The 255,660-nt window shown below is 40.1% G+C and overlaps 1 protein-coding gene across 3 annotated transcripts; it reads left to right on the plus strand.

Annotated features, from left to right (window-relative positions):
• Positions 1–574: 574 nt before the first annotated feature.
• On the plus strand, positions 575–116,318 carry lztfl1 (leucine zipper transcription factor-like 1). 3 transcript variants are annotated; one of them, XM_059524392.1, is made up of 10 exons: positions 579–924; positions 1,723–1,847; positions 3,329–3,523; positions 78,368–78,425; positions 79,179–79,250; positions 79,335–79,400; positions 79,702–79,779; positions 115,492–115,647; positions 115,966–116,069; positions 116,171–116,318. In XM_059524392.1, the coding sequence occupies exons 1-10, from the start codon at positions 922–924 to the stop codon at positions 116,187–116,189; spliced, it is 876 nt and encodes a 291-aa protein (XP_059380375.1). In that variant the 5' UTR covers positions 579–921; the 3' UTR covers positions 116,190–116,318. The 3 variants fall into 3 exon arrangements, 2 of the variants coding, with proteins under 2 accessions (XP_059380375.1, XP_059380374.1); XM_059524391.1 differs by having other exon boundaries at positions 580–924; positions 115,489–115,647; XR_009425589.1 differs by lacking the exon at positions 116,171–116,318 and having other exon boundaries at positions 575–924; positions 115,388–115,647.
• The last annotated feature ends 139,342 nt before the right edge of the window (positions 116,319–255,660 follow it).

Below are 255,660 nucleotides of genomic sequence, written 5' to 3' on the forward strand. Positions count from 1 at the left end.
TGATTCTAAAGTGTTACCACTTAATATTTGTAAATAAGTAACGTTAACGGTAGTGATGCTTTAGCTCCATCACCAATCTAGAAAGTCAAATTGCTCACTGTACATATTGTGCTCATAAAATCATTTAGTTTATGATATAAACGTAAATAAGAATTCATTTAAACTTTTTATAAATTCTTTTATAAGATTTTTTATAAAGTCTCAGCTTTTACTGCTAACTACGTTAGCGATATCGCTATTAATAGTCTGACACTAGTGGTTAATTAAGTTGTCAACATAAAGTTAAAAATGACCGAAAAACATCGAGAAATAACGGTTGAGTCTTACCTATGAAAGATAACACCCCGAGATCTATTTTATTATCGTGTGACGGTTTGTAGATGCCCAAGCTGCAGATGAGTCAGGCATGTTTTCTTGTCCTGATGTGAGAGTTATGAGAGTTGCCCGCTCCAATATGGCGGCGACGTTGACGTGCGGTCGAGCGGCCAATGAGGCATCTAGTTATTATATGTTTATGGTCTAGTTATTTATATGTCTATGCCCTTGAGGTTTCACCGGAAAATAATTTCCCCTACTTCCGGTTTGCCCACGTCAGGGTGTGTGCGTCATTTGGGACGCAGATTATGAGAAGACGAAGAAGAAGAAAAAACACGTCCCCTGCCGTCCTATGAGCGAATCTTTCTCTAGTGTCGTTAGTCACGGAGTGACGCTGTCTTGTTTCTAAGCGCAACCCAGAAGCACAGCAGGGCTCTTCTCGCTAACGTTCATTTAAAATCTTCCAGTCCTTCACATCATTTCCAGTTTATTTTCATGACACCGCCTTTTGATATTCGAACCATATGTTAACGCTTTATATTTAATTCTCGTGACGTTTATTTTTCTTCTTGCCACGTTAAAACTCCTCTGCATCGCTCTGCTGTAATGGTAAGTAGCTTAGCCAGCTAACATTAGCTGGAGGAAAATTAGAGAATAAAACATGTATGTGACTTTATTTTACCAGTTTATTCAAATTACATGTTATTTCTGAGCAATAAACTGATATGATCTCTAAAATAAGCAATTTGGGGGGGGGGGGTTAAGGGAATACTAGCTAACCTTATAAGATGTCTGATTGTAAGGTTATTAGACCATCAGTACCATTACTTATCTATTTATTCAGTTTTTTTTTACTTGATATTCTATTATTATTATCATCATCATCATTGTTTTTTTGTATATTACAATTTTTGGATAATCTGTTTATTGTATTTGTATTTGTCGATTCAATAAAATCATCATCATTATTTTTTTGCAGATCAAACGGTAATCACTTCCCTTTTTTCATTTTAATTAAACACTAAATTAGTAAGATACACCATATAGAAACTTATAATAATATATAAAAAACTATATTCTATTTTCTGTACTTAGTTACTGCATGAATTGGAAAATTTACATAATTCATATCACATCATCTTGCCCTTTGAGTGTTTGATATAAGGTTATTTAACTGTATACATGTAACTTTAACATTTTTAAACCAGACATGAAAGTCAGCTTCAAAGTTGTAGTGTGAACTTAACAATGGAATTCTTACAGTTCTCAGTACAGTAGATTGGTATTAAAGTGTCATGTAGCCAGAAGGAGGTGCTGTTTATCTGTAGTATATTTTTTTTTGCTACAAAATTTGTTTTTAAAACCTAGATTGTCATTAAAAGTAATATTCTTTGCCTTTATCTACAGGCTGATTTTGGGTTCAATGAGCATCATCAGAATGAGGTGATAAACTACATGCGCTTTGCCCGCTCTAATCGGGCTCTGAGACTAAAGACAATCGACTCCTGCTTCCAAGACCTGAAAGACAGTAGGTGAGGGACTGCAGCCTATGCCACTTATGTATTACCTGGCTTAAAGTTCTCAGACACCGTGTTGGATCTCCAGTAAGGCTGCACAAAAAAATTATCCTACATTTAAAAAAAACTTGTTGATTTTGCCAACAATTGGTATGATAGTAGCACAACTTTCACTCTCAACCAAACTAACATTACTAGCCAATCAGAATGTTTTGCTATTATAATTATTAGATGCACATAATAGTATCCAATTGCAGAGTCGCAGCCCTGATGAATGGAGAAGCGTGACACGTTAAAAAAGCTGCAAGGCCCAATGGTAAAAGATGTCCATCTAACGCATATTTATATAAAAAAACTAATAAAAGAGCAGCAGAGCTTTGTTAACAGCTCAGAGTAATCATGTCATCTGCATAAGAATGATATGATCGCCAGAACAAATTTACCGGGATTTTTGAAAAGGTCCTGTTCACAAATGATCTCTTAATGGTAACTTACCACCAGTAAATACTGTATGTGTGAAAGGGGCTAAACTCTTCCTCCGTATATGCTGTGAATTTGAATTGCTTAACGTTCATCTGGGAAAACAGTGTGCATTATCTGCCTAGATTTGTAACGTAAATCATTTATAAACCTTTGCCAACACAGGAGAATACGTTAGCTTGTTTCTAAATATGACGTTAATTGTACATCATGATTTGAAAATAAAAGTTTCTGAGTTTGCATGTGGCCAAATATTAAAATTTTATGGATTTAAACATTGTTTAATAACGCTGTAAAGTGAAATGTCACCAGGCCGTTGGCGCCCTCTGCAGGTAATTGTTATAATACATAATGTACTTAAGTTGGTTATGTACATATTATGTATAGGCATATTACATTATGTATTTTAACAATGTTGTTCAATAAAACCATGTAATCACTTGGTTTTGATATTTTATTTGAGTCAATTATTAATGCCTCATCGTTAGTTTATATACATATATAAATAGTCATACTAAAGCCTGGTTTTTACTTGGGTCTATTTGTGTTACTAAAAATATCAGATTACTCAGTTGTCAAAATAATCAGTAGATTACTTGATTGCCAAAATAATCATTAGTTACAGCACTAGATTAGTTAAAATATTTTAAAACACAACTCCATTGTTTTACTTTTGTAATTAAAAGACAAATATTTTGTTCTGGAAAATTTCTTGAAAATAGTATTAAAATATTGTCTTGTCCTAGTGAACCAAGTATCTGTATTTTGGTCTCCTCTGTCTGTTTTGACACACCACTAGTGTCGATATAGCACATCATTTTCCAAGTGTATGATGTAGCTTTCATTCTTAGGTCAACCATATATTCATGGGCCCCACCTCGCCCCTGGAAAAAAGTCCAGGCTCAGGATTTTTTTTTTTGCTTTAGCCCCTGGTATTAGCAGTAACTCTCTTTTAGCTACTGTTTTCAAATGTTCCTTTTCTTATTTTTCATTCCCTCTCTACATCCATATTAAAGGCTCATGGAGGAGACATATACAGTGGATGAGGTTTCTGACATGCTGGACGGGCTGCAGGTGCTGGTGCGTGGAGAAGTGGAGATGGAACTCATAAACACAGCTCACACTAATGTGCTGCTCCTGCGACAACTCTTTTCCCAGGCAGAGAAATTCTACCTAAGATTGCAAACAGACATTTCTGAGCTTGAAAACAGGTGAGAAGATGGAAGAGGTTAAATGATTAAGAGTTAAAGGTTTAAAGTATGTTTACATGAACAATGAAAAGTCAAATGCTTTGAAGTGCCCCTGTTATGCCATTTCCAATATTGCCTTTAATGCAGTGTGTAATGTAGCTGTATGTGAAGGTAAATTATCTGTAAAGTTGTAAAGCTTCGTAGCTTGGCAATGTTTCTTATATGGAAGAATGCAGTTTTTGTAACATGGGAAATATGATTTTCAAAAGACAACTTGCTGTCTAATATAACACCCAGATTTTTGACTGTAGAGAAAGTAGCAGCGCATCTGTCTAGTTGCAAATTGTAATCTACAAGATTCTGTGTACTGTTTTTTGGCCCAATAATTAATATATTTTGATGATGTTTCTGTTTCATTGCAAATTTAATGCAAGAAACAAAACATCTACTAATACAAATAAAAAGGAGCATAGCATGCAAAATAACTATAACATGCTAAATAACTAAATAATGCTTATTTAAAAAAAAAAAAAGTAAATTATATATAGTCTACACTCACCTAAAGGATTATTAGGAACACCATACTAATTCTAAAAGATGCTCTATTGGGTTGAGATCTGGTGACTGTTGGGGCCATTTTAGTACAGTGAACTCATTTTCATGTTCAAGAAACCAGTTTGAAATGATTCGAGCTTTGTGACATGGTGCATTTTCCTGCTGGAAGTGACATGGTGGTCATAAAGGGATGGACATGGTCAGAAACAATGCTCAGGTAGCCCGTGGCATTTAAACGATGCCCAATTGGCACTAAGGGGCCTAATGTGTGCCAAGAAAACATCCCCCACACCATTACACCACCACCACCAGCCTGCACAGTGGTAATAAGGCATGATGGATCCATGTTTTCATTCTGTTTACGCCAAATTCTGACTCTACCATCGGAATGTCTCAACAGAAATCGAGACTCATCAGACCAGGCAACATTTTTCCAGTCTTCAATTGTCCAAACTGCTGTTGTAGCCCATACGCCTCAAAGTTGTGCGTGTTGTGACTTCACAAATGCTTTGCTGCATACCTCGCCTGTAACAAGTGGTTATTTCAGTCAAAGTTTTTCTTCTATCAGCTTGAATCAGTCGGCCCATTCTCCTCTGACATCAACAAGGCATTTTCGCCCACAGGACTGCCGCATACTGGATGTTTTTCCTTTTTCACACTATTCTTTGTAAACCCTAGAATAGGGCTGGGTACCGAACTTCGAGGCCTTTATGGTATCGAATGAAAAACTTTGATACTATGAGTATCAAAAAATTATTTATCTTTTGGTGCCAAATTTCCATTCCAAAACACCGTTTTTTTTATTTTTTACAATTTATTTTGCCAAGCGGCTGTGTCTGTGTGAGCTTGTAGCATACGCGCATGTTAGGACCTAAATTCGCCTCGATTGGCTGTCCACCACCACGTGACGTTACGGGGAGGATTTCTGAAGATACTCGCAGTCACACATTACAAGTGTAGTTGTTTTTTCTCAAAACGTTTCCGTTTTACAATGCCAAAGAGGTATAAAGTGTGGCTACACTTTATAAAAGTGGATGCCGAGTCAGCAAAGTGCAACATATGCGATAAGAGTATTGCAACCAAAGCCGGTATTACAGTTTAACTGGTTATCGTGTTATTAACTTCCTGGTTAAGGTCTCCGCTGCAGATGTGCTGGAACGACGGCAGCAGATTCGGCGATTCTGAAAGCACAAACTGACGTGATATTAAGTGTCTTATGGTATTAAGTGTCAATATTAGCCTGTACACAATATCATTTGTTTATTTATTTATTTATAATATGTTCATGTTGTGGAAAAAAAAAGATTTCTCTTTTTTTGTTAATTTTGGCCAAGTTAGGATTGATACCAATCCTGAGTGCCTGTCACCCCTATCCAAAAAGCACAACCAGTTGTATTAATAATGTTATCCTGAGTGTGAAGTGTTACCAGAATTTGTTTTAATTAAGGTGAAAAATAAACGTTTTGTATTTAATGTATTTGTGTTGATGTTGAAATGGATTTTAAAACATATAGTATCGAAAAAAGTATTGTTAGGAACCGGTATCGAAACTGAGGTATCGAAATTGGCACCAAATCGAAAGATTTTGAACAATACCCAGCCCTACCCTAGAAATGGTTGTGCGTGAAAATCCAAGTAAATGAGCAGATTGTGAAATACTCAGACCGGCTCGTCTGGCACCAATAACCATGTCACGCTCAAAATTGCTGAAATCACCTTTCTTTCCCATTCTGACATTCAGTTTGGATTTCAGGAGATTGTCTTGAACAGAACCACACCCCTACATGCATTGAAGCAACTGCCATGTGATTGGTTGATTAGATAATTACATTAATGAGAAATTGAACAGGTGTTCCTAATAATCCTTTAGGTGAGTATATACAGTAAGTAGTCATTCAAAAGGCCCTTTTTACCGCCGCGGCGTGTGTATAGTGCATTTGCAGCTTTTGACCGCCGTGTGGCGCTTTAACCACAAGTTATCAAACAAGCGCATCAAAGCACATTTTCGCAAATAGACGTCAGTTTTGCCTCGCTGATATGTTACATTTGACTGTTTCAGTCACGGAAAATGAAAGAAAAACACTATAGTTTCAATATTTAATATATTTAATATTCATAGATGAAAGTTTGGCATTTATGAAGTTATGTGCATTTCTTAGAACGAATTGAAGCAGGATAAATGTCAAGCCTGTGCCTGAGTCTGTGCTTATATTTTCTAAGCTACATGGATTTAAACCATATTTTAGATTTGACACATTTAAAAGGTGTGCAGTATTATTAATATTATATTAATTATGCATTATATTATTCAAAAGAAATTGTGGTTTACTTTGCATCAAAGCATTAAAAGTGGTAGCCTATTTTAGGGGGGGTAGGCTACATGGATTAATATGCAAAATGTCAATATTTCAGATATTATGCCTATATTTTAATTTATATTTTAAATATTAATATATTTTTTCCTTTAATAAAACAACATGCATTTTTGTTATTCGTTACCTGTCCTTTATTTTGACATAACTTATTGGGAAAAAGACATTTGTCTGTAAACTGATTAAGAAATTGTTGCATGTTTAAACTTGAAGCACTGTATAATTTCGTTCCCATTATTTAGGCCTAATTTGCCTAAAACAAGAAACGAATAAAATTAAACCTGCACAATTAAATCTTTGAAACTCTAAAGAATGGATGGATTAATAAAACGTCCTCATGATTAAACTCAAGTTCTCTCATTATAATCAACAAAATTCACACGATGTAAAAAAGAGCTTTAGTATTTGACAACTTGATTTTAAAGGGAACCTTCTTTACTTGCTTTTAAAGTAGGGCAATAGCATATTGTTACAAATGAGGTATAGTGCTAAACGAAAGACAAAGTGCTAGAGGAGGATCGGGATGAAATGATGAGTTTACTGACGATAGAATATAACAAATAACAGCATTGACATTCACATTCACATACAAGTCACATTTAATCACGGACCAGGAGAAACTGACACAGAACGGGTATTTGAACACACAGAAGGTAATGAGGGAACTGGAGACAGGTGGGGAATAATCAGTTAACCAAAACAAGGAGGAAGGTGACAAAATAAGGGAACAGAAAGTTCATAAATGTAACAGTTTGCCCCCTCCCGGAAAGCTGCGTCCTCGCACTGCAAGAGGAATACCAGCTGAGGGAGGGTGGGGGTTCTGGAAGCGGGCGAGGAGCAGGCAAGGAACAGGTGAAGAGGGAGCATGGAGGTAGAGACCAGGGCGGAGTGGATGGAGGGAGGAGCCAGGGAGGAGCCCGGAGCAGGAGGAGCCAGATGGTCCTCCAGAGACCAGCCAGGATGGAGATCCATGGTGGAGTCGACGGCGGGAGGAGCCATGGTGGAGAATGGGCAGACGACACCACGGGGCCGACAGGCGGAGACTGCACCGGTGGGTGAGGAGCCCAAGATGGAGCAGCACAGCCGCAGAGCCAGGGTGACGTCAAGGATCCGGAGGGCCTAGGTGGAGCAGAAGGCTCTGGCGACCAAGGCGGAGGCTGGGTCCTGGAGTTCCGCTGTGGAGCCGGAGTGACTGAGGATGACGGTGGAACCAGAGGGAAGGAGGAGCCTGACAGAGCCGGAGGGATGGAGTGACGAGGTGAAACCAGAGGAATGGAGTCCCGAGGCGGCGGATGGTCGACGACTGACCAATCTGGAGCCGGAGGGACGAGGGAGCCCGGTGGAGCAGGTGGGATGCCAGGCCACGGTGGAGACGAGGGAGCTAAGAGCCAAGGCGGAGCCGCTGGGTCGAAGGACCGAGGAGGAGTCCAGGGCTCGGAGGCTGGAGGCGGAGACAGGGCCTTAACACGCCAAGGCGGAGCTGGAGACTGGCAGTCCAGTGGCGAACCATCGCGCCCAGATGGCGCGGACTGAGGGTGAGCTGCGGGACTGACTGGCACCAGCAGAGATGACGTCGAGGAACTGGCTGGTCTATAGGAGGAGGAGAGAGAGGAAGGATGGGAGGAAACAGGAGGATCAGGGCTGGACGGAACCAGCGGAAGTGGAGCAGAGGGACTGGCAGGTCTAGGAGGAGGTGGGAGAGGGAGGCTGGGAGGGAACACAGGAGACACAGGAAATTCAGAGCTGGGTGGAACCAGCGGAGAAACAGAAAACTCAGGGCTGGGCGGAACCAGCGGAGGAACAGAAAATTCAGGGCTAGGCGGAACCAGCGGAGGAACAGAAAACTCAGGGCTGGGCGGAACCAGCGGAGGAACAGAAAATTCAGGGCTGGGCGGAACCAGTGGAGAAACAGAAAATTCAGGGCTGGGCGGAACCAGCGGAGAAACAGAAAACTCAGGGCTGGCCGGAACCAGCGGAGAAACAAAAAATTCAGAGCTGGGCGGAACCAGCGGAAATGGAGCAGAGGAACTGACTGGAGGAGGTAGGAGTGGGAGACTGAGTGGGTATACAGGGGGATCAGGGCTGGACGGAACCAGCGGAAAAACGGGATTCAGAAATTACCTCCATAGACCAGTCCATGAGATCCATAAGTTGCTCCATATTTCCCGAGACCGAATACAGCTCACCCTCAGTCGCGGATGTGTGGGAAGGGCTTTCCTCCATGCCCTCGATCATGGAGGAAACCTCCTGATCTGGGTGGGACTCAGGGACTCACGGTGTTGCCGGCTCACACACCTGGTCAGTCTGCTCTCGAGGTCCTGCATTGGCTCGAGCTCTGCGGCTGCGGTGGGCTCTGGCTCCGTGCGGCGTGATGGTGGCTGGCTGGTCTCTGGGTCGGGAGTGGGGCTGGAGATATCCTCTTCGGCGGTGCTGATGGTAAATGAAGATCCATTTTTCTCCAGCACCCACTCCACAAAAGCGGCGAAATCCTCTCGGGGACCGTTCGCTGGTAGGCGTGCCTTACTCCGCTCGCTCAGGCTGATGTAGAAGAAGTTGGAGAGCGAGCTAAATAAACTATACTGTATGGTCCGTGATTCTGTTACAAATGAGGTATAGTGCTAAACGAAAGACAAAGTGCTAGAGGAGGATCGGGATGAAATGATGAGTTTACTGAAGATAGAATATAACAAATAACAGCATTGACATTCACATTCACATACAAGTCACATTTAATCACGGACCAGGAGGAACTGAACAGAACGGGTATTTGAACACACAGAAGGTAATGAAGGAACTGGAGACAGGTGGGGAATAATCAATTAACCAAAACAAGGAGGAAGGTGACAAAATAAGGGAACAGAAAGTTCATAAATGTAACACATATTGCCTAAAAAAAAAATCCCAGATTTTTTTTTATTTTAGAAAAAAAATCTGATTTATGATTTAAACCGATTTTTTTAATCAATATTCAAATAACAAAGAAATTTTACAAAACAAGTTTTAAATAGTTCTTTATCATTCATTTAGCAGTCAAATTTATAACTTTAACAAGATGATTAAAAAAACAGTTATGTTATTACCTTAATGCTGGAAAGACCTTTATTTTTATTTAATTTATTTATTTAATACTAGCCCATCATGCATCTAACCATCCACTCAGCTTTAAGAACTGTTCAGATTAAAACTGGCAGCTCAGCAGTGAGTCAGTGTCATGGACGTTTAATATATTTTCTAGTTTATATTTCCATCTCGTTGTGCTGCTGGTTTATTTTTTTTTATTTTTTTTCTTATAGAACTTATTTGTAAATAGAGCAGTCACTGTCTGTGTCTACACCGGACGCGAGAGTTGTCATCTGTGCCCCACAGCGAAAAGTGTGCCTAAACTTGATGACATCACACTATAGTGTCAAATCATCTGAACGCAGTATCAGTACATTTCATCACAAACAGAACAAGCATCAGTTCACTGATGGGGATCGTGTCCAGTGTATCCATCACTGGGTTCTGTTGTCTTTTGTTGGATCGCTCCACTTGTGTCCGGTGTAGACCTGGCGTGCATTTTTTATTGTTTTATTTTACAGCCCTGCTTGTTTTAATGTGTTTATTAAATATCTGTATTGACTGCATGGTCATATTATCAAATTATTTACTGCCATGCGACCTACAAAAGTAAAGCTTGGCGAGTCGAACAACGAGCATTGCTGCAGGTTGATTTTTGGCGGATGTGCTGTGCTTGTGTTCCCGTGGTCATCTTCATTTCGTCAGGTGAAACATCTCTCTCACTGGCAGCAGAGTCTGCGAGCAGCAACAACTTCCCTTCCGCGTGCACTGATACCAGAAACACGCTCCGCCTTCACTCCGTGTATTTCAGTATGTTTGAAATGTTATGTTCGTAACGTAGCATATAAAATAATAATAATAATAAAAAAATATCAGGAGAGTTTCAAAGTAGCTTAAGCTATTTTGTGTAAACTTTTTTCCCTATATCACATGCCAAACTAATAACATTGTAAGCATTAAATCTTTAATTGCTGCTTTGAAAATTTGTTTGTGATGAAAATAACTACATTTTTGTCAGTTATTTTATCTAAACAGATCGATTAACTTTTTCAAGATTTCAAAATCAGATAGCATGCTGATAATGTATGTAGTAGCACTGTAAGATTACATTTGTTTGAATGCATTATTGCGAAAGCGATTGAGTGTGAATCTGTTTAAATCATGCTTTAACCCGAAAATAATCAGTAAAAGAAACAGGCAAACTCTTAACATCCCGCTCGACTCTTGCAGTCATTGTAACCTTCTGATCAAGCTATAGCTAAATATGTTTAACATTTATTCTTGCTGAATATGCAGTTATATTATGGGCTGTTGGCATGAATTGTACTCGTGATGGAGCGCTCTTGGAGCAAGTGAAAACCACGACGCTCATATTCAAGTGTTTGTGCAAAAATTATTAATGTGCATTAATGACAGGGAGGCGCCGTCTCATCACTTAATTTTTTTTTATTAACATAATATCGTGGTGTCTCACATACATTAAAAATATATCTACAGAAAGCTTGAAATGTTTTTTAAACAAAAACGGATTGTGTAATCTGTGAATGTTGCATTTCTCTCGTCGGAGAGAGCCAGCACTGTGAATTTCATCCTGCAGCCGACAAGAAAACATTTGTTTATTAATAAATAATTAAAATGTCTAATTTTTCACAATTATTAGGCTACTTCTGCGTGTGCTTTGTTGCAAACTTAATGCATGTGCTTGAGCGCGGAATATATTAAGATTTAATTATGTAAATTTAATTTAAACCTCTGATTAGTTAAATATAACAAACGAACGACTATAACTATAAAAATCTTATGTGGGGGCAGACCATGTTTTAGTCTATAACCAAAACAACAGTCCTTTATAAACCAGTTCAGCAAGTGAAAGCCTCATAAAACACTGTCCATTTGAAAGAGCAATTCACACCTTTATCTCGACCCCCACAAGTCATGCATAACTACCCCCAAAAGCCCAACCCCCTCCAGCTGAACTGAATTCGGTCTGTTTTTTTGGCTGTGAAGAACTGTGTGTTTAAAGTCACAATTCTATAGGGGTTCAAAATTACTCAGGCCAATGGTATTTTTTAATGACATTATTTTATTATTTTTTATTTTATTTTTTTGAATAATTGTAGCCTACATAAATAGGTAAAGCAAAACAAATACCGTATTTTTCGGACTATAAGTCGTACCTGAGTATAAGTCGCATCAGTCCAAAAATACTTCATGATGAGGAAAAAAAACATATATAAGTCGCACTGGACTATAAGTCGCATTTATTTAGAACCTATATTTTTCCCCTTATTTTCTTAAAGAATAAACACGTATTTTCTACAAAAATAAACATGATAACATATTATTAATTAATAAAATAATTTAAGCAATTAAAACCTTTTTTCTTTTTAACTTGAATTTAAATACTATTAAACTAACTTTAAATTCTCAAGGAGTTTATAAGTAAAAAATGGTAAAATGTCACAGTGCATGTTAAATAGCCTAAATGAACTTGTGTTAACAATATAATTAGAACTAACAATATAATTCTTTATAATTCTTTCATTTTTTTAAATGAACAATTCCTGTATAAAATGGGACAGCAACCTTTATATCAAACATTTTTAAATCGTCCACAGCTGAGCATCGCGGGAGGTGGATCTGCGCCAGAGCGCTTGAAGTGAATGTGATGAAGATATCATTTTCAGATGCAATGAAAAAAAAAAAAACCCTGGATAGCCTAGATTAGGCCCAGGCTCTGTTCTGAAGTATAAAATAATTATAATTACTGTTAACCCAGATTAACAAATTTTAACGGATTAATCGCCTATTTTCATTTGCTGGACGCTAAAAAGTGTTTGTGAGAGGAAAAAATATAAGTCAGGTATAAGTTGCATTATATTACATTTAGAAATAATAACGGCTGGCCTAATAATGTTATAATGTACCAACAGTATATTTTTATTTCCCTTCACTTTACAACAAATCCTTTAAATGTAACAAATTTATCAGAACAAAACAAGAATTAAAAATATATAATTCTAATGGATAAATATAATTGCAGTATATAATAATATAGGCTTAGTAATAAAAAAAAACAAAAAATAATAATAATAGAATTCCAAATTCGTGATGTTGCCCATTTGAAGCTTAACTATTATACATCTAGTATAGATGGAAAAAAATCATAAATAACAATATGTCAACGTGCTAACGCTGAATTTCTGGTGAACAACTGCTGTTTCCAGTGAATATGTGCGCGAGGCACCAGCACGATCATACAGCTGAAACAAATAATACTTAATTTTTGGTCACACATAAGGAATAATTCAAAAATGCAAAGTGTTGATAGTTTTGAAAAAATCAAGAATAATAACAGAGTTAAATACTAATTATTGCTAAAAAAATGCTGGACCGTTCCCATTTCGCTCTGCATATGGAACCTGAAGATTTATTTTTCAACCAAGAATGAACCAAAATGAAAATGAAATGAAAATATATATATACACACATATATTTATATTTATTTACTGTTTAACAAAAATAGCATGCATATGATCCTTTGTGTAAAGGTCTTCTTTTAATTTTTTTTAGTAGACTGTAGCCTAAGACTATCCTACATTTTGAAATTAACAAATTGTACATTTTTTAATGTTTTTTTTTTTTACATGTTACAATGTTATATCATAATGTTATTGTTGTTTTACTTCCTTCTTTTATCTCATTTTACAATTACATTCATTTCACAATCCGTCTCTTTGCACCACCTGGCGGTAGTTTCACGAATGATTTTAACACGCGACTGAATTACAGTGTGCCATGGCGGAAATGCCCTATTATATGGGATTTAAATGCTGAAATGATTCAAAACTGAAAATACAGTTCTGAAAGGTTGAAACTAAGTGTTCGAAAACTCAAAATCTTACAAAAAAAGTTTTGCAAGATCGAAAAATAAGATTTGCAAGCTTGCAAAATGTAAAAAAATAAAAATATCTCCGCAAACATTGTTGTTTTTGAGATTTCCTTCTTCAGAACTGCAACATATTTTTTACGATGTTGCACAAAGAATTGTTCTGAGTTTCAAATTTGTCAGTGTTCTCCCAGTGTATTAGATTGTTTTCCAGGTTTGAAACCTTGTAAATGGTGATCTGAAAACTGGTGTGCGAATGTGTGAAAAAAAGTTTTGAAACTCTGAAAACAGAGTTTTGCAGGCTTGCAAAGTGGTAAAAAAACATAATTTTGTTTGTGAGTTTTCCTTCTTCAGAAGTGCAACACTCTTTCTAATGGTGTTGTGCAATAATTTTTTCAGAGTTTCGAATTTGTCACTGTTCTCCCAGTGTATAGTTTGTTTTCAAGATTTGAAACCTTGTAAATAGTGATCTGAAACCGATGTGCCAATAGGTGAAAAAAAGTTTTGAAACTCTGAAAACTGAGGTTCGAAAGGGCGAAACTTATTACATTACATTACATTTGCACTCCTATTGCAGACAATTTTTTCAGAGCTGAGTTTACAACACCCACTTTGCGGAGATACGCCCACACAGTTGCGAGCTTGCGACTCACATGATTTGTGGCAGCGTTGTCACACAGCTCTGCTCTGAAGCTCTGAAACTCAGACTGAGCGAAAATGAAGCTTCGCAACCTCGCAACTAAAAAAAAAAAGCCTGGAGGGAGGGCCTTCTGCTCTCGGCCAATGCTTTGCTGTCTGCTGACGTACAGTCCAATCACAAGTTGTATTTACTGGAAAGGTGGGACTGACCGACTGCTCCGCCAATGACAAAAGCACACAGGATACGCAAACAGAGGATGCACAGATTTCTGGCCACAAGGCGGTCCCGTCTAGGATGGCGTGCGGTCCGGTTCTAAAATAAGGTTACCGACTTGTCGCTGGAATTCACCATACAATTGCCAGTAGCCACTGAGTTTACCAATGATAGACCGGCGGTGCATCAGTATACACACTCACCTCACTTTCCTCAGCTGGCGACTCACTTTCCTCACGCAGTGGACCACTGACTCACTCTTCATGTAGAGACCGAGTATTACAATTAAAGTGTAAATTCTAATAGTGCATACAAAATAATATTTAGATATTATATTTAAATTTTCAGAAAGGTGTACAGTGTATTTTTTTACTTTCATTAAAATATTTCAGTAAAATTATAAATAATTGCCTATTACAAATTTATGAATGCATGGTTAACTTTTTTCTGCAATCACTATAGGCTAGTTGTATTGAGACATTTTAAAATCTATATTTTGTAAAAAATAATAAAAAAATAAACCTGAATTATAATCTAAACATCTGTATTTTCATATATTATATAAGTAGTATATATATAAAATATATATATATATATATATATAAAATATATATATATATATATATAAAATACATAAAAAACATAAATAAGTAGGTTAATAAATATATAATGTTTAAAACATGTGATAAACTATTTGTTCTCCACCACATTACTAAAATTGATACTGTGTGTGTGTGTGTGTGTGTGTGTGTGTGTGTGTGTGTGTGTGAAAGAGAGTGCTTTCTGCATTGAGGATATTCTGTAGTCTCAGATCTTCGTTTGGGTAAATCTTTACTGGATTGTCTGTGCGCAATCCTTATCCATCTTCAAGAATCATCTTAAAACAAATATCTTCCAAATTCATTTGACCCTCTAACTTTAACACTCACTATTCTTAAAAAAAAAAAAATAATAATATTAAGCTTTCTAATTTTTTGTATTCTATCGGTTTTCTTTTATTATACAATTAACAAAGGTAAAAAAGACCTCTAACACTAGCTTGCTCTATTCTTTTTCTATTATATCTGTTTTCTTTTTTCTTTATTATATTATTTAAAAGCCTTTGTTACGTGTAAGCTGAGACTTGTTATAGCACTTGTATATCAATGCTCTTTTGTTGTTTTTTATTGCTTTCATTGTCCTCATACGCTGTTTGTGACGGATTGAGAGACGATAGAACTGACATTTTGAATAACCGACTTTGCAAAAACCCAACAAAAACACGTACTACGAGTCCAAAAGCATTCACTGTGCAATGAAGCCTGTTAGAATTAATAAATACAGTTAGAATGTCATCCTAATTTAAGCCATGAAAAAAAAAATGTTTTACGCGTCCGCACCGTATCGAGTTAAAAACATCTCAACTTTTCATAGAGCCGCAAGCGCACCGCTGGTCATGTGACAAGAACCAATCAGTCACTTTCATTCTTTCCCATAACAACGTTGAAAGCTTAGCCAAGATGAAGGAATTTTGAAATAAATTTAGTAGCAGAGCTACTGCAAGTGATTTTTAGTGCTGCAAATTCATTTATCCTTTGCTGAAATTTCTGTGTCTTCATGGAGGGAGCAGGTCATGGTTGCTTAGCAACAGCAGATGCTTTAGGAGCGCAACTGCCCGAGCGCTTTGGAAAGAAGGAGAAAGCGACACCTTTTCCACACGTTTTTAGGCGCGACATGTGAACGACCCTTACGGTGTTTTGTTTCTTTTAATTCATCAGATTTTCAACGAATCAAGTGAGCCAGTGATTCAACAGTCCATTCAAATGGACTCTTGTTTCCTTTCTAATAGAATCAGCCGTTTTGAACGAAAAGTTTGATTTGAACGATTCAATAAATACTTAAACCATGGTTTTGCTGTCACCTACTGGCGGTTTTATTGTCATCATTATTTATCCATGACAGGCCTAAACCAGACAAGGTGCCAGCACTAGCCTACTACCAGCACAATAAATAACAGTTCATTTAATAAGGCAAATTTTTAAATAAATTTATTTTTTTAAATTTGTAATTTGTAATCATTATGTGAAATTAGCTACAGGACCAACCCCCCCGCCCCCCTAAAAATAAAACTGAGTTGAGGAAAGTGAGTCGTTCGCTGAGGAAAGTGAGTCGTTCGCTGCGTGAGGTGAGTGTGTATACTGATGCACCGCCGGCATATCAGTGGTAAACTCAGTGGCTACTGGCAATTGTATGGTGAATTCCAGCGACAAGTCGGTAACCTTTTTTAAATTTTAGGACAGTTTATTTTGCGTATCCTGTGCGCTTTTGTCATTGGCGGAGCAGTCGGTCAATCCCACCTTTCCAGTAAATACGACTTGTGATTGGACTGTACGTCAGCAGACAGCAAAGCATTGGCCAAGAGCAGAAGGCCCTCCCTCCAGGCTTTTTTTTTTTTAGTTGCGAGGTTGCGAAACTTCATTTTCGCTCAGTCTGAGTTTCAGAGTTTCAGAGCAGAGCTGCGTGACAACGCTGCCACAAATCATGTGAGTCGCAAGCTCGCAACTGTGTGGGCGTATCTCCGCAAAGTGGGTGTTGTAAACTCAGCTCTGAAAAAATTGTCTGCAATAGGAGTGAGTTTGGCGTTTCTGCTGCGTGTCAGGAGCGTGGCGCCTGCCTTGCGTTTTCTATGTGTTTACACACCAGAATCGTGCCTGACGCGGCGCTGGCGCGCTGCTGCTACTGTAGGTGACATAGAGGGAGACCGCCGACAGACCAGGATCTTGTCTTCACGACAACAATATCTATACTTCATGTTGAGCATAAATATAAAGCCTACTGATAAAGGACACCGTCAACAGTATTGACGGCAAAATAGACTATGTTTGACTGGTGCAATATGCCAGTGCGTCACCGGCCTAAGGTTTGAAAAGGCATCACGCGAGTGTGAACATCACTATAACTAGGAAAAAACTATTGTAATTCAAACGCAGCTCCCGTCGGCATTTAAACAGACCTTTGCTCTTAATTCCGATCGGTCCAACGCAATAACGAAATCTGAGCAGGTCTAAAAACTGAAACTGTTGATGCTGCACTTTACACTTTGGAAAAGTTATATTTTTTAAATATGAGCAGGCCTACAAGCTGGGGATTGGTAATGCTGCACTGTAATCATAGTTATTTATTTATATTTTTCATTATATTTTATTATATGATATTGGTTTGAGACTGAGAGTATTTTATTTAGTGGAGAACTTTGCAGCAATATTTTATTTCTTATTCTTTTTTTATTTTATATATATTTTATTAAAAAGTATTTTAAAAAAGTGTAAACAAATTGTTAAAAAAGTTTATAGTAATAAACAACCTGCAGTTTAATGTTTGCATTTCTTTCCCTTAATGTACCGAAAATTAACCGAACCGTGACTTTAAAACCGAGGTACGTACCGAACTGTGATTTTTTTTTTTGCGTACCGTTACACCCCTAATATATATATGTATGTATGTATGTATATATATATATATATATAATTGTTTTCTTTATTTATTTTTTCTTTCTTTTCTTGCCATGAATATGGTTGTAGCTGGCATGAGATTAAACTATATATATATATATAAAAATAAAAACTGTTGCTTCTTACATCATAAAAATAGTCTATATTTTGTGTATATTTATTTACCTTAGTAGGTAGTCTTTTTAGTTTAAGTACAATAATATAAAATATACCCATAACACGACTACTTGCAAATTAAAAACACATTTTATTTGAATTTAATAGTCTATATTTTGTGTATATTTATTTACCTTAGTAGGTAGTCTTTTTAGTTTAACTACAATAATATAAAATATACCCATAACACGACTACTTGCAAATTAAAAACACATTTTATTTGAATTTAATGTGTTTTATTGTTTGACATTAAAAAGGCTGTGGAATGATACAAGGAACTTGCATAGCTAAGAATAAAAAATAATTATTTAGATTTATAATTTTTTTTGCGAATTGCATAATTATTTTCAAGAGGTTGGTTAAGCTGTAACGCCACGCCAGCAGAGGGAGCCCTCACCTGAGTACTGACTGTTCACCGCTCCCTCTGCTTCTATAGTAATTTCCTGTTTGGTACTATGAGTCAGCGTATTCACACATTGTAAAGTATTGCCAGTTTACCTGCCTTACCAAGCATTTTCCCATTGATTATTCTGACTGGCTGTTTGTGTATGATTCTGCCTGTTTTCACGTTCTTGCTTCTTGGATTGCCCCATTGGATTTACTGCCTGATTGGAATGATGTTTGTGTTTGACCCATTCGCCTGCCTACTCGTTTCTGTCTTTTGGATTCCTCTTGTGTATGTTGAAAGATCGGACTGCCATTACGGTACTGACTCTCTGCATGGTTTAACGACTCTGTCTCTAAGATCTTTCACTAATAAACTTCTGCAAATGGATTTATATACTGCCTCAGCCTCCTCGTTAGAGAATACTTCATCACAACTGAATTCAGCGGAAGTTACAAGCCTACAAGCAGTGTTCGCTTATCAAAGTGAAGTATTAAAGGGTTACCAAGATCAATTGGGCAAACTTCAGGCAATCAATTAACACTTGGCAAACTACATCCAGTCTCTCCCATCAACCATGCCTAGGATGGTTAGTTTCGCTCTACCTGATAAGTTGGATGGTTCTGCTGATCGATATAGAGTCTTTGTTCGACAAGTAAAAATTTACTTTGAGTACCAAGAAGACAAGTTTAATTCTGATGGTATGAAATGTGCAGTCATGTCACAGTTATCTGGAAAGGCGTTCGACTGGGCTGCGGCTGTTTGGTATACAGATACACGATTTAGAAGATCGTTTGACTACTTCATACAGCAACTGCAAGAAGTGATTGAAAATCCCACAGGGGGCATGGATATATCAACCCAGCTTCTGCAATTTGTTCCAAAGCAACAGAACAACCACTGAGTATGCCATCTTATTCCGAACGCTCGCTGCTCAGAGTGGATGGAATGATGTTTCTCTTAAAGCTGTGTTCCAGAGGAGCCTCAACACTGATCTACAGGCAGAACTGGTGTGTAAAGGAAAGAGCTTATCATTCTCAAACTTCATAATGCTCACCATTAAGATCAATAATCTAATGAGACAAGCCCCACGAAGAAGCAGTACTAGAGAGATTCCGCCTAATTCCCCAACTGTTAATCAAGTCATAACCACATCTACCACCAAGCTAAGTGATGAACCCATGCAAGTAAAGTTTTCCAAACTCTCTAAGAATGAAAAAGCCAAGCGACGTCAGCTGTATTTGTTTTTACTGCGGTGAACCAGGCCATCGCTGTCAGGGATGCCCACACAAGGCTCAAGACTCTAAACTGGTAAATCTGGAACATTTCTCTCTACCTAGCAACCAGTCTTTTAAACTTCCCCTTGCCTTGAAAACTGAAGACATGTCCATTTGATTAATAGCAATGATTGACTCTGGAGCCGCCTTAAACCTCATTCATATGGATATCATCAAGAAATATAACATACCTACTCAACCTTGCAAATCACCTATAAAGATTAAAGCCATCAACGATACGTCAATTGGAAATGGTATATTTCAACAAACCAAGACATTAACCCTTCAAGTTGGTCTATTTCACCAGGAATCCATATCTCTTTATGTCATCGACTCTCCCAAGCACTAAATCATCCTAGGATTTCCATGTCTGTCTGTTCACGACCCCATCATTTCCTAGTATCAGGATGAGTTGACCAAGTGGTCAGTGAGAGTCACTGTTTCTCCTCAGTTCCCCAACCATGTTACACGAACAGCATTGAAAGTCCCACAAGTAGCAGTCAATATTGCCCCATGTTATGACGACTTAGCAGATGTCTTTAGTAAAACCACAACACAATTACCACTTCATCGCCCCTGGGACTGTGCTATTGAGTTACTCCAATGCCATGACTTCCAAGAGTAGGGTTAACCCTTTATCCCGAACTGAGACTAAAGCTATTGAGGAATATATCGAGGAAGCCTTGAGTTCAGGATTTATTCGGCCTTCTACGTCACCAGCTGCAGCAGGATTCTTCCCCTCTGACATCAAAACTCAAGTGGAATGAGGAGGCCACTCAAGCATTCAACACTCTGAAATCCATATTTACCACAGCCCCCATCCTCAAACATCCTGACCCCAAAATCCCGTTCATCATGGAGGTGGATGCTTCTGACTCTGGAATTGGGGCCGTGCTCTCTCAACACCATGGTCAACCTGGTAAACTGTATCCCTGTGCATTCTTTTCAAGGATATTAACGTAACTATGGTGTTGGGAACAAAGAACTGTTGTCTATGAAAGCAGCCATCGAACAATGGAGCAGTCCATCCTTTTCAGGTGATCACTGACCACAAGAACCTAGAATATATCAAAGGTGCCAAAAGACTCAACCCATGCCAAGCTTGCTGGTCTCTCTTCTTCACCTGATTCCAAATCACAGTGACCTATCCTCCAGGCAGTAAAAACAGTAAGGCAGATGCTCTCTCCAGGCAATATGATCTTCCCCTCGACAACCACGCCCCAGAATGCATCCTTCCCCCATCTGTAGTCATTGCCTAGATTACCTGGGATATCATGGAGATACAGTGAGAACAGCTTCAAAAAACAGCCCTTGCCAACTGCCCACCTAAAACACACTACGTCCCACAAAGTCTGCGTCACCGGGAAATTCAATGGGTCAACACCTCTGTCAGCTATGGCCACCCTGGGATATCCTGCATTCTGCAACTGCTATGTAACTCATTTTGGTGGCCTTCAATGTCCAAAGATGTCACAGATTATGTCATGGTCTGTCAGGTCTGTGCCCAGTCCAAGACCCTCAAGGAGTTACCATCAGGACTCCTTCAACCTCTGCCCATTCCACAACGTCCTTGGTCCCATCTCGCCATAGACTTTGTCACTGACTTGCCCCTGTCCAGTTATCATAGATCGATTCTCCAAGTCATGCTGGTTGATCCCCTTAAAAGGACTCCCCACAGCCATGGAAACCACACAGGCAATGTTCGATCACATCTTCAGGAATTATGGCATCCTGTCAGTGACAGAGGAACCCAGTTCATGTCCCAAGTCTGGAGAGCATTCGGCAAGCACCTAGATATCAATGTCAGCCTCACTTCAGGTTTCCACCCACACGCAAATGGACAAGTGGAACGATTAAATCAACAACTAGGCAGATACCTAAGATCTTACTGCAGCCAAGAACAACATCGATGGTCCGAAATCCCCCCATGGGCAGAATACACGCAGAATTCATTGACTCACTCATCAACAGGTCTAACTCCTTTCCAGTGCGTCCTGGGCTATCAACCCCCTATGTTCCCATGGTCTGGCGAACCCTCATCAGTCCCTGCCGTGGACGACTGGATTCGGCATAGTGAGAGGGTGTGGGATAGTGCACATGTCCACCTTCAACGAGTTGTACGAGTACAGGAACTCCAGGCCAACAAGCGACATTGGCCACACCCTCCCTACCAAACAGGACAGCGGGTCTGGCTCTCCACAAGAAACCTCAAGTTGCGGCTACCAAGCAGGAAGCTCAGCCCAAGGTATGTTGGTCCCTTCAAGATTCTAAGAAGAATAAATGAGGTCACATACCAATAAGAGCTTCCTGCTTACTATCGTAATCTCTTCATCCTTCCATGTTTCACTGCTCAAACTAGTCCAACTGGATGCTGACCCCAACCATGAGACTCAGGAACCACCACCGCCGCTGGACATTGATTAAGCGCCAGCTTAAAAAGTCAATGAACTACTGGACTCTAGAAGAAGAGGGGGTCATTCCAATACTTGGTGGACTGGGAGGACTATGGACCTGAGGAGAGGTCATGGGTAGCCAACAGCGACATTCTGGATCCCTCTCTCAGAGAGGATTTTCATCGAGCCATACACAACCAACCAGTGCCACGACCACGGGGACATCTGCGCCAAGTGCCAGAAGGCACTCATAGGGAGGGAGATTCTGTAACGCCACGGCAGCAAAGGGAGCCCTCACCTGGATACTGACTGTTCACCGCTCCCTTTGCTTCTACAATCACTTCCTGTTTGGTAATATTTAACATGAGTCAGCGTAATCACACATTGTGAAGTATTGCCAGTTTACCTGCCTTACCAAGCGTTTTCCCATTGATTATTCTGACTGGCTATTTGTTTTTTGGCGCTTTTCCACTACACAGTACCAGCTCGCCTCGGCTCGCCTCGACTCGGCTCTGTTTGGTTTTCCACTGTGTAAAAGTTGTACCTGTACCGGCTTCCAGGTACTTTTTTTCGTACCACCTCCAGCGAGGTTCCAAGCGAGCTGAGGCGAGATTGGTCTGATTGGTCAGAGAGAATCGTCACTATTCACTGCGTCATCATTACACTCCTGTTTTTTTCAGCAGTGTTTCGTTTTGCTGCCCTCAGCCTCTCCTGAAACAACGTTTGTCTTCTTGCTGTGAGAATCAGCCACATCCCGAGGATCAAAAACAACATGCACTCGATTTCCTCCATTGTCCTGTGTGTGTGGGTAGCGGGTGTGTGTCGCGTAGAAGATTACGTCACGGCAATTTCCTGCAGCGTCGCTATGACAACCAGGTACTATTGTGGAGGTACTATCTGCAATGGAAAACGGAGCGAAAAGCGAGCCGAGCCGAGGCGAGTCGAGCCGAGTCGAGCTGGTACTGGTAATGGAAAAGCGCCATTTGATTCTGCCTGTTTTCACGTTCTTGCTTCTTGGATTGCCCCATTGGATTTACTGCCTGATTGGACTGATGTTTGTGTTCTACCCATTTGCCTGCCTACTCATTTCTGCCTTTTGGATTCCTCTTGTGTATGTTGAAAGATCGGACTGCCAGTACGGTACTGACTCTCTGCCTGGTTTAACATCTCAAAGATCTTTCTCTAATAAACTTCTGCAAATGGATTCTAATACTGCCTCAGCCTTCTCGTAACATCAGCTTTCAGACATAGACATTTTAAATGAATCTGCAGGTAGTAGATTGTGAAGATTGATATCAGAAGTATTTAGGCAAAACACTACTTCAAGATGCATAATAATGTGGAATACCTACAAAATGTGAAGAGCATGGCCGCAGTGGCACTAACTGAAAGTCAGTTGTGTGTTAAAGTTATTCACGAAACTACCACCAGGAGGCGCAAAGGGAAGGATTGCAAACTGACTGTAGTTGTAAAATTTTGGTATTTAAACGGAGATGAAACGATGAAGTAAACAACAATTACTTTATAATATAACATTGTCACATACTTAAAAACCATTAGAAAATTTACAGTGAGTTTATTTCAAAACGTGGGTGTGACGAGTGGGGCGGGGCCGAGGGACGTGGGAGCGAGGCCAGTGGAGTGATTGGAGATGAGCTCATCTCCAATCACTCCACCGGCCTCGCTCCCACGTCCCTAGGCCCCGCCCCACTCGTCACAGTGGGATAGTATGTATTTTTTGTGGGAAACACAAGGATTCAGTTTGCAGGTTCAACTCAAATTTATTTAAAACTCAAACACCACTCGGCTGGGGCAGAGATTAGAAGAAGGACGAGGGGAACAGTCAAACACGAGCCTCCAGCCCCTCCACTAGGCAGGGTAGATAATGAAGACCAGCACACAGTCCTAGCGTCAGTGCCAACGCAACGTCGGAGAACAGCTCACAGAGTCCAAGCGTCAGTACTGATGCAACATCAGAGCAGAGAGTTCCTTGAAGAGCACGCCGGGTATTCAGGTAATATCAGAGCAGGAACTAGGGAACAGAAGTCTGGTGAAACAAGAGGCTTAGAGCAAGCAAAAGAGAAGACAAACTCAAAACACTAAACTGCACTTGGAGCCTAAGAAAACACGGCAGGACACGACAAGACTAGATGTTGGTCACAAAGTGTAGCACATTAACACCACAACAGTCAGACACAAGACTACACACAAGTGGAACTTAAAAGAGGGTGAATTAAGGAATTAACAAGTCACAGGTGTGACGGCAGTTGAAGTAGTTATTAAGATATTGATGGGGAGGGAACCACGAAGACAACAAGCACATAGTGAACTGTCAAAATACAACAACAACCTGCTGATCAGACTGAAGTCTTGACACATTTAGGATATTTAACATGTACAGTTGCATCTCAATAAATTAGAATGTCATGGAAAAGTTCAATTATTTCAGTAATTCAACTCAAATTGTGAAACTCATGTATTAAATAAATTAAATGCACACACACACTTAAGTAGTTTAAGTCTTTGGTTCTTTTAATTGTGATGATTTTGGCTCACATTTAACAAAAACCCACCAATTCACCATCTCAACAAATTAGAATACTTCATAAGACCAATAAAAAAATAAAATAAAAAATAAACATTTTTAGTGAATCGTTGGCCTTCTGGAAAGTATGTTCATTTACTTTACATGTACTCAATACTTGGTAGAGGCTCCTTTTACTTTAATTACTGCCTCAATTTGGTATGGCATGGAGGTGATCAGTTTGTGGCACTGCTGAGGTGGTATGTAAGCCCAGGTTTCTTTGACAGTGGCCTTCAGCTCATCTGCATTTTTTGGTCTCTTGTTTCTCATTTTCCTCTTGACAATACCCCATAGATTCTCTACAGGGTTCAGGTCTGGTGAGTTTGGCTGGCCAGTCAAGCACAACAGCACCTTGGTCATTTAATGTGGCGTGCTTGGCTAAGGCACTGGTCCCGAAACCGTGAGGTCGTGGGTTCGAATCCAGGGTGGGTAAGGTTGATCTTATGTATGTTCCATTTCTGCTGTTTAGGGAAGTCGTGGCCTAGTGGTTAGAGAATCGGACTCACAATTGAAGGGTTGTGAGTTCGAGTCTCGGGCCAGCAGGAATTGTGGGTGGGGGGAGTGCATGTACAGTGCTCTATCCACCCTCAATACCACGACTTAGGTGCCCTTGAGCAAGGCATCAAACCCCCAACTGCTCCCCGGGCGCCACAGCATAAATGGCTGCCCACTGCTCCGGGTGTGTGTTCACAGTGTGTGTGTGTGTTCACTGCTCTGTGTGTGTGCACTTCGGATGGGTTAAATGCAGAGCACGAATTCTGAGTAGGGGTCACCATACTTGGCTGAATGTCACTTTCACTTTTTTTTCATTTAACCAACTTTTGGTGCTTTTGGCAGTGTGGGCAGGTGCCAAATCCTGCTGGAAAATGAAATCAGCATCTTCAAAATGCTGGTCAGCAGAAGGAAGCATGAAGTGCATGAAGATTTTTACCAAAACGTCTTGGTAAATGGGTGCAGTGTCTTTGGTTTTCAAAAAACACAATGGACCAACACCAGCAGATGACATTGCACCCCAAATCATTACAGACTGTGGAAACTTAACACTGGACTTCAAGCAACTTGGGCTATGAGCTTCTCCACCCTTCCGCCAGACTCTAGGTTTTTGGTTTCCAAATGAAATACAAAACTTGCTCTCATCTGAAAAGAGGATTTTGCACCACTAGGCAACAATCCAGTTCTTCTTCTCCTTAGCCCAGGTAAGACACCTCTGACAATGTCTGTGGTTCAGCAAATTACTTGACACATCTGTGTGTGGTGCCTTGATGCCTTGACCCCAGCCTCAGTCAATTCCTTGTGAAGTTCACTCATATTCTTGAATCGATTTTGCTTGACAATCCTCATAAGGCTCCAGTTTTCTCGGTTGTTTGTGCATCTTTTTCTTCCACACTTTTTCTTTCCTCTCAACTTTCTGTTAACATGCTTAGATACAGCACTCTGTGAACAGCCAGCTTCTTTGGCAATGAATGTTTGTGGCTTACCCTCTTTGTGAAGGGTGTCAATGATTGTCTTCCGGACAACTGTCAGATCAGCAGTCTTCCCCATGATTGTGTAGCCTAGTGAACCAAACTGACAGACCAACTGACAGACCATTTTGAAGGCTCAGGAAACCCTTGCAGGTGTTTTGAGTTGATTATCTGATTGGCATGCCACCATATTCTAACTTGCTGAGATTGTGAATTGGTGGGTTTTCATTATATGTGAGCCAAAATCATCACAATTTAAAGGACCAAAGACTTGAACTACTTCAGTCTGTGTGCATTGAATTTATTTAATATATGAGTCTCACAATTTGAGTTGAATTACTGAAATAAAGGAACTTTACCACAACATTCTAATTTGAGATACACCTGTACTGTGACATTTTCACCCGTTTAAACTTAAAAACTCGTTGAGATTTTAAAGTCAGTTTAATAGTATTGTGGTTCAAGTTGAACCTAGTATTTTAAAAAAGTAAATAAAGCATTTTTTAAACAAAGTTTTGAACTAAAATATTATTTCAACCTTATAGCCCGTGAATCAATAAAAATGCATAATTTTCAATGAAAGAACACTTAGAGAGTGTAGGGTGTTTAGATTTGTACTTCAATGTAATGAGGTCCAAGTGTAAGAATGGCCTACACTAGTTTATTTTTATTTATTTTTTTTATACATTTTTTCTCTCTAATTAACAACATTAACTTACAATTAAATACTTCTTGCTTCTGGTAGACTGGATGTTTTCTGCCTTGCTAAATGTCATGATCAATAAGTTGCATTTGCCTCAAACTGATTTTGTAAAATCAAAACGCAGACGGTGAACCTGGGTGCAGTTAGCGCGAGTCGCGCTCACTGTGAAGTGGGAGCAGCTGGCAGACGATTGAGCTTGGTCTTAAAGCCATCCTCACAAATAACAATGATTTTCGCTAAAAAGAATGATTAATTATCAATTGAGAATTTGTTATTATTAGTGTTGCTTTCATCAACTAAAATTATGACTAAATATCGTCGTCAACGAACCTTTATCACATGACGAAAACGAGACGCAACATGAATGCTGGTCATGTGGCGATGACGATAATTAAATGTATAATGCAATACTGTTGACGAATAAAAACGAGACTAAATGTGGTTTACAAAATAAAAACTATGCTAAAATGTCTCTTCATTTTCATTGACCAAAAAGAGATGAAACTGAATATTATAAACGTTATTTAGTCTCATTTAGTGGCGTTATTATTATTTTGCAGAATTTCTGTTTACTGTTTCTCACTTCAATTGCTGCATCAGGTCACACTGCGCAGACGCAGCCAACGTCACTTCCTCAAGCCCCACTCGCGGCATTATTTAGAAGATGACAACAATCAAAGTTTAGCGGGATTTATACTTTTTATACCAACTGGGGTTCGTCTTTGGGAGGAAAATTAGCAGATTTTTATTTATTAAATTTTATTTAATTTACTGTTTTTATTTAAACTTATGTGTGTGTACTTCTAACATGTTTGGTTGGTAAAATAAATGTAAATTCAAATCAGAGCATATTCCGTGCCTGGAATTGATGTATTCTTGAGTCTATAAGGTAACAAAAATATAATAAGATAACCTTGTTTGAAATGGGTTTGGCTAAAAGAAAATTTTGGTTTCATCTATACTGCTAGGTACTTGTACTATAATGACTGGGTTAAATAGAATGGTATTACTAAAAAAGAGACTAAAATACAATTTTTATTGACTTGACTAAAATCAGCATTTAAACACTATAATAAATACACAAGAATAATCTGTTTGATGACACAGTTATTTTTATTATTGCGAAGTGAGATGAATGAAGAGCGTGTCTGGAAAAAAGGAAGTACAGCCTTTTGTACTATTTTCAGCTTTGATTGTATGCGGCAATCTGCAGTTGTTTTGGAAATACAAATGTAAAAATATATTGCAGTTATAAGAAACTGTCCCGAGACATCATGTAGGCCTAATTATTTTTAGTTTTAAAGGCATTTGAAATAATTTATAAAACACGCAACAATTTCTCAATCAATGTATAGACATATCTTTTACCCAAGTAGTTATCTGTCAAAATAAAGTACAGTTAACAAATAACAAAGTATGTGCGTGTTTTATTCAGTTTTATTTGTTCTAAGAAACGAACATAACTTCATAAGTAGGCTACCAAATCTTCATCTGTGAATATTAAATATTTTAACTACAGTGTTTTTCTTTCATTTATTTTGTGTGAATTATATTTTGTGTGAATTTTTATTGTGACCAGTCCAATTCCACTAGTGTGCCTCAACAAAATTTTGGGGTCAAGTCAAAAAGGTTGAGAACCACTGCTTAATGGGACCGTTCACATAAACATGAAGTCTGTCATCATTACCTTCAGCTTCATCATTACCCCCCAGGTCACTTCCGGGGGGAGAGAACGCGGGCGCACGTTGGCTGCCGCTTCTCCGTCCATATTTTTAATTTACTACCTCATTCGTTTGTTTTTAAACAGTAGAGATTTTTATTATCTGGCATTTTTATGCTGTTTTATCAACACTGGAGTTCTACTGTGGCGTTTCTCACGGTTTTGGGCACAACATCGTGGTATTACTGATCCTGCTGACTGGGAACACTGCGACCTGTCTGATAACTAGTTATATGCTGCAGTGTGATAACAACGCGTCTGGATTCGGTCTCAAGTGATTCAATTTGGATATCGCTGCTCCTATCATGTGGATTCCTTCACTTTACATTGTCATCATTATCAACATCATCGTCGTCATCATTATTTTGACCCTGTCTGGGCTTTGTGGAGAGCGGGTCCTTCAACAACAGTTGGATTTCATCATGATAAGGTACTCTTTTGCTGAACTTCTCTCATTGGAATATTACTTACCTCCCGACGTCTGTGTTCAAAAGACCTTGAAAAAGCGTTCTCTATGTGGTGTTTGCCATGCAAACTTGTGTTATCTGCAACTGACTCATCAGAAAGTGCGAATTGAAACTGCTCGATTTGCACATCTAAATGTTTGTTCAATGAATAATAAGACTGCTGCACTTCATGATATCATATTGAACAATGCTTTGGAATTTTTTTGTATCTGTGAGACTTGGCACCAGCCAAACGATTTCATAAACCAGTGGTTCCCAACCTTTTTCAGCTCGTGGCCCACACAACCACACACATATGTTTGCGCGGCCCACTTCAAAAGAATTAACTGACCCCGCTATTGTTGGGTTAATAACTTAGTTCTCAGAAGCTAGATTGTTAACTGTATTTATTGAATGAACGAGGGCTATGCGAAATGGACAAAAAAAAAAAAAAACTATCGCGATTTCTTTGATCAATTTTGCGATTGTGACACACACCGATATGCTTTTACAGTCATAAATGCATTCAGGATTAATTTGAAACATATTTCCAAAAGAAAACCTATTAGAGCTTTATCAAAAAGTTGTAACATCTCTAGAACAGACATAAGTCAAAATTATCACTATAGTAAAGATGTAACAAAATGTATAGACTTACGGTAAAAAAAAAAAAAAATCCAGTGTACAGGGACTTTTTTTTTCTTTTTTGTCATGCATTGTTCATAGAGCTCATTAATTGTAGCGGTGCCTCAGGTGTTTGCAGTGTGTATACAGTGTGTATGCGGTCAGCAGCGAGAGCGCATAAATATAACGCGAAAGCAAATTAAAATAATGCACGAGCGCGAATCCCTCCGTTCGCACGCAGATTTCCTTTGCACTGTCACAAAACCAGACTTGCTTGCTCAGATACATGCTGCTCTGCGCGGAGAGAGTGTGCGCATTTAAAACTGCATCCTGTCCACTCACAATTCTCTCTATGCTCATGTGTCAGATATTAATTATTTTTGCACGTTTTTATTTCTAGCCTTTTACCACATGCAGTGTGAACGCTCTGATCTGTTAACATGGGCTCGGAAAAAAGGCGCATCACAGACAGTGTGTGAACCTGGAGTTAGATATATGCCCAGTCTGTTCTGTTCTCGCGCTAGGCGCAATGCATTCTGATTGGATCGGTCAGGGCCGCGGAAAATCGTGCTGTAAAGCGATTTAGAAATCGTGCACGCTCAAATCGTGATTTTATGACTATTTCGTTTAATCGCACAGCCCTAGAATGGACTGGAAATGAACAGAAAATAATTGGCGGCCCACCTGCAATACCACCGCGACCCACTAGGGGGCCGCGGACCACAGGTTGAAAACCACTGTCATAAACTTAAAAATGAGTGCTCCACTAGGATATACATATATTGAGAGGCCACGTCAAAGTGGTAAAGGTGGCTGTCTCGCTGTGATCTACAGAGCTGATATATCTGTCACAGAAATTACCATTCCCTGTGTATCATCGTTTGAGTGCATTGCTTTTAAAGTGAACGGAGTCTCACCTGTCTTTATTGTGCTCATATATCGACGTCCAAAACCAAATCCTATGTTTTTTACTGAACTCACAGAGCTACTTACATCTCTTAGTGCTGTTTGTCCAGCAATGATTGTGACTGGAGACATTAATATTCATGTGGACAACTGTAATAGTAATCTAACACTTGATTTCATGGATGCATTAGACTGTTTTAACATGATTCAGTACGTGAAATTTCCCACTCATAATAAAGGTCACACACTTGATCTGGTAAGTTCTGTTGGAGTGGACATTAATCAACTAGATAGTACTGACTTGTGTATCAGTGATCATAAGCTTCTCACTTTTAATTTAAATGTTCCACTTTTAAGTAGTACTCAAACGAGGGTCATTAGTTTTAGAAATGTCAAAATGATAACTTTTGTTATCGCTGTGGTGAAAACGGCCATTACTCTGCCAAATGCCAGAATGCCGAGAATCAGGCCAAAGTTATTCGAAAGCTGATACACGCTCTAAAGGTGAAGGTGATCTATCTTCTCAAGCATCAGGTGATTGTCACACAGTGTGCTCAGCTAAGAAAAGTGAAGTAACCAGCCTTGAAAGAGGCATTCCTCCAGGACTGATCGGGCCCTGTTCAATCATCCCAGTGAAGATAAATTCAATTCAATTCAAATTTATTTGTATAGCGGTTTTTACAATACATATTGTTACAAAGCAACTTTACAGAAAATTGTGTTTCTACAATATTTAGTAGTAGCTTATAAGTGGTGACTGTCAGTTTGTGAACGTATGACAAGATTTTTAGAAAAATTAATACAAGACGTAGTCAGCCAGACGATGAACATTATTAATATTATTAATAATTATTATATGATGCAGTCACACTTGTAGAAATATTTGTTAGTTCTGTTTGTTGATTCAGGGTTAGCATCATCTGAGGTCCTCTGAGGGTCAGCATCATCTCTTCAATGTATCATCAAGCATCATCATATCAAGATAAATGGCCAGCACTGTGATGCACTTCTGGATAGTGGCTCTCAAATCACAATTATCTTCGAGCCCTGGTATGAGCACCACTTACCTGATGTCCCAATCCAGCCAGTGTCAGGGTTGGCAATATGGGGTTTAAGCGAAACCAGTTACCCCAACCTGGGATATGACGTAGTGGAGATGGAATTTCCAGAGAACTTCAAAAAGTCCTGAAAAGACCCCTGTGATCCTAGGAACAAATGCAAACCTGTTCCAGAGACTGTCCATGCTCTGCAAGGAGACCACAGGAGTGGACATTGCACAGACCCTTGGCATAAAGGCAAATAACTCCATTTGTCACACAGACAAACCAACCACTGAGGGTGAAGAGGATGAAGTTGCATGTGTGAAGTGGATGGGTCCAGGTTCACTAACCTTACCTCCTGGTGGTGAATGCTGCGCCATCTGTGAAGTGGAGTTGAAGAGGCCTTTGGGTAAAGACATGTTGATGGTTGAGGCATCACCCACCGCTCCACTACCATCCGGAGTACTGCTGCAGCCTATGGTCATGCATGGTACTGCAGTGGATGATCACCTCACTATCCTTATCCAGAATGAGTCCATGAAAGACACCGTCATTCCAGTTGGAACTGTCTTAGGCCAGCTGTGTCACGTTGATCCAGTCGTTCCATCTCTGAAAGTTGAAACTGAGGCCGTGACTGTACCAACAGAGTTAGACCCGCAAGTGATCCAGTTTGGCGACTCGCCCATACCATCACAATGGAAAGCACGACTCAGTCAAAAGTTATGTAAGCGAGCAAACGTATTCTCATTGCATGAGTGGGATGTTGGCCTGGCAAAGGATGTGGAACACCATATCAGGATGACCGATGCAAAGCCATTCAGAGAATGTTCAAGACGTTTAGCTCCCACAGATATTGATGATGTTCATCAGCACTTGCAAGAGTTGTTAAAGGCTGGTATAATTAAGGAGTCTCGTAGCCAGTATGCATCACCAATTGTGATCGCCAGAAAAAAGACTGGGCGTATCAGAATGTGCGTTGACTATAGGACCCTTAATAGGCGTACAATTACAGACCAGTACACGACTCCTCGCATAGACGATGCATTGGATTGTTTAACTGGGAGCAAATGGTTTTCTGTCCTTGATTTACGTAGTGGCTACTACCAGATCGCCATGGCGGAGGAGGACAAAGAAAAAACCACCTTCATTTGTCCCCTTGGATTTTTCCAATTTGAAAGGATGCCCCAAGGCATAACTGGAGCGCCTGCGACGTTCCAAAGACTTATGTAGAAAGCTGTCGGCGATATGAATCTCCTTCAGGTGTTAGTTTATTTGGATGATCTCATAGTTTTTGACATTCTTTAGAAGAACACGAAGAATGCCTCATGCGAGTGTTAGATAGGCTTGAAGAGGTAGGGCTAAAACTCTCCCTTGACAAGTGTCATTTTTGTCAACCATGGGTTAAGTATGTGGGTCACATAGTGTCCGCTGATGGTGTTGCTACTGACCCTGAAAAGCTAGAGGCAGTCGCTAGGTGGCCTATGCCCACAGACCTTAAGTCATTGCGGTCTTTTCTAGGTTTCTGTGGGTATTATCGACACTTTATAGCAAACTACTCTGCGATTGTTAGGCCCCTCACTGAACTGACAAAAGGTTATGCACCCACCCAGCGTGGTAGAAAGCAAACCCCAGACAAGACCAAGACATATTTTAAAGACTCAGAATCATTCAGGGACCGATGGGTTCAGTCTTGCATAGATGCATTCAATCGTATCATTCAGTGTCTGCTCAATGCACCTGTACTGGCATTTGCTGACACACTGACGCAAGTTTCAAAGGGCTTGGTGCCGTACTGTATGAGGAACATCCAGAAGGGTTAAGACCGGTGGCGTTTGCCAGCGGAAAGTTGAGCTCTTCTGAACAGCGATACCCTGTACATCAGCTGGAGTTCCTTGCTTTGAAATGGGCTGTCGTTGATAAATTTAATGACTACCTTTATGGAGTCAAGTTCACTGTATGCATCGACAATAACCTGTTGACTTACGTACTTACCACCGCCAAACTAAACGCGACAGGTCATCGTTGGCTTGCAGCCCTGGCCACCTATGACTTAGAAGTAAAATATAGACCTGGAAAAGCAAACATTGACGCTGACTTGCTGTCTCGCAACTTACCTGAAGACGGGGAGTGGGATGACATGTCTCAGAACGAAGTGAAGTCCATATGTTGGCGGATAGAAGTGGAGGTATCCCCAAATTCATCCCGCAGAAATGTGGAACAATTAGGAGCTTCGCCAGCCTTTATACCGGAAGTGTATGCATTTCCGTCTCAGTTACACCTCAGCTCACTGGAAAAACTATCAAAAGCTGACTTGATGACTGCCCAGAAGAGGGATACTGTGATCAGACGGGTGATAGCCTAGCAACAAAGACCCAGACCCAGAGATGCTACTGATGAAGAGGGAAGTTGGCAGACTTGTGATGAGAGATGGACTTCTGTACAGAGCAAGCAAGAAAGATGCAGAGGAGGCATTACAGCTTGTGCTGCCTGCTGATTTCAGAGAAGTAGTGTTGCACTCTCTTCATGATGACATGGGCCACTTAGGGGTGGAGAGGGTAACTCAACTCCTAAGAGCAAGGTTCTACTGGCCCAAAATGGCTCATGATGCAGAGGAGTATGTGAGGAATTGTGGACTGTGCATTACTTGTAAAACACCTGCCAAGAAAGCTGCCTCTCTACACCAAATCACCAGTAGTGGTCATATGGACCTTGTGTGTATTGACTTTTTGTCAATGGAGCCCGATTCCAGGGGCATTAGTAACGTCCTGGTTGTGACTGATCACTATACCAGATATGCCCAGGCCTTTCCTGCAAAGAATCAGAAAGCTCTGACAGTAGCTAAGATCCTAGTTGAAAAGTATTTCATTCACTATGGCTTACCTATTAGGATTCATTCTGATCAGGGAAGAGATTTTGAGTCGAGACTGATAAGAGAACTGTTGACAACTTTGGGCATACGGAAATCACGAACGACTCTGTATCACCCTCAAGGGGACCCCCAGCCGGAGCGGTTCAACCGTACGCTGCTCTCTATGCTGGCTACGTTAGGGCAAGAGAAGAAGAGATCCTGGAGTCAACATGTAGCCTCATTAGTGCATGCGTACAACAGCACAAAAAGTGATGCAATGGGATACTCTCCTTACTACTTAATGTTCGGTAGGGAAGCTAGACTGCCTGTAGACCTGTGCTTTGAAATGTCAAAAGATGGAACCGAGGAGAGGAACAATTTTCAGTACGTTGAAAGCCTGAGTGAATGAATAGATTAAATGAAACGGGACAAATTTAATCTTGACAAACTATGTATCATTATAAAGAGCTAAGCCTCAAGCATCGACGACAGATCGCTGTTTTTCAATGGAAAGCTTATAAAGACTGTATTTGCTTCATTTGTGTAAGCAGTATGCTGTACATACCATATTCGTCGTAATAATGAGTCATAAACACATCCACAGCTGTAAATCCCAGTTTAGTTAGACAGGTAAGGGTCCACTGAACGACATCTCATGAAGCACGTTTAGTCTAACGAAGCAATAACGTTGTAATATGGATCATAATTCCTTTGTTTACATTTCAGTTCTTCAGCGACAGAACTGTTTGTGTGAAACTGCGTCTTGGTAGTAAAAAAACGGCATGGTTTTGCAGCGTACAGTGTCACAAACAGAATGAAACGATCCACCGGAAAAAAGAATGAATGAAAGATAGATAGGCGAAAGATAGTTTATTTGAATTTTGGCGCTCCCTCGTGACGCGCTCTGACGCACCTATCAGCTGATGGAGGCGGAACTTATAGCGATGGCCTTTTTCTTTGTTTGTTTTGTTTTTCAACAGTTTTTATATATGTGAGAGTGTTTTATGTTGAATGTCAATGTATCTGCATGATTACCATTTGTTTGAGTTCAAATCAGCCCAAATCAGCCCAAATCAGCTCGCTATTACTTAGGGCTGGACGATTATGGCCTAAAGTCAAAACCTCGATTAATTGAACATTTTACTTCGATTACGATTAATGAACGATTATTTTGTTTCTGTTTAGTTTTTTTTGCCATCATAGTTCACTTACAAGGTTTGTAAAGTAAACAGGGCCATAGTTGGGGTGTGCGGGGCCCCGGTTCAGGTTGTACCAGTGGGCCCTGTTTGAAAGTGTTTAATTTGTATGTTCGTTCTGTTTATTTGATCATCAACATGCCCGCCACGTCCCAGAATGCAACGCGCCGTCCAAGCCCTATTAGGCGCGGTCACTTTAAGAGACAATGAATGCATCCAATATAATACACATATGTTTTTTTTCTCAAATGTTTACTTTAACTTAAGACATAACTGAGAGTTTTTTCGAACATACTATCCAAGACTGGTATTTTTACATATTTTTTATGTATTTGTCAGAGCAAAGAGCAAAAACAGACAAATTCAGGTGTTCAAGTCAAGTCAAGTCACCTTTATTTATATAACACTTTAAACAAAATACATTGCGTCAAAGCAACTGAACAACATTCATTAGGAAAACAGTGTGTCAATAATGCAAAATGATAGTTAAAGGCAGTTCATCATTGAATTCAGTGATGTCATCTCTGTTCAGTTAAATAGTGTCTGTGCATTTATTTGCAATCAAGTCAACGATATCGCTGTAGATGAAGTGACCCCAACTAAGCAAGCCAGAGGCGACAGCGGCAAGGAACCGAAACTCCATCGGTGACAGAATGGAGAAAAAAACCTTGGGAGAAACCAGGCTCAGTTGGGGGGCCAGTTCTCCTCTGACCAGACGAAACCAGTAGTTCAATTCCAGGCTGCAGCAAAGTCAGATTGTGTAGAAGAATCATCTGTTTCCTGTGGTCTTGTCCTGGTGCTCCTCTGAGACAAGGTCTTTACAGGGGATCTGTATCTGGGGCTCTAGTTGTCCTGGTCTCCGCTGTCTTTCAGGGCAATAGAGGTCCTTTCTAGGTTCTGATCCACCATCTGGTCTGGATACGTACTGGATCCGGGTGACTGCAGTGACCCTCTGATCTGGATAGAGACTGGATCTGGTGGCTACGGTGACCTCGGAATAAGAGAGAAACAGACAAATATTAGCATAGATGCCATTCTTCTAATGATGTAGCAAGTACATAGGGTGTTATGGGAAGTGTTTCCGGTTCACCTAATTAATGCAGCCTAAAAATCCTTTAACGGATTTGGATATTAAAAGCATATTAGTATGTTATGTGTAAGCCAGGTTAAAGAGATGGGTCTTTAATCTAGATTTAAACTGCAAGTGTGTCTGCCTCCCGAACAATGTTAGGTAGGTTATTCCAGAGTTTAGGCGCCAAATAGGAAAAGGATCTGCTGCCCGCAGTTAATTTTGATATTCTAGGTATTATCAAATTGCCTGAGTTTTGAGAACGTAGCGGACGTAGAGGATTATAATGTAAAAGGAGCTCATTCAAATAATGAGGTGCTAAACCATTCAGGGCTTTATAAGTAATAAGCAATATTTTAAAATCTATACGATGTTTGATAGGGAGCCAGTGCAGTGTTGACAGGACCGGGCTAATATGGTCATACTTCCTGGTTCTAGTAAGAACTCTTGCTGCTGCATTTTGGACTAGCTGTAGTTTGTTTACTAAGCGTGCAGAACAACCACCCAATAAAGCATTACAATAATCTAACCTTGAGGTCATAAATGCATGGATTAACATTTCTGCATTTGACATTGAGACATTCAAGTGTTTTGAGACTCCTCTCTCTGCGTGAGCCCTGAACACCAGAACACCGCTGTGCTTAAGGGGGCTCTTACACATCCTTTTCTGTTTGTTTAAACTGCGATTTGTTTTTGTTCGTTGAGGTGCAGGAGGAACCTAAAGGAGAACTTTGCAAACGAGAGCTCGGTTCAGTGTTACTGTCTGTGATACGCGGCTCTCTCTCTCGTGCGCACCGAGCACAGCGCGCGAGTAACCAGCTACTCAGTTCAGCTTTTCGCGTCTTGTGTTTGAATGCTTTAAAGTCTTTTGAATGGTTACATTTGCAAGTGGCAAGGCTTAATAACACGTGAAAATGATACACTTTCGTGTCGACACGCAGCAGCGTTCTGTCAACTGTCCTGAGCATCTTTTTAGACTGGCTTCAGCCAGACGGTTGAGATCGACTATTAAAGGTGGGATATTTTTTCCTATTGAAAGAACGATCATAGCTCACTATCAGCAGTTATTTTATCTATGTTCGTAACATTTCTTTCATATTATTGCTCGGTGTAAGAGATAAATAAAGATTAAAGGTAAACACTACCAGTACGAGTGATTGCGTGTGTGAATTAGTCATACCGTCTCTATATTATTGTGAAGCTGGGGGTTGTAAATAGCCTAGTTCCTTCAAACGTAAAAAAAATGCTATAATAGGTTTTGAGATTCTAAGATACTTTAGTGATAAATCACAGGACAGCGCTGAGAACTGTGTTCCTCTGTGCGCGAGATCTTAACAGCTATGAGTGTTCGTGCCACAATGCAGCTGCGCGAACATGGTAGCTCGATATAATAATACACATCCAATCGTCTAATCGCTTGAACATCCAAACCATAAAACAAATACAACTGACAAAGTTTAGTGAAGACGCAAGGCTCACCGCTCGCGTGCCATCACTATGTGTTGAACCAGCGTTCACCTCCGTGTTTTGTTTTTATGCCACTGACTTGCAGAATCATGTGGCTACACACGCTTTTAAGGGGGAAGTATTAACAGGAAATAATCTAAATAACCGACATGGGAAAATTATGTCGGTTAGAGGTTCTAAATTTCGGTTTCGATTACTTTTCGATTAATCGTCCAGCCCTACTATTACTGTATGATCACGGCTATCAAAGTGAATGCATCTATATGAATAGAGAGAGTGGATTATTTACTTTGTGTTATTACCATCTGTATAAGTGGCCATCAGCACATCAGCACTTATTTGCATCATAATTCATTGTAAATGCTGCATTTCTAGCAATCTCATGATTTTCTGTAATTGGCAAACAAAGTTAAATCTTTTTTTATTTTTCTTATTCTTATTTTTCTTACTCCAATTATTCTTATTGTATTTTTATAGTGTTCAAATAAATCACTTATATGATGTCTAAGTTTCTGTCTAGTGTTTTATAATTGAAAAAAAAACTATGCAGTGGTATGTTTACTGACTAAATAGTTTGTAGAAGCCTTCAGTACTATTGGGAAATATATTTTTGTATATTTGGGGGGGTGGGGGGGTCTAGATATAGTATCATAAAAATATTTGCAGGAGTCTAATTTTTCATGATATCTTATTCAGATTTGAAATATAAACTCATGAGACATGTGGCTTTCAACCCATTACTTTTCTAGATTGCTCCAGGACTCATTTAATGTATTTTTATATCAAATAAAAAAAATATTTAAGTGTGGTAAAAAAAAATTCAAGGCACTTCAGTGTCTATAACTTTTAATATTTTTGAGCATTATCAAATCTGGTTGATAAAAAGTAAAGCCCAAAGGGTCTTCTTTCCAAAGACACCAAAATTATGTTTGTAACACACTGAAGTAGGAAACTGTTACAATTATAAGTTAGGTAGAGCACTTTCAGCTGTGAGTCTCATAATGGGGGGTGCTGGCTAACATTTAGACATTTAGTATGGGGAGGATGTAGCCCTAGGGGAATTTTGGGTATTTCCTAAAATCATTATTTTTATTTTGTTTATTTTCTTTAAAATGTAAATTTCATGATGTTAAAAATGTTTAAATAATGTTTGTGTGTGTTAAAAAAATTGAGTTAGTTTAAATGTATATACCTGGAAGAAAGATCCAATCAGGAATCGGGGTGAGAGGTCGCGAGGGGGAGGAAGAGGAGATCGGGAGGAGACGATGGAGAGACATGAGTGAGAATCGGGCTGTGACTGTCATGTTAGAAATTTGGTGAAACACCAAGTTAATGTTTGTGATAGTACATGTACTTGTAGACTGCACGAAGAGTGAGTTACAGACATTTGTATAGAAGTTTACAGCCTGAAAGTTGATGGTTTTGAGGAACTCTGTTAGAGTTTTCCACGATGAGAAAGAGTGAACTGCTAGTCAGAACAATTTAGTTACAAGGACTTTGCCAGCGAGTAGCCTGCTCGGTTGCCCTTTTGTGCATCGTCTGAAAATGCACTTATCTCCAGAACCATTCCCTGCTTAGCTGTTGGACGACGTCTTCAATCACCAGCATCGCAAGCATCGCGATGCCGCGGCGTGAACGACGACATGCCTATCAGCACTACAACAGCAGTTTTTTTTTTCTGCGCAACGGCAAGAAGCGGCCATTGTGTTTAAGGTCTCCCCGCTCCCAAGCCACACTTCAGGCCTGCAACGTGTCCTCCTATGACTGTTGGGGTATTCATTTTATTTCATTGAGTGGCCATTTAGTCATTTTGCCGGCTTAGTTTTAATTTTGGGGTTATTTAATTGTTTCATTTGAATTGCACTTGATATTTGAACTGTATATATGTACATACTATATTTTTTTCAGTAAATAGTTCAAACGAATTTCTGTTGAAGATTTGCATTACATTAGGTTTATGACATTTATAATTTTGATAATTGAGGCAAGATATTGAGTAGACTGGTTTAAAGTGAAAGTATTTATCAATACTGATTAAGATAAGTGACCTGTGAATTGATGTTTATTTCACTTACAGTATTGATAGCCATTTAAAACGGGTGGAATATTAATGTAGCTATAAAAGTTAATGTTTATTTAACCTAGCACTTGAGATAGTTGAATACAACTAGTGTTTTACTTTAATTTGGCTATAAAGACACTGTATCACCACTTTGCATTGAGTTAAAAGCTGCCCTTTAGGTAAACGGTTACAAGTACATAATAATTAGGAAATTACATTTAATTTCGCTACATAAGAAATCAGGTTTGACAGTTCATAAGCTTATGTGTGCTACGGTCATTTGAGGCAATACGCTGAAGCACTCAAAGCAGCAAGAACAAAGTATTACTCATTTATTATTAGTGATGGTGCTGCAAACCCGAATAAGATTTTTAAGACGATCAACAGCCTTCTTGCAGCAATCAAGTCACCAATTTGTTCCTCTGTGCGACAGTGTAACAAGTTTCTCAGTTTCTTCATGGAAAAAATTGAAAATATCTATAAGTCTATCAGTCTGGTACCCTGCTCTGCAGTTCCTGTGATCTTTCCACCTAGTTTTCCCGAAAGTGCATTTTCTAGTTTTAACATAGCCACTAATGATTGTATTCTGAAATTAGTGATGGCAATGAATACAACTACATGTACTCTTGACCCAATCCCAACATCTGTTCTAAAGGGGTGTCTCTCGTCAATTTGTCCCCTCATCTTGAACATTGTGAACACCTCCCTCACTACTGGTTCAGTTCCAAAAGTCCTTAAAGTTGCAGCTATTACACCAGTAATTAAAAAGCCTGGATATGATAAGTCAGATCTATCTAATTACAGACCTATCTCAAACTTACCCTTTCTTGCTAAAGTTTTGGAACGTGTTGTTGTGGCACAACTCCACTCACACTTGTCTTCCAGCAAGCTTTTTGAACCTTTTCAGTCTGGGTTTTGAAAGCGACACAGTACAGAGACAGCCCTGGTTCGAGTTATGAATGATCTGCTTGTCTCAGCTGACTCTGGAGCCTCCACCATCCTGGTCTTGTTGGATCTTAGTGCTGCATTTGATACAGTGTGCCATTCTATCCTGATAAACAGGCTGGAGAGATGGCTTGGTATCACTGGTACGGTACTTAACTGGTTTAAATCTTACCTCACAGATCATACCCAGTTTGTTGTTTTGGGAAACAACAAATCTGAACTTGGACAGGTCTGTCATGGTGTTCCTCAGGGATCTGTAACGGGTCCTATATTGTTTAGTGTGTATATGCTTCCTTTGGGACATATTATTAGGAAATATGGTTTGGGGTATCACTTTTATGCAGATGACATGCAAATTTACATCAGCTCCAAGTCTGATCCTACTCTCACCTCAACAGTTCTTTCAGAGTGTGTGCTGGAAATAAAAACGTGGATGCACCATAACTTTTTAAAACTGAATTGTTCTAAAACAGATGTTCTACTCATTGGCACACCAGTGGCTATTCACAAGGGTAGCAATCTTAATTTGATTATGGATGACAGTGTAGTACTTCCATCTGCTCAGGCTCGTAACCTTGGAGTGATTTTTGACACTCATCTGACACTAGACTCTCACATTAAGAGTATTACAAAATCTGCTTTCCATCACCTCAGAAACATTGCGAGAAGTAGGGCTTTCCTCACTCCACCTGATGCTGAAAGGCTTATTCATGCATTTGTTACTTCCAGGATTGACTACTATAATGCACTATTCATTGGCTTACCTGCTAAATTAATCAAAAGCCTGCAGTATATCCAGAATTAAGCAACTCGTATTCTCACATTTACTCCATCACGTCAGCATATCACAGGCGTGCTTTATAGTTAGGGCCCGAGCACCGATGGTGTGAGGATCCTCTTGTATCTGCTTTGTTTATTAGGGCCCGAGCACTGATGGTGTGAGGACCCTATTGTATCTGCTCCGTTTATTAGGGCCCGAGCACCGATGGTGCGAGGAGCCTATTGAAATTGCTCCGTTTATTATTATTAGGGCCCGAGTACCGATGGTGTGAGGACCCTATTGTATCTGCTCCGTTTATTATTATTATTAGGGTCTGAGCACTGCAGTGCGAGGACCCTATTGGAATTGCTCCGATTATTAGGGCCCGAGCACCGATGGTGCGAGGACCCTCTTGGAATTGCTCCGTTTATTAGGGCTCAATCCCGAAGGGGCGCAGAGCCCTATTGATTTCCTAAGGATTATTCTTATTAGGGCCCGAGCACCGATGGGCGAAAATTTACATCTGATATAGGTTTCAGAAGTGGGTGTGGCAAAATGGGTCAATAGCGCCATCTGTTAAATTTCAACGGAGTGCACCTCGAGCTGTGTTTCACGTACATCCATGAAAATCGGTACACACATGTAAAACACCATTACCTACAAAAAAGTCTCTTGGTACAAAATCCAAAACCCAACAGAAGTAAGTTATTTTGAATTTCCTGTATGATCTTTGTGCAGTTTTTGCCATTTCCATGCTTCGTACTTTGACGAACTCCTCCTACAGTTTTAATCAGATTATCTTCAAATTTGGTGAGGGACATCATAAGACCTTTGTGATGTTAAATTGCGAAGGTTTTGAGTTTTCGTCAAGGGGTGTGTCCCTGGCGGCCTGACAAAGTTTGATGTTTCGCAGTGAAACAGGAAGTTGCTGTAACTCAGGCTAGCAACATTCCATCTGACAAATTCCAACAAATAGGTTTTGTTCCGAACAAATACCGATGACCAAATTCAGTTATAGTCATAGCGCCACCTGCTGGTAACCGGAAGTGACAAGGTTAACACTGTTATGGACTAGGAACAAATTAAAAAGTGTCAAAAAGTGTTAAATAGGCTGGCAACATGTTAGAAACATAATAAAACTTGCTAGCAATGCTTAGCTAAGTGCTAAAGCATGCAACTATTGCATTGAATAAGGAAGTTGATGTAACTCAGGCTAGCAACATCCAATCTGCCCCAAACTTTGCACGTTTGACAAGCCACCTGTACTGAACACATCAACATGCCCGTATTCGGTTATAGTCATAGTGCCACCTGTTGGTAACAGGAAGTGTCATGTGTAACACTGTTATGGACTCCTAGCAGCATATTAAAAAGTGCCAGCAAGTGATAAATAGACTGGCAGCATGCTAGAAACATACTAAAACATGTTAGCAACACTTAGCTAAATGCTAAAGCATCATATTACTGCAGTGAATCAGGAAGTTGTCTGCCCCAAATTGAACAAGTTTGATAAGAGTCCTGTCCTGAACATATCAACATGCCCGTATCCGATTATAGTCGTAGCGCCACCTAATGGCAACAGGAAGTGGCATGTTTAAAACTGTTATGGACTTCTTGCAAAATAATAAAAAGCATCAACAAGTGTTAAATAGGCTTGCAAAATTCTAGAAGCTTAATAAAACATGCTAGCAACACTTAGCTAAGTGCTAAATCATGGTACTAAGGCAGTGAAAAAGGAAGTTGCTGTAACTAAGGCAAGCAATGTCCGATCTGCCCCAAACTTCACACGTGTGATAGGTGTTCTGTCCTGAACAAACACCCATGACCAAATTCAGTTATGGTCATAGCGCCACCTGCTGGTAACAGGAAGTTACATGGTTAACACTCTTATGGACTCCAAGAAACATGTTAAAAAGTATCAACAAGTGTTAAATAAGCTGGCAACATGCTAGAAACATACTAATACATGCTAGCAACACTTAGCTAAGTGTTTAACAATGCTGCTAATGCAGAGAAAAAGGAAGTTGCTGTAACTCAGTCAAGCAATGTCCTATCTGCCCCAAACTTCAAATGTTTGACAAGAAACATTTCCTGAACACATCAACATGCCCGTATTTGGTTATAGTCTTAGCGCCACCTACTGGCAACAGGAAGTGAAATGGTTAACACTGTAATGGACTCCTAGGAACATATTAAAAAGTGTCAACAAGTGGTAAATAGGCTGGCAACATGCTAGACACATACTAATACATGCTAGCAACACTTAGCTAAGTGCTTAATCATGCTATTAATGCAGTGAAACCGGAAGTTACTGCAATTCAGGCATATAGTGTCCAATCTGCCCCAAATTTAACAAATTTAATAAGAGTCCTCTCCTGAACACATCAATATGCCCGTATTCGATTATAGTGCCACCTGCTGGCAACAGAAAGTGGCATTTTTAAAACTGTTATGGACTCCTTGCGAAATAATAAAAAGCATCAACAAGTGTTAAATAGGCCATAAAAATTCTAGAAGCATAATAAAACATGCTAGCAGCACTTAGCTAAGTGTTAAAACATGCAACTATTGCATTGAATAAGGAAGTTGCTCTAACTCAGGCTAGCAACATCCGATCTGCCCCAATCTTCACACGTTTGACAAGCCTCCTGTACTGAACACATCAACATGCCCGTATTTGGTTATAGTCTTAGTGCCCCCTGTTGGTAACATGAAGTGTCATGTGTAACACTGTTATGGACTCCTTGCAACATATTAAAAAGTGCCAGCAAGTGATAAATACACTGGCATCATGCTAAAAACATACTAAAACATGTTAGCAACACTTAGCTAAATGCTAAAGCATCATATTATTGCAGTGAATCAGGAAGTTACTGTAATTCAGGCATGCAGTGTCCAATCTGCCCCAAATTGAACAAGTTTGATGAGAGTTCTGTTCTGGACAATTCAACATGCGCGTATTCGATTATAGTCATAGCGCCACCTAATGACAACAGGAAGTGGCATATCTAACACTGTTATGGACTCCTTGCAAAATAATAAAAAGCAACAACAAGTATTTAATAGGCTGGGAACATTCTAGAAGCATACTAAAACATGCTAGCATCGCTTAGCTAAGTGCTAAAGCATGCTACTAATGCAGTGAAAAAGGAAGCTGCTGTAACTCAGTCAAGCAATGTCTGATCTTCCCCAAACTTCACAAGTGTGATAGGTGTTTTGTTCCGAACAAACATCCATGACCAAATTCAGTTATAGTCATAGCGCCACCTGCTGGTAACAGGAAATGACAAGGTTAACACTGTTATGGACTCCTAGGAACAAATTAAAAAGTGTCAAAAAATGTTAAATAGGCTGGCAAAATTCTAGAAGTATAATAAAACATGCTAGCAACACTTAGCTAAGTGCTAAAGCATGCTACTAAGGCAGTGAAAAAGGAAGTTGCTGTAACTAAGGCAAGCAATGTCCGATCTGCCCTAAACTTCACACGTTTGACAAGAGTCCTGTACTGAACACATCAACATGCCTCTATTCGATGATAGTGCCACCTGCTGGCAACAGGAAGCGGCATGTTTAAAACTGTTATGGACTCCTTGCAAAATAATAAAAAGCATCAACAAGTGTTAAATAGGCTGGCAAAATACCAGAAGCATAATAAAACATGCTAGCAACCGTTAGCTAAGTGTTAAAACATGCAACTACTGCATTGAATAAGGAATTTGCTGTAACTCAGGCTAGCAACGTCCAACTTCACACATTTGACAAGAGTCCTTTACTGAACACATCAACATGCCCGTATTCGGTTATAGTCATAGCACCACCTGTTGGTAACAGGAAGTGTCATGTGTAACACTGTTTTTGACTCCTAGCAACATATTAAAAAGTGCGAGCAAGTGATAAATACACTGGCAGCATGCTAGAAACATACTAAAACATGTTAGCAACACTTAGCTAAATGCTAAAGCATTATATTACTGCCGTGAATTAGGAAGTTACTGTAATTCAAACATACAGTGTCCAATCTGCCCCAAATTGAACAAGTTTGATAAGAGTCCTGTCCTGAACACATCAACATGACCGTATTCGATTATGGTCATAGCACCACCTAATGGCAACAGGAAGTGGCATGTTTAACACTGTTATGGACTCCTAGCAAAATAATAAAAAGCATCAATAAGTGTTAAATAGGCTGGCAACATTCTAGAAGCATACTAAAACATGCTAGCAACACTTAGCTAAGTGTTAAAGCAAGCTACTAATGCAGTGAAAAAGGAAGTTGCTGTAACTAAGGCAAGCAATGTCCGATCTGCCCTAAACTTCACACATTTGACAACAGTCCTGTACTGAACACATCAACATGCCTCTATTCGATGATAGTGCCACCTGCTGGCAACAGGAAGCGGCATGTTTAAAACTGTTATGGACTCCTTGCAAAATAATAAAAAGCATCAACAAGTGTTAAATAGGCTGGCAAAATACCAGAAGCATAATAAAACATGCTAGCAACCCTTAGCTAAGTGTTAAAACATGCTACTTATGCAGTGAAAAAGGAAGTTGCAGTAACTCAGGCAAGCAATGTCCGATCTGCCCTAAACTTCACACGTTGGACAAGGGTCCTGTCCTAAATACATCAACATGCCTGTATTTGTTTATAGTCATAGCGCCACCTGCTGGCAACAGGAAGTGTCATGTTTAACACTTTTATGCACTATTTGCAACACATTAAAATATCCCATTGTGTGCTAATCATGCTAGAAATATTCTCAAACATGCTAGCAACACTTACTATGTGCTAAAGGATGGTATTAATACTATGAAACAGTAAGTTGTTGTAACTCATGCATACTCAGCATTCCCAGTCTGACCCAAACTTCACATTTTTTATAAAAGTCCTGGCCTGAACACAACTGAAGGCCAATATTCAACTATAAGTATAGCGCCACCTGCTGGCAACAGGAAATTACTTATTTTATACTAACTTAAACATGAGATGTCTGATCTGCCCAAAACTTTGCATGTTTGGTAAGAGTCCTGGCCTGAAGACATTAACATGCCGATATTCTGTTGTAATCATAGCGCCACCTGTTGGCAGCAGGAAATGTGGCACAAATATTTACTATTTTATAAGCATATGGTCCAACGTTCACTGTTCCTCTTATTGGCACCGGGTGATGGTGAGCCCGGGTGCGAGGGCCCTTTCACCGCTGCTTGCAGCTTTAATTAGGGCCCGAGCACTGCAGTGCGAGGACCCTATTGCAATTGCTCCGTTTATTATTAGGGCCCGAGCACCAAAGGTGTGAGGACCCTATTGTATCTGCTCCGTTTATTAGGGCTCAAGCCCGAAGGGGCGAAGAGCCCTATTGTTCCCCTAAGGATTATTCTTCTTATTAAGGCTCAAGCCCGAAGGGGCGAAGAGCCCTATTGTTCCCCTAAGGATTATTAGGGCTCAAGCCCAAAGGGGCGAAGAGCCCTATTGTTCCCGTAAGGATTATTCTTATTATTATTATTATTATTTTTTTTTATTAAACCTTCCGGGGGTTTTTGGAGGCCTTAACATGCTCAAAAACTCTTGAAAATTGGCACACACATTGGAATCTGCGGCCATCAGGACGCCACAGAGACTGGGACCCGGGCGTGGCACAGGGGCTCTACAGCGCCCCCTGGAACACAGTCAGAAATCTTGAACCATAGCTCACATACACTTACATGTATTTATATGAAACTCAGTACACATATAGATCTCATTGAGCTGAACAACTTTCGCACTCTATGTCATAGGCTCCGCCCAACAGGAAGTCAGCTATTCAGGGCTGTTTAAAAAAAGCATGCTCTGGAATTTGATATACTTGTCATAGGTTTTTTACTTGATTGCCACCAAACTCGGTCAACATGATCTCAAGACATTGGGGATGAAAAATTGCCAGGGGATTTTTGATATCTCGAACGGTTTGCCCGTGGCGCGGCGTTGAAATTTGGGCAAAAAAATGAGAAACAGGAAATGCCTAATAACATCCACATACATTGCCTGAGTTTGATCAAACTTCATCGATTTGTTCGATGTATGATACCGATCGTATATATGTGACTATTAAGAGTCAACATTATAGCGCCACCAACTGGCAGCAGGAATTGAGTCATTTTCAAAATGCTTTGAATTCAGCATCTTATTTTCACTCGATTTGCTTCAAACTTCATCAGAATAATGACAAAACATTGCCGATGTAAATCTGTTGTGGGGATATTGATATCTTATATATTGTTGCCATGGCAACGTGTCAAACTTGAAAATTCTGTTATGGTTATTTTGAGGCAGATAACAATCTCAGATTTACATTAAATTCAAAGCACATATCAAAGTCACCTTTATTTTATATAGCGCTTTAAACAAAATACATTGCATCAAAGCAACTGAACAACATTCATTAGGAAACCAGTGTCAATAATGCAAAAATGATAGTTAAAGGCAGTTCAGCATTGAATTCAGTGATGTCATCTCTGTTCAGTTGAATAATGTCTTTGCATTTATTTGCAATCAAGTCAACGATATCGCTGTAGATGAAGTGACCCCAACTAAGCAAGCCAGAGGCGACAGCGGCAAGGAACCGAAACTCCATCAGTGACAGAATGGAGAAAAAAACCTTGGGAGAAACCAGGCTCAGTTGGGGGGCCAGTTCTCCTCTGACCAGACGAAACCAGTAGTTCAATTCCAGGCTGCAGCAAAGTCAGATTGTGCAGAAGAATCATCTGTTTCCTGTGGTCTTGTCCTGGTGCTCCTCTGAGACAAGGTCTTTACAGGGGATCTGTTTCTGGGGCTCTAGTTGTCCTGGTCTCCGCTGTCTTTCAGGGATGTAGAGGTCCTTTCTAGGTGCTGATCCAGCATCTGGTCTGGATACGTACTGGATCCGGGTGACTGCAGTGACCCTCTGATCTGGACACAGACTGGATCTGGTGGCCACGGTGACCTCGGAACAAGAGAGAAACAAATATTAGCGTAGATGCCATTCTCCTAATGATGTAGCAAGTACTTAGGGTGTTATGGGAAGTGTTTCCGGTTCTGGTTTACCTAATTAATGCAGCCTAAAAATCCTTTAACGGATTTGGATAATAAAAGCATATTAGTATGTTATGTGTATGCCAGGTTAACCCTATCAAGTCGATTAACGCGGATACGCGTTTTGAGTCATTTTCTCCTGATAACCCCAAAAAGAACTTAAATTACACTTTCAGTTTTAATCGTACAGATAAGAGCAATACATCAATCGAATCTGTAAAGGGTCTACTTTTTTTGGATACAGACATAATAACAACAAAACTTTGTGCACTTATAAAATAAAGATAACAAACAAGGTGCGCTGTCTGCAGCCTTTGTCTGCGCTGATCTTCTTTTACAAACACGTCATTTAAATGAACTGTAACTCCGTGAATACTCAACGAAAATACATAAGAGAGATATCTATAGAAAGCTTGACATGTCTATTTTTAAACTAAACAAGTGCCACCGAAAACAGATATTCTGTGATAAAGTAATCCATATGAAAACAACGCGATGTCTGTTTTTCATGTCTCCCTTCATTATATCTAATGTGACCACGCCCCCGCGCCGAACGCGCTATTCAGATTCAAACTGAAGCGCGCAGCTTGAATACACCCATAACAGAAGAAAAAGCAGCCAGACTGTTCAAGTTTTTTTTATTTTACTGTTTGCTTCGCGATGAGAGGAATAACACATAATTCACCCCAAAAAGATGTGATGTGGTTGAGGATTTGAGAAATGGATTTCCTCAGAAAAAAAGAATGAAGCACTTTATTCAGCAGAGATCATAAACATGAGTAAGTCTCTTTTTATTTATTTATATACTTGTACTAGTTTTCATATAACGTGTAAACGTTTTACTAGTTAGAATTTTTCCAAATTATAATTCCTGACTAAATGTATAATCAAGTGAAACATTATGAAGTTTCAATAACAATATACAACACTATACCCTTCAAAAGCTTGATGTAAATAATATAAATGTAACAAATACATAACTGTAACAAATGTAAAAACAATGCTTTTCTTTCCATTTATTCCCCCTAAAAACCCAGAAAAATATTCTCAGCTTTTTTCAACATTAATAATAATGATGATAATAATAACAACAAACGTTTATTTTTTTTTTGTAGAAAATAAGATTGTTAAAAGGATTTCTGAAGGATTGTGTGACTGGAGTAAGCATGCCAAACAATTTGTTTGAAAGTCAGCTTTGATTGTTTCTAATAAACTGTTTAACTGCTCCCCCAAGTGGATATTAAATTATGTTGTGGGATAATTAAATATATTCTTAATAAACTACAAACATAAAATTATATAGATTTATTTTGTTCTCACATTCTCTCTTGTAACTCCTCACTCACAGTGGCACAGATGACTGAATGGCTCATTATGCAGCTCATTATGCGGCCCTTTGTCTTCTCAGGTGTAAATCACAATGATATTCATGGTAGTTGACGCCTACTCGCATATGACTTTTACCAACAAAAAGTGTCTTAGAAAATTTAAATCAATATATTGTTTTCTGTGAGTGAGTAAACAAGATGATTTTCACATCATTTAGAAAGAAAAATTCTAGGCTACAAGCTCCAGTTCTCAAACATCCCGGGAACCATTGTTCTTTATGAGTTTTTTTGCCTTATTCAAGCGTTTTAACATTTTTAGTTTTTCACTAACAACGCATAATATTTTTTTTCTCAAAAACACAATCATGTACATACATGCATTTCACATATTATTACAGCCCAGTTTGTGCTGATTACAGTGAGATTAGTCTTTACCCATTTAGATATTTATAAGAAACTGAAAAAAGCACAAATGTCAAGGCATGACAAAACTTCTCCAGGCCCCAAAAATACCCTTAGACTCCAGAGGGTTAAAGAGATGGGTCTTTAATCTAGATTTAAACTGCAAGAGTGTGGCTGCCTCCCGAACAATGTTAGGTAGGTTATTCCAGAGTTTAGGCGCCAAATATGAAAAGGATCTGCCGCCCGCAGTTGATTTTGATATTCTAGGTATTATCAAATTGCCTGAGTTTTGAGAACGTAACGGACGTAGAGGATTATAATGTAAAAGGAGCTCATTCAAATAATGAGGTGCTAAACCATTTAGGGCTTTATAAGTAATAAGCAATATTTTAAAATCTATACGATGCTTGATAGGGAGCCAGTGCAGTGTTGACAGGACCGGGCTAATATGGTCATACTTCCTGGTTCTAGTAAGAACTCTTGCTGTTGCATTTTGGACTAGCTGTAGTTTGTTTACTAAGCGTGCAGAACAACCACCCAATAAAGCATTACAATAATCTAACCTTGAGGTCATAAATGCATGGATTAACATTTCTGCATTTGACATTGAGAGCATAGGCCGTAATTTAGATATATTTTTGAGATGGAAAAATGCAGTTTTACAAATGCTAGAAACGTGGCTTTCTAAGGAAAGATTGCGATCAAATAGCAAACCTAGGTTGCTAACTGATGACGAAGAATTGACAGAGCAACCATCAAGTCTTAGACAGTGTTCTAGGTTATTACAAGCAGAGTTTTTAGGTCCTATAATTAACACCTCTGTTTTTTCAGAATTTAGCAGTAAGAAATTACTCGTCATCCAGTTTTTTATATTGACTATGCAATCCATTAGTTTTTCAAATTGGTGTGTTTCACCGGGCTGCGAAGAAACATAGAGCTGAGTATCATCAGCATAACAGTGAAAGCTAATACCATGTTTCCTGATGATATCTCCCAAGGGTAACATATAAAGCATGAAGAGTATCAAAACATATCAGTATTATTGATAGCTAGGCAATGGAAAAAGCTTTTAAAAGGGCATGGAAGAGGCACTCTATAGCGCCAACTTTTGTCAAAAGTGGGGGGGTTAGTTTTAGCTACAGACACCAAACTCGGTACGTATATTGTTCTTATCAAGACGGACAACTTTCTAATTCACAGTCATCAGCCACGACAAACAGGAAATCGGCTATTTTGATTTGAATATGGATTTTTGAAAAAATTGAGCTGTGATTTAATGCATACTCCTCAGAGGAAAAGTTCACTATACTCACCAAACTTTGTCTACATGTTGCAAAAACATTGAGGAACTTAAATTGCGAACGGATTTTGGTTAGCTTGAACGGTTTTGTCGTAGTGATTTTTTGAAATGACAGTAAAAAGGGAATCATTAATTGTCTTGTATTTTTAAATTGCAGCTTCCAAACACTTAAAAGCATTTTTCATACAGAGATCAAATCATTCTGAGGAAATATGCATAGTTTCATGACTTTACAACACTGTATGATTAAAAGAAAATTAAAAAACTGTCAGACATCTCAACTCACTCTGTCCCTCTGTTTGAGGAATGTATGCGTGCTGACTGAGTGTGTGTGTGAGTGTGAGTGTGAGTGGGGGATGGGCATGAGCTGAGTGGCAGACAGACAGCGATATATATATATATATATATATAATTGCATAAGTTTATATTTAATTTTTTTATCAAGTGTACAGCTGTACGGTTTCATTTTTTGCATCTTGAAAAAATTGTGTTCTTTATCCCTCTGTTGTGTTTAACTTTTCAGTTTGGAAGATCAATGATTCTTTAAATCTCCTTTGTGAATGCTTTAAATGTATAAATAGTCCTCACTTTAGATGAGCTCACAAAAATAGATAGCTGGCAATTACTAAATGTTTTATAAAAACCTGACTTTATCATGAATTACAGCTGGAATATATGTCAATAAAGCAGTTATTAACAAACTGACCAACTATTATCATGTGTCTAAATAATAAGATTTATATATTTACACTAAAATAGTTCATTAATCATTTAATTTCACTTTCTTAATGATCTCATAAACCACTGACAACTCCTTAATAACTGGTTTGTAAATAATGCAATAATTTATAAATGATACATTGATCCTTAAAGTATGAAAATACAATGATTGAACTTTATAGATATGCTCAATAACAAAATATTTATAGCTGTATTTATGAACTGCTTAATAATGCTTATTAAAGGAGTGCTATTAGGCTTTTTAACTTTTTCAACTTTAGTTAGTCTGTAATGTTGCTGTTTCAGCATTAAAAAAGTTCTGCAAAGGTACAAAGCTGAAAGTCCAATTCAAAAGGAGATATTTTATTTAACAAAAATCACTTTTTAAAAACTACAATGAACAAATTGTTTGGACTACAACAAGCATTTTCCGGGATTTGTGATAACACAAATATGGACAAATGGGATGTGAAAAAAGACTGGAAGAGAAAAAAAAAACTCCATATATTCAGGTATGCAGAATTATGAGGCACTTTTTCCTTTACTGATAAAATGAGCCAAAAAAAGACATTTCACTCAGACTGAAAAAAAACAAAATTATTAGATCCTCATGAGAAATATTCAAAATTAGATCACTACATTAATTGCAAAGTAAAGACATGACCACTGGACAGCAAAATGTTTACTGGGTCAGAAGGGTCAGAAAAAAAACAGGTGGAGAAGACCAGAAACACGTAAACTGCAAAATAAATAAGAATTAAAGTTGAAGAATTAGGTATGAAACAATCAGGGAGCATTTAGTCTACAGTGCCACCATTTTCCAGAACTGCAACTTTCCTGGAGTCTACGAATTACAATGTGTCAGGTTCTGAGAGACGTAAAAAGATCCCAAAAAATGACTTAATTAGAATAGCACAACATATTGTGGAATACTATATTAAGACTTTATTTATAGGCTTTATGAACGGATAGGTTTTGAGAGATTCTTGAAAGACTAGCATCACCTCCTCTTGTACGACGGTTTGAGGAATATATCTTCCAGATAGTACCGCCGCTCCCTATATGCAGAGTACGCAGTCTTCGTAGGGCACCAACTCCCAGAGGGGGCACCATCCCAGTTGCTCAAAAAAAAAAAAACATGCGCCATTCTCCCATCCGCGCTCGCGACCGCTGGCACCTCATGTTTGCGGATGAATGTTCGGAATTGATGGATGGACATCTATGCCTGGGTAAAGGACATCAGCAATCCGGCACAGAGAAAAGAAAAATAAAGAAAGTAAAAAACAAAACAAAAACAAGCATAAAGTTGGCTTGACGTTGGACATTCGAGAGTCTCAAATTTAGGGACCATCTCTAAAGTTACATGTGATATTGTTATACACTTTTCTAACGTCAGTAGCATTTGAAGAGAATGACTTACAGTCATAAAAACAACTGTAATTGTTCATCTAGGTGACAGCTATAATGCACAATTAAATTGAATGTTTGATATTTATTAAAACAAACTGTAAGTCATATGTAAATTATGCTACTTTTTCACATGGGCTCAAAAGCAAATTTGAAGCTCAATAGCATTTGAGGAGAAAGACTTGCAGTCATAAAACAATTGTGATATTTTCACTTAGGTGTCAGCTACGATGCACACCTTATACATTTTTTATATATATTAAAATAAAGTGTTACTAAAGTTATATATATATATATATTGTTCTGTGTATGTGATTTCAAAGTCTAGATGGGTCGGATTAACCCTTTAACTGCCGTATCCCTTAAAACTTGATTGCTAGAGGGTTACTGTAAATGCTTATGCCCGCTTGGCACAGTTTTCCCGATGCCACCGGGGTGGCGTTTGCACTGATGGCTTGAGCCCGCCATTGCTGCTTGCAGCTATATTTATTAGGGCCCGAGCACCGAAGGTGTGAGGACTCTATTGTATCTGCTCCGTTTATTATTAGGGCCCGAGCACCGATGGTGCGAGGACCCTCTCGGAATTGCTCCGTTTATTATTATTATTATTAGGGCCCGAGCACTGCAGTGCGAGGACCCTATTGGAACTGCTCCGTTTATTATTGTTAGGGCCCGAGCACCGATGGTGCGAGGACCCTCTTGGAATTGCTCCGTTTGCGAGGACCCTCTTGGAATTGCTCCGTTTATTATTATTATTTTTATTATACTTCTTCTCCAAAATGAATCGCATTTTTGAGGGCCTAAACATACTCAAAAAGTCATGAAACTTTGCACACACCTCAGAACCGGCGAAAATTTACATCTGATATGGGTTTCAGAAGTGGGTGTGGCAAAATGGCTCGACAGCGCCACCTATACACGTTCACCGGTGTGCGCCTCGAGCTGTGTTTTACGTACATGTATGAAAATCGGTACACACATGTAACTCTCCAATACCTACAAAAAATACCTCTCTAGGAGCAAAATTCTAAACCCAACAGAAAGTCGGTTATTTTTAATATTATGAGCAAAATTTGTGTCACTTTTGCCATTTCCATGAGTTGTATTTTAACGAACTCCTCCTAGAGACTTATTCAGATCAACACCTAATTTGGTATGCCTAATCTAAAGGCCTTTGCGATGTTAAATTGCGAAGATTTTGAGTTTTCGTCAAAGGGCGTGTCAGTGGCGGCCTGGCGAATTTCGATGATTCGCCATGAAAAATGAAGTTGCTATAACTCAGACATACAATGTCCAATCTGCCCCAAACTTCACATGGTTGATAAAACTTTGGAACTGAATAGATTGACATGCCCATATTCAGTTATAGTCATAGCGCCACCTATTGGCAACAGGAAGTGTCATATTTTATGCTGCGAAGAACTACTCCTAGAAATTTTATGACATTGTAATAATAAAACTCCATAACTACGGGAAGGAGGAGGCGGGAACCGGCGGACAATCCAAATGACATTTTAATAATTCAAAATAAACACAAAACAGCGCATCAGCCCCTCACGGACGACTGATGCGCACAAAATAAAACCATAACATAAACTAAAGCCCAGGCCTGGTCCTCCCTCGTACTTTACTGTCGTCGCTCCAGTTTTATATCCTTCCATCTCCTCTGTGGGACTCGAGACCGGTGTTGGGTCGCAGGTATTGCTGATTTCCCAATCACTCCACCGGCCTCGCTCGTGTTCCCACATCCCTCGGCCCCGCCCCACTCGTCACATACCCCCATCGCCCCTCGCAGGCCAGGGGGTACTCCTGAGACTGCGCTCTACTCCCCACCCCCCCCCCTCCCTCCGGTGGGGGACCGCTCACGGGGACCTGCGGGAACCTGGGGGTAGGATAGACGAGGCGTGAGAAAAGGAGATGGAAGGAGGAGCGACAGAGACAAGAGAGGGGAGAGAGAAAAAAAAAAAAATCTGGTTCCCCGACCCACTGCTGCTCGGCCCTCCACCAGCTGGGTGATCTCCGCGGTGCCTGGCGGTGGCACTGGACGGCCCTCGGCGGACGGCACGACACTCCTCCGCCGCCCGGTGGATGGCGACGGCTCCTCCGGTTTTGGGCAGCCAGCAGGAGTCCCCCGTTCCCTGCTCCTCCCCGTTCCCTGCTCCTCCCCGTTCCGGCGGATGGCAGCAGGCTCCGGCCACCTGGCGAACGGCGCCGATTCCTCCGCTCCCTCACGGACGGCAGCCGCCCCTCCACATCGCGGGCGGCTGGCAGCGAGCTCGCCCATCCCCGGCAACTCACTCCAGCCCACCGCCTCGAGCGTCCATGGCGGCACACTCTCTCTCTCCTTCACTGTCGTCGCTCCAGTTTTATATCCTTCCATCTCCTCTGTGGGACTCGAGACCGGCGGTGGGTCGCAGGTGTCGCTGATTTCCCAATCACTCCACCAGCCTCGCTCGTGTTCCCACATCCCTCGGCCCCGCCCCACTCGTCACAGACATCAATGTCTTTTTTGTGGTCAGTCTAATCTAAAGGCCTGTGCGATGTTAAATTGTGAAGATCTTGAGTTTTCGTTAAAAGGCGTGTCCATGGCGCCATGACAAAGTTCGATGTCTCGCCATGGGAGTAGAAGTTGTTGTAACTCAGGCATAAAATATCAGATCTTGCCCAAACTTCACATGTTTGATAAGAGTACTGACCTGCACACATCTGGAGGCCAATATTCCATTGGGTGTGGCAAAATGGCTCGATAGCACCACCTTACACCTTACACTTTCAATGGAGTGCGCCTCAAGCTACATGTCACGTACATGTACGAAATTCGGTACACATATGTAACACACCAATAGCTACAAAAAAGTCTCCTGGTACGAAATCTGAATCCCAACAGGAAGTCGGTTATTTGGAATTTTCCCTCCAAAATTGGTGTTGTTTTTGCCATTTTCAGGGGTTGTACTTTAACGAACTTCTCCTAGAGATTTATTCAGATCAACACTAAACTTGGTAAGTGTAATCTTAAGCCCTTTGCAATGTTAAATTCCGAAGATCTTGAGGTTTCGTTAAAGGGCGTGTCCATGGCGGCCTGACAAATTTCGATGTTTCGCCATGAAAAAGGAAGTTGCTGTAACTCAGACATACAATGTCCAGTCTGCCTCAAACTTCACATGTTAGATAAGACTTCTGCCCTTAACAGATCTACATGCCCATATTCAGTCATAGTCATAGCGCCACCTGCTGGCAACAGGAAGTGTCATGTTTTACACTGTAATTAACTACTACAATAAATTTAATGACATCGTTTTTTTTTTCGTCGGTCTAATCTAAAAGTCTTTGCAATGTTAAATTGTGGAGATCTTGAATTTTTGTTAAAGGGCGTGTCCATGGCGCCATGACAAAATTTGATGTCTCGCCATAGGAAGAGAAGTTTTTGTAACTCAGGCATAAAATGTTCGATCTTCCCCAAACTTCACATGTTCAATAAGAGTTCTGGCCTGAACACATCTGAAGGCCAATATTCCATTATAATGATAGCGCCACCTGTTGGCAACAGGAAGATTGGCACATATAAATGACTATGACATATTCTACATATATTTATGACTTTAAATGCATATTTTTCGCCTTTCGCCTTTTTTACTAAAGCAACTCGCTGGCGATGAGCCCGGGTGCGAGGGCCCGTTCATCGCTACTTGCAGCTTTAATTAGGGCCCGAGCACCGATGGTGCGAGGACCCTCTTGTATCTGCTTTGTTTATTATTAGGGCCCGAGGTGCGAGGACCCTCTTGTATCTGCTTTGTTTATTATTATTATTATTAGGGCCCGAGCACTGCAGTGCGAGGACCCTATTGGAATTGCTTCGTTTATTCTTCTTCTTCTTCTTCTTCTTCTTCTTCTTCTTCTTCTCCGTAATGAAGCGCATTTTTGAGGGCCTAAACATGCTCCAAAACTCACGAAACTTTGCACACGCATCAGGACTGGCGAAAATTTACATCTGATATAGGTTTCAGAAGTGGGTGTGGCAAAATGGCTCGATAGCGCCACCTGTTAAATTTCAACGGAGTGCGCCTCGAGCTGTGTTTCACGTACATTCATGAAAATCGGTACACACATGTAACACACCATTACCTACAAAAAAGTCTCTTGGTACAAAATACAAAACCCAACAGGAAGTAAGTTATTTTGAATTTCCTGTATAATTTTTGTGCAGTTTTTTCCATTTCCATGCCTCGTACTTTGACAAACTCCTCCTACAGTTTTATTCGGATTATCTTAAAATTTGGTGAGGGTCATCATAAGACCTTTGTGATGTTAAATTGCGAAGGTTTTGAGTTTTCGTCAAGGGGTGTGTCCCTGGCGGCCTGACAAAATTTGATGCAATGTCCGATATTCCCCAAACTTCACACATGTGATAGGTGTTCTGTCCTGAACAAACACCCATGACCAGTTATTCAGTTATAGTCATAGCGCCACCTGCTGGTAACAGGAAGTGACAAGGTTAACACTGTTATGGACTCCTAGGAACATATTAACCCTATCAAGTCGATTAACGCGGATACGCGTTTTGAGTCATTTTCTCCTGATAACCCCGAAAAGAACTTAAATTACACTTTCAGTTTTAATCGTACAGATAAGAGCAATACATCAATCGAATCTGTAAAGGGTCTACTTTTTTTTGGATACAGACATAATAACAACAAAACTTTGTGCACTTATAAAATAAAGATAACAAACAAGGTGCGCTGTCTGCAGCCTTTGTCTGCGCTGATCTTCTTTTACAAACACGTCATTTAAATGAACTGTAACTCCGTGAATACTCAACGAAAATACATGAGAGAGATATCTATAGAAAGCTTGACATGTCTATTTTTAAACTAAACAAGTGCCGCCGAAAACAGATATTCTGTGATAAAGTAATCCATATGAAAACAACGCGATGTCTGTTTTTCATGTCTCCCTTCATTATATCTAATGTGACCACACCCCCGCGCCGAACGCGCTATTCAGATTCAAACTGAAGCGCGCAGCTTGAATACGCCCATAACAGAAGAAAAAGCAGCGAGACTGTTCAAGTTTTTTTTATTTTACTGTTTGCTTTGCGATGAGAGGAATAACACATAATTCACCCCAAAAAGATGTGATGTGGTTGAGGATTTGAGAAATGGATTTCCTCAGAAAAAAAGAATGAAGCACTTTATTTAGCAGAGATCATAAACATGAGTAAGTCTCTTTTTATTTATTTATATACTTGTACTAGTTTTCACATAACGTGTAAACGTTTTACTAGTTAGACTTTTTCCAAACTATAATTCCTGACTAAATGTATAATCAAGTGAAACATTATGAAGTTTCAATAACAATATACAACACTATACCCTTCGAAAGCTTGATGTAAATAATATAAATGTAACAAATAACTGTAACAAATGTAAAAACAATGCTTTTCTTTCCATTTATTCCCCCTAAAAACCCAGAAAAATATTCTCAGCTCTTTTCAACATTAATAATAATGATGATAATAATAACAACAAACGTTTTTTTTTTTTTTTGTAGAAAATAAGATTGTTAAAAGGATTTCTGAAGGATTGTGTGACTGGAGTAAGCATGCCAAACAATTTGTTTGAAAGTCAGCTTTGATTGTTTCTAATAAACTGTTTAACTGCTCCCCCAAGTGGATATTAAATTATGTTGTGGGATAATTAAATATATTCTTAATAAACTACAAACATAGAATTATATAGATTTATTTTGTTCTCACATTCTCTCTTGTAACTCCTCACTCACAGTGGCACAGATGGCTGAATGGCTCATTATGCAGCTCATTATGCGGCCCTTTGTCTTCTCAGGTGTAAATCACAATGATATTCATGGTAGTTGACGCCTACTCGCATATGACTTTTACCAACAAAAAGTGTCTTAGAAAATTTAAATCAATATATTGTTTTCTGTGAGTGAGTAAACAAGATGATTTTCACATCATTTAGAAAGAAAAATTCTAGGCTACAAGCTCCAGTTCTCAAAAATCCCGGGAACCATTGTTCTTTGTGTTTTTTTGCCTTATTCAAGCGTTTTAACATTTTTAGTTTTTCACTAACCACGCATAATATTTTTTTTCTCAAAAACACAATCCTGTACATACATGCATTTCACATATTATTACAGCCCAGTTTGTGCTGATTACAGTGAGATTAGTCTTTACCCATTTAGATATTTATAAGAAACTGAAAAAAGCACAAATGTCAAGGCATGACAAAACTTCTCCAGGCCCCAAAAATACCCTTAGACTCCAGAGGGTTAAAAAGCATCAACAAGTGTTAAATAGGCTGGCAACATACTAGATACATACTAATACATGCTAGCAACACTTAGCTAAGTGCTAAAGCACGCTACTAAGTCAGTGAGAAAGGAAGTTACTGTAACTAAGGCAAGCAATGTCCGATCTTCCCCAAACTTCACACGTGTGATAGGTGTTTTGTTCCAAACAAACACCCATGACCAAATTCAGTTATAGTCATAGCGCCACCTGCTGGTAACAGGAAGTGACAAGGTTAACACTGTTATGGACTCCTAGGAACAAATTAAAAAGTGTCAAAAAGTGTTAAATAGGCTGGCAACATGCTAGAAACATAATAAAACATGCTAGCAACACTTAGCTAAGTGTTAAAGCATACTACTAAGTCAGTGAAAAAGGAAGTTACTGTAACTAAGGCAAGCAATGTCCGATCTTCCCCAAACTTCACACGTGTGATAGGTGTTTTGTTCCAAACAAACACCCATGACCAAATTCAGTTATAGTCATAGCGCCACCTGCTGGTAACAGGAAGTGACAATGTTAACACTGTTATGGACTCCTAGGGACAAATTAAAACGTGTCAAAAAGAGTTAAATAGGCTGTCAAAATTCTAGAAACATAATAAAACATGCTATCAACATTTAGCTAAGTGTCAAAGAATGCAACTAATGCATTGAGTAAGGAAGTTGCTGTAACTAAGGCTAGCAATGTCCGATCTGCCACAAACTTCAGACATTTGACAAGAGTCCTGTACTGAACACATCAACATGCCCGTACTCCGTTATAGATATAGCGCCATCTACTGGCAACATGAAGTGTCATGTGTAACACTCTTATGGACTCCTAGCATGTGTAACAATGTTATGGAGTCCTAGCAACATATTAAAAATTGCCAGCAAGTGATAAATACACTGGTAGCATGCTAGAAACATACTTAAACATGTTAGCAACACTTGGCTAAATGCTAAGGCATTATATTACTGCAGTGAATCAGGAAGTTACTGTAATTCAGGCATACAGTGTCCAATCTGCCCCAAATTGAACAAGTTTGATGAGAGTCCTGCCCTGAACACATAAATATGCCCGTATTCGATTCTAGTCATAGGGCCACCTAATGGCAACAGGAAGTGGCATGTCTAATACTGTTATGGACTCCTAGGGACAAATTAAAACGTGTCAAAAAGAGTTAAATAGGCTGTCAAAATTCTAGAAACATAATAAAACATGCTATCAACATTTAGCTAAGTGTCAAAGAATGCAACTAATGCATTGAGTAAGGAAGTTGCTGTAACTAAGGCTAGCAATGTCCGATCTGCCACAAACTTCAGACATTTGACAAGAGTCCTGTACTGAACACATCAACATGCCCGTACTCCGTTATAGATATAGCGCCATCTACTGGCAACATGAAGTGTCATGTGTAACACTCTTATGGACTCCTAGCATGTGTAACAATGTTATGGAGTCCTAGCAACATATTAAAAATTGCCAGCAAGTGATAAATACACTGGTAGCATGCTAGAAACATACTTAAACATGTTAGCAACACTTGGCTAAATGCTAAGGCATTATATTACTGCAGTGAATCAGGAAGTTACTGTAATTCAGGCATACAGTGTCCAATCTGCCCCAAATTGAACAAGTTTGATGAGAGTCCTGCCCTGAACACATAAATATGCCCGTATTCGATTCTAGTCATAGGGCCACCTAATGGCAACAGGAAGTGGCATGTCTAATACTGTTATGGACTCCTTACAAAATAATAAAAAGCAACAATAAGTATTTAATAGGCTGGCAACATTCTAGAAGCATACTAAAACATGCTAGCATCACTTAGCTAAGTGTTAAAGCATGCTAATAATGTAGTGAAAAAGGAAGTTGCTGTAACTCAGGCAAGCAATGTCCAATCTTCCCCAAACTTCACACATGTGATATGTGTTCTGTCCTGAACAAACACCCATGACCAAATTCAGTTATAGTCATAGCGCCACCTGCTAGTAACAGGAATTGACAAGGTTAACACTGTTATGGACTCCTAGGAACAAATTAATAATCATCAACAAGTGTTAAATAGGCTGGCAACATACTAGATACATACTAATACATGCTAGCAACACTTAGCTAAGTGCTAAAGCACGCTACTAAGTCAGTGAAAAAGGAAGTTACTGTAACTAAGGCAAGCAATGTCCGATCTTCCCCAAACTTCACATGTGTGATAGGTGTTTTGTTCCAAACAAACACCCATGACCAAATTCAGTTATAGTCATAGCGCCACCTGCTGGTAACAGGAAGTGACAAGGTTAACACTGTTATGGACTCCTAGGAACAAATTAAAAAGTGTCAAAAAGTGTTAAATAGGCTGGCAACATGCTAGAAACATAATAAAACATGTTAGCAACACTTAGCTAAGTTTTAAAGCATTCTACTAAGTCAGTGAAAAAGGAAGTTACAGTAACTAAGGCAAGCAATGTCCGATCTTCCCCAAACTTCACACGTGTGATAGGTGTTTTGTTCCAAACAAACACCCATGACCAAATGCAGTTATAGTCATAGCGCCACCTGCTGGTTACAGGAAGTGACAATGTTAACACTGTTATGGACTCCTAGGGACAAATTAAAACGTGTCAAAAAGAGTTAAATAGGCTGGCAAAATTCTAGAAACATAATAAAACATGCTATCAACATTTAGCTAAGTGTCAAAGAATGCAACTAATGCATTGAATAAGGAAGTTGCTGTAACTCAGGCTAGCAATGTCCGATCTGCCGCAAACTTCAGACATTTGATAAGAGTCCTATACTGAACACATCAACATGCCCGTACTCCATTATAGTCATAGCGCCATCTACTGGCAACATGAAGTGTCATGTGTAACACTCTTATGGACTCCTAACATGTGTAACAATGTTATGGAGTCCTAGCAACATATTAAAAAGTGCCAGCAAGTGATAAATACACTGGTAGCATGCTAGAAACATACTTAAACATGTTAACAACACTTGGCTAAATGCTAAAGCATCATATTACTGCAGTGAATCAGGAAGTTACTGTAATTCAGGCATACAGTGTCCAATCTGCCCCAAATTGAACAAGTTTGATGAGAGTCCTGCCCTGAACACATAAATATGCCCGTATTCGATTCTAGTCATAGGACCACCTAATGGCAACAGGAAGTGGCATGTCTAATACTGTTATGGACTCCTTACTAAATAATAAAAAGCAACAATAAGTATTTAATAGGCTGGCAACATTCTAGAAGCATACTAAAACATGCTAGCATCACTTAGCTAAGTGTTAAAGCATGCTAATAATGTAGTGAAAAAGGAAGTTGCTGTAACTCAGGCAAGCAATGTCCAATCTTCCCCAAACTTCACACGTGTGATATGTGTTCTGTTCTGAACAAACACCCATGACCAAATTCAGTTATAGTCATAGCGCCACCTGCTAGTAACAGGAAGTGACAAGGTTAACACTGTTATGGACTCCTAGGAACAAATTAATAATCATCAACAAGTGTTAAATAGGCTGGCAACATACTAGATACATACTTATACATGCTAGCAACACTTAGCAAAGTGTTAAAGCATTCTACTAAGTCAGTGAAAAAGGAAGTTACTGTAACTAAGGCAAGCAATGTCCGATCTTCCCCAAACTTCACACGTGTGATAGGTGTTTTGTTCCAAACAAACACCCATGACCAAATTCAGTTATAGTCATAGCGCCACCTGCTGGTAACAGGAAGTGACAATGTTAACACTGTTATGGACTCCTAGGGACAAATTAAAACGTGTCAAAAAGAGTTAAATAGGCTGGCAAAATTCTAGAAACATAATAAAACATGCTATCAACATTTAGCTAAGTGTCAAAGAATGCAACTAATGCATTGAATAAGGAAGTTGCTGTAACTCAGGCTAGCAACGTCCGATCTGCCGCAAACTTCAGACATTTGACAAGAGTCCTGTACTGAACACATCAACATGCCCGTACTCCGTTATAGTCATAGCGCCATCTACTGGCAACATGAAGTGTCATGTGTAACACTCTTATGGACTCCTAGCATGTGTAAAAATGTTAGGGAGTCCTAGCAACATATTAAAAAGTGCCAGCAAGTGATAAATACACTGGTAGCATGCTAGAAACATACTTAAACATGTTAGGAACACTTGGCTAAATGCTAAAGCATCATATTACTGCAGTGAATCAGGAAGTTACTGTAATTCAGGCATACAGTGTCCAATCTGCCCCAAATTGAACAAGTTTGATGAGAGTCCTGCCCTGAACACATAAATATGCCCGTATTCGATTCTAGTCATAGCGCCACCTAATGGCAACAGGAAGTGGCATGTCTAATACTGTTATGGACTCCTTACAAAATAATAAAAAGCAACAATAAGTATTTAATAGGCTGGCAACATTCTAGAAGCATACTAAAACATGCTAGTATCACTTAGCTAAGTGTTAAAGCATGCTAATAATGTAGTGAAAAAGGAAATTGCTGTAACTAAGGCAAGCAATGTCCGATCTACCCCAAACTCCACACGTGTGATAGGTGTTCTGTCCTGAACAAACACCCATGACCAAATTCAGTTATAGTCATAGCGCCACCTGCTGGTAACAGGAAGTGACAAGGTTAACACTGTTATGGACTCCTAGGAACATATTAAAAATCATCAACAAGTGTTAAATAGGCTGGCAACATACTAGATACATACTAATACATGCTAGCAACACTTAGCTAAGTACTAAAGCATGCTACTAATGTAATGAAAAAGGAAGTTGCTGTAACTCAGGCAAGCAATGTCCGATCTTCCCCAAACTTTAAACGTTTGACAAGAGGCCTGTCCTGAACACATCAACATGCCCATATTTAATTATATTCATAGTGCCACCTGCTGGCATCAGGAAGTGGCATGTTTAACACTGTTATGGACTCCTTGCAAAATAATAAAAGGCATCAACAAGGGTTAAATAGGCTGGCAAAATTTTATAAGCATGCTAATACATGCTAGCAACATTTAGCTAAGTGTTAAAGCATGCTACTAATGCAGTGAAACAGGAAGTTGCTGTAACTCAGGCAAGCAATGTCCGATCTATGCCAAACTTCACACGTGTTATGGGTGTTCTGTCCTGAACAAACACCCATGACCAAATGCAGTTATAGTCATAGCGCCACCTGCTGGTAACAGGAAGTGACAAGGTTAACACAGTTATAGACTCCTAGGAACATATTAAAAAGTGCCAACAAGTGTTAAATAAGCTGGCAACATGCTAGTAACCTACTTATACATTCTAGCAACAATTAGCTAAGTGCTAAAGCATTATATTATTGCAGTGAGACTAGAGGTGTTTCTCAATGTCAAGGAAGGATCCTCGGAAGCCAGTATTCCGAGGATGCTACGTCATCGACATCCGCCGAAGGACCTTTTCCAATGTCAAGGATCCTCGGAATTTCAACCAAGGACTGAGTCCTTCGTTCGAAGAATATCCCATACACAGGAAAGGATGCATATGTGTATCCTTCGCGCTCTTCGCGCTCTCAAATCACCCACAATCCTATGCGCGCAGCTTTGCTATCTTGTTCAAAAATTAAAAAATGTCGAACGTTAGCGGAGTCGGAGGATTAACGGTTTTTATTTACGTTACCAAACATTTGTTATAACTTTAGTAAATATAAGTAAAGTTTAACGTTTAAATGCCAGTACAAATTACTACCATATTTATATTGTAAATTATACAAATACAAATGGTTAACTGAACCGGACCTGTCATTTAACAATTGGTTGCGTCATCGGCATTTCTTTTATAAATAACTAGTTAAGTTGTCCAAAGTAATTTAACGATACAGCGTTATTCAAACGGATCTTTTCACTGACGTAATGACGCAATTACGTGCACTTGCTAGCCTGTTCCATTTACGTGTTCTCCTAATGCTTAAGAGGAGTCTCGCCTAGCCTCTGAAGGAAGTGACTTGGAAGGACACGTCCTGCCAAGGAAGGATCCTTGACATTGAGAAACACCTAGGAAGTTGCTGTAAATCAGGCAAGCAATGTCCAATCTGTCCCCAAACTTCACACGTGTGATGGGTGTTCTGTCCTGAACAAACAACCATGACCAAATTCAGTAATAGTCATAGCGCCACTTGCTGGTAACAGGAAGTTACATGTTATGGACTCCTAGGAACATATTAAAAAGTGTCAACAAGTGTTAAAAAGGCTGGCAACATGCTAGAAACATACCAATACATGCTAGCAACACTTAGCTAAATGCTAAAGCATGCTAGTGATGCAGTGAAAAAGGAATTTCCTGTAACTAATGCAAGCAATGTCCGATCTGCCTCGAACTTCAAACGTTTGACAAGAGTCCTGTCCTGAAAACATCAACATGCCCATATTTGATTATATTCATAGTGCCATCTGCTGGTAACAGGAAGTGGCATGTTTAACACTGTTATGGACTCCTTGCAAAATAATAAAAGGCATCAACAAGGGTTAAATAGGCTGGAAAAATTTTATAAGCATGCTAATACATGCTAGCAACATTTAGCTAAGTGTTAAAGCATTCTACTAAGGCAGTGAAAAAGGAAGTTGCTGTAACTCAGGCAAGCAATGTCCGATCTATGCCAAACTTCACACGTGTTATGGGTGTTCTGTCCTGAACAAACACCCATGACCAAATGCAGTTATAGTAATAGCGCCACCTGCTGGTAACAGGAAGTGAAAAAAAAGCATCAACAAGTGTTAAATAGGCTGGCAACATGCTAGATACATACTAATACATCCTAGCAACACTTAGCTAAGGGCTAAAGCATGCTACTAATGTAGTGAAAAGAAAGTTGCTGTAACTCAGGCAAGCAATGTCCGATCTTCCCCAAACTTCACACGTGTGATAGGTGTTTTGTTCTGAACAAACACCCATCACCAAATTCAGTTATAGTCATAGCGCCACCTGCTGGTAACAGGAAGTGACAAGGTTAACGCTGTTATGGACTCCTAGGAACAAATTAAAATGTGTTAAAAAGGGTTAAATATGCTGGCAACCTTCTAGAAGCATACTAAAACATGCTAGCAACACTTAGCTAAGTGCTAAAGCATGCTACTAATGCAGTGAAAAAGGTAGATGCTGTAACTCAGGCAAGCAATGTCCGATCTGCCCCAAACTTTACACGTTTGACAAGGGTCCTGTCATAAATAAATCAACATGCCCATATTCGGTTATAGTCATAGCGCCACCTGCTGGCAACAGGAAGTGTCATTTTTAACACTTTTATGCACTATTTGCAACACAGTAAAATATGCCATTGTGTGCTAATCATGCTAGAAATATTTTCAAACATTCTAGCAACACTTAGTATGTGCAAAACGATGCTATTAATACTATAAAACAGGAAGTTGTTGTAACTCATGCATACAATTCCCCATCTTACCCAAACATCACATGTTTTATAAGAGTACTGGCCTGAACACAACTAAAGGCCAATATTCAATTCTAAGTATAGCGCCGCCTGCTGGCAACAGGAAATGAATTATTTTATACTAACTTAAACATGACTTGTCTGATCTGCCCTAAACTTTGCATGTTTGGTAAGAGTCCTGGCCTGAAGAAATTTACATGTCAATATTCTGTTATAATCATAGCGCCACCTGTTGGCAGCAGGAAATGTGGCACAAATATTTACTATTTTATAAGCATATGGCCCAACGTTCACTGTTCCTCCTATGGGCACCGGGTGGTGGTGAGCCCGAGTGCGAGGGCCCTTTCATCGCTGCTTGCAGCTTTAATTAGGGCCCGAGCACCGATGGTGTGAGGACCCTCTTGGAATTGCTCCGTTTATTATTATTATTATTATTATTATTATTATTCTTCTCTAAGATGAATCGCATTTTTGAGAGCCTAAACATGCTCGAAAAGTCATGAAACTTTGCACACACCTCAGAACTGGCGAAAATTTACGTCTGATATGGGTTTCAGAAGTGGGTGTGGCAAAATGGCTCGACAGCGCCACCTATACACGTTCAACGGTGTGCGCCTCGAGCTACGTTTCACGTACATGTATGAAAATTGGTATACACATGTATCTCTCCAATACCTACAAAAAAGTCTCTTGGAACAAAATCCGAAACCCAACAGGAAGTCGGTTATTTTTAATTTTATGAGCAAATTTTGTGTCATTTTTGTCATTTCCATGCGTTGTATTTTAACGAACTCCTTCTAGAGATTAATTCAGATCAACACCAAAGTTGGTATGCCTAATCTAAAGGCCTTTGCGATGTTAAATTGCGAAGATTTTGAGTTTTCGTTAAAGGGCGTGTCCGTGGCGGCCTGGCGAATTTCGATGATTCGCCATGAAAAATGAAGTTGCTATAACTCAGACATACAATGTCCAATCTGCCCCAAACTTCACATGTTTGATGAGACTCCGAACCTGAACAGATTGACATGCCCATATTCAGTTATAGTCATAGCGCCACCTATTGGCAACAGGAAGTGACATATTTTACACTGCGACTAACTACTCCTAGAAATTTTATGACATCAATGTCTTTTTTGTGGTCAGTCTAATCTAAAGACCTGTGCGATGTTAAGTTGTGAAGATCTTGAGTTTTCGTTAAGGGGCGTGTCCATGGCGCCGTGACAAATTTCAAAGTCTCGCCATGGGAATAAAAGATGTTATAACTCAGGTATAAAATGTCCGATCTTCCCCAAACTTCACATGTTTGATAAAAGTCCTGGCCTGAACAGATCTGAAGGCCAATATTCTATCAGGTGTGGCAAAATGGCTCGATAGCACCACCTATACACTTTCAACGGAGTGCGCCTCGATCTATGTTTCACGTACATGTACAAAAATTGGTACACACATGTAACACACCAATACCTACAAAAAAGTCTCTTGGTACGAAATCCTAATCCCAACAGGAAGTCGATTATTTTGAATTTTCCCTGCAAAATTGGTGTTGTTTTTGCCATTTTCAGGGGTTGTACTTTAACGAACTCCTCCTAGAGATTTATTCAGATGAACACCAAACTTGGTCAGTGTAATCTAAAGCCCTTTGCGATGTTAAATTGCGAAGGACTTGAGGTTTCGTTAAAGGGCGTGTCCATGGCGGCCTGACAAATTTCGATGTTTCGCCATGAAAAAGGAAGTTGCTGTAACTCAGACATACAACGTCCAATCTGCCCCAAACTTCACATGTTTAATACGACTCCTGACCTGAACATATTTACATGCCCATATTCAGTTATAGTCATAGCGCCACCTATTGGCAACAGGAAGTGAAATATTTTACACTGCGACAAACTACTCCTAGAAATTTTATGACATCAATGTTATTTTTGTGGTCAGTCTAATCTAAAGACCTGTGTGATGTTTAGTTGTGAAGATCTTGAGTTTTCGTTAAAAGGCGTGTCCATGGCGCTGTGACGAAGTTCGATGTGTCGCCATGGGAATAAAAGATGTTATAACTCAGGCATAAAATGTCCGATCTTGCCCAAACTTCACATGTGTGATAAGAGTCCTGGCCTGAACAGATCTGAAGGCCAAAATTCCATTGGGTGTGGCAAAATGGCTCGATAGCGCCACCTATACACTTTCAACTGAGTGCATATACACTTTCAACGGAGTGCGCCTCAAGCTATGTTTCACGTACATGTACAAAAATCGGTACACACATGTAACACACCAATATCTACGAAAAAGTCTCTTGGTACGAAATCCGAATCCAAACAGGAAGTCAGTTATTTAGAATGTTCTCTGCAAAATTGGTGTTGTTTTTGGCATTTTCAGAGGTTGTACTTTAACGAACTCCTCCTAGAGATTTATTCAAATCAACACCAAACTTGGTCAGTTAAATCTAAAGGCCTTTGCGAAGTTAAATTGGGAAGATCTTGAGATTTCGTTAAAGGGCGTGTCCATGGCAGCCTGACAAATTTCGATGTTTCGCCATGAAAAAGGAAGTTGCTGTAACTCAGACATACAATGTCCAATCTGCCCCAAACTTTGCATGTTAGATAAGACTTCTGCCCTTAACAGATCCACATGCCCATATTCACTTATAGTTATAGCGCCACCTGCTGGCAACAGGAAGTGGCATATTTTACGCTGTGACAAAGTATTCCTAGAAATCTTTTGACATTAATGTATTTTTTGTGGTCAGTCTAATCTTAAGGCCTGTGCAATGTTAAATTATGGAGATCTTGAGTTTTTGTTAAAGGGTGTGTCCATGGCACCATGACAAAATTTGATGTCTCGCCACATGAAAAAGTTGTTGTAACTCAGGCATAAAATGTCCCATCTTCCCCAAACTTCACATTTGTGATAAGAGTCCTGGCCTGAACACATCTGAAGGCCAATATTCCATTATAATGATAGCGCCACCTGCTGGCAACAGGAAGACTGGCACATATAAATGATTTTGACATTCCACTTATATTTACGACTTTAAATGCATATATCTCGCCGTTTGCCAATTTACTAAAGCCTCTCGGTGGCGGTGAGCCCGGGTGCGAGGGCCCGTTCATCGCTGCTTGCAGCTTTAATTCTTCTTCTTCTTCTTCTTCTTCTTCTCCCGAATGAATCGCATTTTTGAGGGCTTAAACATGCTCAAAAAGTCATGAAACTTTGCACACGCATCAAACCTGGTGAAAATTTTCGTTTGATATAGGATTCAGAAGAAGGTGTGGCAAAATGGCTCGACAGCGGCACCTATACTAAGAAAATCAACAGCCTTCCAGCTATGTTTCATGTACATGCACGAAAATTGGCACACATATGTAACACACCAATACCTACAAAAAAGACTCTTGGAGCAAAATTCTAAACCCAACAGGAAGTCGGTTATTTTTAATATTATGAGCAAATTTTGTGTAATTTTGGTCATTTCCATGTGTTGTATTTTAACGAACTCCTCCTGGAGATTTCTTCAAATAAACACCAAATTTGGTATGCCTAATCTAAAGGCCTTTGCGATGTTAAATTGCGAAGATCTTGAGTTTTCGTTGAAGGACGTGTCCGTGGCGGCCTGGCGAATTTCGATGATTCGCCATGAAAAAGGAAGTTGCTGTAACTCAGACATACAATGTCCAATCTGCCCCAAACTTCACATGTTAGATAAGAATTCTGCCCTTAACAGATATACATGCCCATATTCAGTCATAGTCATAGCGCCACCTGCTGGCAACAGGAAGTGTCATGTTTTACACTGCAAAAAACTACTCCAAGAAATTTTATTACATCAACATTTTATTTTGGTCAGTCTAATCTAAAGGTCTTTGCAATGTTAAATTGTGGAGATCTTTAGATTTTGTTAAAGGGCGTGTCCATGGCGCTGTGACAAAATCTGATGTCTCGCCATAGGAAGAGAAGTTGTTGTAACTCAGGCATAAAATGTTCGATAGACCCCAAACTTCACATGTTCGATAAGACTCCTGGCCTGAACACATCTGAAGGCCAATATTCCATTATAATGATAGCGCCAACTATTGGCAACAGCAAAATTGGTACATATAAATGACTTTGACATATTTCACTTTTTATTTACGATTTGAAATGCATATTTCTCACCGTTCACCTTTTTACTAAAGCCACACGATGGCGGTGAGCCCGGGTGCGAGGGCCCGTTCATCGCTGCTTGCAGCTTTAATTATTATTATTATTTTTTTTTTTTTTCTGAAACTTTCTCGAAAAGTCATGAAACTTGGCACACACGTCAGAACTGGCAAAAGATTAGGTATGATATGGTTTGCTAAGGTGGGTAATGGCAAAATGGCTCGACAGCGCCACCTATAAATTTTCAACGAAGTGCATCTTGAGCTACGTTTCACGTATTTGTACGAAAATCGGTACACACATGTAACACACCAATAGCTACAAAAAAAGTCTCTTGGTACGAAATCCAAATCCCAACAGGAAGTCAGTTATTATTTTTTTTCTCAGCAAAAATTTTGTCTTTTTTTGCCATTTTCAGGGGTTGTACTTTAACGAACTCCTTCTAGAGATTTATTCAGATCAACACCAAAGTTTGTCAGTGTAATCTAAAGGCCTTTGCGATGTTAAATTGCGAAGATCTAGAGTTTTCGTTTAAGGGCGTGTCCGTGGCGTCCTGGCGAATTTCGATGATTCGCCATGAAAAATGAAGTTGCTATAACTCAGACATACAATGTCCAATCTGCACCAAACTTCACATGTTTGATAAGACTCCTGACCTGAACATATCAAAATTCCCAAATTTAGTTATAGTCATAGCGCCACCTGCTGGCAACAGGAAGTGAATGCTTTACGCTGCAATGAACTACTCCTAGAAATTTAATAAAATCAACAATGTGTTATGGTCAGTTTAATCTAAAGGCCTTTGCGATAGTGAATTGTGAATATCTTGAGTTTTCGATAAAGTTTGGCGCCGTGACAAAGTTTGATGTCTCGCCATGGGAATAAAATTTGTAACTCGGGCATAGGGCTAGGCGATAAATCGATTTTATCGATTAACTCGAATTTGACGTTAAGGGCGATTTGTTTTTAATGAAAATCGGTTTTCTCTTTAACTTCCACCACCGGCCCTCCCCTTAGGTTTCCGTAGTTCAGAGTGGGCTCGCCCTCCCCCCGCTTTCCTTACAGCCGCACACAGACAACATGACAGTTAACAGCGCAGAGCTCGTTCCAAAGAAAGGCACCGTTTCATCCGTTGTTTGGAATTGGTTTGCTTTTTTAGTGTCAGACACAGAACAAATAACGCCACATTGCAAAGTGTGTTTAAAAGCCGTTGCTATAAAAGGTAGCAGCACAACAAATTTATTCCAGCATCTTAAACAGTAGGGAGGGGTTCCGAAACCTGGTATTAAACTGGCCCCGGGGCTAAATTATGAAAGACCGTAGTATCAGTAAGATCTGACGCTATCGGTTCTGCTTTCGGTAATGGAGGGAAAAAAATTTATGTACTATGTATTTTTCCTTAATAATGTTATCGTGCACATTTTATCTCACCAAACATTTCTAATGTGCGATCATATTACGTCGTTTGTCTGTGAGATCTGCGAAATCTGTCATGCGCGCTGCGGAGGCTGTCTGTCAGTCACACACACACACACACACACAACAAGAACGAGCGCGGTGCACACACACGAATAACAGAACGAAAACTCCCGCTAAATAATAAAGAGTGACGATGGCGAAAATATTTGCTTAATAATGTTATCGTGCACATTTTATCTTACCAAACATTTCTAATTTGCGATATTATTAAGAAGTTTGTCTGTGAGATCTGCGACATCTCTCATGCCAATGTCAATGTCACCTTTATTTATATAGCGCTTTAAACAAAATACATTGCGTCAAAGCAACTGAACAACATTCATTAGGAAAACAGTGTCAATAATGCAAAAATTAGAGTTAAAGGCAGTTCATCATTGGATTCAGTTATGTCATCTCTGTTCAGTTAAATAGTGTCTGTGCATTTATTTGCAATCAAGTCAACGATATCGCTGTAGATGAAGTGTCCCCAACTAAGCAAGCCAGAGGCGACAGCGGCAAGGAACCGAAACTCCATAGGTGACAGAATGGAGAAAAAAACCTTGGGAGAAACCAGGCTCAGTTGGGGGGCCAGTTCTCCTCTGACCAGACGAAACCAGTAGTTCAATTCCAGGCTGCAGCAAAGTCAGATTGTGCAGAAGAATCATCTGTTTCCTGTGGTCTTGTCCTGGTGCTCCTCTGAGACAAGGTCTTTACAGGGGATCTGTATCTGGGGCTCTAGTTGTCCTGGTCTCCGCTGTCTTTCAGGGATGTAGAGGTCCTTTCTAGGTGCTGATCCACCATCTGGTCTGGATACGTACTGGATCCGGGTGACTGCAGTGACCCTCTGATCTGGACACAGACTGGATCTGGTGGCCACGGTGACCTCGGAACAAGAGAGAAACAGACAAATATTAGCGTAGATGCCATTCTTCTAATGATGTAGCAAGTACATAGGTTGTTATGGGAAGTGTTTCCGTTTCCGGTTTACCTAATTAATGCAGCCTAAAAATCCTTTAACGGATTTGGATAATAAAAGCATATTAGTATGTTATGTGTATGCCAGGTTAAAGAGATGGGTCTTTAATCTAGATTTAAACTGCAAGAGTGTGTCTGCCTCCCGAACAATGTCATGCGCGCCGCGGAGGCTGTCTGTCAGTCACAAACACACAACAAGAACGAGCGCGGCACACACACACGAATAACAGAACGAAAACTCACGCTTAATAATAAAGAGTGACGATGGTGGAGAGAGGAAAAACGTTCCAAAGTGTGGTTATACTTCACTAGCGTTAGGGTGACCAGATGAGATTATTCAAAGATCAACAGTCTGTCTAGTGTGCCACAAAAAACAACAACATTAAAATCATGAACTCAAATGTCAATGTAAAAAGAAAAAAACAATGACTGTTGTAACAGTGCGTAAATCAGACCTTTCTGTAATGCTAACGCTAATGAGTTTAAAGTTTTGAATACCACTGTGACATGTATGTATTTTTGTAATAGATCTAATTTTGTCATTTTGGTTACATTTATTTAACCAAAAGTTTTTTATCAAAGAGGGACACACAATTTTATTTTTTATTTATATTTTAATTTATTTTGAAGGTGCATTGTGTCACTGTAAGTTATTAGAAAACTGATAAGCTACATTTTCACTGTTTACAATGGCAGTGCCTGCCATCTCGTTTACAAGCATGTTTTGAGGCTTGTTTCCTGTTACACTTATGCACAAAGGGAAAATTTAGATTAAACTGCATAAGTGAAAATCAGAACAAAATAAAGAGATCATTTGTTTTGAGCAATTTCTTTGTCGGTTGTAGTTTGTTTTTAAATAGAAAAAAAAATCGCTTAAAATCGAAAATCGGGTTTGGTGTGAAAAAATCGGAGATTTTTTTTTTAAGCCATATCGCCCAGCCCTACTCGGGCATAAAATGTCTGATCTTCCCCAAACTTCACATGTTTGATAAGAGTCCTGGCCTGAACACAACTGAAGGCCAATATTCCATTGGGTGTGGCAAAATGGCTCGATAGCGCCACCTATACACTTTCAACATAGCGCGCCTCGAGCTCCGTTTCACGTACATGTACGAAAATCAGTACACACATGTAACACACCAATACCTACAAAAAAGTCTCTTGGTAGGAAATCCGAATCCCAACAGGAAGTTGGTTATTTTGAATTTTCTCTGCAAAATGGGTGTCGTACTTTAACGAACTCCTCCTAGAGATTTATTCAGATCAACACCAATGTTTGTCAGTGCAATCTAAAGGCCTTTGCGATGTTAAATTGCGAAGATCTTGAGTTTTCGTTTAAGGGCGTGTCCATGGCGGCCTGGCGAATTTCGATGATTCGCCATGAAAAATGAAGTTGCTATAACTCAGACATACAATGTCCAATCTGCACCAGACTTCACGTTTGATAAGACTCCTGACCTGAACAGATTGACATGCCCACATTCAGTTATAGTCACAGCGCCACCTATTGGCAACAGGAGGTGACATATTTTACACTGTGACGAACTACTCCTAGAAATTTTATGACATCAGTGTCTTTTTTGTGGTCAGTCTAATCTAAAGGCCTGTGCGAAGTTCAGTTGTGAAGATCTTGAGTTTTCGTTAAAAGGCGTGTCCATGGCGCCGTGACAAAGTTCGATGTCTCGCCATGGGAATAAAAGATGTTATAACTCAGGCATAAAATGTCCGATCTTCCCCAAACTTCACATGTGTGATAAGAGTCCTGGCCTGAACAGATCTGAAGGCCAATATTCCATCGGGTGTGGCAAAATGGCTCGATAGTGCCACTTATACACTTTCAACAGAGTGCGCCTCGAGCTATGTTTCATGTACATGTACGGAAGTCGGTACACACATGTAACACACCAATACCTATGAAAAAGTCTCTTGGTACGAAATCCGAATCCCAACAGGAAGCCGGTTATTTAGAATTTACTCTGCAAAATTTGTGTTTTTTTTGCCATTTCCAAGGGTTGTACTTTAACAAACTCCTCTTAGAGATTTATTCAGATCAACACCAAACTCGGTCAGTGTAATCTAAAGGGCTTTGCGATGTTAAATTGCGAAGATCTTGAGGTTTCGTTAAAGGGCGTGTCCATGGCGGCCTGGCAAATTTCGATGTTTCGCCATGAAAAAGGAGGTTGCTTTAACTTAGACATACAATGTCCAATCTGCCCCAAACTTCACATGTTAGATAGAACTTCTGCCCTTAACAGATCTAAATGCCCATATTCCGTTATAGTCATAGCGCCAACTGCTGGCAACAGGAAGTGACATATTTTACGCTGCGACAAACTACTCCTAGAAATTTTTTTACATTAATGTATTTTTTGTGGTCAGTCTAATCTAAAGGCCTGTGCAATGTTAAATTGTGGAGATATTGAGTTTTTGTTAAAGGGCGTGTCCATAGCGCCATGACAAAATTTGATGTCTCACCACAGCAAGAGAAGTTGTTGTAACTCAAGCATAAAATGTTCGAGTCCTGGCCTGAACACATCTGAAGGCCAATATTCCATTATAATGATAGCGCCACCTGCTGGCAACAGGAAGATTGGTACATATATGGAATATACTTTGATATATTCCACTTATATTTCTGACATAAAACGCATATTTCTCACCGTTCACCTTTTTACTAAAGCAACTTGCTGGTGGTGAGCCCGGGTGCGAGGGCCCGTTCATCGCTGCTTGCAGCTTTAATTCACATTGGCTTCCTGTACAGTCACGTATTGTTTTTAAAACTCTAACATTAACATACAAAGCTATACATGGAACTGCACCTAGGTTATGGAACGCGCTTCCCATTGCTGTTAGAGAAGTTCACACAATAGCCAGTTTTAAGAAGCTGTTAAAAACTCATCTTTTTACAATTGCTTTTATGGACTGTCAGTAATATTCTACTGTGTTGTATAATATTGTACTGTGTGTTGTATTTTATGATTTATACTTTTTAAATAAAATGTATTATTATTATTATTATCTTGATTGAAACCATGTTTTTCTCCTCCTTCACTTTAATCCTAACACAAAGTCATAAAACGTATAACTTTAGAAGACTTGTAAAAAGTAAAATGGACTGCAGTAAAAATTACAGACAGATCTAAGAGAAGTAGCATTTACACACATAAAAGCTGCTATCTGTTACATGTTGTTTGTGTAGTATGTGCATGTTCGAGTGTGTTTTATCTCTATTAAATACGTTTTAAATACCGGTCTGCAGTCTTCAAAGACTGTGTACACCGCTAAATGTTTGCCTACCACAAACTGTTTCCACAAGTAGAAGGAGGGGCTTCATTTTTAGTTTTTCCTTTTAGAACAGTGTACGTAACTGAGATGTATGTTTTTAGAAGCTCTTACTCTCTGTCCTTCTTTGACTCCACCTAACTGTTCAACCGAGAATCCTAGCAGGTGAATCTGTCTGTAGCTCTGAGATATATAAACTTTTTTCTGCATTTAGAATAGTCTATTTTATAATAGTCTTTTTTTATTTCCCTACTGCCCACTAAAGGTCAGTAGCTTAATTTTGACCTAAAACAATCATAATATTTTTTATGACCATTTTTCTCCCTCTATGCCTCAGAATTAAACAGGCTGTTTGCATAAAATGATTGAGGACCTGGTTAAAAAATTTGAATTTTCTCATGTTGAAGTCATTTTGGAGGACATGTAGTGCTGCAGGTGCTACACAATGTTCAAAAGTATTCATAACTTTATATATATATATATATATATATATATATATATATATATATATATATATATATATATGTGAATAGTTATATTGACTAATTCGGTCATGTTCGTGAATTATTTTTATTTTTTTTCTGAAGGATTCATCTCAATTGAATGTATGGAAAATGGAAACTTGGATATTTTGCTAAATGTCTGAATACTAAATATATACGTATACAAGAATGGAGAAGTGTGTATCCTTACCGTTTGACTCCTTTTTAATTAATTATAACTATTTATTATTAGGTTATCTGTAATTAAATTATCTATAGTCATCTGTTGTGCAAAATTCATAATGAATCCTTACATTTAGCTCATTTCCTGATTTATTTTTTTTCTTCTTTTCTTTTCTTGTTCTATTAGGGAATTGCTGGAGCAAGTAGCTGAGTTTGAGAAGACTGATTTCAAAGCCAACAGCAAGGTAATTTCATAACAGGTCTTGACATGACACATAAACTCTAAACTCTGATAGGTTTACTCAGAATTCATACATTTTGAAGGTTAATGTGTGAAATACATCTTTTGTCCTTCTAGACTGTCATGGCCAGTGTTAGGGAAAAATAATCTTTGTCTTATTTAACATTTAATTATTGCAGGTTTCTATAATATTGTGAGTTTGCATTTGAGGAATACTGAATCATTGAAGTCATTCTGTAAATACATGTTCATATTTAGTATAGAACTACAGTAAGCATCATGTTCAGATAGCATGCACGCTTCTGCACTTACTCCTAATATCTCTCAACATTGAAACATGAGAGCATTCAGTCAAGACAAGGGAAACATGTCATTGCTTTTTGAAAAAGTATAGTTTAATAAAAGTAATCTGATTATTTAACTCGCATTACTTGTAATGCGTTACCCCCAACACTGGTAATGTGATGTTATGTTCTTAATTATTGCTTTTCATGCTAATCTTCTAATAATAGAAAATAAAATGTGCAAAACAACTTCTGTTAAAATATTATGTATTTTAAAAACCCTTAATGAAATTCATTAAGTTGAATTTTCAAAAAAAAAATTTAGGAGTTCCTCAGATGAGCAATATTAATGCTTCAAAACTAATAAACCACATTTCAATTTTTATTTTATATGTTTTTCATAAAAATGACAATACTATATGACAATACAATGTCTGTTCATAGTGAACTAGATTAAGCATCTTTTCTTTTAGGTAAATCAGGAGACTAGTAAGCCAAAATTAGCACCACTGAATGAAGGGGGTGTGTCTGAACTACTCCAGAAGGTATTTTTTTTTTTTTTTTTTTTTAAATACAACATCTACACAGTTTCTGTATATAAAGCTGTTTTTATTTATTGTATTTTTTAGGAGATTACCAGACTACAAGAGGACAATGACAAACTGAAAGCTAGACTCAGAACTTTGGAATCTCAGGTGAAGAAATGGTGGTAATAATAATAATAATAATAATGATGATGATGATGATGATGATGATTTTTAACTAAAAATAGTAAAAATTCAGAATATCTTTACTAAATTGGTAAACTTGATATATACTGTGGTCCCTGAAACATATATTTTTATTACCAACAGATTTGAATTTGAATTTGATATTTTATATATAACGCGATAACATTAATATATTTTTAATTGTGCCTTAAGTATCTAAATAGATTTAGGGGCCCTTTTATTGTACATTATTTTGTGTGTTGCCTTTATAACTGTTGTATTGTAGGCTATGAGTGCTCTGGATGAGAAGTCCAAAGCAGAGAGAGCCTTGAAAGACCTTCAGAAGAGCCAAGGTGATCAACAGGTAAAAAAGGCCCAGGTTTACTTATTTTTATGTGTTCTGCTCTGTCTCGTGCACAGCGGTGGTCACACAGATTTTAAAGTATACTGTAGCATCTGCTTAGGATCATGTACGATCGTTTGGGCTTTATGTTGTAGGGATTCCTTTAGCCTTTTGACATTTGAATATAAATTACAGAATCCGGCCCCATGGTATACATTTACATGAGTGCTTAATGGCAATGTTTACCCCCATTATCTGGAAGATACTGAACAGGTCTCCCCATCTGACTTCAAACACATTCAGAGATAACTAGATAGCCCTCGATGCCAGACACCAAAGGGGCCTGGCTGAGCAGCCGACTCACATTCTCACAATACACAACACACACATTTTAATCATTTAGACTATAATTAATCTGTATATTGGGATAATGTTTCTGGTATATTTTATACCAGAAATGTTTCTGGTACAAATGTTTCTGGTATATTTTATGTATTGTTTGTATGTTTCACTATTGTAGTAGCCTAGTTACAATTCTTTATTTGTATTAGTTAGACTCTCATTGCTTATATTCAGGTATATGAGTGGCAGTTTTCAGAAACTTTGTTGATTCACTTCGGAGCAGTCAACCATGAATCTCCATTTTCTTGCGCAAACTCTCTCTCTCTCTCTCTCTCTCTCTCTCTCTCTCTCTCTCTCTCTCTCTGCTTTACCCAGGAACTAGGGACTTTGGGCTGCTACTCTGTGTGTTTCCACTGCAGGAACTAAATAAAGTTCTGGGTAAAAAATGCCCCTCAGAAAGTCCCTGCTGGCGAGGTAGTACTTTTTCAAAGTTCCAGAACTTTTGGGGGCGGGACTTGGGCGCTAAACATGCTGATTGGTTGAGTTCACGCAGCATTGTGATTTCAACCACCATTTATTCGGATCATTTTCAAAATATTACTGTTATTGTGTCATGAAATGTCATTTTAACAGTATTTCAGGTGAGAATGTAGTTGTTTAAATATGGAGGTAAATCAGTAGCTAAACTCGAGAGGTTGAAGATATGAATGTGAGAACTTGTTATATTAATATTTGTATTTGTAAGTTAAAATTTACAGCTCTGATGTGAAAAGCTGAATCTTTCAATTTGCACACACAGACAATGATCAAAACAACCGTGTTTTGAATTGGAAGTTGTAGATTAATAGTCACAAATGTGTAGAATGACATTCACACAAAGAAAATTACATACACACATGTTTACGACATATTTACTTTTGCACTTTACTTCAGTTTCGCTGCACAACGTCAAGTCGGCACTTACAACCTCTCAGATCTGGAAGTACAAGTTCAAATCCTAGCGCTCTGACTTTTGCTACTCTTTTTGCGGTATTCTGTTGCAAAACTCACTTATGCACTTGTATATGCAGAAGTGAGAGAGCAGAGCTGGGGGCGGGGCTTTGGTGCGAATGAAGACATTTTATTGTTCGATGCCCGACCAATGAACAACGCCAATTGTTTTCACTGAATATCCTTAGCTTTGACAGGATTTTAAGACACTGCATTCATTTTGCCATTCAGGTATTATCTAGTAGACAAATAATGCAACATATTTTATATGTATATCCCACTGCATATTGCAGAGTAAACTCGCTGAACCAGAGCATGCTTTGATCTCACCGCCACGCGGTCACGTGGTTCATCGAGCAATCAATAGTACTAAACTAAACGTTTTGTCAATATGCTTGAAATGTATTAATTGGGACAGACAGCAGTTTCATTATATTTGCAGCGATTTCTAGTTATTTGTAACACACAAAGTGCATTGATTATGCATGGATAACTACATTGACTCATGACTATGCCTTACAATAGCATTTTATACTGGAAAATGGAACAGTATTATGTTCTCATACTCCTCCTTGGCAGTTAAATGTGACTAAACAATTAAGTGTAACTTTTAACCAATAAAATAACTGTACTACATGTTAACTCAGTCCTGTTTAGTTAATTTGAAGAGATCATGGTACTAAATAATATGCGCAATAATTATGATCCATGAATGACCATTTGAAATATAACATTTTCTAATATGGTTATTATTTATACTACAATAACTGTAGTATTTAGGTTTAAATTCCAGTGCAAAGAGGCACGCTTTAAATTAGAGGCATTTGGTGGCCAGAAAGATAATATTCACATGCAATTCCATTGCTTAAACACTAGATGGCCTTGTTGATGTTTAATAAATACATGTATTTAGCTCTACTAGTTGCTCAAAACAGTATTTCTGGTCATAAGTGCTTATTTTTTAGGTTTTGCTGTTTAATGTACATTTAGACATTATTAAACACTCGATTTTTATTAAAAAAATAATAATAATAATGTTGCATTTAAAAAGGTTCATTACTGACAAGCAAATTGGGAATTAAACCCAATGAAGAAGTTAAAATTATTTTTACAAAACATAAAAATAATTAAAGCTGCAAGCAGCGATGAACGGGCCCTCGCACCCGGGCTCACTGGCAGCAAGTGGCTCTAGTAAATAGGTGAACGGTGAGAAATATGCGTTTAAACTCATAAATATAAGTAGAATATATCAATGTTTATTCCATATATGTGCCAATCTTCCTGTTGCCAGCCGGTGGCGCTATCATTATAATGGAATATTGGCCTTCAGATGTGTTCAGGGCTGCACTCTTATCGAACATGTGAAGTTTGGGGAAGATCAAACATTTTATGCCTGAGTTACAACAACTTCTCTTGCTGTGGCGTGACATCAAATTTTGTCATTTTTGCCATGGACACGCTCTTTAACAAAACCTCAAGATTGCCACAATTTAACATTACACAGGCCTTTAGATTAGACTGACCACAAAAATACATTAATGTCAAAAAATCTCTAGGAGTAGTTTGTCTCAGCGTAAAATATGTCACTTCCTGTTGCCAGCAGGTGGCGCTATGACTATAATTGAATATGGGCATGTAGATCTGTTAAGGGCAGAAGTCTTATCTAACATGCAAAGTTTGGGGCAGATTGGACATTGTATATCTGAGTTACAGCAACTTCCTTTTTCATGGCGAAACATCGAAATTTGTCAGGCCGCCATGGACACTCCCTTTAACGAAACCTCAAGATCTCCCCAATTTAACTTCGCAAAGGCCTTTAGATTTATCTGACCAAGTTTGATGTTGATCTGAATAAACCTCTAGGAGGAGTTCGTTAAAGTACAACCCCTGAAAATGCCAAAAACAACACCAATTTTGCAGAGAACATTCTAAATAACTGACTTCCTGTTTGGATTCGGATTTCGTACCAAAAGACTTTTTCGTAGATATTGGTGTGTTACATGTGTGTACCAATTTTTGTACATGTACGTGAAACATAGCTTGAGGCGCACTCCATTGAAAGTTTATATGCACTCAGTTGAAAGTGTATAGGTGGTGCTATCGAGCCATTTTGCCACACCCAATGGAATATTGGCCTTCAGATCTGTTCAGGCCAGGACCCTTATCACACATGTGAAGTTTGGGCAAGATCGGACATTTTATGCCTGAGTTATAACATCTTTTATTCCCATGGCGACACATCAAACTTCGTCACGGCGCCATGGACACGCCTTTTAACGAAAACTCAAGATCTTCACAACTAAACATCACACAGGTCTTTAGATTAGACTGACACCAAAAATAACATTGATGTCATAAAATTTCTAGGAGTAGTTTGTCGCAGTGTAAAATATTTCACTTCCTGTTGCCAATAGGTGGCGCTATGACTATAACTGAATATTGGCATGTAGATCTGTTCAGGTCAAGAGTCTTATCCAACATGTGAAGTTTGGAGCAGATTGGACATTGTATGTCTGAGTTACAGCAACTTCCTTTTTCATGGCGAAACATCGAAATTTGTCAGGCCACCATGGACACACCCTTTAACGAAACCTCAAGTCCTTCGCAATTTAACATCGCAAATGGCTTTAGATTACACTGACCAAGTTTGGTGTTCATCTGAATAAATCTCTAGGAGGAGTTCGTTAAAGTACAACCCCTGAAAATGGCAAAAACAACACCAATTTTGCAGGGAAAATTCAAAATAACCGACTTCCTGTTGGGATTAGGATTTCGTACCAAGAGACTTTTTTGTAGGTATTGGTGTGTTACATGTGTGTACCAATTTTTGTACATGTACGTGAAACATAGCTCGAGGTGCACTCCGTTAAAAGTTTATAGGTGGCGCTATCGAGCAATTTTGCCACACCCGATGGAATATTGGCCTTCAGATCTGTTCAGGCCTGGACTTTTATCACACATGTGAAGTTTGGGGAAGATCGGACATTTTATGCCTGAGTTATAACATCTTTTATTCCCATGGCGAGACTTTGAATTTTGTCACGGCGCCATGGACACGCCCCTTAACGAAAACTCAAAATCTTTACAATTTAACATTGCACAGGCCTTTAGATTAGACTGACCATAAAAAAGACATTGATGTCAAAAATTTCTAGGAGTAGTCTGTCGAAGTGTAAAATATGTCACTTCCTGTTGCCTATAGGTGGTGCTATGACTATAACTGAATATGGGCATGTAAATATGTTCAGGTCAGGAGTCTTATTAAACATGTGAAGTTTTGGGCACATTGGACATTGTATGTCTGAGTTATAGCAACTTCATTTTTCATGGCGAATCATCGAAATTCGCCAGGCCGCCACGGACACACCCTTTAACGAAAACTCTAAATCTTCGCAATTTAACATCGCAAAGGCCTTTAGATTAGGCATACCAAATTTGGTGTTGATCTGAATAAGTTTCTAGGAGGAGTTCGTTAAAATACAACGCATGGAAATGGCAAAAATGACACAAAATTTGCTCATAATATTAAAAATAACCGACTTCCTGTTGGGTTTAGAATTTTGCTCTAAGAGACTTTTTTGTAGGTATTGGAGAGTTACATGTGTGTACCGATTTTCATACATGTACGTGAAACATAGCTCGAGGCGCACACCGTTGAACATGTATAGGTGGCGCTGTCGAGCCATTTTGCCACACCCACTTCTGAAACCCATATCAGATGTACATTTTCGCCGGTTCTGAGGTGTGTGCAAACTTTCATGACTTTTTGAGTATGTTTAGGCCCTCAAAAATGCGATTCATTCTGGAGAAGAAGAAGAAGAAGAAGAATAATTAAAGCTGCAAGCAGCGATAAACGGGCCCTCGCACCCGGGCTCACCGGCAGCGAGTGGCTTTAGTAAATAGGTGAACGGTGAGAAATATGCATTTAAACTGATAAATATAAGTGGAATATATCAAAGTTTATTCCATATATGTGCCAATCTTTCTGTTGCCAGCAAGTGGCACTATCATTATAATGGAATATTGGCCTTCAGATGTGTTCAGGGCTGCACTCTTATTGAACATGTGAAGTTTGGGGAAGATCAAACATTTTATGCCTGAGTTACAACAACTTCTCTTGCTGTGGCGAGACATCAAATTTTGTCATTTTTGCCATGGACACGCTCTTTAACAAAAACTCAAGATTGCCACAATTTAACATTACACAGGCCTTTAGATTAGACTGACCACAAAAATACATTAATGTCAAAAAATCTCTAGGAGTAGTTTGTCTCAGCGTAAAATATGTCACTTCCTGTTGCCAGCAGGTGGCACTATGACTATAACTGAATATGGGCATGTAGATCTGTTAAGGGCAGAAGTCTTATCTAACATGTGAAGTTTGGGGCAGATTGGACATTGTATGTCTGAGTTACAGCAACTTCATTTTCATGGCGAAACATCGAAATTTGCCAGGCCGCCATGGACACGCCCTTTAACGAAACCTCAAGTTCTTCGCAATTTAACATCGCAAAGGCCTTTAGATTTAACTGACCAAGTTTGGTGTTGATCTGAATAAATCTCTAGGAGGAGTTTGTTAAAGTACAACCCCTGAAAATGGCAAAAACAACGCCAATTTTGCAGAGAAAATTCTAAATAACCGACTTCCTGTTGGGATTCGGATTTCATACCAAGAGACTTTTTTGTAGGTATTGGTGTGTTACATGTGTGTACCGATTTTTGTACATGTACGTGATACATAGCTTGAGGCGCACTCCGTTGAAAGTGTATATGCACTCAGTTGAAAGTGTATAGGTGGCGCTATCGAGCCATTTTGCCACACCCAATGGAATATTGGCCTTCAGATCTGTTAAGGGCAGAAGTCTTATCTAACATGTGAAGTTTGGGGCAGATTGGACATTGTATGTCTGAGTTACAGCAACTTCCTTTTTCATGGCGAAACATCGAAATTTGTCAGGCCGCCATGGACACGCCCTTTAACGAAAACTCAAAATCTTCGCAATTTAACATCGCAAAGGCCTTTAGATTAGGCATACCAACTTTGGTGTTGATCTGAATGAATCTCTAGGAGAAGTTCGTTAAAATACAACGCATGGAAATGACAGAAATGACACAAAATTTGCTCATAAAATTAATAAATAACCGACTTCCTGTTGGGTTTCGGATTTTGCTCCAAGAGACTTTTTTGTAGGTATTGGAGAGATACATGTGTATACTGATTTTCATACATGTACATGAAACGTAGCTTGAGGCGCACACCGTTGAAAGTGTATAGGTGGCGCTATCGAGCCATTTTGCCACACCCGATGGAATATTGTCCTACAGATCTGTTCAGGCCAGGACTTTTATCAAACATGTGAAGTTTGGGGAAGATCGGACATTTTATGCCTGAGTTATAACATCTTTTATTCCCATGGCGAGACTTTGAATTTTGTCACGGCGCCATGGACACGCCCCTTAACGAAAACTCAAGATCTTCACAACTTAACATCGCACAGGCCTTTAGATTAGACTAACCACAAAAAAGACATTGATGTCAAAAAATTTCTAGGAGTAGTGTGTCGAAGTGTAAAATATGTTACTTCCTGTTGCCTATAGGTGGCGCTATGACTATAACTAAATATGGGCATGTCAATCTGTTCAGGTTCGGAGTCTCATCAAACATGTGAAGTTTGGGGCAGATTGGACATTGTATGTCTGAGTTATAGCAACTTCATTTTTCATGGCGAATCATCGAAATTCGCCAGGCCGCCACGGACACGCCTTTTTAACGAAAACTCAAAATCTTCGCAATTTAACATCGTAAAGGCCTTTAGATTAGGCATACCAACTTTGGTGTTGATCTGAATTATTCTCTAGGAGGAGTTCGTCAAAATACAACGCATGGAAATGACAAAAATGACACAAAATTTGCTCATAAAATTAAAAATAACCGACTTCCTGTTGGGTTTCGGATTTTGCTCCAAGAGACTTTTTTGTAGGTATTGGAGAGATACATGTGTATACCAATTTTCATACATGTACGTGAAACGTAGCTCGAGGCGCACACCGTTGAACGTGTATAGGTGGCGCTGTCGAGCCATTTTGCCACACCCACTTCTGAAACCCATATCAGATGTAAATTTTCGCCAGTTCTGAGGTGTGTGCAAAGTTTCATGACTTTTCGAGCATGTTTAGGCTCTCAAAAATGCGATTCATCTTAGAGAAGAAGAAGAAGAAGAAGAATTAAAGCTGCAAGCAGCGATGAACGGGCCCTCGCACCCGGGCTCACCGGCAGCGAGTGGCTCTAGTAAATAGGTGAACGGTGAGAAATATGCATTTAAACTCATAAATATAAGCAGAATATATCAATGTTTATTCCATATATGTGCCAATCTTCCTGTTGCCAGCAGGTGGCGCTATCATTATGACGGAATATTGGCCTTCAGATGTGTTCAGGGCTGCAGTCTTATCGAACATGTGAAGTTTGGGGAAGATCAAACATTGAATGCCTGAGTTACAACAACTTCTCTTGCTGTGACGAGACATCAAATTTTGTCATTTTTGCCATGGACACGCTCTTTAACAAAAACTCAAGATTGCCACAATTTAACATTACACAGGCCTTTAGATTAGACTGACCACAAAAATACATTAATGTCAAAAAATCTCTAGGAGTAGTTTGTCTTAGCGTAAAATAAGTCACTTCCTGTTGCCAGCAGGTGGTGCTATGACTATAATTGAATATGGGCATGTAGATCTGTTAAGGGCAGAAGTCTTATCTAACATGCAAAATTTGGGGCAGATTGGACATTGTATGTCTGAGTTACAGCAACTTCCTTTTTCATGGCGAAACATCGAAATTTGTCAGGCCGCCATGGACACTCCCTTTAACGAAATCTCAAGATCTTCCCAATTTAACATCGCAAAGGCCTTTAGATTTAACTGACCAAGTTTGATGCTGATCTGAATAAATCTCTAGGAGGCGTTCGTTAAAGGACAACCCCTGAAAATGCCAAAAACAACACCAATTTTGCAGAGAACATTCTAAATAACGGACTTCCTGTTTGGATTCGGATTTCGTACCAAGAGACTTTTTCGTAGATATTGGTGTGTTACATGTGTGTACCGATTTTTGTACATGTACGTGAAACATAGCTTGAGGCGCACTCCATTGAAAGTGTATATGCACTCAGTTGAAAGTGTATGGGTGGCGCTATCGAGCCATTTTGCCACACCCAATGGAATTTTGGCCTTCAGATCTGTTCAGGCCAGGACCCTTATCACACATGTGAAGTTTGGGCAAGATCGGACATTTTATGCCCGAGTTATAACATCTTTTATTCCCATGGCGACACATCAAACTTGGTCACGAGACTTTGAATTTTGTCACGGCGCCATGGACACGCCCCTTAACGAAAACTCAAGATCTTCACAATTTAACATTGCACAGGCCTTTAGATTAGACTGACGCGAAGTCTGGGGAAGATCGAACATTTTATGCCTGAGTTACAACAACTTCTCTTGCTGTGGCGAGACATCAAATTTTGTCATGGCGCCATGGACACGCCCTTTAACAAAAACTGAAGATCTCCGCAATTTAACATTGCACAGACCTTTAGATTAGACTGACCACAAAAAAATACATTAATTTCAAAAGATTTCTAGGAGTAGTTTGTCGCAGCGTAAAACATGTCACTTCCTGTTGCCAACAGGTGGCACTATGACTATAACTGAATATGGGCATGTAGATCTGTTAAGGGCAGAAGTCTTATCTAACATGTGAAGTTTGGGGCAGATTGGACATTGTATGTCTGAGTTACAGCAACTTCCTTTTCATGGCGAAACATCGAAATTTGCCAGGCCGCCATGGACACGCCCTTTAACGAAACCTCAAGTCCTTCGCAATTTAACATCGCAAAGGCCTTTAGATTTAACTGACCAAGTTTGGTGTTGATCTGAATAAATCTCTAGGAGGAGTTTGTTAAAGTACAACCCCTGAAAATGGCAAAAACAACGCCAATTTTGCAGAGAAAATTCTAAATAACCGACTTCCTGTTGGGATTCGGATTTCATACCAAGAGACTTTTTTGTAGGTATTGGTGTGTTACATGTGTGTACCGATTTTTGTCATGTACGTGATACATAGCTTGAGGCGCACTCCGTTGAAAGTGTATATGCACTCAGTTGAAAGTGTATAGGTGGCGCTATAGAGCCATTTTGCCACACCCAATGGAATATTGGCCTTCAGATCTGTTCAGGCCAAGACCCTTATCACACATGTGAAGTTTGGGCAAGATCGGACATTTTATGCCTGAGTTATAACATCTTTTATTCCCATGGCGACACATCAAACTTGGTCACGAGACTTTGAATTTTGTCACGGCGCCATGGACACGCCCCTTAACGAAAACTCAAGATCTTCACAATTTAACATTGCACAGGCCTTTAGATTAGACTGACGCGAAGTCTGGGGAAGATCGAACATTTTATGCCTGAGTTACAACAACTTCTCTTGCTGTGGCGAGACATCAAATTTTGTCATGGCGCCATGGACACGCCCTTTAACAAAAACTGAAGATCTCCGCAATTTAACATTGCACAGACCTTTAGATTAGACTGACCACAAAAAAATACATTAATTTCAAAAGATTTCTAGGAGTAGTTTGTCGCAGCGTAAAACATGTCACTTCCTGTTGCCAACAGGTGGCACTATGACTATAACTGAATATGGGCATGTAGATCTGTTAAGGGCAGAAGTCTTATCTAACATGTGAAGTTTGGGGCAGATTGGACATTGTATGTCTGAGTTACAGCAACTTCCTTTTCATGGCGAAACATCGAAATTTGCCAGGCCGCCATGGACACGCCCTTTAACGAAACCTCAAGTCCTTCGCAATTTAACATCGCAAAGGCCTTTAGATTTAACTGACCAAGTTTGGTGTTGATCTGAATAAATCTCTAGGAGGAGTTTGTTAAAGTACAACCCCTGAAAATGGCAAAAACAACGCCAATTTTGCAGAGAAAATTCTAAATAACCGACTTCCTGTTGGGATTCGGATTTCATACCAAGAGACTTTTTTGTAGGTATTGGTGTGTTACATGTGTGTACCGATTTTTGTCATGTACGTGATACATAGCTTGAGGCGCACTCCGTTGAAAGTGTATATGCACTCAGTTGAAAGTGTATAGGTGGCGCTATAGAGCCATTTTGCCACACCCAATGGAATATTGGCCTTCAGATCTGTTCAGGCCAAGACCCTTATCACACATGTGAAGTTTGGGCAAGATCGGACATTTTATGCCTGAGTTATAACATCTTTTATTCCCATGGCGACACATCGAACTTCGTCACGGCGCCATGGACACGCCTTTTAACGAAAACTCAAGATCTTCACAACTAAACATCACACAGGTCTTTAGATTAGACTGACCACAAAAATAACATTGATGTCATAAAATTTCAAGGAGTAGTTTGTCGCAGCGTAAAACATGTCACTTCCTGTTGCCAGCAGGTGGCGCTATGACTATAACTGAATATGGGCATGTAGATCTGTTAAGGGCATAAGTCTTATCTAACATGTGAAGTTTGGGGCAGATTGGACATTGTATGTCTGAGTTACAGCAACTTCCTTTTTCATGGCGAAACATCGAAATTTGTCAGGCCGCCATGGACACGCCCTTTAACGAAAACTCAAAATCTTCGCAATTTAACATCGCAAAGGCCTTTAGATTAGGCATACCAACTTTGGTGTTGATCTGAATGAATCTCTAGGAGGAGTTCGTTAAAATACAACGCATGGAAATGACAAAAATGACACAAAATTTGCTCATAAAATTAAAAATAACCGACTTCCTGTTGGGTTTCGGATTTTGCTCCAAGATACTTTTTTGTAGGTATTGGAGAGATACATGTGTATACTGATTTTCATACATGTACATGAAACGTAGCTCGAGACGCACACCGTTGAAAGTGTATAGGTGGCGCTATCGAGCCATTTTGCCACACCCGATGGAATATTGGCCTTCAGATCTGTTCAGGCCAGGACTTTTATCAAACATGTGAAGTTTGGGGAAGATCAGACATTTTATGCCTGAGTTATAACATCTTTTATTCCCATGGTGAGACTTTGAATTTTGTCACGGCGCCATGGACACGCCCCTTAACGAAAACTCAAGATCTTCACAACTTTACATTGCACAGGCCTTTAGATTATACTCACCATAAAAAAGACATTGATGTCAAAAAATCTCTAGGAGTAGTTTGTCTCAGCGTAAAATATGTCTTTTCCTGTTGCCAGCAGGTGGCGCTATGACTATAATTGAATATGGGCATGTAGATCTGTTAAGGGCAGAAGTCTTATCTAACATTCAAAGTTTGGGGCAGATTGGACATTGTATGTCTGAGTTACAGCAACTTCCTTTTTCATGGCGAAACATCGAAATTTGTCAGGCCGCCATAACTTCGCAAAGGCCTTTAGATTTAATTGACCAAGTTTGATGTTGATCTGAATAAATCTCTAGGAGGAGTTCGTTAAAGTACAACCCCTGAAAATGCCAAAAACAACACCAATTTTGCAGAGAAAATTCTAAATAACTGACTTCCTGTTTGGATTCGGATTTCGTACCAAGAGACTTTTTCGTAGATATTGGTGTGTTACATGTGTGTACCGATTTTTGTACATGTACGTGAAACATAGCTTGAGGCGCACTCCGTTGAAAGTGTATATGCACTCTGTTGAAAAGGTATAGGTGGCGCTATCGAGCCATTTTGCCACACCCAATGGAATATTGGCCTTCAGATCTGTTCAGGCCAGGACCCTTATCACACATGTGAAGTTTGGGCAAGATCGGACATTTTATGCCTGAGTTATAACATCTTTTATTCCCATGGCGACACATCGAACTTCGTCACGGCGCCATGGACACGCCTTTTAACGAAAACTCAAGATCTTCACAACTAAACATCACACAGGTCTTTAGATTAGACTGACCACAAAAATAACATCGATGTCATAAAATATCTAGGAGTAGTTTGTCGCAGTGTAAAATTTTTCACTTCCTGTTACCAATAGGTGGCGCTATGACTATAACTGAATATTGGCATTTAGATCTGTTCAGGTCAAGAGTCTTATCCAACATGTGAAGTTTGGAGCAGATTGGACATTGTATGTCTGAGTTACAGCAACTTCCTTTTTCATGGCGAAACATCGAAATTTGTCAGGCCACCATGGACACACCCTTTAACGAAACCTCAAGTCCTTCGCAATTTAACATCGCAAATGGCTTTAGATTACACTGACCAAGTTTGGTGTTCATCTGAATAAATCTCTAGGAGGAGTTCGTTAAAGTACAACCCCTGAAAATGGCAAAAACAACACCAATTTTGCAGGGAAAATTCAAAATAACCGACTTCCTGTTGGGATTAGGATTTCGTACCAAGAGACTTTTTTGTAGGTATTGGTGTGTTACATGTGTGTACCAATTTTTGTACATGTACGTGAAACATAGCTCGAGGTGCACTCCGGTAAAAGTTTATAGGTGGCGCTATCGAGCAATTTTGCCACACCCGATGGAATATTGGCCTTCAGATCTGTTCAGGCCTGGACTTTTATCACACATGTGAAGTTTGGGGAAGATCGGACATTTTATGCCTGAGTTATAACATCTTTTATTCCCATGGCGAGACTTTGAATTTTGTCACGGCGCCATGGACACGCCCCTTAACGAAAACTCAAGATCTTCACAATTTAACATTGCACAGGCCTTTAGATTAGACTGACCATAAAAAAGACATTGATGTCAAAAATTTCTAGGAGTAGTCTGTCGAAGTGTAAAATATGTCACTTCCTGTTGCCTATAGGTGGTGCTATGACTATAACTGAATATGGGCATGTAAATATGTTCAGGTCAGGAGTCTTATTAAACATGTGAAGTTTTGGGCACATTGGACATTGTATGTCTGAGTTATAGCAACTTCATTTTTCATGGCGAATCATCGAAATTCGCCAGGCCGCCACGGACACGCCCTTTAACGAAAACTCTAAATCTTCGCAATTTAACATCGCAAAGGCCTTTAGATTAGGCATACCAAATTTGGTGTTGATCTGAATAAGTTTCTAGGAGGAGTTCGTTAAAATACAACGCATGGAAATGGCAAAAATGACACAAAATTTGCTCATAATATTAAAAATAACCGACTTCCTGTTGGGTTTCGGATTTTGCTCCAAGAGACTTTTTTGTAGGTATTGGAGAGTTACATGTGTATACCGATTTTCATACATGTACATGAAACGTAGCTTGAGGCGCACACCGTTGAAAGTGTATAGGTGGCGCTATCGAGCCATTTTGCCACACCCGATGGAATATTGTCCTACAGATCTGTTCAGGCCAGGACTTTTATCAAACATGTGAAGTTTGGGGAAGATCGGACATTTTATGCCTGAGTTATAACATCTTTTATTCCCATGGCGAGACTTTGAATTTTGTCACGGCGCCATGGACACGCCCCTTAACGAAAACTCAAGATCTTCACAACTTAACATCGCACAGGCCTTTAGATTAGACTAACCACAAAAAAGACATTGATGTCAAAAAATTTCTAGGAGTAGTGTGTCGAAGTGTAAAATATGTTACTTCCTGTTGCCTATAGGTGGCGCTATGACTATAACTAAATATGGGCATGTCAATCTGTTCAGGTTCGGAGTCTCATCAAACATGTGAAGTTTGGGGCAGATTGGACATTGTATGTCTGAGTTATAGCAACTTCATTTTTCATGGCGAATCATCGAAATTCGCCAGGCCGCCACGGACACGCCTTTTTAACGAAAACTCAAAATCTTCGCAATTTAACATCGTAAAGGCCTTTAGATTAGGCATACCAACTTTGGTGTTGATCTGAATTAATCTCTAGGAGGAGTTCGTCAAAATACAACGCATGGAAATGACAAAAATGACACAAAATTTGCTCATAAAATTAAAAATAACCGACTTCCTGTTGGGTTTCGGATTTTGCTCCAAGAGACTTTTTTGTAGGTATTGGAGAGATACATGTGTATACCAATTTTCATACATGTACGTGAAACGTAGCTCGAGGCGCACACCGTTGAACGTGTATAGGTGGCGCTGTCGAGCCATTTTGCCACACCCACTTCTGAAACCCATATCAGATGTAAATTTTCGCCAGTTCTGAGGTGTGTGCAAAGTTTCATGACTTTTCGAGCATGTTTAGGCTCTCAAAAATGCGATTCATCTTAGAGAAGAAGAAGAAGAAGAAGAAGAATTAAAGCTGCAAGCAGCGATGAACGGGCCCTCGCACCCGGGCTCACCGGCAGCGAGTGTCTCTAGTAAATAGGTGAACGGTGAGAAATATGCATTTAAACTCATAAATATAAGCAGAATATATCAATGTTTATTCCATATATGTGCCAATCTTCCTGTTGCCAGCAGGTGGCGCTATCATTATGATGGAATATTGGCCTTCAGATGTGTTCAGGGCTGCAGTCTTATCGAACATGTGAAGTTTGGGGAAGATCAAACATTGAATGCCTGAGTTACAACAACTTCTCTTGCTGTGACGAGACATCAAATTTTGTCATTTTTGGCATGGACACGCTCTTTAACAAAAACTCAAGATTGCCACAATTTAACATTACACAGGCCTTTAGATTAGACTGACCACAAAAATACATTAATGTCAAAAAATCTCTAGGAGTAGTTTGTCTTAGCGTAAAATAAGTCACTTCCTGTTGCCAGCAGGTGGTGCTATGACTATAATTGAATATGGGCATGTAGATCTGTTAAGGGCAGAAGTCTTATCTAACATGCAAAATTTGGGGCAGATTGGACATTGTATGTCTGAGTTACAGCAACTTCCTTTTTCATGGCGAAACATCGAAATTTGTCAGGCCGCCATGGACACTCCCTTTAACGAAATCTCAAGATCTTCCCAATTTAACATCGCAAAGGCCTTTAGATTTAACTGACCAAGTTTGATGCTGATCTGAATAAATCTCTAGGAGGAGTTCGTTAAAGTACAACCCCTGAAAATGCCAAAAACAACACCAATTTTGCAGAGAACATTCTAAATAACGGACTTCCTGTTTGGATTCGGATTTCGTACCAAGAGACTTTTTCGTAGATATTGGTGTGTTACATGTGTGTACCGATTTTTGTACATGTACGTGAAACATAGCTTGAGGCGCACTCCATTGAAAGTGTATATGCACTCAGTTGAAAGTGTATGGGTGGCGCTATCGAGCCATTTTGCCACACCCAATGGAATTTTGGCCTTCAGATCTGTTCAGGCCAGGACCCTTATCACACATGTGAAGTTTGGGCAAGATCGGACATTTTATGCCCGAGTTATAACATCTTTTATTCCCATGGCGACACATCAAACTTGGTCACGAGACTGAATTTTGTCACGGCGCCATGGACACGCCCCTTAACGAAAACTCAAGATCTTCACAATTTAACATTGCACAGGCCTTTAGATTAGACTGACGCGAAGTCTGGGGAAGATCGAACATTTTATGCCTGAGTTACAACAACTTCTCTTGCTGTGGCGAGACATCAAATTTTGTCATGGCGCCATGGACACGCCCTTTAACAAAAACTGAAGATCTCCGCAATTTAACATTGCACAGACCTTTAGATTAGACTGACCACAAAAAAATACATTAATTTCAAAAGATTTCTAGGAGTAGTTTGTCGCAGCGTAAAACATGTCACTTCCTGTTGCCAACAGGTGGCACTATGACTATAACTGAATATGGGCATGTAGATCTGTTAAGGGCAGAAGTCTTATCTAACATGTGAAGTTTGGGGCAGATTGGACATTGTATGTCTGAGTTACAGCAACTTCCTTTTCATGGCGAAACATCGAAATTTGCCAGGCCGCCATGGACACGCCCTTTAACGAAACCTCAAGTCCTTCGCAATTTAACATCGCAAAGGCCTTTAGATTTAACTGACCAAGTTTGGTGTTGATCTGAATAAATCTCTAGGAGGAGTTTGTTAAAGTACAACCCCTGAAAATGGCAAAAACAACGCCAATTTTGCAGAGAAAATTCTAAATAACCGACTTCCTGTTGGGATTCGGATTTCATACCAAGAGACTTTTTTGTAGGTATTGGTGTGTTACATGTGTGTACCGATTTTTGTACATGTACGTGATACATAGCTTGAGGCGCACTCCGTTGAAAGTGTATATGCACTCAGTTGAAAGTGTATAGGTGGCGCTATCGAGCCATTTTGCCACACCCAATGGAATATTGGCCTTCAGATCTGTTCAGGCCAAGACCCTTATCACACATGTGAAGTTTGGGCAAGATCGGACATTTTATGCCTGAGTTATAACATCTTTTATTCCCATGGCGACACATCGAACTTCGTCACGGCGCCATGGACACGCCTTTTAACGAAAACTCAAGATCTTCACAACTAAACATCACACAGGTCTTTAGATTAGACTGACCACAAAAATAACATTGATGTCATAAAATTTCAAGGAGTAGTTTGTCGCAGCGTAAAACATGTCACTTCCTGTTGCCAGCAGGTGGCGCTATGACTATAACTGAATATGGGCATGTAGATCTGTTAAGGGCAGAAGTCTTATCTAACATGTGAAGTTTGGGGCAGATTGGACATTGTATGTCTGAGTTACAGCAACTTCCTTTTTCATGGCGAAACATCGAAATTTGTCAGGCCGCCATGGACACGCCCTTTAACGAAAACTCAAAATCTTCGCAATTTAACATCGCAAAGGCCTTTAGATTAGGCATACCAACTTTGGTGTTGATCTGAATGAATCTCTAGGAGGAGTTCGTTAAAATACAACGCATGGAAATGACAAAAATGACACAAAATTTGCTCATAAAATTAAAAATAACCGACTTCCTGTTGGGTTTCGGATTTTGCTCCAAGAGACTTTTTGTAGGTATTGGAGAGATACATGTGTATACTGATTTTCATACATGTACATGAAACGTAGCTCGAGACGCACACCGTTGAAAGTGTATAGGTGGCGCTATCGAGCCATTTTGCCACACCCGATGGAATATTGGCCTTCAGATCTGTTCAGGCCAGGACTTTTATCAAACATGTGAAGTTTGGGGAAGATCGGACATTTTATGCCTGAGTTATAACATCTTTTATTCCCATGGCGAGACTTTGAATTTTGTCACGGCGCCATGGACACGCCCCTTAACGAAAACTCAAGATCTTCACAACTTAACATTGCACAGGCCTTTAGATTATACTCACCATAAAAAAGACATTGATGTCAAAAAATCTCTAGGAGTAGTTTGTCTCAGCGTAAAATATGTCTTTTCCTGTTGCCAGCAGGTGGCGCTATGACTATAATTGAATATGGGCATGTAGATCTGTTAAGGGCAGAAGTCTTATCTAACATTCAAAGTTTGGGGCAGATTGGACATTGTATGTCTGAGTTACAGCAACTTCATTTTTCATGGCGAAACATCGAAATTTGTCAGGCCGCCATAACTTCGCAAAGGCCTTTAGATTTAACTGACCAAGTTTGATGTTGATCTGAATAAATCTCTAGGAGGAGTTCGTTAAAGTGCAACCCCTGAAAATGCCAAAAACAACACCAATTTTGCAGAGAAAATTCTAAATAACTGACTTCCTGTTTGGATTCGGATTTCGTACCAAGAGACTTTTTCGTAGATATTGGTGTGTTACATGTGTGTACCGATTTTTGTACATGTACGTGAAACATAGCTTGAGGCGCACTCCGTTGAAAGTGTATATGCACTCTGTTGAAAAGGTATAGGTGGCGCTATCGAGCCATTTTGCCACACCCAATGGAATATTGGCCTTCAGATCTGTTCAGGCCAGGACCCTTATCACACATGTGAAGTTTGGGCAAGATCGGACATTTTATGCCTGAGTTATAACATCTTTTATTCCCATGGCGACACATCGAACTTCGTCACGGCGCCATGGACACGCCTTTTAACGAAAACTCAAGATCTTCACAACTAAACATCACACAGGTCTTTAGATTAGACTGACCACAAAAATAACATCGATGTCATAAAATGTCTAGGAGTAGTTTGTCGCAGTGTAAAATTTTTCACTTCCTGTTACCAATAGGTGGCGCTATGACTATAACTGAATATTGGCATGTAGATCTGTTCAGGTCAAGAGTCTTATCCAACATGTGAAGTTTGGGGCAGATTGGACATTGTATGTCTGAGTTACAGCAACTTCCTTTTTCATGGCGAAACATCGAAATTTGTCAGGCCGCCATGGACACGCCCTTTAACGAAACCTCAAGTCCTTCGCAATTTAACATCACAAATGGCTTTAGATTACACTGACCAAGTTTGGTGTTCATCTGAATAAATCTCTAGGAGGAGTTCGTTAAAGTACAACCCCTGAAAATGGCAAAAACAACACCAATTTTGCAGGGAAAATTCAAAATAACCGACTTCCTGTTGGGATTAGGATTTCGTACCAAGAGACTTTTTTGTAGGTATTGGTGTGTTACATGTGTGTACCAATTTTTGTACATGTACATGAAACATAGCTCGAGGTGCACTCCGTTGAAAGTGTATAGGTGACGCTATCGAGCCATTTTGCCACACCCAATGGAATATTGGCCTTCAGATCTGTTCAGGCCAGGACTTTTATCACACATGTGTAGTTTGGGGAAGATCGGACATTTTATGCCTGAGTTTTAACATCTTTTATTCCCATGGTGAGACTTTGAATTTTGTCACGGCGCCATGGACACGCCCCTTAACGAAAACTCAAGATCTTCACAATTTAACATTGCACAGGCCTTTAGATTATACTCACCATAAAAAAGACATTGATGTCAAAAAATTTCTAGGAGTAGTCTGTCGAAGTGTAAAATATGTCACTTCCTGTTGCCTATAGGTGGCGCTATGACTATAACTGAATATGGGCATGTAAATATGTTCAGGTCAGGAGTCTTATTAAACATGTGAAGTTTTGGGCACATTGGACATTGTATGTCTGAGTTATAGCAACTTCATTTTTCATGGTGAATCATTGAAATTCGCCAGGCCGCCACGGACACGCCCTTTAACGAAAACTCAAAATCTTCGCAATTTAACATCGCAAAGGTTTTTAGATTAGGCATACCAAATTTGGTGTTGATCTGAATAAGTTTCTAGGAGGAGTTCGTTAAAATACAACTCATGGAAGTGGCAAAAATGACACAAAATTTGCTCATAATATTAAAAATAACCGACTTCCTGTTGGGTTTAGAATTTTGCTCTAAGAGACTTTTTTGTAGGTATTGGAGAGTTACATGTGTGTACCGATTTTCATACATGTACGTGAAACATAGCTCGAGGCGCACACCGTTGAACATGTATAGGTGGCGCTGTCGAGCCATTTTGCCACACCCACTTCTGAAACCCATATCAGATGTACATTTTCGCCGGTTCTGAGGTGTGTGCAAAGTTTCATGACTTTTTGAGTATGTTTAGGCCCTCAAAAATGCGATTCATCCTGGAGAAGAAGAATAATAATAATAATTAAAGCTGCAAGCAGCGATGAACGGGCCCTCGCACCCGGGCTCACCGCCAGCGAGAGGCTTTAGTAAATTGGCGAACGGCGAAATATATGTATTTAAAGTCGTAAATATAAGTGGAATATGTAAAAATCATTTATATGTGCCAGTCTTCCTGTTGCCAGCAGGTGGCGCTATCATTATAACAGAATATTGGCCTTCAGATGTGTTCAGGCCAGGACTCTTATCACAAATGTGAAGTTTGGGAAGATTGGACATTTTATGCCTGAGTTACAACAACTTCTCTTCCTGTGGCGAATTTTGTCATGGTGCCATGGACACTCCCTTTAACGAAATCTCAAGATCTTCCCAATTTAACATCGCAAAGGCCTTTAGATTTAACTGACCAAGTTTGATGCTGATCTGAATAAATCTCTAGGAGGAGTTTGTTAAAGTACAACCCCTGAAAATGCAAAAACAACACCAATTTTGCAGAGAACATTCTAAATAACTGACTTCCTGTTTGGATTCGGATTTCGTACCAAGAGACTTTTTTGTAGATATTGGTGTGTTACATGTGTGTACCGATTTTTGTACATGTACGTGAAACATAGCTTGAGGCGCACTCCGTTGAAAGTGTATATGCACTCAGTTGAAAGTGTATAGGTGGCGCTATCGAGCCATTTTGCCACACCCAATGGAATATTGGCCTTCAGATCTGTTCAGGCCAGGACCCTTATCACACATGTGAAGTTTGGGCAAGATCGGACATCTTATGCCTGAGTTATAACATCTTTTATTCCCATGGCGACAAACCGAACTTCGCCACGGCGCCATGGACATGCCTTTTAACGAAAACTCAAGATCTTCACAACTAAACATCACACAGGTCTTTAGATTAGACTGACCACAAAAATAACATTGATGTCATAAAATTTCTAGGAGTAGTTTGTCGCAGTGTAAAATATTTCACTTTCTGTTGCCAATAGGTGGCGCTATGACTGTAACTGAATATGGGCATGTCAATCTGTTCAGGTTCGGAGTCTCATCAAACATGTCAAGTTTGGGGCAGATTGGACATTGTATGTCTGAGTTATAGCAACTTCATTTTTCATGGCGAATCATCGAAATTCGCCAGGCCGCCACGGACACGCCCTTTAACGAAAACTCAAAATCTTCGCAATTTAACATCGCAAAGGCCTTTAGATTAGGCATACCAACTTTGGTGTTGATCTGAATTAATCTCTAGGAGGAGTTCGTTAAAATACAACGCATGGAAATGACAAAAATGACACAAAATTTGCTCATAAAATTAAAAATAACCGACTTCCTGTTGGGTTTCGGATTTTGCTCCAAGAGACTTTTTTGTAGGTATTGGAGAGATACATGTGTATACCAATTTTCATACATGTACGTGAAACGTAACTCGAGGCGCACACCGTTGAACGTGTATAGGTGGCGCTGTCGAGCCATTTTGCCACACCCACTTCTGAAACCCATATCAGACGTAAATTTTCGCCAGTTCTGAGGTGTGTGCAAAGTTTCATGACTTTTCGAGCATGTTTAGGCTCTCAAAAATGCGATTCATCTTAGAGAAGAAGAAGAATAATAATAATAATAATAATAATAATAATAATAATAATAAATGGAGCAATTCCAAGAGGGTCCTCACACCATCGGTGCTCGGGCCCTAATAATAATAATAATAAACGGAGCAATTCCAAGAGGGTCCTCACACCATCGGTGCTCGGGCCCTAATAATAATAAACGGAGCAATTCCAAGAGGGTCCTCGCACCATCGGTGCTCGGGCCCTAATAAACGGAGCAATTCCAAGAGGGTCCTCGCACCATCGGTGCTCGGGCCCTAATAATAATAAACAAAGCAGATACAAGAGGGTCCTCGCACCTCGGTGCTCGGGCCCTAATAAAAACAGCATTATATTGCAACTCTGGTAGAGTGATATGCAGTGGGATATACATATAAAATATGTTGCATTATTTGTCTACTAGATAATACCTGAATGGCAAAATGAATGCAGTGTCTTAAAATCTATGGAAGCATATGGGTAGCATTATTCAATTTGGGATGTAATATGCAAAATGACAATGCAATATGTAAAATGACAATGCATTTCTGTATTTACATTTACATTTTCCAATACATTTGTGCAACGTTTGGTGCAAAATGAAAATGAAAATGAATTTACATAATTTTCATTTGCCATTTCATACACCAGTTTTAATATGTAAAATGAATACTAATTGTAACGCTTTATAAGTTGCAAAATTAAAATGAAAATGTATTACAGAAATGATAAGATATGTATAACATGTTCAAGCAAAAACTGTGACAAAATTATCATTTAAATGCTATTTTTCTTAAATGCATTAACACTCACAGTCAAGACACTTACGATTACATTTTCATTCAGTGTCCCGCAATGAATGTAGCAAAATTCAATGTGCACATTGAAAATGCATTCCGAGCCGATTGAGGTCAAAGACTCAAATCTCAAGAAGAGGATTCAAGTGAGAGAACATGGACTAGACCGTTGGTCCGTGTACGTTTTGATCATTTCGGTTTATGGCTTCAATATTTCATTTGCACTTGTGGGCGGAGCTGAAACGCTGCTTTCATCTGATTGGTCGAATCGCTCCACCTTCAGCTCGGTCTTTTCATTCTTTCAGGCAGAATAAGAGTCAGTGCGAGTGAAGCACTGTAATGTCTGAAACCACCGCTCACTGTTAATTAGCATAATATTTGAATCAGATGTAGCTGGGCACATAATTCGTGCTGCTGAGACCTGCAAATTATTTCTAGGTTGTAGTATTGTATGAATATTGTCCCACTGATAAATACAGTGCAAATAGTTCTCTCTCTTTGGATAAAAGTGGAAATAAAAATCAATAATAGACTAAACAGTTCCATGTCTGTAACATTTACCACTCTCATATTTTAAGTCATAAAGCACTAGGTATGTGTGTGTGACATTAATAAATAAGTGTAAAAAATAATATAGTTACATTTAAAAATAGTAAAATTAGCTCTGTGCTGCTCAGTGCTCCTGTAGCCTACCCCAGAGCGCCCTCTTGTGGATGTAGACGGTAATGTTTTCTCTTGGTTCTGAATAAATGCGACTTAATAGTCTAGTGTGACTTACATATGTTTTTTTCTTCGTCATGACGTATTTTTGGACTGATGCAACTTATACCGAAAAATACGGGTAACATTATTATTATTATTTATTATGAGAGTAATTGACACAGACTAGAACTTTAATGTTTCACCAAATTCAGCTCAGATCTTCAGACTCGTTTGACTCGTGTTGCTGTATAACTGGCCAGACTTACCTTCCCAAAAAATCCTATTTAAATTTATTTAATAAATTTAACTATATTTATTTCCACTTCACTGTTATCCAAGGAGACAGAACTATTTGCACTGTTTTTATCAGTGGGACAATATTTATACAATACTATAACCTAGAAATAATTAAATTTAACTGGCCAGACTTACCTTCCCAAGAAATCCTATTTAATTTTATTTCATAAATTTAACTATATTTATTTCCACTTCACTGTTATCCAAGAAGACAGAACTATTTGCACTGTTTTTATGAGTGGGACAATATTTATACAATACAGTATACAACCTAGAAATAATTTAACGGGGTCTCTTGCAAGTCGCAGCAGCACGAATTATGTGCCCAGCTACATCTGATTCAAATATTATGCTAATTAAAAGTGAGTGTAGTTTCAGACATTACAGTGCTTCAAGCCCCGCCTTGTTCATGCAGTGATTGACGTGGCGGGAGGGGGCGGAGACGTGATCGGCTCGGAATGCATTTTCAATGTGCACATTGAATTTTGCTACATTCATTGCGGGACACTGAATGAAAATGCAATCGTAAGTGTCTTGACTGTGAGTGTTAATGCATTTAAATTATCATTTTGCCACAGTTTTTGCTTGAACATGTTAGACATATCTAATCATTTCTGTAATACATTTTCATTTTCATTTTGCAACTTATAAAGCGTTAAAATTAGTATTCATTTTACATATTAAGACTAGTGTATGAAATGGCAAATGAAAATTATGTAATTTAATTTTTATTTTCATTTTGCACCAAACGTTGCACAAATGTATTGGAAAATGTAAATGTAAATACAGAAATGCATTGTCATTTTACATATTGCATTGTCATTTTGCATATTACATCTCAAATTGAATAATGCTACCCATATGCTTCCATAAAAATCCTGTCAAAGCTAAGGATATTCAGTGAAAACAATTGGTGTTGTTCATTGGTCGGGCATCGACCAATAAAATGTCTTCATTCGCACCAAAGCCCCGCCCCCAGCTCTGCTCTCTCACATCTGCATATACAAGTGCACAAGTGAGTTTTGCAACAGAATACCGCAAAAAGAGTAGCAAAAGTCAGAGCGCTAGGATTTGAACTTGTACTTCCAGATCTGAGAGGTTGTAAGTGCCGACTTGACGTTGTGCAGCGAAACTGAAGTAAAGTGCAAAAGTAAATATGTCGTAAAAATGTGTGTATGTCATTTTCTTTGTGTGAATGTCATTCTACACATTTGTGACTATTAATCTACAACTTCCAATTCAAAACACAAGTGTTTTGATCATTGTCTGTGTGTGCAAATTGAAAGATTCAACTTTTCACATCAGAGCTGTGAGTGTAAATTTTAACTTACAAATACAAATATTAATATGACAAGTTCTCACAATCAGATCTTCAACCTCTCGAGTTTTGCTACTGATTTACCTTTATATTTAAAACTCAACAGCGCCTATTTAAAAATGTGTTTTGCCGTTTTCGGAGACGGTCAGCTCCACGCGATCAGCAGGAGCTCAGTGCTCATGTATCTGCCTAGAGCACTCTTAACTCGGCTAGTCCTTCTGATCTTTGCCGCTTATGTCACTTTTGTGGTTAAACATAAAATATTATTAGTTCGCGGTAAATCTAACATGTGGTCTTTGGTCTGTATTACATTTATCTATATGTTAAAATGAAAATAAAAAGAGGCAATTTGATATAATATTTTGTTTCATTTTAAAGGCTGTATATATACATATTTCCCTGAACTAAGTACATTTCTGCGGCTATGATTATGTTTAAATGAAAAACGAAAGGAGGCAGTGGTATTTCATATTCTTTTTTGTTTTATTGTAAATATGCAGTGAGGAAAATTACAGTAGCCAAGGCGAGCTGACTGATGTTATCAAGTACGCTGCTGTTTGCAGAATTACCAGATTTGCGTCATCATGGACACCAGATTCACGAGTCGAATGCACATAGTCTGAACTACCGATGATGCAAGTCCAAAATTTGCGTACTTTGTATTGAGAAACGCGTGCAGACCTACATCACCAGTCTATTTGCCTAATCTTCCCAGTACTTTAGACCGCGGTGGAAACGCAGAAAGCAACAGGTCTGGGGGGGAAATAGTTCCTGGGGAAAAAAGTTCCTGGTACAATTGTGCCGGGTAATTTCGGTGAAGAAACCCCCACTTTCAGTTTTAAATGCATAAGTTTTAAGTCTGACAAAGAAACCTCAGATTAGCGGCATGAATTAAACTGCATGGTGAAGAAACTCAGCTGGCAGTTATATTAAAACTGGGCGATAAAGAAATCTCACTGCAGTATATTTACTTTTAATAGCGAATTGAGCGATGTTCCTCATCTCCCTAAATTAAGGCTTTCCTTTAACCACCGCATATCATTGTAGTGATGCAATTGAATAGCGAAGTAATGGTTTAATGTTTTGATTTGTGAATTAAGTTATATGCGATATGTCATAACCGACGGCGCGTGAGTTTCCCAATGCGGATTTATAGCAGTGCAAGTTCTGCTCTACTTGCAAGTGTTGTAAGCTTGCACCTGTCTCTTAGCAACATCTGATCCCGGAAGTTGAGAGCAGGTTCTCCTGGTTTAATTTAATCACAGCACCCACGTCACAGACTCTTTTGTGAAAACAAACAACTGAGTGTAGCCAAAGCTAACTTAACTGTTAGCTGTTAGCATCCGACTAACTGACACTGTGAGAATCTAAAGTTTGAACCACTCCTATCTCTCTCTCTCTCTCTCTCTCTCTCTCTCTCTCTCTCTCTCTCTCTCCTGGTTTCACTTCTTGTTTATACTATAACCTTCTGTATAGACTCAGTTAGGTTTGCCCCTTCTCACATACGTTGGTTCTATTTGTGGTATTTATTTATTTATTTATTTATTGTTTATTCTACCTATCTATGATTTCATTTCATTAATTTATTTTTAGCTTGAATGTACATATTCAGCTAAGTTGATTTTGATTAAATCTGAGATTTAATTAAATCAATTTGTGTATTTTTATTTTTATTTTTTTCATTTTCATTTTAACTTTAACTTATTTAATTATTTGACTATCACCATCTTCCCTATAAGTATAGGTTAGAGCAGTTCTAGCAACTTTGTCCCTTTAATGAGTGGTACAGGTTTTAGTAGCCTAATTCATGGCTATTACCTTCCTTACACCAGGCTCCTGAGCAGACTAGAAACACGTCCTATTGTTTCTGTTTATTACCTTGAGGTGTCCCTGCTAGTGCAGCTAACAGTCTCCCTAGGTTTTATGACCATGCAGCATTACTTTAACACAGGGGTGTCAAACTCAATTCCTGGAGGGCCGGAGCCCTGCAGAGTTTAGTTTCCACCCTGCTCCAACACACATACCATGTACTTTTCAAATAAGCCTGAAGGACTTGATTAGTTGGATCAGGTGTGTTTAATTATGGTTGCATCTAAACTCTGCAGAGCTCCGGCCCTCCAAGAATTGAGTTTGAGTTTGCATTAGCTAAGGGTGACACCCTGCTTTAACAAGTGATAACTGCTTAATCATATCTCCTAAACTAAATAAGGAAAAGCCCTCATTCTGTCTCTTCCTGAATTTTTTTTCAGTTTGTTTAGTTGATACCTTCATAGTGATTGAACCTATCTGAACCATCAGAGAATACTTGGTAATAATGTTGATTATCCGAATAGTCTAAGTCATTAAATGGCCCCCTAGGTTATCACCCATCAACAGTGTTACTTATAATTTTCAGGTGCTCACTCAGACCAATCATCCACTCCCACCTTATCAGCCACGATATCTACACATTTACTGTGCGTCACTAACTGATCACACCTGTTAACCACGCAACACAAAGCCCAAACCTTTTAGCTCACTAAATCTGTATATACTTGCATTGGCTTTCTGTATTTTTCAACCAGCAACCTAAGCGCTGCAATGGATGCCACCCCCGGTCCTGGTCTACTCCTGATCTACGGCACATGAGCGAAACGGCTGGACGATAACCTGAACTGGCAGACAGACCATGATCAAACCAAGGCTACAACTAGCCAGCCAACTAATCTGAAGTGAACTGCCAGGTCACAAAGATCAGGCTTGACATCTCAGCTGGCCACAAGAACCCAGTCTCAAGGTCAGACCAGATCTTTGCTAACCAGCTACTGACCACAGGGCCAGTCATTCCTTCACCAAGTAATGGCGTCACCCAGCCACTTCAGCTGATGGCTGCACATCCAGGATGATCCAACACCTTTCAGCATACCGGTCACCACACAATCCCGGTCTCAAGACTCCTGAGGAACCCAATCGAAAAGGGGGCAACCAGGAAACAGCATGTTGGAAAACAAGGCGAGACTTGGAGCTCCGGTGACACTGAAGTAAACCCAACTTTTATGTCACCTCTAACTCTTTGATAGACCCATGATGAAGCTCAGAAACAGAACTGAACTCTTAAGGCCCCAAAGGTGTGCACTGAACATGCAGTCATACACACACAACACCTTCTCATTGATAAAGAGCTGCTGGACCACATTGACCCTTGGCTGAACTTGGGACAGCCAAAAATTCTGCCACTTCAGCCAAACAGTTCACCCAGACAGACTGTCAGGTCACCGAAGTCACGAGAGAATCTCACAGCCAGACCTGAGAATATGGCCTTCAGCCTCACACTCTTCAAAGCATAAATCAAGCACACACCAGACCTGCCTTCACAAGCAAGTGCATGAGCTTCCCTATGAGGTCTTGATATCAACCATGGTGACTGCCAAGGACACCTGCGTTTTATCCTGAAGCAAAATAACCAAAGCTTAAAGGGTTAGTTCACCCAAATATTAAAATTGTGTCATTAATGACTCACCCTCATGTCGTTCCAAACCTGTAAGACCTCCGTTCATCTTGGGAATGCTTCATCAGCATCAATAATACATTTTGGTCAGAAAATAACAAAAATTCCGACTTTATTCAGCATTGTCTTCTCTTCCGGGTCTCTTGTGAGTGTGTTAATGGCGCTGTTGATGTGTGACGCAGCGTCACACATCAAAAGTCGTCATTTTTGTTATTTTTGGACCAAAATGTATTTTTGATGCTTCAACGACTTCTAACTGACCCTCTGATGTCACATGGACTATTTTGATGACGTTTTTATTACCTTTCTGGACATGGACAGTATACCGTACATACAGTTTCAGTGGAGGGACAGAAAGCTCTCCGGACTAAATCTAAAATATCTTAAACTGCTCTCCGAAGATGAACGGAGGTCTTGGGTTTGGAACGACATGAGGGTGAGTCATTAATGACATAATTTTAATATTTGGGTGAACTAACCCTTTATCATGCTACTTCCTGTTTCTCGCAGACATCGCAACCCCCTGGAGAAGCCCTGTCAAGTTTCTGCCAAGACTTTACCAGACATTTACTCTTGTGAATATATAAGACTGCAGTCCCAGCATGTACAAAAAGGGGTCACTGTTCAGATCAACAGACAGTGTGACCAAACCCTCAACCACACACCTTCAAGGGAATGGAGGGAACCCAGTCCCACTTGAAGCAACACCTCCTTTTCTGAAGAGACAACTGCCAATGCTAAAGCTGCTCTTCACAAGAGACAATGCTGCATAGCTAATGCTAACCATGTGGCCTGACTCAAGACCACCTAACATCAAACTCAAATGGCATCTGCATTCTTTGCCATGGCTGATTTACCCTTCATCCCAAGGCATTTCATCTGACAGCTGGATTCACCAACTACTGCCTTGGTGATGGTCTACACCAACAACATGGCCAGAAGTAAAGGTAGTGCCCACTTCAGAAAAACTCTGCTCCCACCAGAGCACAAACTACTCGGATGACAAAAAGAGACTGCTCTGCACTTCCTGAACCATCCAGCGATTCTCCAGTCACAATGGAACCTGGAAAGTGATCACAGAGATGTGCCTCTAACCTTTAATGGCCCTCAACAGCCAACTTATCCATATAGAGGACCAACGCCCCAAAGCCACATGGTCAATGGCCCTTTAAGGATGCAATGTTGAGGCATGGTGTGCCCAGAGCAGGTGTTTTGTGAGTTAACAGCAAACGTCTCCCACAACAACACTGCAAGTAAGTACAAGTGACAGCCATCCTGATCGTCCTTCAAATCGCATCGACTCACAAGAAGTGCATCAGAAAACTCCTGATTTACAGACTCAAACACATTGACAATGTTGGATTTAGGCAAGGAAACACTCACATCGGGATACACACACCAGTTATGGTAGCCTACCACAACAGTAACCCACACTTATACCTGGCCCCAAATCTGCGTATGTGTACCCTGACCAAAGACATCCATTATCGCTTGCCCCAGCAAGCCCTTCCCCAGACACAACACTGAGGGAATCTGCGGTTTACAACCCATACAAAGAGAGACACTCTGCCCGGCTGAGGCTAAGCCTCAGTGCAAAGGTCCATGAAAACCTTTGCAAAGGTCCATGAAAAGGTGCACAGCTGCCATTCCTCAAACCTTCAAACGGAGCCACCAGAAAAGAGGGACCCAGGCTGAGACAATGCTGAACCTGACCAAGGTTAACACCCAAGCTGATGGTCCAAAGGATGAGGAAAATTAGCAACCACATGGCATCTGACCAGCAGGATGCACCTGCCATCTGGCTTTCCTGATCCATCTGCCAGCCGATCATCATGATCCACCTGCTGTCATGACAACTCTTGTCTGATGATGTTTGCGGGTGAACTTCGTCAGCCAAAAGGGGGGATTTTGTAGCATCTGCTTGAGATCAAGTACGATCGTTTGGGCTTTATGTTGTAGGGATTCCTTTAGCCTTTTGACATTTGCATATGAATTACAGAATCTGGCCCCATGATATACATTTACATGAGTGCTTAATAGCTAGGGGTGTAACGGTATGCAAAAATTACGGTTCGGTACGTACCTCGGTTTTAAAGTCACGGTTCGGTTCATTTTCGGTACAGTAAGGGAATGAAATGCAAACATTAAACTGCAGGTTGTTTATTACTATAAACTTTTTTTTACAATTTGTTTACACTTTTTTTTAAATACTTTTTAATAAAATATATATAAAATAAAAAAAGAATAAGAAATAAAATACTGCTGCAAAATTCTCTACTAAATAAAAGACTCTCAATCTCAAACCAATATCATATAATAAAATATAATGAAAAATATAACTATGATTACAGTGCAGCATTACCAATCCCAGCTTTTAGGCCTGCTCAGATTTCGTTATTGCGTTGGACAGATCGGAATTAAGAGCAAAGGTTCTGCCTTTTGAAAAGGTGATGCCTTTTGAAAACCTTAGGCCGGTGACACACTGGCATATTGCACCTGTCAAACATCGTCTATTTTGCCGTCAATACTGTTGACGGTGTCCTTTATCAGTAGGCTTTATATTTATGCTCAACATGAAGTATAGATATTGTTGTCGTGAAGACAAGAGCCTGGTCTGTCGGCGGCTTCCCTCTATGTCACCTACAGTAGTAGCAGCGCACCAGCGCCGCGTCAGGCACGATTCTGGTGTGTAAAGACACAGAAAACGCGAAGCAGCAACTGACACGCAGCAGAAACGCCACGCTCACGCCACGCAGCCAGTGCCGGCCTTACGCCCGTTTCACACATACTCCATCTGCGGTGCGTATACGTTGCGAAATTTTTTACGCACCCATGTTAACGGATTCCAGCGTTCACACTGCACGCGGTTGCGGTCCGTTAATGTGTTCCAGGAGCAGTGCGTCTGCAGCAGTGCAGCGATCGTTTACGTACCGAGTCTATTTTTGCTGTGTTTGCGCATTGCACATTGTTCGCGGTAAAAATGAACATGGATTGACACGGAAATGCAGTCATTTCACAATAAATGTATACTAATTAAAGCCTACTGTGTTTCACATGCAACACATGGGTTTTGACTAGATTTAAAACAAGAAAAAGAGCAACTTTAGAGAAACAAGGCAACATTATATATGCACTTTTATAGAGGCAGAAAAACAAAGTGATTTAAGACCCGTTGGATTGCGTGTAATAAAGATTTAAATGCAAAAGGCACGAGAGTCGACTGTTTCTGTCAGTGGTGAGTTTAAATTTAAAATGTTTGTGATATCCTAACAAGAAAAGTAGGCTAATGTTGTGTTTAAATGTGTTCCAGCTTGTTTCAGCAACTTATTATAAAAACCTAGCAGTCAAATGCATGAGTAATATGTTGTTTATATTTGAATTTAAATATGTCTATGAAAGTATTTACTGTACTGTGATGAAAGAGTATCACAATGCTGAAAAAGCTTTTTTATTTATTTTATTTTTTTTTACATGATTTGATATCAAAATAATGGACAAATGTTGTTTTTTGTGGCTTAAACAGCCGCGGATCAGTAGCGGACTGCAAACGCGTCCTGTGTGAAAGCACAATGAGTCAGTGCTGCTTCAGCACCACATACGTAACACACTCGGACTGCAGACGCACTGCAGACGGATTATATGTGAAACAGGCGTTAGAATCAGCTGCAGGGCGGGATTTGCGCTGAACGCGGAGACTTCCGCCACTTAATGTTCGTTTGGAAACACGAAAAGGTACCTATGTTCCACAAACAAAATATTGCATTCGGTCATTCGGTACACACGTGCACCATACCGAAAGCCCTGTACCGAAACGGTCCGGTACGAATACACGTACCGTTACACCCCTATTAATAGCTATGTTTACCCCCATTATCTGGAAGATACAGAACAGGTCTCTCCATCTGACTTCAAACACATTCTGAGATAACTAGATAGCCCTCGATGCCAACTCACATTCTCACAATACACAACACACCCAATTTTATTCATTTAGACTATAATTAATCAGTTACAAATGTATCTGGTGTATGCATGTATTGTTTGTATGTTTCACTATTGTAGTAGTCTAGTTACAATTCTCTATTTGTATTAGTTATACTCTGTAACGATTGGACACAGGAAACGAAAGATCCAATAGCAGTGTTTAATGGGGTAATGCAATAACAAAATCCAAAACAGGCTAGAGGTCAATAACAGGGAAAGCAGTCCAAAAAAAATAGAAAACACTAGGGAATGCGAGAAAACCGGGTGACGGAAAACAAGGACTGAGTGCAATACAGGTGTGCAATTAACCGTGACGAATGGGACAAAGGCTTGTGGGAAATGTAGTGCCGGTAGTGGGGTGACTATGGGGAAGTGAGACCACTTGTGGTGCAGAAGACCACCAGCCGTGCGGTCGAGACAGAAACCCACCAGGCCGGCGCAGAAGACCACCACAGTGGGATGGATGGCACAGGAGAGCAAGTCTGGTTAGGTAAGCCTGAAATAGAGAACATGAACAGGTTAAGGGTGGCCTCCATGGCCATGATGAGATGGTAGATGGTCTCCATGGCCATGACAGGGCAGGCGGTGAATTCTTGGATGGCCTCCATGGCCATGACAGGATAGGTCGAGCGCTCAGGAAGTTTGGCTGAGACGTGAAGATCATTGGTGTTGACTTGACTTTGCCGTTGAAGAACACTGGTGACTTGACCTTGCCCATGAAGAACACTGGTGACTTGACTCCTGAGGTCTAACTGTGGTAGTGCTTGACTCATGAGAGTTAATGGTGACTTGACCTGACTCTGGAGGGTCAATGGGGACACGACTCGACTCTGGAGGGTCAACAGGAACCCGACTCGACTCTGATGAGTCAACGGGGACCTGACTCGACTCTGGAGGATCAACTGGGACCTGACTCGACTCTGGATGGTCAACGGGGACCTGACTCGACTCTGGAGGGTCAACGGGAACCTGACTCGACTCTGGATGGTCAACGGGAACCTGACTCGATTCTGGAGGGTCACCTGTGGCAGTCATCTGGGTCAGCGGCCGTCTTGTGCTGTGGCGCTGGGTCGGCGACCAACTTGAGCTTTGGTGCTGGGCTGGCGGCACCTTGCGCAGTGGCGCTGGGCCGGCGGCCATTTTGTGCAATGGCTCTGGGCTGGCGGCCATCTTGCGCAGTGGTGCTGAGCAGGCGGCCACCTTGTGCTCTGGCGCTGGGCTGGCGGCCATCTTGTGCAGTGGCGCTGGGCCGGCGGCCATTTTGCGCAATGGCACTGGGCTGGTGGCCATCTTGCCCAGTGGTGCTGGGCTGGCGGCCATCTTGTGCAGTGTCACTGGGCTGGCGGCCATCTTGTGCAGTGGCGCTGGGCCGGGGGCCATTTTGTGCAATGGCTCTGGGCCGGTGGCCACCTTGTGCTGTGGCGCTGGGCTAGCGCCCATCTTGTGCAGTGGTGCTGGGCTGGCTGAAAGATCCAATAGCAGTGTTTAATGGGGTATCCAATAACAATAATATAATAACAAATAACAAAATCCAAAACAGGCTAGAGGTCAATAACAGGGAAAGCAGTCCAAAAAAAAAAGAAACAAGAAAACAATAGGGAACGCGAGAAAACCGGGTGACGGAAAACAAGGACTCCATGAAAACAGAATGAGACAGGCTGGTATATATGGACAGGTGATAACGAAGAGAGTGGAGACAGCTGAGTGCAATACAGGTGTGCAGTGGGGTGACTATGGGGAAGTGAGACCACTAGTGGACACCCAGGGAAACACAGACCAGACACTGTGACAGACTCTCAATGCTTATATCCAGGTATATGAGTGGATCTCTGCTTTAAGATCTTCGACATGTGTTGTCCTTGGTATCAAAATGATCTGCTTTTTATTCTCCAAACAATTATGTACACTATGTGATCCTAAAATGCATCATGCTATTTGTACCATAGTTTGGGTTACCAGATACCCAGTTCATTATGCCGTTCATAAAATATGCAAATTAAGGTGTCACTGGGACAAAGCAACACTTTCCCACTGAAACTATATGCCTTGTTATTGGTCAATCCAACCAAAAGGGATGTTACCAGGAAACCAGATAAAACCTCTTCTACACCCAAAAAGGTGCTTCTCTTAACCTCGTGACTCCCTTTCCGGGGGCTTCCAATTTTCTGGCAGTTTTCAGCAACTTTGTTGATTCACTTCGGAGCTGTCAGCCCATGGATGAAATGACAAAGGTTTCACTCCTAACAGGATTCAACAGGAATCTACGCATTATACATGCACTGGGACAGTTTACTCAGCAACTACAGAACCAATGCAAGTAACTGCTTGTTAACTATTTAGATGCGCTTCTATGCTTTGACCCCTTTTAATTTAGGTGATGAGATTCTTTGATGGTCCTTAACAGGTTGTGATTTAGTTTGAGTGAATACTGCCATGACTCTCGACTCCGCTCTCTCTCTCTCTGCAGTGCATTCGCACTCTCTCTCTCGCTCTCTCTCTCTTTTGTCCATGCCTTCCTTGCGTTGACATCTATGTTTAATCTGTGTATGTTTGTGTGTAGTCAGATGTTGCATGTCCCCTTATAGTGTAGTTTAATAAACATCCATATGTATTTACACTTGGTTGTCTGTGTTTGCTGCTCACAGAACGATTTTGTTAGATGCTCTGGGAGCAATGTATTACCATATTTTCCGGACTATAAGTCACACTTTTTTCATAGTTTGGCTGGTCCTGCGACTTATAGTCAGGTGCGACTTATTTATAAAAATTAATTTAACATGAACCGAGAGAAATGAACCAAGAGAAAACATTAACGTCTACAGCCGCGAGAGGGCGCTCTATGCTGCTCAGTGCTCCTGTAGCATACACTGAAAACATAGAGCGCCCTCTCGCGGCTGTAGACGGTAATGTTTTCTCTTGGTTCTTGGTTCTAAATAAATGCGACATAGTCCAGTGCGACTTATATATGTTTTTTACATTTTAATGATGTTTTTTTTTTTTAACTGGTGCGACTTATACTTAGGTGCGACTTATAGTCTGAAAAATACGGTAGTAGTAAAAAAAAATTTTGTGGCCAGAGAAATAATTTTACTTAGTCAATAAACAATTAACACTGTCCACCCTGTGGACAAACAGATCATTTTATTGTACTATTAATGCTATAATGATACAAGTAATTCCTGAAGATGAATGTAGTTAATAATAACCCGTTATGATTAATTATGTACATCTTACTTTGAGCTTATTTGTTACAATACTTAACTGCGGATGAACAAGTTCGACAAGTGCAGTGCTCAACATTCACCTTGCGTCTGTGCTGTTGTATGCAGATTGCCTGCACAGACATCAAAATTGGGTTGCATGTGGACAATGAGTGCGGATGTCCACAGACACTTCTGGTGATGAAAATTGTGTTATGTGGAATACAGACTGCTGGAGTATACTTTGGTCTTCAAATACTGTATATCACTGACTGAGACAAACTGGCAATTTTAGGCTTTTGGTAATATGATTACCATTATAATATGATTATATTGCTTATGAGTTGTTTTTTTCTCTCTTAATTTTCTGTAACTTTATGTTTGGCTTCATGGAAACTCTGTGGTATGTGCTTTTTCAATTTTATTGCAAAATGTACAGTATAATATATGCCTGTATTTATTTTTTTTATTGTACACACAGCAGTATAATGACAAAATATTTACAGACATGTTCTTTGATATTCTGCAATACATGCTCAGGAGAACACAAATATGGAAGGCACGGTTGCAGCGATGCAGGCTGACTTTGAAAAGACCCTGAATGCAAACGTTGCTTCTCAGAAAGACCTGCAGGACTGCCTGGTATCTGCTAAACATGACCTGCTCCGTGTCGAGGAGCAACTTTCTCTTGCTGAGAAGGTACAGTTATTCAGCACTGTAGCACTTATCAGACACTTATCTGAATTACTGATTGTTCACACTGAAATCACATTGCAAAAAACAGATATATGTTCAGTTTATTTCCACATTTGAAAGTCAACTTTAGCCTAGTTAAAAACACGGTTGAAGTCTTGCCTATTGGATTCATTATTTCAAATCATTTATTTACTTTATTAATTAATTATTATAAGAGTAATTATTATTGTTCATATTTATTGTTTATAAATGTATTACGTTTATAAATATATAAGTGAAGATTGATGTGTTTGATGAATAATATTATGTTTTCCCATTAAGGAACTGGAGAAGAAATTTCAGCAGACGGCTGCTTACCGCAACATGAAGGAGATTCTCACTAAAAAGAATGAACAGATCAAAGATCTGAGAAAGAGATTACAAAGGTACAGTTTCTCTATTATGACTATCACTGAAATGTTGTGAAACTGCCTTTGGTTTAAATGTAATATATTTATTAATTTGTTGCATTACATTCCCTCCTCAGGTATGAATCAGATGAGTGAATTTTAACACACAAGGACACACATGAAGAGGTCAACAAAGATTATCACTACTGGATCTAATGTATCAGCTACACCTTGTTGTACAGTTCACAGTGGATAAGAAATATTATTTGGACATTCACACTACAATCACTTAGTTATTCTTTTTGCAAGTACCCTATATATTTTGTGGGTTCACTTTGCTTAGGATGAAATGTTTTGCCCATAGCTTTGCTCCCTTCTTTACTGGAAGAATGCAGCTCAACACTCTTGTCAAAAATTATTATTTCAAAGAGCTACATATCTGTGCATTATAATAATAACTATTCTTTCTTTTTATGTTTGTATGCATACATTAATCTCATTAATCTACTAAGAGTTTAGCTGTAGCAACAAGTATACAACCTATACAAAAATGTGTCTGTATATAATTTTATAATTAAGAACAACCCTATGTGTAATGCATAAACAGGCATCAAAAATGTTACAATTATTAAAAACAAAAATGTTGGTTTTGAAAGTGTTGTGAACTATTTTGGTTGACCCCCAGAATGTAGGATAAATTTAGCATTGCATCACTTGCTCAGCAATTGAATGTGAATTCACCCAGCAGTGAATGAGTGTCATCAGAATAATAGCTTAAACAGCTGATAAAAACATCACAACAATCCACTAATCCAAATAACTCCAGTCAATCAATTAATATCTTGTGGAGTGAAAAGCATGTTTGTAAGAAACAAGTCCATCAAGGCATTTTACCTTTAAACCATACTTGTGGCCAAAAACAAGTGCATAATCCATAAAAATGCTTCCTTAAGTTAAAATATCCATCCCTGTTGTCCTCTCACATCAAAATCTTCCAACACACACACAGACACACACACACACACTCATGTTTGTTTTTGTGAAAAGTGGGGACATCCCATAGGCGTAATGGTTTTTATACTGTACAAACTGTATATTCTATCGCCCTACACCAACCCTACACCTAACCCTAACCCTCACATGAAATTTTGTGCATTTTTACTTTCTCAAAAAACTCATTCTGAATGGTTTATAAGCGTTTTGAAAAATGGGGACATGGGTTATGTCCAGTGCTTTAAGTGGCCCAAAAGAGGTGCCGGTACTCTATTAACGCCTAACGTTATATATATATGACTCCCCTCATCCCCTGAGGTAACAACAACTAAAGTGAAGGGGTTTTATATACAGCAGTCAACAGATGACCTTATAAAAAATAATAAATCATTTTATTAGTTTGTGGATTTGCTTGAGCTAGAAGGAGCTACTGAACATAAATAAAATGTGCAAAAGGATTTTGAAAAAATACCCTTAGAAAGAGCTACTGCATTACTTCATTAGCTTGCGTCTGACCTGCAGCGATATCATTCTGGCTTGGTGGGGTGTCAGCCAGCGAGCCATCTGATTCTGACCATGTTCTTTACTCAGAGTCTGAAGCCAGGAGAGCATATTAAGTGTTGTTCACTGTATTTGTATTTTTACCGAGCCGAGTGTGCGCATTTCACACACCCTCTCCGGCTACATTGAGGGTGCTTTCACACTTGGTAATAATTAATTTAGATATATTTTTGAGATGGAAAAATGCAGTTTTACAAATGCTAGAAATGTGGCTTTCTAAAGGCAGTTCATCACTGAATTCGGTGATGTCATCATCTCAGTTCAGTTTAAAAAGTTTCTGTGCAATTATTTGCAATCAAGTCAACGATATTGCTTTAAATTAAGTGTCCCCAACTAAGCAAGCCAGAGGCGACAGTGGCAAGGTACCAAAACTCAATTGGTGACAGAATGAAGAAAAAACTATGGGAGAAACCAGGCTCTGTCAGGGGGTCAGTTCTCCTCTGACCAGACGAAACCAGCAGTTCAATTCCAGGCTGCAGCAAAGTTTCCTGTGTTCTTGTCCCGTTGGTCGTCTGAGACAAGGTCTTTACAGGGGATCTGTAATCTGGGGTTCTAGTTGTCCTGGTCTCCGCTGTCTTTCAGGGCTGTAGAGGTCCTTTCTAGGTGCTGATCCACCATCTGGTCTGGATACATACTGGATCCGGGTGACTGCAGTGATCCTCTGATTTGGATACAGACTGGATCTGGTGGCTACGGTGACTTCAGAATAAGAGAGAAACAGACTAATATTAGCGTAGAAGCCATTCTTCTAATGATGTAGCAAGTAAATTAGGTGTTATGGGAAGTGTTCCGGGTTCTGGTTTACCTAATTAATGCAGCCTAAAAATCCTTTAATGTATTTATATATTAGAAGCATATTAATGTGTTATGTATAAGCCAGGTTAAAGAAATGGGTCTTTAATCTAGATTTAAACTGCAAGAGTGTGTCTGCCTCCCGAACAATGTTAGGTAGGTTATTCCAGAGTTTAGGCGCTAAATGGGAAAAGGATCTGCCGCCTGCAGTTGATTTTGATATTCTAGGTATTATCAATTGCCTGAGTTTTATTATGTAACAAGAGTTTTGGTTTATCACCTCGTTCAAATACTGAGGTGCTAAACCATTCAGGGCTTTATAAGTAATAAGCAAGATTTTAAAATCGATACGATGTTTGATAGGGAGCCAGTGCAGTGTTGACAGGACAGGGCTAATATGGTAATAATTCCTGGTTTTAGTAAGAACTCTAGCTGCTGCATTTTGGACTATCTGGAGTTGGTTTACTAAGCATGCAGAACAACCACCCAATAAAGCATTACAATAATCTAACTTTGAGGTCATAAACGCATTGGATTAACATTTCTGCATTTGAAAGCATAGGTCATAATTTAGATATATTTTTGAGATGGAAAATGCAGTTTTACAAGTGCTAGAAACGTGGCTTTCTAAGGAAAGATTGCGATCAAATAGCACACCTGCAGGCGTTGAGAGCGTCGAGGAAAGTTGAAATCCGGTTAACTTCATGGTAATCAGTTATGACGCGATTCGGTGGCAACAAATCGGAACGTCGGAAAGTTCACCGCTTGAGAGGATTCCAGAAAACGCAGATCTGTAAGCTTTGGTTCCGACCACCAGGGGCGGACTGGCCATCTGGAGCACCGGGACTTTTCCCGGTAGGCCGCAGGCCAATGTGGGCTGGCCCACCCAAATATAAACATATTTTTTAAATGACAAAAATCATAATTTTACATCTCTTTTCTACGCAAATGGATGAGTGAGTCGATCGCACGGCCGATAAGGAGTGTGTTTTGTTTGCATGTGAGTATTCTGCCCTCCCTCCCTGTTTAGTTTGGTCTACTCCACTGCGTATCTTGAAACACACCCCCTTTCACGTAGTCTAATTTACAGAGAGAGAGAGACGGATTTATCTGGTACAGCTAATTTCTCTAGTAGTAGGCCACTCTATACGTTCACTTAAAACAAACTGTATACGCGCATTGTCTGAAATGCTGCTCTCTGCGTGCCTTGAACTAGTGCGCGCAAGCTCCGAACGTGTGTGAATTGTTTAAAACGCTTGAATCTGCAAGATTTAGAAACAAGTGCAAACGATCAACTACGATCCGTTTCACCCCTTCATGCCAGTGAGCAACGCGAATCAAGTTAGGAATTTTACATCACTAAAGACAGCCCGTCGGGCAGGGCGGGGATATATTTTGTAGCCCGACTGGAAAACACAATAGCCCCGGGACATCGGGCTCGCATTTTTATGAGCCCTGCACCTCAGATCTATCCAGTTTGTAAACCATTGGTTTCCACACTGATTTCATTCAACAAAATAAACTATTATTTTAAAAGATTGACTCAAAAGAATCATCTGTTCACGAATCGGAGCATGAAATTTCACCGAGCCAAAGATGATCTATTATTGAACATCTGGAATGAATAAAGACTTCAAGTTCATCTGTAAAGCATATAAAGCTATCGTTTGAGTTTATAAACATCTATTTCATGCATGATTCGTATGGATCTTTTAACTGAAAGTAAAGTGTGAGTTCTAAGAGAATGTGTCGTGATGAGCATGTACCGCTCATTAGGAGTGGCTAAATTAACAGCTGCTGCACGCAGTTTTTTTTTTTTTTTCAACGGAGGATCAGTTGCCCTATTGGTTCAAATCCCCAAACTGTTTACTTAAATATTAAATTAATAAATTACATCAAAACAGGGGCGGATGCGTTATGATGTGGTGGGCTGCTGTGGGCCAGAAAGTCCAGGGCCACTTTTTGGTCCCAGTCTGCCCCTGCCGACCACATTAGTTCTCAAGCAAAATGGAGGAGAGGTTCATTATTGCTGTGGCGGGTTTTCCACTAATCTACGACATATCCCTGTTTGCGTACAGGGATATAAATAAATACAAATTTTGTGTGGACCAAGGTGTTTGAGATTGTTGGTGTTCCTGGCTTGCTGATGTGCATTGACATTGTAGGAATAATAATATAATGATATCATAAATAATAGTATTATAGTCCCAGTTCAGTTTTAAACCTTTAAATACATTTTCCTGATTATACTTACATTAGGTAATGTTAATACCTGATTATACTTAAGTAACATTTTCAATGCAGGATTTTACTTTTTGATCAGAGTATTTTTTACAATGTGGTATTATTGGTTTATACATTATTAGGTAAAGGATCTTAATACTTTGTCCACAACAATATTTAATGAGGTTAACTCATAACGTTATCCTCCTTGTGGTCAGTCAGCACAAGATCAACAAGCTTGTTTGGTTTGTGTCCTCTTTAAATAAAAGATAAGCATTCGATCTACGTCAGAGCGTTGGAGCATCCACAAATCTTTCTACAGCGTTGTTGGCAGTGTGGCCAGAGCAATTTTTGACACTCTTGACGGCGGCTGTGTGAACGCACAGTTAGTGTGTAATGTTGCTGTCTGAGCATAAACAATATCTTCAAAGTAAAGAAGCTGAAAGTTCAATGCAAACGAAGATATCTTTTCGTCTTTTAAAATTCTGGCAGTTTGATGCCCACAAAACATAGGGACTACAAGAAGTTACTTCCCAGGTGTGTGATGTAACAAACCAAGATAAATCCCGCCCTCGTGGGGTTCATGCTGTGCTGCTTTAGAGAGGAGGAAGAGAAAACTAGAGGTGCATGTAAAAATCTATTCATATATGTATCGCGATTCTGTCTTCTAACAATTCTAACGTTTCAAAGTTTCAAAATCAATGTTCTAAAGCAGCAGTTCATAATACTTGTTCTCACGTCCCCCTGCTCTGCACACAATCTGCATTTCTCTCTCTCTCTCTCTCTCTCTCTCTCTCTCTCTCTCTCTTATGGCGCTTTTCCATTACCAGTACCAGCTCGACTCGACTCGCCTCGGCTCGGCTCGCTTTTCGCTCCGTTTTCCATTGCAGATAGTACCTCCACAATAGTACCTGGTTGTCATAGCGACGCTGCAGGAAACTGCCGTGACGTAATCTTCTACGCGACACACACCCGCTACCCACACACACAGGACAATGGAGGAAATCGAGTGCATGTTGTTTTTGATCCTCGGGATGTGGCTGTTTCTCACAGCAAGAAGACAAACGTTGTTTCAGGAGAGGCTGAGGGCAGCAAAACGAAACACTGCTGAAAAAAACAGGAGTGTAATGATGACGCAGTGAATAGTGACGATTCTCTCTGACCAATCAGCAGTCTGCTGTGTTTTCACGTCACATTATAGTATCGCCTCAGCTCGCCTCAGCTCGCTTGGAACCTCGCCGGAGGTGGTACGAAAAAAAGTACCTGGAAGCCGGTACAGGTACAACTTTTACACAGTGGAAAACCAAACAGAGCCGAGTCGAGGCGAGCCGAGGCGAGCCGAGGCGAGCCGAGGCGAGCTGGTACTGTGTAGTGGAAAAGCGCCATTATTCAGCTCAGCTCCAACAATGAACTGTTCCAATTTAACAGTTATTTTCACATAGCTACTATGAGTTTTATACATGGAGTTGCTGTACTATATTAAAGCTTTAATCAGAATAAAACCGTATATTAAAAGCTAACATGAGCAGTAGCATTTACAAATAAGTGTGTCTAAAATATGAGATAACAACAAACAAAAAACATAGGCCTACCATTAAAAGCCATGCTTGCAGAGGTTCTGCATGATAATGCATTCAATAAAATACTCTGCTTCTCAATTGGGCTCAATCTGATATGCGATATTAATGACCACATTGTTTACAAACTGCCTTTTTCCATCTCAAAAATGTATCTAAATTACGTCCTATGCTCTCATGTCAAATTCAGAAATGTTAATCCATGCGTTTATGAACTAGATTAAAGTGATTACTACATTTTGAAAATATGGTTATTTTTCTTACAAAAAAATAACATCAATTCACTATAGGGGGTTTTTGTTCACCCCCTGAGCTGTGTGAGAAACTTTTTTTATTAACACTTTGAGCGGTACGGTCCCACATATGGGATTTTTATTTTCATGCCCCTTGGAGTATGGTCCCACTGCCATATTCAAACTGTGGTGTCATGCATTGGCTGGCGCTGAGCCAGAGAGAGACGTGCACTGCTCTTGTCATATCATCACACCTATGCAGTGTTATTAACCACATAATGCATATTTTAGGTTTAAGACACATATGTCTATGGAAGCAACAATAGCAATCCATTCAAATTTAATTTGCAGATGTGTTTTATTCATAGAAGATACACATAGTGTAAGTAACTATAAAGTTCACTCTATTCTTCACCCAGTACACCCACCACTTATTATTTGTATTTTGGGAGAGATAGATAAATTCAGGTGCTGTAAATCCAGCTGACAGGATTCTCTGCACTGCAGCGAGAACAAACATGGCGGCGCCCATCTCACTTTACAGATCATGATCAAGATTATTTAGGTGAACTAACCTTTTAAGGTGCAAGGAGAACGGATCGCAGAACTGGGATTTTTGCGTGCGCTCTGTCAAGAGAGCACTTCTGTTGTGTGTCATTCAGGGTGATTCCGCCTATCCATGTCTTCACTTACGATTGGATGGTAATTTTGTTCAAAGAAAAGCATACTTTTGATTAGGTTGTTCTCGCGTGACAGAATATTACTACTACTACTTCTACTACTAGCTCTGATTACCCAGTCATGAAGACATTTTGAAATACGGGACAAAACATTAATTTTTCAAAATAAGTCGGGGCACTAAAAATAAGCTGAAATACAGGACTGTCTCGGGAAAAACAGGACATCTGGTCACCCTATTTCTTCGGCTCTGCCTGTCTGTGATGTGCATGTGATTTATAGTTCATACTGCAGGGGCTAAATATCACACTATTGGGGTGGCTTCAACCCGCGGACATGAAAAACAACCTGCAGGAATAGTGTTAACCCTTTTTTGACCTCTCAGATATTGTTTTAGGAGGCCTCTGATGCAGAAATTAAAGATTTTAGAGTAAGTTTTTAGAAAAAAATGTTGTAATATTGCAATGTTGGCCTTAGTTAGGAGCAGAATTTGTCTGAACAAATATACAGAGCATTTAAGCATGTATTTGCAGGGTTGATTGCTTAGCCCCATAACAGTATATATCATGAGTAATAATCACACAACAATCATTTTATTACGAATAAGCTTTTATTAATAATAAAAATATTGAAAAACATTGTGTTTATAAAACTTTTTCTTCTATCACTTTCAATGTGGTTTAAATGAAGTCTGTGTTTACTTGCAGTGATAGTCCCTAAGGCAGTTCTTTTCATCTAAGAAGCACAGGCGAATATTGCACTTGCTACACAGTGTGTTTGTGTATCCATCATTGCAGTGTCTGCAGCGTCCTCTCTTCATCTTTACTGGGAAATGTGCAGTCATGTCATTAAGTACATCCAGTGGGGTCCGATGACCCCTTGGCTGGGGGAATCTTCTGAGGATCCAAAGGGCTCCCTTATGTCACCTGTGTGTATGTGTTCATCTTCCCTGAAGATGGTCGCCCTCTCTTGGGTGTTGTGTTGTGTGTGCTCCCTTATTAAAAGCTACTGTCGATGCTGCACTAAATAGCGCTAATGAGAACATTCTTTGTTCGACCGGTTGTGAAGCATGTGTGTCAAACATGTAATGCCAAGAATTGGCTTAAATAACCTCGGCAGGTGACGTCACTGATATCGTGCACCTGCAGGTTATAAATAGACGTGAAACGGAAACATCCTCAGGTTTCTTTGTCTTCAGAGACCGCATTGTGTGTGTGTGTGTGTGTGTCACACGCAGTTTTGGGAGTAACGGCGTTTAAGTATAACGGCGTTACTAACGGAGTTAAATTTTCAGTAACGGAGTAATCTAATTAATTACTTTTCCCGTCATTGCAACGCCGTTATCGTTACTGAGAATGTAAAGTGTCGCGTTACTACAGTTTGGTTGAATAAAGCGCGATGTGTCATGCTTTGGCTAGTGGCTACACATCAGCTGCCTCCTGCCTGACACCGTTGCAAATCCGATGATGATTGGCTGGGTGGGCGGTGCCCTGCTCACGCTGTCTCACTGCACGCTCTGACAACCACTAAACACAAGACGGCGTCAGCGATAAAGGCGTTCTCGAACTGGAAGTACTGGGAATTAAAGGCAAGAATTTCTGTAACATGCACGCTATGCCCGGGAAAAATGACTTTATCCATGTCTCACTCAAGCAACTCAAATCTTATGAACCACCTCACATCAACACATGCCAACATGTTACTGTAATGAATATTTAATGCTGTGTTCACACCAGACGCACTTGCGTGAATAAATCTAGTTTTAAAAGTATTTCACGCGAGAATGTAGTTGTTTTAAACTCAAATATGCGGTTTATTTATAAAGACAGCGTCTATTTAAGAATGTGTTTCGCTGATTTTCGGAGGTTGTTTATTCACGTCTTTGCGTTGACTTAACATTAAAATCACTCGCGCCAGACGCTCTATTTGCGTCTGGTGTGAACGCACCATAAGAGTTGGATAGTGTTCTGTTCATTGTGCAGTAACGTTAGGCCTAATATACAGTTACAGAGATTTGCACTAATGGTCAGGTTTCCCTTTGTTTCTTTTTAACCAAGTTTAAATTTGTTTGTCTTAATTTTGCACTTGAATTTTATTTTCAATATTTATTTTTTATATGTTGTATTTCTATGCATATCATGGCAGGCTGCAATCTATTGAGTTCAAATAAATACAAAATTTTCTAAAATACTTGGTGTTTTTATTCTTCAATCAGTTAATATAAACATCTTATATATTAAAGATGTTATATGACATAATAGCATTATGGAACATAAAAAATAACGTCACAGTTACTTTGCTGAGTAACTAATTACTTTTACAATGTGGTAACTGAGTTACTAACTCAGTTACATTTTAGGAGAAGTAATTTGTAACTGTAACTAATTACTTTTTTAAAGTATGATGACCAACACGCTGCTGAAAGCATTAACATTAGTTTAAAAGGAAGCATGTTGAGAGTTAAAAAAAAAAAAAAAAAAAAAGGAAAATGAAAGTTCTAACTATTCTTTCTGATTCTATAAGAGATGCGTGCCTCGCTCTCCATGGCCAATCTCTGAAGAGAAATCGCATGTTTATTGTTTGAAAAAAAATTAAAAAAGGAGGCTGCTTTCGTGTTCTAGACTGGCAGTTGTAAGCACCAGAGAAATTTCACCAAGAGAAATCTGAACCACCCACCGAATCTTGCAGAGAAGGCGAGCGTGAACAGGAGCAAATTTTGGTAAGTATTCTGATTAATTATCTCTCTTGACTTTATGCCTCTGCGCCTCCCCGATAGCCTCATAGACAGTAAAAGATTGTCTGCAAGCTTCTCCTCCAGTCCATACGGTAATTTCTCTACTGTGCGACAGAGAGTCGCAGGTTATGATGCAATCGTTAGCCTATTTTTTACAAAAACTGCTTCTACGGGACCATAACGTAAGATACAACGTAATGGAGCCTTTTATACATTTTCGTGTTTCTAGAAATAATGGAGTCTTTAAATGCCTCAGATGTAAAGTTATTCGCTGTCAAAGTGACGCCAAAATGAATGGGAGTCAATGGAATGCTAACAGCAGGTCGGGGTCCGCTAGCCAATGGCGGCGCCCAGGGGTGCTTCAAAAAAATATGAAACCCTGCCTCCCTGTTTACTCCCATGAGGAACGAGCTGCTTCCCGCTCATTAAGATCGCGCTCCGATCTGGAAGATCGGACGGTTCTCGCGCCCACCTCCGAAGCGTGCCCAGGCACTTCTTCGGATTTTTTTTCCTTTTTTCACAGAGGCTGCTGTAGCTCTAGCTTCTGTTGAAGTGGACATTGAGAGTGCTCTCTCCTAGCGCTCCTCTCGCGATTATAAGCAAATGAGGAGTTACTAGGTGGTGACTCGTGCAGTGACCAGATTAAAGCCTTAAAATTAGATTTTATACATTATGATTTCATAGGTGAGAGAGACGCTAGCGCCTATCTCTCCCATATAGGAGCAGCATTATTTAAATAAAAAATTAATAAAAAATATAAATAAAAAATTATGAAATGATGATGATGATGATGATGAATGAAAAAATTATATAAAATATATATATGAAAAGACAGCAGTTGTTCCCTGTCAAGCCACGTACTGTAGCAAAATCTACACTTGGATGGAACGCATTTCATAGAATACGCCATAGAATGTGTTCCCCTGCCAGACAGAGAATCAGGCTATTACAGTCTGTATTTCTTGATTCCCAATAAAGACGGGGATTGCGTCCAATCGTAGATCTAAAGGATGTGTATTTCCATTTTTAAATATTGCCACAACTCAGGAGGTTCCTGAGGTTCGCTTTCGGAGGCGAAGCTTACCAGTATCAGGTTCTTCCATTCGGCCTAGCTTTGTTATCCCACACTTACACAAAATTCATGGATGCAGCTCTGGCTCCTCTATGACTCCAGGATATCCACATTTAAAATGTATATAAACGACTGGCTGAATCTGACCCAGTCTCAAGAGCTTGCGCTTCGACATCAGCATGTCGTCCTAGCTCATCTCGAATCTCTGGGGTTGAGACTCAACGCCTCCTGCTCAGAGGACAACGTATTTGGGTGTGGTATGGGATTCGATCACAATGCAGGCACAGCTGTCTCCTGCACGCGTCGAAGGGCCAATCCCCAGAGGCAAATAAGGGTTACGCGCCAGGGGCTTCGTACCCTATCAGGGTCAGACCCTGGTTTCTGACTTTGGGTCCCACTCTAGGTCCATGTTGTCATCGCAAGATGCTAATGACAGACGCTTCCCTCATGGGTTGGGGAGCGGCCTTAGTTGTATCATAGTACTGAGACTGCTCTCCTTAGAGTTACAAATGATCTGCTCTTATCATCTGATCGTGGGTGTATCTCTCTATTAGTTTTATTGGATCTTAGTGCTGCGTTTGACACAATTGACCACAACATTCTTTTGCATAGACTTGAACACTTTGTTGGCATCAGTGGAAGTGCATTAGCATGGTTTAAATCGTACTTATATGACCGCCATCAGTTCGTAGCAGTGAATGAAGATGTATCATATCGATCACAAGTGCAGTATGGAGTTCTCAGTACTAGGGCTCTCTTCACGCTTTATATGTTACCCTTGGGAGATATCATCAGGAAACATGGTGTTAGCTTTCACTGTTATGCTGATGATACTCAGCTCTATATTTCTTCGCGGCCCGGTGAAACACACCAATTTGAAAAACTAATGGAATGCATAGTCGATATAAAAAACTGGATGACGAGTAATTTCTTACAGCTAAATTCTGAAAAAACAGAGGTGTTGATTATAGGACCTAAAAACTCAGCTTGTAATAACCTAGAACACTGTCTAAGACTTGATGGTTGCTCTTTCAATTCTTCGTCATCAGTTAGGAACCTAGGTGTGCTATTTGATCGCAATCTTTCCTTAGAAAGCCACGTTTCTAGCATTTGTAAAACTGCATTTTTCCATCTCAAAAATATATCTAAATTACGGCCTATGCTCTCAATGTCAAATGCAGAAATGTTAATCCATGCATTTATGACCTCAAGGTTAGATTATTGTAATGCTTTATTGGGTGGTTGTTCTGCACGCTTAGTAAACAAACTACAGCTAGTCCAAAATGCAGCAGCAAGAGTTCTTACTAGAACCAAGAAGTATGACCATATTAGCCCGGTCCTGTCAACGCTGCACTGGCTCCCTAACAAACATCGTATAGATTTTTAAATTTTGCTTATTACTTATAAAGCCCTGAATGGTTTAGCACCTCAGTATTTGAATGAGCTCCTTTTACATTATAATCCTCTACGTCCGCTACGTTCTCAAAACTCAGGCAATTTGATAATATCTAGAATATCAAAATCAACTGCGGGCGGCAGATCCTTTTCCTATTTGCACCTAAACCCTGGAATAACCTACCTAACATTGTTCGGGAGGCAGACACACTCTTGCAGTTTAAATCTAGATTAAAGACCCATCTCTTTAACCTGGCATACACATAACATACTAAAATGCTTTTAATATCCAAATCCGTTAAAGGATTTTTAGGCTGCATTAATTAGGTAAACCGGAACCGGAAACACTTCCCATAACACCCTATGTACTTGCTACATCATTAGAAGAATGGCATCTACGCTAATATTTGTCTGTTTCTCTCTTGTTCCAAGGTCACCGTGGCCACCAGATCCAGTCTGTGTCCAGATAAGAGGGTCACTGCAGTCACCCGGATCCAGTACGTATCCAGACCAGATGGTGGATCAGCACCTAGAAAGGACCTCTATTGCCCTGAAAGACAGTGGAGACCAGGACAACTAGAGCCCCAGATACAGATGCCCTGTAAAGACCTTGTCTCAGAGGACCACCAGGACAAGTCCACAGGAAACAGATGATTCTTCTGCACAATCTGACTTTGCTGCAGCCTGGAATTGAACTACTGGTTTCGTCTGGGCAGAGGAGAACTGGCCCCCCAACTGAGCCTGGTTTCTCCCAAGGTTTTTTTCTCCATTCTGTCACCGATGGAGTTTCGGTTCCTTGCCGCTGTCGCCTCTGGCTTGCTTAGTTGGTGTCACTTCATCTACAGCGATATCGTTGACTTGATTGCAAATAAATGCACAGACACTATTTAACTGAACAGAGATGACATAACTGAATTCAATGATGAAATGCCTTTAACTATCATTTTGCATTATTGACACACTGTTTTCCTAATGAATGTTGTTCAGTTGCTTTGACGCAATGTATTTTGTTTAAAGCGCTATATAAATAAAGGTGACTTTGACTTTGACTTCCACTGCACTAGCCAGTGGCGTAAGTCAGAGCAGCTTTTCATATGACGTGGGGGCCGCAATCAGGGGTGCGGCTGCCACCAGGCAAACAGTTTCACATTGGGTGAGGGTTGCTATTGCCCTAGCCTGCGAGGCGCGTGGTCAAACTTCCCCTCTAGGAGTTAGTGCCAATTCAACCAGTGGGGTTGCATCTTCAATGGCTTGAGCAAGAGGTGCACCCTTGCAGCAATTGTGTGATGCGGCAGGTTGGTCCTCTCCGCACACATTTGTCAGATTCTATAGTTTGGATGTCATTAGTGCTATTGAGTGCAGCATCGAGAGTAGCTTTTGATAAGGGAACGTCCCGGGTTACTTGACTGTAACTCTGTTCCCTGAAAAAGCAGGAACGAGATGCTGCACCTCAATGCCGCACTGTCGACGTGTCCGGACCTCTCTTCAGACAAAGGGGTAACCTGAGGATGTTTCCGTTTCACGTCTATTTATAACCTGCAGGTGCACGTTATCAGTGATGATAACGATCAATTAAGCCAATTCTTGGTGTGTTTGACGCACATGCTTCACAACCGGTTGAACAAAGAATGTTCTCATTAGCGCTATTGAGCGCAGCATATTGTTCCCGCTTTTTCAGGGAGCAGGGTTACAGTCAAGTAACCCGAGACATCCACCAGGATGAGAGAGGTTGCAAGTTGTGCCTGAAACTGTCTCCTGTTCAGTATCTTTTTCTTCTCATCATCTTCAGAGCTTTACTGTCCCGCTTGTAGAGGAGCCAGGCAAGGACTATGGTGTGCCAGAAGATGTAAATGTACCAGCAGTGGGATTTCATGGGGAACTTGTACTTGGCAGCAAATGAGTCCAACAAATCTACACCTCCCATGTGTTTGTTGTAGGTACCATCAACAGTGTTGTGGGTAACGCGTTACAAAGTAACGCGTTAGAGTACTCTAATTACTTTTTTCCTGAAATGTGTAACTTAACGCGTTAGTTTCGTGCGTAAGTAATCAGTAACTTCGTTATTTTCTTTAAAAAGTAATCCGTTATTTTAAGGAAAGGAAAATCCCGACTGCAGCCTGCTTTTTGTCAGACAGTAGGCTAGGTCTACTGTGCCACCTGCGGATGTATCAGCGGAGCCGAAGCTCTGTGATCGTAAAGTCAATGGCTGTGATATGTCTGTGCCCTGCGCCTGACCCTGTGTGTGTGGGGTTTTTTTTTTTCGAACTCCCGGCAAGATGGCAGAGAGGACAGCGTTTGGTTTATGGACTGTGTTAAAGCGAATTTAGGCTTGTGACTGTGAGTGACACTTTAATAATAATTAGTTTGGCTAGTAAGTGATTTGTCATTTGCCTGTGTGGCAGTGAAGGATTTAATTCGGTTTGTTATCATTTTTGTTTGACAGGCAGCTGTTAATTTCTGTTAGATCGTTGGCTGGCTCGTTGTTCATCATTTCTAAATGGATTTAAATCTGCAAGTAAGTAAGTGTTTACAAGTAAGCATACTTGTACTTTGATAACTGCATTATTTAAAGTTAAAGAAAAATCAGGAGTTATCTTGTGGTGCTCATAATAGACAGTAGCCTAGGCTACCTGGGCTGGGTAGGTGCGAGTTTTGATTAATAATATGTTCTGTGATAATAAATAAATAAACGCCATGTGGAATAGCCTATTGCTGACTGTCTTTCCTGTTATTGTTATCCTGCAGTGTTAATTTAGTCGGATGACTGACGTTATTCATTGTCGGGACTCGGGAGTCACGACTTCTAGGTGCATTTAAAGGGGCCGGGGGCTGTGTCTGTCATGTGTGAGCCGCTGCAAACGGCTTTTAATTTTTGGTAACACATGAGTACTCTAACGCGTTACTTTTATGAATAGGTAACGCTGTATCATAACTGATTACTTTTAATTGATGGTAACGTTGTAACCTAACTAACTACTTTCCAAAGTAACTTTCCAAAGAGCTTCATCACCTCCTCATCACAACATCACCTGACAGTCCAAGTTCAGATTTTGCTTGTTGTATTCCATCTACACACCCTTGGAACACATTAAAGTCACACAGCATGCCAGAGATTCCAGTTTTTACCCACAGTTTGAACCCCCATGGGTGTGGCTTGCCCCCCATAGATCCAGAACATTAAGAGACTTTTTTTCTATCTCTTAATGCTATACACTGCTACTTGAGCAACACTCTCAGGATCATTTAGAAGTTAAAGGGTTAGTTCACCCAAATAGCAAAAGTGTGTCATTAATAACTTACCCTTATGTTGTTCCAAACCCGTAAGACTTCCATTTATCTTTGGAACACAGTTTAAGATATTTTAGATTTAGTCCGAGAGCTCTCAGTCCCTCCATTGAAGCTGTGAGAACGGTATACTGTCAATGTCCAGAAAGGTAAGAAAAACAATCAAAATAGTCCATGTGACATCAGAGGGTCAGTTAGAATTTTTTGAAGCATCGAAAATACATTTTGGTCCAAAAATAGCAAAAACTACGACTTTATTCAGCATTGTCTTCTCTTCCGTGTCTGTTGTGAGAGAGAGTTCAAAACAAAGCAGTTTGTGATATCCGGTTCGTGAACGAATCATTCGATGTAACCGGATCTTTTTGAACCAGTTCATCAAATCGAACTGAATCGTTTTAAATGTCTCCAATATGCATTAATTCCACAAATGACTTAAGCTGTTAACTTTTTTAATGTGGCTGACACTCCCTCTGAGTTCAAACAAACCAATATCCCGGAGTAATTCATGTACTCAAACAGTACACTGAATGAACTGCTGTGAAGAGAGAACTGAAGATGAACACCGAGCCGAGCCACATAGCGAACAATAGACTGACTCGTTCACGAGTGAAGAACCGGTTGCATCGATTTTCGGATCACCAGTAGTTCTTTCGGACAGTTCGATTCAATAAACCGGTTAAAGAAAACGGTTCACCGGTTCTTTTGCGCTTGACGTAATTGCGTCATTGGCAATGATTGCCCTTGATTCAAGCCTTCGGTTTACCCGCGCTCATAGCACAATCAGTTCAGAATCAATCACCAAAAGAGTCAGTTCGGTTCAGACGCTCTGTGTGTTGGTCTGCTTCATGCTGAATCACACATGCGCAGTATCATCAGCTCCTCGATTCTCGAATCGGACGCGTCTGACAGAAACGGTTCTTGACTCGAGAACGAGTCAGTCTGTTGTTCATTATCTGGCTTGGCTTGGTGTTCATCTTCAGTTCTCTCTTCACAGCAGTTCAGTCAGTGTACTGTTTGAGTACATGAATTACTTTGGGATATTGGTTTGTTTTAACTCAGATGGAGTGTCAGCCACATTAAAAAAGTTAACAGCTTAAGTCATTTACGGATTAATGAGTATTGGAGACGCGAACCGTTTAAAATGATTCAGTTTGATCTGGTGAACTGGTTCAAAAAGATCCGGTTACATCGAATGATTCGTTCGTAAACCGGATATCACAAACTGCTTTGTTTTGAACTCTCTCTCACAACAGACATGGAAGAGAAGACAATGCTGAATAAAGTCGTAGTTTTTGCTATTTTTGGACCAAAATTTATTTTCGATGTTTCTAACCTTTCTGGACATGGACAGTATACCGTGCACACAGTTTCAATGGAGGAACTGAGAGCTCTTGGACTAAATCTAAAATATCTTAAACTGTGTTCCGAAGATAAATGGTCTTACGGGTTTGGAACGACATGAAGGGTGAGTTATTAATGATATAATTTTGATTATTGGGTCAACTAACCCTTTAAGTATAACAGTAGCAAACTTTGAGTACACAACTAGTTTACTTCTATGTTTGTAGTTTGTACTGCAATTATACTAAAAGTTTTGCCTCAGGATTTACATCCCGTGGTAACTAGGATTTACACAAGCTCCAGTCTGGATCCAGAACACCTGAGAAGAGATGATGCTGACCCCTCAAAGGACCCCAGATGATGCTAATCTTTTATCAACAAACAGAACTAACAAATATTGCTACTGCATCATATAATAATTGCTGTTAATAATGTTCATCGTCTGGCTTACTACGTCTTATATTAATTTTTCAGAAAAATCCTGTCATACGTGCACAAACTCACAGTCACCACTTATAAGCTACTACTAAATATTGTAGAAACGTAATTTTCTGTAAAGTTGCCATGTAACAATTTGTATTGTAAAAAGCGCTATACAAATAAACTTGAATTGAAAACTTGAATTAAAATGGAACTTATAGGTATACTGACAGTTTACTAATTAAATACTTTGTACACTTTGAAGTATAGTTCCATTAAACTACTAGTTTAGTAGCTTTATACTGCAAGTATACTCATATGTTTTCTTTAAGTGAACTTTACATCATACTTTAAGTATACTACTATGTCCCTATTTAGGTTTTAATTTGCATATTTTGTTGTTTTGTTTTATATATATATCTGAACATACAAAACATCCAAAGAAAGAACAGGGTATCTGCTTGTAAACAAAAACATTTTATTCTAGCTTCATGCATTCTTTTTTTAAACACTTTAATGTGGGTAAGTTTCATAAAAAAAAATAAAGAAATAACATTTTGAACAAAAAGTTCAAAAAAGACTATGAATTGGATTCAGAATGATAATCAAAACGGAAATGGAGCCGATCAACACCCCTAAGCTTGACTGTTATTATTACCTTTTCATCTGTCGACATTTTATTCCATAACGTTACAGTTTTGATGCTGTTTCATGTCAGATGATTGTGTTACATGTGTTTTCTTCTTTTTCTTCTTCCCTTTGTTGAAGCACTGAAAATACATTTTGGCCCAAAAATAACAAAAAGTACGTGTGACAAGTGGGACGGGGCCGAGAGACATAGGAACGGGACGAGGCCGGTGGAGTGATTTGGAAATGAGCGACATCTGCTCGACCCACCGGTCTCGAGTCCCACGGAGGAGATGGAATGATATAAAACAGAAACAAACACAGGGAAGGTCGAGAGAGGACCAGGCCTGGATTTATTTTGTGTTTTGGTTTTGTTTGTGCGCGGCAGTCGTCCGTGAGGGGCTGCCGCGCTGTTTTGTCTTTATTTTGTTATTAAAGCTTATTTGATTGTCCGCCGGTTCCCGCCTCCTTCTTCCCACTAAAGAATATAGTTACATTGGTGCCGAAGCCCGGGAGGAAAGAGGGACGCGCTGCCGAAGATCCCTCGCCGCTGGGGTGAATCCGCGGTGCCATCGAGTGGCCGTAGCAGTCGGGCGCCGGGGATGCTCGAAGCAGTGGGTTGGAGTGAGTTGCCGGGGATGGATGAGCTCGCTGCCGGCCGCCCGCGATGTGGAGGGGCGGCTGCCATCGGTGAGGGAGCGGAGGAGTCGGCGCCATTCATCAGGGGTCCTGAGCCTGCTGCCATCCGTGAAGGAATCTGGAGGAGCAGGGAATGTGGGACTCCTGCCGGCTGCCATGAGAAGTATTCAAAATTAGAACAGTAGAGTAATTGCAAATTTAAGACATGACCACTGGAGAGCAAAATGCATACTGGGATATAAGGGTCAGAAAGAAAAATAGGTGGAGACGAACAGAAACACATTAACTGGAATATAATTAAGAATTAAAGTGAAGAATTAGGTGTAAAACTATCAGGGAGCATTTAATCTCCAGTGCCAACATTTTCCAGAACTGCAACTTTCCTGGAGTCTCCAGAATTACTAGGTGTCAGGTTCTGAGAGACTTAAAAGTTCCCAAAAAATGACTTAAAGGGTTAGTTCACCCAGATAGCATAATTATGTAATTAATAACTTACCCTCATGTTGTTTCAAACCCTTAAGACCTCCATTTATCTTTTGAACACAGTTTAAGATATTTTAGATTTAGTCCGAGAGCTCTCAGTCCCTCCATTGAAGCTGTGTGTACGGTATACTGTCCATGTCCAGAAAGGTAAGAAAAACATCATCAAAGTAGTCCATGTGACATCAGAGGGTCAGTTAGAATTTTTTGAAGCATCGAACATACATTTTGGTCCAAAAATAGCAAAAATGACGACTTTATTCAGCATTGTCTTCTCTTCCGTGTCTGTTGTGAGAGAGAGTTCAAAACAAAGCAGTCTGGATATCCGGTTCGCGAACGAATCATTCAGTTCACCAAATCGAACTGAATCGTTTTAAACGGTTCGCATCTCTAATACGCATTAATCCACAAATGACTTAAGCTGTTAACTTTTTTAATGTGGCTGACACACCCTCTGAGTTCAAACAAACCAATATCCCAGAGTAATTCATGTACTCAAACAGTACACTGACTGAACTGCTGTGAAGAGAGAACTGAAGATGAACACAGAGCCGAGCCAGATAACGAACAAAACACTGACTCATTCACGAGTCAAGAACCGTTTCTGTCAGACGCGTCCGATTCGTGAACCAAGGAGCTGATGATACTGAGCATGTGTGATTCAGCGTGAAGCAGACCGACACACAGAGCGCCTGAACCGAAATGATTCTTTTGGTGATTGATTCTGAACGGATTCTGTGCTAGTGTTATGAGCACGGGTAAACCGAAGGCTTGAATCAAGGGCAATCATCGCAAATGACGCCATTACGTCGAGCGCAAAAGAACCGGTGAACCGTTTTCTTCAACCGGTTTATTGAATCGAACTGTCCAAAAGAACTACTGGTGATCCGAAAACCGATGCAACCGGTTCTTGACTCGTGAACGAGTCAGCCTTGTGTTTGTTATCTGGCTCGGCTCGGTGTTCATCTTCAGTTCTCTCTTCACAGCAGTTCAGTCAGTATACTGTTTGAGTGCATGCATTACTCCGGGATATTGGTTTGTTTGAACTCAGTGGGAGTGCCAGCCACATTAAAAAAGTTAACAGGGATTAATGCGTATTAGAGATGCGAACCGTTTAAAACGATTCAGTTCGATTTGGTGAACTGAATGATTCGTTCGCGAACCTGATATCCAGACTGCTTTGTTTTGAACTCTCTCTCACAACAGACACGGAAGAGAAGACAATGCTGAATAAAGTCATTGTTTTTGCTATTTTTGGACCAAAATGTATTTTCGATGCTCCAAAAAATTCTAACCAACCATCTCATGTCACATGGACTACTTTGATGATGTTTTTCTTACCTTTCTGGACATGGACAGTATACCGTACACACAGCTTCAATGGAGGGAATGAGAGCTCTCGGACTAAATCTAAAATATCTTAAACTGTGTTCCAAAGATAAACGGAGGTTTTACGGGTTTGAAACAACATGAGGGTAAGTTATTAATTACATAATTTTGCTATCCGGGTGAACTAACCCTTTAATAAGAATAGCATGAAGTATTGTAAAATGAAATATATTAAGACTTTATATATAGGCTTTATGAACAGATAGGTTTTGAGTGACTCTTGAAGGACCAGCACCACCTCCTCTTGTACGACTGTTTGAGGAATATATCTTCCAGAATCTGGCATTAAGATTTAGGAGCTCTATTTTATTACATCTCCTATCCTGAAAAGTCTGTCTTGCAGAATTGACTAAAATTGAATCTTCACATTAATTCTTAAATCTTTTGCAATTCTTTTTGTCATTTCTTCACCTGTTGCTTTTTTCCTTCTTTTCTGACCCCATGACCCAGTCAGCATTTTTTGTCAAATGGTCAAGTCTTAACCTTGCAATTTCCGTATTGCATTTGTTTTCGATATTTCTCATGGAGATTTCTTTTGAGTCTGTACTGCGTTTGAGCTCTGTCACTATATTCTTTTTATCGAATATTTTTATCTTAAAAATCAATTTTATACACCATCGTTTCCTGTTTATATAACGTGTGAATATATCCTCTATTGTGTTCTACAACAAAAACAATCAGAGCACCTCGTTTATCACTAGTTTTATTTTGATCTCCTGGGTCCGCTATTAGCTTATAGCCCGTTAGTATCAGCAAGCGTGGTTGCTGCTAACTGCGCTTACATTGCTAATAGTCTATTCACACACATTACCATTGCTGTACTCACTGTTACTTGCTTTAATGGCGGATGAATGTCTACATTTGATTGCAGGTGAGGACACGTTCGAGCTGCATTCGGTGCAACAGTCCCACCACGTCTACTCCGTGTGTTTCTCTGCACAGGCCCGGTGCACCCAGGATGCGATCTTCCCAGATGTCTTTCACTCCGGCGCCGGGACACCACGGACCCTGGGTGCATCCACAGCAGAGGATAAGAGCCAGGCCCTGGGCAACGACTTCTCCCCCTCCGATCTTCGAGATCTCCACCCGGAACCGCTTCGCTCCCCTCCGCGAGACGGGACTCTATGATCATTGGAGACTCCATCGTCTGACACGTCCGTGCTACGTTAGTGGAAGGTAAAGTGCACACTCATTGTTTTCCTGGTGCTCGTGTTCTCTATGTTTCTGCGCAGATACCCGTGAACCTGAAGGCCGACGAGAGCCCCAGAGCGGTCATGCTTCACGCCGGGGTTAACGACACAACGCTGAGGCAGACGGAGATGCTGAAGAGGGACTTCAGGAGCCTGATCGAGACAAAAGTAAAGAACAGAAACTGCTATTTGTTAATAACTGTAATCTTTTCTGGGAGCGTCCTAGGCTGTTTCGCGCTGATGGCCTGCACCCCAGCAGAGTCGGAGCGGAGCTGCTCTCTGACAACATCTCCAGGACACTTCGCTCCATGTGACTAGTGTTGATCTAAATTCAGTCTTTGTCCCCTTTACAATTCAATCACAGGGTCGCATATCAGTTGCCTTGTCAAAAATCTTTATTGTCATATGTATCAGGCATAGGAGAGAAACTTGTTGTCTTTACCAGCTGTATGTTCGTTTCTCCGTTTCTCTGAGGCTTTAACAGTGACCATAGCTTATATACCACTGACCTACGGAAACATGTTGGTTTGTTTAAAATAGAATGTATACTTCATGCTTACATGAGTTGATATATTTATATATACATACATTGGTGGAAAGAAGAAGCCATCCTATGCATCAGTGGAACAAATAACATGTACACACTCCTGCATGTACACAATCTGGTATGGTCAAAATTAGCTCTTCTACCCCGTGTCTGTCATATGATCCTACATGTTCATGCAGACTTTAACTCATGCACTAAAACTTCATCATGCACTAAAACTTCACAAATAAATATAAGTAATATTAAATTAATAAATGTTTGGTCTACAACTAGTAAGACAATTTTAAAATAACTATTATGATGACTTTTGTTCCACCCACTTAAATGATAAAAGTTCTTGCGCTGTAAAATCTATTAAGACTGTGTCTGTACACTGAATAGTTAGGTCAAAATAAAAATTTAATGTAGGATCTAGAAAAAATCTTATCGTGATTAAACCAGAAACATGTAAAGTAAATGAACAAAAACAATTTTTAAAGTTTGGGCTCATATATATTAGATCACTCACACCCAAAGCAGTTATTGTAAATGAAATGATCACAAATAATAGTTTTGATGTACTCTGCTTGACTGAAACCTGGTTAAAACCAAATGATTATTTTGGTCTAAATGATTCCACTCCACCAAACTACTGTTATAAGCATGAGCCCCGTCAGACTGGTCGTGGCGGAGGTGTTGCAACAATATATAGTGATATTCTCAATGTTACCCAGAAAACAGGATACAGGTTTAACTCATTCGAAATACTTCTGCTTAATGTTACACTGTCAGACATGCAAAATAAATCTAATGTATCTCTTGCTCTGGCTACTGTGTATAGACCACAAGGGCCGTATACAGAATTCCTAAAAGAATTTGCAGATTTCCTCTCAGACCTTCTGGTTACAGTTGATAAGGCGCTAATCATGGGAGATTTTAATATTCACGTTGATAATACAAATGATGCATTAGGACTTGCGTTTACTGACCTAATAAACTCTTTTGGAGTCAAGCAAAATGTCACCGGGCCCACTCATCGTTTTAATCATACACTAGATTTAATTATATCGCATGGAATCGATCTTACTGCTATAGATATCGTACCTCAATGTGATGATGTTACAGACCATTTCCTTGTATCGTGCATGCTGTGTATCACTGATATTAACTATATGTCTCAGCGTTACCGTCTGGGCAGAACTATTGTTCCAGTCACCAAAGACAGATTCGCAAATAACCTGCCTGATCTATCTCAACTGCTATTTGTACACAAAAATTGCACATGAATTAGACGAAATGACTGACAACATGGGCACTATTTTCTATAGTACATTAGAGGCTGTTGCCCCCATCAAATTGAAAAAGGTTAGAGAAAAACGTACTGTGCCTTGGTATAACAGTAATACTCACTCTCTCAAGAAAGTAACTCGTAGCCTTGAACGCAAATGGAGAAAAACTAACTTGGACGTTTTTAGAATTGCATGGAAAAACAGTATGTCCAGCTATAGACAGGCTCTAAAAACTGCTAGGGCAGAGCTCATAGACATTAACTCATAGAAAATAACCAAAACAATCCAAGGTTTTTATTTAGCACAGTGGCTAAATTAACAAATTGCCAGATGCCACCTGATTCAAAAAATCCACCAACGTTTAATAGTAATGACTTTATGAATTTCTTCACTGATAAAATAGATAACATTAGAAATACAATAGTGAATGGAGATTCTACAGCGTCTAACACTTCAGTTTCATCCATCGCACCCAAAGATAAACTGCAGTGCTTTACAAATATAGGACAGGAAGAGCTAAATAAACTTATCACTGTATCTAAACCAACAACATGTTTATTAGATCCTGTACCCACTAAATTACTGAAAGAGTTGTTACCTGTAGCCGAAGAACTGCTTCTCAATAGCATTAACTCGTTTTTATCTTTAGGTCACGTCCCAAAACCATTCAAGTTGGCCGTTATTAAGCCTCTTATTAAGAAACCAAAACTAGATCCTAGTGAACTGGCAAATTATAGGCCTATTTCAAATCTTCCATTTATGTCTAAAATTTTTGAAAAAGTTGTGTCTGCTCAATTGAGCACCTTCCTGCACAAAAATTATCTGTATGAAGAATTTCATCAATTTTCAGAAACTGCACTTAAAATTACAAATGACCTGCTTCTTGCGTCAGATCAAGGCTGCATCCCATTTCTAGTTTTACTTGATCTTAGTGCTGCGTTCGACACCATAGATCATGACATACTCATAGATCAATTACAAAACTATACAGGTATTCAAGGGCAGGCTCTAAGATGGTTTAGATCCTACATGTCCGATCGCTACCATTTTGTTAACTTAAATGGGGAGTCATCTCATTTATCATCAGTAAAATATGGAGTGCCACAAGGATCTGTCCTAGGTCCCCTTCTATTTTCAATATACATGTTGCCCCTCGGTAATATTATTAGAAAATACGGAATTAGCTTCCAATGTTATGCTGATGATACTCAGCTATATATCTCAACAGACCAGATGAAACTTCTAAATTATCTAAGCTATCAGAGTGTGTTAAAAATGTAAAAGATTGGATGACCAATAATTTTCTCCAATTAAATTCGGATAAGACAGAGATATTAATTATTGGACCAAAAAACAATACACAGAATCTTGTTGATTACAATCTGCAACTAGACGGATGTACTGTATCTTCCTCTACAGTCAAAAATCTGGGTGTTATATTAGACAGCAACTTGTCTTTTGAAAATCATATTTCCCATGTTACAAAAACTGCATTCTTCCATCTTAGAAACATTGCCAAGCTACGAAACATGTTATCTGTTTTTGATGCAGAAAAGCTAGTTCATGCATTCATGACCTCTAGACTGGACTATTGTAATGCACTTCTGGGTGGTTGTCCTGCTTCTTCAATAAACAAGCTACAGGTAGTCCAAAATGCAGCAGCTAGAGTCCTTACCAGGTAAAGAAAATTGTATCATATTACCCCAATTTTAGAGTCTCTGCTCTGGCTACCTATTAAGTTCTGTATCAGTTACAAATTATCATTACTTACCTATAAGGCCATAAATGGTTTAGCTCCTGCGTACCTAACTAGCCTTCTACCACGTTACAATCCATCACGCTCCCTAAGGTCACAAAACGCTGGACTTTTGGTAGTTCCTAGGATAGCAAAGTCCACTAAAGGAGGTAGAGCTTTTTCACATTTGGCTCCCAAACTCTGGAATAGCCTTCCTGATAATGTTCGGGGTTCAGACACACTCTCTCTGTTTAAATCTAGATTAAAAACGCATCTCTTTTGCCAAGCATTCAAATAATGTATCTTAAACTGTGAGTGTAGTTGCATCTGATCAAATGTGCATTTTTATTCTTTAGCTTGGGTTATGGGGATTTACATCCCGCGGTAACTAGGATTTACACAAGCTCCAGTCTGGATCCAGAACACCTGCGAAGAGATGATGCTGACCCTCAGAGGACCTCAGATGATGCTAACCCTGAATCAACAAACAGAACTAACAAATATTGCTACAAGTGTGACTGCATCATATAATAATAATTAATTATCAATAATATTAATAATGTTCATTGTCTGGCTGACTACATCTTGTATTAATTTTTCAAAAAATCCTGTCATACGTGCACAAACTGACAGTCACCACTTATAAGCTATTACTAAATATTGTAGAAACATTTTTTTTTTACAAAAGTTGCTTTGTAATGATTTGTATTGTAAAAAGCGCTATACAAATAAACTTGAATTGAATTGAATAGATGATTCGAATTAACCCTTTAACTGCTATATCCCTTAAAACCAGACTGCCAGAGGGTTATTGTAAATGCATGTGCCTGCTGGGCACAGTTTACTAGATGCCACCGGGGTGGCGTTGCACTGATGGCTTGAGCCCGCCATCGCTGCTTGCAGCTATATTTAGGGCTCAAGCCTGGAGGGCGAGAGGCCTATTGTTTTCCTTAGGATTATTTTTTTTTTTTTTTTACGTTTCGGGGGCTTTTGGGGTCCTTAACATGCTCGAAAACTCTAGAAAATTGGCACACACCTTGGAACCTGCCACCATTAGGGCCGGGCAGAGACTGATACACGGGCGTGGCACAGGGGCTCTACATCGCCCCCTGGAATATGGAGGCCCATATATCATACATACTTGCACGTAGACGTATGAAACTCTGTACTCATATAGATCTCATCAAACCAAACAACTTTCATACTGCATGTCATAGGCTCCGCCCAACAGGAAGTTGGCTATTTAGGGTTTAATATTCATATTTTTCGTCAAAGTTTTGGGGGCTCTTGGGGCCCTTAACATGCTCAAATACACTTGGAAATTTGTGCACACCTTTGAATCTGTGGCCTTTAGGAGCCCGCAGAGGCTGGGACCCGGGCGTGGCACAGGGGCTCTACGGCACCCCCTGGAACACAGTCAGAAATGTTGATGTATAGCTCACACATACTTACATGTATTCATATATAACTCAGTACACTTATAGATCTCATTGTGCCGAACAACTTTTGTATTGCATGTCATAGGCTCCGCCCAACAGGAAGTCAGCTATTTAGAGGTATGTAAAAAGCGCATGCTCTGGAATTTGATATACTTGTCATAGGTTTTTTACCCGATTGCCACCAAACTCAGTCAATATAATCTCAAGACATTGGGGATGAAAAATTGCCAGGGGATTTTTGATATCTCGAACGGTTTGCTCGTGATGCGTTGAAATTATGCTGAGAAACGAGAAACAAGAAGTGTCTAATACCATCCACATACATTTCCTGATTTTAATCAAACTTCATCGGATTATTCGTTGTATGATGTCGATCGCATATATGTGACTTTTAGAAGTCAAAGGTATAGCGCCACCAACTGGCAGCAGGAAGTGAGTCATTTTCAAAATGCTTTGAATTCAGCATCTTATTTTTACTCGATTTGCTTCAAACTTCATCAGAATAATGACAAAACACAGCCGATGTAAATCTGTTGTGGGTATATTGATATCTAATATAGTGTTGCCATGACAACGTGTCAAACTTGAATATTCTGTTATGGTGATTTTGAGGCAGATAACAAGCTCAGATTTACATGGCAAAAGCTTTTAAAAGGGCGTGAAGGAGGCACTCTATAGTATCACCTTTTGTCAAAAGTGGGGGGGTTAGTTTTAGCTACAGACACCAAACTCGGTACATATATTGTTCTTATCAAGACGGACAACTTTCTAATTTACAGTCATCAGCTGTCACCAACAGGAAGTTGGCTATTTTGACTTGAATATGGATTTTTGGGAAAATGTCACTGTGAATTAATGCATACTCTTCAGAGGAGAAGTACACTTGACACACCAAACTTTGTCTACATGATGCCAACACATTGAGGAACTTAAATTGCAAATGGATTTTGGATAGCTTGAACAGTTTTGCCGTGGTGATTTTTTTAAATGACCGTAAAAAGGGAATCATTAAAGGTAATGAAAGGGGTGAAAGGTAATGACGATTATAGGGGCCCATGGCAGAGGGGGGGGGGGGCAACAGAAGACGATACAGGGGACTACCTGTCAAAAGTGATTGATTTATGACCCCCGTCGTCCTGCCCCTTATGAATTATGATCCCAGATGTCAAACAGACACGTGTGACATCCAGTTCCTGTTCCTGTTTTCCTTGATGTTTATGACCCCTAGGTGTCAAACTGAGATCCTCTGACATCCTGTTCCTGTTTCCTTGATGTTTGTGAATGGAGGTGTCAAATTGAGAACCTCTGGCATCCTGTTCCTTGATGTTTTATGGCAGCGGCCATTTTGTGATCAGGATATAATTCAGTCATCAGGATTTAACATGTACTATGAATTTAGAGCAATCTAGGGTGGTCCTTCAAGCGTTCTGGTTGTTTCACACCTTTGAACAAGAACAAGAATGAATGATGATGATGATAGGGAACACACTCTTTTGTTTTGGGATGAAAGACTCTTCCAAACATTTATCCCTATTGTCATCAATGGGTGGTCAACAGATCAAAATGGCAAAATATTATCTGAGGCAGCAACTATCTAATCCATCCAGGCTTCTGAAAAAAGTGTTATGTCTGGACATGTTCTTTTTAGACCCTAAGAGCTCAAGCTCATTTTCCATTTCTCATGAATGCGAATGAAGAAGCAGTACATAAGTTTAAGAAATAAAACAACAAAGTTCTAAGAGAGCTTACATGAGTTAAAGTGAGATCCATGCAGTCCACTTGCCCATCTGTGAATGAAGTTGTTCCCAGACATGCATCGATAGCCCACTGTCTGCTGACTGTGCTGTTGTGTATTTTGTTTGCAATGTGCTACCCTGACTGTCAGTATCAAACATGTATTGAAAAAGCTAGTCAGGATGTAACTTATCATATGAATGTCCTAACTAGTCTAAAATCTTCTAAATCTTCTAATTATTCTTTCACCTTTTCTTCAAATGTCTCCTTCCTGACTTTCGGGGCCGGTACAAAAGTGTTTATGCAGACACCTCACCATGGTCTGATCTATAGACTATATGTTAAGGTCTCTCACCTTCTTAGCAGGAAGGTGCCAGGTTGTCTACCTTTTAGTGGTGGAAGACAAAACTGCGTCATGTTTTGGGGTTGTACTTTTGTTTTAGGTTGAAAGACATCAAAACACGTTTATCTGATCTATGGGCTAAATGTTAATGTCTTAGAGAAAATATCAAAGCATTTGAGAAGACCATTACTGTCCATAGGCATAATGGTTTTTACACTGTACAAACTACTATCTCCATACACCCAATGCTTTACCTAAACCTACCTCATAGGAAAATATTGTCAATTTCTGAAATTCATTAAACAACATTACAGACAAAATCGTACACATTGTTTAATTTTGTTGTTATTTAAGAAATGTATTAATTTTAATCCAGCCAACAGATAGTATGTGAAATGTAAAGTACAAATATACATTTCACTTAAAGCTTCTCAGTAAAAATATGAAACACAAATTTTAAACGTTTAAAAGTTTAAACACATTGTGTCACTAAAGTAAGACATGTGGTCTATTGCCTTTAAATTAAACTGGTTTTATTCTGTAATTTATTTCAAATAGCCTCATTTTTAAAATCATTAATGCGGCCAAATGTTTTTCTCATATGAACGGAAAACTCTTTGGATGTGTTTGTGACAAACACAATTTTTATTTCAGGAAACTTTTTAAATGTATGAAACTTTTATCATTTGACGGATCTACATTTTTTTTCATGCCAGCAGATTTCTTTCCATCTAAAAATCACAATATTTTTGACAGACTTTTTTCACATACCCCTATATTTAGACATATTGTCAGATTTTGGATGGTCATTCAGTTTGTTGTTAGTTTTTTGGGGTGTGTATGTTTTTAGGTGAAGACTCCTCTTTGTGAGCTGTCATCATAATGGGAATAAATGAAAATTAAGAAATTTAGTAACAGTCTTTCTCTTTGAGATATTTCTTTTAGTGCAACACATGAAGGATCAACACAAAAATGAAGTCTTGCTGTTTTACCCTTCAAACTATTACAACTGAAACAAATCCAACTATTGCACTGAAAGCTGTACATTGAAGATTCCACACTCTTGTAAAGAGTATAGATACATTTCATCAATAGCATTTTGTACTTTCAAGAGACCAATTCACTAAGAAAGAGAGTACAGCAAGAAAATAAATGTTTATAATGCATACAGATTTCGGAAATGGGAAAGGAGCATAATGATCACATACCCATTAATTTAAGGAAATGATTAAACATTTGACTGAACTTTTTTATTATTTTGGAAAATCTCCATTACAAATTATTTTACTTGGGGTATTTATACACAGAATCTTTTTCAACACAACAACATTAAACATTAAAGAATGTTATCAGTTACTATCGCCATCTTCTTTTATTTAAATAAAGCATCATCTCGGGTGTACGTAAACATCTTCAATGTGTGCATGTGCTAAATATCTTTGTTTCTCAATTTCAGTCATATTTGTTAGATGTAATGCAAACACAATTGAGAGCTATGATGTTCCACACTTTTGTAAAGGTTCTAGGGGAAAAAAATCAAATATAATCTTTACATAGGAATTATCTTTGCGCAAAACAAATTCACTGAAAATCGCTGAATTACAAAATGCAAAATTGTAGAGTATGTTCATAGGAATTTATGAACAACTACAGCATAAAAAATAAATAAAAGGATAGTCGTTCTAGATGAGTGTTTAAAACTGAAAGTGTGATATCCTTTTTGGTTGTATTTCCCGACCTGTCTACGATCCTGTCTACCTGTGTCAAAAAAGACACATAATAGCCCCCTCCCTCAACTTGAAAATGAGTCTTGTCATTTTCTGTTCTGACTGTTACACGTAATACAAACCCATCTATTACACATAAAGTTAGACATTAAAAGTCAAGGATGCCACAGACACTATTTCCTTTGTCTGGGTCTCTAAACATCGCTCCAGTAAATAAATCACAAATCACATGCAGTTAATTAGTTGAACGGGACATGTTTTCGACCATTTTAGACAGTATGCACCAACACACAGACAAGTTTCACTGTATGTATACATCTGACCAAAAGGTTTGACATGGGAAACACGCGACTGCAACTGCGAGTTGTCATGATAGTCTTAATAACTGATCTACTTTTATTATAACAATGCGGCATGAAGTTACTGTCCTCAACAGTACAGTCCCCTGAAATATTGTAGTATATCTTTATTTTTTTGTCTAAATATCTAAACATGTATTTAGCTTAAATATTAGTTGTTAAGTGTTTACAAAGTTGTCAAGTCTGATGTTGATATTTTTAAGAACATTTGATATAGTTTAACATTTTGAATTTTATTGCATATATTTCACCAAACCTATAGGACTGAAAAATAGGTATAGCATCAGTCCACACTTCAGCTGTGAGCCAGAAATGCAAGTGAATTGAGATTTCATTACTGATATAATCTACAGAATGTGAAACAAGATCACAGTTACATTAAGAGTTTCTGGATTCTAGTTTGCTGAATATTGTTTGTTACTGTTCGACACGTTTAACACCTCATTACTCCATTGTGAAGACATGTACTGTATAAAATCACAAAGTTTTCACTGTAGTAGGCCGACTCTGAAACCAGACCAAACTAAAATTAGCTTGAGCCTAGTTTCAGCACTTTGTTTTTATCTTTCTATGATTTGTTAGTGCTGTTCTGAATCGTGGTTCCATTTTAACATCACACTTTGTATTGTATTGTTGTATGTGATTGTAAAAGTTTTGTGTGTCTGTTTTCCATGTTCTTTGTCAGGAAAAGCCATGCTACTTTAGCATTTTGCAAACAGTACCGCTGTAATGTTAGCCAGCTCTCTGTATTCTTGGCTTTTCTTTATTCATATACATCAGTATTTGAATTTGCTTAAATTAATGCAGTATTTAACCAAAAAAAAACAAAATTGTGAGTAATGCAGAATGCAGCACATGGATCTTTGAAAATATTTTATCTTGAAATATCCATGTAGCAGAAATAATTTAAAAGGTCTTCTTTTAAAATAAAACAATTAACACAGTAACATTTTCCAAGAGTTGTGAATTGTGAGTTCTCGGCTGATTTGTACATTATTTAATAAAAAATTTTAATAGAGAGCGTCATGAACTAACGGTGTAAACAAAAATACTGTCCAACATACTGCACAACAGTGTTTTCAACAACAAAAAAAGAGATAACAATCACAATGAATATTTGTCAAAGCATATGCAGGTGCCCTCCTGCACCTGAACGAACAAATACAAATTTTCCACAACTCCGGGCGAGGGTGAATTATCGTGCCCTGCGCCTATGAGAGTAGGTCTGTCCTGATCGGTATCTCCCACGGAGAGCCGTCGAGGAGCGAGACTAGATCTGCGAACCATACTCGGCCAGTACGGGCTACTAATAACAGACGGACCCCGTCCCGGCGTACTCTCACCAGAACTCCCGGGAGCAGAGCGATAGGGGGAAATACGTACAGACGAAGCCTCGGCCAAGTCTGTACCATAGCGTCCAGTCCCAGAGGGGACATTGCGATGTCTCCTGAGTCGCAAAGAGGTCCACCTGGGCTGTGCCAAACACTCTCCATACCTGCTTCACCACCTCGGGGTATGTCTGCTCCCACATTCAATCTCCCAGGAATATACACTGCTCTGAGTGAGAGGAGTTTGTCCTGGGACCACAGAAGGATCTGGTGTGCCAGCTTGTACAAGGGGCATGAATGCAGACCCCCCTGGTGATTGATATGAGAGACCACCGATGTGTTGTCGGTGCGCACCAACACATGGTGACCTCTCAGGTCTGGGAGGAAATGTTTCAATGCTTGATAGACCGCTAGCATCTCTAGGCAATTGATGTACCATGTCAGATGGCGACCGCTCCACAGACCGCGGGCAGGGTGGCCACTCATGACCGCACCCCAACCGGTGAGGGATGCGTCTGTCGCTAGCGTTACATGGTGACAAAGAGCTCCCAGCACCGGGCCCTGATTCAAGAACCAAGGTTTCTTCCCCATGTCTAAGGCACGAAGGCATCGCCGCGTGACCTTGTTAACTCGAAGTGGATTCCCCCTCGGGTAAAAGCCCTTGGACTTGAGCCACCACTGCAGGGGTCTCATGTACAGCAGGCCAAAAGGTATCACGTTGGATGCAGCTGCCATCAGACCTAACAATCTCTGAAATTGTTTGACAGTGAGTGACTGGCCTTCTTTGACTCTCTCGACTGATGTGAGGATCGACTTGATCCGAGCAGGAGACAGACGTACCTGCATCGTGGTCGAATTCCACACTACGCCTAGATAGGTGGTTCTCTGAACTGGAGAAATTACACTCTTCTTGGCGTTTAGTCTCAAACCCAGCTCCCCCATATGTGCGAGAATGACATCTCGATGTCGAACCGCCATTTGCTCTGATTGAGCTAAAATCAACCAATCGTCGATGTAATTTAGAATGCGGATGACCTGCATATGGAAGGATACCAGAGCCGCATCTACACATTTCGTGAACGTGCGGGGTGAGCGTGCAAGGCCGAAGGGAAGTACTCGATATTGATAAGCTTTGCCCCTCGAAAGTGAACCTCAGAAACTTCCTGTGTTGTGGAAGGATGGATATATGGAAGTATGTGTCTTTGAGAACTATTGTGACAAACCAGTCCTCGGATCTGATTTGAGCTACGACCTGTTTGACAGTGAGCATTTTGAACTTCAGTGGCATAACTGAGCGGTTCAGGTGACATAAGTCTAAGATCGGATGTAACCCCCCATCCTTCTTTGGAACTATGAAATACCGGCTGTAAAACCCGGATTCCCTGTCTAGAGGAGGGACCACCTTGATGGCCTCCTTCCTTAATAGGGTATTCACTTCTTGTTCCATAACCAGAGCCTGCCAGGGGCCGACTATTGTCGGTGTAACCCCTTTGAACATCGGCAGTGGATGACCGAACTGAATGCAGTAGCCTTTTTCTATTGTACGCAGGACCCAATGAGATACATTTGGCAGTAGTTTCCACACTGCTAAATAATCTACTAAGGGAATCAGTCTCTCGAGACTGACCTCTGGTGTAAGAGGCCCCCGAAGGGGCGGCGAGCATCCCAGCTCCGCTACGCTCGCGGGCGGAAATAACTGGGAGCAGCGCTCACTGGAGGCCGCTGCGCCCTGAAACTCTGGCAGGGTTGGCAGACCGACCTCCCGAGGGCACTGAGGTGAGGCGGGCACCGTATAATGAGGTGGACCGCGCTCTACCCCATTAGGGGCTATGCTCTGAATCCCTACGCCACTGGCGTCAGGATCTCTTTGTCGAGGACTTCCGAGCCTCGATAATTGTTCTTAAATCAGGCTTAGACTTGGAAGTCCCCGACTCTCTGTCCTCTGTCCTCTGTCCCGACGTGGGGGAACACGAGCGGCGACACTCTGTTTTTGTGCTTCCCGATATGAGGAGCCGGCATGTGGCGTGGGCATCTCCTGCACAGATGCACCACGAGAGCGACGAGGGAGGTTTTTGTGCCTCCTGGAACCTGTCGACGATAGTATTGACTGTGTCGCCAAACAGGCCAGAAGGCTGAAGCGGGGCGTCCAGGAGGCAGACCCTGTCCCTCTCTTTAATTTCTGACAGGGTCAGCCATAAATGCCTCTCCGCGGCCACTAAGGCTGCCATAGACCGCCCAATCGCGCAAGCGGTCTCTTTAGTGGCGCGGAGGGAGAGATCAGTGGTCCTTCTAAGCTCTTGAATATCATCAGACTTGATCCCCTCCCCCTCATCGATATCTCCCAGCAGGTCGGCCTGATATGCTTGTAGGACCGCTATGGTGTGAAGTCAAGCCCCAGCCTGACCTGCTGCCACATAACCTTTGCCCACCAGCGAAGATGTAACTCTGAGAGGCTTGGTGGGCAACGATGCCGACCCAGACGACAGATAGCCCGCGAGCGTCTGTTCGACCCGTGGCACCGCTCTATAACCCCGCTCTCCCAGCCCCATCACGTTGCCATAGTATAGTGAATCGGGGCCAAAGAGGCGGGTCAAATAAGGATGATTCCACGATCTCGCGATTTCGTCGTGGAGATCAGGAAAGAATGGAAGGCTCCGACGTGGAGGTGGTTGCCTCAGCCGCAGAAAGCGTTCATCTAGCTTGCTTTTCTGCGGCTCAGTATGTTTCTCAGCGGGCTATTCAATTTTTAATTTATCAACAGCGCGAGTAACCACCTCTAAAAGCTCCTCATATTGGGGCGACAGGGGTGGCGAATCCCCAGCAACAGTCTCCACATCGACCTCCTCGGAGGAAGAGAGGTGAAGAGCTGATCCCTCACCCTGGGGGGCTCCATCTTGGTAAATAGATATTTCTTAGGGCTGAATTTAAGTTTTAAAATTACAAACTTGTCAAATCACACATGCTATCATACCCAGAGACTGCGGTTACATGATATAAGTGTTTTTGGCCATGGATCCAAGATTATGTGGAGATCTCCAATCTATCAGAGCAGCTCATGAGCAAAAGAAATACTAGTAAAGATATTCGTCAAAAAGGTTTTTTTTCAATAATGGCATGCCTAGGTTTAAAACAGATTATTTTGACAAAATTAGTGAAAAATTTGGGGGATATGAACGCGATGAGAAATTCAACCCCATTGTGATGAACATCGTCCAACTGTTTTAGTCCAATGTTTAGACACTGTTGCAAGGGGAATGCCACAGTGCCTGCATTGAGTAGCTTCTGTCGTTACCGAAATTGTTTTATTTGAAAAAAAACTTGGTGGTATTCCACCCTAGAAACACATATTCCCCATTCAGTTCACTGTCTGTGGAGGCAGTGACAAAGAGAGATGATGCTCTGGCCAGAGGGGGGTGTGAGAGTGTATGAAAGTGTGTGAGTGATGGTGCACCAAGGCAGACAAACTGCCATGAACAGCTGTTCCACAATTTTCTAAGTGGGCACACATAGTATATTATGCCCGAGAAAATAATGGCTATGGATTAATTTGGCTAATTAGCCTGGCCTGGGATATTTTGTGGCAGAAAAAGAAAAGTGCCACACCTGTGCAGGGTAAAACATGGGAAGGCAGAGCAAGAAGGCTTGCCCTGTCCACCCCACACTTAACTTTTTTATTTTTCCCTTTCAAGATGTCATGACGGACTTCATTAATTAGGTAAACCGGAACCGGGAACACTTCCCATAACACCCAATGTACTTGCTAAATCATTAGAAGAATGGCATCTACGCTAATATTAGTCTGTTTCTCTCTTATTCCGAGGTCACCGTAGCCACCAGATCCAGTCTGTATCCAGATCAGAGGGTCACCACTGTCACCCGGATCCAGTACTTATCCAGACCAGATGGTGGATCAGCACCTAGAAAGGACCTTTACTGCCCTGAAAGACAGTGGAGACCAGGACAACTAGAGCCCCAGATACAGATCCCCTCTAAAAACCTTGTCTCAGAGGACAACCAGGACAAGACCACAGGAAACAGATGATTCTTCTGTACAATCTGACTTTGCTGCAGCCTGGAATTGAACTACTGGTTTCGTCTGGTCAGAGGAGAACTGGCCCCCCAACTGAGCCTGGTTTCTCCCAAGGTTTTTTTCTCCATTCTGTCACCGATGGAGTTTCGGTTCCTTGCCGCTGTCGCCTCTGGCTTGCTTAGTGGGTGTCACTTCATCTACAGCGATATCGTTGACTTGATTGCAAATAAATGCACAGACAATATTTAAACTGAACAGAAATGACATCACTGAATTCAATGAACTGTCTTTAACTATCATTTTGCATTATTGACACACTGTTTTCCTAATGAATGTTGTTCAGTTGCTTTGATGCAATGTATTTTGTTTTAAGCGCTATATAAATAAAGGTGACTTGACTTGACTTCATCAAAATGTTTATGTGTCATATATATGAAATAAATTGTGCCTGTTAACATGTTACATGTGGGCTGAGTGTTTCACAGAACAACTGATATTAATAGGTTAAAAGCCTGAATATAGAAGTCATGTTTAAGAAACTATGTGGGGAAGTCGTGGCCTAACGGTTAGAGAGTAGGACTCCCAATCGAAAGGTTGTGAGTTCGAGTCCCGTGCCTGCAGGAATTGTGGGTGGGGGGAGTGCATGTACAGTTCTCTCTCCACCCTCAATACCACGACTTAGGTGCCCTTGAGCAAGGCATTGAACCCCCAACTGCTCCCCGGGCGCCGCAGCATAAATGGCTGCCCACTGCTCCGGGTGTGTGCTCACAGTGTGTGTGTGTGTTCACTGCTCTGTGTGTGTGCATTTCGGATGGGTTAAATGCAGAGCACAAATTCTGAGTATGGGTCACCATACTTGGCTGAATGTCACTTCACTTCACTTCACTTCACTTCACTATTTGATGATAGTGAGATATCTTGAAACAACAAACAAATAGTTGAGTTGACTTGAAATTTAGTGTATACCACTTCGACGTGGTATACAGGGGGGAGATGAAAGACATCAGGTGGAAAAATTAAATAAAATAATATTGTTTGAAATTGGAATGATATGGGTTCTCGTCTTCTCACTTTATTGGTGTTATTGGGAAAATGACAGCCCTCAGTCCACATGTAACAGGTAAATATGATAAGGATCGACTGGGTGATGAGTAAACATGTGCTGTCTCTAACAAAAGCATTTAAAGATCTCCTTTCACAGGTATTAGGTAGTTCTTCTGATATTAAGGATGGTTTACTAATCTGCTAATCTGGACTGTCCGCGTGACAGCGAGAAACATGGCTTCGGTGTTCCTCAACATCGTTGTAAGGAGGAACATCCTGAGTTCACACCAGGCGTGCCTCTAAACCTGGCAGGGGCAGAAGAGTCCTTTAGGGGGACCAGCGAGGAGAATGAGCAAATTCAACTGGTGGCATAAAAGCCCGCTGTTTGCTCCAACTAATAAAGACCCTGCTGGAATCGAGGAAAGATTGAGGAGCAACTCTTAGCAGGAAAAAGAGACTTATTAAATCATCCTGATCCTGACTTCATTCTGATACAGCATGGAATGAAGAGATTACGATGTGATTTAGATTGATCAGAAGATTTATTTTTTTGTATATTTGTTTGACATTACTGATAATGTTGTTGTTCTAGTTGACTCGAGTTACTGCATACGTCTATAGCACTGATATAGCCTTTAAAAGTTAATTTTTTAGATTAACTTGATTTTACAATAGAATTATTAATAACACAAGCTAAAATTTAAAGTGTAGCACAAATGAGGTGAGTTGAAAATTGGACCACCTCTAGAGGTCCACCTGACATTAAAAACCTGAGAGCTGTAGTAAGTCCTCAAACCCAGCAGACATCCAGGTGACTAATGTTCAAATAGTGCTTTTGTTCAAATGAACTGCAAACTAGCCCAAATCTGCTTAAAACCTTCTCTCTCAATGAGAGAAAGCTGCTACATTCAATGTTTAGTGCAAAACTTGCCAAACTGAAAGATGCTTATGTCTAATGAAATAAAATGCTTTTTGCAATGCAGTGAGACAGATTTTTATGTGTTTGAAGTTATATGCACAAATACTTATGTTAGAGCTTCAATGCTCAAGATTGTCAGTTTACAGGTTTCTGAGACCACTAATGTTCAAATAGTGCTTTTGTTCAAATGAACTGCAAACTAGCCCAAATCTGCTTAAAACCTTCTCTCTCAATGAGAGAAAGCTGCTACATTCAATGTTTAGTGCAAAACTTGCCAAACTGAAAGATGCTTCTGTCTAATGAAATAAAAAGCTTTTTGCAATGCAGTGAGACAGTTTTTAATGTGTTAGAAGTTATATGCACAAAATCTTATGTTAGAGCTTCAATGCTCAAGATTGTCAGTTTACAGGTCTCTGGGACCACTAATGTTCAAATAGTGCTTTTGTTCAAATGAACTGCAAACTAGCCCAAATCTGCTTAAAACCTTCTCTCTCAATGAGAGAAAGCTGCTACCTTCAATGTTTAGTGCAAAACTTGCCAAACTGAAAGATGCTTATGTCTAATGAAATAAAAAGTTTTTTGCAATGCAGTGAGACAGTTTTTAATGTGTTAGAAGTTATATGCACAAAACCTTATGTTAGAGCTTAAATGCTCAAGATTGTCAGTTTACAGTTTTCTGGGACCACTAATGTTCAAATAGTGCTTCTGTTCAAATGAACTGCAAACTAGCCCAAATCTGCTTAAAACCTTCTCTCTCAATGACAGAAAGCTGCTACATTCAATGTTTAGTGCAAAACATGCCAAACTGAAAGATGCTTATGTCTAATGAAATAAAAAGTTTTTTGCAATGCAGTGAGACAGTTTTTAATGTGTTTGAAGTTATATGCACAAAACCTTATGTTAGAGCTTAAATGCTCAAGATTGTCAGTTTACAGGTTTCTGAGACCACTAATGTTCAAATAGTGCTTTTGTTCAAATGAACTGCAAACTAGCCCAAATCTGCTTAAAACCTTCTCTCTCAATAAGAGAAAGCTGCTACATTCAATGTTTAGTGCAAAACTTGCCAAACTGAAATATGCTTATGTCTAATGAAATAAAATGCTTTTTGCAATGCAGTGAGACAGATTTTTATGTGTTTGAAGTTATATGCACAAATACTTATGTTAAAGCTTCAATGCTCAAGATTGTCAGTTTACAGTTTTTTGGGACCACTAATGTTCAAATAGTGCTTCTGTTCAAATGAACTGCAAACTAGCCCAAATCTGCTTAAAACCTTCTCTCTCAATGAGAGAAAGCTGCTACATTCAATGTTTAGGGCAAAACTTGCCAAACTGAAAGATGCTTGTCTTATCAAATATAATGTTTTTTTACAATGCAGAAAAACAGTTTTTAATGTGTTAGAATTAATACGCACAAAAACTTATGTTAGAGCTTCAATGCTCAAGATTGTCAGTTTACAGTTTTCTGGGACCACTAATGGTTCAAATAGTGCTTCTGTTCAAATTAACTGCAAACTAGCCCAAATTTGCTTAAAACCTTCTCTCTCAATAAGAGAAAGCTGCTACATTCAATATTTAGTGCAAAACTTGCCAAACTGAAAGATGCTTGTCTTATCAAATATAATGTTGTTTTACAATGCGGTAAAACAGTTTTTAATGTGTTAGAAGATATATGCACAAAACCTTATGTTAGAGCTTAAATGCTCAAGATTGTCAGTTTACTGGTTTCTGAGACCACTAATGTTCAAATAGTGTTTTTGTTCAAATGAACTGCAAACTAGCCCAAATCTGCTTAAAACCTTCTCTCTCAATGAGAGAAAGCTGCTACGTTTAATGTTTAGTGCAAAACTTGCCAAACTGAAAGATGCTTATGTCTAAAGAAATAAAATGTTTTTTGCAATGCAGTGAGACAGTTTTTAATGTGTTAGAAGTTAAATGCACAAACACTTATGTTAGAGCTTCAATGCTCAAGATTTTCAGTTTACAGGTTTCTGGCACCACTAATGTTCAAATAGTGCTTTTGTTCAAATGAACTGCAAACTAGCCCAAATCTGCTTAAAACCATCTCTCTCAATGAGAGAAAGCTGCTACATTCAATGTTTAGTGCAAAACTAGCCAATCTGAAAGATGCTTGTCTAATGAAATAAAATGCTTTTTGCAATGCAGTAAAACAGTTTTTAATGTGTTAGAAGTTATATGCACAAAATCTTATGTTAGAGCTTCAATGCTCAAGATTGTCAGTTTACAGTTTTCTGGGACCACTAATGTTCAAATAGTCCTTTTGTTCAAATGAACTGCAAACTAGCCCAAATCTGCTTAAAACCTTCTCTCTCAATGAGAGAAAGCTGCTACATTCAATGTTTAGTGCAAAACTTGCCAAACTAAAAGATGCTTATGTCTAATGAAACAAAATGCTTTTTGCAATGCAGTGAGACAGATTTTTACGTCAATGTCAATGTCAATGTCACCTTTATTTATATAGCGCTTTAAACAAAATACATTGCGTCAAAGCAACTGAACAACATTCATTAGGAAAACAGTGTCAATAATGCAAAAATGAGAGTTAAAGGCAGTTCATCATTGGATTCAGTTATGTCATCTCTGTTCAGTTAAATAGTGTCTGTGCATTTATTTGCAATCAAGTGTCCCCAACTAAGCAAGCCAGAGGCGACAGCGGCAAGGAACCGAAACTCCATCGGTGACAGAATGGAGAAAAAAACCTTGGGAGAAACCAGGCTCAGTTGGGGGGGCAGTTCTCCTCTGACCAGACGAAACCAGTAGTTCAATTCCAGGCTGCAGCAAAGTCAGATTGTGCAGAAGAATAATCTGTTTCCTGTGGTCTTGTCCTGGTGCTCCTCTGAGACAAGGTCTTTACAGGGGATCTGTATCTGGGGCTCTAGTTGTCCTGGTCTCCGCTGTCTTTCAGGGATGTAGAGGTCCTTTCTAGGTGCTGATCCACCATCTGGTCTGGATACGTACTGGATCCGGGTGACTGCAGTGACCCTCTGATCTGGACACAGACTGGATCTGGTGGCCACGGTGACCTCGGAACAAGAGAGAAACAGACACATATTAGCGTAGATGCCATTCTTCTAATGATGTAGCAAGTACATAGGTTGTTATGGGAAGTGTTTCCGGTTCCGGTTTACCTAATTAATGCAGCCTAAAAATCCTTTAACGGATTTGGATAATAAAAGCATATTAGTATGTTATGTGTATGCCAGGTTAAAGAGATGGGTCTTTAATCTAGATTTAAACTGCAAGAGTGTGTCTGCCTCCCGAACAATGTTAGGTAGGTTATTCCAGAGTTTGGGCGCCAAATAGGAAAAGGATCTGCCGCCTGCAGTTGATTTTGATATTCTAGGTATTATCAAATTGCCTGAGTTTTGAGAACGTAGCGGACGTAGAGGATTATAATGTAAAAGGAGCTCATTCAAATACTGAGGTGCTAAACCATTCAGGGCTTTATAAGTAATAAGCAATATTTTAAAATCTATGCAATGCTTGATAGGGAGCCAGTGCAGTGTTGACAGGACCGGGCTAATATGGTCATACTTCCTGGTTCTAGTAAGAACTCTTGCTGCTGCATTTTGGACTAGCTGTAGTTTGTTTACTAAGCGTGCAGAACAACCACCCAATAAAGCATTACAATAATCTAACCTTGAGGTCATAAATGCATGGATTAACATTTCTGCATTTGACATTGAGAGCATAGGCCGTAATTTAGATATATTTTTGAGATGGAAAAATGCAGTTTTACAAATGCTAGAAACGTGGCTTTCTAAGGAAAGATTGCGATCAAGTAGCACACCTAGGTTCCTAACTGATGATGAAGAATTGACAGAGCAACCATCAAGTCTTAGACAGTGTTCCAGGTTATTACAAGCAGAGTTTTTAGGTCCTATAATTAACACCTCTGTTTTTTCAGAATTTAGCAGTAAGAAATTACTCGTCCTCCAGTTTTTTATATCGACTATGCAATCCATTAGTTTTTCAAATTGGTGTGTTTCACCGGGCTGCGAAGAAATATAGAGCTGAGTATCATCAGCATAACAGTGAAAGCTAACACCATGTTTCCTGATGATATCTCCCAAGGGTAACATATAAAGCGTGAAGAGTAGCGGCCCTAGTACTGAGCCTTGAGGTACTCCATACTGCACTTGTGATCGATAAGATACATCTTCATTCACTGCTACGAACTGATGGCTGTCATATAAGTACGATTTAAACCATGCTAATGCACTTCCACTGATGCCAACAAAGTATTCAAGTCTATGCAAAAGAATGTTGTGGTCAATTGTGTCAAACGCAGCACTAAGATCCAATAAAACTAATAGAGAGATACAACCACGATCAGATGATAAGAGCAGATCATTTGTAACTTTAAGGAGAGCAGTCTCAGTACTATGATACGGTCTAAATCCTGACTGGAAATTCTCACATATACCATTTTTCTCTAAGAAGGAATATAATTGTGTGGATACCACCTTTTCTAGTATCTTGGACAGAAAAGGGAGATTCGAGATTGGTCTATAATTAACTAGTTCTTTGGGGTCAAGTTGTGGTTTTTTGATGAGAGGCTTAATAACAGCCAGTTTGAAGGTTTTGGGGACATGTCCTAATGACAATGAGGAATTAATAATAGTCAGAAGAGGATCTATGACTTCTGGAAGCACCTCTTTCAGGAGCTTAGATGGTATAGGGTCTAACATACATGTTGTTGGTTTAGATGATTTAACAAGTTTATACAATTCTTCCTCTCCTATAGTAGAGAATGAGTGGAACTGTTCCTCAAGGGAACTATAGTGCACTGTCTGATGTGATACTGTAGCTAACGGCTGAATGGTTGCAATTTTATCTCTAATAGTATTGATTTTAGAAGTAAAGTAGTTCATAAAGTCATTACTGCTGTGGTGTTGGGAAATGTCAACACTTGTTGAGGCTTTATTTTTCGTTAATTTAGCCACTGTATTGAATAAATACCTGGGGTTATGTTTGTTTTCTTCTAAAAGAGAAGAGAAGTAATCGGATCTAGCAGTTTTTAATGCTTTTCTGTAGGATATGTTACTTTCCCGCCAAGCAATACGAAATACCTCTAGTTTTGTTTTCCTCCAGCTGCGCTCCATTTTTCGGGCTGCTCTCTTTAGGGTGCGAGTATGCTCATTATACCATGGTGTCAAACTGTTTTCCTTAACCTTCCTTAAGCGTAAAGGAGCAACTTTATTTAAAGTGCTAGAAAAGAGAGAGTCCATAGTTTCTGTTACATCATCAAGTTGTTCTGAGGTTTTGGATATGCTAAGGAATTTGGATACATCAGGAAGATAACTTAAAAAGCAGTCTTTTGTGTTAGAAGTGATGGTTTACGTGTTTGAAGTTATATGCACAAATACTTATGTTAGAGCTTCAATGCTCAAGATTGTCAGTTTACAGGTTTCTGGGACCACTAATGTTCAAATAGTGCTTTTGTTCAAATGAACTGCAATCTAGCCCAAATCTGCTTAAAACCTTCTCTCTCAATGAGAGAAAGCTGCTACATTCAATGTTTAGTGCAAAACTTGCCAAACTGAAAGATGCTTGCCTTATCAAATATAATGTTTTTTTACAATGCAGTAAAACAGTTTTTAATGTGTTAGAAGTTATATGCACAAATACTTATGTTAGAGCTTCAATGCTCAAGATTGTCAGTTTACAGGTTTCTGGGACCACTAATGTTCAAATAGTGCTTTTGTTCAAATGAACTGCAAACTAGCCCAAATCTGCTTAAAACCTTCTCTCTCAATGAGAGAAAGCTGCTACATTCAATGTTTAGTGCAAAACTTGCCAAACTGAAAGATGCTTATGTCTAAAGAAATAAAATGCTTTTTGCAATGCAGTGAGACAGATTTTTATGTGTTTGAAGTTATATGCACAAATACTTATGTTAGAGCTTCAATGCTCAAGATTGTCAGTTTACAGGTTTCTGAGACCACTAATGTTCAAATAGTGCTTCTGTTCAAATGAACTGCAAATTAGCCCAAATCTGCTTAAAACCTTCTCTCTCAATGACAGAAAGCTGCTACATTCAATGTTTAGTGCAAAACTTGCAAAACTGAAAGATGCTTATGTCTAATGAAATAAAATGTTTTTTTTGCAATGCAGTGAGACAGTTTTTAATATTTTAGAAGTTAAATGCACAAAACCTTATGTTAGAGCTTCAAAGCTCAAGATTGTCAGTTTACAGGTTTCTGAGACCACTAATGTTCAAATAGTGCTTTTGTTCAAATGAACTGCAAACTAGCCCAAATCTGCTTAAAACCTTCTCTCTCAATGACAGAAAGCTGCTACATTCAATGTTTAGTGCAAAACTTGCAAAACTGAAAGATGCTTGTCTTATCAAATATAATGTTTTTTACAATGCAGTAAAACAGTTTTTAATGTGTTAGAAGTTAAATGCACAAAGACTTATGTTAGAGCTTCAATGCTCAAGATTGTCAGTTTACAGGTTTCTGGGACCACTAATGTTCAAATAGTGCTTTTGTTCAAATGAACTGCAAACTAGCCCAAATCTGCTTAAAACCTTCTCTCTCAATGAGAGAAAGCTGCTTCATTCAATGTTTAGTGCAAAACTTGCCAATCTGAAAGATGCTTATGTCTAATGAAATAAAATGCTTTTTGCAATGCAGTAAAACAGTTTTTAATGTGTTAGAAGTTATATGCACAAAATCTTATGTTAGAGCTTCAATGCTCAAGATTGTCAGTTTACAGGTTTCTGAGACCACTAATGTTCAAATAGTGCTTTTGTTCAAATGAACTGCAAACTAGCCCAAATCTGCTTAAAACCTTCTCTCTCAATGAGAGAAAGCTGCTACATTCAATGTTTAGTGCAAAACTTGCCAAACTGAAAGATGCTTATGTCTAATGAAATAAAAAGTTTTTTGCAATGCAGTGAGACAGTTTTTAATGTGTTAGAATTTATATGCACAAAACCTTATGTTAGAGCTTAAATGCTCAAGATTGTCAGTTTACAGGTTTCTGAGACCACTAATGTTCAAATAGTGCTTTTGTTCAAATGAACTGCAAACTAGCCCAAATCTGCTTAAAACCTTCTCTCTCAATGAGAGAAAGCTGCTACATTCAATGTTTAGTGCAAAACTTGCCAAACTGAAAGATGCTTATGTCTAATGAAATAAAGTGCTTTTTGCAATGCAGTGAGACAGATTTTTATGGTTTTAAGTTATATGCACAAATACTTATGTTAAAACTTCAATGCTCAAGATTGTCAGTTTACAGGTTTCTGAGACCACTAATGTTCAAATAGTACTTCTGTTCAAATGAACTGCAAACTAGCCCAAATCTGCTTAAAACCTTCTCTCTCAATGACAGAAAGCTGCTACATTCAATGTTTAGTGCAAAACTTGCCAAACTGAAAGATGCTTATGTCTAATGAAATAAAAAGTTTTTTGCAATGCAGTGAGACAGTTTTTAATGTGCTAGAATTTATATGCACAAAACCTTATGTTAGACCTTAAATGCTCAAGATTGTCAGTTTACAGGTTTCTGAGACCACTAATGTTCAAATAGTGCTTTTGTTCAAATGAACTGCAAACTAGCCCAAATCTGCTTAAAACCTTCTCTCTCAATGAGAGAAAGCTGCTACATTCAATGTTTAGTGCAAAACTTGCCAAACTGAAAGATGCTTATGTCTAATGAAATAAAATGTTTTTTTGCAATGCAGTGAGACAGTTTTTAATATTTTAGAAGTTAAATGCACAAAACCTTATGTTAGAGCTTCAAAGCTCAAGATTGTCAGTTTACAGGTTTCTGAGACCACTAATGTTCAAATAGTGCTTTTGTTCAAATGAACTGCAAACTAGCCCAAATCTGCTTAAAACCTTCTCTCTCAATGAGAGAAAGCTGCTGCATTCAATGTTTAGTGCAAAACTTGCAAAACTGAAAGATGCTTGTCTTATCAAATATAATGTTTTTTACAATGCAGTAAAACAGTTTTTAATGTGTTAGAAGTTAAATGCACAAAAACTTATGTTAGAGCTTCAATTCTCAAGATTGTCAGTTTACAGGTTTCTGGGACCACTAATGTTCAAATAGTGCTTTTGTTCAAATGAACTGCAAACTAGCCCAAATCTGCTTAAAACCTTCTCTCTCAATGAGAGAAAGCTGCTACATTCAATGTTTCGTGCAAAACTTGCAAAACTGAAAGATGCTTGTCTTATCAAATATAATGTTTTTTACAATGCAGTAAAACAGTTTTTAATGTGTTAGAAGTTAAATGCACAAAAACTTATGTTAGAGCTTCAATGCTCAAGATTGTCAGTTTACAGGTTTCTGGGACCACTAATGTTCAAATAGTGCTTTTGTTCAAATGAACTGCAAACTAGCCCAAATCTGCTTAAAACCTTCTCTCTCAATGAGAGAAAGCTGCTTCATTCAATGTTTAGTGCAAAACTTGCCAATCTGAAAGATGCTAATGTCTATTGAAATAAAATGCTTTTTGCAATGCAGTAAAACAGTTTTTAATGTGTTAGAAGTTATATGCACAAAATCTTATGTTAGAGCTTCAATGCTCAAGATTGTCAGTGTACAGGTTTCTGAGACCACTAATGTTCAAATAGTGCTTCTGTTCAAATGAACTGCAAACTAGCCCAAATCTGCTAAAAACCTTCTTTCTCAATGAGAGAAAGCTGCTACATTCAATGTTTAGTGCAAAACTTGCCAAGCTGAAAGATGCTTGCCTTATCAAATATAATGTTGTTTTACAATGCAGTAAAACAGTTTTTAATGTGTTAGAAGATATATGCACAAAACCTTATGTTAGAGCTTAAATTCTCAAGATTGTCAGTTTACAGGTTTCTGAGACCACTAATGTTCAAATAGTGCTTTTGTTCAAATGAACTGCAAACTAGCCCAAATCTGCTTAAAACCTTCTCTCTCAATGAGAGAAAGCTGCTACATTCAATGTTTAGTGCAAAACTTGCCAAACTGAAAGATGCTTATGTCTAATGAAATAAAATGCTTTTTGCAAAGCAGCGAGACAGTTTTTAATGTGTTAGAAGTTATATGCACAAAAACTTATGTTAAAGCTTCAATGCTCAAGATTATCAGTATACAGGTCTCTGGGACCACTAATGTTCAAATAGTGCTTCTGTTCAAATGAACTGCAAATTAGCCCAAATCTGCTTAAAACCTTCTCTCTCAATGACAGAAAGCTGCTACATTCAATGTTTAGGGCAAAACTTGCCAAAACTGAAAGATGCTTGTCTTATCAAATATAATGTTTTTTTACAATGCAGAAAAACAGTTTTTAATGTGTTAGAATTTATATGCACAAAAACTTATGTTAGAGCTTCAATGCTCAAGATTGTCAGTTTACAGTTTTCTGGGACCACTAATGGTTCAAATAGTGCTTCTGTTCAAATTAACTGCAAACTAGCCCAAATCTGCTTAAAACCTTCTCTCTCAATAAGAGAAAGCTGCTACATTCAATGTTTAGTGCAAAACTTGCCAAACTGAAAGATGCTTGTCTTATCAAATATAATGTTGTTTTACAATGCAGTAAAACAGTTTTTAATGTGTTAGAAGATATATGCACAAAACCTAATGTTAGAGCTTAAATGCTCAAGATTGTCAGTTTACTGGTTTCTGAGACCACTAATGTTCAAATAGTGCTTCTGTTCAAATGAACTGCAAACTAGCCCAAATCTGCTTAAAACCTTCTATCTCAATGACAGAAAGCTGCTACATTCAATGTTTAGTGCAAAACTTGCCAAACTGAAAGATGCTTATGTCTAATGAAATAAAATGTTTTTTGCAATGCAGTGAGACAGTTTTTAATGTGTTAGAAGAAAAATGCACAAAACCTTATGTCAGAGCTTCAATGCTCAAGATTGTCAGTTTACAGGTTTCTGGGACCACTAATGTTCAAATAGTGCTTTTGTTCAAATGAACTGCAATCTAGCCCAAATCTGCTTAAAACCTTCTCTCTCAATGAGAGAAAGCTGCTACATTCAATGTTTAGTGCAAAACTTGCCAAACTGAAAGATGCTTGCCTTATCAAATATAATGTTTTTTTACAATGCAGTAAAACGTCCCAAGGTTACGTATGTAACCCTAGTTCCTTGAAGGAACGAGACGCTGCGTCGAAACGCTTTTGGGGAACGTCCCTGACGAGACCGACTCTGAATATCGTGTGCAATCAGTCCATCGGAAAGGCGTGACGTCACGGGCGGGGTGACGTAGCAACCAGGAAGCTATAAAAGCACGTGCCGTGCAGCTGGCTTCAGCTTCGAGTAGGGAAGCAAGCGCCGGCAGGGGTGCCGGGAGTATGGCTCTGCGACGCAGCGTCTCGTTCCTTCAAGGAACTAGGGTTACATACGTAACCTTGGGACGTTCCTTTTCAGGAACTCGAGCTGCGTCGAAACGCTTTTGGGGAACGATGTGCCAACGCTGCCAGACTTCCAAATCCCTGCCTAGTGTGTAGTCAAAAGAGCACAGCTAAGACGAGAGGACAGAAGAGCCCGGCGTGGCTCGCATGTCAAGATCGTAAAATCGGACAAATGTGGAGGGCGTGGACCACCCCGCAGCGTTGCAGATGTCCAAGAGGGACACACCTGCTGAGAAGGCCTTGGAGGCCGCCATACTCCGAGTAGAGTGAGCCTTGGCCCCCAAAGGGGGGGGAAGACCAGAGGACTCATAGGAGAGGTTGATAGCCTCGACTATCCAACGACTAAGGGTCTGCTTGGTGGCAGGAGAACCCTTGTTAGAAGGACCGTAGCAAACAAGCAATTGGTCTGATTTTCTCCACAGGGCAGCTCTGTGGACGTATGCGTCCAGTGCTCGCACTGGACACATACAGTTTAGCTTCTCTTGGTCGTGCTCCCGAAAGGGAGGAGGACAGAAGGCCTGCAGTACGATAGGCTGTGGTGTAACAGAGGGAACCTTCGGAACGTAACCCGCTCGAGGGTATAAAAATGCTTTGGCCATACCAGGGGCAAAGTCTAAGTAGGTAGGGGCCACCGAAAGGGCCTGAAGATCTCCAACTCTCTTTAGTGAGGTGATTGCCAGTAATAGGGCAGTTTTAAGTGTCAGATGTCTATCTGAGATATCTTGTATAGGCTCGAATGGAGCTTTACAAAGAGCCTCTAGAACCACAACCAAATCCCAGGGGGGAACACGGGATCGTACTGGAGGTCTCAGCCTCAGCGCACCGCGGAGGAAACGTGTAACTAGGGGGTGTCTACCCACTGACTGACCATTGAAAGGGACGTGGAAAGCAGCTATGGCCGCCACGTAAACCTTTAAGGTGGAGTGGGATAACCCCGCAGAGAGCCTGGCTTGTAAAAACTCCAGAACTGTACCAACTGGGCAGTCTGCTGGGTCAAGCTGGCGGTCTCTGCACCATGAAGTGAAGAGCTTCCACTTCAGGGCGTACAGTTTCCTCGTAGAGGGAGCTCTGGATTGGAGTAGGGTCTCAACAACCTCGGTTGAGAGACCGGCTGCTAACAGCTGTGCCCCCTCAGGGGCCACACCCACAGCCTCCACAACTCCGGGCGAGGGTGAATTATCGTGCCCTGCGCCTGTGAGAGTAGGTCTGTCCTGATCGGTATCTCCCACGGAGAGCCGTCGAGGAGCGAGACTAGATCTGAGAACCATACTCGGCCCGGCCAGAACGGGGCTACTAGTAGTAGACGGGCCCCGTCCCGGCGTACTCTCGCCAGAACTCCCGGGAGCAGAGCGATAGGGGGAAAAGCGTACAGACGAAGCCTCGGCCAGGTCTGTACCATAGCGTCCAGTCCCAGAGGAGCTGGATGAACTAGAGAGAACCAGAGGGGACATTGCGATGTCTCCTGAGTCGCAAAGAGGTCCACCTGAGCTGTACCAAATACTCTCCATATCTGCTTCACCACCTCGGGGTGAAGCATCCATTCCCCGGGCCTCGGCCCCTGTCTCGACAGTATGTCTGCTCCCATATTCAATCTCCCAGGAATATACGCTGCTCTGATCGAGAGGAGCTTGCCCTGGGACCACAGAAGGATCTGGTGTGCCAGCTTGTACAAGGGGCGCGAACGCAGACCCCCCTGGTGATTGATATAAGAGACCACTGATGTGTTGTCGGTGCGCACCAACACATGGTGACCTCTCAGGTCCGGGAGGAAATATTTCAATGCTCGATAGACCGCTAGTATCTCTAGGCAATTGATGTGCCATGTTAGATGGCGACCACTCCACAGACCGCGGGCAGGGTGGCCACTCATGACCGCACCCCAACCGGTGAGGGACGCATCTGTCGCTAGCGTTACACGGCGACAAGGAACTCCCAGCACCGGGCCCTGATTCAAGAACCAAGGTTTCCTCCACATGTCTAAGGCACGAAGGCACCGCCGCGTGACCTTGATAACTCGACGTGGATTTCCCCTCGGGGAAAAACCCTTGGACTTGAGCCACCACTGTAGGGGTCTCATGTACAGCAGGCCAAAAGGTATCACGTTGGACGCAGCTGCCATCAGCCCTAACAATCTCTGGAATTGTTTGACAGTGAGTGACTGGCCTTCTTTGACTCTCTCGACTGATGTGAGGATCGACTCGATCCGAGCAGGAGACAAGCGTGCCTGCATCGTGGTCGAATTCCACACTACGCCTAGATAGGTGGTTCTCTGAACTGGAGAAAGTACACTCTTCTTGGCGTTTAGTCTCAAACCCAGCTCCCCCATGTGTGCGAGAACGACATCTCGATGTCGAGCCGCCATCTGCTCTGATTGAGCTAGGATCAACCAATCGTCGATATAATTTAAAATGCGGATGCCCTGCATACGGAGGGATACCAGAGCCGCATCCATACATTTCGTGAACGTGCGGGGTGAGAGTGCGAGGCCAAAGGGAAGTACTCGATATTGATAAGCTTTGCCCCCGAAAGCGAACCTCAGAAACTTCCTGTGTTGTGGAAGGATGGATATGTGGAAGTATGCATCTTTGAGATCTATTGTGACAAACCAGTCCTCGGATCTGATTTGAGCTACAACCTGGTTGACAGTGAGCATCTTGAACTTCAGTGACATAACTGAGCGGTTCAGGAGACGCAAGTCCAGGATCGGACGCAACCCCCCATCCTTCTTTGGAACTATGAAATACCGGCTGTAAAATCTGGATTCCCTGTCTAGAGGAGGGACCACCTCGATGGCCTCCTTCCTTAATAGGGTATTCACTTCTTGTTCCATAACCAGAGCCTGCTGGGGGCCGACCACAGTCGGTGTAACCCCGTTGAACTTCGGTGGTGGAAGACCGAACTGAATGCAATAGCCTCTTTCTATTGTACGCAGGACCCATTGAGATACATTTGGCAGTAGCTTCCACGCTGCTAAATAATCTACTAAGGGAATCAGTCTCTCGAGACTGACCTCTGGTGTAAGAGGCCCCCGAAGGGGCGGCGAGCATCCCAGCTCCGCTACGGTCACGGGCGGAAGTAACTGGGAGTGGTGCTCGCTGGAGGCCGCTGCGCCCTGAAACTCTGGCAGGGTTGGCAGACCGACCTCCTGAGGGTACTGAGGTGAGACGGGCACCGTGTAATGAGGTGAACCGCGCTCTACCCCAGCAGGGGCTACCCTCTGGATCCTGGCGTCAGGATCGTTTCGTCGAGGACTTCCGGGCTTCGATGACAGATCTTAAATCGGCTTTCGCCCTAGAAGCCCCCGACTCAGAGCGTCGTTGCCCTCGGTCCCGACGTGGGGGAGCACGAGTGGCGACGCTCTGTTTTTGCGCTACCCGGTGTGAGGAGCCGGTATGTGGCGTGGTCATCTCCCGCCCAGATGTACCACGAGAGCGACGAGGGAGGAAACTCTGGAACGCCGCCGCCTGCTTGTGCGCCTCCTGGAACCTGTCGACGACAGTATTAACTGTGTCGCCGAACAGGCCCGAGGCTTGAAGCGGGGCGTCCAGGAGGCAGACCCTGTCCCGTTCTTTAATTTCTGACAGGGTCAGCCACAAATGCCTCTCCGCGGCCACTAAAGCTGCCATAGACCGCCCAATTGCGCGAGCGGTCTCCTTAGTGGCGCGGAGGGAGAGATCAGCGGTCTTCCTGAGTTCTTCAATCTCCTCAGACTTAATCCCCTCCCCCTCATCGACATCTCTCAGCAGGTCAGCCTGATAAGCTTGCAGGACTGCCATAGTATGAAGGCACGCCCCAGCCTGACCTGCTGCCACATAACCTTTGCCCACTAGCGATGATGTAACTCGAAGCGGCTTAGTGGGCAATGTCGGAGCCTTTAGAGACGAGGCCGAACCGGGTGACAGATAGCTCGCGAGCGTTTGTTCAGCCCGTGGCATCGCTCTATAACCACGCTCTCCCAGCCCCATCACGTTGCCATAGTATAGTGAATCAGGGCCAAAGAGGCGGGTCGAATACTGGTGTTTCCACGATCTCGATAATTCGTCATGGAGATCGGGAAAATATGGAAGGCTCCGACGTGGAGGTGGTTGCTGCGGCCGCAGAAAGCGTTCATCTAATTTGCTTCTCTGCGGCTCAGTCTGTTTTTCAGCAGGCCAGTCAATTTTTAATTTATCTACTGCCCGCGTGACCACCTCCAACAGCTCCTCATACTGGGGCGACAGGGGTGGCGAATCCCCAGCAACAGTCTCCACATCGACCTCCTCGGAGGACGAGAGGTGAAGAGCTGATCCCTCACCCTGGGGGGAAGAAACCGACGAGCGTGCTTCCGAACCCAGGGTTTGGGCGCCGGATCTGGCAGATGAGGAAGGAGATAAGGACTGGCCCGTCTCCATTCCTTCTGACAGATCCACCTGCGAGCCCCACGAGTGCAGCAGCCGCTCTGCCTCGGCAGAAGCGGGGCCAGCACCGCGAGGAACGCTGGTAAATGCTCCCTCCTCGAAGAGAGCCCTCCGGGATCGAAGCGTCCGCATTGGCAAACGTTCACAATGCGGGCAGTCGGCCCCCTCGAGAGCCGACTCAGCGTGCTTCGATCCCAGGCAAGCCACGCACAGCATGTGTGTATCCCCACTCGTAATGTAGCGAGTGCAGGGAGGAACACACAGTCTGTAACGCGGCTTGGAATCGCCCTTCAAATGTTTGGTCTTTTGCTTTTGTTTAGGCATATTGTAGCTGTTTTAGCGATCTTTTTAAGCTAAGGGACAGACAACAATAAATAGGACCAACAGACAGACTTTTGCACATGCACACACAGAGCGCTTGCTGACAGATTCGAAGCTGAAGCCAGCTGCACGGCACGTGCTTTTATAGCTTCCTGGTCGCTACGTCACCCCGCCCGTGACGTCACGCCTTTCCGATGGACTGATTGCACACGATATTCAGAGTCGGTCTCGTCAGGGACGTTCCCCAAAAGCGTTTCGACGCAGCTCGAGTTCCTGAAAAGGAACAGTTTTTAATGTGTTAGAAGTTATATGCACAAATACTTATGTTAGAGCTTCAATGCTCAAGATTGTCAGTTTACAGGTTTCTGGGACCACTAATGTTCAAATAGTGCTTTTGTTCAAATGAACTGCAAACTAGCCCAAATCTGCTTAAAACCTTCTCTCTCAATGAGAGAAAGCTGCTACATTCAATGTTTAGTGCAAAACTTGCCAAACTGAAAGATGCTTATGTCTAAAGAAATAAAATGCTTTTTGCAATGCAGTGAGACAGATTTTTATGTGTTTGAAGTTATATGCACAAATACTTATGTTAGAGCTTCAATGCTCAAGATTGTCAGTTTACAGGTTTCTGAGACCACTAATGTTCAAATAGTGCTTCTGTTCAAATGAACTGCAAATTAGCCCAAATCTGCTTAAAACCTTCTCTCTCAATGACAGAAAGCTGCTACATTCAATGTTTAGTGCAAAACTTGCAAAACTGAAAGATGCTTATGTCTAATGAAATAAAATGTTTTTTTTTGCAATGCAGTGAGACAGTTTTTAATATTTTAGAAGTTAAATGCACAAAACCTTATGTTAGAGCTTCAAAGCTCAAGATTGTCAGTTTACAGGTTTCTGAGACCAAATGTTCAAATAGTGCTTTTGTTCAAATGAACTGCAAACTAGCCCAAATCTGCTTAAAACCTTCTCTCTCAATGACAGAAAGCTGCTACATTCAATGTTTAGTGCAAAACTTGCAAAACTGAAAGATGCTTGTCTTATCAAATATAATGTTTTTTACAATGCAGTAAAACAGTTTTTAATGTGTTAGAAGTTAAATGCACAAAAACTTATGTTAGAGCTTCAATGCTCAAGATTGTCAGTTTACAGGTTTCTGGGACCACTAATGTTCAAATAGTGCTTTTGTTCAAATGAACTGCAAACTAGCCCAAATCTGCTTAAAACCTTCTCTCTCAATGAGAGAAAGCTGCTTCATTCAATGTTTAGTGCAAAACTTGCCAATCTGAAAGATGCTTATGTCTAATGAAATAAAATGCTTTTTGCAATGCAGTAAAACAGTTTTTAATGTGTTAGAAGTTATATGCACAAAATCTTATGTTAGAGCTTCAATGCTCAAGATTGTCAGTTTACAGGTTTCTGAGACCACTAATGTTCAAATAGTGCTTTTGTTCAAATGAACTGCAAACTAGCCCAAATCTGCTTAAAACCTTCTCTCTCAATGAGAGAAAGCTGCTACATTCAATGTTTAGTGCAAAACTTGCCAAACTGAAAGATGCTTATGTCTAATGAAATAAAAAGTTTTTTGCAATGCAGTGAGACAGTTTTTAATGTGTTAGAATTTATATGCACAAAACCTTATGTTAGAGCTTAAATGCTCAAGATTGTCAGTTTACAGGTTTCTGAGACCACTAATGTTCAAATAGTGCTTTTGTTCAAATGAACTGCAAACTAGCCCAAATCTGCTTAAAACCTTCTCTCTCAATGAGAGAAAGCTGCTACATTCAATGTTTAGTGCAAAACTTGCCAAACTGAAAGATGCTTATGTCTAATGAAATAAAATGCTTTTTGCAATGCAGTGAGACAGATTTTTATGGTTTTAAGTTATATGCACAAATACTTATGTTAAAACTTCAATGCTCAAGATTGTCAGTTTACAGGTTTCTGAGACCACTAATGTTCAAATAGTACTTCTGTTCAAATGAACTGCAAACTAGCCCAAATCTGCTTAAAACCTTCTCTCTCAATGACAGAAAGCTGCTACATTCAATGTTTAGTGCAAAACTTGCCAAACTGAAAGATGCTTATGTCTAATGAAATAAAAAGTTTTTTGCAATGCAGTGAGACAGTTTTTAATGTGCTAGAATTTATATGCACAAAACCTTATGTTAGAGCTTAAATGCTCAAGATTGTCAGTTTACAGGTTTCTGAGACCACTAATGTTCAAATAGTGCTTTTGTTCAAATGAACTGCAAACTAGCCCAAATCTGCTTAAAACCTTCTCTCTCAATGAGAGAAAGCTGCTACATTCAATGTTTAGTGCAAAACTTGCCAAACTGAAAGATGCTTATGTCTAATGAAATAAAATGTTTTTTTGCAATGCAGTGAGACAGTTTTTAATATTTTAGAAGTTAAATGCACAAAACCTTATGTTAGAGCTTCAAAGCTCAAGATTGTCAGTTTACAGGTTTCTGAGACCACTAATGTTCAAATAGTGCTTTTGTTCAAATGAACTGCAAACTAGCCCAAATCTGCTTAAAACCTTCTCTCTCAATGAGAGAAAGCTGCTGCATTCAATGTTTAGTGCAAAACTTGCAAAACTGAAAGATGCTTGTCTTATCAAATATAATGTTTTTTACAATGCAGTAAAACAGTTTTTAATGTGTTAGAAGTTAAATGCACAAAAACTTATGTTAGAGCTTCAATTCTCAAGATTGTCAGTTTACAGGTTTCTGGGACCACTAATGTTCAAATAGTGCTTTTGTTCAAATGAACTGCAAACTAGCCCAAATCTGCTTAAAACCTTCTCTCTCAATGAGAGAAAGCTGCTACATTCAATGTTTCGTGCAAAACTTGCAAAACTGAAAGATGCTTGTCTTATCAAATATAATGTTTTTTACAATGCAGTAAAACAGTTTTTAATGTGTTAGAAGTTAAATGCACAAAAACTTATGTTAGAGCTTCAATGCTCAAGATTGTCAGTTTACAGGTTTCTGGGACCACTAATGTTCAAATAGTGCTTTTGCTTAAATGAACTGCAAACTAGCCCAAATCTGCTTAAAACCTTCTCTCTCAATGAGAGAAAGCTGCTTCATTCAATGTTTAGTGCAAAACTTGCCAATCTGAAAGATGCTAATGTCTATTGAAATAAAATGCTTTTTGCAATGCAGTAAAACAGTTTTTAATGTGTTAGAAGTTATATGCACAAAATCTTATGTTAGAGCTTCAATGCTCAAGATTGTCAGTGTACAGGTTTCTGAGACCACTAATGTTCAAATAGTGCTTCTGTTCAAATGAACTGCAAACTAGCCCAAATCTGCTAAAAACCTTCTTTCTCAATGAGAGAAAGCTGCTACATTCAATGTTTAGTGCAAAACTTGCCAAGCTGAAAGATGCTTGCCTTATCAAATATAATGTTGTTTTACAATGCAGTAAAACAGTTTTTAATGTGTTAGAAGATATATGCACAAAACCTTATGTTAGAGCTTAAATGCTCAAGATTGTCAGTTTACAGGTTTCTGAGACCACTAATGTTCAAATAGTGCTTTTGTTCAAATGAACTGCAAACTAGCCCAAATCTGCTTAAAACCTTCTCTCTCAATGAGAGAAAGCTGCTACATTCAATGTTTAGTGCAAAACTTGCCAAACTGAAAGATGCTTATGTCTAATGAAATAAAATGCTTTTTGCAAAGCAGCGAGACAGTTTTTAATGTGTTAGAAGTTATATGCACAAAAACTTATGTTAAAGCTTCAATGCTCAAGATTATCAGTATACAGGTCTCTGGGACCACTAATGTTCAAATAGTGCTTCTGTTCAAATGAACTGCAAATTAGCCCAAATCTGCTTAAAACCTTCTCTCTCAATGACAGAAAGCTGCTACATTCAATGTTTAGGGCAAAACTTGCCAAAACTGAAAGATGCTTGTCTTATCAAATATAATGTTTTTTTACAATGCAGAAAAACAGTTTTTAATGTGTTAGAATTTATATGCACAAAAACGTCTCAAGGTTACGTATGTAACCCTAGTTCCTTGAAGGAACGAGACGCTGCGTCGAAACGCTTTTGGGGAACGTCCCTGACGAGACCGACTCTGAATATCGTGTGCAATCAGTCCATCGGAAAGGCGTGACGTCACGGGCGGGGTGACGTAGCGACCAGGAAGCTATAAAAGCACGTGCCGTGCAGCTGGCTTCAGCTTCGAGTAGGGAAGCAAGCGCCGGCAGGGGTGCCGGGAGTATGGCTCTGCGACGCAGCGTCTCGTTCCTTCAAGGAACTAGGGTTACATACGTAACCTTGAGACGTTCCTTTTCAGGAACTCGAGCTGCGTCGAAACGCTTTTGGGGAACGATGTGCCCACGCTGCCAGACTTCCAAATCCCTGCCTAGTGTGTAGTCAAAAGAGCACAGCTAAGACGAGAGAACAGAAGAGCCCGGCGTGGCTCGCATGTCAAGATCGTAAAATCGGACAAATGTGGAGGACGTGGACCACCCCGCAGCGTTGCAGATGTCCAAGAGGGACACACCTGCTGAGAAGGCCTTGGAGGCCGCCATACTCCGAGTAGAGTGAGCCTTGGCCCCCAAAGGAGGGGGAAGACCAGAGGACTCATAGGAGAAGTTGATAGCCTCGACTATCCAACGACTAAGGGTCTGCTTGGTGGCAGGAGAACCCTTGTTAGAAGGACCGTAGCAAACAAGCAATTGGTCTGATTTCCTCCACAGGGCAGCTCTGTGGACGTATGCGTCCAGTGCTCGCACTGGACACATACAGTTTAGCTTCTCTTGGTCTGGCTCCCGAAAGGGAGGAGGACAGAAGGCCTGCAGTACGATAGGCTGTGGTGTAACAGAGGGAACCTTCGGAACGTAACCCGCTCGAGGGTATAAGAATGCTTTGGTCATACCAGGGGCAAAGTCTAAGTAGGTAGGGGCCACCGAAAGGGCCTGAAGATCTCCAACTCTCTTTAGTGAGGTGATTGCCAGTAATAGGGCAGTTTTAAGTGTCAGATGTCTATCTGAGATATCTTGTATTGGCTCGAATGGAGCTTTACAAAGAGCCTCTGGAACCACAACCAAATCCCAGGGGGGAACACGGGATCGTACTGGAGGTCTCAGCCTCAGCGCACCGCGGAGGAAACGTGTAACTAGGGGGTGTCTACCCACTGACTGACCATTGAAAGGGACGTGGAAAGCAGCTATGGCCGCCACGTAAACCTTTAAGGTGGAGTGGGATAACCCCGCAGAGAGCCTGGCTTGTAAAAACTCCAGAACTGTACCAACTGGGCAGTCTGCTGGGTCAAGCTGGCGGTCTCTGCACCATGAAGTGAAGAGCTTCCACTTCAGGGCGTACAGTTTCCTCGTAGAGGGAGCTCTGGATTGGAGTAGGGTCTCAACAACCTCGGTTGAGAGACCAGCTGCTAACAGCTGTGCCCCCTCAGGGGCCACACCCACAGCTTCCACAACTCCGGGCGAGGGTGAATTATCGTGCCCTGCGCCTGTGAGAGTAGGTCTGTCCTGATCGGTATCTCCCACGGAGAGCCGTCGAGGAGCGAGACTAGATCTGAGAACCATACTCGGCCCGGCCAGAACGGGGCTACTAGTAGTAGACGGGCCCCGTCCCGGCGTACTCTCGCCAGAACTCCCGGGAGCAGAGCGATAGGGGGAAAAGCGTACAGACGAAGCCTCGGCCAGGTCTGTACCATAGCGTCCAGTCCCAGAGGAGCTGGATGAACTAGAGAGAACCAGAGGGGACATTGCGATGTCTCCTGAGTCGCAAAGAGGTCCACCTGGGCTGTACCAAATACTCTCCATATCTGCTTCACCACCTCGGGGTGAAGCATCCATTCCCCGGGCCTCGGCCCCTGTCTCGACAGTATGTCTGCTCCCACATTCAATCTCCCAGGAATATACGCTGCTCTGATCGAGAGGAGCTTGCCCTGGGACCACAGAAGGATCTGGTGTGCCAGCTTGTACAAGGGGCGCGAACGCAGACCCCCCTGGTGATTGATATAAGAGACCACTGATGTGTTGTCGGTGCGCACCAACACATGGTGACCTCTCAGGTCTGGGAGGAAATATTTCAATGCTCGATAGACCGCTAGTATCTCTAGGCAATTGATGTGCCATGTTAGATGGCGACCACTCCACAGACCGCGGGCAGGGTGGCCGCTCATGACCGCACCCCAACCGGTGAGGGACGCATCTGTCGCTAGCGTTACACGGCGACAAGGAACTCCCAGCACCGGGCCCTGATTCAAGAACCAAGGTTTCCTCCACATGTCTAAGGCACGAAGGCACCGCCGCGTGACCTTGATAACTCGACGTGGATTTCCCCTCGGGGAAAAGCCCTTGGACTTGAGCCACCACTGTAGGGGTCTCATGTACAGCAGGCCAAAAGGTATCACTTTGGACGCAGCTGCCATCAGCCCTAACAATCTCTGGAATTGTTTGACAGTGAGTGACTGGCCTTCTTTGACTCTCTCGACTGATGTGAGGATCGACTCGATCCGAGCAGGAGACAAACGTGCCTGCATCGTGGTCGAATTCCACACTACGCCTAGATAGGTGGTTCTCTGAACTGGAGAAAGTACACTCTTCTTGGCGTTTAGTCTCAAACCCAGCTCCCCCATGTGTGCGAGAACGACATCTCGATGTCGAGCCGCCATCTGCTCTGATTGAGCTAGGATCAACCAATCGTCGATATAATTTAAAATGCGGATGCCCTGCATACGGAGGGATACCAGAGCCGCATCCATACATTTCGTGAACGTGCGGGGTGAGAGTGCGAGGCCAAAGGGAAGTACTCGATATTGATAAGCTTTGCCCCCGAAAGCGAACCTCAGAAACTTCCTGTGTTGTGGAAGGATGGATATGTGGAAGTATGCGTCTTTGAGATCTATTGTGACAAACCAGTCCTCGGATCTGATTTGAGCTACAACCTGGTTGACAGTGAGCATCTTGAACTTCAGTGACATAACTGAGCGGTTCAGGAGACGCAAGTCTAGGATCGGACGCAACCCCCCATCCTTCTTTGGAACTATGAAATACCGGCTGTAAAATCCGGATTCCCTGTCTAGAGGAGGGACCACCTCGATGGCCTCCTTCCTTAATAGGGTATTCACTTCTTGTTCCATAGCCAGAGCCTGCTGGGGGCCGACCACAGTCGGTGTAACCCCGTTGAACTTCGGTGGTGGATGACCGAACTGAATGCAATAGCCTCTTTCTATTGTACGCAGGACCCATTGAGATACATTTGGCAGTAGCTTCCACGCTGCTAAATAATCTACTAAGGGAATCAGTCTCTCGAGACTGACCTCTGGTGTAAGAGGCCCCCGAAGGGGCGGCGAGCATCCCAGCTCCGCTACGCTCACGGGCGGAAGTAACTGGGAGTGGCGCTCGCTGGAGGCCGCTGCGCCCTGAAACTCTGGCAGGGTTGGCAGACCGACCTCCTGAGGGTACTGAGGTGAGACGGGCACCGTGTAATGAGGTGAACCGCGCTCTACCCCAGCAGGGGCTACCCTCTGGATCCTGGCCTCAGGATCTTTTCGTCGAGGACTTCCGGGCTTCGATGACAGATCTTAAATCGGCTTTCGCCCTAGAAGCCCCCGACTCAGAGCGTCGTTGCCCTCGGTCCCGACGTGGGGGAGCACGAGTGGCGACGCTCTGCTTCTGCGCTTCCCGGTGTGAGGAGCCGGTATGTGGCGTGGTCATCTCCCGCCCAGATGCACCACGAGAGCGACGAGGGAGGAAACTCTGGAACGCCGCCGCCTGCTTGTGCGCCTCCTGGAACCTGTCGACGACAGTATTAACTGTGTCGCCGAACAGGCCCGAGGCTTGAAGCGGGGCGTCCAGGAGGCAGACCCTGTCTCGTTCTTTAATTTCTGACAGGGTCAGCCACAAATGCCTCTCCGCGGCCACTAAAGCTGCCATAGACCGCCCAATTGCGCGAGCGGTCTCCTTAGTGGCGCGGAGGGAGAGATCAGCGGTCTTTCTGAGTTCTTCAATCTCTTCAGACTTAATCCCCTCCCCCTCATCGACATCTCTCAGCAGGTCAGCCTGATAAGCTTGCAGGACTGCCATAGTATGAAGGCACGCCCCAGCCTGACCTGCTGCCACATAACCTTTGCCCACTAGCGATGATGTAACTCGAAGCGGCTTAGTGGGCAATGTCGGAGCCTTTAGAGACGAGGCCGAACCGGGTGACAGATAGCCCGCAAGCGTCTGTTCAACCCGTGGCATCGCTCTATAACCACGCTCTCCCAGCCCCATCACGTTGCCATAATATAGTGAATCAGGGCCAAAGAGGCGGGTCGAATACGGGTGTTTCCACGATCTCGATAACTCATCATGGAGATCGGGAAAATATGGAAGGCTCCGACGTGGAGGTGGATGCTTCGGCCGCAGAAAGCGTTCGTCTAATTTGCTTCTCTGCGGCTCAGTCTGTTTTTCAGCAGGCCAGTCGATTTTTAATTTATCTACTGCCCGCGTGACCACCTCCAAAAGCTCCTCATACTGGGGCGACAGGGGTGGCGAATCCCCAGCAACAGTCTCCACATCGACCTCCTCGGAGGACGAGAGGTGAAGAGCTGATCCCTCACCCTGGGGGGAAGAAACCGACGAGCGTGCTTCCGAACCCAGGGTTTGGGCGCCGGATCTGGCAGATGAGGAAGGAGATAAGGACTGGCCCGTCTCCATTCCTTCTGACAGATCCACCTGCGAACCCCACGAGTGCAGCAGCCGCTCTGCCTCGGCAGAAGCGGGGCCAGCACCGCGAGGAACGCTGGTGAAGGCTCCCTCCTCGAAGAGAGCCCTCCGGGATCGAAGCGTCCGCATTGGCAAACGTTCGCAATGCGGGCAGTCGGCCCCCTCGAGAGCCGACTCAGCGTGCTTCGATCCCAGGCAAGCCACGCACAGCCTGTGTGTATCCCCACTCGTAATGTAGCGAGTGCAGGGAGGAACACACAGTCTGTAATGCGGCTTGGAATCGCCCTTCAAATGTTTGGTCTTTTGCTTCTGCTTAGGCATATTGAGCTGTTTTAGCGATCTTTTTAAGCTAAGGGACAGACAACAATAAATAGGACCAACAGGACAGACTTTTGCACATGCACACACAGAGCGCTTGCTGACAGATTCGAAGCTGAAGCCAGCTGCACGGCACGTGCTTTTATAGCTTCCTGGTCGCTACGTCACCCCGCCCGTGACGTCACGCCTTTCCGATGGACTGATTGCACACGATATTCAGAGTCGGTCTCGTCAGGGACGTTCCCCAAAAGCGTTTCGACGCAGCTCGAGTTCCTGAAAAGGAACTTATGTTAGAGCTTCAATGCTCAAGATTGTCAGTTTACAGTTTTCTGGGACCACTAATGGTTCAAATAGTGCTTCTGTTCAAATTAACTGCAAACTAGCCCAAATCTGCTTAAAACCTTCTCTCTCAATAAGAGAAAGCTGCTACATTCAATGTTTAGTGCAAAACTTGCCAAACTGAAAGATGCTTATGTCTAATGAAATAAAATGTTTTTTGCAATGCAGTGAGACAGTTTTTAATGTGTTAGAAGAAAAATGCACAAAAACTTATGTCAGAGCTTCAATGCTCAAGATTGTCAGTTTACAGGTTTCTGGGACCACTAATGTTCAAATAGTGCTTTTGTTCAAATGAACTGCAATCTAGCCCAAATCTGCTTAAAACCTTCTCTCTCAATGAGAGAAAGCTGCTACATTCAATGTTTAGTGCATAACTTGCCAAACTGAAAGATGCTTGCCTTATCAAATATAATGTTTTTTTACAATGCAGTAAAACAGTTTTTAATGTGTTAGAAGTTATATGCACAAATACTTATGTTAGAGCTTCAATGCTCAAGAATGTCAGTTTACAGGTTTCTGGGACCACTAATGTTCAAATAGTGCTTTTGTTCAAATGAACTGCAAACTAGCCCAAATCTGCTTAAAACCTTCTCTCCCAATGACAGAAAGCTGCTACATTCAATGTTTAGTGCAAAACTTGCCAAACTGAAAGATGCTTATGTCTAATGAAATAAAAAGTTTTTTGCAATGCAGTGAGACAGTTTTTAATGTGTTAGAAGTTATATGCACAAAACCTTATGTTAGAGCTTAAATGCTCAAGATTGTCAGTTTACAGGTTTCTGAGACCACTAATGTTCAAATAGTGCTTTTGTTGAAAAATGAACTGCAAACTAGCCCAAATCTGCTTAAAACCTTCTCTCTCAATGAGAGAAAGCTGCTACATTCAATGTTTAGTGCAAAACTGGCCAAACTAAAAGATGCTTATGTCTAATGAAATAAAATGCTTTTTGCAATGCAGTGAGACAGATTTTTATGTGTTTTAAGTTATATGCACAAATACTTATGTTAGAGCTTCAATGCTCAAGATTGTCAGTTTACAGGTTTCTGAGACCACTAATGTTCAAATAGTGCTTTTGTTCAAATGAACTGCAAACTAGCCCAAATCTGCTTAAAACCTTCTCTCTCAATGAGAGAAAGCTGCTACATTCAATGTTTAGTGCAAAACTTGCCAAACTGAAAGATGCTTATGTCTAATGAAATAAAATGTTTTTTTGCAATGCAGTGAGACAGTTTTTAATATTTTAGAAGGTAAATGCACAAAACCTTATGTTAGAGCTTCTTCAAAGCTCAAGATTGTCTGTTTACAGGTTTCTGAGACCACTAATGTTCAAATAGTGCTTTTGTTCAAATGAACTGCAAACTAGCCCAAATCTGCTTAAAACCTTCTCTCTCAATGACAGAAAGCTGCTACATTCAATGTTTAGTGCAAAACTTGCAAAACTGAAAGATGCTTGTCTTATCAAATATAATGTTTTTTACAATGCAGTAAAACAGTTTTTAATGTGTTAGAAGTTAAATGCACAAAAACTTATGTTAGAGCTTCAATGCTCAAGATTGTCAGTTTACACGTTTCTGGGACCACTAATGTTCAAATAGTGCTTTTGTTCAAATGAACTGCAAACTAGCCCAAATCTGCTTAAAACCTTCTCTCTCAATGAGAGAAAGCTGCTTCATTCAATGTTTAGTGCAAAACTTGCCAATCTGAAAGATGCTTATGTCTAATGAAATAAAATGCTTTTTGCAATGCAGTAAAACAGTTTTTAATGTGTTAGAAGTTATATGCACAAAATCTTATTTTAGAGCTTCAATGCTCAAGATTGTCAGTTTACAGGTTTCTGAGACCACTAATGTTCAAATAGTGCTTTTGTTCAAATGAACTGCAAACTAGCCCAAATCTGCTTAAAACCTTCTCTCTCAATGAGAGAAAGCTGCTACATTCAATGTTTAGTGCAAAACTTGCCAAACTGAAAGATGCTTATGTCTAATGAAATAAAATGCTTTTTGCAATGCAGTGAGACAGATTTTTATGTGTTTGAAGTTATATGCACAAATACTTATGTTAGAGCTTCAATGCTCAAGATTGTCAGTTTACAGGTTTCTGAGACCACTAATGTTCAAATAGTGCTTTTGTTCAAATGAACTGCAAACTAGCCCAAATCTGCTTAAAACCTTCTCTCTCAATGACAGAAAGCTGCTACATTCAATGTTTAGTGCAAAACTTGCCAATCTGAAAGATGCTTATGTCTAATGAAATAAAATGCTTTTTGCAATGCAGTAAAACAGTTTTTAATGTGTTACAAGTTATATGCACAAAATCTTATGTTAGAGCTTCAATGCTCAAGATTGTCAGTGTACAGGTTTCTGAGACCACTAATGTTCAAATAGTGCTTTTGTTCAAATGAACTGCAAACTAGCCCAAATCTGCTTAAAACCTTCTCTCTCAATGACAGAAACATTCAATGTTTAGGGCAAAACTTGCCAAAACTGAAAGATGCTTGTCTTATCAAATATAATGTTTTTTTACAATGCAGAAAAACAGTTTTTAATGTGTTAGAATTATATGCACAAAAACTTATGTTAGAGCTTCAATGCTCAAGATTGTCAGTTTACTGGTTTCTGATACCAATGTTCAAATAGTGCTTTTGTTCAAATTAACTGCAAACTAGCCCAAATCTGCTTAAAACCTTCTCTCTCAATAAGAGAAAGCTGCTACATTCAATGTTTAGTGCAAAACTTGCCAAACTGAAAGATGCTTGTCTTATCAAATATAATGTTGTTTTACAATGCAGTAAAACAGTTTTTAATGTGTTAGAAGATATATGCACAAAACCTTATGTTAGAGCTTAAATGCTCAAGATTGTCAGTTTACTGGTTTCTGAGACCACTAATGTTCAAATAGTGCTTTTGTTCAAATGAACTGCAAACTAGCCCAAATCTGCTTAAAACCTTCTCTCTCAATGAGAGAAAGCTGCTACATTCAATGTTTAGTGCAAAACTGGCCAAACTGAAAGATGCTTATGTCTAATGAAATAAAATGCTTTTTGCAATGCAGTGAGACAGATTTTTATGTGTTTGAAGTTATATGCACAAAAACTTATGTTAAAGCTTCAATGCTCAAGATTGTCAGTTTACAGTTTTCTGGGACCACTAATGGTTCAAATAGTGCTTCTGTTCAAATTAACTGCAAACTAGCCCAAATCTGCTTAAAACTTTCTCTCAATGAGAGGAAGCTGCTACATTGAATGTTTAGTGCAAAACTTGCCAAACTGAAAGATGCTTATGTCTAATGAAATAAAATGCTTTTTGCAATGCAGTGAGACAGATTTTTATGTGTTTGAAGTTATATGCACAAATACTTATGTTAGAGCTTCAATGCTCAAGATTGTCAGTTTACAGTTTTCTGGGACCATTAATGGTTCAAATAGTGCTTCTGTTCAAATTAACTGCAAACTAGCCCAAATCTGCTTAAAACCTTCTCTCTCAATAAGAGAAAGCTGCTACATTGAATGTTTAGTGCAAAACTTGCCAAACTGAAAGATGCTTGTCTTATCAAATATAATGTTGTTTTACAATGCAGTAAAACAGTTTTTAATGTGTTAGAAGATATATGCACAAAACCTTATGTTAGAGCTTCAATGCTCAAGGTTGTCAGTTTACTGGTTTCTGAGACCACTAATGTTCAATAGTGCTTCTGTTCAAATGAACTGCAAACTAGCCCAAATCTGCTTAAAAACTTCTCTCTCAATGACAGAAAGCTGCTACATTCAATGTTCAGTGCAAAACTTGCAAAACTGAAAGATGCTTATGTCAAATGAAATAAAAAGTTTTTTTGCAATGCAGTGAGACAGTTTTTAATGTGTTAGAAGTTATATGCACAAAACCTTATGTTAGAGTTTAAATGCTCAAGATTGTCAGTTTACAGGTTTCTGAGACCACTAATGTTCAAATAGTTCTTTTGTTCAAATGAACTGCAAACTAGCCCAAATCTGCTTAAAACCTTCTCTCTCAATGAGAGAAAGCTGCTACATTCAATGTTTAGTGCAAAACTGGCCAAACTGAAAGATGCTTATGTCTAATGAAATAAAATGCTTTTTGCAATGCAGTGAGACAGATTTTTATGTGTTTGAAGTTATATGCACAAATACTTATGTTAGAGCTTCAATGCTCAAGATTGTCAGTTTACAGGTTTCTGAGACCACTAATGTTCAAATAGTGCTTTTGTTCAAATGAACTGCAAACTAGCCCAAATCTGCTTAAAACCTTCTCTCTCAATGAGAGAAAGCTGCTACATTCAATGTTTAGTGCAAAACTTGCCAAACTGAAAGATGCTTATGTCTAATGAAATAAAATGCTTTTTGCAATGCAGTGAGACAGTTTTTAATGTGTTAGAAGTTATATGCACAAAATCTTATGTTAGAGCTTCAATGCTCAAGATTGTCAGTTTACAGTTTTCTGGGACCACTAATGTTCAAATAGTGCTTCTGTTCAAATGAACTGCAAACTAGCCCAAATCTGCTTAAAACCTTCTCTCTCAATGACAGAAAGCTGCTACATTCAATGTTTAGTGCAAAACTTGCCAATCTGAAAGATGCTTATGTCTAATGAAATAAAATGCTTTTTGCAATGCAGTAAAACAGTTTTTAATGTGTTACAAGTTATATGCACAAAATCTTATGTTAGAGCTTCAATGCTCAAGATTGTCAGTGTACAGGTTTCTGAGACCACTAATGTTCAAATAGTGCTTTTGTTCAAATGAACTGCAAACTAGCCCAAATCTGCTTAAAACCTTCTCTCTCAAAGACAGAAACATTCAATGTTTAGGGCAAAACTTGCCAAAACTGAAAGATGTTGTCTTATCAAATATAATGTTTTTTTACAATGCAGAAAAACACTTTTTAATGTGTTAGAATTATATGCACAAAAACTTATGTTAGAGCTTCAATGCTCAAGATTGTCAGTCTACTGGTTTCTGATACCAATGTTCAAATAGTGCTTTTGTTCAAATTAACTGCAAACTAGCCCAAATCTGCTTAAAACTTCTCTCTCAATAAGAGAAAGCTGCTACATTCAATGTTTAGTGCAAAACTTGCCAAACTGAAAGATGCTTGTCTTATCAAATATAATGTTGTTTTACAATGCAGTAAAACAGTTTTTAATGTGTTAGAAGATATATGCACAAAACCTTATGTTAGAGCTTAAATGCTCAAGATTGTCAGTTTACTGGTTTCTGAGACCACTAATGTTCAAATAGTGCTTTTGTTCAAATGAACTGCAAACTAGCCCAAATCTGCTTAAAACCTTCTCTCTCAATGAGAGAAGCTGCTACATTCAATGTTTAGTGCAAAACTGGCCAAACTGAAAGATGCTTATGTCTAATGAAATAAAATGCTTTTTGCAATGCAGTGAGACAGATTTTTATGTGTTTGAAGTTATATGCACAAATACTTATGTTAGAGCTTCAATGCTCAAGATTGTCAGTTTACAGGTTTCTGAGACCACTAATGTTCAAATAGTGCTTTTGTTCAAATGAACTGCAAACTAGCCCAAATCTGCTTAAAACCTTCTCTCTCAATGAGAGAAAGCTGCTACATTCAATGTTTAGTGCAAAACTTGCCAAACCTGAAAGATGCTTATGTCTAATGAAATAAAATGCTTTTTGCAATGCAGTGAGACAGATTTTTATGTGTTTGAAGTTATATGCACAAAAACTTATGTTAAAGCTTCAATGCTCAAGATTGTCAGTTTACAGTTTTCTGGGACCACTAATGTTCAAATAGTGCTTCTGTTCAAATGAACTGCAAACTAGCCCAAATCTGCTTAAAACCTTCTCTCTCAATGACAGAAAGCTGCTACATTCAATGTTTAGTGCAAAACTTGCCAATCTGAAAGATGCTTATGTCTAATGAAATAAAATGCTTTTTGCAATTCAGAAAAACAGTTTTTAATGTGTTTGAAGTTATATGCACAAATACTTATGTTAGAGCTTCAATGCTCAAGATTGTCAGTTTACAGTTTTCTGGGACCACTAATGGTTCAAATAGTGCTTCTGTTCAAATTAACTGCAAACTAGCCCAAATCTGCTTAAAACTTTCTCTCAATGAGAGGAAGCTGCTACATTCAATCTTTAGTGCAAACTTGCCAAACTGAAAGATGCTTATGTCTAATGAAATAAAATGCTTTTTGCAATGCAGTGAGACAGATTTTTATGTGTTTGAAGTTATATGCACAAATACTTATGTTAGAGCTTCAATGCTCAAGATTGTCAGTTTACAGTTTTCTGGGACCACTAATGGTTCAAATAGTGCTTCTGTTCAAATTAACTGCAAACTAGCCCAAATCTGCTTAAAACCTTCTCTCTCAATGACAGAAAGCTGCTACATTCAATGTTTAGTGCAAAACTTGCCAAACTGAAAGATGCTTTGTCTTATCAAATATAATGTTTTTTTACAATGCAGTAAAACAGTTTTTAATGTGTTAGAAGTTATATGCACAAAATCTTATGTTAGAGCTTTAATGCTCAAGATTGTCAGTTTACAGGTTTCTGAGACCACTAATGTTCAAATAGTGCTTTTTTTCAAATGAACTGCGAACTAGCCCAAATGTGCTTAAAAACCTTCTCTCTCAATGAGAGAAAGCTGCTACATTCAATGTTTAGTGCAAAACTTGCCAAACTGAAAGATGCTTATGTCTAATTAAATAAAATGCTTTTTGCAATGCAGTGAGACAGATTTTTATGTGTTTGAAGTTATATGCACAAAAACTTATGTTAGAGCTTCAATGCTCAAGATTGTCAGTTTACAGGTTTCTGAGACCACTAATGTTCAAATAGTGCTTTTGTTCAAATGAACTGCAAACTAGCCCAAATCTGCTTAAAACCTTCTCTCTCAATGAGAGAAAGCTGCTACATTCAATGCTTAGGGCAAAACTTGCCAAACTGAAAGATGCTTTTATTATCAAATATAATGTTTTTTTACAATGCAGTAAAACAGTTTTTAATGTGTTAGAAGTTATATGCACAAAACCTTATGTTAGAGCTTAAATGCTCAAGATTGTCAGCTTACTGTTTTTTGAGACCACTAATGTTCAAATAGTGCTTTTGTTCAAATGAACTGCAAACTAGCCCAAATCTGCTTAAAACCTTCTCTCTCAATGAGAGAAAGCTGCTACATTCAATGTTTAGTGCAAAACTTGCCAAACTGAAAGATGCTTATGTCTAATGAAATAAAATGATTTTTGCAATGCAGTGAGACAGATTTTTATGTGTTTGAAGTTATATGCACAAACACTTATGTTAGAGCTTCAATGCTCAAGATTGTCAGTTTACAGGTTTCTGGGACCACTAATGTTCAAAGAGTGCTTTTGTTCAAATGAACTGCAAACTAGCCCAAATCTGCTTAAAACCTTCTCTCTCAATGAGAGAAAGCTGCTACGTTCAATGTTTAGTGCAAACCTTGCCAAACTGAAAGATGCTTATGTCTAATGAAATAAAATGTTTTTTGCAATGCAGTGAGACAGTTTTTAATGTGTTAGAAGTTAAATGCACAATAACTTATGTTAGAGCTTCAATGCTCAAGATTGTCAGATTACAGGTTTCTGGGACCACTAATGTTCAAATAGTGCTTTTGTTCAAATGAACTGCAAACTAGCCCAAATCTGCTTAAAACCTTCTCTCTCAATGAGAGAAAGCTGCTACATTCAATGTTTAGTGCAAAACTTGCCAAACTGAAAGATGCTTTGTCTTATCAAATATAATGTTTTTTTTACAATGCAGTAAAACAGTGTTTAATGTGTTAGAAGTTATATGCACAAATACTTACGTTAGAGCTTCAATGCTCAAGATTGTCAGATTACAGGTTTCTGGGACCACTTAATGTTCAAATAGTGCTTTTGTTCAAATGAACTGCAAACTAGCCCAAATCTGCTTAAAACCTTCTCTCTCAATGAGAGAAAGCTGCTACATTCAATGTTCAGTGCAAAACTTGCAAAACTGAAAGATGCTTGCCTTATCAAATATAATGTTTTTTACAATGCAGTAAAACAGTTTTTAATGTGTTAGAAGTTAAATGCACAAAAACTTATGTTAGAGCTTCAATGCTCAAGATTGTCAGTTTACAGGTTTCTGGGACCACTAATGTTCAAATAGTGCTTTTGTTCAAATGAACCGCAAACTAGCCCAAATCTGCTTAAAACCTTCTCTCTCAATGAGAGAAAGCTGCTACAATCAATGTTTAGTGCAAAACTTGCCAAACTGAAAGATGCTTATGTCTAATGAAATAAAATGCTTTTTGCAATGCAGTGAGACAGATTTTTATGTGTTTGAAGTTATATGCACAAATACTTATGTTAGAGCTTCAATGCTCAAGATTGTCAGTTTACAGGTTTCTGAGACCACTAATGTTCAAATGAACTGCAAACTAGCCCAAATCTGCTTAAAACCTTCTCTCTCAATGAGAGAAAGCTGCTACATTCAATGTTTAGTGCAAAACTAGCCAATCTGAAAGATGCTTATGTCTAATGAAATAAAATGCTTTTTGCAATGCAGTAAAACAGTTTTTAATGTGTTAGAAGTTATATGCACAAATACTTATGTTAGAGCTTCAATGCTCAAGATTGTCAGTTTACTGGTTTCTGAGACCACTAATGTTCAAATAGTGCTTCTGTTCAAATGAACTGCAAACTAGCCCAAATCTGCTTAAAACCTTCTCTCTCAATGAGAGAAAGCTGCTACATTCAATGTTTAGTGCGAAACTGGCCAAACTAAAAGATGCTTATGTCTAATGAAATAAAGTGCTTTTTGCAATGCAGTGAGACAGATTTTTATGTGTTTTAAGTTATATGCACAAATCTTATGTTAGAGCTTCAATGCTCAAGATTGTCAGTTTACAGGTTTCTGAGACCACTAATGTTCAAATAGTGCTTCTGTTCAAATGAACTGCAAACTAGCCCAAATCTGCTTAAAACCTTCTCTCTTAATGAGAGAAAGCTGCTACATTCAATGTTTAGTGCAAAACTTGCCAAACTGAAAGATGCTTATGTCTAATGAAATAAAAAGTTTTTTGCAATGCAGTGAGACAGTTTTTAATGTTTTAGAATGTATATGCACAAAACCTTATGTTAGAGCTTAAATGCTCAAGATTGTCAGTTTACAGGTTTCTGGGACCACTAATGTTCAAATAGTTTTTTTGTTCAAATGAACTGCAAACTAGCCCAAATCTGCTCAAAACCTTCTCTCTCAATAAGAGAAAGCTGCTACATTCAATGTTTAGTGCAAAACTTGCAAAACTGAAAGATGCTTGCCTTATCAAATATAATGTTTTTTACAATGCAGTAAAACAGTTTTTAATGTGTTAGAAGTTAAATGCACAAAAACTTATGTTAGAGCTTCAATGCTCAAGATTGTCAGTTTACAGGTTTCTGGGACCACTAATGTTCAAATAGTGCTTTTGTTCAAATGAACCGCAAACTAGCCCAAATCTGCTTAAAACCTTCTCTCTCAATGAGAGAAAGCTGCTACGTTCAATGTTTAGTGCAAAACTTGCCAAACTGAAAGATGCTTATGTCTAATGAAATAAAAAGTTTTTTGCAATGCAGTGAGAGAGTTTTTAATGTGTTAGAAGTTATATGCACAAAACCTTATGTTAGAGCTTAAATTCTCAAGATTGTCAGTTTACTGGTTTCTGAGACCACTAATGTTCAAATAGTGCTTTTGTTCAAATGAACTGCAAACTGGCCCAAATCTGCTTAAAACCTTCTCTCTCAATGAGAGAAAGCTGCTACATTCAATGTTTAGTGCAAAACTTGCCAAACTGAAAGATGCTTATGTCTAATGAAATAAAATGTTTTTTGCAATGCAGTGAGACAGTTTTTAATGTGTTAGAAGTTATATGCACAAAATTTTATGTTAGAGCTTCAATGCTCAAGATTGTCAGTTTACAGGTCTCTGGGACATCTAATGTTCAAATAGTGCTTTTGTTCAAATGAACTGCAAACTAGCCCAAATCTGCTTAAAACCTTCTCTCTCAATGAGAGAAAGCTGCTACATTCAATGTTTAGTGCAAAACTTGCCAAACTGAAAGATGCTTATGTCTAATTAAATAAAATGCTTTTTGCAATGCAGTGAGACAGATTTTTATGGGTTTGAAGTTATATGCACAAATACTTATGTTAGAGCTTCAATGCTCAAGATTGTCAGATTACAGGTTTCTGGGACCACTAATGTTCAAATAGTGCTTTTGTTCAAATGAACTGCAAACTAGCCCAAATCTGCTTAAAACATTCTCTCTCAATGAGAGAAAGCTGCTACGTTCAATGTTTAGTGCAAAACTTGCCAAACTGAAAGATGCTTATGTCTAATGAAATAAAATGCTTTTTGCAATGCAGTAAAACAGTTTTTAATGTGTTAGAAGATATATGCACAAAACCTTATGTTAGAGCTTAAATGCTCAAGATTGTCAGTTTACTGGTTTCTGAGACCACTAATGTTCAAATAGTGCTTTTTTTCAAATGAACTGCGAACTAGCCCAAATGTGCTTAAAAACCTTCTCTCTCAATGAGAGAAAGCTGCTACATTCAATGTTTAGTGCAAAACTTGCCAAACTGAAAGATGCTTATGTCTAATTAAATAAAATGCTTTTTGCAATGCAGTGAGACAGATTTTTATGTGTTTGAAGTTATATGCACAAAAACTTATGTTAGAGCTTCAATGCTCAAGATTGTCAGTTTACAGGTTTCTGGGACCAGTAATGTTCAAATAGTGCTTTTGTTCAAATGAACTGCAAACTAGCCCAAATCTGCTTAAAACCTTCTCTCTCAATGAGAGAAAGCTGCTACATTCAATGCTTAGGGCAAAACTTGCCAAACTGAAAGATGCTTTTATTATCAAATATAATGTTTTTTTACAATGCAGTAAAACAGTTTTTAATGTGTTAGAAGTTATATGCACAAAACCTTATGTTAGAGCTTAAATGCTCAAGATTGTCAGCTTACTGTTTTTTGAGACCACTAATGTTCAAATAGTGCTTTTGTTCAAATGAACTGCAAACTAGCCCAAATCTGCTTAAAACCTTCTCTCTCAATGAGAGAAAGCTGCTACATTCAATGTTTAGTGCAAAACTTGCCAAACTGAAAGATGCTTATGTCTAATGAAATAAAATGATTTTTGCAATGCAGTGAGACAGATTTTTATGTGTTTGAAGTTATATGCACAAACACTTATGTTAGAGCTTCAATGCTCAAGATTGTCAGTTTACAGGTTTCTGGGACCACTAATGTTCAAAGAGTGCTTTTGTTCAAATGAACTGCAAACTAGCCCAAATCTGCTTAAAACCTTCTCTCTCAATGAGAGAAAGCTGCTACGTTCAATGTTTAGTGCAAACCTTGCCAAACTGAAAGATGCTTATGTCTAATGAAATAAAATGTTTTTTGCAATGCAGTGAGACAGTTTTTAATGTGTTAGAAGTTAAATGCACAATAACTTATGTTAGAGCTTCAATGCTCAAGATTGTCAGATTACAGGTTTCTGGGACCACTAATGTTCAAATAGTGCTTTTGTTCAAATGAACTGCAAACTAGCCCAAATCTGCTTAAAACCTTCTCTCTCAATGAGAGAAAGCTGCTACATTCAATGTTTAGTGCAAAACTTGCCAAACTGAAAGATGCTTTGTCTTATCAAATATAATGTTTTTTTTACAATGCAGTAAAACAGTGTTTAATGTGTTAGAAGTTATATGCACAAATACTTACGTTAGAGCTTCAATGCTCAAGATTGTCAGATTACAGGTTTCTGGGACCACTTAATGTTCAAATAGTGCTTTTGTTCAAATGAACTGCAAACTAGCCCAAATCTGCTTAAAACCTTCTCTCTCAATGAGAGAAAGCTGCTACATTCAATGTTCAGTGCAAAACTTGCAAAACTGAAAGATGCTTGCCTTATCAAATATAATGTTTTTTACAATGCAGTAAAACAGTTTTTAATGTGTTAGAAGTTAAATGCACAAAAACTTATGTTAGAGCTTCAATGCTCAAGATTGTCAGTTTACAGGTTTCTGGGACCACTAATGTTCAAATAGTGCTTTTGTTCAAATGAACCGCAAACTAGCCCAAATCTGCTTAAAACCTTCTCTCTCAATGAGAGAAAGCTGCTACAATCAATGTTTAGTGCAAAACTTGCCAAACTGAAAGATGCTTATGTCTAATGAAATAAAATGCTTTTTGCAATGCAGTGAGACAGATTTTTATGTGTTTGAAGTTATATGCACAAATACTTATGTTAGAGCTTCAATGCTCAAGATTGTCAGTTTACAGGTTTCTGAGACCACTAATGTTCAAATGAACTGCAAACTAGCCCAAATCTGCTTAAAACCTTCTCTCTCAATGAGAGAAAGCTGCTACATTCAATGTTTAGTGCAAAACTAGCCAATCTGAAAGATGCTTATGTCTAATGAAATAAAATGCTTTTTGCAATGCAGTAAAACAGTTTTTAATGTGTTAGAAGTTATATGCACAAATACTTATGTTAGAGCTTCAATGCTCAAGATTGTCAGTTTACAGTTTTCTGGGACCACTAATGGTTCAAATAGTGCTTCTGTTCAAATTAACTTCAAACTAGCCCAAATGTCAATGTCAATGTCAATGTCAATGTCACCTTTATTTATATAGCGCTTTAAACAAAATACATTGCATCAAAGCAACTGAACAACATTCATTAGGAAAACAGTGTCAATAATGCAAAAATGAGAGTTAAAGGCAGTTCATCATTGGATTCAGTTATGTCATCTCTGTTCAGTTAAATAGTGTCTGTGCATTTATTTGCAATCAAGTCAACGATATCGCTGTAGATGAAGTGTCCCCAACTAAGCAAGCCAGAGGCGACAGCGGCAAGGAACCGAAACTCCATCGGTGACAGAATGGAGAAAAAAACCTTGGGAGAAACCAGGCTCAGTTGGGGGGCCAGTTCTCCTCTGACCAGACGAAACCAGTAGTTCAATTCCAGGCTGCAGCAAAGTCAGATTGTGCAGAAGAATCATCTGTTTCCTGTGGTCTTGTCCTGGTGCTCCTCTGAGACAAGGTCTTTACAGGGGATCTGTATCTGGGGCTCTAGTTGTCCTGGTCTCCGCTGTCTTTCAGGGATGTAGAGGTCCTTTCTAGGTGCTGATCCACCATCTGGTCTGGATACGTACTGGATCCGGGTGACTGCAGTGACCCTCTGATCTGGACACAGACTGGATCTGGTGGCCACGGTGACCTCGGAACAAGAGAGAAACAGACAAATATTAGCGTAGATGCCATTCTTCTAATGATGTAGCAAGTACATAGGTTGTTATGGGAAGTGTTTCCGGTTCCGGTTTACCTAATTAATGCAGCCTAAAAATCCTTTAACGGATTTGGATAATAAAAGCATATTAGTATGTTATGTGTATGCCAGGTTAAAGAGATGGGTCTTTAATCTAGATTTAAACTGCAAGAGTGTGTCTGCCTCCCGAACAATGTTAGGTAGGTTATTCCAGAGTTTGGGCGCCAAATAGGAAAAGGATCTGCCGCCTGCAGTTGATTTTGATATTCTAGGTATTATCAAATTGCCTGAGTTTTGAGAACGTAGCGGACGTAGAGGATTATAATGTAAAAGGAGCTCATTCAAATACTTAGGTGCTAAACCATTCAGGGCTTTATAAGTAATAAGCAATATTTTAAAATCTATGCGATGCTTGATAGGGAGCCAGTGCAGTTGACAGGACCGGGCTAATATGGTCATACTTCCTGGTTCTAGTAAGAACTCTTGCTGCTGCATTTTGGACTAGCTGTAGTTTGTTTACTAAGCGTGCACAACAACCACCCAATAAAGCATTACAATAATCTAACCTTGAGGTCATAAATGCATGGATTAACATTTCTGCATTTGACATTGAGAGCATAGGCCGTAATTTAGATATATTTTTGAGATGGAAAAATGCAGTTTTACAAATGCTAGAAACGTTGCTTTCTAAGGAAAGATTGCGATCAAGTAGCACACCTAGGTTCCTAACTGATGATGAAGAATTGACAGAGCAACCATCAAGTCTTAGACAGTGTTCCAGGTTATTACAAGCAGAGTTTTTAGGTCCTATAATTAACACCTCTGTTTTTTCAGAATTTAGCAGTAAGAAATTACTCGTCATCCAGTTTTTTATATCGACTATGCAATCCATTAGTTTTTCAAATTGGTGTGTTTCACCGGGCTGCGAAGAAATATAGAGCTGAGTATCATCAGCATAACAGTGAAAGCTAACACCATGTTTCCTGATGATATCTCCCAAGGGTAACATATAAAGCGTGAAGAGTAGCGGCCCTAGTACTGAGCCTTGAGGTACTCCATACTGCACTTGTGATCGATAGGATACATCTTCATTCACTGCTACGAACTGATGGCGGTCATATAAGTACGATTTAAACCATGCTAATGCACTTCCACTGATGCCAACAAAGTATTCAAGTCTATGCAAAAGAATGTTGTGGTCAATTGTGTTAAACGCAGCACTAAGATCCAATAAAACTAATAGAGAGATACACCCACGATCAGATGATAAGAGCAGATCATTTGTAACTCTAAGAAGAGCAGTCTCAGTACTATGATACGGTCTAAATCCTGACTGGAAATCCTCACATATACCATTTTTCTCTAAGAAGGAATATAATTGTGTGGATACCACCTTTTCTAGTATCTTGGACAGAAAAGGGAGATTTGAGATTGGTCTATAATTAACTAGTTCTTTGGGGTCAAGTTGTGGTTTTTTGATGAGAGGCTTAATAACAGCCAGTTTGAAGGTTTTGGGGACATGTCCTAATGACAATGAGGAATTAATAATAGTCAGAAGAGGATCTATGACCTCTGGAAGCACCTCTTTCAGGAGCTTAGATGGTATAGGGTCTAACATACATGTTGTTGGTTTAGATGATTTAACAAGTTTATACAATTCTTCCTCTCCTATAGTAGAGAATGAGTGGAACTGTTCCTCAGGGGATCTATAGTGCACTGTCTGATGTGATACTGTAGCTGACGGCTGAATGGTTGCAATTTTATCTCTAATAGTATTGATTTTAGAAGTAAAGTAGTTCATAAAGTCATTACTGCTGTGGTGTTGGGAAATGTCAACACTTGTTGAGGCTTTATTTTTCGTTAATTTAGCCACTGTATTGAATAAATACCTGGGGTTATGTTTGTTTTCTTCTAAAAGAGAAGAAAAGTAATCGGATCTAGCAGTTTTTAATGCTTTTCTGTAGGATATGTTACTTTCCCGCCAAGCAATACGAAATACCTCTAGTTTTGTTTTCCTCCAGCTGCGCTCTATTTTTCGGGCTGCTCTCTTTAGGGTGCGAGTATGCTCATTATACCATGGTGTCAAACTGTTTTCCTTAACCTTCCTTAAGCGTAAAGGAGCAACTTTATTTAAAGTGCTAGAAAAGAGAGAGTCCATAGTTTCTGTTACATCATCAAGTTGTTCTGAGGTTTTGGATATGCTAAGGAATTTGGATACATCAGGAAGATAACTTAAAAAGCAGTCTTTTGTGGTAGAAGTGATGGTTCTTCCATACTTGTAACAAGAAGTAGAATTTACAATTTTGGCTATATGAATTTTGCAAAGAACTAAATAATGATCTGAGATATCATCACTTGGCTGAATAATTTCAACACCATCAACATCAATTCCATGTGACAGTATTAAATCTAGAGTATGATTTCGACAATGAGTAGGTCCTGAAACGTGTTGTCTCACACCAATAGAGTTCAGAATGTCTATAAATGCTGATCCCAATGCATCGTTTTCATTATCAACATGGATATTAAAATCACCAACTATTAAAACTTTATCTGCAGCCAGAACTAACTTGGATGTAAAATCACCAAACTCTTTAATAAAGTCTGTATGGTGCCCTGGTGGCCTGTATACAGTAGCCAGTACAAACATAACAGGGGATTTATCATTAACATTTGTTTCTTTGGATAATGTTATATGAAGTACCATTACTTCAAATGAGTTATACTTGAAGCCTGCCCTCTGAGAAATCCTGAAAACGTTGTTATAAATTGAAGCAAGACCTCCACCTTTGCCTTTTAGACGTGGCTCATGTTTATAACAGTAATCTTGGGGGGTGGACTCATTTAAAATAATGTAATCATCAGGTTTTAGCCAGGTTTCTGTCAAACAGAGTACATCTATATTATGATCAGTGATCATATTATTTACAAAAAGTGTTTTCGTAGAAAGGGATCTGATATTCAATAAGCCAAGCTTTATCATTTGTTTATCCATATTGCTTCTGTTTTTTATTTGTTGAACCTCAATTAAATTGTTAATCTTAACTTGGTTTGGACGTTTTTTGTATTTTCTAGTTCGGGGAACAGACACAGTCTCTATAGTGTGATATCTAGGTGAAAAAGTCTCTATGTGCTGAGAATTAACTGACCTCTGTGACGGGAGGCAGCTAGCAGACGGTCGGTTTAGCCAGTCTGTCTGCTTCCTGACCTGGGCCCCAGTTAGTCAAGTATAAACACTAAGACTATTTGCCATATTTCTAGAGAGAAGAGTGGCGCCACCCCAGGAGGGATGAAGACCATCTCTTTTCAACAGGTCAGGTCTGCCCCAAAAGCTCGTCCAATTGTCTATGAAACCTATGTTATTCTGTGGGCACCACTTAGACATCCAGCCATTGAGTGATGACAATCTGCTATGCATCTCATTACCACGGTAAGCAGGGAGGGGACCAGAGCATATTACAGTGTCTGACATCGTGCTTGCAAGTTCACACACCTCTTTAATGTTATTTTTAGTGATCTCCGACTGGCGAAGTCGAACATCATTAGCGCCGGCATGAATAACAATCTTACTGTATTTACGTTTAGCATTAGCCAGCACTTTTAAATTTGCCAAGATGTCAGGCGCTCTGGCTCCCGGTAAACATTTGACTATGGTGGCTGGTGTCTCTATATTCACGTTCCGTACAATAGAATCACCAATAACTAGAGCACTTTCATCAGGTTTCTCAGTGGGTGAATCACTGCTGGGGCTCTGTTTCCGGAACCGAACAATGTACAGGAATCCCTGAGCTAGACGCATCCAAAGCTGTATCTAGAGCCCTAACATTCTTACTGTCCTCAATTAAAGTTTGGATGCGTGTCTCTAATTCTGAAATCTTCTCTGTCAGCCTAACTATTTCCCTGCATTTATCACATGTGAATCCCTCATCAGCGACAGAGATAGATAAACTGTACATGTGGCAAGAGGTGCAAGAAACAATGATAGGAGAAGCCATTACTCACCGTGCTTGATGAAAATTCTTACTGCGGTTGTTTGATGAACTTGTGAAAAACTGGAGCGAGGGAGAGGAGAAAAGAAAACAGCGATAGGTTCGAATGAAAACGCTAATGACAAGCTAACGAGTGCTAACGCTTTGCAGGTGTACTGCACTCACGTAAATAAAATAAAAGTGAACAATCAAAGTTAATCTGATAAGATTGATCGATAATATCAGAAATATGGTGTGAATTAAGTTATATTTTACCACTTTAAAAAACAGAGAGTGATAGTCCAAATCTGCTTAAAACCTTCTCTCTCAATAAGAGAAAGCTGCTACATTCAATGTTTAGTGCAAAACTTGCCAAACTGAAAGATGCTTGTCTTATCAAATATAATGTTGTTTTACAATGCAGTAAAACAGTTTTTAATGTGTTAGAAGATATATGCACAAAACCTTATGTTAGAGCTTCAATGCTCAAGATTGTCAGTTTACTGGTTTCTGAGACCACTAATGTTCAAATAGTGCTTCTGTTCAAATGAACTGCAAACTAGCCCAAATCTGCTTAAAACCTTCTCTCTCAATGAGAGAAAGCTGCTACATTCAATGTTTAGTGCGAAACTGGCCAAACTAAAAGATGCTTATGTCTAATGAAATAAAGTGCTTTTTGCAATGCAGTGAGACAGATTTTTATGTGTTTTAAGTTATATGCACAAATCTTATGTTAGAGCTTCAATGCTCAAGATTGTCAGTTTACAGGTTTCTGGGACCACTAATGTTCAAATAGTGCTTCTGTTCAAATGAACTGCAAACTAGCCCAAATCTGCTTAAAACCTTCTCTCTCAATGAGAGAAAGCTGCTACATTCAATGTTTAGTGCAAAACTAGCCAATCTGAAAGATGCTTATGTCTAATGAAATAAAATGCTTTTTGCAATGCAGTGAAACAGTTTTTAATGTGTTAGAAGTTATATGCACAAAATCTTATGTTAGAGCTTCAATGCCCAAGATTGTCAGTTTACAGTTTTCTGGGACCACTAATGTTCAAATAGTGCTTCTGTTCGAATGAACTGCAAACTAGCCCAAATCTGCTTAAAACCTTCTCTCTCAATGAGAGAAAGCTGCTACATTCAATGTTTAGTGCAAAACTTGCCAAACTGAAAGATGCTTTGTCTTATCAAATATAATGTTTTTTTACAATGCAGTAAAACAGTTTTTAATGTGTTAGAAGTTATATGCACAAAATCTTATGTTAGAGCTTTAATGCTCAAGATTGTCAGTTTACAGGTTTCTGAGACCACTAATGTTCAAATAGTGCTTTTTTTCAAATGAACTGCGAACTAGCCCAAATGTGCTTAAAAACGTACTCGGTTACTAAACGTAACCTCGGTTCTCTCTAGAAGAGCGAACGAGTACTGCGTCTTAGCTAAGACGCTACGGGAAAAGTCTCTTTTCACGAAATACTGAAGCAAAAAATTATCCTTAATTTTGTATTTTTGTAAAGCGCATTTGCAGCAGTACACAGCCATAGGCGAGACGGCTCGTTCGCTCATTGGCTTGTTCTGCGGCAACTGCACAGCCTATCGAGCGCGGGCTGATGCAACATCAGACCAATAAGGGCGCTTCGCGCCCTTCTTGCCACTTCCCGCCGAAACGGGTGTGGCCCAACCTATAAAAGGAGCTCGAAAAGGCTGACTCACCTGATTTATTTCATCGCCGAAGCGAACCAGAGTGAATCGTGCGCACGGCAGAGAACGCAGTACTCGTTCGCTCTTCTAGAGAGAACCGAGGTTACGTTTAGTAACCGAGTACGTTCTCTTACGAGAGCTCTCTCGTACTGCGTCTTAGCTAAGACGCTACGGGAACCCAGTGTAAAACGCCGTGCGCGCAGGGATCACACACCAATAAACCTGAAGCTACGCCCAGGATTTACAGTGCACAGTCACCTGAGGGACTCACAGAGAGTCCAGGACAGAAAAGGGAAAAAGCCCTCCGTCCCAAATCTAGCAGCATCCGTAGATGCGGCAATATGACGTCACACAGCCGAGGCAAGGCCTGACCAATGTGGCAATGCGGGTCTTACGCAATACTGCCCATATAACAGTCGGCAGCGCATAGCGCTCGTGAACTCAGAATTCCCCTCAGGGCCCTGATTCGCCTATACCGACAGCAGCCTGGCTTGCAAGGCGGGAACCTCCAGGTTATAGAACCTGATAAATGTAGACGGCGAGGCCCAACCTGCCGCCATACATATATCCTGCAAGGAGATCCCAGTAGACCACGCCCACGACGAGGCGATGCCTCTTGTGGAGTGTGCTCTGACGCCCAACGGGCACTGAAGGCCCCTGGAAGCGTAAGCTAACGCTATGGCGTCAACTATCCATCTGGATAGAGTCTGTCTCGAAACAGCCATTCCCTTGGAACGCCCACCGAACGAGACAAATAGCTGCTCCGTCTGCCGAAAGGCAGCAGAGCGAGACACATAAGCTCTTAAAACCCTGACAGGGCAAAGAAGACTCGAGTCTCCATCCTCCCCTGACACCGGCAGGGCAGACAGGGCAATAACCTGAGCCCGAAACGGTGTGTTGAGGGATTTCGGCACATAACCGTGCCTAGGTTTGAGTATGACTCTTGAGTCATTGGGCCCAAACTCCAAGCACGACTGGCTCACCGAGAGCGCGTGCAAATCACCCACACACTTCACAGAAGCGAGAGCCAACAAGAATACTGTCTTGAACGACAGATGCTGAAGGCTAATCGATTGGATAGGCTTGAAAGGGGGACCTTTCAAGGCCTCCAAAACCGCCGCGAGGTCCCACATAGGGACTGACGGAGGTCTGGGAGGATTCAGCCTCCTAGCTCCTCTGAGGAACCGGATGACTAAATCATTCCTTCCTATTGACTGACCGGACGCCGTTTCAGAAAACGCCGCGATGGCAGCCACATAAACTTTGAGCGTGGATGGGGCTCTGCCCTTATCCAACAGCTCCTGAAGGAAGGAGAGGACCTCCGTCACCTCACAACTAAGGGGTGAATAACCTCGAGCTGTGCACCAGCTGGAGAACACCGACCACTTCGAGGCATACAGACGTCGTGTCGACGGAGCTCTAGCCTGAGTGATGGTATTTAGCACTCTCACTGCGAGATCAGCGGGTAACCATTGAGTGCCCATACATAGAGGGACCACAACTCCGGTTGAGGGTGCCAAATCGAGCCCCTGGCCTGCGAGAGGAGGTCTCTCCTCAATGGTACCGGCCACGGGGCGACATCTGCTAACTGCATCAAATCTGGGAACCATGGTTGGTTCTTCCAAAGAGGTGCTACAAGCAGTATTGAACATCTCGTTTCTCTCACCCGTTCTATCACCTGCGGAAGGAGGGAGACGGGAGGGAACGCATAAAGCGGGCAGCACGGCCATCTCCGTGACAGCGCGCTTTCGTTCTTGGAAAAGAACGCGGGGCAGTGAGCGTCTTCGTGGGACGCAAAGAGGTCCACCTCCGCCATGCCAAATCTCTGCCACAACAGCCGGACTGTTTGCGGGTGTAGAGACCATTCGCCCGTAGGAACATTGCCTCTGGACAGCCTGTCTGGACCCAGATTCTGCAGTCCAGGCACATGCACTGCTCTCAGCGAGCACACGTTGCGCTGAGCCCAAATCAGGAGGCGTTCCGTCAGCCTGCACAGGTTTCGGGACCCGAGACCGACCTGGCGATTTATGTAGGACACCACGGACATGTTGTCCGAACGGACTATGACGTGGTGATCCTTGATATGGGGACAAAAGCGCATCAGCGCGTTCTCCACTGCCAGCATTTCCAGGCAGTTGATATGATGGAGCTCTTCCCATTCTGACCATAGGCCAAAGGACGGTCTGCCTTCGAGCAGCGCTCCCCATCCCGAAGTGGAGGCGTCCGTCGACACCATTTTCACACTCGGGGAAGTCCCCAGGCTTACACTTGATCGGTACCAGCCGTTCGCTGTCCAAGGTGCTAGAGCCGCAACACAGCTCTGACCGACCTTGAAATGCAGCCGGCCAGACGCCCACGCTCTGCGCGGCACCCGAGCCTTCAGCCAGAACTGCAGGGGGCGCATGCGGAGCAGGCCCAGCCGCAGAACCGGAGATGCTGAGGCCATGAAACCCAGCATCTTTTGACAGTGTTTGAGCGACACAGTCGCGCCACAGCGGAAAGAACTCGCTGCACGCTGAATGCCCATCGCGCGCTGTGGTGACAGCCGCGCCGTCATGGAACACGAGTTCAGAACTATACCCAGAAACAGGATCGTCTGACTGGGGTTCAGCGAACTCTTCACCCAATTGACACTGAGGCCGAGCTTCTCGAGGTGATCGAGTAAAACGGCTCTGTGGTCCATGAGCTCCGCTCATGATCGGGCCAGAACCAGCCAGTCGTCCAAATAATTCAGCACTCGTGTGCCTCTGAGTCTAAGAGGAGCGAGCGCTGCAGCCATGCACCTCGTAAACGTACGAGGAGCTACGGACAAGCCGAATGGCAGGACTGCAAACTGGTATGCCTGGCCCTCGAAGGCGAATCTCAAATATCGCCTGTGGTTTGACGCTATCTGTATTTGAAAATATGCGTCCTTCAGATCTATTGACATGAACCAGTCCCCTCTGCGAATCTGCGCGAGGAGCTTCCTGGTCGTGAGCATTTTGAAACTGCGTTTCATCAATGCCTGTTCAGCTGTCTTAGATCCAGTATGGGCCGGAGACCCCCGTCTCTCTTGGGCACCAGAAAGTATCTGCTGTACAGCCCCCCCTCGCTTTGAGACACAGGCTCTACAGCCCCTTTGCTCAACAGTTTTGATATTTCGGCCCGAAGTATGTGTGCTACTTCTGTTTTGACCGTAGTTTCGACGCGCGCTGAAAAGCACGGTGGGCATCGAGAAAACTGTAGCGTGTAGCCTCTCTTTATAATGCCTAGCACCCAATCCGAAACCCCTGGAAGCACTGACCATGCATTTGCATGAATGGCTAAGGGCTGGATGCGAAACGCGCTCTGTTGACTGGGCAACGGCGGCGCTCGAGTGTGCTGCGCATCTGAGGCGGGGAGCGCGTTGATCACAGCGGGCAGATCGCTCTTCCTCGACCCCGTTCCGGCGCTTAACCGACTGGAGGGAGGCTGAGCGGGTCCCGTGGGACTCGATATATCTGCGAGTAACCGTGGGCTGCATGTGTGCACTTTTACCACTTTAAACTCGCTGTCTGCCTGTGCAGAATGTACGTGCACGGGCCTCGTTTTTACAGAAGCCCCGCGCCGTATGTGACATAGTGTATGTGGGCACTGGGAAGTGGGCACGTTTACTATGCGGCGCGCTCGACCGATCTGTGTCGATCTTATGTGCGCTAGCCCTGTGTGCAGGGCTGTGCTTATATGTGGAGATGGGCACTGGGTAGTGGGCATCGTCACTGCATTTATAGCACCATCGGCCGTGGCCGGACGAGCACGCACGGGTTTCGTTTTTACAGAAACCACATGACGCGTGTGACATAGTAATAGTGGGCACTGAGGGGTGGGCACGTTTACTATGCAGTGTGCGCGACCGACTTGAGTCGACATTATGGGCGCAGGCCCTGTGTGCAGGGCTGTGCTTACATGTGGAGATGGGCACTGAGGAGTGGGCATCGTCACTACATTTATAGCACCATCGGCCGTGGCCGGACGAACGTGCACGGGTTTCGTTTTTACAGAAACCACATGACGCGTGTGACATAGTGATTGTGGGCACTGAGGAGTGGGCACGTCTACTATGTAGTGCGCGTGATCGACTTGAGTCGCTTTTATAGGCGCGAGCCCTGTGTGAAGGGCTGTGCTTATATGCGGAGATGGGCACTGAACAGTGGGCATCGTCACTTCATTTATAGCACCATCGGCCGTGGCCGGGACACCAGAAATTACACCTTTTTCGGGAAATATCTGGGTAGCCGTGATAACGGTTTTCGTGTGCAGGCAAGCGGGCAACCGTACAGGCTTGCGCATTGCAAACAACGCTGAAACAGTCACAATCTCTGGAAACTGAAACAGCGGCGCGCTTAGGTGAGAGCCCGGCCGCAGCGGAACTCGTACACCGGCGCTTCGATGAAGCAGCCATCGTGTGTAGTGCCGACGCAGCGTCATGCAGCATGCGTAGATGGCTTTCCCAGGCTGGCTTCGGGGCTCCCGGCCTCACAGTAATCCTCTGCCGCGGTCCCCGCGGCGCGGGGCAACGGCCAGTAGAGCGAGAACGGGGGTCTCGAGCTGCGTTGCTGAAGCTGTTGTGATAACGGCTTTTGTGTGCAGGCAAGCGGGCAACTGTGCAGGCTTGCGCATTGCAGAAAACGCTGAGACAGTCACAATTCCTGGAACTGAAACAGCGGCGCGCTTGGGTGAGATCTCGGCCACAGCGGAACTCGTACACCTGCGCTTCGATGAAGCAGCCATCGTTAGTAGCGCCGACGCAGCGTCACACAGGAGGCTTTAGATGGCAACACCGCTTTTGCCGCCGTCCAGCAGAGGGCGGACAAAGGTGCGTTGCTATCGCCTGTTCCACCGGCGGAAGTGAGTGGTAGTTCCTGTTTTTAGCATCATCAGTGTGGAGAATGCTAGTGAGACAGGCGAACGAGTTCGTGCTGAATATGGAGCGTTCCAAGCCTTCGCCACCTCTTCGTGAAGCTCAGGAAGAAATGAGGCGGGCTTTGAGAAGTACGCTCATCCGAAAGGGAAATACCATCCAGCCGGGAACGAGAGGGGGGGGCGCTGGTGCAAACCACTCGCGGCCGAGACTCATCGCGGCCAACACGATCATTCGCCCCGGCTCCTTCTCGATGTCAGCTCGTCTGCTGGGCTTCTGAGCAGAAGGCGCGAGATCCTCGGAGCTCGCCCAGCCCTCACTGCCCGAAGCTAGCAGAGAGCGCGTGTCCTCTTCCCCCGACGCGGCCCTGAGATCGACTTCCTCGGACGACGCGCCGGCAAACAGCGGGCGCTGCCCACCGGGAAGCGATGCAGGGGGGGCCGGTGAAGCAGGGTGAACCGGCGAGCTCGGTTGAGCTGAAGACGGTTCCGGAATCCGCTGGAAGCGATGCTTTTACGGCGCCTCAGCGCAGCGGAGAATGCAGGCTCAGAGAAAAAGGCCAGGCGAGTCCTCAGAGTCACCATGGCAACAGCTCGCAGTGGGGGCATCCGCCGTCAGCGAGCGAGCGCTGCATGATCTTCACCCAGGCAGGAGACACAGATGACGTACCGGTCTCCCTCGCTGAGTGGGGCTCTGACGAGCCGCAGGAAGGCATCTTAAAAAAGACGCGAGCTCTTTTACGAGTGTGTGTCGCAGGGCGAACACACACACACACATAAAGAACAGCTTGTATATAACAGGATTGAAAGGATATAGGCGCCGGATAGCGCAGCAGGAACGGCAATGGAAGGCGGCGATGCCAGCAGCTTCAGAATGGCTCGTCCTGCTGATGTGCTTTCTCAGACGGCGCTTGCTTCCTCCGTGATCCAGCGATGCGTGAGCTTCGCTGAAGAGATGAAAAATCAGGTGAGTCAGCCTTTTCGAGCTCCTTTTATAGGTTGGGCCACACCCGTTTCGGCGGGAAGTGGCAAGAAGGGCGCGAAGCGCCCTTATTGGTCTGATGTTGCATCAGCCCGCGCTCGATAGGCTGTGCAGTTGCCGCAGAACAAGCCAATGAGCGAACGAGCCGTCTCGCCTATGGCTGTGTACTGCTGCAAATGCGCTTTACAAAAATACAAAATTAAGGATAATTTTTTGCTTCAGTATTTCGTGAAAAGAGACTTTTCCCGTAGCGTCTTAGCTAAGACGCAGTACGAGAGAGCTCTCGTAAGAGAACCTTCTCTCTCAATGAGAGAAAGCTGCTACATTCAATGTTTAGTGCAAAACTTGCCAAACTGAAAGATGCTTATGTCTAATTAAATAAAATGCTTTTTGCAATGCAGTGAGACAGATTTTTATGTGTTTGAAGTTATATGCACAAAAACTTATGTTAGAGCTTCAATGCTCAAGATTGTCAGTTTACAGGTTTCTGGGACCAGTAATGTTCAAATAGTGCTTTTGTTCAAATGAACTGCAAACTAGCCCAAATCTGCTTAAAACCTTCTCTCTCAATGAGAGAAAGCTGCTACATTCAATGCTTAGGGCAAAACTTGCCAAACTGAAAGATGCTTTTATTATCAAATATAATGTTTTTTTACAATGCAGTAAAACAGTTTTTAATGTGTTAGAAGTTATATGCACAAAACCTTATGTTAGAGCTTAAATGCTCAAGATTGTCAGCTTACTGTTTTTTGAGACCACTAATGTTCAAATAGTGCTTTTGTTCAAATGAACTGCAAACTAGCCCAAATCTGCTTAAAACCTTCTCTCTCAATGAGAGAAAGCTGCTACATTCAATGTTTAGTGCAAAACTTGCCAAACTGAAAGATGCTTATGTCTAATGAAATAAAATGATTTTTGCAATGCAGTGAGACAGATTTTTATGTGTTTGAAGTTATATGCACAAACACTTATGTTAGAGCTTCAATGCTCAAGATTGTCAGTTTACAGGTTTCTGGGACCACTAATGTTCAAAGAGTGCTTTTGTTCAAATGAACTGCAAACTAGCCCAAATCTGCTTAAAACCTTCTCTCTCAATGAGAGAAAGCTGCTACGTTCAATGTTTAGTGCAAACCTTGCCAAACTGAAAGATGCTTATGTCTAATGAAATAAAATGTTTTTTGCAATGCAGTGAGACAGTTTTTAATGTGTTAGAAGTTAAATGCACAATAACTTATGTTAGAGCTTCAATGCTCAAGATTGTCAGATTACAGGTTTCTGGGACCACTAATGTTCAAATAGTGCTTTTGTTCAAATGAACTGCAAACTAGCCCAAATCTGCTTAAAACCTTCTCTCTCAATGAGAGAAAGCTGCTACATTCAATGTTTAGTGCAAAACTTGCCAAACTGAAAGATGCTTTGTCTTATCAAATATAATGTTTTTTTTACAATGCAGTAAAACAGTGTTTAATGTGTTAGAAGTTATATGCACAAATACTTACGTTAGAGCTTCAATGCTCAAGATTGTCAGATTACAGGTTTCTGGGACCACTTAATGTTCAAATAGTGCTTTTGTTCAAATGAACTGCAAACTAGCCCAAATCTGCTTAAAACCTTCTCTCTCAATGAGAGAAAGCTGCTACATTCAATGTTCAGTGCAAAACTTGCAAAACTGAAAGATGCTTGCCTTATCAAATATAATGTTTTTTACAATGCAGTAAAACAGTTTTTAATGTGTTAGAAGTTAAATGCACAAAAACTTATGTTAGAGCTTCAATGCTCAAGATTGTCAGTTTACAGGTTTCTGGGACCACTAATGTTCAAATAGTGCTTTTGTTCAAATGAACCGCAAACTAGCCCAAATCTGCTTAAAACCTTCTCTCTCAATGAGAGAAAGCTGCTACAATCAATGTTTAGTGCAAAACTTGCCAAACTGAAAGATGCTTATGTCTAATGAAATAAAATGCTTTTTGCAATGCAGTGAGACAGATTTTTATGTGTTTGAAGTTATATGCACAAATACTTATGTTAGAGCTTCAATGCTCAAGATTGTCAGTTTACAGGTTTCTGAGACCACTAATGTTCAAATGAACTGCAAACTAGCCCAAATCTGCTTAAAACCTTCTCTCTCAATGAGAGAAAGCTGCTACATTCAATGTTTAGTGCAAAACTTGCCAAACTGAAAGATGCTTATGTCTAATTAAATAAAATGCTTTTTGCAATGCAGTGAGACAGATTTTTATGTGTTTGAAGTTATATGCACAAAAACTTATGTTAGAGCTTCAATGCTCAAGATTGTCAGTTTACAGGTTTCTGGGACCAGTAATGTTCAAATAGTGCTTTTGTTCAAATGAACTGCAAACTAGCCCAAATCTGCTTAAAACCTTCTCTCTCAATGAGAGAAAGCTGCTACATTCAATGCTTAGGGCAAAACTTGCCAAACTGAAAGATGCTTTTATTATCAAATATAATGTTTTTTTACAATGCAGTAAAACAGTTTTTAATGTGTTAGAAGTTATATGCACAAAACCTTATGTTAGAGCTTAAATGCTCAAGATTGTCAGCTTACTGTTTTTTGAGACCACTAATGTTCAAATAGTGCTTTTGTTCAAATGAACTGCAAACTAGCCCAAATCTGCTTAAAACCTTCTCTCTCAATGAGAGAAAGCTGCTACATTCAATGTTTAGTGCAAAACTTGCCAAACTGAAAGATGCTTATGTCTAATGAAATAAAATGATTTTTGCAATGCAGTGAGACAGATTTTTATGTGTTTGAAGTTATATGCACAAACACTTATGTTAGAGCTTCAATGCTCAAGATTGTCAGTTTACAGGTTTCTGGGACCACTAATGTTCAAAGAGTGCTTTTGTTCAAATGAACTGCAAACTAGCCCAAATCTGCTTAAAACCTTCTCTCTCAATGAGAGAAAGCTGCTACATTCAATGTTTAGTGCAAAACTTGCCAAACTGAAAGATGCTTTGTATTATCAAATATAATGTTTTTTTTACAATGCAGTAAAACAGTGTTTAATGTGTTAGAAGTTATATGCACAAATACTTACGTTAGAGCTTCAATGCTCAAGATTGTCAGATTACAGGTTTCTGGGACCACTTAATGTTCAAATAGTGCTTTTGTTCAAATGAACTGCAAACTAGCCCAAATCTGCTTAAAACCTTCTCTCTCAATGAGAGAAAGCTGCTACATTCAATGTTCAGTGCAAAACTTGCAAAACTGAAAGATGCTTGCCTTATCAAATATAATGTTTTTTACAATGCAGTAAAACAGTTTTTAATGTGTTAGAAGTTAAATGCACAAAAACTTATGTTAGAGCTTCAATGCTCAAGATTGTCAGTTTACAGGTTTCTGGGACCACTAATGTTCAAATAGTGCTTTTGTTCAAATGAACCGCAAACTAGCCCAAATCTGCTTAAAACCTTCTCTCTCAATGAGAGAAAGCTGCTACAATCAATGTTTAGTGCAAAACTTGCCAAACTGAAAGATGCTTATGTCTAATGAAATAAAATGCTTTTTGCAATGCAGTGAGACAGATTTTTATGTGTTTGAAGTTATATGCACAAATACTTATGTTAGAGCTTCAATGCTCAAGATTGTCAGTTTACAGGTTTCTGAGACCACTAATGTTCAAATGAACTGCAAACTAGCCTAAATCTGCTTAAAACCTTCTCTCTCAATGAGAGAAAGCTGCTACATTCAATGTTCAGTGCAAAACTTGCAAAACTGAAAGATGCTTGCCTTATCAAATATAATGTTGTTTTACAATGCAGTAAAACAGTTTTTAATGTGTTAGAATTTATATGCACAAAACCTTATGTTAGAGCTTCAATGCTCAAGATTGTCAGTTTACAGGTTTCTGTGACCACTAATGTTCAAATAGTGCTTTTGTTCAAATGAACCGCAAACTAGCCCAAATCTGCTTAAAACCTTCTCTCTCAATGAGAGAAAGCTGCTACGTTCAATGTTTAGTGCAAAACTTGCCAAACTGAAAGATGCTTATGTCTAATGAAATAAAATGCTTTTTGCAATGCAGTGAGACAGATTTTTATGTGTTTGAAGTTATATGCACAAATACTTATGTTAGAGCTTCAATGCTCAAGATTGTCAGTTTACAGGTTTCTGAGACCACTAATGTTCAAATGAACTGCAAACTAGCCCAAATCTGCTTAAAACCTTCTCTCTCAATGAGAGAAAGCTGCTACATTCAATGTTTAGTGCAAAACTTGCCAAACTGAAAGATGCTTATGTCTAATTAAATAAAATGCTTTTTGCAATGCAGTGAGACAGATTTTTATGTGTTTGAAGTTATATGCACAAAAACTTATGTTAGAGCTTCAATGCTCAAGATTGTCAGTTTACAGGTTTCTGGGACCAGTAATGTTCAAATAGTGCTTTTGTTCAAATGAACTGCAAACTAGCCCAAATCTGCTTAAAACCTTCTCTCTCAATGAGAGAAAGCTGCTACATTCAATGTTTAGTGCAAAACTAGCCAATCTGAAAGATGCTTATGACTAATGAAATAAAATGCTTTTTGCAATGCAGTGAAACAGTTTTTAATGTGTTAGAAGTTATATGCACAAAATCTTATGTTAGAGCTTCAATGCTCAAGATTGTCAGTTTACAGTTTTCTGGGACCACTAATGTTCAAATAGTGCTTCTGTTCAAATGAACTGCAAACTAGCCCAAATCTGCTTAAAACCTTCTCTCTCAATGAGAGAAAGCTGCTACATTCAATGTTTAGTGCAAAACTTGCCAAACTGAAAGATGCTTTGTCTTATCAAATATAATGTTTTTTTTACAATGCAGTAAAACAGTTTTTAATGTGTTAGAAGTTATATGCACAAATACTTACGTTAGAGCTTCAATGCTCAAGATTGTCAGATTACAGGTTTCTGGGACCACTTAATGTTCAAATAGTGCTTTTGTTCAAATGAACTGCAAACTAGCCCAAATCTGCTTAAAACATTCTCTCTCAATGAGAGAAAGCTGCTACGTTCAATGTTTAGTGCAAAACTTGCCAAACTGAAAGATGCTTATGTCTAATTAAATAAAATGCTTTTTGCAATGCAGTGAGACAGATTTTTATGTGTTTGAAGTTATATGCACAAATACTTACGTTAGAGCTTCAATGCTCAAGATTGTCAGATTACAGGTTTCTGGGACCACTTAATGTTCAAATAGTGCTTTTGTTCAAATGAACTGCAAACTAGCCCAAATCTGCTTAAAACCTTCTCTCTCAATGAGAGAAAGCTGCTACGTTCAATGTTCAGTGCAAAACTTGCAAAACTGAAAGATGCTTGCCTTATCAAATATAATGTTTTTTACAATGCAGTAAAACAGTTTTTAATGTGTTAGAAGTTAAATGCACAAAAACTTATGTTAGAGCTTCAATGCTCAAGATTGTCAGTTTACAGGTTTCTGTGACCACTAATGTTCAAATAGTGCTTTTGTTCAAATGAACCGCAAACTAGCCCAAATCTGCTTAAAACCTTCTCTCTCAATGAGAGAAAGCTGCTACGTTCAATGTTTAGTGCAAAACTTGCCAAACTGAAAGATGCTTATGTCTAATGAAATAAAATGCTTTTTGCAATGCAGTGAGACAGATTTTTATGTGTTTGAAGTTATATGCACAAATACTTATGTTAGAGCTTCAATGCTCAAGATTGTCAGTTTACAGGTTTCTGAGACCACTAATGTTCAAATGAACTGCAAACTAGCCCAAATCTGCTTAAAACCTTCTCTCTCAATGAGAGAAAGCTGCTACATTCAATGTTTAGTGCAAAACTTGCCAAACTGAAAGATGCTTATGTATAATGAAATAAAATGCTTTTTGCAATGCAGTGAGACAGTTTTTAATGTGTTTAGAAGTTAAATGCACAAAAACTTTATGTTAAAGCTTCAATGCTCAAGATTGTCAGTTTACAGTTTTCTGGGACCACTAATGTTCAAATAGTGCTTCTGTTCAAATGAACTGCAAACTAGCCCAAATCTGCTTAAAACCTTCTCTCTCAATGAGAGAAAGCTGCTACATTCAATGTTTAGTGCAAAACTTGCCAAACTGAAAGATGCTTATGTTTAATGAAATAAAATGCTTTTTGCAATGCAGTGAGACAGTTTTTAATGTGTTAGAAGTTAAATGCACAAAAACTTATGTTAAAGCTTTAATGCTCAAGATTGTCAGTTTACAGTTTTCTGGGACCACTAATGTTCAAATAGTGCTTCTGTTCAAATGAACTGCAAACTAGCCCAAATCTGCTTAAAACCTTCTCTCTCAATGAGAGAAAGCTGCTACATTCAATGTTTAGTGCAAAACTTGCCAAACTGAAAGATGCTTATGTCTAATTAAATAAAATGCTTTTTGCAATGCAGTGAGACAGATTTTTATGTGTTTGAAGTTATATGCACAAAAACTTATGTTAGAGCTTCAATGCTCAAGATTGTCAGTTTACAGGTTTCTGGGACCAGTAATGTTCAAATAGTGCTTTTGTTCAAATGAACTGCAAACTAGCCCAAATCTGCTTAAAACCTTCTCTCTCAATGAGAGAAAGCTGCTACATTCAATGTTTAGTGCAAAACTAGCCAATCTGAAAGATGCTTATGTCTAATGAAATAAAATGCTTTTTGCAATGCAGTGAAACAGTTTTTAATGTGTTAGAAGTTATATGCACAAAATCTTATGTTAGAGCTTCAATGCTCAAGATTGTCAGTTTACAGTTTTCTGGGACCACTAATGTTCAAATAGTGCTTCTGTTCAAATGAACTGCAAACTAGCCCAAATCTGCTTAAAACCTTCTCTCTCAATGAGAGAAAGCTGCTACATTCAATGCTTAGGGCAAAACTTGCCAAACTGAAAGATGCTTTTATTATCAAATATAATGTTTTTTTACAATGCAGTAAAACAGTTTTTAATGTGTTAGAAGTTATATGCACAAAACCTTATGTTAGAGCTTAAATGCTCAAGATTGTCAGCTTACTGTTTTTTGAGACCACTAATGTTCAAATAGTGCTTTTGTTCAAATGAACTGCAAACTAGCCCAAATCTGCTTAAAACCTTCTCTCTCAATGAGAGAAAGCTGCTACATTCAATGTTTAGTGCAAAACTTGCCAAACTGAAAGATGCTTATGTCTAAAGAAATAAAATGATTTTTGCAATGCAGTGAGACAGATTTTTATGTGTTTGAAGTTATATGCACAAACACTTATGTTAGAGCTTCAATGCTCAAGATTGTCAGTTTACAGGTTTCTGGGACCACTAATGTTCAAAGAGTGCTTTTGTTCAAATGAACTGCAAACTAGCCCAAATCTGCTTAAAACCTTCTCTCTCAATGAGAGAAAGCTGCTACGTTCAATGTTTAGTGCAAACCTTGCCAAACTGAAAGATGCTTATGTCTAATGAAATAAAATGTTTTTTGCAATGCAGTGAGACAGTTTTTAATGTGTTAGAAGTTAAATGCACAATAACTTATGTTAGAGCTTCAATGCTCAAGATTGTCAGATTACAGATTTCTGGGACCACTAATGTTCAAATAGTGCTTTTGTTCAAATGAACTGCAAACTAGCCCAAATCTGCTTAAAACCTTCTCTCTCAATGAGAGAAAGCTGCTACATTCAATGTTTAGTGCAAAACTTGCCAAACTGAAAGATGCTTTGTCTTATCAAATATAATGTTTTTTTTACAATGCAGTAAAACAGTTTTTAATGTGTTAGAAGTTATATGCACAAATACTTACGTTAGAGCTTCAATGCTCAAGATTGTCAGATTACAGGTTTCTGGGACCACTTAATGTTCAAATAGTGCTTTTGTTCAAATGAACTGCAAACTAGCCCAAATCTGCTTAAAACATTCTCTCTCAATGAGAGAAAGCTGCTACGTTCAATGTTTAGTGCAAAACTTGCCAAACTGAAAGATGCTTATGTCTAATTAAATAAAATGCTTTTTGCAATGCAGTGAGACAGATTTTTATGTGTTTGAAGTTATATGCACAAATACTTACGTTAGAGCTTCAATGCTCAAGATTGTCAGATTACAGGTTTCTGGGACCACTTAATGTTCAAATAGTGCTTTTGTTCAAATGAACTGCAAACTAGCCCAAATCTGCTTAAAACCTTCTCTCTCAATGAGAGAAAGCTGCTACATTCAATGTTCAGTGCAAAACTTGCAAAACTGAAAGATGCTTGCCTTATCAAATATAATGTTTTTTACAATGCAGTAAAACAGTTTTTAATGTGTTAGAAGTTAAATGCACAAAAACGTCCCAAGGTTACGTATGTAACCCTAGTTCCTTGAAGGAACGAGACGCTGCGTCGAAACGCTTTTGGGGAACGTCCCTGACGAGACCGACTCTGAATATCGTGTGCAATCAGTCCATCGGAAAGGCGTGACGTCACGGGCGGGGTGACGTAGCGACCAGGAAGCTATAAAAGCACGTGCCGTGCAGCTGGCTTCAGCTTCGAGTAGGGAAGCAAGCGCCGGCAGGGGTGCCGGGAGTATGGCTCTGCGACGCAGCGTCTCGTTCCTTCAAGGAACTAGGGTTACATACGTAACCTTGGGACGTTCCTTTTCAGGAACTCGAGCTGCGTCGAAACGCTTTTGGGGAACGATGTGCCAACGCTGCCAGACTTCCAAATCCCTGCCTAGTGTGTAGTCAAAAGAGCACAGCTAAGACAAGAGGACAGAAGAGCCCGGCGTGGCTCGCATGTCAAGATCGTAAATTCGGACAAATGTGGAGGGCTTGGACCACCCCGCAGCGTTGCAGATGTCCAAGAGGGACACACCTGCTGAGAAGGCCTTGGAGGCCGCCATACTCCGAGTAGAGTGAGCCTTGGCCCCCAAAGGGGGGGGAAGACCAGAGGACTCATAGGAGAGGTTGATAGCCTCGACTATCCAACGACTAAGGGTCTGCTTGGTGGCAGGAGAACCCTTGTTAGAAGGACCGTAGCAAACAAGCAATTGGTCTGATTTTCTCCACAGGGCAGCTCTGTGGACGTATGCGTCCAGTGCTCGCACTGGACACATACAGTTTAGCTTCTCTTGGTCGTGCTCCCGAAAGGGAGGAGGACAGAAGGCCTGCAGTACGATAGGCTGTGGTGTAACAGAGGGAACCTTCGGAACGTAACCCGCTCGAGGGTATAAAAATGCTTTGGCCATACCAGGGGCAAAGTCTAAGTAGGTAGGGGCCACCGAAAGGGCCTGAAGATCTCCAACTCTCTTTAGTGAGGTGATTGCCAGTAATAGGGCAGTTTTAAGTGTCAGATGTCTATCTGAGATATCTTGTATAGGCTCGAATGGAGCTTTACAAAGAGCCTCTAGAACCACAACCAAATCCCAGGGGGGAACACGGGATCGTACTGGAGGTCTCAGCCTCAGCGCACCGCGGAGGAAACGTGTAACTAGGGGGTGTCTACCCACTGACTGACCATTGAAAGGGACGTGGAAAGCAGCTATGGCCGCCACGTAAACCTTTAAGGTGGAGTGGGATAACCCCGCAGAGAGCCTGGCTTGTAAAAACTCCAGAACTGTACCAACTGGGCAGTCTGCTGGGTCAAGCTGGCGGTCTCTGCACCATGAAGTGAAGAGCTTCCACTTCAGGGCGTACAGTTTCCTCGTAGAGGGAGCTCTGGATTGGAGTAGGGTCTCAACAACCTCGGTTGAGAGACCGGCTGCTAACAGCTGTGCCCCCTCAGGGGCCACACCCACAGCCTCCACAACTCCGGGCGAGGGTGAATTATCGTGCCCTGCGCCTGTGAGAGTAGGTCTGTCCTGATCGGTATCTCCCACGGAGAGCCGTCGAGGAGCGAGACTAGATCTGAGAACCATACTCGGCCCGGCCAGAACGGGGCTACTAGTAGTAGACGGGCCCCGTCCCGGCGTACTCTCGCCAGAACTCCCGGGAGCAGAGCGATAGGGGGAAAAGCGTACAGACGAAGCCTCGGCCAGGTCTGTACCATAGCGTCCAGTCCCAGAGGAGCTGGATGAACTAGAGAGAACCAGAGGGGACATTGCGATGTCTCCTGAGTCGCAAAGAGGTCCACCTGAGCTGTACCAAATACTCTCCATATCTGCTTCACCACCTCAGGGTGAAGCATCCATTCCCCGGGCCTCGACCCCTGTCTCGACAGTATGTCTGCTCCCATATTCAATCTCCCAGGAATATACGCTGCTCTGATCGAGAGGAGCTTGCCCTGGGACCACAGAAGGATCTGGTGTGCCAGCTTGTACAAGGGGCGCGAACGCAGACCCCCCTGGTGATTGATATAAGAGACCACTGATGTGTTGTCGGTGCGCACCAACACATGGTGACCTCTCAGGTCCGGGAGGAAATATTTCAATGCTCGATAGACCGCTAGTATCTCTAGGCAATTGATGTGCCATGTTAGATGGCGACCACTCCACAGACCGCGGGCAGGGTGGCCACTCATGACCGCACCCCAACCGGTGAGGGACGCATCTGTCGCTAGCGTTACACGGCGACAAGGAACTCCCAGCACCGGGCCCTGATTCAAGAACCAAGGTTTCCTCCACATGTCTAAGGCACGAAGGCACCGCCGCGTGACCTTGATAACTCGACGTGGATTTCCCCTCGGGGAAAAACCCTTGGACTTGAGCCACCACTGTAGGGGTCTCATGTACAGCAGGCCAAAAGGTATCACGTTGGACGCAGCTGCCATCAGCCCTAACAATCTCTGGAATTGTTTGACAGTGAGTGACTGGCCTTCTTTGACTCTCTCGACTGATGTGAGGATCGACTCGATCCGAGCAGGAGACAAGCGTGCCTGCATCGTGGTCGAATTCCACACTACGCCTAGATAGGTGGTTCTCTGAACTGGAGAAAGTACACTCTTCTTGGCGTTTAGTCTCAAACCCAGCTCCCCCATGTGTGCGAGAACGACATCTCGATGTCGAGCCGCCATCTGCTCTGATTGAGCTAGGATCAACCAATCGTCGATATAATTTAAAATGCGGATGCCCTGCATACGGAGGGATACCAGAGCCGCATCCATACATTTCGTGAACGTGCGGGGTGAGAGTGCGAGGCCAAAGGGAAGTACTCGATATTGATAAGCTTTGCCCCCGAAAGCGAACCTCAGAAACTTCCTGTGTTGTGGAAGGATGGATATGTGGAAGTATGCATCTTTGAGATCTATTGTGACAAACCAGTCCTCGGATCTGATTTGAGCTACAACCTGGTTGACAGTGAGCATCTTGAACTTCAGTGACATAACTGAGCGGTTCAGGAGACGCAAGTCCAGGATCGGACGCAACCCCCCATCCTTCTTTGGAACTATGAAATACCGGCTGTAAAATCCGGATTCCCTGTCTAGAGGAGGGACCACCTCGATGGCCTCCTTCCTTAATAGGGTATTCACTTCTTGTTCCATAACCAGAGCCTGCTGGGGGCCGACCACAGTCGGTGTAACCCCGTTGAACTTCGGTGGTGGAAGACCGAACTGAATGCAATAGCCTCTTTCTATTGTACGCAGGACCCATTGAGATACATTTGGCAGTAGCTTCCACGCTGCTAAATAATCTACTAAGGGAATCAGTCTCTCGAGACTGACCTCTGGTGTAAGAGGCCCCCGAAGGGGCGGCGAGCATCCCAGCTCCGCTACGGTCACGGGCGGAAGTAACTGGGAGTGGTGCTCGCTGGAGGCCGCTGCGCCCTGAAACTCTGGCAGGGTTGGCAGACCGACCTCCTGAGGGTACTGAGGTGAGACGGGCACCGTGTAATGAGGTGAACCGCGCTCTACCCCAGCAGGGGCTACCCTCTGGATCCTGGCGTCAGGATCGTTTCGTCGAGGACTTCCGGGCTTCGATGACAGATCTTAAATCGGCTTTCGCCCTAGAAGCCCCCGACTCAGAGCGTCGTTGCCCTCGGTCCCGACGTGGGGGAGCACGAGTGGCGACGCTCTGTTTTTGCGCTACCCGGTGTGAGGAGCCGGTATGTGGCGTGGTCATCTCCCGCCCAGATGTACCACGAGAGCGACGAGGGAGGAAACTCTGGAACGCCGCCGCCTGCTTGTGCGCCTCCTGGAACCTGTCGACGACAGTATTAACTGTGTCGCCGAACAGGCCCGAGGCTTGAAGCGGGGCGTCCAGGAGGCAGACCCTGTCCCGTTCTTTAATTTCTGACAGGGTCAGCCACAAATGCCTCTCCGCGGCCACTAAAGCTGCCATAGACCGCCCAATTGCGCGAGCGGTCTCCTTAGTGGCGCGGAGGGAGAGATCAGCGGTCTTCCTGAGTTCTTCAATCTCCTCAGACTTAATCCCCTCCCCCTCATCGACATCTCTCAGCAGGTCAGCCTGATAAGCTTGCAGGACTGCCATAGTATGAAGGCACGCCCCAGCCTGACCTGCTGCCACATAACCTTTGCCCACTAGCGATGATGTAACTCGAAGCGGCTTAGTGGGCAATGTCGGAGCCTTTAGAGACGAGGCCGAACCGGGTGACAGATAGCTCGCGAGCGTCTGTTCAGCCCGTGGCATCGCTCTATAACCACGCTCTCCCAGCCCCATCACGTTGCCATAGTATAGTGAATCAGGGCCAAAGAGGCGGGTCGAATACGGGTGTTTCCACGATCTCGATAACTCGTCATGGAGATCGGGAAAATATGGAAGGCTCCGACGTGGAGGTGGTTGCTGCGGCCGCAGAAAGCGTTCATCTAATTTGCTTCTCTGCGGCTCAGTCTGTTTTTCAGCAGGCCAGTCAATTTTTAATTTATCTACTGCCCGCGTGACCACCTCCAACAGCTCCTCATACTGGGGCGACAGGGGTGGCGAATCCCCAGCAACAGTCTCCACATCGACCTCCTCGGAGGACGAGAGGTGAAGAGCTGATCCCTCACCCTGGGGGGAAGAAACCGACGAGCGTGCTTCCGAACCCAGGGTTTGGGCGCCGGATCTGGCAGATGAGGAAGGAGATAAGGACTGGCCCGTCTCCATTCCTTCTGACAGATCCACCTGCGAGCCCCACGAGTGCAGCAGCCGCTCTGCCTCGGCAGAAGCGGGGCCAGCACCGCGAGGAACGCTGGTAAAGGCTCCCTCCTCGAAGAGAGCCCTCCGGGATCGAAGCGTCCGCATTGGCAAACGTTCACAATGCGGGCAGTCGGCCCCCTCGAGAGCCGACTCAGCGTGCTTCGATCCCAGGCAAGCCACGCACAGCATGTGTGTATCCCCACTCGTAATGTAGCGAGTGCAGGGAGGAACACACAGTCTGTAACGCGGCTTGGAATCGCCCTTCAAATGTTTGGTCTTTTGCTTTTGTTTAGGCATATTGTAGCTGTTTTAGCGATCTTTTTAAGCTAAGGGACAGAAAACAATAAATAGGACCAACAGACAGACTTTTGCACATGCACACACAGAGCGCTTGCTGACAGATTCGAAGCTGAAGCCAGCTGCACGGCACGTGCTTTTATAGCTTCCTGGTCGCTACGTCACCCCGCCCGTGACGTCACGCCTTTCCGATGGACTGATTGCACACGATATTCAGAGTCGGTCTCGTCAGGGACGTTCCCCAAAAGCGTTTCGACGCAGCTCGAGTTCCTGAAAAGGAACTTATGTTAGAGCTTCAATGCTCAAGATTGTCAGTTTACAGGTTTCTGTGACCACTAATGTTCAAATAGTGCTTTTGTTCAAATGAACCGCAAACTAGCCCAAATCTGCTTAAAACCTTCTCTCTCAATGAGAGAAAGCTGCTACGTTCAATGTTTAGTGCAAAACTTGCCAAACTGAAAGATGCTTATGTCTAATGAAATAAAATGCTTTTTGCAATGCAGTGAGACAGATTTTTATGTGTTTGAAGTTATATGCACAAATACTTATGTTAGAGCTTCAATGCTCAAGATTGTCAGTTTACAGGTTTCTGAGACCACTAATGTTCAAATGAACTGCAAACTAGCCCAAATCTGCTTAAAACCTTCTCTCTCAATGAGAGAAAGCTGCTACATTCAATGTTTAGTGCAAAACTTGCCAAACTGAAAGATTCTTATGTATAATGAAATAAAATGCTTTTTGCAATGCAGTGAGACAGTTTTTAATGTGTTTAGAAGTTAAATGCACAAAAACTTTATGTTAAAGCTTCAATGCTCAAGATTGTCAGTTTACAGTTTTCTGGGACCACTAATGTTCAAATAGTGCTTCTGTTCAAATGAACTGCAAACTAGCCCAAATCTGCTTAAAACCTTCTCTCTCAATAAGAGAAAGCTGCTACATTCAATGTTTAGTGCAAAACTTGCCAAACTGAAAGATGCTTATGTCTAATGAAATAAAATGTTTTTTGCAATGCAGTGAGACAGTTTTTAATGTGTTAGAAGTTATATGCACAAAATCTTATGTTAGAGCTTCAATGCTCAAGATTGTCAGTTTACAGGTCTCTGGGACCACTAATGTTCAAATAGTGCTTCTGTTCAAATGAACTGCAAACTAGCCCAAATCTGCTTAAAACCTTCTCTCTCGATGAGAGAAAGCTGCTACATTTAATGTTTAGGGCAAAACTTGCCAAAACTGAAAGATGCTTGTCTTATCAAATATAATGTTTTTTTACAATGCAGAAAAACAGTTTTTAATGTGTTAGAATTTATATGCACAAAAACTTATGTTAGAGCTTCAATGCTCAAGATTGTCAGTTTACAGTTTTCTGGGACCACTAATGGTTCAAATAGTGCTTCTGTTCAAATGAACTGCAAACTAGCCCAAATCTGCTTAAAACCTTCTCTCTCAATGAGAGAAAGCTGCTACATTCAATGTTTAGTGCAAAACTTGCCAAACTGAAAGATGCTTATGTTTAATGAAATAAAATGCTTTTTGCAATGCAGTGAGACAGTTTTTAATGTGTTAGAAGTTAAATGCACAAAAACTTATGTTAAAGCTTTAATGCTCAAGATTGTCAGTTTACAGTTTTCTGGGACCACTAATGTTCAAATAGTGCTTCTGTTCAAATGAACTGCAAACTAGCCCAAATCTGCTTAAAACCTTCTCTCTCAATAAGAGAAAGCTGCTACGTTCAATGTTTAGTGCAAAACTTGCCAAACTGAAAGATGCTTATGTCTAATGAAATAAAATGTTTTTTGCAATGCAGTGAGACAGTTTTTAATGTGTTAGAAGTTATATGCACAAAATCTTATGTTAGAGCTTCAATGCTCAAGATTGTCAGTGTACAGGTTTCTGAGACCACTAATGTTCAAATAGTGCTTCTGTTCAAATGAACTGCAAACTAGCCCAAATCTGCTTAAATACTTCTCTCTCAATGAGAGAAAGCTGCTTCATTCAATGTTTAGTGCAAAACTTGCCAATCTGAAAGATGCTTATGTCTAATGAAATAAAATGCTTTTTGCAATGCAGTAAAACAGTTTTTAATGTGTTAGAATTTATATGCACAAAAACTTATGTTAGAGCTTCAATGCTCAAGATTGTCAGTTTACTGGTTTCTGATACCACTAATGTTCAAATAGTGCTTTTGTTCAAATTAACTGCAAACTAGCCCAAATCTGCTTAAAACCTTCTCTCTCAATAAGAGAAAGCTGCTACATTCAATGTTTAGTGCAAAACTTGCCAAACTGAAAGATGCTTGTCTTATCAAATATAATGTTGTTTTACAATGCAGTAAAACAGTTTTTAATGTGTTAGAAGATATATGCACAAAACCTTATGTTAGAGCTTAAATGCTCAAGATTGTCAGTTTACTGGTTTTTGAGACCACTAATGTTCAAATAGTGCTTTTGTTCAAATGAATTGCAAACTAGCCCAAATCTGCTTAAAACCTTCTCTCTCAATGAGAGAAAGGTGCTACGTTCAATGTTTAGTGCAAAACTTGCCAAACTGAAAGATGCTTGTCTTATCAAATATAATGTTGTTTTACAATGCAGTAAAACAGTTTTTAATGTGTTAGAAGATATATGCACAAAACCTTATGTTAGAGCTTAAATGCTCAAGATTGTCAGTTTACTGGTTTCTGAGACCACTAATGTTCAAATAGTGCTTCTGTTCAAATGAACTGCAAACTAGCCCAAATCTGCTTAAAACCTTCTCTCTCAATGAGAGAAAGCTGCTACATTCAATGTTTAGTGCAAAACTTGCCAAACTGAAAGATGCTTATGTCTAATGAAATAAAATGCTTTTTGCAGTGCAGTGAGACAGATTTTTATGTGTTTGAAGTTATATGCACAAAAACTTATGTTAGAGCTTCAATGCTCAAGATTGTCAGTTTACAGGTCTCTGGTACCACTAATGTTCAAATAGTGCTTCTGTTCCAAATGAACTGCAAATTAGCCCAAATCTTCTTAAAACCTTCTCTCTCAATGACAGAAAGCTGCTACATTCAATGTTTAGTGCAAAACTTGCCAAACTGAAAGATGCTTAAGTCTAATGAAATAAAAAGTTTTTTTGCAATGCAGTAAAACAGTTTTTAATGTGCTAGAAGTTATATGCACAAAACCTTATGTTAGAGCTTAAATGCTCAAGATTGTCAGTTTACAGGTTTCTGAGACCACTAATGTTCAAATAGTGCTTTTGTTCAAATGAACTGCAAACTAGCCCAAATCTGCTTAAAACCTTCTCTCTCAATGAGAGAAAGCTGCTACATTCAATGTTTAGTGCAAAACTTGCCAAACTGAAAGATGCTTATGTCTAATAAAATAAAATGAATTTTGCAATGCAGTGAGACAGATTTTTATGTGTTTGAAGTTATATGCACCAATACTTATGTTAGAGCTGCAATGCTCAAGATTGTCAGTTTACAGGTTTCTGGGACCACTAATGTTCAAATAGTGCTTTTGTTCAAATGAACTGCAAACTAGCCCAAATCTGCTTAAAACCTTCTCTCTCAATGAGAGAAAGCTGCTACATTCAATGTTTACTGCAAAACTTGCCAAACTGAAAGATGCTTATTTCTAATGAAATAAAATGCTTTTTGCAATGCAGTGAGACAGTTTTTAATGTGTTAGAAGTTATATGCACAAAATCTTATGTTAGAGCTTCAATGCTCAAGATTGTCAGTTTACAGGTCTCTGGGACCACTAATGTTCAAATAGTGCTTTTGTTCAAATGAACTGCAAACTAGCCCAAATCTGCTTAAAACCTTCTCTCTCAATGACAGAAAGCTGCTACATTCAATGTTTAGTGCAAAACTTGCCAATCTGAAAGATGCTTCTGTCTAATGAAATAAAATGCTTTTTGCAATGCAGTAAAACAGTTTTTAATGTGTTACAAGTTATATGCACAAAATCTTATGTTAGAGCTTCAATGCTCAAGATTTTCAGTTTACAGGTTTCTGAGACCACTAATGTTCAAATAGTGCTTTTGTTCAAATGAACTGCAAACTAGCCCAAATCTGCTTAAAACCTTCTTTCTCAATGAGAGAAAGCTGCTACATTCAATGTTTAGGGCAAAACTTGCCAAACTGAAAGATGCTTGTATTATCAAATATAATGTTTTTTTACAATGCAGTAAAACAGTTTTTAATGTGTTAGAAGATATATGCACAAAACCTTATGTTAGAGCTTAAATGCTCAAGATTGTCAGTTTACTGGTTTCTGAGACCACTAATGTTCAAATAGTGCTTTTGTTCAAATGAACTGCAAACTAGCCCAAATCTGCTTAAAACCTTCTCTCTCAATGAGAGAAAGCTGCTACATTCAATGTTTAGTGCAAAACTTGCCAATCTGAAAGATCCTTATGTCTAATGAAATAAACTGCTTTTTGCAATGCAGTAAAACAGTTTTTAATGAGTTAGAAGTTATATGCACAAAATCTAATGTTAGAGCTTCAATGCTCAAGATTGTCAGTGTACAGGTTTCTGAGACCACTAATGTTCAAATAGTGCTTCTGTTCAAATGAACTGCAAACTAGCCCAAATCTGCTTAAATACTTCTCTCTCAATGAGAGAAAGCTGCTTCATTCAATGTTTAGTGCAAAACTTGCCAATCTGAAAGATGCTTATGTCTAATGAAATAAAATGCTTTTTGCAATGCAGTAAAACAGTTTTTAATGTGTTAGAATTTATATGCACAAAAACTTATGTTAGAGCTTCAATGCTCAAGATTGTCAGTTTACTGGTTTCTGATACCACTAATGTTCAAATAGTGCTTTTGTTCAAATTAACTGCAAACTAGCCCAAATCTGCTTAAAACCTTCTCTCTCAATAAGAGAAAGCTGCTACATTCAATGTTTAGTGCAAAACTTGCCAAACTGAAAGATGCTTGTCTTATCAAATATAATGTTGTTTTACAATGCAGTAAAACAGTTTTTAATGTGTTAGAAAATATATGCACAAAACCTTATGTTAGAGCTTAAATGCTCAAGATTGTCAGTTTACTGGTTTCTGAGACCACTAATGTTCAAATAGTGCTTTTGTTCAAATGAATTGCAAACTAGCCCAAATCTGCTTAAAACCTTCTCTCTCAATGAGAGAAAGGTGCTACGTTCAATGTTTAGTGCAAAACTTGCCAAACTGAAAGATGCTTGTCTTATCAAATATAATGTTGTTTTAAAATGCAGTAAAACAGTTTTTAATGTGTTAGAAGATATATGCACAAAACCTTATGTTAGAGCTTAAATGCTCAAGATTGTCAGTTTACTGGTTTTTGAGACCACTAATGTTCAAATAGTGCTTCTGTTCAAATGAACTGCAAACTAGCCCAAATCTGCTTAAAACCTTCTCTCTCAATGAGAGAAAGCTGCTACATTCAATGTTTAGTGCAAAACTTGCCAAACTGAAAGATGCTTATGTCTAATGAAATAAAATGCTTTTTGCAGTGCAGTGAGACAGATTTTTATGTGTTTGAAGTTATATGCACAAAAACTTATGTTAGAGCTTCAATGCTCAAGATTGTCAGTTTACAGGTCTCTGGTACCACTAATGTTCAAATAGTGCTTCTGTTCCAAATGAACTGCAAATTAGCCCAAATCTTCTTAAAACCTTCTCTCTCAATGACAGAAAGCTGCTACATTCAATGTTTAGTGCAAAACTTGCCAAACTGAAAGATGCTTAAGTCTAATGAAATAAAAAGTTTTTTGCAATGCAGTAAAACAGTTTTTAATGTGCTAGAAGTTATATGCACAAAACCTTATGTTAGAGCTTAAATGCTCAAGATTGTCAGTTTACAGGTTTCTGAGACCACTAATGTTCAAATAGTGCTTTTGTTCAAATGAACTGCAAACTAGCCCAAATCTGCTTAAAACCTTCTCTCTCAATGAGAGAAAGCTGCTACATTCAATGTTTAGTGCAAAACTTGCCAAACTGAAAGATGCTTGTCTTATCAAATATAATGTTGTTTTACAATGCAGTAAAACAGTTTTTAATGTGTTAGAATTTATATGCACAAAACCTTATGTTAGAGCTTCAATGCTCAAGATTGTCAGTTTACAGGTCTCTGGGACCACTAATGTTCAAATAGTGCTTTTGTTCAAATGAACTGCAAACTAGCCCAAATCTGCTTAAAACCTTCTCTCTCAATGACAGAAAGCTGCTACATTCAATGTTTAGTGCAAAACTTGCCAATCTGAAAGATGCTTCTGTCTAATGAAATAAAATGCTTTTTGCAATGCAGTAAAACAGTTTTTAATGTGTTACAAGTTATATGCACAAAATCTTATGTTAGAGCTTCAATGCTCAAGATTGTCAGTTTACAGGTTTCTGGGACCACTAATGTTCAAATAGTGCTTTTGTTCAAATGAACTGCAAACTAGCTCAAATCTGCTTAAAACCTTCTCTCTCAATGAGAGAAAGCTGCTAAATTCAATGTTTAGTGCAAAACTTGCCAAACTGAAAGATGCTTATGTCTAATAAAATAAAATGAATTTTGCAATGCAGTAAGACAGATTTTTATGTGTTTGAAGTTATATGCACCAATACTTATGTTAGAGCTGCAATGCTCAAGATTGTCAGTTTACAGGTTTCTGGGACCACTAATGTTCAAATAGTGCTTTTGTTCAAATGAACTGCAAACTAGCCCAAATCTGCTTAAAACCTTCTCTCTCAATGAGAGAAAGCTGCTACATTCAATGTTTACTGCAAAACTTGCCAAACTGAAAGATGCTTATTTCTAATGAAATAAAATGCTTTTTGCAATGCAGTGAGACAGTTTTTAATGTGTTAGAAGTTATATGCACAAAATCTTATGTTAGAGCTTCAATGCTCAAGATTGTCAGTTTACAGGTCTCTGGGACCACTAATGTTCAAATAGTGCTTTTGTTCAAATGAACTGCAAACTAGCCCAAATCTGCTTAAAACCTTCTCTCTCAATGACAGAAAGCTGCTACATTCAATGTTTAGTGCAAAACTTGCCAATCTGAAAGATGCTTCTGTCTAATGAAATAAAATGCTTTTTGCAATGCAGTAAAACAGTTTTTAATGTGTTACAAGTTATATGCACAAAATCTTATGTTAGAGCTTCAATGCTCAAGATTGTCAGTTTACAGTTTTCTGGGACCACTAATGTTTCAAATAGTGCTTCTGTTCTAATTAACTGTAAACTAGCCCAAATCTGCTTAAAACCTTCTCTCTCAATGAGAGAAAGCTGCTTAATTCAATGTTTAGTGCAAAACTTGCCAATCTGAAAGATGCTTATGTCTAATGAAATAAAATGCTTTTTGCAATGCAGTAAAACAGTTTTTAATGTGTTACAAGTTATATGCACAAAATCTAATGAAATAAAATGCTTTTTGCAATGCAGTAAAACAGTTTTTAATGTGTTACAAGTTATATGCACAAAATCTTATGTTAGAGCTTCAATGCTCAAGATTGTCAGTGTACAGGTTTCTGAGACCACTAATGTTCAAATAGTGCTTCTGTTCAAATGAACTGCAAATTAGCCCAAATCTGCTTAAAACCTTCTCTCTCAATGAGAGAAAGCTGCTACATTCAATGTTTAGTGCAAAACTTGCCAAACTGAAAGATGCTTATGTCTAATGAAATAAAATGCTTTTTGCAATGCAGTGAGACAGATTTTTATGTGTTTGAAGTTATATGCACAAATACTTATGTTAGAGCTTCAATGCTCAAGATTGTCAGTTTACAGGTTTCTGAGACCACTAATGTTCAAATGAACTGCAAACTAGCCCAAATCTGCTTAAAACCTTCTCTCTCAATGAGAGAAAGCTGCTACATTCAATGTTTAGTGCAAAACTTGCCAAACTGAAAGATGCTTATGTATAATGAAATAAAATGCTTTTTGCAATGCAGTGAGACAGTTTTTAATGTGTTTAGAAGTTAAATGCACAAAAACTTTATGTTAAAGCTTCAATGCTCAAGATTGTCAGTTTACAGTTTTCTGGGACCACTAATGTTCAAATAGTGCTTCTGTTCAAATGAACTGCAAACTAGCCCAAATCTGCTTAAAACCTTCTCTCTCAATGAGAGAAAGCTGCTACATTCAATGTTTAGGGCAAAACTTGCCAAAACTGAAAGATGCTTGTCTTATCAAATATAATGTTTTTTTACAATGCAGAAAAACAGTTTTTAATGTGTTAGAATTTATATGCACAAAAACTTATGTTAGAGCTTCAATGCTCAAGATTGTCAGTTTACTGGTTTCTGAGACCACTAATGTTCAAATAGTGCTTTTGTTCAAATTAACTGCAAACTAGCCCAAATCTGCTTAAAACCTTCTCTCTCAATGAGAGAAAGCTGCTACATTCAATGTTTAGTGCAAAACTTGCCAAACTGAAAGAAACTTGTCTTATCAAATATAATGTTTTTTTTGCAATGCAGTGAGACAGTTTTTAATGTGTTAGAAGTTAAATGCACAACAACTTATGTTAAAGCTTCAATGCTCAAGATTGTCAGTTTACAGTTTTCTGGGACCACTAATGTTCAAATAGTGCTTCTGTTCAAATGAACTGCAAACTAGCCCAAATCTGCTTAAAACCTTCTCTCTCAATGAGAGAAAGCTGCTACATTCAATGTTTAGGGCAAAACTTGCCATAACTGAAAGATGCTTGTCTTATCAAATATAATGTTTTTTTACAATGCAGAAAAACAGTTTTTAATGTGTTAGAATTTATATGCACAAAAACTTATGTTAGAGCTTCAATGCTCAAGATTGTCAGTTTACAGTTTTCTGGGACCACTAATTGTTCAAATAGTGCTTCTGTTCAAATTAACTGCAAACTAGCCCAAATCTGCTTAAAACCTTCTCTCTCAATGAGAGAAAGCTGCTACATTCAATGTTTAGTGCAAAACTTGCCAAACTAAAAGATGCTTATGTCTAATGAAACAAAATGCTTTTTGCAATGCAGTGAGACAGATTTTTACGTGTTTGAAGTTATATGCACAAATACTTATGTTATTGTATGTCTGAGTTATAGCAACTTCATTTTTTATGGCGAATCATCGAAATTCGCCAGGCCGCCACGGACACGCCCTTTAACGAAAACTCAAAATCTTCGCAATTTAACATCGCAAAGGCCTTTAGATTAGGCATACCAAATTTGGTGTTGATCTGAATAAGTTTCTAGGAGGAGTTTGTTAAAATACAACTCATGGAAATGGCAAAAATAACACAAAATTTGCTCATAATATTAAAAATAACCGACTTCCTGTTGGGTTTAGAATTTTGCTCTAAGATACTTTTTTTTAGGTATTGGAGAGTTACATGTGTGTACCGATTTTCATACATGTACGTGAAACATAGCTCGAGGCGCACACCATTGAACATGTATAGGTGGCGCTGTCGAGCTATTTTGCCACACCCACTTCTGAAACCCATATCAGATGTACATTTTCGTCGGTTCTGAGGTGTGTGCAAAGTTTCATGACTTTTTGAGTATGTTTAGGCCCTCAAAAATGCGATTCATCCCGGAGAATAATAATAATAATAATAATAATAATAATAATAATAATAATAATAATAATAATAATAATAATAAACGGAGCAATTCCAAGAGGGTCCTCACACCATCGGTGCTCGGGCCCTAATTAAAGCTGCAAGCAGCGATGAACGGGCCCTCGCACCCGGGCTCACCGGTAGCGAGTGGCTTTAGTAAATAGGTGAACGGTGAGAAATATGCATTTAAACTCATAAATATAAGTGGAATATATCAATGTTTATTCCATATATGTGCCAATCTTTCTGTTGCCAGCAGGTGGCGCTGTCATTATAGTGGAAAATTGGCCTTCAGATGTGTTCAGGCCAGGACTCTTATCGAACATGCGGAGTCTGGGGAAGATCGAACATTTTATGCCTGAGTTACAACAACTTCTCTTGCTGTGGCGAGACATCAAATTTTGTCATGGCGCCATGGACACGCCCTTTAACAAAAACTGAAGATCTCCGCAATTTAACATTGCACAGGCCTTTAGATTAGACTGACCACAAAAAAATACATTAATGTTAAAAGATTTCTAGGAGTAGTTTGTCGCAGTGTAAAACATGTCACTTCCTGTTGCCAGCAGGTGGCACTATGACTATATCTGAATATGGGCATGTAGATCTGTTAAGGGCAGAAGTCTTATCTAACATGTGAAGTTTGGGGCAGATTGGACATTGTATGTCTGAGTTACAGCAACTTCCTTTTTCATGGCGAAACATCGAAATTTGCCAGGCCGCCATGGACACGCCCTTTAACGAAACCTCAAGATCTTCGCAATTTAACATCGCAAAGGCCTTTAGATTTAACTGACCAAGTTTGGTGTTGATCTGAATAAATCTCTAGGAGGAGTTTCATAAAGTACAACCCCTGAAAATGGAAAAAACAAAGCCAATTTTGCAGAGAAAATTCTAAATAACCGACTTCCTGTTTGGATTCGGATTTCATACCAAGAGACTTTTTTGTAGGTATTGGTGTGTTACATGTGTGTACCGATTTTTGTACATGTACGTGAAACATAGCTTGAGGCGCACTCCGTTGAAAGTGTATATGCACTCAGTTGAAAGTGTATAGGTGGCGCTATCGAGCCATTTTGCCACACCCAATGGAATATTGGCCTTCAGATCTGTTCAGGCCAGGACCCTTATCACACATGTGAAGTTTGGGCAAGATCGGACATTTTATGCCTGAGTTATAACATCTTTTATTCCCATGGCGACACATCGAACTTCGTCACGGCGCCATGGACACGCCTTTTAACGAAAACTCAAGATCTTCACAACTAAACATCACACAGGTCTTTAGATTAGACTGACCACAAAAATAACATTGATGTCATAAAATTTCAAGGAGTAGTTTGTCGCAGCGTAAAACATGTCACTTCCTGTTGCCAGCAGGTGGCGCTATGACTATAACTGAATATGGGCATGTAGATCTGTTAAGGGCAGAAGTCTTATCTAACATGTGAAGTTTGGGGCAGATTGGACATTGTATGTCTGAGTTACAGCAACTTCCTTTTTCATGGCGAAACATCGAAATTTGTCAGGCCGCCATGGACACGCCCTTTAATGAAAACTCAAAATCTTCGCAATTTAACATCGCAAAGGCCTTAAGATTAGGCATACCAACTTTGGTGTTGATCTGAATAAATCTCTAGGAGGAGTTCATTAAAATACAACGCATGGAAATGACAAAAATGACACAAAATTTGCTCATAAAATTAAAAATAACCGACTTCCTGTTGGGTTTCGGATTTTGCTCCAAGAGACTTTTTTGTAGGTATTGGAGAGATACATGTGTATACTGATTTTCATACATGTACATGAAACGTAGCTCGAGGCGCACACCGTTGAAAGTGTATAGGTGGCGCTATCGAGCCATTTTGCCACACCCGATGGAATATTGGCCTACAGATGTGTTCAGGCCAGGACTCTTATCAAACATGTTAAGTTTGGGGAAGATCGGACATTTCATGCCTGAGTTATAACATCTTTTATTCCCATGGCGAGACTTTGAATTTTGTCACGGCGCCATGGACACGCCCCTTAACGAAAACTCAAGATCTTCACAATTTAACATTGCACAGGCCTTTAGATTAGACTGACCATAAAAAATACATTGATGTCAAAAAATTTCTAGGAGTAGTGTGTCGAAGTGTAAAATATGTCACTTCCTGTTGCCTATAGGTGGCGCTATGATTATAACTGAATATAGGCATGTAAATATGTTCAGGTCAGGAGTCTTATTAAACGTGTGAAGTTTGGGGCACATTGGACATTGTATGTCTGAGTTATAGCAACTTCATTTTTCATGGCGAATCATCGAAATTCGCCAGGCCGCCACGGACACGCCCTTTAACGAAAACTCAAAATCTTCGCAATTTAACATCGCAAAGGCCTTTAGATTAGGCATACCAACTTTGGTGTTGATCTGAATTAATCTCTAGGAGGAGTTCGTTAAAATACAACGCATGGAAATGACAAAAATGACACAAAATTTGCTCATAAAATTAAAAATAACCGACTTCCTGTTGGGTTTCGGATTTTGCTCCAAGAGACTTTTTTGTAGGTTTTGGAGAGATACATGTGTATACCAATTTTCATACATGTACGTGAAACGTAGCTCGAGGCGCACACCGTTGAACGTGTATAGGTGGCGCTGTCGAGCCATTTTGCCACACCCACTTCTGAAACCCATATCAGACGTAAATTTTCGCCAGTTCTGAGGTCTGTGCAAAGTTTCATGACTTTTCGAGCATGTTTAGGCTCTCAAAAATGCGATTCATCTTAGAGAATAATAATAATAATAATAATAATAATAATAATAATAATAATAATAATAATAATAATAATAATAATAATAATAATAATAATAAGAATAATAATAAACGGAGCAATTCCAAGAGGGTCCTCACACCATCGGTGCTCGGGCCCTAATAATAATAATTAAAGCTGCAAGCAGCGATGAACGGGCCCTCGCACCCGGGCTCACCGGCAGCGAGTGGCTCTAGTAAATAGGTGAACGGTGAGAAATATGCGTTTAAACTCATAAATATAAGTAGAATATATCAACGTTTATTCCATATATGTGCAAATCTTCCTGTTGCCAGCAGGTGGCGCTATCACTATAATGGAATATTGGCCTTCAGATGTGTTCAGGGCTGCACTCTTATCGAACATGTGAAGTTTGGGGAAGATCAAACATTTTATGCCCGAGTTACAACAACTTCTCTTGCTGTGGCGAGACATCAAATTTTGTCATTTTTGCCATGGACACGCTCTTTAACAAAAACTCAAGATTGCCACAATTTAACATTACACAGGCCTTTAGATTAGACTGACCACAAAAATACATTAATGTCAAAAAATCTCTAGGAGTAGTTTGTCTCAGCGTAAAATATGTCACTTCCTGTTGCCAGCAGGTGGCGCTATGACTATAATTGAATATGGGCATGTAGATCTGTTAAGGGCAGAAGTCTTATCTAACATGTGAAGTTTGGGGCAGATTGGACATTGTATGTCTGAGTTACAGCAACTTCCTTTTTCATGGCGAAACATCAAAATTTGTCAGGCCGCCATGGACACTCCCTTTAACGAAATCTCAAGATCTTCCCAATTTAACTTCGCAAAGGCCTTTAGATTTAACTGACCAAGTTTGGTGTTGATTTGAATAAATCTCTAGGAGGAGTTCGTTAAAGTACAACCTCTGAAAATGCCAAAAACAAAACCAATTTTGCAGAGAAAACTCTAAATAACTGACTTCCTGTTTGGATTTGGATTTCGTACCAAGAGACTTTTTCATAGATATTGATGTGTTACATGTGTGTACCGATTTTTGTACATGTACGTGAAACATAGCTTGAGGCGCACTCCGTTGAAAGTGTATATGCACTCAGTTGAAAGTGTATAGGTGGCGCTATCGAGCCATTTTGCCACACCCAATGGAATTTTGGCCTTCAGATCTGTTCAGGCCAGGACTATTATCACACATGTGAAGTTTGGGCAAGATCGGACATTTTATGCCTGAGTTATAACATCTTTAATTCCCATGGCGACACATTGAACTTCGTCACAGCGCCATGGACACGCCTTTTAACGAACACTCAAGATCTTCACAACTAAACATCACACAGGTCTTTAGATTAGACTGACCACAAAAATAACATTGATGTCATAAAATTTCTAGGAGTAGTTTGTCGCAGTGTAAAATATTTCACTTCCTGTTGCCAATAGGTGGCGCTATGACTATAACTGAATATGGGCATGTAAATATGTTCAGGTCAGGAGTCGTATTAAACATGTGAAGTTTTGGGCAGATTGGACATTGTATGTCTGAGTTATAGCAACTTCCTTTTTCACGGCGAAACATCGAAATTTGTCAGGCCGCCATGGACACGCCCTTTAACGAAACCTCAAGTCCTTCGCAATTTAACATCACAAAGGCCGTTAGATTAGGCATACCAACTTTGGTGTTGATCTGAATGAATCTCTAGGAGGAGTTCGTTAAAATACAACGCATGGAAATGACAAAAATGACACAAAATTTGCTCATAAAATTAAAAATAACCGACTTCCTGTTGGGTTTCGCATTTCGTACCAAGAGACATTTTTGTAGGTATTGGTGTGTTACATGTGTGTACCGATTTTTGTACATGTACGGGAAACGGAGCTCGAGGCGCGCTACGTTGAAAGTGTATAGGTGGCGCTATCGAGCCATTTTGCCACACCCGATGGAATATTGGCCTACAGATGTGTTCAGGCCAAGACTCTTATCACACATGTGAAGTTTGGGGAAGATCGGACATTTTATGCCTGAGTTATAACATCTTTTATTCCCATGGCGAGACTTTGAATTTTGTCACGGCGCCATGGACACGCCCCTTAACGAAAACTCAAGATCTTCACAACTTAACATCGCACAGGCCTTTAGATTAGACTGACCACAAAAAAGACATTGATGTCATAAAAGTTCTAGGAGTAGTTAGTCGCAGTGTAAAATATGCCACTTCCTGTTGCCAATAGGTGGCGCTATGACTATAACTGAATATGGGCATGTCAATCTGTTCAGGTTCGGAGTCTCATCAAGCATGTGAAGTTTGGACATTGTATGTCTGAGTTATAGCAACTTCATTTTTCATGGCGAATCATCGAAATTCGCCAGGCCGCCACGGACACGCCCTTTAACGAAAACTCAAAATCTTCGCAATTTAACATTGCAAAGGCCTTTAGATTAGGCATACCAACTTTGGTGTTGATCTGAATTAATCTCTAGGAGGAGTTCGTTAAAATACAACGCATGGAAATGACAAAAATGACACAAAATTTGCTCATAAAATTTAAAATAACCGACTTCCTGTTGGGTTTCGGATTTTGCTCCAAGAGACTTTTTTGTAGGCATTGGAGAGATACATGTGTATACCAATTTTCATACATGTACGTGAACCGTAGCTCGAGGCGCACACCGTTGAACGTGTATAGGTGGCGCTGTCGAGCCATTTTGCCACACCCACTTCTGAAACCCATATCAGACGTAAATTTTCGCCAGTTCTGAGGTGTGTGCAAAGTTTCATTACTTTTCGAGCATGTTTAGGCTCTCAAAAATGCGATTCATCTTAGAGAATAATAATAATAATAATAATAATAATAATAATAATAATAATAATAATAATAATAAACGGAGCAATTCCAAGAGGGTCCTCACACCATCGGTGCTCGGGCCCTAATTAAAGCTGCAAGCAGTGATGAACGGGCCCTCGCACCCGGGCTCACCGGCAGCGAGTGGCTTTAGTAAATAGGTGAACGGTGAGAAATATGCATTTAAACTCATAAATATAAGTAGAATATATCAATGTTTATTCCATATATGTTCCAATCTTCCTGTTGCCAACAGGTGGCGCTATCATTATAATGGAATATTGGCCTTCAGATGTGTTCAGGGCTGCACTCTTATCGAACATGTGAAGTTTGGGGAAGATGAAACATTTTATGCCTGAGTTACAACAAGTTCTCTTGCTGTGGCGAGACATCAAATTTTGTCATTTTTGCCATGGACACGCTCTTTAACAAAAACTCAAGATTGCCACAATTTAACATTACACAGGCCTTTAGATAAGACTGACCACAAAAATACATTAATGTCAAAAAATCTCTAGGAGTAGTTTATCTCAGCGTAAAATATGTCACTTCCTGTTGCCAGCAGGTGGCGCTATGACTATAATTGAATATGGGCATGTAGATCTGTTAAGGGCAGAAGTCTTATCTAACATGCAAAGTTTGGGGCAGATTGGACATTGTATGTCTGAGTTACAGCAACTTCCTTTTTCATGGCGAAACATCGAAATTTGTCAGGCCGCCATGGACACTCCCTTTAACGAAATCTCAAGATCTTCCCAATTTAACATCGCTACGGCCTTTAGATTTAACTGACCAAGTTTGATGCTGATCTGAATAAATCTCTAGGAGGAGTTCGTTAAAGTACAACCCCTGAAAATGCCAAAAACAACACCAATTTTGCAGAGAACATTCTAAATAACTGACTTCCTGTTTGGATTCGGATTTCGTACCAAGAGACTTTTTCGTAGATATTGGTGTGTTACATGTGTGTACCGATTTTTGTACATGTACGTGAAACATAGCTTGAGGCGCACTCCATTGAAAGTGTATATGCACTCAGTTGAAAGTGTATAGGTGGCGCTATCGAGCCATTTTGCCACACCCAATGGAATATTGGCCTTCAGATCTGTTCAGGCCAGGACCCTTATCACACATGTGAAGTTTGGGCAAGATCGGACATTTTATGCCTGAGTTATAACATCTTTTATTCCCATGGCGACACATCGAACTTCGTCACGGCGCCATGGACACGCCTTTTAACGAAAACTCAAGATCTTCACAACTAAACATCACACAGGTCTTTAGATTAGACTGACCACAAAAATAACATTGATGTCATAAAATTTCAAGGAGTAGTTTGTCGCAGCGTAAAACATGTCACTTCCTGTTGCCAGCAGGTGGCGCTATGACTATAACTGAATATGGGAATGTAGATCTGTTAAGGGCAGAAGTCTTATCTAACATGTGAAGTTTGGGGCAGATTGGACATTGTATGTCTGAGTTACAGCAACTTCCTTTTTCATGGCGAAACATAGAAATTTGTCAGGCCACCATGGACACACCCTTTAACGAAACCTCAAGTCCTTCGCAATTTAACATCGCAAATGGCTTTAGATTACACTGACCAAGTTTGGTGTTCATCTGAATAAATCTCTAGGAGGAGTTTGTTAAAGTACAACCCCTGAAAATGGCAAAAACAACACCAATTTTGCAGGGAAAATTAAAAATAACCGACTTCCTGTTGGGATTAGGATTTCGTACCAAGATACTTTTTTGTAGGTATTGGTGTGTTACATGTGTGTACCAATTTTTGTACATGTACGTGTATAGGTGGCGCTATCGAGCCATTTTGCCACACCCGATGGAATATTGGCCTTCAGATCTGTTCAGGCCAGGACTTTTATCACACATGTGAAGTTTGGGGAAGGTCGGACATTTTATGCCTGAGTTATAACATCTTTTATTCCCATGGCGAGACTTTGAATTTTGTCACGGCGCCATGGACACGCCCCTTAACGAAAACTCAAGATCTTTACAATTTAACATTGCACAGGCCTTTAGATTATACTGACTATAAAAAAGACATTGATGTGAAAAAATTTCTAGGAGTAGTCTGTCGAAGTGTAAAATATGTCACTTCCTGTTGCCTATAGGTGGCGCTATGACTATAACTGAATATGGGCATGTAAATATGTTCAGGTCAGGAGTCTTATTAAACATGTGAAGTTTTGGGCACATTGGACATTGTATGTCTGAGTTATAGCAACTTCATTTTTCATGGCGAATCATCGAAATTTGCCAGGCCGCCACGGACACGCCCTTTAACGAAAACTCAAAATCTTCGCAATTTAACATCGCAAAGGCCTTTAGATTAGGCATACCAAATTTGGTGTTGATCTGAATAAGTTTCTAGGAGGAGTTGGTTAAAATACAACTTATGGAAATGGCAAAAATGACACAAAATTTGCTCATAATATTAAAAATAACTGACTTCCTGTTGGGTTTAGAATTTTGCTCTAAGAGACTTTTTTGTAGGTATTGGAGAGTTACATGTGTGTACCGATTTTCATACATGTACGTGAAACATAGCTCGAGGCGCACACCGTTGAACATGTATAGGTGGCGCTGTCGAGCCATTTTGCCACACCCACTTCTGAAACCCATATCAGATGTACATTTTCGCCGGTTCTGAGGTGTGTGCAAAGTTTCATGACTTTTTGAGTATGTTTAGGCCCTCAAAAATGCGATTCATCCTGGAGAAGAATAATAATAATAATAATAATAATAATAATATTAAAGCTGCAAGCAGCGATGAACGGGCCCTCGCACCCGGGCTCACCGGCAGCGAGTGGCTTTAGTAAATAGGTGAACGGTGAGAAATATGCATTTAAACTCATAAATATAAGTGGAATATATCAAAGTTTATTCCATATATGTACCAATTTTGCTGTTGCCAATAGGTGGCGCTATCATTATAATGGAATATTGGCCTTCAGATGTGTTCAGGGCTGCACTCTTATCGAACATGTGAAGTTTGGGGAAGATCAAACATTTTATGCCTGAGTTACAACGACTTCTCTTGCTGTGGCGAGACATCAAATTTTGTCATTTTTGCCATGGACACGCTCTTTAACAAAAACTCAAGATTGCCACAATTTAACATTACACAGGCCTTTAGATTAGACTGACCACAAAAATACATTCATGTCAAAAAATCTCTAGGAGTAGTTTGTCTCAGCGTAAAATATGTCACTTCCTGTTGCCAGCAGGTGGCACTATGACTATAATTGAATATGGGCATGTAGATCTGTTAAGGGCAGAAGTCTTATCTAACATGCGAAGTTTGGGGCAGATTGGACATTGTATGTCTGAGTTACAGCAACTTCCTTTTTCATGGCGAAACATCAAAATTTGTCAGGACGCCATGGACACTCCCTTTAACGAAATCTCAAGATCTTCCCAATTTAACTTCGCAAAGGCCTTTAGATTTAACTGACCAAGTTTGATGTTGATCTGAATAAATCTCTAGGAGAAGTTCGTTAAAGTACAACCCCTGAAAATGCCAAAAACAACACCAATTTTGCAGAGAACATTCTAAATAACTGACTTCCTGTTTGGATTCGGATTTCGTACCAAGAGACTTTTTCGTAGATATTGGTGTGTTACATGTGTGTACCGATTTTTGTACATGTACGTGAAACATAGCTTGAGGCGCACTCCGTTGAAAGTGTATATGCACTCAGTTGAAAATGTATAGGTGGCGCTATCGAGCCATTTTGCCACACCCAATGGAATATTGGCCTTCAGATCTGTTCAGGCCAGGACCCTTATCACACATGTGAAGTTTGGGCAAGATCGGACATTTTATGCCTGAGTTATAACATCTTTTATTCCAGTGGCGACACATCGAACTTCGTCACGGCGCCATGGACACGCCTTTTAACGAAAACTCAAGATCTTCACAACTAAACATCACACAGGTCTTTAGATTAGACTGACCACAAAAATAACATTGATGTCATAAAATTTCTAGGAGTAGTTTATCGCAGTGTAAAATATTTCACTTCCTGTTGCCAATAGGTGGCGCTATGACTATAACTGAATATTGGCATGTAGATCTGTTCAGGTCAAGAGTCTTATCCAACATGTGAAGTTTGGGGCAGATTGGACATTGTATGTCTGAGTTACAGCAACTTCCTTTTTCATGGCGAAACATCGAAATTTGTCAGGCCGCCATAGACACGCCCTTTAACGAAACCTCAAGTCCTTCGCAATTTAACATCGCAAAGGGCTTTAGATTACACTGACCAAGTTTGGTGTTCATCTGAATAAATCTCTAGGAGGAGTTCGTTAAAGTACAACCCCTGAAAATGGCAAAAACAACACCAATTTTGCAGGGAAAATTCAAAATAATCGACTTCCTGTTGGGATTAGGATTTCGTACCAAGAGACTTTTTTGTAGGTATTGGTGTGTTACATGTGTGTACCAATTTTTGTACATGTACGTGAAACATAGATCGAGGCGCACTCCGTTGAAAGTGTATAGATGGCGCTATCGAGCCATTTTGCCACACCCGATGGAATATTGGCCTTCAGATCTGTTCAGGCCAGGACTTTTATCACACATGTTAAGTTTGGGGAAGATTGGACATTTTATGCCTGAGTTATAACATCTTTTATTCCCATGGCGAGACTTTGAATTTTGTCACGGCGCCATGGACACGCCCCTTAACGAAAACTCAAGATCTTCACAATTTAACATTGCACAGGCCTTTAGATTAGACTGACCATAAAAAATACATTGATGTCAAAAAATTTCTAGGAGTAGTGTGTCGAAGTGTAAAATATGTCACTTCCTGTTGCCTATAGGTGGCGCTATGACTATAACTGAATATAGGCATGTAAATATGTTCAGGTCAGGAGTCTTATTAAACTTGTGAAGTTTGGGGCACATTGGACATTGTATGTCTGAGTTATAGCAACTTCATTTTTCATGGCGAATCATCGAAATTCGCCAGGCCGCCACGGACACGCCCTTAAACGAAAACTCAAAATCTTCGCAATTTAACATCGCAAAGGCCTTTAGATTAGGCATACCAACTTTGGTGTTGATCTGAATTAATCTCTAGGAGGAGTTCGTTAAAATACAACGCATGGAAATGACAAAAATGACACAAAATTTGCTCATAAAATTAAAAATAACCGACTTCCTGTTGGGTTTCGGATTTTGCTCCAAGAGACTTTTTTGTAGGTTTTGGAGAGATACATGTGTATACCAATTTTCATACATGTACGTGAAACGTAGCTCGAGGCGCACACCGTTGAACGTGTATAGGTGGCGCTGTCGAGCCATTTTGCCACACCCACTTCTGAAACCCATATCAGACGTAAATTTTCGCCAGTTCTGAGGTCTGTGCAAAGTTTCATGACTTTTCGAGCATGTTTAGGCTCTCAAAAATGCGATTCATCTTAGAGAATAATAATAATAATAATAATAATAATAATAATAATAATAATAATAATAATAATAATAATAATAATAATAATAATAATAATAATAATAATAAACGGAGCAATTCCAAGAGGGTCCTCACACCATCGGTGCTCGGGCCCTAATAATAATAATTAAAGCTGCAAGCAGCGATGAACGGGCCCTCGCACCCGGGCTCACCGGCAGCGAGTGGCTCTAGTAAATAGGTGAACGGTGAGAAATATGCGTTTAAACTCATAAATATAAGTAGAATATATCAACGTTTATTCCATATATGTGCAAATCTTCCTGTTGCCAGCAGTTGGCGCTATCACTATAATGGAATATTGGCCTTCAGATGTGTTCAGGGCTGCACTCTTATCGAACATGTGAAGTTTGGGGAAGATCAAACATTTTATGCCCGAGTTACAACAACTTCTCTTGCTGTGGCGAGACATCAAATTTTGTCATTTTTGCCATGGACACGCTCTTTAACAAAAACTCAAGATTGCCACAATTTAACATTACACAGGCCTTTAGATTAGACTGACCACAAAAATACATTAATGTCAAAAAATCTCTAGGAGTAGTTTGTCTCAGCGTAAAATATGTCACTTCCTGTTGCCAGCAGGTGGCGCTATGACTATAATTGAATATGGGCATGTAGATCTGTTAAGGGCAGAAGTCTTATCTAACATGTGAAGTTTGGGGCAGATTGGACATTGTATGTCTGAGTTACAGCAACTTCCTTTTTCATGGCGAAACATCAAAATTTGTCAGGCCGCCATGGACACTCCCTTTAACGAAATCTCAAGATCTTCCCAATTTAACTTCGCAAAGGCCTTTAGATTTAACTGACCAAGTTTGGTGTTGATTTGAATAAATGTCTAGGAGGAGTTCGTTAAAGTACAACCTCTGAAAATGCCAAAAACAACACCAATTTTGCAGAGAAAACTCTAAATAACTGACTTCCTGTTTGGATTCGGATTTCGTACCAAGAGACTTTTTCATAGATATTGGTGCGTTACATGTGTGTACCGATTTTTGTACATGTACGTGAAACATAGCTTGAGGCGCACTCCGTTGAAAGTGTATATGCACTCAGTTGAAAGTGTATAGGTGGCGCTATCGAGCCATTTTGCCACACCAAATGGAATTTTGGCCTTCAGATCTGTTCAGGCCAGGACTCTTATCACACATGTGAAGTTTGGGCAAGATCGGACATTTTATGCCTGAGTTATAACATCTTTAATTCCCATGGCGACACATCGAACTTCGTCACGGCGCCATGGACACGCCTTTTAACGAACACTCAAGATCTTCACAACTAAACATCACACAGGTCTTTAGATTAGACTGACCACAAAAATAACATTGATGTCATAAAATTTCTAGGAGTAGTTTGTCGCAGTGTAAAATATTTCACTTCCTGTTGCCAATAGGTGGCGCTATGACTATAACTGAATATGGGTATGTAAATATGTTCAGGTCAGGAGTCGTATTAAACATGTGAAGTTTTGGGCAGATTGGACATTGCATGTCTGAGTTATAGCAACTTCCTTTTTCATGGCGAAACATCGAAATTTGTCAGGCCACCATGGACACGCCCTTTAACGAAACCTCAAGTCCTTCGCAATTTAACATCGCAAATGGCTTTAGATTACACTGACCCAGTTTGGTGTTCATCTGAATAAATCTCTAGGAGGAGTTCGTTAAAGTACAACCCCTGAAAATGGCAAAAACAACACCAATTTTGCAGGGAAAATTCAAAATAACCGACTTCCTGTTGGGATTAGGATTTCGTACCAAGATACTTTTTTGTAGGTATTGGTGTGTTACATGTGTGTACCAATTTTTGTACATGTACGTGTATAGGTGGCGCTATCGAGCCATTTTGCCACACCCGATGGAATATTGGCCTTCAGATCTGTTCAGGCCAGGACTTTTATCACACATGTGAAGTTTGGGGAAGGTCGGACATTTTATGCCTGAGTTATAACATCTTTTATTCCCATGGCGAGACTTTGAATTTTGTCACGGCGCCATGGACACGCCCCTTAATGAAAACTCAAGATCTTCACAATTTAACATTGCACAGGCCTTTAGATTATACTGACTATAAAAAAGACATTGATGTCAAAAAATTTCTAGGAGTAGTCTGTCGAAGTGTAAAATATGTCACTTCCTGTTGCCTATAGGTGGCGCTATGACTATAACTGAATATGGGCATGTAAATATGTTCAGGTCAGGAGTCTTATTAAACATGTGAAGTTTTGGGCACATTGGACATTGTATGTCTGAGTTATAGCAACTTCATTTTTCATGGCGAATCATCGAAATTCGCCAGGCCGCCACGGACATGCCCTTTAACGAAAACTCAAAATCTTCGCAATTTAACATCGCAAAGGCCTTTAGATTAGGCATACCAAATTTGGTGTTGATCTGAATAAGTTTCTAGTAGGAGTTCGTTAAAATACAACTCATGGAAATGGCAAAAATGACACAAAATTTGCTCATAATATTAAAAATAACTGACTTCCTGTTGGGTTTAGAATTTTGCTCTAAGAGACTTTTTTGTAGGTATTGGAGAGTTACATGTGTGTACCGATTTTGATACATGTACGTGAAACATAGCTCGAGGCGCACACCGTTGAACATGTATAGGTGGCGCTGTCGAGCCATTTTGCCACACCCACTTCTGAAACCCATATCAGATGTACATTTTCGCCGGTTCTGAGGTGTGTGCAAAGTTTCATGACTTTTTGAGTATGTTTAGGCCCTCAAAAATGCGATTCATCCTGGAGAAGAATAATAATAATAATAATAATAATAATAATATTAAAGCTGCAAGCAGCGATGAACGGACCCTCGCACCCGGGCTCACCGGCAGCGAGTGGCTTTAGTAAATAGGTGAACGGTGAGAAATATGCATTTAAACTCATAAATATAAGTGGAATATATCAAAGTTTATTCCATATATGTACCAATTTTGCTGTTGCCAATAGGTGGCGCTATCATTATAATGGAATATTGGCCTTCAGATGTGTTCAGGGCTGCACACTTATCGAACATGTGAAGTTTGGGGAAGATCAAACATTTTATGCCCGAGTTACAACAACTTCTCTTGCTGTGGCGAGACATCAAATTTTGTCATTTTTGCCATGGACACGCTCTTTAACAAAAACTCAAGATTGCCACAATTTAACAGTACACAGGCCTTTAGATTAGACTGACCACAAAAATACATTAATGTCAAAAAATCTCTAGGAGTAGTTTGTCTCAGTGTAAAATGTCACTTCCTGTTGCCAGCAGGTGGCGCTATGACTATAATTGAATATGTGCATGTCAATCTGTTAAGGGCAGAAATCTTATCTAACATTCAAAGTTTGGGGCAGATTGGACATTGTATGTCTGAGTTACAGCAACTTCCTTTTTCATGGCGAAACATCGAAATTTGTCAGGCCGCCATGGACACTCCCTTTAACGAAACCTCAAGATCTTCCCAATTTAACTTCGCAAAGGCCTTTAGATTTAACTGACCAAGTTTGATGTTGATCTGAATAAATCTCTAGGAGGAGTTCGTTAAAGTACAACCCCTGAAAATGCAAAAAACAACACCAATTTTGCAGAGAAAATTCTAAATAACTGACTTCCTGTTTGGATTCGGATTTTGTACCAAGAGACTTTTTCGTAGATATTGGTGTGTTACATGTGTGTACCGATTTTTGTACATGTACGTGAAACATAGCTTGAGGCGCACTCCGTTAAAAGTGTATATGCACTCAGTTGAAAGTGTATAGGTGGCGCTATCGAGCCATTTTGCCACACCAAATGGAATTTTGGCCTTCAGATCTGTTCAGGCCAGGACTCTTATCACACATGTGAAGTTTGGGCAAGATCGGACATTTTATGCCTGAGTTATAACATCTTTAATTCCCATGGCGACACATCGAACTTCGTCACGGCGCCATGGACACGCCTTTTAACGAACACTCAAGATCTTCACAACTAAACATCACACAGGTCTTTAGATTAGACTGACCACAAAAATAACATTGATGTCATAAAATTTCTAGGAGTAGTTTGTCGCAGTGTAAAATATTTCACTTCCTGTTGCCAATAGGTGGCGCTATGACTATAACTGAATATGGGTATGTAAATATGTTCAGGTCAGGAGTCGTATTAAACATGTGAAGTTTTGGGCAGATTGGACATTGCATGTCTGAGTTATAGCAACTTCCTTTTTCATGGCGAAACATCGAAATTTGTCAGGCCACCATGGACACGCCCTTTAACGAAACCTCAAGTCCTTCGCAATTTAACATCGCAAATGGCTTTAGATTACACTGACCCAGTTTGGTGTTCATCTGAATAAATCTCTAGGAGGAGTTCGTTAAAGTACAACCCCTGAAAATGGCAAAAACAACACCAATTTTGCAGGGAAAATTCAAAATAACCGACTTCCTGTTGGGATTAGGATTTCGTACCAAGATACTTTTTTGTAGGTATTGATGTGTTACATGTGTGTACCAATTTTTGTACATGTACGTGTATAGGTGGCGCTATCGAGCCATTTTGCCACACCCGATGGAATATTGGCCTTCAGATCTGTTCAGGCCAGGACTTTTATCACACATGTGAAGTTTGGGGAAGGTCGGACATTTTATGCCTGAGTTATAACATCTTTTATTCCCATGGCGAGACTTTGAATTTTGTCACGGCGCCATGGACACGCCCCTTAACGAAAACTCAAGATCTTCACAATTTACCATTGCACAGGCCTTTAGATTATACTGACTATAAAAAAGACATTGATGTCAAAAAATTTCTAGGAGTAGTCTGTCGAAGTGTAAAATATGTCACTTCCTGTTGCCTATAGGTGGCGCTATGACTATAACTGAATATGGGCATGTAAATATGTTCAGGTCAGGAGTCTTATTAAACATGTGAAGTTTTGGGCACATTGGACATTGTATGTCTGAGTTATAGCAACTTCATTTTTCATGGCGAATCATCGAAATTCGCCAGGCCGCCACGGACATGCCCTTTAACGAAAACTCAAAATCTTCGCAATTTAACATCGCAAAGGCCTTTAGATTAGGCATACCAAATTTGGTGTTGATCTGAATAAGTTTCTAGTAGGAGTTCGTTAAAATACAACTCATGGAAATGGCAAAAATGACACAAAATTTGCTCATAATATTAAAAATAACTGACTTCCTGTTGGGTTTAGAATTTTGCTCTAAGAGACTTTTTTGTAGGTATTGGAGAGTTACATGTGTGTACCGATTTTGATACATGTACGTGAAACATAGCTCGAGGCGCACACCGTTGAACATGTATAGGTGGCGCTGTCGAGCCATTTTGCCACACCCACTTCTGAAACCCATATCAGATGTACATTTTCGCCGGTTCTGAGGTGTGTGCAAAGTTTCATGACTTTTTGAGTATGTTTAGGCCCTCAAAAATGCGATTCATCCTGGAGAAGAATAATAATAATAATAATAATAATAATAATATTAAAGCTGCAAGCAGCGATGAACGGACCCTCGCACCCGGGCTCACCGGCAGCGAGTGGCTTTAGTAAATAGGTGAACGGTGAGAAATATGCATTTAAACTCATAAATATAAGTGGAATATATCAAAGTTTATTCCATATATGTACCAATTTTGCTGTTGCCAATAGGTGGCGCTATCATAATAATGGAATATTGGCCTTCAGATGTGTTCAGGGCTGCACACTTATCGAACATGTGAAGTTTGGGGAAGATCAAACATTTTATGCCCGAGTTACAACAACTTCTCTTGCTGTGGCGAGACATCAAATTTTGTCATTTTTGCCATGGACACGCTCTTTAACAAAAACTCAAGATTGCCACAATTTAACAGTACACAGGCCTTTAGATTAGACTGACCACAAAAATACATTAATGTCAAAAAATCTCTAGGAGTAGTTTGTCTCAGTGTAAAATGTCACTTCCTGTTGCCAGCAGGTGGCGCTATGACTATAATTGAATATGTGCATGTCAATCTGTTAAGGGCAGAAATCTTATCTAACATTCAAAGTTTGGGGCAGATTGGACATTGTATGTCTGAGTTACAGCAACTTCCTTTTTCATGGCGAAACATCGAAATTTGTCAGGCCGCCATGGACACTCCCTTTAACGAAACCTCAAGATCTTCCCAATTTAACTTCGCAAAGGCCTTTAGATTTAACTGACCAAGTTTGATGTTGATCTGAATAAATCTCTAGGAGGAGTTCGTTAAAGTACAACCCCTGAAAATGCAAAAAACAACACCAATTTTGCAGAGAAAATTCTAAATAACTGACTTCCTGTTTGGATTCGGATTTTGTACCAAGAGACTTTTTCGTAGATATTGGTGTGTTACATGTGTGTACCGATTTTTGTACATGTACGTGAAACATAGCTTGAGGCGCACTCCGTTAAAAGTGTATATGCACTCTGTTGAAAATGTATAGGTGGCGCTATCGAGCCATTTTGCCACACCCAATGGAATATTGGCCTTCAGATCTGTTCAGGCCAGGACCCTTATCACACATGTAAAGTTTGGGCAAGATCGGACATTTTATGCCTGAGTTATAACATCTTTTATTCCCATGGCGACACATCAAACTTCGTCACGGCGCCATGGACACGCCTTTTAACGAAAACTCAAGATCTTCACAACTAAACATCACACAGGTCTTTAGATTAGACTGACCACAAAAATAACATTGATGTCATAAAATTTCTAGGAGTAGTTTGTCGCAGTGTAAAATATTTCACTCCCTGTTGCCAATAGGTGGCGCTATGACTATAACTGAATATTGGCATGTAGATCTGTTCAGGTCAAGAGTCTTATCCAACATGTGAAGTTTGGGGCAGATTGGACATTGTATGTCTGAGTTATAGCAACTTCCTTTTTCATGGCGAAACATCGAAATTTGTCAGGCCGCCATGGACACGCCCTTTAACGAAACCTCAAGTCCTTCGCAATTTAACATCGCAAATGGCTTTAGATTACACTGACCAAGTTTGGTGTTCATCCGAATAAATCTCTAGGAGGAGTTCGTTAAAGTACAAACCCTGAAAATGGCAAAAACAACGCCAATTTTGCAAGGAAATTTCAAAATAACCGACTTCCTGTTGGGATTAGGATTTCGTACCAAGAGACTTTTTTTTAGGTACTGGTGTGTTACATGTGTGTACGGATTTTTGTACATGTACTTAAAACGGAGCTCGAGGCGCGCTATGTTGAAAGTGTATAGGTGGCGCTATCGAGCCATTTTGCCACACCCGATGGAATATTGGCCTACAGATGTGTTCAGGCCAGGACTCTTATCACACATGTGAAGTTTGGGGAAGATCGGACATTTTATGCCTGAGTTATAACATATTTTATTCTCTTGGCGAGACATCGAACTTCGTCATGGCGCCATGGACACGCCTTTTAAATAAAACTCAAGATCTTCACAATTTAACATCGCACAGGCCTTTAGATTAGACTGACCACAAAAAAGACATTGATGTCATAAAATTTCTAGGAGTAGTCTGTCGCAGTGTAAAATATGTCACTTCCTGTTGCCTATAGGTGGCGCTATGACTATAACTGAATATGGGCATGTCAATCTGTTCAGGTCAGGAGTCTTATTAAACATGTGAAGTTTTGGACACATTGGACATTGTATGTATGAGTTATAGCAACTTTATTTTTCATGGTGAATCATCGAAATTCGCAAGGCCGCCACGGACACGCCCTTTAACGAAAACTCAAAATCTTCGCAATTTAACATCGCAAAGGCCTTTAGATTAGGCATACCAACTTTGGTGTTGATCTGAATTAATCTCTAGGAGGAGTTTGTTAAAATACAACGCATGGAAATGACAAAAATGACACAAAATTTGCTCATAAAATTAAAAATAACCGACTTCCTGTTGGGTTTCGGATTTTGCTCCAAGAGACTTTTTTGTAGGTATTGGAGAGATACATGTGTATACCAATTTCCATACATGTACGTGAAACGTAGCTCGAGGCGCACACCGTTGAACGTGTATAGGTGGCGCTGTCGAGCCATTTTGCCACACCCACTTCTGAAACCCATATCAGACGTAAATTTTCGCCAGTTCTGAGGTGTGTGCAAAGTTTCATGACTTTTCGAGCATGTTTAGGCTCTCAAAAATGCGATTCATCTTAGAGAATAATAATAATAATAATAATAATAATAATAATAATAATAATAATAATAATAATAATAATAATAAACGGAGCAATTCCAAGAGGGTCCTCACACCATCGGTGCTCGGGCCCTAATAAACGGAGCAATTCCAAGAGGGTCCTCACACCATCGGTGCTCGGGCCCTAATAATAATAATAATAATAATAATAAACGGAGCAATTCCAAGAGGGTCCTCACACCATCGGTGCTCGGGCCCTAATAATAATAATAATAATAAACGGAGCAATTCCAAGAGGGTCCTCACACCATCTGTGCTCGGGCCCTAATAATAATAATAATAAACGGAGCAATTCCAAGAGGGTCCTCACACCATCGGTGCTCGGGCCCTAATAAACGGAGCAATTCCAAGAGGGTCCTCACACCATCGGTGCTCGGGCCCTAATAAACGGAGCAATTCCAAGAGGGTCCTCACACCATCGGTGCTCGGGCCCTAATAAACGGAGCAATTCCAAGAGGGTCCTCGCACCATCGGTACTGGATCCGGGTGACTGCAGTGACCCTCTGATCTGGATACAGACTAGCAGAAATGACCTCGAAATAAGAGAGAAACAGACTAATATTAGCGTAGATGCCATTCTTCTAACGATTTAGCAAGTACATTGGGTGTTATGGGAAGTGTTCCCGGTTTCGGTTTACCTAATTAATGCAGCCTAAAAATCCTTTAACAGATTTAGATGTTAGAAGCATACTAGTTGTGTTATGTGTAAGCCAGGTTAAAAAGATTGATCTTTAATCTAGATTTAAACTGCAAGAGTGTGTCTGCCTTACGAACAATGTTAGGTAGGTTATTCCAGAGTTTAGGCGCTAAATAGGAAAAGGTTCTGCCGTCTGCAGTTGATTTTGATAGTCTAGGTATTATCAGTTTGCCTGAGTTTTGAGAATGCAGCGGACGTGGAGGACTATAATGTAACAAGAGCTTGTTCAAATACTGAGGTGCTAAACCATTCAGGGCTTTAAAAGTAATAAGCAAGATTTTAAAATCTATACAATGTTTTATAGGAAGCTAGTGCATTGTTGACAGAACCGGGCTAATTTGCTCTAGCTGCTGCATTTTGGACTAACTGGAGTTTGATTATTAAGCGTGCAGAACAAGCACCCAATAAAGCATGACAATAATCTAACTTTGAGGTCATAAACGCATGGATTAACATTTCTGCATTTGACATTGAGAGAATAGGCCATAATTTAGATATATTTTTGAGATGGAAAATTGCAGTTTTACAAAGGCTAGAAACGTGGATTTCTAAGGAAAGATTGCTATCAAATAGCACACTTAGGTTCCTAACTGATGAAAAAGAACTGACAGAGTAGCCATCAAGTCTTAGACAGCGTTATAGGTTATTACATGCAGAGTTATGTGAGTAAGACAAAGGAGGTTGTGGTGGACTTTAGGAGAAACTCTGTTGACCACCCCCCACTGACCATCGACAGCTCAACTGTGGAGATAGCAGCACTAAATTCCTGGGGGTGCACATCATTGAGGATCTCACCTGGACTACCAACACCATGTCACTCTCCAAGAAGGCACAACAGTGACTACACTTTCTTTGTCAGCTGAAACGAGCAAGTCTCCCTCCACCCATTCTCACCACATTCTACTGGGGAACCTTTGAGAGCATGCTGTCCAGCTGCATCACCGTCTGGTATGGGAACTGTAGTGTAGCAGACCGCAAGACACTCCAGATGACAGTGAACACAGCTGCAAAGATCATCGGTGCCCCTCTCCCCTCCATCCTGGACATTTTCCTTACACAATGTTCCAGCAAAGCCAACAATATCATAAAGGACCCCACCAATCCCTCCCACAGTCTCTTCCAGCTCCTACCATTAGGAAGACGTTACCAGAGCATCAGAGCCAGCTCCGCCAGACTGATCAATAGCTTTTTGCCCCAGGCTATGAGAGCCCTGAACTCAACCCTGAACTCAAGATTAGTTGTGTGTAGGTACAGTTTTTATGTGAAGAATTTGTATAGTTTGTGTTTTTTAGTTTATGTATAGGTAAACATTTATATATAGTATATTTATAGTCAAAACCGTCAAAAGTCTGTTTTACTTTATTGTTGTATGTCTGTATTTATGCAGCACCATGGTCCTGTGAGGCATGACATTTCGTTCCACTGTATGTCCACACATGTGCCAGAATGACAATAAAGCTCAACTTGACTTGGTGTGACAAAATGTTAGCCTATGCATAATACTTTTAAAGCTTTTTTTTTTTCTTGGCCTAAATACATTTTTACATATGTCATGTCATGCCATAGCATCATTAAACTAGCATCTAACAATGCATCAAAGGTTTTTTTTTTTTCTAACCTATGATTAGATGTGAATCGAATCATTCTTAATCTGCAAAAATCGTTATTATGGTATATATTATTCATATAAAAGTAATGGCTTGTAAGATAAACCATATACCGGTATGTCTCTATTTTTCATGTTTCAAACGTCTCTATCTGCATTTTATTCAGCTAGGTGATCATGCTAATTGATAATGATAATTTTATTGGGGATTTTCTGGAATGCCATATGATTAATGGCATTCCAGAAAATTGAAAATATAATTTCCTGATAAAAAAATTAAAATAAAAAGTAAGATTTTTATTTTTAATCATCATTTGTTTTATAATAAATCCTTAGACCTTTCTAAACATTTATGGGCATTCTACATGTTAGCAGGTCATGCTGCAGTTTTATGTATATATTGATAATAATCATTATCAATAATGATTGTTTTTGATATATAAAAACATTTTTGGCCAAATAGTGCAACCCTAAAAACAGGCACAACAAACTCAGTGTTCTATATAATTTTTGGTAAATAAAGAAAAAGTTAGTCTGAAATCCTTTCTTCATACAATTCAGATTTTGTTGTTACAGTTCATATTTTGGAATTCACTTAATATTGCCTCTTAAGTTAAGAATAGTTATCTTGTAACGCAAGTCTTGTTACACACTGATGCTATTTTTTTTTTTTTTTTTATGAAACAATGTTAGAGAGATTGATCATTCATGATAGAAAGTGAAGTTGTGGTAGAAATGGAATCCAAACGATATCTTTCCAGGGCGGAAAAAGGATGTTTTGACAGCTATATACATAATATTTATTACTGTAGTAGGTTATTAGTACTTGTTTTATAAATGCAATGATGCCCATGATCACAGATTGCCATATGAGATGGGCATAAATACATGGAAATGTATTTAAAATACAAATGCAAAATACTGTGTGGAAAAATTTATTTAAATACAAATACAAAATATTATGTTGAAAAATTTATTTAAATACAAATACAGTATTTTATATTTTGAAAATACACAAAATACATGTGAAATTGAAGATTCAGTGCAGGTATCCCTATTAGGCTGAAATCTATCTGGGCTTATTCTGAATCCCAAAAAGCATTTAGATGTGTGCAACTGCTTAGAAACTTTAGTTTTAATTGTATATACCTCTTCCCTTCCCCTGCCCTGTAGGAAATAAAAAAAACTACAAAAAAACCCTGATTTTTAACTTTTATTATGTTTTATCACCATCATAAAAGCCAATGTGACAGACTGGTGTTCTAATGCATCATTATGAACTCAGTATGCTGTGACTCCTATGAAACTAGACACACTAGTGGACCAGATTAAGCCATGGTACAAAGATGTTTGATAGTTTTCAACAAGTCTTTTACACTACTAACTCACAACTTCAAAGTCACAATCAATTCTTCTGCACAGTGTTCTCCTTGACATCACAGATGAGTGTGGGCTAAGTCCTTGAATCAATTTGATAAATTCCTTCAGCTCAACTGTTGAGAGTGAATGCATACCTTGAACAACATAGGAAACAATCAGCTCATCTAATCTTTTTTGTGACACCACTATGACTGAGGACTCTGCAAACAACTTGCTCTGCTTGTATTTGCTGTTCGCTGGAGTCTTTTTCTTTGCTGCTGAGGCTGTGAAATCCTGCTTGTGTTGTTCATAGTCCTGAAGTGCTTCAGGGTGTATCCTCTTTAAATGAACTTTGAAATTTGTTGTTGCAGCTAAAGAGCCAGATATGATGTTTTTCTTTTTTGTGCAAAATTTACATTCGGCTTGAACTTGGCCAAGTTCTGTTTGTTTCACAATTTTAAAGTATCTGCCATCCAATATTGCCGACCTAACCGGGCCATTTGAACTAGTTGATGCAATTTCTGGTGAATCATCATCATCCTGTTCTGCCAGGTCAACACTGTAAAATGGACGGGATACTGTTTATTAATATTAAGCATGAAATTATATGTGAAACATTCAAATTTTTAAATAGAACAGTTCATAGAAAAGTTATGGGACAAGAACAAAACACTAATCTTTCATTTGGACACTGAATGTTATATATAATCTGTTAAGATAATTATAAATAGTCACAGTGAATTAAGAAAATACATAATACTGACTTTTAATTCCTTACCTCATTTCTGCTCTCTGTCATTCTTTCTCTCTCTCTCTCTCTCTCTCTCTCTCTCTCTCTCTCTCTCTCTGTCATTCTCTCTATCTCTCTCTCTTTCTTACGTGCTTGCTTCCTTGCTGGTAATTACAATAAACTTATGTAGTGCAAAATAGCAGCCATTTATATACTTACTTCTGACAAGGTTACAATGTAGTATATTAAGTATGGTGAACACTTCTAAAAAAACTGTAAAACTGTGGGAACCTTTTCTGCTCTATAGCAAAAAATAGGGATGGGTGATATGACCAAAATCTTAATTTTACTTCACAGTAACAATATATGGCATGGTTTCCCAATTATTAATGTCAATTTTGATACCACAGCAAAAACTGAATTTTACTTCACAGTAACAATATATGTCATGGTTTCACAATTATCAGGCGTGGTCTGAACTAGTTGATGCATGAAAACAGCACCCTGATAAAGAGGTTGACTGGCTCAAAGTATTTTGAGTATTTTGAAAATACAAAAATACTCATCTTCAAATGTATTTAAATACAAATTACATTTGATTTTTTTTTTCCAAAGGCTTTAAAATACAAAATAGTGTTTTGTATTTCAAATACGTATTTTACATGTATCTGATATACTGCCCATACCTGGTCTGACTTTTTTTTTTTTGGGGGGGGGGGGGGGGCGGGGTGATTTTGGTGTTCTTTTTTTTCATATAAAGTAGATCCAATAGAAAAATAATAAAGAACGCAAGCAAAGCGTTTTAATTTTTTTCTGAGAGTCGCGACCACTTACAGAATTTGCCGTATGCATTCAAATGGGATTGCGGTGCAGCTCGGAAGACGCGCTACGTCGAAAGAATGGCGGCGACATCAGCAGGACGTGATCAAGGAAATAGTAATCGACTGAAAGCGGGAAATTCAAAAAACATTGCAAATACTGTATTAGGAGCGGTTGAGCACGACTGCTTCGTGAATGGATCAGACGTAGGTAGGTGGGCAGAAATGGATTATAGTGAAGGGAAAGATGGAGAAAATGAGGGAAAATTAAAGGGAGAGTTTTCAAAAAAGAAAGACAGTCAAGCAAAAGGGAATAAAAGAATAAGAAATGAAAATGATGAGGGGTCGGAAAGTGAGGAAGAAGGACAAGAGCAAAATAAGAAGGATATACATGATAATCTTATAGTCATAATAAGATTCAATGATAAAGATCAAGAGAACATGAAGATTATCAACCCGTTTGTATTAACAAAACATCTGGCAAGTAAGATAGGGGAGATATTATAATATTATATTATAAGGTCCTAAATAATGGAAATTTGTTGGTCAAGTGCGCTAATGAAGATCAATTTGAGAAAGCATTCAAAGTAAAAGAGATTGGAAAACTGAAAGTGATAAACACAAGGAGGGTGGGAGCACGAAATGGTGTAGGATGCAAAGGAGTGATCTCAGGGATACCAATGAATGTAGGAATGGAAGAACTTAAGAGACATATTAAAGGGGGGGAAATAGTGAGTGCACAAAGATTAAAAGCGACAAGAGAAGGAGTGAAAAGGGATAGTGAAACGATTTTGATTGAATTTGAGGGGGAGAATATGCCAAAAAAGGTATACATTGGTTATATGAGCTACCCAGTGAGACTGTATGTGCCAAAACCAATGAGGTGTTTTAATTGTCAGAGGTTTGGACATATAGCCAATAACTGTAAAGAGAAGGAGAGATGTGCAGGATGTGGGGGCGAGCATGACTACGGAAAGTGTGGAACAGGAGTGCAACCAAAATGTTGTAATTGTGGAGGAAGCCATAATGTGGCGTATGGAGGGTGTGAGGTGATGAGACAGGAAAATAAAATCCAGAAAATAAGAGTGGAAAAAAGGATCACTTATGCAGAAGCAGCAAGAGTGTCAAGAGTACATGATAATATCACCATAGAACAAGCAGAATTGGGGGTGGAAGAACAACAACAAAGAACAAGTGACAAGGTTTATGTGGACAAAAAGGACTTGGTGACGTTTATTGCAGGAGTGATAAACAGTACAGCTGAAGTTAAATCAAAAAATGATAAAATTCAGCTGGTTGTCAAAGCAGCAGTAAATCATTTAGGACTAGTGGGACTGACATGGGAAGAAGTGAGGGAGAACCTCACCAATCAGTCAAGCCAGGAAGCAACATGTATTGGTTAATATTAATGGTTATTATTTTACAGTGGAATGCTAGAAGCTTACTGGCCAATGGCCAGGAATTCAAACATTTCATCAAAGACAGGAAAGTAAATCCAGATGTAGTATGTATCCAAGAAACTTGGTTAAAACCAAATTTAGAGTTTGTGATTCAGGGATATATAGGGATAAGGAATGACAGAGATAATGGGGGATGGGGAGGAGGAGGAGGATGTGCTACATTTATTAAGCAAGATATTCCATATAGGGTACTAGAAAAGGGAGAGGATCTAGAATACATTGTGGTAGTGTTGTGGGAAAGAGGGGAGGAAGTGGTTATAATACATTACTATAATCCTTGTAAAAGGTTGGAAATAGATAAGTTATTAAGGATACAAGGAAATAATAGACAAAAAGTAATATGGTGTGCAGATTTTAATGCTCACAGTAAAATATGGGGGGGTTCACGTACAGATGTAAATGGAAGGGTAATAGAAGATTTGATGGATGATAAGGAATTAGTGTGTATGAATGACGGAAGAGGAACAAGAAAAAACATAACAAATGGAAATGAATCGGCATTAGATATTACAATAGTGTCTAATCCCTTGGCTGGAATAAGTAACTGGCATATTTGGAACGATACAACAGTGGGCAGCGATCACTACCCAGTATCATACTCAGTGGGAGAGCGAGTGGAAATAAGACCAGGTGAAGGAATACCAAAATGGGGTTTTAGAAGAGCAGATTCCAGAAATTAAGTGAGGAATCATTATTAAGGATAGACATTTCTGGAAATATAGATGAAATAAACAAACAAATAACATCAGCAATAGTCACGGCAGCAGGTGGATCTATTCCCAAGAGTAAACAAAGGAGGAATAAAAAACTGGTACCATGGTGGACAGAAGAGTGTCGTCAGGCTGTTAAAAACAGGAATAGGGCATTTAAACTAGTAAAAAACACCCATAACATGCAGCATTTGATTCAGTATGAGAAGGCGCAGGCTATTGTGAGAAGAACAGTACGTCAAGCAAAAAGGGCAAGTTGGAAGAATTTTGCAATGAAATAGGAAGATTAACACCTGTGGGAGAGGTGTGGGGAATGATAAAAAGGATGGGAGGAGTACGGAGGGAATGGGAAATTCCAGCTATAATTATTGAGGAAGGAACAGCAATCTCCAATAAGGATAAGGCAGAGATAATGGCTAAAGCATTTGTAAAAATTCACAGTTCAGATAACCTGTCAGAAGTATGCAAAGTGAGAAAGGAAAGAACAATGGATCAGCATCCAGGTGTGTTAGGCTGGAGGGAAAAAACTGATGATAAAATTGATGAACCTTTTAATATGGCAGAGTTTATGAGAGCAATAAATAGAGCTAAACCAACATCTCCAGGAAAAGATCAGATATGCTATGTGATGCTAAAAACATCTAGGGAAAGGAGCGCTCTTAAAGTTGCTGCACCTTTATAATAGAGTGTGGGAGGAGGGAAGATTACCGAATGCATGGAAAGAGGCAGTAGTCGTTCTAATAAGAAAACCTGGCAAGGATCCTTGTAAACCCTCCAGTTATAGGCCAATAGCATTAACATCAAATGTATGCAAAATTATGGAAAGGATTATAACAGAAAGGTTATCGTATATACTAGAAAAAAAGTGGAAAGCTAGCAAACTATCAAAGTGGTTTTAGGAAAGGAAGGAGTACCATGGATTCGGTGATAAGACTAGAAAATGAAATAAGAAAGGTTCAGGCCAATAAGGAATCAGTCATTACAGTGTTTTTTTATATAGAAAAAGCTTATGACATGATGTGGAAGGAAGGATTGTTAATAAAGTTGCACTTGATGGGTGTAGGTGGAAGAGTTTTTAATTGGATAAAGAATTTTTTGTTGAAAGGAAAATTGAAGTACGAATAGGGTCAGACATATCAAGTCAGTACGATGTGGGCAATGGAACGCCTCAAGGCAGTGTGATTAGCCCACTACTTTTTATCATCATGATTGATGATGTCTTCACAAAGGTGCCAATGGATATAGGGAGGTCATTGTTTGCGGATGATGGAGCTTTGTGGAAAAGGGGAAGGAATATGGAGCATGCAATCAGGAAAGTACAAGGAGCAATTGATGAGGTGGTGGAGTGGGGATATGATTGGGGGTTTAAGTTCTCAATAGAAAAAACACAAACAGTCTTTTTCACCAGGAAACAAATTAAGGAAGGGATGAAGTTAAATATGTATGGGAAAGAATTAGAAAGGGTTGGAACATTCAAATTTTTTGGGAGTTATTTTCGATTCACGGTTAACATGGGCAGATCATATAAAGAAAATAGAAGGAAAATGCAAAAAAGTAATTAATGTGATTAGATGTTTGACAGGTAGGGAATGGGGAGCTAGTTGCTCTGCATTAAAAACAATATATGTGGCACTGATAAGATCTGTGTTGGATTATGGCAGTGTAGCTTATGGGTCAGCAGCCAAATCTTTATTAAAGAAACTAGATATGATTCAGGCACAGGCATTAAGAGTGTGTAGTGGTGCTTTTAAAACTTCACCAGTACCTGCACTAAAGGTAGAAATGGGAGAAATGCCATTAGCATTAAGAAGGAGGCAGTTGATGACAAACTATTGGGCTAATTTGCAGGGACATAATGATTTCCACCCCACAAAAGTAGTGTTGCAGGAGACATGGGAGAATGCAAGATAAAGGAGATAATTTTAGTCGAGTAGGCAATGAGGTAGCAATAGAATTTGGAGTATTTGATATGAAGATGTGCCCTTCAGTTGTATATCCGATGGTGGCTCCATGGGTACTTGTTTGGCCGGATATTGACTGGTATTTGTTAGAGTTATAAAGGGAAGGAAAAGATCAAATAGATTTGGTAAGTGCATTCAATCGCCACATAAATAAAGATTATAAATAATTCATACATATATATACAGATGGTTCTAAGAAACCTGAGACAGGAGTGACAGGATATGGGGTGGCAATTCCTGCTAAAGGAATAGGAATTAATAGAAGAACATCAGATTTTTTAGGAGTTTACACAGTGTAAATGGTAGCAGTATTAGTTGCTTTAAGGTGGGTGGAAAAAAAAAGACAAGAAAAGGTGCTGATATTATCTGATTCATCATCAGTCCTAGTGAGTTTAAGGTCTTTTCACTCAAAAAGCCGTCAGGATGTGTTATATGAAGTCCTTCAATCAGTTACAAGGATAGCAAATCAAGGAGGACAGGTTCAATTTATGTGGGTTCCAGCACATGTAGGGGTGAAAGGGAATGAGCAGGTGGATGAATTGGCAAAGAAGGCTTTAAAGAAGGGAAATATGGAAATGCAAATTAAAATAAGTAAAGCAGAGGTCAAAAGTATAATCTGGGAAAAAACTAACCAAATGTGGCAAGAAAGGTGGGACAGAGAGGAGAAAGGAAGGCATTTATATCAAATTCAAAAGAGTGTAAAACTAGGTTAGGTGGTGGGTACAGGAGAGAGGAAACTGTAATGCAAAATTAAGGTTGGGGCACGGTGCGCTAAACAAATCACTGAAAAT

The sequence above is a fragment of the Carassius carassius genome, chromosome 35 (genome assembly GCF_963082965.1).
Source record: "Carassius carassius chromosome 35, fCarCar2.1, whole genome shotgun sequence".
Classification (NCBI taxonomy): domain Eukaryota; kingdom Metazoa; phylum Chordata; class Actinopteri; order Cypriniformes; family Cyprinidae; genus Carassius; species Carassius carassius.

Coding starts and splice junctions, on each gene's coding strand:
- lztfl1 (XM_059524391.1), top strand. Junction 78,426..79,178: donor ATTTCAAAGCCAACAGCAAG/GTAATTTCATAA, acceptor CTTTTCTTTTAG/GTAAATCAGGAGACTAGTAA. Junction 79,780..115,488: donor AGAGCCAAGGTGATCAACAG/GTAAAAAAGGCC, acceptor ATACATGCTCAG/GAGAACACAAATATGGAAGG.